This window comes from Mesoplodon bidens (assembly GCF_964165515.1).
Source record: "Mesoplodon bidens genome assembly, chromosome: 1".
Taxonomy (NCBI): Eukaryota; Metazoa; Chordata; class Mammalia; order Artiodactyla; family Ziphiidae; genus Mesoplodon; species Mesoplodon bidens.
Genome location: NC_138176.1, coordinates 57,345,241 through 57,633,598, shown reverse-complemented (window position 1 = coordinate 57,633,598; position 288,358 = coordinate 57,345,241). Strand labels below are relative to the sequence as shown.

The 288,358-nt window shown below is 39.1% G+C and overlaps 1 protein-coding gene and 1 pseudogene across 5 annotated transcripts; one reads left to right on the top strand and one right to left on the bottom strand.

The window, feature by feature from the left end:
• Positions 1-109,762: 109,762 nt before the first annotated feature.
• Positions 109,763-228,156, bottom strand: ADGRA3 (adhesion G protein-coupled receptor A3). 4 transcript variants are annotated; one of them, XM_081225377.1, is made up of 19 exons: positions 227,672-228,156; positions 195,447-195,518; positions 181,630-181,701; positions 177,499-177,570; positions 170,724-170,795; positions 168,600-168,760; positions 166,738-166,951; positions 159,799-159,963; positions 156,952-157,153; positions 155,858-156,013; positions 146,272-146,433; positions 143,480-143,683; positions 134,751-134,964; positions 134,332-134,540; positions 124,329-124,453; positions 122,911-123,034; positions 114,511-114,656; positions 111,290-111,385; positions 109,763-111,148 (listed from the first exon to the last, which is right to left on the bottom strand). In XM_081225377.1, the coding sequence occupies exons 1-19, from the start codon at positions 227,911-227,913 to the stop codon at positions 109,906-109,908; spliced, it is 3,951 nt and encodes a 1,316-aa protein (XP_081081503.1). In that variant the 5' UTR covers positions 227,914-228,156; the 3' UTR covers positions 109,763-109,905. The 4 variants fall into 4 exon arrangements, with proteins under 4 accessions (XP_081081503.1, XP_081081504.1, XP_081081506.1 ...); XM_081225378.1 differs by having other exon boundaries at positions 134,751-134,910; XM_081225380.1 differs by having other exon boundaries at positions 143,480-143,605.
• Positions 174,770-175,600, top strand: LOC308616915 (large ribosomal subunit protein eL33-like; annotated as a pseudogene). Its single transcript has one exon. The product of its transcript is annotated as a large ribosomal subunit protein eL33-like (transcript).
• Positions 228,157-288,358: the final 60,202 nt, after the last annotated feature.

Genomic DNA, 288,358 nt, shown 5'->3' with positions numbered 1-288,358 from the left:
AAAAAAAAAAAGAACCCTCTTAGGAGAGTCATGATGTCCATTTGCATATTTAAAATTTATAATAGACCTGCTCTGCATATTTAAAATTCATAATAGACCTGCTCTAAAGGAATCTTTTAATTTAACATAACTCTCCCCTTTGTGGACCTTGCTTAGATAATATTAGATAACAGTAAAGAGTTACTGTTCAACTTGTTAGGCATAGCAATGTCTTGGTGGGTCCTGGGATGGGCCACCCTAACCCCGCTTCAGAAATTAAAGATTATTCCCTGTGCTGCTGGGAGTACGGCCAGCTAGCAGCACCTGCTATTTGCCCTTTCCAGAAATTGCCTACAAATTGCCCTCAGCTGAAGGGAGATGCTTACTCCAAGGTTATACCTACTTCCAGGGAACTTCCCGGTCAACATGGGAGTATTATGGGAGTATAAAGACCCAGCCATCCCCCCAGACTCTGGCCAACTAAGAAGTGCTCAGTGTTGTAGCATTCCATGGTGTCCAGCTGAGTCCTTCATAGAACCTGCCTAGTCCTGCATCCTTTCCTTCCCTCCTACAAAAGCTACTCCTGTAACCTCCCAAAAAGCTTCCTCTCGGCTTCTCCTCATCTCAGAGTTTGCTTTCTAGGGAACCCAACCTCCATCAATTCATGGGGTAAATTTTCTATCTATTGCAGATATGCCCTGAAGATTTAAGGATGAGAGGGCACAATGTCTCACAATTGCAAAGAAAAAAGGGGGGGAGGGGAAATACATGAAAAAGTTTGGCAAAATGTTAATAATTATTGAGACTAAGCAATGAGCACATGGGGGTTCATTGGAACTTTACTCTTTTGTGTGTATTTGAAATTCTCCAATATAAAGTGTTTTGAAAATATTATTTCCCAAGCTTACAGAGACTCCTCTTTTCAAGTAATACTATCATCATCTTGGGACAAAGTTGATGCTCCTTTTTTCTTAACTAGGGCCTCAATAAACCAGGAAAGTTTCCCCAGTCGCTTCCTGTGGTGCAGAATAATTTCCCTCACTCCAGGCCTGAGTTTTTCAGATGAGCCTCATTGATGCTCATGAAAGTATCACAGATGCTAATGAAGGGCTAGTCCTCTTTCACTCCACAGACAACCAGCTGAGGTAGCCGCAGAGGCTTGGAAATCAATGGTTGCCTGATGGTAAACCCACCCTTCAAGGTAACCTAAATGTGCAGAGCTTGCTGGACTGTGACAATTCCCCATGATGGACGAGGGGGAGTAGAAGGCTGTAGAAAGCCTCAGGCAAAGAGGCCAAGACAGCAGAGCCAATTAACCATCTGAGCTGCCACTCGGACAGTTGGAAACCAAGAGCTGTAATGACTTCTCATCTGGAACATTAGCCTTCCTTGAAGTCCTGGGAGATGATCGAGGGGCGGCTCTGGGGGGCTTTGTAAATAAGAAGAGGGGTAAGGTTCTCTTCCTCTCAGACCTGAAAGGCCCAGGATGGATCTGTGAGCAACTCATGAACAAAAGAATAATACTATCAATAATGGAAGGCAAACAACTCTGCTAGTTGGGGCTTTTTCCCCTTAATTAAGGCTCCCTTTCTTAGAGTAGCCTGAAGTATTCAGCTTATGTTCATCAAGCCATCTGCTTTACCTTGGGTGCCCATCCCTGCCCACCCCCCCACCGTGTCCTCCTGGAGGAATCTTTGAAGCTTCAAGTCTTCGGGATACCTGCTCTGAACTGAACTTACATCTCTAACTGAATCTATTTTAAGGTTTCTTTTGTGAACCTAATGGCTCTCCGTAGGCACTTCCCCACTGTCAGGGACTGACTGGTCTCCTCTGAGGACTGGGGAGGGCCCATCTCTCCCCCAGGGCTTCTGTTTGACATAGGCAGACAGTCTCTACGAAGGAAACCATCTGGCACAGCAGCATTTGATAACACTTTCTCCTTCATCTTCAGGGTTAGGAGGAAACAGGTGTCTCCAGGACATTCTTTTCTCCTCATTTTCAGACACATCTCTCATTCAAGTATACCTCTGGGCCAAGAGCTTGTCCAATTTGCTTTCATGGTTTATCAGTCCCTCTGTGATCTGGCCTCTTCCTACTTCTCAAACCTTCACTCTCCTCCCCTTTCATACTCCAGCCATACTGGTTTTCTTTCGGGTCCTAAACATGCCAGGCCCACTGCCTTCCTTCCGTGCACCAGGCACTGTTCCGTTCTCCCGCAATGCTCTTCTCCCGGCCACAGTGGTGTGGCTGGCTCTCTCTTGTCATCCACCTCTCAGCCTGAATGTCACCTCCTCAGAGAATCCTCCCCTGACTACTCAGACTGAAGTGGTGACCTTGTCACTTTCTGTCACATCACCCCATTTTACTTGTCTGCACAGCACTGGTATTTTTAGCTGTTTATTTCCTGGCTCCCTCAGCCCCAAACAGGAGGGTAGATCCCCAGGATGAGGGACTTTCTCCTGCTTGCTCACTGCTTGCACACAGTGCCTGGAACTGTGCCCAGTGGATGGTGGGTGCTTAATAAATATTTATTGGATTAAGTATTAAGTAATCCTTTTTTTAAATTGAATTCTCTGGATAACCATAAAGTTACACATATTATTATTTCCCTTTCACAAAGGAGTAAAGGGAGGTTTAGAAATTAAATAACATGTCGAAGATCACTTGAATCTAGAAGTAACAGGTTCAGGACCCCAATCGATGGCAAACTCTACCCACTCCAGCAGTGAGGTCTGTGAGACCTCAGGTGAGATGTGAGAATGGGTCCATGTGTGTCTGTACCAGCCATGAATGAGATTTTGCTCTGTACCTGGAATGTGTAACCTAGGTCTTAGAGATCATTTCATTTTGTGCCATCATTGTACTGGAGAACATGCCAGCCCACAGAGAGAGGGACCGGCCAAAGGCAAACCCACAGTGGCCAAAAGTGAACCTTAAACTGTGTTTTCTGGACTCCCCATTCCATGTCACCAGCCAGAGTAGATGGCCACACAGGTCGTGCCCTACCCAGAGGTGTTAAAAGGACAGCTGGCTGAAGGCTGGACTCCAGCCATACTCAGCTCTCCACACTGTGCACCCAGCTGCACCTGCCCGCGTCTGCCCAGAGGGGGCGCTGTTTCCCATTCCCCACCTTATTAAACTGCGTGCCAGTTGTATACTTACTTGCTTCCTTGGAGAACTCTGATGTAGAAATGAACTGTTCCCAGGCTCTTGGACACCAGAAGTATTCAGAAGAGTATCTGAAGGCTCTGAAAAGCTATTCATCTCAGAGGGACAAGTTGTGAGCCCTCAAGGGGTTGATGACTCATCACTTCTCTTCCTAATTATTAGGTGGACCTAACTGGGAAATACTGTAATGAAGCACCAATCTGGGAGTTCACGAGGATGCATCACTGTTATACAGAGGGTGCTTAAGTTTATGCTGCTTTCTCTGTCCAGCGTTTGTCTCCCTTTCTCCCTCTCTCTCTCTCTTACTTAGAGCATTCTTCTCCAAAAATAAAATCCCACTTAGGAATCCTCAATATATGATGAATAAGAAAATAATGAAAAGAAAAGCCTCTTGCACTGTTGGTGAGAATGTAAATTGATACAGCCACTATGGAGAACAGTATGGAGGTTCCTTAAAAAACTAAAAATAGAACTACCATATGACCCAGCAATCCCACTACTGGACATATACCCTGAGAAAACCATAATTCAAAAAGAGTCATGTACCATAATGTTCATTGCAACACTATTTACAATAGCCAGAACATGGAAGCAACCTAAGTGTCCATCAACAGATGAATGGATAAAGAAGATGTGGCACATGTATACAATGGAATATTACTCAGCCATAAAAAGAAATGAAATTGAGTTATTTGTAGTGAGGTGGATGGACCTAGAGTCTGTCATACAGAGTGAAGTAAGTCAGAAAGAGAAAAACAAATGCCGTATGCTAACACATATATATGGAATCTAAAAAAAAAGAAAAGTCATGAAGAACCTAGGGGCAAGACGGAAATAAAGACGCAGACCTACTAGAGAATGGACTTGAGGACACAGGGAGGGAGGAGGGTAAGCTGGGACAAAGTGAGAGAGTGGCATGGACATATATACACTACCAAATGTAAAATAGATAGCTAGTGGGAAGCAGCCACATAGCACAGGGAGATCAGCTCGGGGCTTTGTGACCACCTAGAGGGGTGGGATAGGGTGGGTAGGAGGGAGGGAGATGCAAGAGGGAAGAGATATGGGGATATATGTATATGTATGGCTGATGCACTTTGTTATAAAGCAGAAACTAAAACACCATTGTAAAGGAATTATACTCCAATAAAGATGTTAAAAGATAATAAATAAATAAATAAATAAATACACCATTAAAAAAAAGAAAGAAAGAAAATAATGGGCATAGGCCAGGAATATTCCTAAGTATGGTAAAAACAAGTCTAGAGGGAAATGTACCAACATGCTTACAATGTTTGTCTTTGGAGGGCAGTGCCAGGAATGATTGTTTTTCTCTTGGCATATTTCTATAGTGACCTCTTATAGGAAGCATGTATTACTTTTATTGTGGGCTGATCTGAAAAGAAAGTAAAACAGGAAGGAAAGCTGTAGGTAACAGCTCTGGGCCAGGCTTTGGAACCACATGCAGAGTTGGCTTCTGCAAGCTGAGCAGGAAAAGGTACTACCATTTAAAGCTTTTGCCATTCAAAGCAGGAATGAGACTGTGGGTCCTTTCCTTATGACAGCAGGAAGACAGCAGGACCTGGAGCTGGGAGGAAAAAAAAACCTAGACCCAAAAGCAGGAATTCTTTTTATAAGCACCTTTGACTTGGATTGTGGGCACATTGCTCCGTTTCAAAGGAAGTGTCGCTGGACTCAGCCTCAATGCCTTCGGCAGGTGGCTAGAACAAGCAGGCATCTCACAGGCCACTGGGTTCTGTTTCCTCTGTGCTGACTTTGCCTGTCTCCTATAAAATAGTTAGCGGTGGGGAGACCCCCAGCAATAAACCAAAAAAAAATAGCGTGTCAAAATGAAATAAGAAAACCTAGAAAAACCCAGGCAAGAGAGGAGAGAAAATATTCTCTTGTACTTAAAGAAGTGGAAAAGGCAATCGTTGAAAGAAAGGCAAAGCAACCCTTTTGCTTCCCTATTTGTAGTGTCAACAAAAATAATCAATAAGCAATCTATAATAAGAACAGAAAAGAGTTTTATTGAGCCTGACTGAGGACTATAGCGCAGAAGCCAGCTTCTGAGAAATTGCTCTGGAGAAGCATGGTTTTCAGCACAGTTTTATATCTTGTCAGAACAAAGAACATTAAACGAGGCAGGGATACATTTCTTCAAGGTTTCAGAAACAAAACCAGACCAGCACAGACACAGTGAGTCAGCATGGCCTTGGCACCTGGGAAAGGAGTCTTATCATCAAAGGAGTACCAGCATGGGTGTCCCAGGAAGGGAAGCATTTAATCTTTATTTTCAACATGGACATTCTTTACTTCTGGTCAATGTGCCCGTTTCTTTAATGATTAGAGCAGATGTACAATGTATGCTTGACAGGCCACAAATAGGCTGTTTTAGTTAGCATAAGATTCAAGTTAACTCACATATAAGCCAGAATGACTTCCCCAGACCTCAATAATATGTGAAAATTTCTTTTATCAGTAAACATTCTCTTCCCCTACCCCCTACTCCTACCACCCTCCAAGAAAATCTACAAACAAAGCTGCTTTCACTGAGCTATGTCAGAGACCAGCTCCAACTTCCACTGAGCCCCCAGAGCAATCTCCCTAAAGAAGATAAGTTCTGACAGTATGTGGTGAGAAAGCCCCTAAACCAAGAAGGCAAGAAACCGAGGACCAAAGCACCCAAGATTCAGCGTTAGGTTACTACACCTGTTCTGCAACAATGTTGGTATATTGCTCTGAAGAAACAGAGTACCAAGAAAAATAAGGAAGAGGCTTGGGGGAAAGAGAATGTCAGCCCATGCCCCCTGCAATCCACTCTCAGGCCTCAGGACTTTCCTGGGGCCTCTAGCAACAGATAAAGCATGTAGCTTCCTACACTGTTGGTAGGAATGTAAGATGGTACAGCCACTATGGAGAACACTATGGAGGTTCCTTAAAAAACTAAAAATAGAGCTACCATATGATCCTTCAATCCCTCTCTTGGGCATATATCAGGAGAAAAACATAATTCGAAAATATACATGCACCCCCAATGTTCATTGAAGCACTATTTACAATAGCCAAGACACGGAAGCAACCTAAATGTCCATCAACAGATGGATGGATAAAGAAGATGTGGTACATGTATGCAATGGAATACTACTCAGCCATAAAAATGAATGAAATAATACCATTTGCAGCAACATGGATGGACATAGAGATTATCGTACTAAGTGAAATAAGTCAGACAGAGAAAGACAAATATCATATGATATCACTTATATGTGGAATCTAAAAAAATGTTACAAATGAACTTATTTACAAAACAGAAACAGACTCACAGACATAGAAAACAACCTTATGGTTGCCAAAGGGGAAAAGTTGGGGGGAAGGGATAAATTAGGAGTGTGAGATTAACATACACACACTACTGTATATAAAATAGATAATCAAAAAGGACCTACTGTATAGCACAGGGAACTCTACTCAATATTCTGTAATAAGCTACAGGGGAAAAAATGCAAAAAAGAATTTATATGTAAATTATATGTGAAAAGGGATATATGTAAATTATAACAATCACTTTGCTGTACACTTGAAACTAACACAACATTGTAAATCAACTATACTCCAATATAAAATAAAAATGTTTTAAAAAAAGAAAACTTATACATTTGTTTATGAAGGCATGCTAAGGGTATTCAGGAGAAGCAAGTCCACAGCCAGATTTTGCAATAAAGACACAAACCCAAAGCAGGGAGTGAGAAGTCAAGGGGAAAAAAAAAAAAGGAAAATTCAGGACTTTTCCTTGGAACAGGATGCAGTTACATAAGGCTACCTCTACTCAGGTAGGGAAGCTGTGATGTGTGGTTGGCTTTACTGGGGTTAAGAATCCCACCCAAATTCTTGTCTGCTCTGTGCGTCTCTTTTACAAGCTCATCTGGAGGGATATGGACGATATGCTGTATTTATGCAGTCATATTTGTTAAGTTGTCACGTTTACAAGGGAATTGACAAGAATGGTATACATATGTTAGGGCCCTGAATGGAACATCAAGGTTTCAGGTTAGAAAGAAGTTAGTCAGTACTGTAAAGCAACTTTACTCCAATAAAAATTAATAAAAAAATAAATAAATCTTGGTGCAGGGACTGATTCAGAATTGGTTGCTTTGGTGGGGTGGTCAAGGGAGCTTTACAGACCTCAGCAAGAGGATGCTGCAAGAGGGGAGGACAGCTGGGTCCAAAGAGAAGGTAAGGGGTTCCAAGACTTTCTGACTCATTTCCTCTGACAAATTGTATGTGCGCCCTTGGGACATTGGGCCAGGCACTGGGAATGCAATGGGGATCAAAGTGTATGTGTGCTCACCACCTTGCTCCCCATGGAACTTATTTACTAATCAGGAAGGCAAACATTAATTTATATAAATCATATATAGGTCAAAATTAAAACTACAGTAAGTGATATGAAGCACTGGGGTTTAGAAGGCTAATACATTATAGCCATGTCCTCACTATCGGAATCTGAATTGTTGAAAGATACAGAGGATTCAGGCAGATGGAGACTGATAAAAAGCTGGCCTGGAGTATGGAGTTAGGTGTGTAACAACAATGGGCTGTATTGTTACAGCTGCCCTGAGGTTTGAGCTGCAGAAAACACACCCTTACCCAGCATCACTGCACTGAACAGATGTGGAAAGGAAACAGGGCCCCAGAAGATCTGCACCAGCGATTATCAGACACCAAGCAGACAAGTCACCCCACTCCCTGAGGCCAGGCTCGCTTCTGGGAAATTCCTCCTCTTGGATTACAGGGAGGGGAATAGTATTTCTCTCTTACATTCCCTGGGGTTTTGTTTTCTTTTTTTTTAATACATTTATTTATTTATTTATTTTGGCTGTGTTGGGTGTTCTTTTCTGTGAGAGGGCTTTGTCCAGTTGCGGCGAGCGGGGGCCACTCTTCATCACGGTGCGCGGGCCTCTCACTATCGCGGCCTCTCCTGTTGCAGAGCACAGGCTCCAGACATGCAGGCTCAGTAGTTGTGGCTCACAGGCCTAGTTGCTCCGCGGCATGTGGGATCTTCCCAGACCAGGGCTCGAGCCCATGTCCCCTGCATTGGCAGGCAGATTCCTAACCACTGCGCAACCAGGGAAGCCCTGGGGTTTTGTTTTCTTAACCTATCGGTCAATGGTCAGCCAGGGTCATGGGGCTCAGAAGGACTCAGAACTCTGAGCCGTCCAGCTCTGACCTTCATTAGCCCAGAATTCAGCACCAACCTCTGCTTCTCTGGGTATCTTCCTGGGCGACTTTGCCCCCAGAAGGACCTGCAGTAGATCTTAAGAACGTACTAACAAAACTAACACATAGACCATTCTGTACCCCTTTTGTATTCTATTTTCCATCTCAAATTGTACCAGCAATAACCAGACATATCAGCCCTTGTGGGTGAAGCCATGGTGAGGGTGTTAGAAGCACAAAGCCCCAGCCACAGCTTATGCAGTCAGCACAGACAAAGCCAAATCCAGACCCTGTGTTGTAGACGGACCCCTAAGAGCTTGTGAATAAGCCTGGGATGATCACAAGTCCAAGAATAATGGTTCGCTCCCTCGTCCCTCAGTGAGCTTCTACATAATGGCCTCTCCTAGGCCACATTTGGATGATTTAACCTAGAAGCCTTCGCCCTGGAGCTCCCTACAGCATACCTGGTGCTTGGTTGTATGTTGAACTTCTGACTTACAGACTTGGCAGAAAATCCATGTAAATGCTAAAAATAACTGTTCTGTCCATAAGACTCTTCAAAGTATAAACTGGAAAGGCTCTCTTTTTCTTATAATTGATTTTTTTAAGAGCTCCATCTGCTCTTGAGGCTGCAACATATAATAGTGTTAAACCCAGCACCCCTCAACTGTGTACTGTGTGAATCACCACACAGTGTAGTTGTGTGAACTGCACTTAGTGTAGTGGTGTGAACTGCACATAATGTGAACTATACACAGTATAGCAGTGTAAATTCTAAGACAGTATGCACTAATACACAGAGTAGTAGCGTGCATGGTAAGCCATGTGCACAACAGTGACATCACATGAGCTACACACCATGTAGTAGAAGGAACTATCACACATGTAGGAATATGAAATACCACACACAGTGTAGCAGGGTAAACTATGACACAAGGTCTTACTGTGCAGGTCATATGATCTTTGAAACTTTGATAAATATAAAATTATTCCAAAACAAAAAGCTTATGCTCAGGAAAGCTTTCAAGAAGTTCACTGTCTTCAAACCTCCTCCTATTCTGGCAGCCTGTTACAAGAACACTTATAACCTAATATTGCAAGATAATGATTGTAATTTAACTTGAAATTTGATTCTGAGCTTCCTTATTGAAAAATGTGAGACAAGCAATTACAGAATTCTTGGAATTAGAAAGAAGGAAACTCACTAGTTCCTTAGCACAAGAAAAGTTTTTCCCAGAAAAATTGTCTCAAGTAAGACTCTGTAAACTGTAAATGGGACACCAAGTGCTATGGAGGGAAATGTCCTCAGAAACAAGAGCATAACTCTCAAAAGGTTCTTGAAGGGATCTTTCATAGAAGCTGGAGGTAAAGCTGCACAGTGATTCAGGGAAAGCAATTCCCAAAGGCTAAACAAGCTAATGTTAGGTGTGTAGTGTCCTGGAGGTCCAGCCAGATACAATGACAGAAGACAGAGTGCTTGGGAGGGTAGATGGAATGCATGCTCCATATACCCATCCCCCAGATATGTCTTCCTTCAGGTGGACTTCTTTTTGGAGCTGGGAAGCAGAGAGCTCAGAGTAGACTCTGATCTGGCCTGGAATACAAACGTTCTGAGCAGCTGGTTGGAAACATCTCACTTGAGATAATACATAGTTATCCAATGAAGAGACAGGGTTACAAGATTGTGTACAAGAAGGAGAAACCTTTTGAGTAAGCCAGTTCTGGGAGAGAATGGTTTCACACTAACTAAATGATAAGACAGTGGGCAAGTTACTTAGCCCCTTTCTACGGGGATGGTAATAACTAACTTGCTGAGTTATAGTGAGCACCTAGAAATTTACCTGATCGATGATAACTGATGATAATAGTAATACTAATAATAAAAGTAATAATAACAGTAATAATGAATAGAGTTCTTATGTGATGCTCAGATGCACACACTAAGCCCTTTAGAGAGATCATTGCCTAAAATCATTTTTACAACAACCCAATATTGTCAATATTATCTCATTTCTTTAGATGAAGAAACAGAGACCCAGAAAATTAAAACAACTTACCCAAGGACACAAAAGTTAATACTTGTCAGAGCCAAGTCTGAATTTAAATCCTAGCTTCAACACCTCTAGCTACATGACCTTGGGTAAGTTACTTAAATTCTGAGTGTCTCAGTTTTTCTATCTGTGAAATGGGATAATAACAATACCTCCTTCATAGGGCTGTTGTGGAATTATGCCAAATAATAGATGGAACAGGTTTAGCACAGTGCCTAGCATGCTGTAAGTCCTCAGTGAATGGCAGGCTTTTTATTATGTAAAAGTCAGACGACAAGGAGTTAAGGCTGACACTTTGTGAAAACAGAGGCAAGCATCTAAGCAGAACTTTCACTTGGATCCAAAGCTACCTGAATTTTGACTTGGAGGCAAATTGAAGTAAAACTAGACTTTTCCTTAGGAAGCAGCAATATATCTGATGTAGTATCTGAACAGCTTAATATAGTCTCCAAAGTTTTATGAATCATAACCACCATCACCAATGAACATATTTTAGCCCTAAATGAATGTACAGCATCAATCAAAGAACTTTACGCACTAGAAAAGTTACAATACCCTTTAGGCACTAGAAAGCATCCCTCATTTGCAAGGTTAATATAACCCTTGAAGGTTCCATTTCTCTTTAAATATTACAGGAATGCTCATGACCCTTTTCATTATTTCTGCCATATATGCATGTAACATGTTTTAATATTTTAAACTTTCTCTAAGTTGAATCACATTTTTTTACTAATTCAGGCTCTATTAAGCCACAAAAATGAATACTACCTATAATGAATATCTGCTTATGTGACCATGACCTTAAGAAAATCAAGACAACACTAAAATATATTATGATTTTTAAGAAAAATGTAGTAGCAGGTTTACATTTTTAAGAGGCTGTTAAACTAGGCATTGAAATGGATTTGAAATACAAATACCACTGGAATCTCTTCTATACTTTCCTTCAAGTGATTAGCTTTGGCTTCTACTGGCACAGAGAAAACATGACCTCCCAGAGCAAATCACTTCATCTTTGTACCTCAGATTCACCCATGAGACTGAAATTGCACCATCTCAACGTAATAACATTTGTGCTTCATACATTAACATGATGAAATTCTTTTGCCTCACACTTAAAGGCAAATATTTTGCCTCATACTTGTTATTGCACACACTTTTTAAAAATGGGACTGTTTTATTAGTTTTCAGGAAAATGTAAATCAAAAGCACAATGCAAAATTACTATACACCCAACAGAGTGGCTAAATTTTTTAAAAGCAGACAATATTAAATGTTAGTAAAATATGGGGAAAAATTGAATTGTCACAACTGCCACAGTAAAGTAAATTTGCACAAATACCGTGATAAAATGTTTGGCAGTATCCACCAAGCTAAAGTTTATAGTATGACCCAGAAATTCCATTCCTAGTTAAAAAGCCAACAAAATTTGCTGTATATGTTTACAAAAATGAAAACAACCTAAGTATCCATCAATGGAAGAGAACATAATTAAACTGAGGTGTAGTCATACGACGTAGCATAGCAGTGAGTGTAAAAGAATTACATATAGTAGCGTTGATGCATCTCACAGACATAATAATGAGGGAAAGTGACCAAGCACAGATGAGTTCCTACTCTTTGATTCCAATTATCTAAATTTCACACTTTCCATATGTATGTTCTAATGCAATTACACCTTCTAAAATTACAAAGAATATTCCTGCCTTTGATTCTGAAACTGCACATTCATTGTTCTATTTCAGAGAGTTCTGACCCTAATAATTTTATATAAAGATATTATTTCATTTGCTTCTATATGATACAAATTGAATCACAAATTAAGTGAATTTAAGGCAAGGGGTACTGGATGAAATTTGTAAATAAAACAATTAAAGCCTTTCTCTAAATTATATATATATACTTTTTTGGTATTGGTATCTCCAGTCTTTCTTTGGACAGAATTCCACTCTTCTCGAACTTAAAGTATGTTCAATTATAAAAGAAACATTTATCTAAAATATTTAAGTCTCTATTACTAAAAAATAGTAAGTTAGTGCAGAGATGGCAAATACACCCTCACAGACCACCACCCTACCTGGAATGTTCATGGCAGAGAGAATGAATCAGCCACATAGGCTACTCCATTCTATTGAGCTTGACAGCCACAGCCTTCTACTCAAACAGCACTTAGGGAAGACACAAGGTATAGAGCAAGGCTGACAGGAAATGGGAAGATTTTCCCTTTTTCATCACCTACTTTCACCTCCTGTTTGTTTGACCCACCCTGTCTTTATGTTCCATAGTGGCCTCCTATTCTGCTGCTTCCTCTGGACAAGTCCTATCCATTAGGGCAGTGAAAAGATTCAGAGTGCCGTCCAAGTCTCATCGCCAGAGTGGACCACGCAATAGAACACGGACGTGCTACGACATTGCTTATTCCCTCCACCGGCTCCACTCAAGGTCAACAGGAGAAGTGAAATTTCAGCTATACAAAGGGGTTCTCTCCAGAACTCAGCACCCAAAGTCCTTTACATCAACTCAAATTCTTCCCCTTTCCCTGGTTGTGAGAAGGCCCTTTCAAACCCTTTCCCTCAGGGGAAATCTAACAAGAACACATGGCCCTACTTCTAATTACTCTTTACTTCACTGGCAGACATTTTTTCTCATTATAGTGCAATTATAATCAGCTGATATCTCTTAAAACCAAGGCAACCAAGGGGGGCTTTGGCCAAGCCCTTCCACTCACTTTGGTCATTCTTTCTGTGCTCTCAGCTCCTCTCACCTGTATGATCGAAAGTATGCAAACCATTCTATTGTCAGCTTGTTTTGCTCTTCTCCCACCATGAGGTCTAACCTGAACATTTTCTACAAAACATTCCCAAATGTATCTCCTTGATGCTTTCCCCCTTCCTATTTATTACCATTCCTCTGCACAAGACATCCCACCCACCACAAAGAGCTGCTACTACTAAGAGGCTGCTGTCCCCTGACACTGCTCACTGCCCACATCCAAAAAACCTTTGGCCCCATGATGCTTCAGTTCCTGCTTCCTTTCCATGATTCACCTCTTCACTGCTGCCAGCTTGTCTGTCTACAAACTCACCCATCAGATCATCAAATCAGATTTTGCTCCTGTAGTGCCAGCCATGCTGCTCTTCTGAAACAATGTGCATTTGCCCAAAGGACTATGCAGAGAGCCGGTTTGTAGTGACAATATTTATAGTTAAATAACATAGAGAAAAAGAAATGCTGCAAGAGTGAGCAAAGATACCTAGTTTTTAAGCAAGAGATCACTTGGGAAATATTTGTTAGGTAGGAACAGGAGAAATTGTCTGTAATGCAACTGCTGAGCTAAAGTATAATGGACACCATCTCGTCAAAGAAGTGGCATTAATATATATGATCGGATTTTTACTCTCCAAACATTATAGGATAGTTTATCATGATTATTAGTTAGGATGTTCATTTTTGTGCTGGTAACAGAGCCCCAAGTAAACTGCGGTTTAAGCTAGAAGACCAAACATCATAAACTAGATAGATGTTTATTTCTCTCTCACATAATCCCACCTGGTGTTGCAGTTCAATTCTGCCAGGTCTTCAGAGGCCTGGACACTTTCTATTTTGCTGCCAAATATTTCTCACACCATCATTAAGGTGTGACCTTTGTCTCTGGTCCAAGACAGCTTCCTTTCCTCGTCTACAAAACAGACAAGTATAAGGGGAAAAGGGAAGGAGGTGCCAATTCCTTCCATTCAAGGGCACACCTGGAAATGACACCCATCACCCTTGCTCACATCCCACTGGCTAGAAAGGAATCACATGGTCACACCTAGCTACAAGTTAGAATTGAAAACGCAGTCTCTATTTTGGACTACAAATCTGGGCATCTATTGTTACAGAAGAGGTGAACAGATTTGGGGACGAACTAGCAGTCTATGCCATAGCATTTAGTTTAAAATAATCATTTAGCACTAAGATAGACTTTGTGTAAATAATGATTGAAGCTGGATCACATACCCAGAGATTCATTATACTACTTTATTTATGTTTGAAAACTTCATAGGTAAGAGTCCTAAACAATTAATTGCATCAGCATATATTATGGGATTTTGTTGGTGTTTAAGAAATAGGATTTGGCAAGTTTCAATAAGCAAACAGTAAGCAAACAGAGACTTAAAAGCGCTTGCTCATAGTTTCCCCTCTCTTGCTGCACTTGGAGACTAGGCAATGAAGCTGAGCTAGGCTGCTGGAGGGTGAGAGTCCACACAGAGGAGAACGGGGGTGCCTCAGCTGATAGCTTGGCACCTACCAGACGTGTGAGTGAAGCTGTCCTAGCTGGTCCAGCTGCGATCCACAGTGCTAGCCAGCCACAGCCCCGTGAGAGACAGCAGCCAAAGCTGAGCTGCCCTAGATATCATCACCGGGCAGAAAGGGGTGTGGGCTTTACTGGGCTTTGCAGGGCTCCAGAGGAGCTGGACTACCTGTGTGGTACTGTCTCGCCTTCATCTGAGTCAACTCTCAACACAAAAGCAGAAACAAACAAACAAAAAAAACACTGACCTGATAATTCTTTGAAATTTCTCAGTCTCTGTATCATGCTGGTGGCTCCAGGATGGACACAAATACCCAGAATGAGGATTCTGTTTCTAAGAGACAATTTTTTTTTTCTGGTGAAAAGGGTTTATTCAAGAAGAGGTTACATGAAGAAGGCCAAACAGGACAAGGTAACAAGCAAAGTTTCAGTGAGGACATTACTGGCTCAATCCCACTGGGAAAGTCCGGAGACAGTGCAAGTAACCCTTAGATTTGTCCTCATCAGGACACAGGAGCTGCAGCATTTATCCCCCGTCATTGTTAAAGACTATCCCCACAGCGTGTACGTTCCCAGGCATCTCCTGACTCCTTATTCACAGACTGAGGGTAGTCCACTTGCCCATGAAGATTTAAATATGATTGTCTCAAACTACCACAATCTTATAGTGGGAAATAAAGTACCCTTCAACTGTAAGAGACAATTTTTGATTCAGGCTATTCCAAGCACTGCCCTTCTCATCCCACTTGTGCTGTAGGGGCTGCCAGGGGCTAGCACACACACCCACTGTTCCCACCGGTTCTTCTTCCAAACTCCAGAGAAGGAAGGTGGGTGCTCTCTGATTATTCCTTTTAAAGAATATCATGCACAACTTAATAAATCTAGAATTTGATTTTGTCATTATTCCTTTCTTCTTGAAAAATTTTAACTCATCCCTAACCTGATGCCCCTGGCTAACAAATGGCACCTGCCCTCTTGCAAATGAGACAGTATTGAGGACTCTAATGGGTTTACCAGAACAGTGTTTCTCAGAGAAGACTCATTAGTCCTGAGGGCTGATGAAAACTCTCCCACTCATAAGCTCTGGAGCCTTAGAAACTTGAGGCAACTGAGGTTCATCTCCTTTATTTACGCAGTGAAGATAATAAGTCCTCTAAAACCAGCCTTAGTGAAGTAGGCATCAAAACATAAGTGAAAGTGATCTCTATTCATAAGTAAAGGGTTTTTTTTCCAGTTCTTTCTCCTCTTAAGTTTAATGTTTGTAAGGATTTAGGGAAAGTTTGTTTTCTTAAGTTCTATAAGTTTCCCCTGACCTCATCATGCTGGCGATAAGAGGAGGGTAGCATTCAACGCTTCATACTGCATCTTCTGACTCTGCATCCACCCACAGTTATAAGACCTCCACTTCCCCTTATTGGATACGGTTTCCTTATAAACTCCTGGAAGTTCTCAGAGGTGTTTCCTGAACAATCATCATTTTAGTCCTTTCAGACACTAGGTGATTTTACCATGGTTACTCTTGCTGCTCCCCTCTCTGGTAATCTCCCAGGTCTCCGAGGCTCACAAAGCCATCACACAATTAAGGTCACCTCTCTAGGAGAACTGCAATGACCCAAGACATATATGGAAGATGCTGCTAATTTACAAGTTCTTCTCTTGCCTTTGGTTCCTGCTACCACCTTCCTATAATCAGCTCAGCTATTTTTCTGTGTGAAAATTCGTCCCCATTTTTTTTCTTTTAACCTAGTACATGTTATTATCACAAGACATCAGTCTTAGCTGAGAGTGCTGTCAGCTGTCACCTCCGTTATGAAGGGGAGATGGGCTCTCACCACCTTCGTGTTACATTCAGCTCTGTGGATGTTGGTGCTGGGCTTCTAGTGTCCCCACTTAGTGAGGCTTTGATGAGCTTGCTCTTCTGAATCTTATTTGTAGCCCTTTATTCAGAACACTCAGACTTGAGTCCATGACGCTGGGCTGGGAGAGAACTTGAGAAAAGGATATTACACCCCAAATCTCCTTCCTCTCTGATTCTAATGCATGATTCTTGAATCAAGCTACTACTTCTCATGTCTTCCTTCCTTCATCATAACTCTACATAGGAGGTGCTTCTGCTCTTCATGCAAATAGTCTCACCCCGTCACTCCTCTGTTCCCGGGCACTTAGGAATTCAAGGAATGACACAGCTCTGGCCAAATGTGAAATAGCCACGACACCTCTTTTTGAGCTCCTGTCCCTATAAGTGACAATCTCTTCTCACAACCTTATAAGAAAAATGAAATACCATGGATTAATGAGCTAGTTCAACTATTCAGTTTACTTTAGTTTGCCATTTGCCAATATTTGTGGATTGCTACTATATACAGAGAGAGCATCATTGGGGTTTGGTACAGGTACAATGTGAACTCTGAACTGGAGAAATGTCACCATATAATCATCTTTCACGGAAGAGAAAACAAGACCATTATAATTGTCTGTATGTTCTCCTTTCTCATTGAATTTCTTGTTCCTTTTCTTCTTGGTTCTCGGTCTTATTTCTGGATCTTAATAAATCCAAAAGAGATTGTTTACTGCTTAACATTTCTTTGTTTTATACCTTGAGCTAAATACCAAGGAAAAAAACATTTCCAGTCAATCATACATACCAAGTCTTTGCTATAAAAAGATAGAAGAATATTCAGAGCATTCCAGACATAAAACTATTCCAATTTTTAATCCTGTTTTACAGAAATTAGAGACTTGGATCTAAATTGAGCTGGATATGACCTGCTTCACCTAACTCACTTACCATTAACAATGGGAAAGAGTTTTAAAACTCCCCAATACCTGTCAGCTCCTGTTATTAATAAGAAAAGCATTTCCATAATCCTTCACCGCAAGGGCAGTTTCATTATAGTTTCAAAGTTAGTATAGAGAATTCTGCTTGAGATGTAATAAATTTTTAAGAAAATTTGATTTTAAAAGAAATGGAAACTAAGTATAACATTATGTTTGTGAATTATTCATTTTTTAAAGGAAAATTCAAAGGGATGGAAGTATACTCATCTCATGAATTTGTACTAAAAATTGTAACTGCTTCGTTAAAGAGATATGGAATAGTAGGTGGCCAGGAAGTAGTCTTTATTAAATGGAAAATCTCTTGACCCTGAGTCACCAGCTTTTCAGTTTTCCTCTAGAGAAGGAAAGGTTAATTCATATTCTTTCCATTTTTCCATGAAAGAGAGGCTCTAGGTTCTGAATTGCTGAGCTCAGTGCCAGGGTTGCACAAAATAAAGACGGATCATATTACAAATCCTTTCATCAGCATCTCAAAGGGCTTTATACCCATTCAAATACCACTGTACCCTTCCTGAGTAAATAAGTATGCAGTATGGTGTGAGAATAAGAAATTAAGTCTCCCTGCAAGTACTTTTTTCCATTTGTTTCACTTTGCCTTAATTTCTTTGCAATCCATTCAGCACCACAAATTTAAGATAAAGGAGGCTGGACATTCAGGTATTTAGCAGCTTTGGATATGTCACTCCAAGTAGAGAAGGCTTCCTGATACCTCAGCCAAAGGAAAGCATGGCAGAGCCCCTGGGAGCAGCTTAGAGGACTGTCCCCCCTGAGACTCTTTGACCACAGATTTGGTCCTCAGATGACATGTATTTCACTCTTAGCACTTTGACATAAATAAATCTTCATCCTTTGAAGGGAGGGACTGAGCACAGGAAATGGGGCAAAATCAATCTGAACCAAAGCTGATGATGCAGGGGATTTTCGGTAATGAGATTATATTGGCAAGAGCTAGTTCCCAAGGAGAGATCTGAGTTAGGGAAATATTCCTGAAAATAAGTCCAACTCCTAAAGTGACCATGAAAAAGGATAACAGATATTTGGAGATACAAGTTAACAATACTTTTTTAATATTTGTGTTTTATACTCATAACCCTGTATTCAAAACCAGAAAGAATCACAAGGCCAACTTTTATTCTAAATCTAATAACTGTATGCAGCCATATGCACTGTGAATCTTAGCCCTAAATTTATTTCCCTATCTTTAAGTCCCCTCAAACATTTATTTTAACCTTCACTATTATGTTCTTATTTGCCTTGAATGATTATAGAATGAGGGAAGATGGCATAAACCTAAAGAGAGAACACAAACGAAAAAATAAATTAAAGGAGTCAGGGCCATGAAGAGTAATAAGACACTGTCCCTGTTCTTAAAGAATTTACAGACTAATGAGAGAAAACCAGAAACAGAGAAACATATCATTTCACCATAATATGACAAGTGCTATGCAAATATATACCCTGGATGTAATGTGGGTTCAGAATTGGGGTATCAGTAACAACAGTGAGATTTGCTGTTCTTACCTATTCCCATCTGCTTCTCCTTAACTCTGCAGCAGCCTTAAAAAATAGCAGTCTCACTACCAAGATAGCTGTGAAACACAGCAGCCTAGTGGACACTGGAGGGGGCAGAATGTGTTTGAAACACTGCAAAAGGCCCATCCCCAGAGAATTGTCACTATTTGTCCTCTCTGGCAGCTTTCTACAAAAGTCCCATGCACAGGATTTATCTTCAGGTGACATCACTCAGAGGGAAAATTCCTAATCCCAGGGCATTTGTCAAAAGCAATCAGCAGCAATTGTTTAACATCACAGCTGCCTGAGCTAGGGATATAGTTTAGGAAATAAGAGGCTTCCCAACAAACTCAAGAGGAAATTCTAGGGAATGAAATGCCTATAGAAGGTTTTGAAAAGTTCTAACATATTCCTGGGGATCTAGAAGGCCATGTACACGCCAATAAAGAACCGAGAAGAACATAAACTCTCACTCCTGGCTAACCTTAAGGCTCTTTGCAAGTAGCAAGTGAAAAATAAGGTGGAGTTTTAAATTGCCAAAGTGCTGAAGGCATGCCACAACAACTTAAAGAGTGGGAGATGGACTGCTCAAGGCATTTAAGGAAATCTCTGTCCAATCATGATTTGCCCCCTAGGCTGACTGAGCAAAGACTTTAGTGACAACACACAACAAAGGATACAGACATTACACAACTACTTCAGAAAAGCCATTAAACAAACAACAAGTAACAAAAACAACAAACTCTAGGTAGGGGGAATACCTGATTTCCAAAAGTGCCACTAAGAAGAGAACTCAACAAATTATACAGAAAAACCACAATTAAAGTGAAGTACTAGAAAATATCTATTTGACAGAATAGAAGATAATGGAGCTAAAATGCAAATATACTGTAAAACACTGAAAAGTACTACCATAACTTGAGCAACTGAATTTTCTCTAATTGTGCAATTATCTAAGAATTTATAGTTTTAAAGGAAATTTTACACCTTATAATGCTTTAATAAAGTTCCACCTTGCAGCAATGGAGTTATCAAAAAAAAAAAGAAGATAATGGCAAAATAGAGAAATGAAACACAAATCATATAGAAAAGAAATAACAAAATGGCAGATGTAAACACTACCTTATCAGTAACTACATTAAATTGAAATAGAATAAGTAATCAAAAGGCAGGGTGTGGCAGAATGAATGCAAAACATGATCCAACTACTGACTTTCTATAAGGGATACACTTGAGATTAAAAGACACAAATAGGTTGAAAGTGCAAGAATAGCATGTAAACAGTAGTCAAAAGAGAGTCAGATGACTATGTTAATATCAGACAAAACAGACTTTAAGATAAAAATTATTTCTAGAGACAAAGAAGGGCAGTTCGTAATGATAAAATGATCAATCCAGCAGGAAGCTATAATCATTATAAACATCAAATTTTTGTTCCTTCTTCAAAATCATGTAAGAAGTAAAAGATGTACACATAAACCTCAAGTGTACACTAAGAGTGGAATAATATAAAAATATTCACATAGAGAAAAATATGATTTAATATGTGCTATTGGTGGAGGGTAGGAAGACTGGGTTTTTGTATGAGCTTGAATCCAAGTACTTGGGGATTCGAAGAGCATAGTCATGCCTTTAGCTAGAGATTTGGTGTATTTACCCTTGAAAAGACAAAGAAACACACAAACACAAAAACATGCACACACACAGACATGACTACCTCAGAGTCCACATTCTTCCTTTATGCCTATCAAGAGTCTACAGAGCTATAAAACTTTCCAAACTTCAGGCAAGCTCAGGCCCTTGTTCCCTGCAGATGTTGTTCAGTTGTGCTGTGCTGACCTTCAGAAGAAAAGCCTAGGAGGAGGTCAATGGAAAGCAACATCAGGAAATAATGTCATATCATTTTTTTTAATCCCAATATCACTTAATCTATTTTCACCTGCTACTTCTTGTTTATTTTTTAAATCTTTATTGGAGTATAATTGCTTTAAAATCATGTTAATTTCTGCTTTATAACAAAGTGAATCAGCTATACATATACATATATCCTCATATCCCCTCCCTCTTGTGTCTCCCTCCCATCCTCCCTATCCCACCCCTTTAGGTGGTCACAAAGCACCAAGCTGATCTCCCTGTGCTATGCAGCTACTTCTCACTAGCTATCTATTTTACATTTGGTAGTGTATATATGTCTATGCCACTCTCTCACTTCCTCCCAGCTTACCCTTCCCCCTCCCCGTGTCCTCAAGTCCATTCTCTACATCTGCATCTTTATTCCTGTCCTGCCCCTAAGTTCTTCAGAACCATTTTGGTTTTTTTTTAGATTCCATATATATGTGTTAGCATACTGTATTTGTTTTTCCCTTTCTGGCGTACTTCACTCTGTATGACAGACTCTAGGTCCATCCAACTCACTACAAATAACGCAATTTCATTTCTTTTTATGGCTGAGTAATATTCCATTGTATATATGTACCACATCTTCTTTATCCATTCATCTGTGGATGCACACTTAGGTTGCTTCCATGTCCTGGCTATTGTAAATAGAGCTGCAATGAACATTGTGGTACATTAATCTTTTTGAATTATGATTTTCTCAGGGTATATGTCCAGTAGGTGGATTGCTGGGTCGTATGGTGGTTGCATTTTTAGTTTTGTAAGGAACCTCCATACTGTTCTCCATAGTGGCTGTATCAATTTACATTCCCACAAACAGTGCAAGAGGGTTCCCTTTTCTCCACACCCTCTCCAGCATTTATTGTTTGTAGATATTTCGATGATGGATGGTCATTCTGACTGGTGTGAGGTGATACCTCATTGTAGTTTTGATTTGCATTTCTCTAATGATTAGTGATGTTGAGCATCCTTTCATGTGTTTGTTGGCAATCTGTGTATCTTCTTTGGAGAAATGTCTATTTAGGTCTTCTGCCCATTTTTGGATTAGGTTGTTTGTTTTTTTGCTATTGAGCTGCATGAGCTGCTTATAAATATTGGAGATAATCCTTTGTCAGCTGCTTCATTTGCAAATATTTTCTCCCATTCTAAAGGTTGTCTTTTCATCTTCTTTATGTTATCCTTTGCTGTGCAAAAGCTTTTAGGTTTCATTAGGTCCCATTTGTTTATTTTTGTTTTTACTTCCATTTCTCTAGGAGGTGGGTCAAAAAGGATCTTGCTGTGATTTATGTCATAGAGTGTTCTGCCTGTGTTTTCCTCTAAGAGTTTGATAGTGTCTGGCCTTACATTTAGGTCTTTAATTCATTTTGAGTTTATTTTTGTGTATGGTGTTAGGGAGTGTTCTAATTTCATTCTTTCACATGTAGCTGTCCAGTTTTCCCAGCACCACTTATTGAAGAGGCTGTCTTTTCTCCACTGAATATTCTTGCCTCCTTTATCAAAGATAAGGTGAACATATGTATGTGGGTTTATCTCTGGGCTTTCTATCCTGTTCCATTGATCTATATTTCTTTTTCTTTTTCTTTTTTTTTTGCAGTACGCGGGCCTCTCACTGTTGTGGCCTCTCCCGTTGTGGAGCACAGGCTCCAGATGCACAGGCTCAGCGGCCATGGCTCACAGGCTTAGCCACTCCATGGCATGTGGGATCTTCCCAGACCGGGGCTCGAACCCGTGTCCCCTGCATCGGCAGGCAGACTCTCAACCACTGCGCCACCAGGGAAGCCCTGATCTATATTTCTGTTTTTGTGCCAGTACAATACTGCCTTGATTACTGTAGCTTTGTGCTATAGTCTGAAGTCACGGAGCCTGATTCCTCCAGCTCCGTTTTTCGTTCTCAAGATTGCTTTGGCTATTTGAGGTCTTTTGTGTTTCCATACAAATTGTGAAATTTTTTGCTCTAGTTCTGTGAAAAATGCCATTGGTAGTTTCATAGGGATTGCACTGAACCTGTACATTGCTATGGGTAGTATAGTCTTTTTCACAATGTTGACTCTTCCAATCCAAGAACATAGTATATCTCTCCATCTGTTTGTATCATCTTTAATTTCTTTCATCAGTGCCTTGTAGTTTTCTGCATACAGGTCTTTTGTCTCCTTAGGTAGGTTTATTCCTAGGTATTTTATTCTTTTTGTTGCAATGGTAAATGGGAGTGTTTCCTTAATTTCTCTTTCAGATTTTTCATCATTAGTGTATAGGAATGCAAGAGATTTCTATGCATTAATTTTGTATCCTGCTACTTTACCAAATTCATTGATTAGCTCTAGTAGTTTTTTGGTGTCATCTTTAGGATTCTCTATATATAGTATCATGTCAACTGCAAGCAGTGACAGCTTTACTTCTTCTTATCCAATTTTTATTCCTTTTATTTCTTTTTCTTCTCTGATTGCTGTGGCTAAAACTTCCAAAATGATGTTGAATCATAGTGGTGATAGTGGACAACCTTGTCTTGTTCCTGATCTTAGAGGAAATTGTTTCAGTTTTCCACCATTGAGAACGAAGTTGGCTGTGGGTTTGTCATATATGGCCTTTATTATGTTGAGGTATGTTCCTTCTATGCCTACTTTCTGGAGGGTTTTTATCATAAATGGGTGTTGAATTTTGTTGAAAGCTTTTTCTGCATCTATTGAGATGATCATATGGTTTTTCTCCTTCAATTTGTTAATAGGTTTATCACAGTGACTGATTTGCATATATTGAAGAATCCTTGCATTCCTGGGATAAACCCCTCTTCATCATACTAAAAAAAAACAAAAAACAAAAAACAAAAGAAATGACAGAACTCTAGGACAAATGGTAAATGCAAAGCTATACAGACAAAATTACACAAAGAAGCCTACACATACACACTCACAAAGAGAGAAAAAGGAAAAAAAAGTCTATATATAAAAAAAAGAGCAACCAAATCAATAAACAAATCTACCAATGATAATAAACCCTAAATACTAAACTAAGATAAACATAAAACCAGAAACAAATTAGACGCAAAAAGCAAACCCCAAGTCTATAGTTGCTCCCAAAGTCCACCGCCTCAATTTTGGGATGATTCATTGTCTGTTCAAGTATTCCAGAGATGCATTGTACATCAAGTTGATTGTGGACATTTAATCCACTGTTCCTGAGACTGCATGGAGAGATTTCCCTTTCTCTTCTTTGTTGGCACAGCTCCTGGGGTTCAGCTTTGCATTTGGCCCTGCCTCTGCATGTAGGTCACCTGAGAGCGTCTGTTCTTTGCTCTGACAGGACGGGGTTAAAGGAGCAGCTGATTCGGGGGTTCTGCCTCACTCAGGCTGGGGGGATGGAGGGGTTCGGATGTGGGGCAAGCCTGTGGCGGCAGAGGCCCGCGTGACGTTGCACCAGCCTGAGGTGCACCGTGTGTTCTCCCAGGGAAGTTGTCCCTGGATCACGGGACCCTGGCCGTGGCGGGCTGCACAGGCTCCCAGGAGGGGAGGTGTTGGTAGTGACCTGTGCTTGCACACAGGCTTCTTGGTGGCTGCAGCAGCAGCCTTAGAGTTTCATGCCTGTCTCTGGTGTTGGCGCTGATAGCTGAGGCTCATGCCCATCTCTGGAGTTCATTTAGGCGGTGCTCTGAATCCCCTCTCCTCGTGCGCCCCAAAACAATGGTCTCTTGCCTCCTCAGCAGGTCCAGACTTTCTCCCAGACTCCCTCCCGGCTAGCCGTGGTGCACTAGCCCCCTTCAGGCTGTGTTCACACAGCCAACCCCAGTCCTCTCCCTGCGATCCGACCAAAGCCCAAGCCTCAGCTCCCAGCACCCGCCTGCCTCGGTGGGTGAGCAGACGAGCCTCTCTGGCTGATGAGTGCTAGTCGGCACTGATCCTCTGTGCAGGACTCTCTCCGTTTTACCCTCTGCACCCCTGTTCCTGCACTCTCCTCCGCGGCTCTGAAGCTTACCCCCTCCACCACCTGCAGTCTCTACCAGTGAACGGGCTTCCTAGTGTGTGGAAACCTTTCCTCCTTCACAGCTCCCTCCCAGAGGTGCAGGTCCCGTCCCTATTCTTCTGTCTCTGTTTTTTTTTTTTCTCTTTAGCCCTACCCATGTATGTGGGGAGTTTCTTGCCTGTTGGGAAGTCTGAGGTCTTCTGCCAGCGTTCAGTAGGTGTTCTGTAGCAGTTGTTCCACATGTAAATGTATTTCTGATGTATTTGTGGGGAGGAAGGTGATCTCCACATCTTACTCCTCCATCATCTTGAAGGTTCCCCCACCATGCCATTTCAATAACGCTTTTGTGTATGTCTCAAGAAACCCTTACTCATTCAGAAATTCTAGTTAATTCAATGCATTCATACAATTACACATGATTCTACAATGGACACCATGATGATCTCATTTGTAAGTTTGTTTTTCAATAAAATTTGTGTGAGAAAAGAAAACTGATGGAATGAAAGAGTGTCAAGAACATTATTGACAGGTCTTATTTGTTCTGTTAATTTTAATTATCCTAATTAATCTGGGCTCTCCTAGACCTCTCTTCTGGTCTTCCATTAATCAGTGATTTGACATTATGTGAGTCACTCTTTATCTTTACCTGTCTAATGATGGTGTTGAACTAGAAACCCTCTAAGTTTCCTTTCAGCTCCAATAATATTTGTGTTTCTGAAGTAGGGATTAAAGTTTAGTCATAATCTAATTACATGTTGAATTTCCCTTACCCCACCATATTAACTATATTAACTAAATTGTTAATAGACTCTAAACAGCAGAGAAAATGTTTCGGTTTTGTTCAGGGAAAGAGTTAAATGAAGAATTGCTAACCTATTTGATTAAATGTTAATTTCACAATTGCCTTTTTATCTATTATTGTCAAAACGTCCAAGATATAGTTCCCGGCTACAGCCAAATCGCATTAAAAACCTTTCTTGGAATTTTGGAAGGTTGAAAAATAATAGTTAACTATTTCATTTTTAAACTGCTTGCTTCAGAAATTTTTATAGAATCACTAATAGAAATGTGTTTTCAAAGAAAAGTAGGTTGCTTGTTCCTATAGATCTAAAACTGCTTGGCATATATTTCTGAGCCCTGTATAGCCCATGGAGTTGTATGAAATGTGATACACTCTCCTAGATTATGTAAACCTATTCCCAGAGTTACATCTATCACGCAATAAATACTATGCAATAGATGCATGATAAACGTTAAGTTTTTCAGTTGGTGGTTACACTTTCATTACTGTTCAAACACTTTTAAACATGACCCATTTAATGTATGTCCATAATTACAAGAGTAGATAATACCAATATTACGTTTCCTCTGACTTCAGCCAAGCATAAATGTGACAAATAGGTTTATTGCTTTACTGTGTTCAGCTCAAATCAGAGATTTAAATTTGAATACTCCTAAATAGCTCTCAACACCCAGGTAGCACTCCCTTCACCATCTGCCAATGTACACGTTTCCTAATATAGAACGCTGCTCCCTCTGGCAAATTCATTTTCTCAATTTTCTAGAATCTACAAAAAAGTAGAGGCACAGGCTAAAGCCTTCCCTTAGAAATGGTAAACACCTCAAACAATGGAAGTCATCCATTTTCTTGAAAAGATTAAAATATAATTTGGCATACATAGATTTTCTGGGCAGAGCCTTCCATCAGTAACATGCTCTGTAGTTGACTAGTCATTTATTTGAATCATTTACGAGCTATTCGAAGACAGATGAGTTTAAATCACATCCTTAAGCAAAGCAAAATAGATTTAGACTTCCACAAACATCTGTTCATTTTCCACACACTGACTCCATTAGATAATTCACCTTCTGGTGTAACTCACAACAAGTAGCTCCCTCCACAACACGGAAGAAGGAAAATTCAGTTATGCAAATGATTTCCATTTAAACTCTGCCCAGGGAGCAACAGAGAGTAGGTGATGCAAATTTCATGTTAATCACCTTCACATTTACAGAGCTCCAGGAAATCCAATACTGATATGGTCAGATTTTCTGCAGGATTCTAGAATGACAGTATCCTGAGGATGGGAGCCCTGTTAGATCACCCACATGATGGAGAACCAATCGGCTGCTAGGGGTTCCTCTACTGGAATCTACTTCATGGGTGAATTTTTCCTCTGCTGGGATATTAGGAATGATAAAATAATACCTGATGATCTTTCTCAAATTATTCACCTTGGTCCAAATTAAAAAGTGGCTGTGATTACCTTGCAACTGTGGCTAAAACCACCATTGGTCCTTGTTAATTGAGGCAGAGATACTGGCTTTTGCTACTTGGAAGCAGCCCCAAGAATCTCTGAGTTAGAAAATAAATCACTCCTGACTTCTTGTGAGATTTGAGATTCCATTGATCATGACCAAGAAGATAATTCTACAGCTGAAAACTTTGATCTGGTGATACCAGTATTTGGGACTTCTTCAAGGATCTCATGTGCTTAGAGTAGCAAATTCTGGCACAGAAATGTCTTTTGAATATCTCTGGTTTTAACACATTTACCAATATATATATATATATATATATATATATATATATATATACACCATCCTTTACTTTCCCAAGGGCTTTCTATTTGGAGTATTTTTAAAGTAGTGAGGACCTACCTCTGGGCCAGAAACTGTACTAAACAGTGTATAGTTCCATTTAATCTTCAGAACAATATTATGAAATAGGAAATATTATATTCATTCTACAGTTAAGGTTTGGCTTAAGGAGTTTAAGTTATTTACACCAAAAGCAAGGACAAAGCTAGGATTTGAACCCTGGTCTGAATGACTTTCAAAGCCCATGCTGGTACTGATATGCTACTCTAGGTTCTGCATAGCAAGAAAGAGTTAGGATCACCTTGGTCTCCAAGGCCATAAGGTTTGTTCCTCCACCTCTAGGTTTAGTTTGAAGTGTCTGTCTAGAGTTCAAAACTCACATGCCTGGACCTTTCTTCAAAGGATTCTAAATAATGGGCCTGGGTGCAAGGCAGATCTAGTTTTCAAAAGTTCTTCAGTTGATTCTAATGCACACTTTCCATCAAGAACTACTAATATCACTTATATGTGGAGTCTTAAAAAAATGATACAAATGAAGTTATTTACAAAACAGAAATAGACTCACAGACATAGAAAACAATGACAGGGACAGGCAACGGGAGGAGGAATTCCTAGAGAATCAGAATTTGGAGCCTAGCAGGATTTGATTGAAGGACTCTGACAGGACTGGGGAAACAGAGACTACACTCTGTAGTGTAGTACATGTGTGCATTGGGACCCAGGGAAAGGAGCAGTGACCCCATAGGAGACTGAACCAGACCTACCTGCTAGTGTTGGAAGGTCTCCTGCAGAGGTGGGGGGTGGCTGTGGCTCACCATGAGGACAAGGACACTGGCAGCAGAAGTTTCGGGGAAGTACTCCTCGGCGTGAGCCCTCCCAGAGTGCACCATTAGTCCCACCAAAGAGCCCAGGTAGGCTCCAGTGTTAGGTCACCTCAGGCCAAAAAACCAACGGTGGGAGCCCAGCCCCACCCATCAGCAGTCAAGCAGATTAAAGTTTTACTGAGCTCTACCCACCAGAGCAACACCCAGCTCTACCCACCACCAGTCCCTCCCATCAGGAAACTTGCACAACCCTCTTAGGTAGCCTCATCCACCAGAGAGCAGACAGCAGAAGCAAGAAGAACAACAATCCTGCAGCCTATGGAAGGAAAACCACATTCACAGAAAGATAGACAAAATGAAAAGGCAGAGGACTTTGTACCAGATGAAGGAACAAGATAAAATCCCAGAAAAACAACTAAATGAAGTGCAGATAGGAAATCTTCCAGAAAAAGAAGTCAGAATAATAATAGTAAAGATGATCCAGGACCTCGGAAAAAGAATGGAGGCAAAGCTCGAGAAGATGCAAGAAATGTTTAACAAAGACATTAGAAGAATTAAAGAACAAACAAACAGAGATGAACAATACAATAACTGAAATGAAAAATACACTAGAAGGAATCAACAGCAGAATAACTGAGGCAGAAGAACGGATAAGTGACCTGGAAGACAGAATGGTGGAATTCACTGCCACGGAACAGAATGAAGAAAAAGAATGAAAAGAAATGAAGACAGCCTAAGAGACATCTGGGACAACATTAAACGCAAAAACATTCGCATTATAGGGGTCCCAGAAGGAGAAGAGAGAGAAAAAGGACCCGAGAAAATATTTGAAGAAATTATAGTCGAAAACTTTCCTAACACGGGAAAGGAAATAGCCACCCAAGTCCAGGAAGCTCAGATAGTCCCAGACAGGATAAATGCAAGGAGAAACACGCCGAGACACATAGTAATCAAACTGGCAAAAGTTAAAGACAAAGAAAAATTATTGAAAGCAGCGAGGGAAAAATGACAAATAACACACAGGGGAACTCTGATAAGGTTAACAGCTGATTTCTCATCAGAAACTCTACAAGCCAGAAGGGAGTGGCATGATATACTTAAAGTGATGAAAGGGAAGAATCTACAACCAAGATTACTCTACCCAGCAAGGATCTCATTCAGATTCGACTGAGAAATCAAAAGCTTTACAGACAAGCAAAAGCTAAGAGAATTCAGCACCACCAAACCAGCTCTACAACAAATGCTAAAGGAACTTCTCTAAGTGGGAAACACAAGAGAAGAAAAGGACCTACAAAAACAAACCCAAAACAATTAAGAAAATTGTCATAGGAACATACATATTGAAAATTACCTTAAATGTGAATGGATTAAATGCTCCAACCAAAAGACATAGGATTGCGGAATGGATACAAAACCAAGACCCATATATATGCTGTCTACAAGAGACCCACTTCAGACCTAGGGACACATACAGACTGAAAGTGAGGGGATGAAAAAAGATATTCCATGCAAATGTAAATCAAAAGAGAACTGGAGTAGCAATACTCATAAGAGATAAAGTAGACTTTAAAATAAAGAATGTTACAAGAGACAAGGAAGGACACTACATAATGATCAAGGGATCAATCCAAGAAGAAGATATAGCAATTATAAATATATATGCACCCAACATAGGAGCACCTCAATACATAAGGCAACTGCTAACAGCTCTAAAAGAGGAAATGGACAGTAACACAATAATAGTGGGGGACTTTAACACCTCACTTACACCAATGGACAGATCATCCAGACAGCAAATTAATAAGGAAACAAAGCTTTAAATGACACAATAGACCCGATACAGTTAATTGATATTTATAGGACATTCCATCCAAAAACAGCAGATCACACTTTCTTCTCAAGTGCACACAGATCATTCTCCAGGATAGATCACATCTTGCATCATAAATCAAGCCTTGGTAAATTTAAGAAAATTGAAATCATATCAAGCATCTTTTCTGACCATAACACTATGAGATTAGAAATGAATTACAAGGATAAAAACGTAAAAAACACAAACACATGGAGGCTAAACAATACGATAGTAAATAACCAAGAGATCACTGAAGAAGTCAAAGAGGAAATCAAAAAGTACCTAGAGACAAATGACAATGAAAACATGATGATACACAACCTATGGGATGCAGCAAAAGCAGTTCTGAGAGGGAAGTTTATAGCTATACAAGCCTACCTCAAGAATCAAGAAAAATCTCAAATAAACAATCTAAGCTTACACCTAAAGGAACTAGAGAAAGAAGAACAAACAAAACCCAAAGTTAGCAGAAGGAAAGAAATCATAAAGATCAGAGCAGAAATAAATGAAATAGAAACAAAGAAAACAATAGCAAAGATCAATGAGACTAAAATCTGGCTCTTTGAGAAGATAAACAAAATTGATAAACCATTAGCCAGACTCATCAAGAAAAAGAGGGAGAGGACTTAAATCAGTAAAATTAGAAATGAAAAAACAGAAGTTACAACAGACATCAGAGAAATACAAAGCATCAGAAGAGACTACTAAAAGCAACACTATGCCAATAAAATGGACAACCTGGAAGAAATGGACAAATTCTTAGAAATGCACAACCTGCTGAGCCTGAACCAGGAAGAAATAGAAGATATGAAGAGACGAATCACAAGTAATGAAACTGAAACTGTGATTAAAAATCTTCCAACAACAAAAGTCCAGGACCAGATGGCTACCAGATGGCTTCAGAGGTGAACTGTATCAAACATTTAAAGAAGAGTTAACTCCCACCCTTCTCAAACTCTTCCAAAAAATTGCAGAGGAAGGAACACTCCCAAACTCATTCTATGAGGCCACAATCACCCTGACACCAAAACCAGACAAAGATACCCCAAAAAAGTAAATTATAGACCAATATCACTGATGAATATAGATGCAAAAATCCTCAACAAAATACAAGCAAACAGAATCCAACAACATATTAAAAGGATCATACACCATGATCAAATGGGATTTATCCCAGGGATGCAAGGGTTCTTCAATATACACAAATCAATCAATGTGATACACCATATTAACAAATTGAAGAAGAAAAACCATATGATCATCTCAATAGATGCAGAAAAATATTTTGACAAAATTCAACACCCATTTATGATGAAACTCTCCAGAAAGTGGGCATAGAGGGGACCTACCTCAACATAATAAAGGCCATATACAACAAACCCACAGCAAACATCATTCTCAATGGTGAAAAACTGAAAGCATTTCCTCTAAGATCAGGAACAAGACAAGGATATCCACTCTCACCACTATTATTCAACATAAATTTGGAAGTCCTAGCCACAGCAATCAGAGAAGAAAAAGAAATAAAAGGACTAAAAATTGGATAAGAAGAAGTAAAACTGTCACTGTTTGCAGATGACATGATACATATATAGAGAATCCTAAAGAGGCCACCAGAAAACTACTAGAGGTAATCAATGAATTTGGTAAAGTTGCAGTATACAAAATTAATGCACAAAAATCTCTTGCATTCCTATACACTAATGATGAAAAATCTGAAAGAGAAATTAAGGAAACACTCCCATTTACCACTGCAACAAAAAGAATAATATACCTAGTAATAAACCTACCTAGGGAGACAAAAGACCTGTATGCAGAACACTATAAGACACTGATGAAAGAAATTAAAGATGATGCCAACAGATGGAGAGATACACCATGTTCTTGGATTAGAAGAATCAATATTGTGAAAATGATATACTACCCAAAGCAATCTACAAATTCAATGCAATCCCTATCAAATTACCAATGGCATTTTTTACAGAACTAGAACAAAAACTCTTAAAATTTGTATGGAGACACAAAAGACCCTGAATAGCCAAAGCAGTCTTGAGGGAAAAAAACAGAGCTGGAGGAATCAGACTCCCTGACTTCAGGCTACACTACAAAGCTACAGTAATCAAGACAATATAGTAGTGGCACAAAAACTGAAACATAGATCAATGGAACAAGATAGAAAGACCAGAGATAAACCCACGCACCTATGGTCAACTAATCTATGACAAAGGAGGCAAGGATATATCAGTGGCGAAAAGACAGTCTCTTCAATAAGTGCTGCTGGGAAAACTGGACAGTTATACATAAATGAATGAAATTAGAACACTCCCTAACACCATACACAAAAATAAACTCAAAATGGATTAGATACCTACATGTAAGATCAGGCACTATAAAATTCTTAGAGGAAAACAGGAAGAACACTCTTTGACATAAATCACAGCAAGATCTTTTTTGATCCACCTCCTAGAGTAATGGAAATAAAAACAAAAATAAACAAATGGGACCTAATGAAACTTCAAAGTTTGCATAGCAAAGGAAACCATAAACAAGATGAAAAGACAACCCTCAGAATGGGAGAAAATATTTGTAAATGAATCAATGGACAAAGGATTAATCTCCAAAATATATAAACAGCTCATGCAGCTCAATAGCAAAAAAACAAACAACCTAATCCAAAAAAGGGCAGAAGACCTAAATAGACATTTCTCCAAAGAAGACATATAGATGTCAAAGAAGCACATGAAAAGCTGCTCAACATCACTAGTTATTAGAGAAATGCAAATCAAAACTACAATGAGGTATCACCTCACACTGGTTAGAATGGCCATCATCAAAAAATCTACAAACAATAAATGCTGGAGAGGGTGTGGAGCAAAGGGAACCCTCTTGCACTGTTGGTGGGAATGTAAATTGATACAGCCACTATGGAGAACAGTACGGAGACTCCTTAGAAAACTAAAAATAGAATTACCATATGACCCAGCAATCCCACTACTGGGCATATACCCTGAGAAAACCACAATTCAAAAAGACACATGCACCCCAATGTTCATTGCAGCACTATTTACAATAGCCAGGTCATGGAATCAACCTAAATGCCTATCAACAGACGAATGGATAAAGAAGATATGGTACATATATACAATGGAATATTACTCAGCCATAAAAAGGAATGAAATTGGTCATTTGTTGAGACGTGGATGGACCTAGAGTCTGTCATACAGAGCGAAGTAAGTCAGAAAGAGAAATACAAATATCATATATTAACGCATATATGTGGAACCTAGAAAAATGGTACAGATGAACTGGTTTGCAGGGAAGAAATTGAGACACAGATGTAGAGAACAAGCATATGGACACCAAGGGGGGAAAGCGGTGGGGTGGTGGGGGTGGGGGTGTGATGAATTGGGCGATTGGGATTGACATATATACACTAATGTGCATAAAGTGGATGACTAATAAGAACCTACTGTATAAAAAAATAAAATTCAAAAACTCAAACCCCCCCCCAGATATATGTAATTCCTAATATGTGTCATGAAATGCACACTGGTAGTCAAGACAATAAACATATTTCTTCATTTGCAAAACAGTGTTAAAAATAGTGACAACCTGACACAGGTTTGCTGTGAAATTTAATGAAAAGTGCTTAAAGACGGCTTTAACATAAAGACTTAATGAACGTTACATATATTTGTTGTTATCTTTTATTCTTTCATGTAAACAAAAGTTCTAAACTTCATGTAGTACTAGGTGCTATGAACAAAATAAAACAGGGTAAAGTAATAGACACTGGCAGATGATGGGGATAAGATAAAAGCACTACTTGGTGAGCTGGGAGGTCCTCTCTATTTAAGTGATCTTTAATCAAAGGCCTAAATAAAGTGATGGAGCAAGCCACATAGCTGTGTAGAGAAGAACATTCTAGGTGAAGGAAAAAGCCATTGCAAACATTGTTGGGCAGGAATAATCTAAGTTGTTCATATTCATTTACTCATTTAGTTACAGGTGATCAGGGGACAGAATGTAACTTTTGATGCAGTGTTTCTCAAAGGGCTAAAAATCTTATTATGGATGGATTCTGCATCCCCACCCCCAGTTCATATGATGAAGCCCTGACCCCCAGTACTTCAGAATGTACTTATATTTGGAGATAGGGTCACTACAGAGGTAATTAAGTTAAAATGAGGTCATTAGGGTTGGTCCTAATCCAATATGAATGAAAATTTCGACTCAGACATGTACAGAGGGAAGACAATATAAAGACACATGAAGGAGATAACCAGCTATAAGCCAAAGACAGAGGCCTGGAACAGATCCTTCCTTCATGGCCCTCAGAAGAAAACAACCAAGGCAACACTTTGATCTTGAACTTCTAGCCTACAGAACAGTGAGAAAATATATTTCTATTGTTTAAGCTGGTCTATGGTATTTTGTTACAGCAGCCCAAGCAAACTAAATACAGGCCAGATTCTCAAGAATAAAGAGAATTTTTTCCCTTCTATTTATTATTCAAATTTAAAAGTTTATACTTAAAAGATTTTGATCTACAAAAGGATAGTAAATGCTAATTCAGATTAGATTTCCCAGGACTTTTGTCAAGTGGGTTGGTGAAATGGGAAGAAATCTAGAAACAACCTAGTTCTCTAGGAGTTGGGGCTCCGTTGACATCTTTGAAAGCTTCCCGAACAGCACAGGATTAAGGTTTCTCATGAATCGGTTTAACTGTGTGGAAAGAGTACAGAACAGTCCTCTGTTAAGCCACCAAAGACTTTCATTTCTCTTATCATCACAAGGTCCCCAGCCTTCTGGACAGAGGACAAGTTACTGAAAGTCATACCATTTCTGAGCCTAACCCCCCAGGCTGTGTACTCAGTAGGAACAGGCCAAGATTGGCATCTAAGAATTAGAAGTGCCAGGGTTGTAATGAAGAGGAGCATGGTGAGTAGACTGGTGTTATACCCTTGGAAGTGCCTGGCCAGCAAGAGAGAGCTGTGGCTGAGAAAACTGGGCCACGTGTTCATCAGGACTGGAAGGACAAAAGCAGGAACAGGAACAGGAGGAAGAGCTGCCAATGGGGAGGCCCATAGACGGGAGTGGACACTGAAGCCAGATCTAATGGCTCCATCACAGATGGGTTTCGTGGGTCTAAAGGATGAGAAAGTGCACTCTATCAAATGGAGGGTGGGTGCTTAAGGGGTGGGAATGGTTCTGAAAATAGACACACTGTAGGGCAAAGACTTGATTGCAATTTAATGGAAGTCGTGCTCAAGCAACAAGAATGAAAAAAACATTTTCACCAAGAATAAGATGCTCCAGCAGGCAATGCTACAATGGCATCTCAGAGTGCTGGTTGCACCGGGATCTTGGTGATAAATTAAAATGGAGCCATAATCATTTGGCATTCTAACTCTGGCATGCTATAATTAAGTAATGATTTGAACCAATGGTTTAATTAAGTCTCTCTGCACAAAAGCCGGCACCTGTCTTCAATTCCTGCTACATTCATTATATTTAGCTTCTGCTTGGTATTTCCTGGTCGAAAGGCTAAATATCCACAGTTTCCTTTACTTGTTTATAAATATTAACAGTTTAAACTAAAATATTGGAATTGTATCATTTATTAAAATATAGTCAAACCTCCTTAGAGTGAATCAGTCACACATAAAGAGAAAAATAATTTCATATATAGATTCATATGAAGAAAATAGAACTGGTTAAAAAGACAGAAAATGACTCAGGGATTGTCTATTTGCTTCTCTAGGACAAGGACATTTGATCAGAGATCAGAATAATGAGAAGGATGCACCCATAATAAGGTTCAAAAGAAAATCATTCCAACCAGAAGAAATGGGAAGTGCAAAGGCCCTGAGGTAGGAATGAACTTGACATGATTGGGTGACAATAAGAACAGTCTAAACATTAGTGTGTGAGGGGCAAGAGGGGAAGATGAGATTGGAAAGTCAGGCAAGGGATGGATTATGCAAGACTCTGTGGGGTAAAGTAAAGAATCTGGATTTTGTTCTAGTTGCAATCAGAGACTCCTAAAGACCTTTAGCAGGAAGGTGATATTATTTGATTTATTTTTCCAAAAGACCCCACTGGCTTCTCTGAGGAAACTGCAAAGGAAGCAACAAGACCAGCTATGAGGCATTATCAAGCCAAATGATGAGGTTGGCTTGAATTACAGTTTGGTTAGTGATGATGGTGAGGATAAATTACTAATTGACCAAGGGATGTAAGGAAAAGATGAATTATAGGAAAGTCAAAGAGGAATCCTAGGCTGGACACTGAGGATAGCAATACAATTTATAGAGATGGAAGATCTAAGGGAAGAACAAATATGATGGGAGGGGTTATTAATAGTTCTGTTCTGATCATGTTAACTTTGAGATGTCACTTAGGCCTCCACATAGAGATATTGAGTAGACAGTTGAATATATGAATCTTGTGCTCAGGTTAGAGTTTTGGACTAAATCTATAGGTTTGGGTTCCACTAGCACAAATGTGGTACCCTTTAGAGGCACAGACATGAATGAGATAACCCAGGTTGTGAATTAAATAGCCAAGAGAAGAAGCTCTGGGTCACATCTACATTTTGATATCTGGTGAAGGGATGCAGCCAGCAAGGGAGATGGAGAGGAAATGGCCAATATAGTAGGAAGAAAACCAAAGAAAAGAGCATGGTCAACCATTACAAATGCTTCTAGGAATTCAAATTAAATAAGGACAGGGAAATGACCATTAGGTCTGGGATTAAATGGGAGAAGAAGGAAATAGAGACTCTGAGTGAAAAAGAAGACTCACAAAGTTGTTCTTTGAAGAGAAAACAGACAAATGGGCTGGAGGATGTTCTGAGGCCAAGAGAAAGGATATTTTCTAGGAGATCAATATTAATGAACATATGGTTAATCCAGTAAGAATAATCCAGTGGAGAGATGTTGATTGATTGCATTAATGAGGCTAGGCTAAATTATTCTGTAGTAAGAAATAAAAAGCAAAATCTCATTGAACACAATAAAATTTTATTGCTTACTCTCAACTGTAGTCACTGGAGGAAGGGGTCTGGGAGTGGGAGTGCATTTCTCTGTTCTGGGTTTTGCAGTCATTCAAAGAAGCCCCTTCCATCTCAACACAAAGCGTCTAAATTTCTTTAAGGGAAAGAGAGAACATAGAGGTCATGCACGGGGTTTGACTGTCAGGTCTAGGAGTGGTGCCCATCACTTCTACCCATGTCCCAGTGGCCAGAACTCATTCATTTGGTTCCACTAATACAATAAGAAAGTGAGCAAATGGTCCTCCAATGTATTCAGGGGAAATGAATTGGTTTTGATAAATACCTATCACTGTCACTGTAAATGTCCCTGCTTCTGGTTTCCAAATATGCCTTTCATTTTTTCTCCCACACATAGAACATGCTCACACCCTCCCCAAGGAGGCAACCTGGAGATCCTCTCTGCATTGAAACTAGCTCAAAGTCTAGGATTTCTGAGTGAGCTTTCCATTTACATCTGCATGTGGCTTTTTATTGTACAACAAGATATGAACTAAAAAGACAAGATACCCTCTTCCACTCCCACATACAGTGTGCAGTTGTGGGAAAGGGAAAAAATAACCATGTAGACACTTCCAGTCAGAAATGGAAAAAGTGGAGATGCTTGGCAGGCACTGGTATCTAGCAATTCTGAAATACCACTGGGCTAACTCTGTGAAGGTCTTCAACCATGGAAGGCGTGAAAGCTTCTTGAATTGACCCCAATTCTGCTCTCTTGAAGGAGGAAATCGCCTGCCCTTTGTTCTTCATGATTCTAGACTTCAGAGACATTCTTTCTTCTTTACTTATCCACGTTGGCCACATCTAATGTGGGTGTTGAAAAGGTGCCCTTTTTAGAGCTACACAGCTCACACAGCCCATTTCCTGCATGAAGGATGTTTTAAGACTCAGTTAAGCTTTTTTTAAGGAAGGCTCAAGAATTCTTTGGCAGCAAACTCTCTCAGATAATTAGTATGCTTCTGATTTATTTGCTTCTAGTTAGATCCATGTGCTATTAACTATATTCAAAGTTCTTTTGTAGACTTGGATCACAGATTTTGTATTTTTTCACTTCCTCACCACCATGCCTGACCCTCTCAACCTAATGGCAACTACCTTGAGGCTACAAGGCTTGAGTGGACAGGCCGTTTCCTTGACTCAAAGCTGGTCTCTGACTCAAAGCTGAGTCACTCCATACAACTAAGAAGTCTCACTGGGTCTTGGTCTCTCAAGGTCTTTTCAAACCACATCTCTTCCTTGGAGTCTAGAAGCAGTTGACTTTTCCAACTCTACAGGATCCTGACTTTCTGGAACTTATTCCCTTTCTTTTTTGCATATAAACTGTCCACTTATTACTCTTGTTTATACCATATTTCATTGATTATAAGATGCATATTCATTTTTCATTTTAACATCTTTGTGATTGGGCTGCATTTCATAATTGATGTCATAAAAAGACATTATATCAAAGCTAATTGATGTGTTTCATCCTTTCTGACTGGTACACAAAATAAAGGCATGTCTTGCAATCTGTGATGTGTCATAGTCTATGAACTTTAGAAATAATTTGCAAAATGAAGTTAATAACAATCAATTTAAACCTGCTAACATCATGGTTCAGTCGCTTCCTCTAGAACAGTAGGCTCAGCACAAAGTCCTCTAAGTGATCACAGGTGTCAGTTTTGCCAAAGTTTTATCACCTCATACATGGATCTTCAACCATCTAGATTTCTATTTTTGTTTGCTCACCACTTGCCACTCAATTGCTAAGCAAATATCATGGTACCACTAGTCAGGCACAGTGGTTTTCTCTGTCCCATCTGAGAAGCTATACACATGCTTGCATGATTTGGTTCAGCCTTTTGCCCCTGTCCTTCCATAACCAGAGCATGCCTCAAGTAAATTCTGATCCTTCGGTCTAAGTCCCAAGATTAGACACATGGAGCAATGCTGAGTACATGAGACAAATCATAAAATCCAAAAGATACTCAGCTTAGACGGTTTTAGATGATTTCCATTACCCATTCAAGGAGCAAAAATTCTTTTCTTATGCAAATTGCTTCACAGAATACAAATAAATAAAGGAAAACTACAAACTCAGTCTATGAGGCTAATGTGACATTTATACCAAAACTAGATAAGGATAGCACAAGAAAAAATATTTAAGTCAATCTTACTTAAAAATATAGAGGCAAAAGTTTTAACACACACAAGTAAAATAAATTTAGCAGTCTGTTAACAAAGAATTCACCACAATTAAAATGGATAATCCCAGGAAAGCAAAGATAATTCTACATTTAAAAAAAATCTATTACTATAATCACCAGAAAAACATATTACAGGGGGAGAAGACATAATTCTCTCAACAAATGAAAAAATCATGTCACAAAAATAATTTCATGATGAAAACCTCTAAGCAAACTAAAAAAGAAGGAAAAATATTTTTCTTAATGAAAGTTATATATCAAAGAAAGCCACACTAAATTTATTTCTTAATGACCAAACCATAGAGGAATTTCTTAAAACAAAAGTATAAGAATGCAAATAATATAGTTTACATTCAACAATATACAAGGCCCTAGACAAGATAAAGAAATAAGATGAAAGAATTTAAAAGTAATAAAAAAAAAATGTGTCCTGATTTGCAAACAGTAAAAATGTAGGAATTCCTAGATAATCTGCCAAAAAACTAGTAGAACAACTAAAATCAACAAGGTTTCTAGATGCAGCATCAGAAAGAAAAGTGAGCAGCCTTCCTTACACCTTCCTTACATTAACAGTTCAGTTAGAATATAGAAAAGCATTTCATTTATAATATCAACAAATAATTTTTAAGATGTGTAGAAATAAATTTAACAAAAGACTTTTGAGACCTTGATGAAGAAAGTTATAAACAATTACTAAAAGAGGAAAAATTCAAAGAAGCTGCCCTAGATAAATGAAGAAATAAACCATGTTGATGAATAGAAAGAATCAATACCTTAAATTGTCAGTTTACCCCCAAATTATTTATTGAATGCAATAAAGTTTCAATGACAGTGTTTTTTGGTTGCTTTGTATCATATTGTTTTTGTGGAATATGGCAAGCCAAGTGCAAACTACACATGGAATATAAGAGATTTTGAAGAAAGTAGGAAAGTTGTTCTATCTGATAGCAAGAACCATAACTAAGTTAAAATAATTGAGACAGTTTGATACCAGCACAGGAATAGATGGCTTACTATATACACACTACTATATATAAAACGGATAACCAAGGACCTACTGTATAGCACAGGGAACTATACTCAATATTTTGTAGTAACCTATAAGGGAAAAGAATCTGATAAATATCTGAATCACTGGGCTGTACACCTAAAACTAACACAATATAGTAAATCAACTATATTTCAATAAATAAATAAATGCCTACATCACCTCTACCAAAAATACCCCAAAATTCCAGTAGATTAAAAATATAGGGCTTCCCTGGTGGCGCAGTGGTTGAGAGTCCGCCTGCCGATGCAGGGGACACGGGTTCGTGCCCCGGTCTGGGAAGATCCCACATGCCGCAGAGCGGCTAGGCCCGTGAGCCATGGCCGCTGAGCCTGTGCGTCCGGAGCCTGTGCTCCGCAAGGGGAGAGGCCACAACAGTGAGAGGCCCGCATAACGCAAAAAAAAAAAAAAAAAAAAAAAAAAAAATAGATAAAAAAACAAAACTTCAAAACGTTTAGATGAAAATACAGGAAAATATTTTCATAACCTTGGGATAAGGAGGGATTGTTTTAAGTACATATCCTGAAGAAGATTTTGAAATGTTAGCTACATTAAAATTTTAATCTTTTATTAAAACGTCAAACTCTGGTTTTGCCCTTTGACTTGTACTCAGCTGTGTCTACATTCAGGCCACGCCCCCCTAGTCCACTGACCTCTCTGTCAATGCCACGGGAGAAAGGAGACTGTCAAATGCTGTCCTCCCAGAAGTAGTAACTTCAGGATTGGCTATATGGTAAAGACAGACGGTCCACTGCATAGGAGATGGACAGCATGTGCTTCCCATGCAACACTGTTCAACATCCTCCCTGACAGAAGGCACTCAAAGTCACACTGTATGATCATTTCATTCTCAGGACTGCTAGACAGTGCCTGCTCCATGTAGCATATTGTTCAGGAAAGAACTGCTTTGGCTGGTCTCATAATAATTTTCCTATGATATTTTTCCTTCAGGAAGAAAATGAGTATTAGAAAGCAGGTATATTTGGAATCAAAGGGAAAACCAGTGTGGGAGAAAAGATGCACATTGTCATCTATCTTTTCCATCAGGCTGCTCTGACACTAAATTAGGAGTTTTCAATGACCTCTTTACATTCTACATTTAAGCTCCTGTTCATAAACAGCAATGAATTTAAAGTATAAAAGATAATAACCAAAGATTCCTACATTTAAAATCCTGCAAGAATTCCTGTTTCCAGATTTCAATTTAGTCTATGCCTGTGGAGACTCCTGGGTGCTTATGTTTAACCAAATCGTATTTTATCTTTGGATTCTCTTCTGCTACAGGTAGAAGAGCTTAACTAAAGCAGTTGCAGCCACCTTTTTATCCAAGTGGGTGCTATTCTAAATTCTAAGATTATGTACAGACAAAGCAATGAGGATTGGTCCTCAATGTTCCCTCGACTGGCATTGCTTCCGAGTGCCAAAGGGAGCTGGGGAGCTCAAAGGCTGTCAGGGACACTCTCTTTAAAAACTATAACATATCAAGTGCCTCAAATATCTCCTGCTTTCAGCCAATTCCTTTGGCAGACAGCGCAAGTGCTACTGTCACTTGAATTTCTCTGACGGAAGCAAGGGAAGGGCCAACTAGGTTTTCTTGCATCCGTGACCACATGGAAACATTGTCATTACCTGTGCTTCCTCCACTGGATTTGAGAGCTGTTCAAGCTACAACAGCCAGACCTAATTTTTGCTCAGTTCAAGTTAGGTTGTTTTTGTCATTCTTTTTATTACCACCACATGGGGAGCAAGTGGGATTTAAGAAGAAAAGGACATGCATCTTTATATTCAGCCACTTTCTCTTTTCTCTGAGAGGTTCTCTGTTCTCTTTCTCAGAGTTCTGAGAATCTTTCTGTTCTGGTTCAGGAAACCAGAGCTAAAACCAGTAGGAAATATGTTTCAATCTCTGCAGCAGCACTTCCTGCCATTCTTTTTCCATACTAATCACTATGCACTGAGAATGACAATATCAACTCTCCCCATTATCCCTTCCATATAGTGTATAAATCCCAAATCACCATTTCATTCATGCAATAATATCCTTTAAGCCCTGTCAGGATTAGCACTGTCTTCTAGGGATATAAAAGTAGATGGAATATGGTTCCCTGCCCAGTAGGAGCCTCAGATTCATGAAGAGGACAGTGGAGAACCAACAAAAGGTGCAATGCTAGGTAGGCTATGTATGGGAGCACAGAAGGGTAGCACCTGGTCCAGCTTGGAGAAATGAGAAAGGTCTTCCTAGAGGAAGTGACACACCAGCTGGGTCATAAATGAGTAGGAGATGTCCAGCTAAGAGGAGAAGGGAATAAGAACAGACCAGACAGAGGGAATGAGAAGCACTAATGTAGGATTTCTCAATCTCAGCATCACTAACATTTTGGGACAGATAATTCTTTTCTGGTTGTGGGGAGGGCTTGTCCTGTCCGGTTCAAGATGTTTAGCAGCAGCATCCCTGGATTCTATTCATTAGATGACAGTAGCATCCCCTTCCTCAACTGTGACATTCATAAATGTCTCCAGATAATGTCAAATTTTACCCCTGGAGAACAAAATCGCCCCCAGCTGAGAGTTATCACACTAAGCCTGGAAGGAAGAATTAGAAGCAGGTTGGTATAGCTGGAGCGTAAATCTTGAGACAGAGAGTGACTGCCGTTGGAGATAAGCAAAAGTCAGATCTTCAAAGGTCTTTATGCCTTTCAGCTCCAGGACAGTTACTTAACCAAATAAGAGTGTTTCCTCTTTTGACAAATGGGAATGGCAATACTTTTCCCTGAGGAATGTGGTGAGGGCTAAATCAGATCACATATGTACAGAACTTAGTTCAGTGCTTGTCATACATAAAAAGATTTGTTCCCTCTCTCCTGCTCGGCTCCGCTGTCCGGACTGGGAGTTAGGGTGATGAACTGAAGGGCAGTCAGAGGCCGGAGGGAGCAGTGGGCAGGGCCTCGGAGGCAGGAATAATTAAGCCACAGGCAGAGCTGATGACTGCAGAGCTGGACATGCTCCCACCTGGCCAGTGAAAGGGTGAAGTCCTCCATCCCCACACACTGCCTTTACCCAGGGTTTATCTTTACAGAACACCTGGCTCACGTGTGTTAGTCAGACACATTTCCTTGTCTAATATTTATCTTAACCCAGCAAACAGCTGCAGTGTCCCCTACATAAGCACGCCAGGTCATGGAAAAGAGGGGAGCAGACATGATAACAGACAGAAATTCTAGCCTCCAGGACTTTCATCTCAGGGCTGGGGAAAATAGCATCCCTGCTCCTTTTGTCAGCAAAAGCTCCCTGTCTCTAAGCCAACAAGGTGAGGTCCAGCTCAGGCATCCATTCCTCTCAGAAGCCTGTCCTGGTGGCTACCCTGCCCCCATCAGAGCTGGTGCTTCCTTTCTCTAAGTGAATCACAGCACTCGCAAAACCCCTCTGTTGGAGCCCTCAGCACCTTGCCCTACAACTGAATTGTTGGTTGGTTTGTTCACTAGTCAATGACTTAAGTCACTTGAAGGTAGATCCTGTATTTCTCAAATGGGGATTGAATTAATGCACCAAGACACAGAGCTCTGATAAAGCATCTTTCAAGACTCTGTGAATGCAAGCAAGGAGAGATTTTAAAAATAGGGCATCTTTGCCCTCTCCACAGGCCAATGCTTGCATGTGAATTACATCCTAGCTAGCACACAACTTGTTTTCATTTCTTCGTCTCAGAGTTTTAACCACCTGTATTAGTTTTCTAGGGCTGCTGTTAACATATTGCAAAATTAAAACAATCTTGGTGACTTAAATTAACAGAAATTTACTCTCTCGCAGTTCTGGAGGCCAGAAGTCTGAAATCAGTATAACAGGGTTGAAATCAAGATGTTGGCAGGGTTGTGATGCCCCAGAGGCTCTAGGAACCTTCCGGTCCTTTTGCCTCTTCTAGCTTCTGGTGGTGGCCGTGGGCATATCTGGGCTTGGGGACTGCATGACTCCAATCTCTGTCTCCGTGGTCACACTGCCTCCTTCTTTTCTTTGTGTGTAACTCCTCTGTCTCTTAAGGACACTTGTCATTAGATTTAGGGCTTGGATAATCTAGGATGATCTTTTCATCTCAAGATCCTTATCTTAATGATATCATGAAGACCCTTTTCCAAATAAGGTTGCACTCACATGTTCTGGGGATTAGTCATGGACATACCTTTTTGGAGGCTGCAACTGAAGCCGCTATCCCATCCTGCACCCATGATGCAGCATTTAGAAACCCAACTGGCTGTGGCCACATCCTGCATCCGTTTAGCCTGTTGGGATCCAGAGTCATATAGTTAGAATTAAATAGATAATGTGGGTTGTTTTGAGCGTAGTTATATATAGTTACATTATATAACATGTGCTTTTTATAGGTATTTCTCTTTGCTTGAGCCCATTGAAAGATTACTGTGCTCTGAGTTAAGCACATGAGAATGCAGTCCTGAGTTTGTACATTATAAACAAGTCAGCTGCATTTTCTCAGTTGTAAATTGAGGGACTTGGATGAGTTCATGTTTTTGTTTTTGTTTTTTTTACCTCGTTTTCCATATCTTCTTTCATTTATTCTTCCTAAGAAGCCCACAGGGTGGGAAGTATTGCAATACTGATTCTTAGAAATCAGGAAACTGCAGTTTAATATATTTAAGCAATTTGCCCATGATCACAAAGCATGTCAGTCTAAAGCGTGGTCTGCCCTTTGAACCCAGTTTTTGCTCAACTCCAAAATCTCTCCTTTCCATTAACCATGATATCCATTTTGTCAAGCATATCTGGGACAGGAAGCTCTCTATTTTATCCTGAGTTGCTCTAATATAGGATTTCGTCAGAGAACCAAACCCAAAGTATTTACTACACACACACACTCTCCCTATTTGTAAGAGTCTATGAATAATTAAAAATCAGCTTTGACAATCAGTAAAGTTGCTGCCAAACTGCACACATTAAAAAAAAATCAGTTTTCATCCACTCGATACTAAGTGTTGATGGCCCTGAACAGGGCCTGTGTCAGCATTCTACACAGGCTTTGCCGGTACTTGACAACTGCTTGCAGCTAAACTAATCCCTGTCAAGAAGGCTAGGTTTGGAATAAAAGTTTCTGCAAAGGAAAAATCTCTTCTCCTGGATTGTCAACACAGCCTCTACAAAGAAGTGATCCTGTTATGACTGTCTTCTTGTCAGTGTTGGCTTTTATTCTGATCCCATGGTATGGCAGACAAATAGCCAACTCCATTCGAGGGCAAAAGCTGCAGTGAACAAAGAAAGAGAACACTCATAAAAGTTGTACACTGAAAAGGAAGCTGCCTTCGTCGGATAGATGGGTATTCCTTCCAAGGAACGTGTTTTGAAATATTTGGTCCTCCATATTGTATTTGCAAAGTTATAACTCATCATTTTTATTAATTACAGATCCAAGTAAATACCAGAGATCCTAATTAGCAAGAGTTCATCAGTATTTTCATTCTGAGTTAATGTACTTTTACCCCAAAATTTCCAACTCGTAGCTCCAACGTCTAATACAGTCCTAGGCCTCAACATCTCAGAGGATGAGAAAGTCAGAATATTAAGGGTGGGACGAGGTTGGTGAGACAAGGAAGTGGTGGGAAAAGGAAATCTTGAGCTCCCTTTAGAGGCTGGAGTGCCAACCCCTCACGCGTGGGGCTCACAGATGGAAAACCACCATATTACGGGGAACGGACATCATTCTGGAGAAGGGCCTGCACTGATGGCTCATGCTGACTGCAGGTAGGTGAATTGTCATGGGGAAGCTTGTGACTACCCTAAGGCAAAGCTAGTGTGTCACTGAGAAAGGACAGGTTACACTTTTAATTTTCTTGAGTCTGATAAGGCCAAGATTATGGGGCCAAACTGTACATAGAACCCTTCCCTCTGACTTTGCCCAGGACCACAGGTAACCCTGAGTCTCCTAGGCCAGGCATCTAAGATCACTCAGTCTCCAGGTCACATGACCACCACTACCCATCAACGCACAGGGTTCATTCCCTTGCTTCCAAGTCTTTGTTCAACTATCACCTTCTCAGTGACACTTGTACTGATCACTCTATTTTAAATTACCACCTCCTACACCCACCAAGGCACACCTGATGCTCCTTACTCTTCTTTCTTTTTCTTGTATCTGCAGTAATGATCAGCTTCTAATAAATCCTATAGGTTACTTATATGCTCTATTTATTTTCCATTTTCTATCTCCCCTGGTATAATATGAGATCCACGAGGTCAGGAATCTTTGTCAGTTTTACTCCTGATGGAATCCACGCACCTAAAACTGTCTGGCATATTGCAATCACTCAGTAAAAAGCATATTGAGGGGCTTCCCTGGTGGCGCAGTGGTTGAAAGTCCGCCTGCCGATGCAGGGGACACGGGTTCGTGCCCCTATCCCGGAAGATCCCACATGCCGCGGAGCGGCTGGGCCCGCGAGCCATGGCCGCGGAGCCTGTGTGTCCGGAGCCTGTGCTCCGCAACGGGAGAGGCCACAGCAGTGAGAGGCCCGCGTACAGCAAAAAAAAAAAAAAAAAAAAAAAAAAAGCATATTGAATAACTGAATGCAAGCATCAGCACAAAATGTGAAACATAGATTATCCTGACATAGAGAAATGGTGAATGGTAGAAGAATTATGCTCAGAGGCTGATCTTTTTCTGTTTTTTAGGGTAAAGTAGCTTTTATTTATTTATTTGGCTCCATTGGGTCTTCATTGCTGTGCACAGGCTTTTTCTCTAGTTGTGGTGAAGGGGGGCTACTCTTCGTTGTGGTGCACAGGCTTCTTATTGTGGTGGCTTCTCTTGTTGCAGAGCATGGGCTCTAGGCACGTGGGTTTCAGTAGCTGCAGCACACGTGCTCAGTAGTTGTGGAACACGGGCCCTAGAGCACACGGGCTTCATTAGTTGCAGTGAGTGGGCTCAGTAGTTGTGGTGCACAGCCTTAGTTGTTCTGCAGCATGTGGGATCTTCCCAGACCAGGAGTAGAACCCATGTCCCCTGCATTGGCAGGCAGATGCTTAACCACTGTGCCACCAGGGAAGTCCTATTTATTTATTTCTTGTCACAGAAGTGACTGTCAGTAACTCGGGAACCAGATATATGGGGTGAGAAAAAAATTAGGAGAAGAGTCCATGGTAAGGCCAGGGTACACCCTACTTTTGTAGACTGCTAGTTTAGAGCCCAAACCTTAGAGTCAGTTTCCAAAGATTCAAGTCCTGAGTCTACCACTTTCCTTACCTTGTGCATGATACCTAAACTCTCTACACCTCAGTGCTCCATTTATAAAATGAGGGTAATAATAATACCAGATTTAACTAAGATAATCCATGGAAAAGCCTAGAACTCTGCCTGGTATATAGCAATCACCATTATTATTATTATTTATTTAAACTAAATTCTAAAACATTTTCATTCCATCTTGACCTGGTAAACTTTCAGCCAACAGAACATACCCACATATATATTAACAAGTAAAAACTACAACAAACACCCACCCCTGCACACAGTGATTTCCTGGAATCCTCCTAAATTATAGCCAGCTCATTCCTGAATCTGTTGCACCATGCTCCCAGTTCTTAAGTCCAATTCTTATTGATGATGATGTTCTATTACTTTGCTTTCTAGCTCTCAATGCTGCCTCAGAGAATCTGACTCAAATCAACTTCATCAGCTCTCCCAACTTAGACCAAGTAATTAAGATATGCAGCCAAAATAGCACATCAAGATCTGAGTCTTGGGCTGTTGGGCTTAACTCTGGCCTAACCAACCCACCTCATTCTCCTTGGCCAGAAGACTTGAACATTCTCAAGCTTAAAACCTGAATGCTGAATCCACCACTTACTTTCTTTGATGTTATACAAGCTATTAACTCAATCATTCATTCACTCAGTGTTTATGGTGCATTGTTCTATGTGTCTATGTACTGATATTAACATCAGGATAAAAAATATATAAAACCAAAATACGGTGTAAATTATTCTGAAGACTTGCAGTATATTCACTGACATGCAATACATTTTTCTAGCATAGTCAGTAGAAACTGGGTGACTATACATCTTTCTACCTGTGAATCACAAATAAACTACCAAAGCAAAAGGCAGACATACTAATTCAGATCAATAGAGCTTAATGTTGCTGCAAACTTATTAAATGCCATGCCACCGCTGCCTTTCTCATGAAGGAAGAATTGCCTAAGGAATATTACTAAATTTCCGAAATGAAAAATCTTATAGAAGGCCATACCTGAGACATATATCATTCCTTTTACAGTTCAGATTTTCAAATGTATAAATGGGACAATCACTTTTAGGGAAGCTGTTCAACATGCAATGGCTACAGCTCTTGCTTCCAGCATTCTCTGTTAGCTACAGTATCATTAACGCAAGTCCAAAGAATTGAGCTCTATTTTGACCTTTGGGGAAAATCCAATTTTAGAACAGCAAAAATAAATTACTCTTTCCTTTTACCATTACCATATATATATGTATGCATATATCTATATAGATATACATGTCTTTGATTTGATATGATTAAATGGCAATCCTTGTTTTGTTATTACTCTTGCTCCTCTCAAATTGGATTTTCCTAAGGGACTCATTCTTTTGAAATGCTAGCCATGGCAGTGCCGCTTGGTGCCCAGAGAGCTTTAAGAGTGTTCCTTTCAGCACTCTGATGACATACACTCGTGTGGACAAGATTGCAGAAGCAAATGACTGAATCTGCAGGCCTGGAGATAAAGGCATTTAATTATAGTTTTAGTTCAGACTCTGTATTTCTTGGGGCACATCCAAGGTTTCTGCCTCAGTGTGGGCACCTATAAAACAGGTAAAGCACAACTCTTCACCTATCTTCTCACAAGAAAATCATTTTCTTTAATTATTTTTTAACATCTTTATTGGAGTGTAATTGCTTTATATTATTGTGTTACTTTCTGCTGTATAACAACGTGAATCAGTTATACGTATACATATATCCCCATATCCCCTCCCTCTTGTGTCTCCCTCCCACCCTCCCTATCCCACCCCTCTAGGTGGTCACAAAGCACCGAGCTGATCTCCCTGTGCTATGCAGCTGCTTCCCACTAGTTATTTTATATTTGGTAGTGTATGCATGTCCATACCACTCTCTCACTTCATCCCAACTTACCCTTTCCCCTCCCCATGTCCTTAAGTCCATTCTCTACGTCTGCATCTTTATTCCTGTCTTGCCCCTAGGGTCTTCAGAACCTTTTTTTTTTTAGATTCCATATATATGTGTTAACATACAGTATTTGTTTTTCTCTTTTTGACTTACTTCACTCTGTATGACAGATTCTAGGTCCATCCACCTCACTACAAAATAACTCAATTTCGTTTCTTTTTATGGTCACAAGAAAATTATTACCCACATCAATTCCTATTCAGGAGTCCTGGCTCTGGCAAGGCCAGTTAGGTGGGAATAACAGTTTTTAAAATACAGTTTGATATCTGGTTGTGAAATATGCCAAATTAAACCATCATGATTATTAAATGTAGAGAAAAGGCAATAGAATTAAGACAAGAGTAATAATGGGCACCATGCATTGAACATATTGCAAATTTGAGGCATTCTGCCGGTTGCTTTACGTATATCCTTGGAAATCCTCACTGTCAAATCGTGAAATAAGTATTCTTATTCTCACCTTTTCAGACAGATGAGCCAACTGAGATTTATAGTATTTATAGATATCAAATACTTTGGCCAAGTTCCCACATGGAACAAGTAGCAAAGCCTGTGATTGTACCCAGCTTCACCTCTGACTCTTACAAACAAGCTATAGCTATGTAATCAATTGCCATAAGATTTAGAAGAATTTAGATGAAAGAGGAGGGCTTCCATGCACCTTGCAGGTATCTGAGCATCTAAAGTGATCAGGAATGTGCGTGTGCCTGTCTGTTTGTAAAACACCAACTCGCATGCTCCTTTCTTCCTTTTTAATCGTTTCCTAAACCATGGCAAATCTTCAGCCATCTTTGGGCTCTTCCACAAAAGATGGAACTACTTAGTTCACTGGTCTTATGCATTGCTCCTTTTTTTACATTGAGGTATAATTGACATATAACATTATATTAGTTTAAGATGTACAACATAATGATTCTATATTTGCATATATTGAGAAATGATCTCCACAGTGAGTCAGGTTAACATCTGCTGGTGGGACAGCTCTTCTTATATGTTCAACAGTTATTATCGCTACCCTTCTATGCCACAGTTCCAAAGTCTCTGGTAACCGTAACTCTCCAAAAGCAATGGAAATAATCATTTCTGAGGCCATTGTGTACATATTTGATTTTTTAACTTGTAGTAAAAATCTTCTGTTGGAGAATGAGCAGTTAGGCCACGTGTCATTCTCCCCAACACACAGCACCCTTTGTTAGCTCTAGGCTTTCAACCAGGCTGTTTTCTCTATCTGAAATGTCTTTTTCCCTTTCTCTATCTGGTGAAATTATATAGACTGTGTTCATTCTTCATGGCGAAGGTCAAATACCACAGCTTCTAGAAAGCTTTCTCTAAACTTCTCAGATAAAATTAATCAATTTCTTTTCTGTGTTTCTATTAATATATTGTGTGGCCAAAAGGTTTGTTCATTTTTTTCCGTAAGATGACTCTAAAAGCACTTAGTTGTCTTTTTCATTCGAAGCCATTTTGTTAGATTGTATGTGACAGCTGTCATATCAGCGTGCATTTAAAAAAACTTATAAAAATTGGTGAATTTTTGTGTAGCCATTTTAATATTGAAAATGGAAGAAAAAAAGCAACATTTCAGCATATTATGCTTTATTATTTCAAGAAAGGTAAAAATGCAACTGAAACGCATAAAAAGATTTGTGCAATGTATGGAGAAGGTGCTGTGACTGATCGAACACGTCAAAAGTGGTTTGCAATGTTTCATGCTGGAGATTTCTCACCGGACGATGCTCCATGGTTGGGTAGACCAGTTGAAGTTGATAGAGATCAAATTGAGAAATTAATTGAGAACAATCAACGTTGTACCACGTGGGAGATAGCCAGCATACTAAAATATCCAAATCAAGCGATGAAAGTCATTTGCACCAGCTTGGTTATGTTAATTGCTTTAATGTTTGGGTTCCACATGAGTTAAGCGAAAAAACCTTCTTGACCATAATTCCACATGTGATTCTCGACTTAAACATAAAAAATGTTCCGTTTTTAAAACAAATTGTGATGGGTGATGAAAAGTGGATACTGTACAATAACGTGGAATGGAAGAGATCATGAGGCAAGTGAAATGAACAACCACCAACCACACCAAAGGCTGGTCTTCATCCAAAAAAGGTGATGTTGTGTATATGGTGGGATTGGAAGGGAGTCCTCTATTATCAGCTCCTTCTGGAAAACCAAACGATTAATTCCAACAAGTACTGCTCCCAATTAGACCAACTGAAAGCAGCACTCAATGAAAACCGTCCAGAATTAGTCAACAGAAAATGCATAATTTTCCATGAGGATAATGTAAGACTGCATGTTTCTTGCTGACCAGGCAAAAACTGTTACAGCTTGGCTGGGAAGTTCTGATTCATCCGCCATATTCACCAGACATTGCACCTTCAGATTTCCATTTATTTCAGTCTTTACAAAATTCTCTTAACGGAAAAAATTTCAATTCCCTGGAAGACTGTAAAAGGAATCTGGAACAGTTCTTTGCTCAAAAAGATAGAAAGTTTTGGGAAGATGGAATTATGAAGTTGCCTGAAAAATGGCCAAAGGCAGTGGAACAAAAAGGTGAGTACATTATTCAATAAAGTTCCTGGTGAAAATGGAAAATGTGTCTTTTATTTTTCCTTAAAAAAACAAAGGCACTTTTTGGCCCACCCAGTACTTTAATATGAACGGTTAGCATCTGAGTAGAATCAGTAGAATCATCTCCTCCTTTGTACCTCATCCCTGTATTCTCTGCACTTAATACAGGGCTTCGCACATAATAGCAACTCCATAAGCATTCATTGAGTTGCACTGACAAATGATTTCATATTTGCAAATGTTTAGAGATTGCAAGGATGGTGTGTCAATGATCATACTGGATACACTGAAAAGGATACCTTGGGGAGTAAACACTGAAGTTGCAACTTCCATGTAAGGATTGTCTGGAGATAAAATCCTGAAGAGATAGAAGAAAGAGAAACAGAGACAACTTGCGCTGGGGTAAGCAGAAGCAAAGGTAGGGCAGTGAGGCAAAGATATGGAGATGCCATGCATGCAATGTAAAAGTCAGCTTTGCATCAACATTCTCATCTGTAGTCTTTGACTACATATTTGTAGAATGCTGGGCAGTTCACAAAATGTTTATTAAAAGAATCGTCTGATGCAAAAAGTATGACTCCCCTTGGATAACCAAAAACACTGAGTCTCAGAAAACTGATTAAAGGTCACAGGTCAAAAGTGATATAATTACTCAGAGACTGAGCTCAAACTAGAACTTAGGTGTTTTCCTTTTTTTTTAACGTCCAACTCTGTGCTCTTTGCCTTACAGCATATACTGTCAGGCAGCAAATTTCACTTGGCAGTTGCCCTCAGCTCACTCTTCTCCTTCATTATCCCTTTGTATCTGTTTTTCCAGTTCTCTTCACTTTTCTCCTTGAAATCCCTGCACAGACTCTTTGAGATTGTCACTGTGAAGAAAGAGCGCTGTAAACAATGCCAGGTGTTGTGCCTCACCTTAAATCATTAAACCCAGAGTCTGCAGCACAAAAGTGACTAGTGGCAGCAAATTGGTCTTTTCAGATACACATGTTCACACAAAGAACCGTCACTCATTGGAGAACCATCCTAAAATATTGACTCTTCTACTTTCAGTGTTCTCCAAGGTACTGCCATTTAACGCCCTTGGGAAAAAAAAGTTCAGTTTGCTAATAGTATTTCATGTCTACTGCTCCACAGCTCCACAAATTTCAAGTCAACAAAAGTATATTGAGCATTTAATATGGGTCATGCTCTGTTTGAACACTGAAGAGTCTTCAGGTTAAATGAAACATGGTCCCTGCCATCCCTGTGGCCCTAATGATAATGTCATAATACAATGCAGGGTCAAGTTATGCATCACGAACTCAGCAGAATGGTACCACTGCCAGTTTATGGTTTCCTTCAGCCCTTTCAAAGCCACTAACCTACCCAGCTGCCGTCTGTCTCTTCCTAGGTTACTTTCCTTTCTCTTGTGCCAACAAGTTCAAACCTTCACTCTCCCTGAGTTTCTTATCTAACACCTTGGTCCAAAAATCTTGTCTATTACCTCTTAGAGAAAGTTCAAAAGTCTCTCAGCCTTCTAAGCACTACTATCCCATCCACTATGCCAGCATGGACTTACCTGCATCCTCTTTCCTCTTTATCTTCTGATCTCCCACCTCAGTGGAAGGGGTTTCTCCTTCCACTGGCATCCCGTGTCCTCTTGCTTCTCCAAGACAGACATCAAACAGCCTTCCTCTGTCCCATTTATCCAACTTTTTCACCACCACTGGTTCTTTGCTCTTAGCAGACGAACAGATGCAAGTCTCTTCTATCTTCTGGTACCCAAGTTAGAAACATAATAGTCATCCTTGGCTCCTCTACTTCCACATGTTGAGTTGGCCAAAAATTTCATTCAGGTTTTTCCATAACAGCTTACAGAAAACCTGAATGAAAATTTTGGCCAACCCAATACAATCAGCCACCATATTTATAGACTCAAACGCATAAGGTGGACCTCTTACATCCACCCCCTTGTCCCACCTCATTGCTACTGCCTCAGTTCAAGCCAGCATCCTCTCTTACAAGGATTATTCCAGTAGCCTCATGACTAGTCCTCTCTTGTTCCATTCTTACTTCTTTCCAATACAGTGGCCACCATACTTCCAGTGAGCTTTCTAAAATCTGAAACTAATCATGTTACTCCTTTGCTTCACATCATTTCATGGCTTCCTTTTGCCTGTAGAATAAAATTAGACTTCTTTGCATAATGCAAAAGTGTTTCCAGAGCTGTCTCTGAACTACCTGGCCAGCTATTCCACGTCTCACACTTGGTGTCCCAGCCTCCGGAAACTTCTTTCCTCCCACATCTATCTTTTTGTTCATGTTCTCCCTCTGCCTAAAATGCATCACCCTTCCCATATTCTAGCCTTGACAAGTCCTCTTCCTTCAAAAATCCTTCAGGAAGGTTTTGCTGATTTGTTAGGTCCCTCCCACATGCTCAAACACACTCTGACAGGGTGGTCAGTAATGTCAAATGTTCAGGGAAAAGGAAAAGAATTTCACCTGTTAAAATACTGTTTGTTTTAGGTACGTCATCTAAACAGTTTCAGTCCATGTACTATTTGGGGCCCTGCTTCTTTGAACATCTAGCACTAAATTATTATACCGTCTACTCATTTTCCTTTTTGATGTGGAACTTCTGTTTGTATGAAACCTAATTTTCATGTCAGGAGGGGCTGCTTTTTGGAAGTTTCAGTTGCAAAGCACAGCAGATGCAGATGGCTTTGGGAAAAGCACAGTCAAAGGCAGTTAATCATGAGTTCCTGCTTTTCTGTAAGCAGAGCCAGATGCTATCTTCATAGGTCAGTGACAGGTAAACTGCAAATAAAGTAAATTATCACACAGGCCACATCAGGTATCAAAGCCTTTACTGAGGTTGAAGTTCTTCATTCTTCAGTAGAAAACACATACCTCTTTTCCATAAGAAGTGAATAAAGACATAATAAAGACATATCAGTCCTCTGTCTGGATCAGAAATCACACAATCGACTACAACACTGTGTTAGCTCCTGTTAACAACATAGTGATTCAATATGTCTGTACATTTCAAAATGATCACCACTATAAATCTAGTTGCCATCTGTCACCATACAAAGATATTACATAATCATTGTTATATTCCCCATTGACTATTCCCTGTACATTTCATACCCATGACTCATTTATTTTGCAACTGGAAGTTTGTACCCGTTAATTTCTCCCACCTATTTCTCTCCTCCCCCCACCTCCTTCTCCTCCGGCAACCACCTGTTTGTTCTCTGTATCTATAATTCTGTTTCTTTTTTGTTATGTTTGTTTGTTTTGTTTTTTTAGATTCCACATATAAGTGAATCACACAGTATTTCTTTCTCTGCCTGACTTACTTCACTAAACATAATACCTTCTTGGTGCATTCATATTGTCACAAATGCCAAGATTGCATTATTTTTTAAGGCTGAGTAGTATTCCATTGTGTGTGTATTTTATATTATATATAAATAACACATCTTCTTTATCCATTCATCTGTTGATAGACAACTAGGTCATTTCCATATCTTGGCTATTGTAAATAAGATTGTAAATCATGCTGCTATGAACATAGGGGTCCATATATCTTTTCAATTAGTGTTTTCATTTTCTTCTGATAAATACCCAGGAGTGGAATTGCTGGGTCATATGTACACCTTATACAGTGCTGTATGTCAATTATATCTTGATAAAACTAGAAGAAAAAAATAAAAACAAATAAAATATTAAAAATTTAAAAAATATCTCCCAATCATATATAATCAGTCCACTGGTAGCCCCCATCCTAAGGACAGATTCTGATTGCTACCAACATGAGTTGCAATGGCACACAGCATAGCTCGTGGCCTGAGGAATCCATTTGCCTGGACTTAAACCCTGGCTCAGCCACTTACTGGCCGCATGGCACGAGCATGTTTCTTGACCTCTCAGTGCTCCAGTCTGCTCATCTATAAGAGACGAATAAGAAAGATAAGATTTACTTCACAAAGTTGCTGCAAAGATTTAACATGCAAAATTCCTGACACATGTTAAATGTCCAATAAATATTAACAGTTACCTTACTGTTAAATGACAAAATCTAACAGAATCTCTTAGGAGGGAAGTATTCTTATTTTGAAAGTTTTGCTTACATTTCACCCCTATCCTAAAATTTACCTCTAACCATTGTTCTTTACAGTGGAGCTTCATTAAGGCCCTTGGTTGAAAAGGGCTTTGAACTGATGCAGTCAATTTTACCGCCGAGATTTTTTTTTAATCCCAACATTTATTCAACGATTTTAATTTTAAGAGGGAGATCTCAAGTCCCTGACTATACACTTCAGGAAAAGATCTCAGCCCAAGATTTGGTTTGCTTCCTGTTGGAAGATGGCTGGTCAACAGTGCACCAGTGTTTCACACCATCACTCTGGGCACTTGAGTCATGGAGGAATGTCTTTACAAAGATTAATGTTGCTCAGCCTGTGAATAAAGGAAAATGCCCAGCACTCGTCAGATGTCGACATCAGCAGAACTTACCTTGACACTTACTTTAAAAACTTCATTGTGGCCCTTTGTACCTAAAACAAAATTTTAGGTTCATCAAAACTGTGTAAGAGGGCTTCCCTGGTGGCGCAGTGGTTGAGAGTCCGCCTGCCGATGCAGGGGACACGGGTTCGTGCCCCAGTCTGGGAAGATCCCACATGCCGCAGAGCGGCTAGGCCCGTGAGCCATGGCTGCTGAGCCTGCGCGTCCGGAGCCTGTGCTCTGCAAGGGGAGAGGCCACAACAGTGAGAGGCCCGCCTACCGCAAAAAAAAAAATAAAAAACTGTGTAAGATATTCCAAAGTTACAGGAAGAAATCTGTTTTGATATCTGGTCACTTCAAAAACAAAACAAAACAAGTGAGGATGAAGAGGAAGAGAAGGAGGAGATTTCAACTTTTTGTTTACAAAATGTTGATTTTTACTTATTTACATATCAGTTGCTAAATAGTCTACCACTAATTAAAATACATGAACAAATATGGACAAATGCAGTCTGAGATATTAATGGAAAGAGAGATACAGACATATAGGTACACATAGATATAGTATTTAGGATGGGATGACATCAGAGGAAACATATTCTAGTTCCTTTTTGCAAGGCTTTGAATGATTTTTGAACATGTATAATCGGATCTGTTACACTGTGCTTTGTATTTCCCACTTTTTTTTCCTCAGGTTTGTTTCATCATATTCTCTTAAAGAATAGCCTATGAGTTCGTGAATTCAGAGAAAATTGTCAAGAGGGTGAGTAGCATCTTGTGTAGAAACCAGGGACTGGGTTCAATGCCTCACATACACAACCCCAATTAGCCCTAATGTAAGGGAAAATGGCTATTATCCACATTTTATAGGTACAAATGAAATAAGACAGCCAAGAATAGGCACTTCTCATGTCACAGAGCTGCCTCATTCTATAACATTCTTATCTCTAAATTTCACAACATCAGCTGTGACCTTTTCTTCTCTTAGCACGTATTTTCCATTCCCTTTATGGGTTTCAGTGTTTTTCTCTGAGACTGTCCTATAGTCTTCAGGTCTATCCAGAACTTTAATATCTGTCTGTCTGTCTCTCACATGCATGGGTGTATACACACACACACACACACACACACACACGTGTGCATACGTTTGAGTATAGACCAAGAATTCCTCATTCATTTAACAAATCTATATTGAGTACCTACTATGCTGCAGGCTCTATTCCAAGCATGTGGGACACAAGAAGGCTTCCTGAAGCTTGCATTTTGCAGGAGTAACAGACATTAAAGAAACATGGCAAACAAAAAATTATTTTATTACAGTTGTAATAAATGCTAGAGTAGAACATAGTGTGAAATGACAGCTCCTAACATGGGGACCTAACCCTAAGATTGAGAGGAGAGAACTAAAATATCATCTTTGTTAAGAACATATTGCAGTGATTGCTCTGTGGGCAGATCTGCCTGCTTCCTGACAGTGGGAACTAGTTCCCCTACCCCTTGCTTTCCGCCTGCCTGAAGCAACTGTACAATCTTGCCCTGTGATACTTTGTCCACCATGCCAGACCAAAGGTAACAGAAATCTTGAAGCTTTTGAGCTTTTTGAGGTGACTGGATTCTGACCGTCATGAGTCATCCTCCTACACTAGTTTTTTTAAACATATGTATGCTGTGGTTTCTATTTTAACTCATGGATAGGTAGCATTGGATTTGAGATTCTACCCTAGGTATTTCTTTCTCTTAATTACCCTTACTTGTTAAATGAGCACTATAAAAACTGACATAAGAGGGTTTTCACTGTAACTTGTGAGTCTCTCTCAGCTCTTATTCATCCATTCTCTGAATCACAAGATATATATTGGACACCTGTTATGGGCCAGGCACTGTATTACCTACAGGATACATAGCTGGGAACAGAATAGGCATGACCCCAGCCCTCATGGAGCTTATATACTAGACTGATTCTTTGTTGCTGTGTTTACTAACATTTAATAAAATGTTTAGCACTGTGGCAGATGCAGAGGTTGCAGAACATAACATCTTTGCCTTGCAGAATTCATGTTCTTATGAGGGAGACAAGATCCAGGCACACAAAGCAACACATGAGAATATACTGTCAAAAAAGAAATGAATATAGAGTTTAGTGTCCAGGGAAGACTTCCTTGAAAAGATGAGGTTTGAAAAGTGACTTGAAGGAAAAGTAAACTTGGAAAAGTGATTGGAAGAGAGGAGATCATCCAAGGTGAATAATGACACAGGATCACCTGAAAAGGTCGGGGAGAGGACAGCAAAGAGATGTGATTGTCTAGATAGCAAGCTTACCAAAAATAAGGGAAGGTGGGGCCTTAAGAGCTAAGATGTGTTGTTAAAAATTGTCTTGACAGGTAATGCAAAGCTCTCCTTTTCGTGGTTAAGTGAAGAGTTCTTGGATCCTTTTCTATCATTTTTATACTGCTAATACTATTTCTGAGAATGTATCTGGATTTGAAGGGCAAAGGAATAAGAGGCAGGGAGACAGATGGGGACATTAATGACCTGATATAGGTGTGATGATGTCTGTACAAGTGTGTACCCAATGGGAATAGAAGAAATGAGTCTAAGAGATAATATATAAGACTGTGCTACAGTCTGAACAGAAGGGATGATGAAATGATGGAAGGGGATATAGGAGAGGGAGTGTAGGGAATGAGGGAATGAAAGATAGACACAAGTGTATGGCAGAGTAGCCTTGGTTAAGTTGGGTTTGTTGAATTTTTTTACAGTGGTTGAGCTTTTGCATGAAAATATCCTGGGATCATTTAAAGCCTGGTGCTTGGGTAAGAAGTCTAGCCTGGAAATCAGGATGTCATTGGGACAGAAGTGGTTGTGTAGCTCTGAAACCAGATGAGCTCTGTGGATGGAGGGGATGCAGAGACAAACCCAAACTCCCAGAAACAAAAATGTTAGCAAGAGCTAGTTATCTACTAGAAAAAAAAATAGAATAATTAGACTTCAGATGACGAGAATGTCTATGTCATTAACATCAGACATTTATTATGGTTATATAAATTTCTTGGGAAAATATAAATGCTAATTTGAAGAAAAAAAATCTCTTCATTAAGTCATCCACATTCTAATTTTGTGGTTTCTAGAGAGGTCAACACTTTGGACTTCGAAGAGGCCAGATTCCATAATTACCTGACAAATTCTCATGATTCCTGGGAAATGGGTAAACTCCCCATAAAGACAATGAGAAGACAGAAGCTGATTTATTTCCAATAGCTCCATAAATCATAATAAAAACTTGAAAGATTCAATTAAGAACAGGAATGGCCCCCCTGAAAAATGTAATAAAGGTGGTGGGGTTTTTTGCAGATTCTTGTCACTGTTAGCTCAAGTCTCCCTACGTTAAAAGCTTTCGTGACAGATAATTAAATGAGCTTTTATTTCCGAGATTCCTGCAAATGATTTGTGATTTTGTCACTGAATATGTTCCGTATATGCCAGAGTTTACCAATAAACTCTTATGACCCCTCTTCTCAATCATGCATACACACACAAACCCCATAAAAGTATTTAAATTTTAAATTGCAATTTCACCTTTAAAAATACCAGAGAGTGACAGTATAATTGGAAAGATATAAACCATGTGTTAACTTCTGAGTGTAGACCCCAGTTCTGACACACAAAATTTTTTAAAAATGAAAACATGTTCCAAGGGTACTCTGTCTTAGTCTGTCTGGCTGCACAGAGCGAAGCTTATTTCAATCTATACTATGCCTGCTTATCAGGAGGTTATTCCCAATTGGAATGTGAGCCATGATATTGCCAGTTCCTTATGTTTACATTTCTCTCTCATGAGGCAATTTGGGAACAAACAATAGCTTATAGTTTTAAATCCACACTCCAACCTCTTGATCTAATAAGAGTTTACCTAGTTCTAATGTCATCTTGCCTATGAAATCATTCATTCCACAAATATCTAATGCTAAGTGCTTATCTAATGCTAAGAGTCCCTTGATCTTGTGAAGCTCACATTTGAGTGTGTCTGTAGAGGGCAAAGGTAAGGAGGGATTGGTAAGGAAAGATAAAGAAATGATATACCAAGATAATTTCAGATATAGGAAAGTGTTGTGAAGAATTAAAAAGAGTGAGTTGATAGAGAGTGAAGACATGACTTCTGGGCTAAGATCTGCAAGTAAACAAGGAGCCATCCATGGGTATATCTGGGGGAAAATAGTTTCATTCAGAAAGTCTGAGATGAGAGCAAGCTAGACATATTTAAAAACAGAAAGAGGGTTGATGTACACAGCTGCATTAATATAACTTGTAGCAACCAAGATGGTGTGCTATTCATACATTTCACCACTATTATAAAGTGGAAATGAGCAGAAAAGGGAAGGAGATGAAGAAGGAAAAGAAGGCTTGGGATAAATCATGCTGGACCTTGTAGGTCAAAGTCCAATGTTGGTTTGAATTTTAAATGTAACAGGAAGCCACTGAAGGACTTCAGGCAGTAGAATGACATAATTTGATTTATATGTTTACACATCATATTTACGGCTGTGTGGAGAATGCGTTGTAGGGTGGCAAAAATGGAAGCAGGGAGACAAAGCAAATTGGTTATTGAAGAGGACCAGAGGAGATGTGAGCTGGAATTTGAGGGGTAACAGTGGGGAGACAGAAGTCTTGGCAGCCTTAAATACAGCTTAGGGAAAGGTTTGGCTGGACCAGCTGGTGGATTGAATGTGGGAGATTAAGGAAAGGGCCGATTCATGGCCGATGCCTAGATTTTTGGCTTCACCAACTGGGAACACCCAGGGAGAACAGGTTGTTTGGAAGAAGCAGGAAATCAAGAGATTCCTCCCCAACTTTTTCTTCTACGTCTGTAGTAGCCTCCTCAATACCTTAAACACACCGTTGTTGCTGTGCATACCATGATTTATTGTAATTTGTATGTTTAATGGATTTTGAGTCCCTGGAGAGTAAGGATCTTATTTTATTCATATCTCAGATACTACCAAAGTGTCAGGCATATAGTAGGTGCCCAAAATATACTTACTTAATACACGTACGAATTGAAGTAAAATATTTCAAGTCCAACTGCTTGCGTTTGGGGAAAATTAGCATCTTGCATAATTGAATATATCCTTCTACTCTGATTTATGAAGTATCTTATTCACCCTGGGAAATACATACCATATAAAATAAAAAGAGCTATGATTGCAATTTGGATGTTCCATAATTAAAAGAAACCTCTATTTATATGTAAAACAGATTGCATTTCATGTAGAGAAGAAACAAAATAAGTTGTTTACGAACAGGAAATCTTTGGAGCCCTGTAGGGGTTTAAGTTAGTCCCTCTGAATTTAGTAGTGTTTCAAAATATATTTATTTAGTAAATGGAATTGAATGCAATAGAGTATTTTACCTAAAAGTCTCCATTGGTCTATAAAAATTATATATGAGCAGAGTACTTTGGAATAAACCATGAAAATATTGGGAGGATTTGAATATAATATACTGGGAGAGAGAGAGTCATTGATATTTAAAGGAATCAGTCACTTTTCATGTGGATTGGCCACTGGAGATTGTACAGCATGTTATTTCAGTACAGTATTCATCTGTGTAACTTACTGTTTCTGTTGTTGTTGTTTCACTAAATTTCATACTTACAGGAGAATGAAACGTTTAAACCACAAAATCCCAGGTGGTTCAGCTGACAGGTATAAAAGGCAACGTGCTACTGAAATAAAACATTAAGTCAGTTTTTGATTAATGGGAGAAGTTTTGATGTAGCATGCAGCCTTGATTCTTTTTCTCTTTCCTGAGCCAGAGTGTTCTATAAAACTCCCACCCACACAACTACTACCAAAAAGCACAGAAGGAAAGAATTCTCTAATTGCAGTAGGGAACACATTTGAAAAAATACTGGTCCTTCTCCAGTGTCAGCATCGCAGTAGCTAATGGACAAGAAACTATAGAAACACAAGAGCCAACATGGAGAAATAGGACTGATGACAACTCTGTGGTTAAGAGCTGGAAACTTGAGGAAATGCAGGCTGTGAATTCTACCTTTCCTGTCTATCAGGACCTGACCAATCTACCACAGAGTAGGGTGGGCCACAGAAAAGGATGATGTTAAAAAGGACAACAAAGTAATAAACCATAGTGTTATTCATGCAATCTTTGTATAAATTTGAGCTCTGTGACACACATCACCATAAGCTTCAAATTTCTTATCACCAATTCCCACAATCATCCCATAAGGTAAAGTTATTTTCCCCACTTTTAGCTGTAAAAACTGCAATTCAAAAATGGTGGATAGGGCCTCCCTGGTGGCGCAGTGGTTGAGAGTCCGCCTGCCGATGCAGGGGATACGGGTTCGTGCCCCGGTCTGGGAGGATCCCATATGCCGCGGAGCGGCTGGGCCCGTGAGCCATGGCTGCTGGGCCTGCGCGTCCGGAGCCTGTGCTCCGCAACGGGAGAGGCCACAACAGTGAGAGGCCCGCATACCGCAAAAAGAAAAAAAAAAAAAAAAAAAAAAAAAAAAAAAAATGGTGGATAAACTTACTCAAAACTATATTTCTAATAAGAAGTAGGCCTGAATCCAAACTTAAACACACCTGGATCCAAATGCACCACCCCGAAGTAGTGAATGATGCAGAAACAGGTGACATGTGAGGGGCCAGGCAAGAATCAGAATAGAAACCCCTCCCTTAGCCACCGCTGTTAAGGGTTTTTTTTTTTACCAGTTCCTAGAAGTACACCATCCTGAGAGTAAGCATATGACAGAGTACTTGTTATGTTTCATTTATTTATTTAGTGAATACAGCTTCTTTCTAGGTTTAGGTTCAGTTCTCCTCAACTAATCCTTGCTCTCTTTCTAAGGTACCAAGTAAACCACCATCTGGGGTATTACTGAGAAATGTACCTGAAATGAACTAATCCACCTGATCACAGCAGTTGGGGTTCTCCTTCCCAGAGGGGCAGACCAGGTAAGCAGACCCCCTCAGTGTAACAGAGTCCATTGTTACCTGTGTGCCACATGCTTGAATAGATAACATTATTCTCCCTCCCCCCCACCCCCCAAAATTACTAACTGTCTGTAGCATTTAGCACCTATGTATACATGTTCACGCCAAAATAGTTTCTATGGGAATGTATTCCCTGAGTGTATTTCTGGTTCATTTTCAGGTACTCTCGTTGTATGAGCACCATCAAGTTCAGCATTTATCATAGTTCAACAACCATAATTTTATGGGCCTTTCTAGCCCTGAAAATTTATGATCATAAATTACCAACTCTGTGTTCATTAACTCTCTAGGTACCCTGGAGTTTATGAGAAGTTTTTCTTAGAGAGTTACAATCATGTTAATGAGTAAAGGCTAATTTTAAAAACTATACAGCACAGGGAAACATAGCCATTATTTTATAATAACTTTAAATGCAATATAACCTATAAAAATACTGAATCGCTGTGTTGTGCATCTGAAACTTATATTAGTTTTTTTTTTTACTTTAATGAAAAATGAAAAACTATATTCTTTGACAAGAGAAGGGAATATAGGAGTTTAAAGAAGTGGGGGAAAGGAGCTGGAATTATCGGAGAAGAAAGGATTTGTGAAAGCAGCAAGGATCACCTTGGCTGTGAAAATTATGTAGGGATCATGATGTTACAAAGATGCCAACACTTGGGCTTCCCTGGTGGCACAGTGGTTGAGAATCTGCCTGCCAATGCAGGAGACACAGGTTCGAGCCCTGGTCTGGGAGGATCCACATGCCGCGGAGAAACTAGAGCCTGTGCGCCACAACTACTGAGCCTGCGCATCTGGAGCCTGTGCTCCACAACAAGAGAGGCCACGATAGTGAGAGGCCCGCACACTGTGATGAAGAGTGGCCCCTGCTCGCCACGACTAGAGAAAGCCCTTGCACAGAAATGAAGACCCAACACAGCCAAAAATAAATTAATTCATTAATTTAAAAAAATGTCAACACTTACTAAGCAGTTATTATGTACCTAGCACCTTTCTAATTACTTCATGTAATTTCCCTTTGTCAGATCTCACAAGGTAGTTATTACTATTCCATTTGACAGAAGTTGTGGAGAATTATGACCATGGCCAATTGTCATATAACAATAACAGGCACTCAAATATTCAGGCTCAAATCTGGATACCTGAAAATCCTGTGCCATTTGCAGTATGCCAGGAAAGGGAGCACCATATCACGGCCAAGGTTAGCTAACAATATCCTGGAGCTTCTCTCTGTTCTCAGGTGTGCCCCTCTTTGCAGTGTGTCCTTGGCTAGGAAAGTCTTCTTCCTACTTTTCCCTTGGCTAGTTTCTAACTTGTCTTTCACGTTTCAGCTTAAACATCAATTCTTCAAGAAGTGAAACATGGAAAAACTGTGGAGAGTCAGAATGTTTCCTGGACTCCAGAGTGGATTAACCTGCCCCCACATAGCCACCTGTACCTTCACAATGCATTAGTAGGCTTAGCTAAAAGCTCTGCCCTTTGATTTGCTGGTCTCTGATCAGGCTTGGTGGAGAAGGCAGCTTCCTAAATCTGATGTTTGCTTCAGGCCTCTCTCACCTTGCCTTCCAGAGATTTCAATATGAGATTGTGGGAGAAGGTTAGGGATGCCAGTCCTACTGAGTAAACTTTTTAGAGCCACCTGTCAACTGTTTCCATTGGGGTGCGGAGCTCTGCTGCACCTCTCATGACTTAACTCTGTCATTCAGGATTTAATCTGCAGTAAGAGAGCCTCCATCCGTGCAGAGGTCTGTTCCCTCCCTGCTGTACTCGGAGGCTGGCTAGCTCTGGCCTCAGTGTATTGCTCTCATAGGGCTTTGCTGAAATGACCAATAAGAACACACACCAGCATTCTGAATGTTTTTCTTTTCCCTAAAGCTGCAGACTTAGTCAGCGTGTGGTCAGCTTTCCAGGGTATCACAAGGAAATGTTATACCCACGCTTCACCACAACGCACGAGGGTCACCAGCTTTCCAGCCCACACACCTGTACCCTCCCTTCACAGCCTGACTGCTAAGCCAATGTCGCATTTTTAGGTTAAGTCCAGGGATCCCATTTAAAGTGGGAAACTCTGGATAGGAGTATGTTGGGGAGGAGTATTATGGAAAGCAATTCAACCAAATTTCTTACCTTAAATCTGTTATTAAGTGCTGTGAATACGCTAAATTTAAAGTTCTTATGCAAAACAGTCCTTAACAATAATGAAAACCACCATTCAGCATGCTTACTCATGATCTTCCAACATTTTTTTCTATCATTATCAAAAGTCCTTCCATACATTTTGTATATTTTCCCCAAATCGCCTTAGATCACAAACTGCAAGCGTGTTTCCTGCTAACAAATCGCAACACCCCCAGGAGATGAGCCTGTGAAATGTCTTCATTCCTGGGCGCAGTGTCCCTCCACCACTCTGCTCAACCTGGCTAGTAGCCTTGAGTTTAAAACCCAAATTAGGTAAAACCTAACTTTTCACTTGGGTCTCAGGAGTGACCTCAGGTCTTTATGAATGTGTGTGTGTGTGTGTGTTCCTCTGACATCATACTGAAAAGTGATATATCCGTGTGTGTGTGTGTGTGTGTGTGTGTGTTTATTGACATGTAGCACTTAATATCTGTTGGCAGAATAATGAGTCTCTTAATTCCAGTCTCTTAATTCCAGGAACAGCTTTCAGGATTTGACCCATTTCTTCTTGTTCCAGACAATGTGGGTTTGACTTTGTCTTTTCATAGATAGATAGACAGATAATAGATTGACAAATAACAGATAGAGAGAGAGAGAGAGAAAGAGGTGTGTAAGTGTGTGATCTGCTTGACTCTAAATCTGGATTGGGTCATCCAGAATGAAAACCTATTTTGGTGCTGAAGCTCCGGAGAATGTTCCTTCTCTCACCTCTGGGTCCCTTTGAGCCATCTGACTCTTGTCTGCTTTCTTTTACTTCAAAGCAGCAGGCAGCGGTAGCAGCTCCTCTGGAAACTTTGGCCTGCTGTTTCCTGCACTAATTTATCCTCTCTCTGCTTTCACCCCAGCTGTTTCCCCACCTCGTGCTCCCTGACTCACTGCCATAACAGCAGAGGTCCAGGGCATTCTGTGAAGTCTGCTCTCAGAAGGCACGGCAGGACCCTAAATTCCCCCAGGCCCTGCCTTAAGCTTGGCGAGTGCAGCAGACAGCACTGCAAATGCCAACTGACAGGTGAGTTTTCTTTCTGTCCAAGGCCTGTCATCTTTGCCCCTTCCCACCACGAAATGTGTGCCATCACTTCCGGAAGACATCAAGCAGGGGTCCTGATGCTGATGAGCCTGTGGGTTCTGGAGTAAACAATGGGAAAATACACTGAACCACCAGCTACGACCCCTGATGCAGAACAGACTCGTAGGTGCAGGCAATGTGTCAGGAATTCTCTTCCTCCCAGGGCTGGATGGTACATCAATTAGAGACTTATTCTTTTTTTTTTTTTTTTTTTTTTGCTACGTGGTAGATATTTCCAAATCTGTTTAGGCAAAAAGAGACTTATTCTTATTGACAAGCATGTTAGTGAGAACTCTATATTCAATTGAGTTCTATTCAATAACTAACACAGAGTTATCTTCATCTTCATGGAAGCAAGGAATATTGTTTAAGGGGGAAAGAAGAAAACATTTGGGGGACATGGGGTATTTGAGGAAGAAAGTTTAAGTCCTGGGTAAAGCTACTATAGTACCTTATCAGGGAATGTGGGAAATAGGGATGCAGACCCTCTCAGTCTTGGTGCAAAAGCTCCAGGACTCAGAGAGGGTGGCGAGAGAAAGGGGATCATGTTCTTCCACTGTCACTACACGGTTTTTTAAAAAATCAAATAAACCTCATTTTTCATTTCATTTTCTCATTATTTCTATTCCGATTCTTCCTTACTCACCCCATTCAGGCCACTCCAGCCTCCCTGATGTCCGCCCCTCCTCCATCCCAGACATGCCACCTGCTTTTGCAACAGGTCACCACGTGGCTCACCTCTCACCCTTTCAAGTCTTTACACAAATGTCACCTTCTCGCGAGGCCTTCATTATCACACTCCCCCCACCTCCAAAAATTCCTGAGGCTCTTTCCTAACTTATTTTTCGCTTTATCACTTAGTGCCCTCTAACATACATTTTACATATTTTACTTACTTATAAACAGACTTTCATCTGTTTTGCTCTCCTCTGTAGCCCCAGAGCCTGGAGAAGTTTCCGGCCAGAGCACTTTTTGTTTGTCCTACTGCTTGTTGACAGACTGCATGAATGAACGTACAAATGATGGCCTGGCCGTCAACAGGGAACCCGTATCAGAACTTGACCCATTCCCTCTCCCTTCAGATGATGTGGTTTGATTTTTTCTCTTTTCTGTTGATCAGAAGCAAAAGTCAACATCTTGATCACCTATTTCTAAAACAAAAGAAGGTGTCATTTTCCCGAGAATCTCAGCATTATACTAGACACATCAAGTGAAGATAAGGTTGTAGAGAAGGGTTTGTCAGCCTGGGCACATGACAGATTCCACAGCCAGCAAGGATGAAGTCTTAAAGTCACTACATGCTGGATTTTAGATGCCAGAGGCCTCCTGAGCTCCCTGCTGCTCCTAAAACCCTGGTCGATATCACAGGTGTGGAGGAGAGAGAATGGAGGACTGGAAACAGTGGTTGCTTGCTGGCAACACTGCAGGGCCCAGAATCACCTGTGCAGTTTCTGCACCTGACACCCACCTGCCAGGATTCTGATTTCCTCCTTTGAAAGATGCTGAGCGGCAACTTCGATACCCAAACAGGATTGAGATCCAGGGGTTTAGGGAAATAATACATCCCTATTCTTTACTTTGTCTGCAGTTCCTCCAGATCAGCTCTTCAGCTTAAGAACTGGCATAATTTTGGATTTCTTTCCCATTTAGGTCACCACACAGCATTGAGTAGAGTTCCCTGTGCTATACAGCAGGTTCTTATTAATTATCTATTTTATACATATTAGTGTATATATGTCCATCCCAATCTCCCAATTCATCCCCCCCCCTTTCCCCCCTTGGTGTCCATATGTTTGTTCTCTACATCTGTGTCTCTATTTCTGCCTTGCGAACAGGTTCATCTGTACCATTTTTCTAGATTTCACATATCTGCGTTAATATATATTTGACCGAAATGGGAAGGAAATCCAAAAAAGAGGGGATATATGTATACATATAGCTGATTCACTTCGCTGTACAGCACGAACTAACACAAACATTGGAAAGCAACTATACGCCAAAAAAAAAAAAAAAAATTGGCGTAATTTCCCCATGTGCAGGTGTGTGCATGGATAGATGTGCCAGGCACATGAAGCATAGCCTGTGACTACTGCAGGGTTAACCACTAAGGGTAACTGCCAGACTTAAGAATTTTGCTTAGAGTGGGCCCAGTGCCCAGGAAAGTGGGTTACACCACTGACAACATTCCTTTTATGGGAAAAGACACTCATTTCTAAACAACAAGGTCACAAAATAAATTTTGAAAGAAAATTAATTTTTAATTTCGGAGTTGCCTATAATAGAGATTTACATTTTTATTTTTTATTTATTTATTTTTTTTGCGGTACGCGGGTCTTTCACTGTTGTGGCCTCTCCCGTTGCGGAGCACGGGCTCTGGACGTGCAGGCTCAGCGGCCATGGCTCACGGGCCTAGCCACTCCGCGGCATGTGGGATCTTCCCGGACCGGGGCACGAACCCGTGTCCCCTGCATCGGCAGGTGGACTCTCAACGACTGCGCCACCAGGGAAGCCCGAGATTTACATTTGTAAACACAGGCCCAATCAGAGGTCAAACTGGCAGAGACATGTTCTGACAGGTATACTAATTTATGAACTGTTTACATTGGTTTTAGTGAAATATGGGCAGAAGGGACGGCTTACAGCTTGTGTATCCCAAAGCACAGTAAGAACTTAAGCAATAGGCCAAAAACTGTAGTTAACGTCTGATGTGAAAAATCTAACACACCGTGGTGGTATTTTTAGAAACTGAACTTTATAAAGATCTGCAAATTATTGCCCCTTTTAGTTACTTAAGCGTAAGGAAGTTTTTTTTTTTTTTTCCTATGCTCTCAATTTCTTGGCTGGCCCTAAATGTGATCTCCTGTGAATCTGTACTTCTCATCCTCATTTCTGAAGGAACTCCCTGCTAAGGCGTTCTGAGGATCCAGGTGTGTTACCTGCACTGGAGGCAGATGTCTTCTCAATGGTCTTCAAGCCTTCAGCCATAAATAACCCATCATACACTGGTCTTGCAGCCTACTTCTGGTGTTGGAGGCACTCCCCCACTGGGAAGTGGTCAGGTGCAGAATCACTAAAAAAGAATCAGGAAAATTATTGCTATGAATAATCTCCGTTTTCACTCTTCTTTCCTCCATAGTGGATGTATATTCTTTACCATCATCATAGGTCTCCAAAGGCCTTTCTCAATTTATGAATTTTCCCCTTCACCCCATTACTTCCCCCTTCTCTGGTCCCAGCATCTCTGTTGTGTATATGTCTTTGGATATGTATATATCCTTATTAGATTACAGGGGTTGATTCATATGAACATATGGCCTTACCTTATATAAATTGCATCGACCTATAAATCTGGTTCTCTTTAATTTTCCACTCAACAATACACTTTCAAGATGTATATAGCTACCTACATGTCACACCCTGATTATTGCTTCTAAATGCTACGCAAAAGGGAAGGGTAAGCTGGGACTAAGTGAGAGAGTGGCATGGACATATATACACTACCAAATGTAAAATAGCTAGCTAGTGGGAAGCAGCCACATAGCACAGGGAGATCAGCTCGGGGCTTTGTGACCACCTAGAGGGGTGGGATAGGGAGGGTGGGAGGAAGATGCAAGAGGAAGGGATATGGGGATACATGTATACATATAGTGATTCACTTTGTTATACAGCAGAAACTAATGCACCATTGTAAAGCAATTATATTCCAATAAAGATGTTAAAAAAAAAAAAGTCCTCGTGTGCATTGGCCTCATTTTACCTATTCTTTCCCCAGTGACAGGCTCCTCCAGTTTCTCACCACCACAAACAGGGATGCAGGAAACATCCTTAGACATGTTGAAGAGGAGTCGGTAACCAAGAGCAGGGTTGCAGGAGTGTTAGAGTATACACGTATGTTATTTCATGAGGTATTGCCAGATTTCTTTCCCCAAGGTTTCTACCAAATTTTACTCTCTCCAGCAGAGTATGAGGGTTCCCATTTCATTACCACCACCAGTGTTTGCTAGCATCCTAATTTCTAATTACCAAGCTGAGGAGTTTAAAGGATTGTATCAATATTATATTACCAATCTGAAAAGTATAAAGGATTATATAATTTTTAATTTATATTTATGTGATTATTAGTGAGGGTAAGAATCTCTTATAAGACATTCAGGCTTCCCCGTTTATGAATTGTCAACTCACATCCATTGATTATTTTCAATTTTACCTTAACTGAAGATCAACAGACATTTCTATTATATTCTAGATAATAATCCTTTGGTTTCTGGTGTGGCAAATATGGTTCTCAGTTCCCAGTTTATCAGCTGTTTGTTACCTTCAGTGTCCTTCACTTACAAAAAAACCCTTAATTTAGATGTAGTCAATTCAACCCAACTTTTTTTCTGAGATCCGTAATTTTTTTCACATTTATACATTTACTTCATGGAAATATGTTCACAATATATTGTTAAAGAAAAAGGTAAGTTATAAAACAGCATGTATACTATGTTCCTATTTATATAAAATGATTCACAGTATCAGTCTTCTTCATCAGTTTGGGTATAAAAAGAGTCATATTTCCTTTATTGTTCAAATTATAAAAACCCCAATCTTATTCTGTTCAATTTAGGGAAAAATACAATTTTCCTTCTTGGGTCTTCTGCCCCAAGATTCCTCAGGGACATTCCTCAATGTCAGTTTTGTTGACCTTTTCACAGAACCAACTCTTGGTTTTGTTGATTTTTTTCCTACTGTTTTTCTATTCTCTATTTCATTTATCTCTGCTTTAATCATTATTTTCTTCCTTCTGCTAGCTTTGCCCAATCAACTTTTGACTTTTAGGGTATGTGATTTAGGGTTTTGTCTAAAAAATCATATTTATAAAATTGAGCTATTTGGTGTAGATTTAAAAAATACCGATGTACATTTTTCCTATATAAAAAGCCAATTTCTTCAACAAGTTTAATTAAAAAGTCCTTCTGTTTCCCATGATTTGTGGTGAAATTTATAGCATTTAATAAGGATTAGATTCTGGGATATCCATTGTATTTAACTGGCCCTTTTGAATTCATTTATTCTATTTTCCATTAATGTACTTAAGAAATATTTATTGAGCACCTATTATAACCCAGACATTATTTTATGTCCTGGGGAAACAGACAAAAGTTTCTGACTACCACAGAGCTTATCTTAGGATAGGGAAATAGTGTAGAGCCTTAAAGGTCATTATAAAAATTTGGGCATTTACTAAAATAACAGTAACTGCTGACACATATCTTGCATTACTGTTTGTCAGGCACTGTTCGAAGGGTTTTATCTAATCCTCTCAACAACCCTGTGAGATACTAACTACTATTATTCCCCACTTTACAGATGAAGACACCATGGCACATACAGCTTAAGTAATTTGCCAAATGTCAGGCAATTGATGAGTGACAAAGCTGGGATTCCAACCCAGTCAGCCTAATTCTGGAGCCTCTGCTCTTACACACTGACCTGCACTACCTTTGAGTGGGATGGAAAACCATAGGAGGAGAACCATGACTGACCCACATGTCAGGTTTACTTAGGCTACTGTGTTGCAATTAGGTGGTAGGTGGGGCAAGAGTAGAAAAGAGAGACCAGTTAGGGTCTATTTCAACAGTGTAAATGAGAGATGATGGTGATTTGGGTGATTTAGTAGCAATGGAGGAGGTAAGGAGGAGTCAGATTCTGGATTTGTTGACAACTGGGCAGTGGAGTCTGGGAAAGAAGGAAGGATCATTGATAAGTTCGAAGTTTTTATCCTGAATGACTTAAAGGACAGAGTTGCCACTTACTGAATGCCGAATACTACTTAAAGAACGAATTAAGGAAAAAACTCCCTTAATCTTTTAGATGTCTTCTAAAAAAGGGATCTAAAAGGTCATTTTAGATGTCATTAGACACTCAAGTGAGACTGGAATAGACAGTTGTATATGTGAGTCTGGAGTTCAGAGGCAAAATCTGTCTACAAGATATAAATTTCAGCAACATTACCATATAAGCTTAAAGGACTATAATAAATCACCAAGGAAAAGAGAAAAGGGGGAAAAAAAAGTCCAAGGACTGATCCTGGTGTACTCCAACATCACTCCAGAGATGCAGAGGAAATGAACAAATATTAAGAAGAGTGGCCAGTGAAGGTGGAGTAAACCTGGAAGGTGTGACAAGTTTGTAGAAGCCAAGTGAATAGAGGTTTAGGGGAAGTAATCTACTTTGTCAAATACTAGATACAATAACTGGCAATGTTTAAGATTGTGGCTATTCCACCAGTCTGCCTCTCCCAGTGTTAATGAGCCCAGCCCTTCTGCCAACCCATAAAGAACATTAAGCATGAGCAAGATATAAACTCTTGTGGTTTATATAATCTAGCTCATCCTGATTAATATGTCTCTTATTTGTTTCTCTTAGCTGGTTGCATTGGTCAGTACTTCCAATACCATGATGAAGAGTAATGATGGAAGTGGAGATTTTTGTATTATTAAACACACTAAGTAATGTTTGCAGTAGATTTTTATTGAGTTAAGTAATTTTCCCTTTATTTTTAGTGGTCCAGATTTTTAAAAATCACAAATAGTAATTGGATACTACCAAATACATTTTCTACTTCTATTCAGGTAATGTGATTTTTCTTCTTTAATCCATTAGTGAAGTAAATCTTTGTTATTAAATCATATTTGAATTCCTGGAATAAACCCTACTTTATCATGATATGTTACATTTTTAAACCTAATTAATATCTTATTTGCATTACAGCACTTATATTTCTAAGTGCAAGGGGGTTAAAATGTTCTTTTTCGTATCATTTTCATGTTTGGAAGAATGGTTTTTCTAGCCAATTATACTATGAATTGAACATATGTCTCTGTTTTCTGGAAAAAAAATTAGTGGAGTAGGAATTATCTGTTCCTTGATAATCTGATAAAACTCAACAGAAAAGTTATTTATTTTAATATTTTTAAATGGTTATTTAAACTTTTGGTTTGATTAATGCTCTCTACTATTTTTACCCAATTTCATTAATTTCTGCAGTTGTCTTTATTATTGTGGATCAACTGAGTTAAACATTAATTAAATGCCTGGGTCAATGTTACATATAAAAATTACTGTCATAATTTTAATTTTCTTCTTTATTTCTTACTTGGGCTTAACTCTTTTGTGCATTGTTAATTCTTTTTATAGATGAACAATCAGTTCATTTGACTTTAGTTTTTACTGTAGTAAATGTTTTAAAGCTATAAATTTCCCACTGAATACTGCCTTTAACTATATTCCATAAATTTTGTCATGTAACAATTTTATATATTTGTTCTAGTTATGAAGTTATTGCTAATGATTTATGAATAATACTTCATAGTTATTCTAATTATGAAATATCTACACAAGGGTATTTAATAGTATGATTTTAGCTTCTAAACATGTGTCCATTTTTTAGCTTTCCTTTTGTTATTGACTTCTAATCTGATTGAATTATTTTGTGTAGTGTTGATTTTTTATTTATTGAAACTTGTCACATAGCACTTATACAGTTTTGTGAATGTTTTATGAGCATTCAACAATACTAAAAATGTTCCATGTATATTTTATATTTCTATTTCTGTATAAATCTATTATCCTGGGTATATTAACTATGTTATTCAAATCTTTTTCCTAATGCAATGTATATTCCACAATGATTCACATTCAGTGGGTCACGGTCAAACTCCAATAGGCATAGAAAGGCCTGGAAGGTGACTAAACAAAGTATTGAATAAATTTGTCTAATACCTACGCACCCCATAGCATCTTCAGATTTGAGTTCAGGGTAGGAAGCCAGAAGCACACGGAAGTTCATCCATTTGTCAATAACAACACTCAGCAAGTCCTTGTTACTTGTCACCTGTTTCAGAGTAAGGAGTGTCTTTATTGCAATACCATGATATTTCTACACTCTGGGGCTTTGCTCCATTAATTATCCCCCTTTTTTTCTTTGCGTCATAATTCTCTCTACTGGCTTCATCTCTTTAGCCAAAAAACAAGTTCAATATCCCTCCATCCACCTTTTTTGTTCCTTTCCTTTCCTCTGGCACTTCATTAAATGATTTTTTAATGACTGACTCCACCACGTCACCTCTAGTACCTCGTAGGTGGGCTACAGCCATGAGATGGGGCAATGACAAAACAAGGGTAGAATCAGCCTCTAATGAGATACTGCAATAGTCCAGGTGGAAGTGAAAGGGAATTTGGATTGATATGGTAGCAGTGAGGATGGAGGAAAGGCTTAAAGGGCAGAAGAAAGAATTAGAGTTTAGACAGTGGAAAGAAAAGAGTGAAATACTCATCTCAGAAAGGGAGCATTGCTAAAGACAGCGAAATAGGATTTTGCAGCAGTGTTGTGTACCCACTTGAGTTTGACGAACATGAATTTATCAATATATCAATCTGCCCAGTTGTGTGATTTCCTCTAAAAATCTCAAATGCATGGATACTGTCAGTCATGAAATTAGTAAATGATTTGGGAACCCATGATTTGCTAGCCATCTCTTGTAGATTGATCTTCTTATTTCTTTGCAGAAATATGTGCAACGGTTATCTATCCATTGCCTACAAAATAAAATCTACATATCTCTTAGCCAGGCATTCAAGTTCTCTCCATAATCTGACCAAAATAAAAGATTTCAGCTTTACCTTCTCTAAAATTGTCTGTGCACTTGACTTGTTAGTTAGTCAATATATCACATGGTAATATAGGGAAAAGGGATCTTTTGTTTTGCTTTATTTTCTTCCAGAGTTCATCATCTCCCTTTCCTTTAGCAACTGCACTTAGATTTTCCTTTGGGAAATGACTTCTTCTAGACTTTTAATCCATACAGTTCCGGAAGAGCACCCTTTTGGTGAGAGGGATGCATAAATAACCGAGACCAACACACAGTAATTGGCTCAGGAAACAAATATGTCACTAAAGCCATGAAAATTAGAATCCATGAGCATCAATCCTGAACCGTTTCTGGAAACACGGAGGAGGACAAACAATCTAGCTGGTGGTGGTAAATGGGCAGAATGTAATTCTGAAACTTCTAGGGGCAATCGGGCCCACGTGAAGAGGACCTTGCTGAGAATTAAGCCAACAGAAGAAAGAAATTCCAGAATAAAGAAGGGAATATTCTTGATAACGTCATTTGCATTCTGTGACAGCCATGCCAGAAGGTGAACTCTTGGGTTTTTAAGTTATGTCACTAATGAACCCCCTTTGTTTCTGTAAGTTTGGGTTTGATATTATGAATCCTAAATGTTCTATAACCTGTACAAGTAGCCACCTGCAACACTGTCTCCCAGCTCCAGACCTCTGAGGCATCCACTGTGTAGAGCATTATTTCAATATTTAGGACAAAGTGGGTTATATGGTCATTTACATGGTTATGGACATTTCCTGCCTCTCCATCTAATAGCAGGTTATTTGAGGGCAGTTTATTGCAGACCCTAAATCCAGAGTTCCTATGATCTAAATCATGGCTCTGCCTCTTACTGGCTGAGGGACACTGAGCAAGTGTTTCACCGTTTTGTGTTTCTGATTCATCATCCATAAGATGGGAATTTGAACAGTAACACCTGAAAAACAAAACAAGCAAACAAATAAAAGAATGGAAGCACCACAGAGTTGTTGTAAGGAGTTAATATATGTAAAGCCCTCAGAAAAGTATCTGGCACATAACAAGTAAGCTCTACGGGACTGTGAGCTATTTTTGTTATAATTATTATCACAATGATGATGATGATCACTATTATTATTTGCAACCCTGTTGCCTACTGCAGTGCCCTTCAATTATAAAGAGTGTATCATTCTTAATTATTGTATAAGTGGATTTTAATGTAGTATTTGTTTGCCTGATCCTGCAGTTTTCACATGGATCAAACTACCAACGCATCAGAAGGTAGCCCCTGTCATCTCAGCTCAGAATACTGTAGAAGTCCAAATCTTCCTGCCTCGTTCCTGCTACTTCCATCACCTTCCCCTCCATCCCTGCCTATACTCAGTTCCTGCCCTTTTAGTTTCATCTTTCTTGCCCAGCATCCAATAGGTGCTAGAACTTGATGATAGATAGATTTCTCCTTGGTCATTTTTGGGTATCAATCCTCTGTCTTCCATCTGATTCTCCATCTTACAGTGGTTTCTCTGCATTACCACACCCTGGCCTTCTACCTGGAGGATCAGCTAACACTTAACAAAGAACAGCCACTCCACTTTAAGGCTTTAGAACATACTCTAATCAGGATTCAGTATACAATCCCCAAGACACAGGAAGTAGCTAATACTATGTATTTCAAAGGGTTAAGTATAAAAATATATCTTCTCTTCAACTAAAAATTCCCAAGTCTCTTTCCCTACAAGTTAAAGGAGAATTTCTAGGTTAGGGAGCTCCATTCCATGTCAGCAGTAGTCAGTCTCATAAGTAGGATTAGAATGAAGATGGGGTCACATTGGTCACTTCCAACCTAAGGAAGGTGACTGGAAGGAAGAGGGGCCAGTGAGTTTGCAGATCATGAGGACTACTGAGTCTACTTAAAGAACACAAGACATATTTATGACCTGGCCATTTTGAGATTTCAACTCCATCGCCAGCCTGGATGCAGAAGAAACTGCCATCATTCAGAATGTTACCTGAAGCAAAGTGTGGGATAAATTAGCAAAAGGTACAAAACCCATAAAAAACACCTATGATTTAAACATGAGACGTTTCCAATGCACTAAATTTGGAATGATGTGCTTATCCGTGGTCCTGCTGGAGGAAATAAAATGTTCAGCTTGGGAAATGAAGAAAGGAAACGTATCAATGTTTTGTTCATCATGCTGGAAGAAATGGAATTATCTGAACCATGTAAATTCAAAATGTACCTAATTTAAAAAAGCACATTTGCTATATTTGGAATACAATTTGAGAACTTAGAATTTCAAACTCCTAGAAATTCAATAGTGAAAATTTTAAGGCAATTTCTAGTTTTCATACAACAAATATCTATAAGTTGCACTCTTGTAAGTGAACACACTCAGTAGAAAACTTTTCTTCTACATGGCTCGCTACAAAAATTATCACAGGTCAAATCAAATCTCGTGAAAAGTTATATGATAACAGAGGGTGTCCTAACATGACACTGCATGTAATGTTGATTTTTCTCCCACCTAAAATGAAGTAAGAAGGCACATATACCATGTTAAATATTGAAAAGAAACTAATATTTATTTTAAAGGGAAATATTAGCAAATTCATTAGATTTTAATGTATCATTTTTCCTATGTTATTTTCCCTAGAAGCTGATCCTGAGATGAAAGTTCATATGTAAGTGATTTTTTAAGGAAATCTCATTAGCAAAACCAATAAAAGACTGAAGGAAGCAAGGCAGTGAAGGGAATGAGCCAAATGAGGGTGTGATCCCAAACAAAGTCCCACACAGGATAGCTTCAGCTTGATCCCAAGGAAAACTCTGGAGAGGAAATTACCCCTCAGAGTTACCTGAGTCCAGGGAGCTGGGCTTTCAAACTCCCACATCCACTGGAAAAGAGTCATCAATATAGGGTCAGCCCAGAAGGCCATAAATTCCCATGTGTTCAGTCAAAGAAGGCTCCAGTAGACTGAAGAACCTTCTCTCCAAAATTGCTATAGTTGATGGAATGATGGGAATAAAAGCATATTAAAGTCTGGGGATACACAGGAACAGGAAAAGAGATATTAGGGAATATGGATATAGCTCTGACATTATTTACTACTTGGTTCTTTAATAATGTTCATTTATATAAGTAATACTTTATACCATTATTAACTTTATTATTTTAAAATACAGACACACTTTGCACAACTCAAAGATATCTTCCCAATATGAATGGATACAGTTAACTGCTATATAGGTCAACTCAAACCAACAAGTCTTCATTCTGTGATACACCATTTTTATTTACACAGTCATTCAAAAGTATTCATTTATCGGCCACCGTGGAGAGCCCATTAATGTTGTTGTTAATAACTTTGCAGTCACAGAGAACTTGTTTTGAATCCTGGCTCTACTGGTTACCAACTCCATGATTTGGAGCAAATGACTAAGTTCTCTAAGTCCCTGTTTACACATGTGTAAACTGGGGACGATCATATTTAAGGATTAAGTGAGATAATGCATGTAACTGATTTTGCATCGTGTCTGGTATGTGGTAAGTGCTTAATGTTACTTAATATAATGAAAATTATGATGATAATGTATAGGCAGGGTGATAACATCTGTGTATGGGATAGTATACTTGAAAGAAAAATAAGATATGGTTCCTTCCTTAAAGAGCTTAAGATCTTAGAAGGCAAGTCATGAATAAATATTTAGCATAGAAAAGATAATATGAGAGAACGACATATGATTGATACTGAATGAGATACTTAAAAAAACACGCCCCACCTCTACTCTCCCCTCCTCCCTAATGTGTTCTCCACACTGACACTGGAGTTCTCTAATACACAGCTTTAATCATGACACTCTCTCTCCTTTAATTGTCAGACTCCCTTTTACCTACATAAAACCGGGCAGGTTCCTTAGCATTAACCTATGATCTACGCATTCCCCATCCCCTGCAATCTACTATAGTTCAAATCTTTCACTTCATCCTAGTGTTCATTCTTCATCTGAGAACTATTAAGAATATGTAGTATTTTTCTACATCTGTGTCACCAATCAAGTAGTTTCATCCATGTGGAATATCTTAACGTCTTAGTGTTGAAATTTCTTCATCCTTAGAGGTCCAACCCAAGTGTCACCTCCTGTATAAAGCTTCCCCATCTGTCCCATTTAAATTACTTCTCTCCTGTCCATGTTCTTTTAGTAGATAGTTTTACTACTTAATGGTTTTTACATTTAATCATGTACTAGTAGATTGTATAAAGGAAAATGGCTGGGGAGAAGATGTTATGCACTGACACTGGGTCAGCCACTCAGCAATGTCCACCAGAATGTTGGTCTTTGCACTAGACTGTAAGTTTCTTGAGGCCACGGATGACCTCTAAGATACCACAGAGGAGTTATAAAGAAAGGAAGAAAATCATTGTGGAAATAAAGTAGTGGAAATACACAATGTAGTGCAAATAAAGGGAAGATAATTTCAAGAAAGTATACAAGGGAATTGGTGACAAATATTTCTGAGAAGTCAAGGAAAACAATGAATGAAAGAGACTTGCACAGGTTAGGGCTTATTTTGGAAAATGCAATTCTCCAAACAAACCATACTTATATAATATATAAATATAATATATATATTTAATTTATATAATTTATATATTAAATTTATGTCTATGTATAGATATGAGGGAATAAATAGTGAAAATATGGAACTAGCAGTGTACTTTTATCCACATACAAATAAAAGCTATGAGACATGGTAGCTGTTGGTGGGAGGTTGAGATTTATGTCATGAGAAAGAAATTTGTGAGTTTTTTAAAAACCTGTTTTTGTTAAAGGATAAAGGGAAATGATTCATTTAAGAGGGAAATATTAAAAGTGCTAGAGAGAAGAATAATTTGAGAAGGAACTGTTCTTTTTTTTTTTAACTTCAAATTTTACTCTATAATTAATTGGTGTATCTGCCTAATTCTTATAATTCTACAATATGGAAATTAAAAACACCCAAACTCCAGCTTGACCTTTTTGCACTGTAGCATTTTTCCATTATGTAGGTAGATTCATGTATTTGAATTGTTAACAGCAATTCTTTGTCCACTGTTCCATTCTTAGGGACATTCCCAACTGGTTCAATACAGAACTAACTGGGTCTGCAAGGCTGATGTTCTCCGTTCAAGCACCTAAGCCCACACAAGGTGGCCAGATTCCCCAGCCTGTTAGCAGAAGCTTCTGGGTGTTCAGGGCTGCTGGAGAGCAGCTTGTCTGTCCATGGGAGGTGAGTTGGCAGGTGTCCACACTGGGTGGTGTGCTTACTGGGAGTCATTTCCAGATCAAGGGCCTTTCCTTTCCCTCCCACTTTGGGGACTCCTAGTCTTTTCCTCCTGTTCTTTCCCTCCAGAGTCACCACTCTGCCCTTCTTTTACCTCTCCCCAGCCCCAAGCCCTCAATCGTCTGATCTATAATAAAAAATTGACCCAAGAATCTTCGTTTAGCATTCAAGTCAGTGGTTACTTTTAATCTTTTTTCAGCATTGGTGTGGGCTGAAGGGGGAAAAAAGAACCCTCAAAAGACACAGAGAACAGATTGCTGGTTGCCAGAGGTGGGGATGGGGGATGAGCAAAATGGATGAAGGGGGTCAAAAGGTACAAATTTGCAGTTACAGAATGAATAAGCCATGGGGATGTAATGTACCACATGGTGACTATCCTTAATACTACTCTTTGCATATCTGAAAGTAGCTTGGAGAGCAGCTCTTGTAAGTTCTCATCACAAGGAAAAATTCTGTTAACTATGGATGGTGACAGATGTGAACTGGACTTACTGTGATCATTTTGCAATACATACAATGATCAAATCATTACATTGTACATCTGAAATCAATATGTTATGTCATTTATACCTCAATAATTAAAAAAAAAAGAACCCTCAAGATACTAGAGAGAACAAAGAAGAATAGGAAAATATACTAAAAATAGATTAATGACCTGAAGCATCATTTTGGCATGTCATCACATAGATTAATAATAATAATATAATGTCTAACTTTACTGAGTGCTACTGGTCTTATATATAAGACTTATGTAATCATAAGCCTTGGGCAAATCAATGAGAGAAGTGTAAGTATTTTTGCTATTTTATAGATAAGAAAACCAAAGCACAGAGAAGTTAAATATTCTGCCCAAGGTTACTCAGCGAAGAAGTGTTAGAACTGGAATTTTGAGTCTAGACTGTCTAGTTCCAGAGTCTATACTGTTAATCATCCCACCAACCTTCAGGGATATAATATTAGTTTTGCTGAAATACAGTTTCTCCTAACACAATACTTTTGTATATTTCAATATATATATATATATATATATATATATAATTTGGGCTTCTCTGGTGGCACAGTGGTTAAGAATCCACCTGCCAATGCAGGAGACATGGTTTCGAGCCCTGGTCCGGGAAGATCCCACATGCCGTGGAGCAACTAAGCCCATGCACCACAACTACTCAGCCTGTGCTCTAGAGCCCACATGCCACAACTACTGAGCACGTGTGCCACAATTACTGAAGCCCACATGCTAGAGCCTGTGCTCCACAACAAGAGAAGCCACTGCAATGAGAAGCCTGTGCACCGCAACAGTAGCCCCCGCTCGCCGCAACTAGAGAAAGCCTGTGCACAGCAAAGAAGACCCAATGCAGCAAAAAATAAAAATAAATAAATTAAAAAACTTTTAAAAATACATATAATTTTATATTATTACTTTGTAGACAAAGATTATTTCATACAAGTCAGTGAATTAAAAATTAAGATTTTTGGTTCCTATATTGGTCCAGCTACAAAAGTACACAGTATAATTGTTGCTGTCTAGTGAATGTAATCACATAGAGAATATATTCTGTAAGATTCTGAGTGGAGCAACACTAACTAGTACATTAATTACTCTGATTTACATTAATGATTTATAAAAACACATATAACGTGCCATGGAAGTGTTTAGGGAGTTTAGATATATGGAGAAACGTGGGAACTGACAAAATAGACTTGTCTCAGTTGTATGATTTCAATTTAGCTTTTAAGTAAGTGCTTTCCACATTGCTTGAGTAATTAGAAAACCACAAGCAGACATATAGTGTGGTTCTGTCATATGGGTTCTCAGGTAGGTAATTATAGTTTACCTCCATACACATATTATGAATATTCTCAACATCAAAGTGAAGCCTTCCCGAGAAAATCATTTATGGATACAAACAGAAGAGTTCCTGTGGAAATATTAAAAACTGGTAATTATCTCTTGGTTTCCCAAAGAGTTTCTATATAGAATTCATTCCCCTTAATGTTGGCAGAATATAAAACAGTAGCTCTCAGTCTCTTTTTTTTTTTTTTTTTTTTTGCAGTACGCGGGCCTCTCACTGTTGTGGGCTCTCCCGTTGCGGAGCACAGGCTCCCGACGCGCAGGCTCAGCGGCCACGGCTCACGGGCCCAGCCGCTCCGCGGCATGTGGGATCCTCCCAGACCGGGGCACGAACCCGTGTCCCCTGCATCGGCAGGCGGACTCTCAACCACTGCGCCACCAGGGAAACCCGCTCTCAGTTTCTTGTTTGCTCATTCAAAGCAGCTTATTGTGTCTTCAAAATGTAGATTTCTGGACACTCCCAGAGATTCTGATTCATTAGATCTTGGGGGGCAGAGGCGGGAGGCTTAGAGTCTGTACGTTACACAAGCCCCCTCTGGGAATTCTGATGCACATGATCAGCCCACCATACTCTGAGAAACACAGATCAAAGGATATCAGAGCAATGTATGGCTGTGCCCTGACATGGATGCTTTTCCTCAGGGAGCAGCTGAACAGAAGGCCATGTACCCGGTTCTGCCTACTAGGCAGATCAGCCACTTCCTGACGGGTGAGTTTGTGAGTACAGAGTTGAAGCACCTCCCTCAGCCACTGCTGAAGGATTCAATGACAGGATTTTGGAAACCAACACAAAAATTAGTTAAGAAGGACTGAACCTGGAATATAGAATGAACTACTTGCCATTTATTTAACAGTCAATGTAAGAAAACACGTATATAGCAGATTTTAGGAGCTGTCTTTAATACCTATCCTTTCTCATGCAAGGACTAATGAAAATTGTATCCAGGTGAGGTTGGAGTCATGTTTTTGTCCTATTACTGCATAAATCATCCCCTTTCTTTGTCTTGCTATCATGGAATCTGCCGATTCCCATCTTGTCTCATAGGTATTAATGTTGATTCTGCCATTTGCTAATGTAAAAATACTTTTAGACTATCTTTATTGTTCATTAAGGTCTTCACCAACTATGTATCTGTAACTCTGGTTGTTTATATTTTTCTTAGCTACTGCACAGATTTGTGTAGAATTAAAACGTGTTTACCTTTCAACTTGGTGAACCTGTTAGCCATGTCCAGTTGTGACAGCCTGGGAACAGGTATAGTCTTTGTTATGACAAAGTGAGGATGACAGAGACAGCTTCACCTTTTCACAGGAGAAGAAAGGCTGCTAAACTGAGTGATGTCTGAAACAGTTTCCATCAATGGACAGAAAGTTTCTACTTTAGTATGTGTCACATAATTCAATGCCCAACTGGATGCTGCCATTTAAACATACCATTCCCTCCTCCTATGGGTTTTATGAGCTAACGCTACCATGTTGGTTCTTTTGTGACACAGAGTTGCATCAAAATCTGCTTGTTGGGGTTGCCGTTTGCAATGGAAAAGATGTTTTTAGTGTTTTAGGAAAGTTGGGATTTTACAGATTAGATTTTTTAGGTGGGGATATACCATCATATATGTGAGGTTTTCAACATACCGAGACCTGCAGAGAGACAGTGGATATTTTCAACCATTTTTTCCAGTAATAATTTAATTTCCTAGGAAAATAATCACAGGATAAAAATCTTTCTCTATATCCTTCATTGTATAGTTTTTAATGCTAAAAATTTTAATTCATAAACGGTGCTAAAAGGAAGAGTCAGATAGTTACACTTGTGCATCTGCAACAGGCATCTAGTGTCCAAGGCATGTCAGGTAAATTGTGCCCAGAGAAGGACCCTTAAGTAACCTGTATCGCAGGAACTGCAGTGTGTGTGATGGGGCACGAGGTCAAAAATCTGCACCTGAAAGTCTCTCTGGGAAGTTTCTGCTGCCAACCAAAGAACTGCCGTGTTTCAGCTCCCTTAAAAAGTAGGGGGAGAAATCTGCCATCCTAAGCACAAAGAAAGCAAAATAAAATCTGGCTTCCCCATGAAGGTTAAGTTTTTTAACAAACAAACAAAAAATAGGAGAAGAGCAACTCTCTGCATTCTGCTTTGACATAAATCATTCTAGTTACATTCTGGTGACAGAACTTCAGAAGCAGCTGTCTTGCTTTTTTGTTGTTGCTGTTTTTTCCCCTCTGATATATATCATTATTTCTCATGTTCTTCACAGTCTCCATTTTTGAGGTATCTACCAATTCTCAAGGTTCTAAAGCTTTTGTCCTGCCCACTTGGGTGAAATCTGGGGGGTAAGTTTCTGCTTTTTCCTCAAGATTTCTTTGCCCAGTTAAAACTTTAAGAAGCAACCAGCATTTGCATTTTTAATAGTTACTTTCAATACAAAGAAACACGTCAGCTTGATTAAACTGAAGACAAAATTGAAATTTTTTCCAAAAAAATAAGTTTGAAAGGTCAATGGGATATTGGTTCATTAATTGTAACAAATACCATAGTAATGTTAAGATATTAACACAAGGGAGAACTGGGTGTGGGTATAAAGGTACTCTCTGTACTATCCTTGATATTTGTCTTAAATCTAAAATTATTCTAACAAAATATATGTTTTTAAAAAATCTCAGTGGTTACAAAGAGCAGAGATGAGAGGTAAGAATTGTGAGACTTTACAGATTATCTAGTCCAACCAACTGCTAAGCATTGAACACTTTTTATCAACATCACCTATAAAGGTTCATCCAGCCTAAATACAACTGAATTGCATTTTAATCAGAAATACCTCTAAGCCAAGGCAACTCAAAAAGGATATTTTTGGAGACCCCTTAGAGAAAGTTCTTCCCTTTACTGAGTCTAAGGTTGTCTCTCTGCACCTTCCATTTTGGAGCTTTCTTTGGAGTCCTCATAGGCCACTAGGTCAAGGACAGGGGCTCTTCCATCTCATACTCTAAGCTCAATGCTTGTTGAATATGAAATGAATCTAACCCCTTGTATTAGTTTTCTAGCTACCATAACAAAATACCACAGACTAGGTGGCTATAACAACAGCAATATATTTTTCTCACAGTTCGGGAGGCTGGGGTTCAAGATCAAGGTGTTGGCAGGTCTGGTTTCTCCTGAGACCTCTCTCCTGGGTTTGCAGAGGCCACCTTCTTGCTGTGTCCTTTTCTCTGTGTACACACCCCCAGAGTCTCCTCTTATAAAGACACCAGTTCTACTGGCTTAGAGCCCCATCCTATGACCTCACTTCACATTCATTACCTCTTTAAAGGCCTATTTCCAAACACAGTCACTTTGGAGGTTAGGGCTTCACCATATGAATTTGGGGGAACACCATTCAGTCCCTAATACTCCATTTAAGTGTTAAAGCCCTTCAAGTATTGGAAAACTTCAATGAGGTACCACAGCATACTAGTTAGGAGTGTGGACCAGTTAGTCCACCTGGGTTCAAATCCCAGTCCAGGCACTACTTAGTAACATGGCTAACCTTGGGCAGCCATTTAATCTCAGGGAGTCTTCACTGTCTTACATGGAAAATGAGGATAATAATGGCAATTACTCAATTAGTATTGTGAAGGTTGCATTCACAGTTCATGTATAGCACTTAACAATATCTAGCACATGGTAGGGCTTTACTTAATACTAACAACGATAATAATCTCTCTTGATCTTCCTGTGAACTAAGAAACACTTTCTATTTGATGTGGTTTCAGTCCCCTTAACCCTGTGTGTCCTCAAAGGGATCGCCTAGTTGTCCCTGTACATGGGTTAGACTAAGCCTATCATTTCCAGGGGGTTGCGAACAATATCCTAATACTAGAAGCTAAGAGCCCATTTACTCTTTTGGCACTTAGATCACAATACATTCATATAAAGGTGTCCAGTAAAACCCCAGAGTTTTGTTGATGCCTGAGACTTTTTTTTGGAGATTTCTGCCAAACCAGGTCTCACTCTCACCTATTTGGAAAGGTCAGTTCCCCGTGACAAAAGTCATAATTATATATTCATTCATATTAAATTTTACCTTGTTAGCATCTACATCTTCAGCTCATTACCTTTGTGCTTACAAATCATCTCACTTTTTTTTTTTTTTTTTTTGCGTTACGCAGGCCTCTCACTGTTGTGGCCTCTCCTGTTGTGGAGTACAGGCTCCGGACACGCAGGTTCAGTGGCCATAGCTCACGGGCCCAGCCACTCCACGGCATGTGCGATCCTCCCGGACCGGGGCACGAACCCGTGTCCCCTGCATAGGCAGGTGGACTCTCAACCACTGCACCACCAGGGAAGCCCTCATCTCACTTCTTATAAATAATATGTTTAAGATTTTTCTCTAGATCCATCCAAGTTTATCGATTTGTGTAGAGGAACAGCTCTGCCCTGGTGACCTTGCAAGTTCCTGTATAAGCAAAGCTTGAACTGCAGCTTACCTGAGTCCTGGCTGAACACCATCCTGGAATGGAGAGAGGTTTGCAGGTCTCTAAGGAGCTGCTATGATGCCATCTCCCACTTCCCTCCCTACCTCCCTGAAAAGATGCTATCAGACAGATTCTCATCATCTCCTAGGTTCTGACGAAGCACAGGCAACTCAGCAATGCGACATCCCACAACTAATGTTGGAATCATTGCCCCCTCCTATTTTTGGTGCATGGGACAAGGACTTGGGAGCCAGCACCCTGACTTACTCTTCTCCCCACTGTCTGTAATAGATTAGCTAAACCTCATTGTATCTCAACCGTTTTATTAGTCAGATCTTGGCTTTGCCTTGTCTTCTAAGTGTGGGTGAGCTTGTCAGTGTGTGGAAGCTTCTCATTTTTTAAGTATCAGAAATAAACTTACCCAACTCAGATTCTTCCTGAATCTTCTATTCCTCATAATTCCTTAAACAGCAGTTTGATGGTTTCACTTGCAATTTTTCAGTAGCCTGCATTGCAAGTCACTGCGGCCAGGATGCTATAATTTATATCAGCTGGTGGTTGCTAGCTGCTTTCTTATCTTTTAATCCATTTGAACTTCATTTCACTCTTATCCAAGTTCATTTCACACCATATAGCCTTTGTTGCCTATGCAAACTTCACTTGCCATTATTCCACCAAATATTTTAACTCTATAGAGTTTCCCAACCTATGACTCCTGGATAAGCTTTTTTACACTGAGGTACACGTTCATTCTTTTATCCAGACACTCACCAAGTGGTGACTAATAAGGGACACTAGGGTACCAAGTAAGGGGTTAACACTTACCTAAGGTCCTTAATAGGTATCAGTTATGTATATGAACCTTCTTGATCTTCACTACAGGCTTATTTAGTAGGTTCCATTATTGTTGTGTCCATTTTTATAGATCATTAAAATGACACTGCAAAAGGTTAAATATCTTCTAGTTATTACAAGATGCACAAAGCATGATTCCAGAGCTTCAGGGGCTCACAGTCCAGTTACTGTTGAGCCTGTGACATTTAGGTCACTGGTCCAGATGACCTTAACTGACATACTAGTGAAGAGCTTCCTGAACTGGAGGCTAACAGGAGCAGAGGAAATGGTGCCAACTGTGGGGAAACAGGAAAAAAAGAGAAGATGATGAAAAATAGAGGAAGGGGACAAGAAATGTACCAATGAACAAAGGGCAACATCCGTGGTTATGGATTGAATTATGTCCCCCAATGAGACGTGTTCAAGTCCCAACTCCCCATACCTGTGAATATAACCTTATATGGAAATGCAAAAGGAGCTTTGCAGGTGTAATCAAGTTAAGATGAGGTCATACTTAATTAAAGTGAGCCCCAACCCAGTATGACTGGTGTCCTTATAAGACAAGAAAACACAGAGGAAGGAGAACGCCATGTGAAGACAGACACATTGGGAGAAGAAGGCGATGTGAAGACAGAGGCAGAAATTGGAGTTGTACTGCCACAAGCCAAGGAGTGCAGGCTACCGGGAGTTGGAAGAGCCAGGAAAGATCTCCTCTCAAAGGCTTCAGAGGGACTCTTGTCCTGACGACACCTTGATTTTCAGGCTTCTAGTCTCCAAGCTGTGAGAGAACAGACATCTGTGCAAACCAAACAAACACCTTAGAGACTTCCCTGGTGGTCCAATGGTAACGAATCCACCTTATAATGCAGCGGACACGGGTTTGATCCCTGGTCAGGGAACTAAGATCCCACATACTGCAAGGCAACTAAGCCCATGTGCCACAACTACTGAGCTCGCACACCTCAACTAGAAAACCCACACTGCAGAACTAGAGAGAAGCCCGTGTACCACAATGAAAGATCCCGCGTGCCACAAACTAAGACCCGATGCAGCCAAAAATAAATAAAATAAATTAAGAAAAACCAAAAGCACTTTAGATTCAGAGAACAGAGTAGTGGTTACCAGAGAGGAAGAGGTGGGCATGGAGAGGGTGAAATGAGTAAAGGGGATCAACTAAATCGTGACAGATGGAAACTAAATTTTTGGCAATGAGCACACTGTAGGGTTTCAGAAGTAGAAACGTTGGACACGTGAAAATTATGTAATGTTATGAACCAATGTTATCTCAGTAAAAAGTAAATTTAAAAAATAAACATCTGTTGCTTTAAGTCATCCATTCTGTCATACTTTGTTATTGCAGCCCTAGCAAATGAATACATCCTTCAAGGCGGATTTAAATGCCACATTGCTGTTGAATATATTATTGGACACTTCTCACCTCAGAATTAATCACGCATCTGTAGCACACCCCTAAAACTCGATTCAAACCTAATTTGAATTGTCTGTCTTACAGTACGCACATTTGTCCACTCGCTTGAGGCTTTAACACTTGGGTCTTCACTGCACATTGTCTTATATATATATAGCAGTTGCTCAGTGAGTATTTCTTGATTGGAATTATTGACCTGAGTGATTGCAGGGAAGAAAGTAGAGTTTATGGGTTAAATAGCTGCACTCAAAATAATGTGTTTCCACAAACTTCTTGTATTTGAGGCAATGTGAGAATTCCATCAATCCAGATGTGATTCTAATAAAAATTGTTTTTCTCACGAAATGGGAAAGAAAACATTATAACTCTAAGCTAATTATTCTGTATATCATTTCTGGTTGAGTTAAGGCTTAGCCCTAGTACTTGAATAGCAAAACTTTAGTAAAGAAAGCTATAATGGATGCAAATAAGTTAACTCTCAGTTGACAACTACAGCACTTAATGGCAATTTTTCACACCTCAAAGAGCAGCTCTCTGCCTCTGAGGTCATGTTTACATCCCCCTCTCTGTGCCACCTAAATTCACCCAGGGTAAAAAATTCCCACGTGGGGCTTCCCTGGTGGTGCAGTGGTTGAGAGTCCGCCTGCCGATGCAGGGGACAGGGGTTCGTGCCCCAGTCCAGGAAGATCCCACATGCTGCGGAGCGGCTGAGTCCGTGAGCCATGGCCGCTGAGCCTGCGTGTCTGGAGCCTGTGCTCCGCAGCGGGGGAGGCCACAACAGTGAGAGGCCTGCATACCGCAAAAAAAAAAAAAAAAAATTCCCACATGATCCTGTGAAAAACAATTTCATGCATTTCAAGAACCATATAGCCATAACTTCTGCATTACTTTTTTGTTCACTTCATGATCATTGTCCATTTCCATCTAAAACTGAATAATCATTATTAATACTACTTTTATTGAAATAGCCATTTCGGGAAATTATAGTATAATTATGAATATCCTTTCTCCCTCATTAAAATAATAACTCCCTATGAGGATGACAGCATTATTTATAATGCTTTGTGTCCCAGATAGGACCAACAGCATGCCTGGCGTATTTTAGGTACCAAATTAACCCTGGTTGAATTGAATTTAGTATACTTACACTGTGGCCCTATGCCACGAATGCATATACACTGAAAGATTGCGATATATTTCAAATGAAGAGAAACTGTGAATGAAAACTTACAATGAATTACAATTACAAACTGAGTGAACACATCATGGATTTCTTTACAAGTTTACTAGAGCTGTCCAGATGGGTTACAGAGTTGTGCAAAGAGGCCACAGACACGTACCTAGTCTAATTTCCCAATTTTTGTAGTCAAAGACACAGGACTTAAAGGAAGAAAGGTTCTAACCTGAAGAGGGACAAATGTACCCAGGTTGACTCTTGGCACAGTGTTGGAGCATAAGCTAAGCAGCTCTAACAAAGAAGCAAACATGGTGGCTTCAACAAGACAGAAGTTTCCTACTCTGTCATATAACAGTTCACGTGGCAAGTGGTCCAGGGTACACAGGAGTCTCTACTCCACAAGATCATATGGCAATCCCAGGTCCTTCTGTCTTGGTGTTGTGCCATTCCCTAGTATGGTGTCCTAATCTTAATACTCAAAACTGGTTCAGCACTTATTATTACTCTAGGTTTTCCAGGGAAACAGAACCAATAGGGTACAGATATATAGATATTATAGATACAGATATATCCTATGTCTATGTCTCTCTCTCCCTCTCTGGAGAGAGAGATTTATTATAAGGAATTGGTGCATGTGGCTGTGGAGGCCAAGAAGTCCCCAAACCTGCTGTGCAGCACAGGGAGCTCTGCCCAATGCTCTGCAATGGCCTAGATGGGAAAAGAATCTAAGGAAGAGTGGAGATATGTGTGTGCATAACTGACTCACTTTGCTGTACACCTGAAACTAACACATCATTGTAAGTCAACTATACTCCAACAAAAATTAATTTAAAAAAATCTGCAGATGTTTATAGTATGTGCATGTCCTATGAACATTATTTGCATTCACTTTGTACCCCAAAGGCCCCATCCACAATTTTTCCAGACAAGCTTCTCTGTATTGGGCCACAGGTTAAGTAACTGAGCAATTGGACAGTGCTATATCTGACTCTTGGCTGAATCTGTTTCTGGTTCTGGTTTTGATTGTTCTTGGGTGATTGTGTCCACACTAGTGGCAGCAGTGTGGAAGGTGGGCTTTAATATTATGGTCAGTTCATTAAGAGATTTCTATTGGGTATAAGATGTCAGGAATGGGTATGACAGGAAATGCAGAATCTGGTATACTTATTAGCCTTTTTAATATTTATATTTGTTTTGTACCTGCAGTAACATGGGCTCCTTTAACTCTACTTGCTTCATCCAAAAACTCTAGTCTTTTATATTTTCACTTATTAGAAGCCCAATATTAACAAAATCTGTGAAAATGCAATTTCTAAACTAAAGATGAAAAGAAACCAAACCTCTCGCAGGTTTTCTTTGATTTTTCTAAATGAACAAATAATTCCAAATTAATGTCCCCTCAGGGTCTTTAAATAGGCTAAAGAAAGGAAAGAGAATAAATTTCTGTCAATTCAAATTATACAAATTTATCCAGAAAAGTAAGTTTCAAAAGCCATGTAAACCAAGAATTAATGAGTGCCCAAAATATAACCAAGTTCAGCCTTTAAAAAATGACGAAAATCAATGACATTATTATAAGGTAGGTGGACAACAGAAAAAAAATGTTTTGCCAAGTTCAGAAGAGCGAAACCACATACATTCTCAACAATTATGCTTCCTCAACCAATCTAATGGTACTTTATTATACGGTTTTGTCTCATTAACTGTAAAACATTCTTAATAGCAACTGAGACTTCCATTTATGAATAGGAAATGCCTGTTGAGTAGTTTCATATACCTTAGTTACTTCTGGAGGAAATTTTTAAAACACATAATAAGTTCTCTTAAAATCTAATGGAGTGGGGTCTTCACTTCTAGCTATGCTGGTGTAACTGGGATCATACTTGTCCACCATTATAAAGACCTTCAAAAATGGACAAAATATGTGAAACAACTGTTTTTGGACATTAGAAAACATGCAGCAAAAACTATGATTTCCAAAGAGAGGAAAAAACAATCAAAGTGAGCACTACAGTCACCTCAGCTTTCTGCCTGGAGGCACATTACAGACCATGCTGGAAGAGAAAACCCAAGTATAGCTCAGGAGTGTCACTGAGTTCATGAGGGAAGACTGGAATTCAGGGAAGCCCATGTGGCTGGAATTTGTGGTAAAGAATCAGAGAGGAGGGAGCTATACAAACAAAAAGCACCAGGAATCTGCATGGGAATCTGCTCCAGACTACAACTGAATACTCAGTTGTGCACTCATGGGGTGAAATTTCACAAAATCAGGAATGAACAACTGAGAAACAATCAGAGCTTAAGTAGGGCTGAGAGATGTTTGAGTGTAGCCAGCCAGGGTGGACAGGCCTCTTTGCCCACTGAGAGTAGAGACCTGAGAGTGTCACTGTTAAGTGGTTGGGGTAAAACAGCCTTACAGTGAAGGCTACACTAGACAAGCCCTTACAAACAAGCCTCTAAAGAATCAGACAAACCCACAAGTAATTTAACTGCCTTAAGACAGAAGCAGCAAACACTCAATGGCAAAGAATCACAGTTCACAGCCTTCAGTTAAAATTAATAGACTTAGAAGCTGAAAAATGTGGTCCAACAACTTTGAAAAAAAGCAGTCAATAGATGATAAGTAGAAATGAGTTATATGATGGAATTACAAACAGGGACTTAGAAGAGGTATTATAAATACATTCAATATTTTAAAGAAAAACATACATATAATGAAAAATACAAAGAAGAACCAAATTAAATCCTGGAGATAAAATATACAATATCTGAAGTAATCCAATGGATGAGTTTAAGAGAGATTAGACACTTTGGAAGAAAAGACCAGTAAAAAAACCGGAAACTATCTAAACTGAAGAACAGAGAGAAAACAGATAGAAAATGAACAGAACTTTGATGATTTGGGGACAACTGTGGGCTAACTTATGTGTAAGGCAAAGAAAAATATTCAAAGGAATAAGGTTGTGGGTTTTATGAATTTTATGAAAACAATAAACACAGAGATCCAAGAAATATACACACAACAAAAACCACACCAAACACATAATGAAATTTCTGAAAACCAGTGATAGAGGAAAGTCTTAAAAGTAATCAGAAAAAGACAAATATTTTATAATAAATTAATTCATCAAAGGACATAACAATCTTAAGTTTGTATGTACCTAATTACAGAGTTTCAAATCCACTAGGAATAAAATGACAAAAAAGAAGCAGACAAATCCAAAATTATGGCTAGAGACTTCAATAACGCTCTCTCAGCAAGTGATAGAACAATTAGACAGAAATCAATAATATAGACATCTCAAACACCACCATCAATCTAACTAACCTAATTTACATTTATAGAATGTTCTATCCAACAACAGTAGAATGCACATTCTTTACACATGCTCATAAAACATTCAAAAAGATAGATCATATACTGAGTATAAAATAAGTCAAATTTGAAAAGACTGAAGACATACAAAGCGTGTTCTCTGATGACAAAGGAATTCAATTAGGAATCAGTAACAATAAAGATACCTGGAAAATCTCCCAACACACTTCTAACGAACACATGATCAAAGAAGAAATGATGAGGAAAGTTTAAAAATATTTTTAAATGACTGAAAATGAAAGAAAACATAAAAATTGTGGGAAACAAGCTAAAGCAGGATTTAGAAGAAATTTTATAGCTCTAAATGCTTATGCTAGGAAAGAAGAAAAATCTAATATCAATGAACAAAATTTCCACCTTAAGAATAGAAGGGAATAGCCTCAACTTGATAAAGGGCATCTATAAAAACTCTATTCCTAATTCATATTTAATAGTGAAAGACTAAATGCTTTTCCTTTAATATCAGAAATGAGGAAAGAGAAAGAAAACACATACAAATTAGAATTAAAACTGTCTTTATTTGTAGGCAACATGATCACCTAAAGAATCTCAAGAAAGTTACTTTAATTTTTAAGTAAATTTAGCAAGTTGCAGATCTATATATGTGTGTGTGTGTATATATATATGTATATATGCACACATAGTTTTTCTATGTTATCAATGAAGTATTCCTTCTTTCCTTGCCTGTTAACCCTGTTTTGCTTTGTTCCACTGCCAGTTCTCAGCTGTTAATTTGTTATCCAGCCTTCACACGTTCTATATACAAAACAAAACCCTCAGTTAATCATCACTCAGGAAAAGCCTCACACTGCTGTAGATTACAAAAATGGCCACAAACTCTTCCCATCTCGTATGCACACTCCTTTGAAATATGACGTTATCCCTCTTGCTCTTCCCATCAAGAAGGGTAGTCTATTCTTTACCCCTTGAATTTGGACTTGGCCATGTGACTTACTCTAGTGGATGGGACATTAGTAAATGTGTCAGAAGGAAAGGCTTAAAAAGTGCTTCTACAGTGGAGGTTACTTTCTCTTAATGCTCTTTGAACTCTGCAATCACTCTACGAAGAATCCAAAGTTAGTCTACTAATAGCAAAGAACATGTGGTCAAACAAATCATCCCAACTGAGGTCTTCCTACACCATCCAGCCAAACACAGAGCTGCCAGCTGACCACAGAGATAAGCCAAGCTGCCTCAAGCCAAAAGAAATTCCCAGCCAACCCACAAAATTGTGAAAAATAATGCTTGTTAAGCGACTACGTTCTGGGATGGTTTATTACACAGTAATAGCTACCTGATACATGCTACTTCTGTTTTCATTTCAGTAGCAAAAACAAATCACATGTCCACAACTCACTTCAATGACCAGCATATCCAGCGGGTTTGGGAAGCAAGATCCTAACAGATAGTAATGATTACGCCTCAATGGTTGGGTTGTTAAGTCACTTTTATTCTTCAGAGATGTAGATGTTTAGAAGTAAAAATCATATGATGTCGAAGTTTGGTATAAAATAGTCTTCACAGAATGAGCAGATGGGAGGATGGGGACAAAAAGGAGAGAAATAGATGAAGGAAGCATGACATGTCGATGATAATTGATTACAGGATATGGATGAAGGGTGTATTCATCTGCTTGGGCTGCCATAACAAAACACTACAGATGTAGTGGGGGCTTAAACAACAGAGATTTTCTCACAAGTCTGGAGGCTGGAAGTCTGAGATCACTGTGCCAGCATGGTAGACCTCTGGTGAGAGCTCTCTTCCTGGCTTGCAGGTGGCCATCTTCTGTGTCCTCACGTGACCTTCCTCGGTGTGTACATGTGGGGGGAGAGAGAGAGAGAGGGAGAGAGGGATGGCTCTCTCTCTTCCTGTAAGTCTAACATTCCTAAGAGATTAGGACTTCATACTTATGACCTCATTTAACCTTAATTACCTCCTAAAAACCCTATTTTCACATAGAGTCACACTGGGGTTAGGGCTTCAACATATGAATTTGGGGCAGGGGGCACACAAGTCAGTTCATTACAGACAGGAATTCATACTACTATTTCCGATTTTTTACTTGTTTGGAAGCTTTCCTAAAATTTAGAAGTGTTCCTGTATTTTGTCCCCTATTGTCTGTTTATACTTTATTCAGTGAGAGACAAAAATATTCCCTGAGAGAAAATTCTGGGAGATTCTACAGTCCCTTTATACCATTAACAATTCTTGATTAAGTAGTTAGAAAGTCCAGTTCAAGATAATAAAGCTGTGAATCTGCTTTGGTATCCAATCTTCTACTCTCTTCTAGGTTGTTGTAACTACAATAGTTCCAAGGCAGCAACAGGAAAGGCATGGAGACCACCTTCTCCATTTCCATTTATCTCCCCCATCTACCTGAAGGCCGCTTTAGCTTCTATCAGAAATGACACGTTGGGGAAAGGAGCAAGAAAAATTTTAACTGGAACTGTCATACATTGGCCTTGACCTCTCTGGGCCCTACTCTGCTACAGTTTTGTTGACGTAGATAGATGCGCATGGTCATTTGAAGTTCCTTCTTTAACAGGAAGTCAATGGCTCCAGACTCTTCCTGCGACCTCCCTGCTCCTACAGAGGGCACTGCTAGATAAACCTGATGAAAACCTCACCTCCTGTGAGGCCCACATCTAGCCCATGGGAAATATTCACCCATCCTTCTCCCCATATTCTGTGCCTGCTAACCTACCTCACGGCAGCAGGGCTCTCTGAACTCTGTCACCAAAGCAGCACTCTGTGCGTTAGTTTCCTATTGTCACAAATTCATGATTTTACAGTTCTGGAGGTCAGATGTTCAAAATCAGTTTCACTAGGTAAAATCAAGGTGCTGGTAGGACTGTGTTACTTCTGAAGGCTCAGAAACCATTTCTTGCCTCTTCCAGCTTCTGGAGGTTACCTGCATTCCTTGGCTCGTGCCACACTACTTCCATCATCACACCTCCTCTGACCCTCCTGCCTCCCTTTCAGAAGAATCCTTTTAATTACACTGGGCTCACATGGATTATCCAGGATAACTTCCCTATCTCAAGATCCTTAATCACATTTGCAAAGTGCTGTTTGCCATGTAAGGTAACATGTTCACTGGTTCCGGGGATTAGGATGTAGACATCTTTGGGGGGGACCATTATTTTGCCTATACATCCTGTCTACTACATTTCTTGCAGGTAGGGGTGTGTGTGTTGGACCCTAATTCAATATGCCTCAATTTCAAAGAATGCATAAGCGGCCTTTCTGGCTTTCCTCATGGAAGTCCCTCCCACTAGGCTTGAGGTAAAGAAGGTAGCACACTCCACTCCTCGCCCAAGGATGGCAACTGGTCCTCCAAAGATCTCTTCTCCAGTCTCTTCACAAAAGCCTATCTGACCTCTTCTTTGATCCTTACATCTGTCAGATGGATATAGTTGTGGAATGTGTTCCTTTACAGTTCTTTAATAAAACTTACACTTGATGCTTTCAGTCCATTTGGTATCCTGATATTGCCAATACTTCAAATTGGCACCTTAGTTGAAACTGAGGGAGCATTCCATTCTAACATCATGTACATAACTATTTCCCTAAAGTAGAAATATGAAGTAGATCTTCAGGAATTGTTAAATTCTTCAAGCATGTCTTATTTTGTGACAGAATAATGTATTTGATGAGTCAAAAGGAACTTCATTATTCAAAGGTGATTACTAAATGAACAACATTCTGTCGAATGCAAAAATATTTTTAGGAGAGTATTTTTGCTTCTGAATAGCTTTTCAGTCAGTTACGCTGTTCCTTCTTGAATTAAGAACTATCACTCAACCAATCTTCTGTTCATGTGAAAAAGAATAATTTTAGCTGGAGAGCAAATCTCACCTGAAAAATATTAAATGTGCTACGTGATGTTGGCATACTCTATTTTGTTTAAAGAAATGTATTTTTTCATTCTTAAACCTCTTTCTATTAGTGAAAGGGCTAAACTCATTTATAAAAATCCACAAAATAATAGTGCCAAAAATTACATTCACATTATTTTTAGGCATTTTTACTCAAATGATGAAAATGAATTAGTGTGTTTATCCAAAAATGTAATTGCAGCTTTCACTTGTCAGATCTGGAATATTTCTTCCATCAAACATTTCATTAAAATAAAGATGTCTAACCTTTGATAACACACCAAAAAATGAGACGGAATCTCTACTGGTATATTTGCTTGAACTCATTGAGGATATAGGTAACAGAAATCAAATATAGCTTCAATTAAAAAAAAAAAAGGTGGTGGGAGGGGACCCAGCGGTAGAAAAATTCAGTGATAGAAGGTATGTCACAGAACTCACAGGTAGGGAATGCAGCTGACTTTAGGATAACTCTAAACCCAGGCACTCAAAAGCCTTTGGGACTCTCTTTTGTTGCCACTCCCTCTGGTTTTCTGCATCATTCTCTCTGGCTGCAGGGTTACATGTCAGAATATATGACAACCAAAGGATCCTGAGTCATCAAATTATCAATCAAATGACTAGGAGAGACTTCTCAGTTCAAATTCCCAGGGAAGAGACTGCCTGCCCTGGCTTGGCCCATGTACCTGTTCCTGTAATAATTAACTACAGCCCGATGTGACACTGCATAAAGATGGTATTGATGAAATGGAGGGGTGCAAGAAAGACAACTATAGCAGGTCATTCCAAAAGTGTTTGGACAGAGTGATGCTGAATACCCAAGAGACAGCTCAGACCTGTGCACATAAATCCCATAGGTTGTTGAGAGTGTATACTTTCCATGTTGTATTATGTTTGCTTCTTTCATCTGTGGAAGTGGCATCTAGCAAGGCCACATTTTATGCTACCATCTTTGGTTGGGGATAAGCACAGAAGGATGAAAGAAATAAAAATGTGAACACCAAACCCATGTGGCTATAAATTTGCAGAGGCAACAAACCAGAGCCCAGGTCATTACTGATAAAACTCCCCTGTTCTCTGTCCCTAAATGTAGGTAGGATTTCTTCCTGTGAATGTAGCACATTGAAGGGCTCAGTTTCATGTGGTCATCTTGGCTACAAACCCGTCTCTCCAAGCACCAGGCTTTCAGTCCTGTCCCTATATGAATGTCGAGAGCCAAGCCCTTTACTCAACAAAACCTGCCAAACCTTCCAGGCCTGTCTTGGTACCAGGTTGCCAGTTTAACCCTGAAGGCAGTAAAATGTATGGAAATCTCATATGAAAACCACTTATCAAACACAGTTTGCATTCAATGTTAGGAATGCTTAAGTTGTAATGAAAAATCCATTTATCTGACTCAAACCAGTCTTTTAGTTTCCTTTTGTTTGATTATAATAATTCTAAAGTTACAGGGTTTTCTTCAGCTTTTTGTAAAGCTAAACTATTTTGGGGAATAGTTTATATGAGAAGATGATCTAAATGTCTTAGAAGCACTGTTAGAATTGCTCTACGGCAAGATATTATTCTCTTAGTGTCCTGCCTACACTGAGGAGACGCCCATGCGTCTTCTCAAATGGGAGCATGTTCAGGCAACTGTACCCCACAGAATTCACACCCAGAAATTTCTAATGGCATGGAAGAAAAACTACCAAAACAAGTAGTTATGAAATTTAAGCAGGTAAGGGGATCCTAGGTGGGAAGGTTAAAAACAGAAATAATGAACAAACTTTAAACAGTACAGTAGTTTCTCACTATACTCTAGGGTAAACAGAAATAGCATATTATTTTCTTCAAAATAAACAAAAAAGAAAACAACATGAAGATTTTTATATATAGTTTATAAGGTTTAGATGGATAATCTTATTATGGTCCTCATTGTTTCTAAACAACATTCAGAGGGAAACATACAGCTCTAAATGTTTATTACAGAAAAAAAAAGGATTAACCCCATTTAAAAAGCTAGAGAAAGAACAGCAATGCAAACCCCAAAAAACATGGGAAAAAGGAAATAATGAAGAGCAAAAGGCAATGAAAGTAGAAAGCAAACACAAAATGGAGAAAATGGACAATACCAGAGTTGATTTTCTGAAAAGGTTAATACAAGTAACCTCTAGGAATACTGAGTTTTTTAAATGGAGAAAACACAAAATAGAATTATCAGGAATGAAAAAGGTGAAATTAGTACATACTTTAAAGGTTGAGAGGATATTAGGAAGTACTTTATGACAGTAAGTGAGTCAACTTACATGAAATGAACAGATACCTTAAGAAAATTATACGACTTACCACAACGGAACAAGAAGATATAGAAAACCTTTAATGACTCAGTATCTTTCAGAAAATTTAATCTGTAATTTAAAACTACCCATGAAAGGAAAACTGATGCCCAGATAACTTCCTTGAAAATTCTTCCAAATTAAGATGTAAAACTAATACCAATCTTATAAAAACTCCTTCAGAGAATAGAGAATAACTAAAGTAGCACCATTCATCTTAAGAGGCTGGTATAGTATTAATCTAAAACCTAGTAAGGATTATTAAAAGAAAATTATGGATCATAAATGCAAAAATCTAAAAATGCATATGCAAATAAAACCCAGTAATGTATTGAAAGGATAATATTTTATGATCAAATAGTATTTATTCCAGAAATGCAGGGTTGCTTTAACATTCAAAATTCAGTCAGTGTACTTGACTATAATATCAGAATAAAGGAGAAAACCATTCAAACATTTCAACAAATATTGAAAAGGCACTTGATAAAATCCAAATCTCATTCATGGCAAAACTCAGCTAATTCAGCTGAGGCAAAACTCAGCTAACTCATGGTAAAAAAAAAAAAAAAACTTTCTTAATATCATAAAAGTTATTTACAAAACACCTAAATCTAATGTCATATCAAAAGATGAAATACTAGAGGACTATGAGTGTAAAAATCCTCAATAAAATAATAGCAAAAAAAAAAAAATTCAACAACACATTAAAAGGATTATATACCATGATCAAGTAGGATTTATTCCTGGAGTGAAAGGATGATTCAATACATGAAAGTCAATCAATGTACTATACCATATTTGCAAAATAAAGGGGGAAAAAACCCATGAGCACCTCAACTGATGCAGGAAAAGCACTGATAAAATTTAGTACCCTTTCATAACAAAAACATTCAACAAAACTAGGAATAAAAGAAAACTACTTCAACATAACAAAAACCATATATGAAAAGCCTACAGTTAACATCACACTCAATGGTGAAAAACTGAAAGCTTTTCCTCTGAGATCAGGAACAAGATGAAAACACTAATTTGAAAAGATATATGCACCCCAATACTCATAGCAGCATTATTTACAATAGCCAAGATATGGAAGCAACCTAAGTGCTCATCAACAGATGAATGGATAAAGAAAATGTGTGAGAGAGAGAAAGATAATGGAATATTACTCATCCATAAAAACGAATGGAATTTCACCATTTGCAACAACATGGTCAAATCTGGAGGGTATTATGCTTAGTGAAGTAAGTCAGACAGAGAGAGATTAATACTGCATGTTTTCACTTATATGTGGAATCTAAAAAATAAACAAATGAATATAGCAAAACAGAAACAGACTCACAGATACAGAGAACAAACTAGTGGTTACCAGTGGGGAGAGGGGTGGGGGGGAGGGCAAGATAGGGGAAGGGGATTAAGAGGTACCAACTACTAGGTATAAGATAAGATACAAAGATGTAATATACAGCACAGGATGTAATGTATGAGAATACAGTCAATATTTTATAATAATTTAAAAAGTAGTATAAACTATAAAAACACTGAATCACTATACTGTACACCTAAAACTAATATAATATTATAAATCAACCATACTACAATTTGAAAAAAATTTTTAAAGATAAAGATACTTTCATCGCTTCTATTCAACATAGTACTGGAAGTCCTAGCCAAAGCAGTTAGACAAGAAAAAGAAACAAAATTTACCCAAATTGGAAAGGAAGAAATTAAATTATCTCTGTTCAAAAATGACATGATCTTACATAAGGAAAATTTAAACACTGAAAACAAACTGTTAGAATAGACAAATTCAGCAGAGTTACAAGGTACAATATCAAGTCACAAAAATCAGTTGTGTTTCCACTAACAATGAACAATCCAAGCAATGAAATTAAGAAGACAATTCCTTTTATAATACCATCAAAAATAAATAAAATACAGTTGACCCTTGAACAACACAACACAGGCTTAAACTGTGCAGGGTCTGCTTATACATGGATTTTTTTCAATATATGTGTACTACTGTAACTACTACTATAACTACTACATGTCCTATAATAAACATGTTATAATGTCAATATGACCCAAAGAGACCTACAGATTTAGCTCAATCCCTTATCAAAATCCAAAACATGTTTCTTGTAGAAATAGAAAAACCCATCCTAAAATTCATTTGGAATCTCAAATAATCCCAAATAACCAAAGTAATCAGTATGTGCGTTATTATGTCCCCCAGAACTCCTATGTTGAAGCTCTGACCCCCAGTAGCTCAGAATGTGACCGTATTTGGAGACAGGACCTTTAAAGAGGTGACTGGGGTGGGCCTTAATCCAATCTGACTGGTGTCCTTAAAAGAGGAAATTTTGATACATTAGAGAGACATCAGGGATGTACATAAAGAAAGGCCATGTGAGAAGGGAGAGAGAAGGTGGCCACCTGAAAGTAATGAGAGAGGCCTCATAAGGAACCAAACCTGTCAATACCTTGATCTTGGACTTCTAGCATCCAGAACTGTGAGAAAATTAAAGTCTGCTGTTTAAGCCACCCAATCAGTGATATTTTATTATGGTAGCCCTAGCAAACTAATACTACACTCTTGAAAAAGGAAAACAAAGTTGGAGTTCTCATATTTCCTGATCTCAAAACTTATTACAAAGCTACAGTAGTTAAAAGTGTGGTACTGACATAAAGAGAGACATATAGGTCAATAGAATAGAACAGAGAGCCCAGTAACAAGCCCTCAGAAACAGGGTCAAATGATTTTCAACAAGGGTGGCAAGACCATTCAATGGAGAAAGGACTGTCTCTTCAACAAATGATGCTGGGAAAACTGAATATCCACAGGCAAAAGAATGAAGCTGGATCCTTACTTTAACATAAAATGTATCAAAGACCTAAATGTAAGACTTAAAACTACAAAACTCTTAGAAGAAAACACAGAGGAAAAGCTTTATGACACTGGATTGGCAAAGATTTCTTGAATATGATACCAAAGCATAGGGAACAAAAGTAAATATAAACTGGACACCAAATTACAAACTTCTGTGTGTCAAAGGACACAATGAATAGAATTAAAAAGAAATCAATGAAATGGAAGAAAATATTTGCAAATCACATATCTGATAAGGAGTTAATATTCAGAATAGATAAAGCACCTACAATTCAACAACAAATAACTCAATTAAAAAATGGACAAAGGATTTGAACAGACATTTCTCCAAAGAAGATACACAAATGGCCAACAAACATGTGAAAAGATGCTCGATATCACTTACCATTAGTGAAATGAAAATCAAAACCAAAATGAGATATCACCTTACACCCAATCAGGTAAGCTACTACCAAAATAAAAAAAGAAACAAACAAAACCCCAGAAAATAAGTCTTGGCAAGGATGTGGAGAAATTGGATCCTCTGTGCACTGTTGGTGAGAAAGTAGGACAGTGCTGCCCCTACGAAAAGCAGTACAGTGGTTCCTCAAAAATTTTAAAGTAGAATTACCATATGATCCAGTAATTCCCTTCTGGACCTAAACCCAAAAGAACTGAAAATAGGGACTAGAAGAGATCTTTGTACACTCATTTTCATAGCAGCACTATTCACAAAAGACAAAAGGTAGAAACAACCCAAATGTCCACTGGCAAATGAATGGATAAAGAAAATGTGGAATATACATGCCACCTTAAAAAGGAAATAAATTCTGACATATGCTTACAACATGAATGAACCCTCAGGATATAATGCTAAATGAAATAAACCAGTCAGAAACAGACAAATACTGTATGATTCCATTTACATGAGGTGTCGTAGAGTACTCAAATTTACGGAAACAAACTAGAATGATGATAGCCAGAGGCTGGGGGTGGGGAGTGGAGAGCTGTTGTTTAATGGGTATAGAGTTTCCATTTTGCAAGACCAAAAAGTTCTAGAGATTGATTGAAAAACAACTGTGTATATATTTAACCTTTAGGAAATGAACCTTCCAATATAATCATTTTTAAATGAGAATATGAAGGACATAGTTCAACAGAATGGATACTGAATTTCTATTGAATTCTTTTCAAAATTGACCATCACATAATTTGCAAACTGACCTAAAACCTAGCATTTTTGTTTGGAACTCATAAAAGATCAGTGCTTAAAAGTAAGATTTTAAAAAAGGTAATGAAGGGCTCCCCTGGTGGCACACTGGTTGAGAGTCCGCCTGCCAATGCGGGGACACAGGTTCGTGCCCCGGTCTGGGAGGATCCCACATGCCGCGGAGTGGCTGGGCCCGTGAGCCGTGGCTGCTGATCCTGCACGTCCGGAGCCTGTGCTCCACAACGGGAGAGGCCACAACGGTGAGAGGCCCGCGTACCGCAAAAAAAAAAAAAAAAAAAAAAAAAAGGTAATGAAGACTAGGTGGGAATAAAGCTCGCTGTTAAACATACCAGGAATTTATCCCTGTGACGATCTGATTAATTGCTCACTACGCCATCTCCCTTTCCTTCCTGGACACATACCTAGACTACATTTCATGGATTCTGTGTAGTTAGGTGTGGCCACAACTGTGTTTTGGCCAATGGATTGTGGGTAGAAAAAATATATGCCATCTCCAGGCCTGATCCATAAAATCCCCCCATGTGCCATCCTCCATCTTCTGAGGAAGTACCAAGAGAAGGGCAGAAACCTGGGTGAGAACTGGGGAGAGGTGCCATGCTAGGAACATACATGCCAGACTATTACTTCAGCAAGAAACTTTTATTGTGTTAAGCCTCTAAAATATTGACTTTTTAAAAAAGTTTACCCAGACTCAACATGAAACTTAAAAAAATGCTAAGCGGTAAAAATTTGTTAACCACAGCTGGCCACCAAATTGACGTTTTTACACAGTTTCATAAAGGAATGGACACTGATAACAAAAAATACCTGTTTAGAACTGGAGTTCATTACTTTCACATGGAGTATCTTCCTAGACACAATCTTCAACCTGAGTTGGTACACATGACTAGACCTGACTTTGCAAGCAATCATAACTTGCATATATTTGCTCATCTGAACACTCAATTTTTCTGTACAAGTAAAACTTCGTCAATATTATATGCCAAGACAGAATGAACACAATGATCGCAAAATTGAAAATATGATTAGCTGAATTCTTTACATTGTTCGAACAACCCCAATCAGGAATGCATCTGAGAGCCCTCTGAAAATATTTTGGACTTTCTGAATATACTTAGAATACTCTGGTAAATAAAAGCCTTCATCAGATAGGCTCAAACTAGATGGCAGCAGCATACAACGGAATTTAACTTTTTCCTTCTACCATTTTATAAACATGACACAGAAGGACAGTACATGTTTAAAACAGAATGAAGCAAAACTTTGTTAAACAAGTTCTAAGCTAATTCTAAGCATCCAACTCTATAAGCAAAGGTAGCGGTCCATTGCTGACTATATAAATGGGGGTTCCTTAATATTAATATTATGGTCCTGTAAGTTCACACTCAGTATCCACCTCTGAATCAATGACATCCGTGGTGAAAAGATGCTGAAAAAAAGCTATGACCAGAGGCTGCCTGAGACTTCATTCCACACAGAGTTGGGTACACCAGGGAAGGTAGAAAGACAGGACTCATTAACCTACAATGATTAATACTCAACTTGTGTTTCTCAATTGATGCCTCCAGTATTCCAGTATTACCACTGGCTATAAGCCTCTAATGGCCAATATAAGACATGGTTCTAGACTGGAGACCCGTAGGTAGGTTGGGAAGAAAATTCAATTAATAGCAAAACTTAAAAAAAATCTTACTGATTGCTATTTCATCTTTGTCTAAAACCAAGCAACATACAGTCAAAGATTTTTATTACTGACAAATTTATAAAGTTACAAATTTCTCCTTGAAGAGTTTGCTTTATTTATACAAATAAATCTATTGGTTTTATTATTACTTATATTTCAGTGGGAAAAAAAGTGAGTTGATCCATATGACAGTATTAATATAAATTTAGGGAAAGTACAGCAAAACTGGCGTAAGTGATAAAATGACTTAAGTTCGGGAAATACCATAAGTAGTTATAAATTATCAAATCATTTCTTAGTTAAGAGCACTGAAGTGAATATTAAAGTAATTGAATGATTCTGGGAATGTGAAAGGAAAAGCAAAATTAACATTTGTTTTAAATTTCGGATTGCTGTTGTATGCAACACTTAACTTGATGATTTAGTTTAATTCCTGCATTAAATGCATTCAGTTAATTTTTTTACTTCCTCATTTTTTATGGTCTCAACCAACTTCAGTTTGGGTATTTGAACTGAATGCCTGAAATACACAGGCCTAAATGTTTTAACATTGTTACTTCTCAATAATAAACACAATCTAAACCTTAGCATCTACACATAAATTGCCATCTGTTTATATTATACCTATTTATATAAATAGTGAACATGGATGTAGAGTTACATTAAGTTACACGTGCAAAACAGCCTGAGATTTAGAAATTAGTTGCCACCTATTTACAACCTGAAATATTAACATACTTTTACACATGTATATAAATCACAAAAAATACTCATACACAAACCTAATTTCTAATTGTTACCTACAAATAGATTAGTATATAACATCATTATATATGTATAAAGTGTGCATATTACACACATTACGTCGTATGTAACAGCTTGATTTAAAGAAAAACTTTCATGGAATAAATCATGTGTGTTTCCTTAAGTAGAATATAACCAATTACACCTCATTATGAAATTAAAACTCAAAATAGGGACTTCCCTGGTGGCACAGTGGTTAGGAGTCCGACTGCCAATGCAGGGAACAGGGGTTGGATACCTGGTCTGGGAAGATCCCACATGCCGCGGAGCAACTGGGCCCATGCACCACAACTACTGAGCCCGTGCACCACAACTACTGAGCCTGCTCTCTGGAGGCCACGTACCACAACTACTGAGCCTGCGTGCCACAACTGCTGAAGCCTGTGCGCCTAGAGCCCGTGCTCCACAACGAGAGAAGCCACCGCAATGGGAGGCTGGCACACTCAACAAAGAGTGGCCCCTGATCTCCGCAACTGGAGAAAGCCCGCGTGCAGCAACAAAGACCCAACGCGGCCAAAAATAAATAAATAAATGAAATTGAAAACAAAACAAAACTCAAAATAACCAGGATGAGAATAAAGTTTAGTAAAATTATAGATAATAGACACTGTAAAGAGCACGGGTGCTTGCCTTCAGAGAAGCAATCAAAGCACAGTGGACGTGGCATCAGAGAACGTGGACCTGGTCCTGGATGTGGCATAACCTGCTGGTACTTCAGCAGGTAAGAAACTCTTTGAGACTCAGTTGCTGAAAATTTAAAATGAGGAAAATGAATGAGCCGATTTTTAAGAAAACTGAAACATGTCTTAAGTTTATGATTCTATGAAAAACAGAGAAATCTCAACTAGCAACAAGCCATAGATTATAAAAGACAAATATGGGAAGGATGCAATGTTTTATTCACTTCTTATTCACAAACATCAAATTTCAATTCAAATACTAAGAATATAACGCATCAAGTCATCACCCATCAACTATGCTTTGTGTATCAAAACACTCCGAATATTTTTAGTGGAATCTTCATTTTATTCCAAATATTTGATTTCTTTCCAGTCCCCAACTCTACCAGTCCCAGGCTTCTCTTCCTTCTGTTACCTACAAGAAGCTCTGTTTAAATTAATAAATGCTTACTGAAGGGTGAATATTTCCAAGAAGGGAAAGCCCTCACTTCCTGTGGAAGTAGGAAAAAGCAGAACAAAGTTCTTTTTCTGTTTGACCTACGGGTCAAAGAAACAGATTAAACGTTTGAGTGATGTACTGAAAAATAACAGAGCAAAATTTAAATAACAATAACAATTTTAAAAAAGAATTATTTACTCCATTCCTCATTAGTTTGTCTCGGTCATTTCTAAACATCATCCTGCACATATATATCAACTTACCTGGAGACCCTAGGCTAGGCGGTAGTTAAGTGTACGGGTGCCAGATCTATCTACTTAATTGCCTTGTTTCCTCCACCAAAAAGAATGCCGTTAAAACAACACCTAACAAAAGGCTTAAATAGAAGCACCAGTTTTATTATTGCGAAGCAAAATAATTTCTAATGCAGTAACCCAATGAAAAGTGAACACTTACACTATAATGCGTGATCGCCTGGTAACATCTCTGAGAATTACTCTAAGTAAGCAGTAAATTGCTCAGATTTTGAGGTTTATCAAGCTTGACTTCAGCATTTCTTGGATATATATTTTGAATCTGATCTGATTCAAACCTTGAGACTACTGCCAAAAACAGATCTAAGCAGTGCCAATCTTTTCAGGCGTTGACTTGCATATCGGAGAGAGGTGAATGCACAAAGGAGCCAGGGCAGACCCGATCTAACTTTCCCGGAAAGGACCCCAGTGAGCCTGGAGACAGGAGATAGATAAAGACTGCAGTGCATCATTGACCAACGATAACTTTTGCATCAGACCTGTTTTTGCCCTTAGCGTGGAATTTAAAAATTAGAACTTTAGCATGAACCTGAGGAACTTTATCTGTTTAAGAACAAAGTAACAGCCAACAGATAGGAGCCAATACTGAAGAATCCAGAATAAGTGAACGTGAACCTTGTATGACACCTCTTCATTTACGTTCATGTATGGGAAGGGGATGAAGAGGCAAACTTCCAGTTATAAAATAATTAAGTCATGGGGATGCAACGTACAGCATAGGGAATAGAGTCAACAATATTTTAAGAACTTTGTATAATGACGGACGGTAACTAGACTTACCGTGGTGATTACTATCTTCATAATGTATAAAAATATCAAATCACTATGTGGTACACTTGAAACTAATATAATAAGTCAATTATATTTCAGTTAAAAGAGAAATAACATGTGCTGGGGGGAAAAAAAAGAATGAATAAGTAAACCCAAATATAAACCACTGAAAAGCCACAAAAATATCAAAAATAGTATTAATAAGATGGGCAAAAGTAATTCAATTTAGGAAAAGCTTTTTAGGCATCTCCATTTTCAAAAAAAATTCTGTGAGATTAAAAAAAAAACTTGTAGCATTTAAAAAACTGTATTTATAAAATACAACAATCCAAAAGCTCTTTGATTTATATGCCATCAGTGGAGCTAATCGTGTAAAAATCTGATAACTAATACATGTATAATTCTCATTAAACTATCCCAATGCACAAACTTCATTAAAATAGCACTAAATGCTCCTAAAATGTAAAAATATAAGATTGACACAATGACAAACACCTATTTATTGTATTACATACAAGCCTGAAATGTTAAGTAGATATTACAGATCCCAAGAAAATTACATTTCAGATTCCCAAAATGTCCTGCTGGTGCTTTGACAACTAAAGCAAGCACCAGAGGGTTTTTAGAGGTTTTTTTTTTTTTTTTTAAGAGGGTTTTTTTTTTTTTCAAAATTCATAAAAAAGCAACACGTGGGGGATATAAAATACATAAAATACAAAACTTAGAAGTTTATTCAAAATTCTTTTGAATCCCTAAGGTGGCTGTAAACAGTCGGTTTTTACATGTTCATAGCTTAAAGGAATTTGAGTATCACAGTTTATATGGATTTCTGCCCAGGAAGCCCACCAATGCTACACAGTAGTTTCGTGTTTCCATAATCCAGTCCTCACATTGCCAGTGCTATCCATACCCAGCAAGGGTCCATCCTGCCCAGTGCTTTTGATTGGTCCGTTCTGAATGGCCAAGTTGAGGCCATAAGACTTCTGCTGACTTTCAAGTTCAACTACAGTTGGCTTCTTTAATGCATCTTTTTTACTACTAGTTGAAACAGGCTTTTCAAAATTCCTGCTACTTTTGGGAAGTGTGCTACAAGCATCACTGCTATCTTGTTGAGGCGGGTTGTACTGTCTCTCTCTGTAGGCTAAGTAAGCCCTTCGACTCCGAGAGTGTCCTTCATTACTGCCTGGCCGGCTTTTCGACAGGCCATTCTGTACGCTGCCTTCCACGCTCGTGGGGACGTCATAGGCATATTCTCTTAGGACTGTGAGTCTGCTGGCTCGGTGCCCTTTACTTCTGTTTTTATGATGGCGGCTTGGGTGTACGTTTGTTCGAAATGGAACTTCTAAAGGCGCCACATGCATTTTAATATCATTGTCCATCGAATGTTCTGTCAGACTATTGTCAAGCTGAGGTGTGGCATTCAAAGGTAGAGAGTTGGTATGGCACTGAGCTGCAGCAGCCTGCAAGTTTGTTAATTTGCAGCCCTGGGAGGAGTTTTTGAAGCTCGATGCACTCTTGTTTGTGCATGAAGATTCTGTGCTGCTGTTGGTGCACTTGGGGGCCTCCCCACTCGGCCCACTGCAGCTGGGGGGCTGCACGTTGACCTGGACCGAGTACGCGCTCCGGCCCGGGCAGCAAGTCATGATCCACGCGAGCCGGACGTCCTCCCTGTTGACACAATGGTGAACCACGATGAATGCACTGAGGCTCAAACACGTGGCTCCAAAAAAGAAGCTAAAAACCAAGTCTAAAGGGTAATACAAAGAAACAGCCAAGGCCCCAAACATCCACAAAGCGACATATAAGAGCAAGGTAAGGCTGGCTCCCAAAAGTTGAGCATGGAAAGTATGCTCATTTTCCAGGGCTGATGTCGAAATGAGGGAGAGAGACAGGGAATCCTGATGATTTACTTCGCCATTTTCATTGGCTGCCAGCCTCTGCTGCTCCTCACTGGGTTCCTTCAGCTCGTATTTGCGCTCAGGGTGTCTTTTCAACTGAATAAATATGCTTAGAAAGTACATACAGTTTACAAAAGTGATGAAGCTGGCAGGCCCGTAGAAGGCTCCCAAGGAGGGTTCCCATGCCATCCAGCAGCTAGGAAAGAAAATGGTGAACCAGCTCAGATGCTACATATGTCAACAAACCATTTAAGAAACTGCAGTAAACTTTAGTGCTTAGGAAACAGTTAGAAGAGAAGCAGTCGACTCAGGTAGGCAGAGAACACTAAATACTCACTAGGGCGCATTTGGCCGACTACCGTAATTCTTGATGTTTGCTGCCGCTGTTATGCCACAAACGATAACAGGTATACCGCCACCGATCAGGTAAAACCTAGAAAGGGCAGTGATGGAAATAACAGCACATCAATCCAATTTATTAAGGTGGATACATCACAGTATCTCAGTACTGCAGAAGTTATTCCTTAAAGATTCATTACTATTCCAATAATGCATTGAAGGTTAACATTTAAAGCCTGCCTTGTTAACTTTTTTAAAGTTTTTATTTATTTTGGATTTATTTTTTTAAAAAAAGCGTAAGGTTTCTGAGTTAAGGAAAGCTGATCAGCTTCTGCCACCCTGTGGACAGGCAAAGTAACAGTAAGCTACTACAGGTAGGGATTCAGTTTATACTTCTTTCTTTTGGGGGAATGGGGCTTCTTTTAGATTCAGCTGATGAAGCAGAAAGTTAGTCCACTACATAATGGACTTTAAGATCTTACTGCACCACAGGTCAGACTAAATATGTAATGACGTTATTTATTTATTAATGTCCAGCTAAACCTGCATATTCCAGGATGTTCTACTGTTGTGTATGCTTATCTTCAGTCAGCTGAGATTGGGACAAGGAAGATACCTGGATCCCAGCAACGTCCTGCAGCACTCAGGCCCTTCCTGACCCCTTTCCCACAGACTAGCTGGTGCAGGAAGAAATGAGGGAGACAGAGTGGCTGGTCCTATGAAGAACAACTTTTTGCGGGGAGGTACAGCTTCTTTGAGTTCTCTGAAAAGAGAACAGGGAAAGTCCTGCCCCGGCTAGCTACCCCTGGGTATAGCCAATCTTAATTCTGCATTTGCCAGGTCCAAAGACACAGTCCAAATGCTAATTGGCTGGATAAAGGCAATATTCGTAACACATTTCCCATACATTTTTTCTTAGTCATGCTCACAGGTACTAAAACCCTTCAATATGATATCATTGCTGAAAAAGACAGCTAATTACCCTATAAAACTATAACCCTGTCTTCTATTTCACAGATTAGAGGCAGGCCAACGTCCGTGACCCTGCCCTTCTTCCTGCTATACTAATTCATAGCTGCTTCTTACCTGAAAAGAAGGCATCAGTTCACCCAAATTTATCTCGGGCTCCACATTCCTCTCTGCCACTCCTTCCCCACCCCCGACTCTGGGACTGCCGGTTATCAAATAACCCTTATTTTGCAGCTTTAAATCTTCGTCTCCACCACATATTCCTTCCAGCCTATAAGTCTATTCACGTTTTCCCTATCTTCTAAAACTTTCCTTCAACCACCACCTTCTTTCTTGCTCCCTTTGGTGACAAACCCCTGGAAACAATAGCACCATCAAGTGCCTCACCTTTGTCACCTTATTGTGAGATGAGGCCGCTTCCACCTACCATGCTACTGAAACCGCCCTCTCTGGGGCCAGCAGACTCAAGGCAAGCCCCACATCCACCCTCCAGGTAGCCGCGATGCTGGGGTTTCTTTTAAACTCAGGGACATGGGGGAAGGAGAGCATCCTAAAGGGTGAGCCTGCAGCGTCTAAAGCAAAGGGGGTACCTGCAGGTCACTAGGGACTGCACAGGCTTTGCAGCCCAAGCTGCCTTTTTGTTTTTCATCACCTAACAGAAAGGAAACCTAACAGAAAGTTGCATGAGCATAGGTAGGATTCCTATCTCTTAGCTAAACGCCATCCCTCAGTTCCTTTAATACCAATGACAGGGGTGTCAAATCACATCCTGCGATCTGACCGTGGCCCAGCACTCCTGCTGCCCTTTCCCACCCATGGAACCACTCTCCCCCGAATCTTCAATGTTCTCCTTCAATTCTTCCCTTTATCTGCTATGGCCCATTGATACAGCCCAGGGATCATTCTTAACTAACTTTTCTCTAGGAGAGGTTGCTCGTTATCATTGCTTCAATGAATACACGTGAAAACATCTCCTGTCCTGTCCAGAGTACACGTAGCTCGATTTCTCTGCTGAGCACCAGACTCCCAAACTGTAAACTTTCCACGACAGAGTGCTGGTGAGCCCACCTCCCCTGTGCTTACCCTCCCGGAGTCCCCACATCTGCTTTTCCCCTGTGATTTTCTCAGTTGATGGATGCACCATCTGCAGAGGGACCTTAGCGAACTGGAGTAAACACTCTGCAGCCACCTTCGAATCCTGGCACACACCCTCAAATCCAGCTGGCCATCAATCCTGGAGAAACTGCCTCAAATGTCTGAACACGTATCCTCTCTAATCTCCATGCCACTGTTCTAGCTGCAGTCCTCACGGGGACCCCCGAATAACCTCAGTGGAATTATTTATATATGTCCCCTACCCTCCAGCATTCCAATGTATAGCCCACATTTTAACCTGCGCCCCCCGCCCAAGGCCTGAAACTCAGTTTTCACTCTGAATCCTACTACTGTACACTATACACCCTAGGTTCCTGCCACAGCCAAACTGCACTTCTCACATTTGCTCAGCTCGCCACGGGATCCTGTGTCTGGAGTGCAACCTCCATCCTCTGTGCTGGTGGTCAAGCAACTCCTAATAGCCTACCATCCCCCGCAGAATTAATGGCTCCTTTGTTGATACTTTCAAATAACACATCTCCACTCCAGCTCTTACACAGCTGCAGTGGGTTCTTCTTTCAGACTGTCTCCTCAGGCTGTAAACCCCTCAAGGGCAGGAGGATTTCCTTCAGTCCCTGGCCCAGAGCAAGGTACACATCCAGCATTAAACACACTCAGAGACACTGATCGACTGACTTCTACTCATCCAGCACAAGAATCCATTGACAACTGATTCAGATTATAATGGTAGGAACAGCATGACCCCAAAACTGTTTTGTCTTTTGTAGAGAATAACCACATGGATATGTACTTGACTAGGTTAAAATCTATCACATGACCTCAAGGAAATAAAAACAGCTAATATTTTCACAGAGCTTACTCTGTGGCCAGTACCGTCTTAAGTGCTTTACAAAGTAAGTCACTTATTCCTCACAACAACTCCGTGAAGGAGAATCATTCCCACTTTGTATGAGATAGAAAGGCATACAGAGGATACATAACTTCACAAAGCACTCCCAGTTGCAAGGCTGCTTACAAGTCCATTTTTTTTACTTTCCAAAATTCACTGAGCAATTTTTTGTTATGACCATGCTTCATTAAATTTAAGATGTAATGGACCTTTAACATAAAACAGTACACAAAGATATTAGATACCTGAGCATTGGTCTTGGTGGAGGTGGCAGCTCATCAGGATCCTGGCATCTTTTAGCTTTTCTAGTGACTTGTTTGTAGATATTTCGAGCTGTCACTCCCACCCAGAGGACTGTAGCAAGGGTGGAATAATGAAGAATTATTCCAACCTAGAAAGAAGATTGAAGAATACATGAACTAAAACAAACAAAATTCCCTTTTATAATTATAAAGTATAGTAGCTGCCAGTAAGCTTTATCAAAAAGATTGGTAAGTTACTTCTGAAAATCTGACTGAAAAACAGTATGAAGGTGTATTCTAATGATCAATTCCTTCGCCTGCTGATGAAACAAAGAAAGCACTCTAACAGACGTATAATAGAGGATCAAATCAACAGCTGGACCTAGGAGGCCCACAGTCTACAACTTATACCCAAGATGATTCTAAATATATCACGGAATTCGCTCCTGGACAACAATAAGCCAAAGGCATGTTACTCGTAGATGCTATGTTATAAATTAGAGTTGAGTTCCTAAAGCCCATTTTAAGGAGGAATATAGAAGTCAAGGGTAACTAGAGGGTGAAAGTCACAGCACACAGAGTCAGAGACCTGAGTAGTTCTAATTCAGAGCTTTTATATATCAAAATGGTAAGCGAGCAATATAACAGATTGATTATTTTAAGTGAGTGAGCTCTGAAATCAACAAGTTTGCCTGGTTTTAAAACAAGAATCCACCCCTTGTGACACCTTAGCAAGCTTGCATAACATCTCAAGCATTGTTTTCCTCATTTGTAAACTGAGAATAATATAAAACTACCATGAGGCTTTGAAAAAGACAGTCTATATAAAGCATTTAGCACATCGCCTGGTCCCTGATAAGCAATTAAAAATACGGCAATATTTTTATTATTACTTATTAGGAGTATGGTTTTAAGAAAATAATGTCAACCTTTCCGAAATTAATGTTCCTCATTTTTTTTTTTTTTTTTTTTTTGCGGTACGCGGGCCTCTCACTGTTGTGGCCTCTCCCGTTGCGGAGCACAGGCTACAGATGTGCAGGCTCAGTGGCCATGGCTCATGGGCCCAGCCGCTCCACGGCATGTGGGATCCACCCGGACCAGGGCACAAACCCGTGTCCCCTGCATCAGCAGGCGGACTCTCAACCACTACACCACCAGGGAAGCCCAATGTTCCTCATTTGAACAGTGGAAGGATTATCAATAACCATCTCTAGGGGTTTTTGTAGGGACTGAATGGGCACAAGACCTGAGACATAACAAGTGCTTGATAAATGATGGATAACTGAAATATACGTAAATGATGACACCAAGTTTCTTCCCAGAGGGGTGATGGGGGGCATGTTTATCATGTAACCTGTGTTTGAAGCAACACCAGTTAAAGATAAAATTCTAGATAAAGATATGTATGGGGCTAAGAGAGGTTTAAAATCTGTTTTAAGAAAAGTAAATACATGAGTCATTGGAGCAGAAAGGACATAGTTCAGCTTTCTTATCTAACTACTTACTATCTTTTTGATTCTTTCTTCTTATACAATGATTACAGGTAAAATCCTATTAATGAAAAGCTCCAAGGGGAAAAAGAAAATTGTTTTTAAAGGATGGCTCTCCAATTTCAAGAAAATCAAGTTGATTTACATTATCAAACCTAGGTCAGTAACAGAAGCATTTAGACTGCTGCCTAAGGCTCATTTTAATGAGAACCAATCTGCAGTTAAACGTGGTGACATAAAAGCTCAGGTATTATTTTGCAGGGCAAAATACTAGGGTGGTCACTGTCCAGGGCAGCCACTGTCCTCTTAATGACTGGAAGGGCTAGGAGGGTGGATCCAGCCTGGCCAAACCAGAGCGGTCAGAGTACCTTCTTATTAAGAAGAAAAGTGGCTCCTTGGTTCTCGTTAGTTTTACTGACTGCACTATAAAAGCAAAATTTACAGATATCAGTGGAACAAATAGCATAAAATAACCCTTTGAGCTATCTGGAGTCACACGAAATATTGTAAATAACTTGGATTTGGTGCATAGAAACCAAACATTCAAAACAAATCACTGATATTGACTAAAAATGGTATACTCTACTGTTGCTAGCTTTCTCTGACACAGAGGTCAAAAGAATGAGACAGGGCTGTAAATAAGTTTAAAAACAGAAGTTAAAAATACTTTCAACATAGGAGGTGCAAGATGGAGAATTTTCTTGTTTTAGATCTAAGAGGTAAAACTCAACCTTTAGATTTTGAAGTGTTTCTTATGGCATTTCAAAATACGCAGAGAAGTTTTCACACCTGAAAGATACTGAAGTCTTCTAGTTAAACAATTATTACCAATAGTGGAATTTCAGGAGTCTGATGTCACCTGCTAACAGTCACATAAGCAAATCACCAAATATTCCACAAGAACCAGAATAAAGTGGTAGGCACTGAGAACTAGCAGCGAGGGTATTCCTATCTTTCGAAAGGAGGGAGGTGCTTCCTATTTTATTCTCCATCAGACACTTGGGCTATACTTGAAATATAACCTCACTGTCACAATTTCTTCCAAATAAACAAGAAATACATGTGGGAAATTTGTAAACAGTTTGGAAATAAATAATCTAATTCATTAGGGCATGTAAACAATTCATTAAATGCAACAGATCAGAACTTAAGAAAGTCACCTTACCTCAGGGACATCAATATCCAAAGTTGCAAAATGGATACAAAATACTTATCCTAAAGAGTCGCACTTTATATACACGTTACCTAACTATAAACTGCTCACATACCAGAGACCAGACATTGTAACAATTGGATTTTTAACCACCAATAAAACTACAATAGTACAGCATGCACAGCAAGTGTACAAAAAATGATCTTTAATGCTCAGATATGAATATATATAAAAATTAAGAGCTTCCACTTCTGAATGCCTGCTATGTATCCCAAAATGTATACGACAATTTTGTACATGCTTCTATTTTATCCTCTTAGCGTCTCCATTCAGTGTTACAGACGAGACTGAGGCTGAAAGAAGTTAAATCATCCACCAGAGGTCACATGGTCAGTGGCAGGGCTGCAACTCATAGTAGACCCCTCTGCTCTGCGGGTCCTCTCTAAATAGGCAAGCACAGTTATTGGGGTGGGGTGGGGTCGGGTACAGGACACACAGAGTCAAAGAGGCTGTCATTTGAATCAGGCCTCTACCACCCAAAGGCCCTAGTGACTTGGGGCAAGTTCTTTCAATTCTCTAAGACTCAATTTCTGTACTAATAAAATCTGTAAGAAATACTTCCTAGGGCTAATATGAAATTTAAGATGACAAACTTGCAGTAGTTGGCAAGTAGAAAGCTCTAAATATCCACGGGTTGAATCTTTCCCAGTGCATCTCACATGCCACTGCAGTGGTCCTCTGGATAAAAGACATCAGAGAACACCTGAGAAGGTCAGCTGGCACGATATTTAATAGATTAAATCATGAAGTTGTAGAGCAGCAAGGTAACTTAAATAAGATCCAGCCAAATCCTTTCACTGCACAGCTAAGGAAACCAAGGACCGGAAAATTAACGCTCAAGCAGTTATTCGGCAGCACAGCACGACCCAGAACCCAGATCCTTTCCCATCTTGAGTCAACAGCCCCTTCTACTCTATCACTCAGCTTCTCCGTTCTCCTTTGGCTCCTCTTGCAAAAAGAGAGTTCAAGGCTATAGAATGTGCCCACGGCACCACCCAGAACGGATGACAAAAGAACCAGAGTGGGAAGTACCTGGCTGGAGGGGCATTTAATAACCTCAACCAATCACTTCGGGGAGGAACCTGTATTAGAACCTGTCCACACTGTTCATAAAATATGTGAGCTCTAAAAGGGAGAAAAGCCAAATCTACACTGATCATGTGCACGTACAAAAACTGCCTGTGAAAGGTGGACACTTTAGGGTTCAGTTTTAGAGATGGAAGAAGAGCCCAAGAAACATGAAGCCCCTACTAAGGTTAAGTAACTAGTCATACGGGCTGTTCTGGCAGACACAGCTGGCTACAAACTGAATTAAGTATTAGAATAACAAAGTGAAGCAAGTCATGTCTGGGTCAGAAATAACAAGAATGATGTTATGTCTTTCATAGAGGAAGGAAAGAAGATCGTTAAAAAGAAAAAAAGAACAGAAGAAAACAACATATAAAACCTGTCCATTCCCCACCCTAGCTTTTCTGGGTAAATCCTTAACTAACAGACATTTGTTATTGAGACTCTAATAACTTAGTGTAATTCCTGTCCTTTTCATTCTAGAAATGGTATAAAATACCATTCAGGATGATGAAAGGCAGTCATCTTTACTATGGCCTCTTTCTGTTCTTTTCCTTAGTGAAATAAATTTGTCTATTCAAAGAAATCAATGAATATTTTTTAGATAGAATTGAGACTATTACTACCATTGTGTGCTGAATACACTCCTAATTGTTCATGCTCAAAACAGCTCCAGGTGGAATGATTTCTACTATTAGCAAACAGAGGCCTTTTTTGTTCATTTATCCAATATCTGCTGAGCACCTACTATGCGTCAGGTCTTACACTGATTCTTGGATAAACACTGGTGAATCAAATCAATATAATTCCTGCTCCTGTAGAGCTCTGAGTCCAGAGACAACACATAGGTAAACGACAGTCAATCACAAGGTTTTGTAGGCACCATGGAATTTTAATAAGCACCAGAGGATAATGAGGGGAGGGGGGTGGAGGGACTGCATCTCTGAAACAGTGACAGTAAACTGAGACCTACAAAGTAGGTGGGAGTGGGCCAGGTAAAGGAGGGGAGAAAGACCGAGAAAAGAGAAGCACTGTTTTTTGTACATGTATTAAGTTGATCCGAGATCCGTTACCTAACTTCTCATAGGCTCCCTAACAAATTTGTTTTCAGATGTATAGTAATGGCCTGAAACAGGGAAATATTCTGCACTGCTAAGAGGAAATTATATCAATAACAATAGTAGTAATAGCTAGCGTCTAACTGAGCATTTACTGTATGCCAGGCACTCCTGAGTCATTGAATCCTCTCAATTCTTATGTGTGCGCGCACACACACACTTTCAACTGGATCTCATGAATACAATACTGGATTAATCATCAGCCTTAGGTTAATGACCATCCTAATGATTGGGCCAAGCACAAAAGCCCAGCCTGCCTTTATTTAGTTATTTAATTAGCTATTGCTAATAACAGGTGTCCAAGAATCTTTCAATAATACAAAAAGTAAGATCTTGACAAAAACCTGTATCAAACCATATGGTCCCCTTCACCCAAGGTAATCATCACCCTGTATCCTGTGTTTATCATCCCTTTGCTTTCCTTTTTTATACAGTTTTGTTGCACTTATATATTTTCATTAAACGTGTGCTGTTTCATTTTAGTTACCTTTGTTAAAAAAAAAGATATCAGGGTGAATGTCACTTACGGGACTTAATTTTTCACTTATATTCCTGAGATTGACTCACATTGCTATGCCTTGTTGTAATTCATTAATTTTGACTCTTGTGTAATATCACCGTTTATTCATTCACCCTCTCAGTGATCGGCACTAGGGTTGCTTCCAGGTTTCTGCTACTGTGTAGAGTGCTGCTATGAATATTCACAGGCACACGCCTGTTCCACGTGTGTCAGCTCACTCTGAGCCCAGGAGTGGGACTGTGGGTCCACGGTGTGTGAATGCTTACCTTTAGAAGGCAAAGCCTCCCGGAGTCGTCCGCTTACATTCCCACCATGTATAAATAAAACATGTGGATCCACATGTTCTTCAATACTTGACACTGTCAGGCTTAATTTTTCTGACAGAAAATACATAGTATGGTAGCTATCTGAATTTGCATCTCCATGACCACCAATGCCATGGAACATCTCTTCAGGCGTACCCTGGCCCTGTGTTTACTCTGCTGTCTGTCACTCTCGCCATTTTTCCTACGGGGCTGTGTGTGGCATTCTCACTGATTACAGTTTTTAACATATATATATTTTCTATTCTAATACTCTGTCAGTGGTTATGTATTGGGAATAGCTTCTTCTAATTTGAAACTTGTCTTTTCACTTTCCTTAGGAATCTTAATTTTTCAAAAAGATCTTATTTTAAATTTAGTTCAATGTATGTCCTTTCTAGTCATATTTAAGAAATCCCTCCTTATCCCAAGGATTATGCTATTTTCTAATATAAATGTTCACTCTTTGGTTTGGACTTACGTAAGTCTTTAATCTACCCAAAGTTGACTTTTTAAAAATGGCTTGAAGTATAGATCCATTTTAATCTTTTTCCAAATGGATTTCCCCAGCTCCCTTAACAGTACAGTGGTCTGTCTTTACCCAACTGATGAGGCAAGTAACCTCTGTCTTATACCAAAGCTCTGCGTGGGTCCGCTTCCAAGCTTGCTCTCCTGTGTTGGCCAATTTATCCATCCCTACACCAAACGCTACAGTTTTAACTACAACAGCCTCAAAAGTTTGGATCATTAGAAGTCTTCCTACTCTTTCAGAAGTGTCCTAGCTATCTTTGGTTCTTCTTTACTTTCATATAAATTCAAAGACCATTTTATTGAGTTTCATGAAAAATTCTCTTATCTATAGGTTAAGTTAGGAGGAACTGCCACCTTTCTGATTTTAACTCTTCCTATTCTTGGGCCTAGTGTATCTTTCCATTTATTTAGGTCTTCTTTAATATATAATAAATTTTTACCTGCAAATCTTGAACATTTTTAATTATTTCTAAGTACTTGATATTTTTTGATACTATATAAATGATACCTTCTCATTGTTTTCCCATAGTTGCATTTCTGCATACTAGCAGCAAACTTTTGTATATTAAACTACACTTTAAAAAAACTACATTCACTTTTGCTAAACTTTCCTATTTTTTTCAAATAATTTACCTGGAAATTACTTTAACTTTTTAAATATAAATAATCACATCATCTGACAACAACTCGATTATTATTACCAATTTACAGGTGAGAAAACTGAGACACAAAAATGTTACATATTGAAATCGGGATCTAGAAAAGATAATTGTATTCCTATGTTCACTGCAGTGTTACTCACAACATCCAAGAGTTGGAAACAATCTAAATGTCTATCGATAGATAAAGAAAATGTGATGTATACATACAACGGAATATTTACTCAGCCATAAAGAAGAAGGAAATCCTGTCACATACTACAACATGGATGAACCTTGAGGACATTATGCTAAATGAAATAAGGCAGTCACAGAAGGAAAAATACTGCATCATTCCACTTATATGAGGTATTTACATAGTCAAGCTCACAGAGACAGGAAGTAGAACGGTGGCTGCCAGGAGCTGAAGGGAGAGGGAAATTGAAGGTTGCTGATCCGTGGGTATAAATTCAGTCATGCAAGATGAAAAAGTTCTAAAGATCTGCTGTACAGCATTGTCCTTAGAGTTAGTAACTGTACTACACACTTAAAAATTTGTCAAGAGGGTAGATCTCATTATGTGCTTTTCTGCAATTAAAAAAAGTTAAATAGGGCTTCCCTGGTGGCGCAGTGGTTGAGAGTCCACCTGCCGATGCAGGGGACACAGGTTCGTGCCCCTATCCCGGAAGATCCCACATGCCGCGCAGCGGCTGGGCCCGCGAGCCATGGCCGCGGAGCCTGTGTGTCCGGAGCCTGTGCTCCGCAACGGGAGAGGCCACAGCAGTGAGAGGCCCGCGTACAGCAAAAAAAAAAAAAAAAAAAAAAAAGTTAAATAAATTGCCCATAGAAACACTGGAAACAGTAGAGCTGAGATCCAAATCTACGTAGTCTGAACTCCATACTCTGTGACACTGCTTGCTATCATGTACACAGAAAACAGTATGCAAATAAATAAAATTTTACATATTTCCTATTCACATATTAAATAGTTTTGATTTTTTATACTCACACTGCAAAAATACTGTTTACTAAGGCTACATATGTAATAATTTATTTGAAATAAGAGTTGACTATATTTTTAAATTCTTTATATGTACCACATGTAAAAAGTTTCTCATTTTTACATCTTACAGTTAAAAATTTTTCTAATTCCTACTATTTTCATAAACAGATAAAATAATCTTTAAAATCCTACTGTCGGAAAATGTCACTTCTCTTTCAATCATAGTCAGGATTTTATAAATTTTTTAAATTAAATGTTTGGCATTATGACAGGCATGACAAGTAGCACAAAATTCCCCCAGATAAAAAGACAAGCCCCATAAGTCATATATTCAGTTGTGAAACGATAATTCAGAATTTGAAGTATACTGGTAAACTGTTTAAGTGGCATACAGCTTGACTTTAATTAGCTAAAGAATTAATTAATTAGCTTTAAAGAAACAATTTTCCTTTTATAGTTAATGAAACATGAAATTTCTAATAGCAATTTTTTTTCATTTCAGTTTTTTACTGTGACTTACTGCTTGGCAGACGCTGGCATTTCTAGTTTGAGTTACTCCTCCCACAAAGATCACACATGTCAGAAAAATATGAAAGCATAAGTTCACAAGCATGTGCCAGCCTTTGAGACTGATTCTAATCAAACTGTTAAAAGAAAAGGGAAAAAATAAGACCCAGGTTAGTATACTTGAAGCTGGACATCCTCAAGTTAACATTTCCAACTCATAAAAGGCCAGATGTAAATGTTTAAACATTTTATTAAAACATACTATCAGACGCGCGCACACACACACACACACACACACAGACACACACAGGGTTTGAGAAATCACTCAATACAGTTTATTAACATTTAACTTTACAATACAGTAAAAAAGACAAGTCAAATGGAACTACTACATCCACTAAAGGCTTAAACAAAATCTCCATAATAAGAAATATGTGGGCTTTTCTTAGTTACAATGTCTTATGACAGACGGATTACTTGTTTGCTTCCCAGAGATTTCTGCAAGGTGCCAACCTCTATTTTTCCTGACTTACTAGGATAACATGGTCTAAATGCCCAGTGCATTTCTTCCTGGTCTTTCATAATGAAATGCTGAAGTCTTTCTTTTTTACATCAAAATCCCCTTGTTTCTTAACTAAATGTCAAGAAATGTCACATATGTCCAGCTTAAAGAGGAAAATAAAAGCAAAACCTCTTGTAAAGTGAATTTCTGCTTAGAAAATCCTTTCAGCTCATTATTTCTCACCATCAAATAAAAATTTCTGTAGCTTTGCCTCCAATTAACAAAAACCATATCCCACACTTAAATTCCACAAACATTCTTTTTTTTTTTTTTTTTGCGGTATGTGGGCCTCTCATTGTTGTGGTCTCTCCCGTTGCGAAGCACAGGCTCCGGACGCGCAGGCTCAGCAGCCATGGCTCACGGGCCCAGCCGCTCCGCGGCACGTGGGATCCTCCCGGACTGGGGCACGAACCCGTGTCCCCTGCATCGGCAGGCGGACTCTCAACCACTGCGCCACCAGGGAAGCCCCACAAACATTCTTAAATGCTGTCTATAAAAAAGAATATCACAACAGGCAAGAATTTACAAAACAGAAATAATACCACAGTCTGGTTCTGGGAGACACATCTGCAGGTAACCAGGCTCCACCTTATCTCCCCGCCATGTCCCACCCCCCAGCCACCAACACAGACTTCCCATATTCTTTCCCAGGTACAAACCCAGCAAAATGAGTGCTGTAGAAAATGAATTTACCATCACAGGCACTAATTATTTATGTCTTGAATTGCATGAAGTGAAGAAGGCCTGTAGGTATGCTGAAGTAATCGTCCTTACTTTTGGAAGGATAGCATGGTCTTAAACTCAGTTTTATCCTAATTAAATGTGAAATAAACTCCACAGACCTCTATTCACAAAGTGTTATTTCTTACCTGTGATGGTATATGTAACTGACAATGACCGCTAAGAGGCAGAAGAGAAGAATGACAGCCGTGGTGTAGACCACAGGGTGCAAGAGATTGGCTGCCTGGGTATAGAGTTCAGATCCCGTCAAATCCTGAGGGCGGAAAATGAAAGCATTATTCTAGAAGCACTTCTCTGGACATCTAGTTACTAAGATTTTCTCAGTGACTAAAACCGACTGATAAACAGAACTCTGGCCCTTACATCTCTTCCTTTTATTCAAGGACTATGGTTCACGCTATTTTCCTCACACATTACTTTGCCCTCCTAACTTCCATGTGTTAACTACTCATGCAGTGTGTATACACATACACTCACACATACACACACACTCTTATCTTACCATGGACCATCTGCTTTACAAATCTGAATACTGACTCTCCTATGAGGGTAATGGAGAGAGAACAGCAGTGATTTAGAAGGGCAACCACAGACTTCATCCTTTTTGATGCCCTTTCACCCCACTTATCACTCTGCATTCACCAGGTGATAAGGCACAAAGCAGCAGTATCTCCAAGTCAATAAAGCCTAAATAGATCTCTCTAACCTCCCACAGTCAAGTTCAACAAATATGAATGGACCAGACACAGTGCAAAGCACAGGGACAGAGTGGCAAACCGTGGTTCTTGCCCCTGAAGAGCTGAAAGTCACAGGGCACTAAGATGCACAATCAGATCACAATAATGTTTTATGAACATAAGAGCAGCCCGGTGATGGGAGCGAAGAGGTCAAAGATCAGTTAACAGTAAATAATAATAGCAAATCACTTACATAGCATTTACTATAATCCAGGCACTGTGCCAACACCTCACACAGAGTAACCCTATGAGCTGGGTATATTGTTAGCCCCATTTCATAGCCTGAAAAGCTGAGGCACAAAGAGGTTAAGTGCTGGGAAGGAGGATTAGATCCAAAAGAGCTTGGTTACCAAGGCTGTGATCCCAAAACCAAGGCAGACAGTGCCTTCCTAAAATGAAAACAGTGGATAGCTTAAGGCTTCCTTCCTTATAAAGGACCAAAGCAGGCTGGGAGGATGCCTGCACCCAGGGTTTCAGGGTCAAAGCTGTAGATTTACCAGATCCTAGCACTAAACTCTCTTTCTAAACTGATTCTGAAAGCTGCAAAAAGGTCAGCTGGATGTGAGAAGGTATTCACAATGGGTGCATCTCCAATCCAGAAGTTCTTGAGACAATTCCTGAAACTAGAAAAACTAGATGAAAGACAGGAGGGAATGGGTGACAGACAAGAACACTGAAGACGGGCTCAACGGAGTAGGGAAGGAAGCAGCACATTTTCCCATAGAAGAATCAGAAGCTGACAGTGTATAATTACAGATCCAAAAAGATCCTATTAAAACACCTTAACAAGCCCCTCACCGTAACAAATTATGAACAGAGGCCACGGAGCCTGACAAAAATCAGAGTTAATGGGAAACTGGGAGATACAACACAGAAAACTGCATTCCAGCTCAGGCACTCGACCCCACTGTGGTGAGTCTTGAACATATAGTTCATCGCTTTATTTGATAAACGTTAACTGGGTACCCACCATGGCAAGGCACTATGCCAAGCACTGGGCAACAGCTAAAGGCAGGACCCTCCAGGGCTGACAGTCTATAAACTAAGACTCGAAAAGGAAAATACAAGACAAAAGCCTACCGTCACCATTCTGAACCTGCCCTTGTGAGATGCCCGTGGGATCGGTCTATGGTACACAGCTTCAAGGTACTTGCATTCTGCTAAAAGTCCAGAATATTAGAGGAGAAATTCAAAAACTACTAGGGCAACTTGAACCAGTTAGACGCTAGCTGGAGCGCACACATTTCCCCTCGCTTCTATGAAAAGCTCCTCTTCCCATGTAGACCAAATAACTGAGGATAAACTTTCAGTGTCCAGAATGTGGTCTCTAGACTCTTTCCGTGCACTGTCTGCTTTCCATTCCTCCAGGAAATGTTCAAGAATACATCACCACTTACTAGCTGTATGATTTGGGGCAGTTACTGAGATGAAGATACCACAATTAGCTCATCCGGCAGGGTCTGGGGACGGGGCAGAAGGTGTGTACGGGTGTCTTCCACAAGCCTTTGCAGAAAATAACAAGACACAGGAGGCTGGATATTATCTAATGAAACATCAAAGTGCCAGTTCAGTTCTCAAAGTATGTCATATAGAATATTTACATTTAAAAGAAATCAGTTGTTTTTCAAAAGCCAAATGTGATATAGTATGAGAAAGAAGCTGGATGTTGCCACAGAGGACCCAGACTCTTAAAATTCCAAGGTAGGACTGGAGGAAGGAGCACATACTATTGACTGGTCACACAGAGCACCGCTTCTGCAGGGGCATGTTTGTTGTCACAACAAACTGAGCTTCCCAAGTGAAAGAGAACCTCTGCTGAGAAAATGACCTTTGGAAAGGTGTGAAGAGCCAGAGAGTAAACAGTTTAGGCTTTGCGGGCCAAGAGCAAAATTGAGGCTATTATGCAGGTACTTGTTAATCACTTAAAGGGTGTGGAGAAAAGGGAACACTCTTGCACTGCTGGTGGGAATGTGAATTGGTACAGCCACTATGGAGAACAGTGTGGAGGTTCCTTAAAAAACTACAAATAGAACTACCATACGACCCAGCAATCCCACTACTGGACATATACCCTGAGAAAACCATAATTCATAAAGAGTCATGTACCAAAATGTTCATTGCAGCTCTATTTACAATAGCCAGGAGATGGAAACAACCTAAGTGTCCATCATTGGATGAATGGATAAAGAAGATGTGGCACATATATACAATGGAATATTACTCAGCCATAAAAAGAAACGAAATTGAGCTATTTGTAATGAGGTGGATGGACCTAGAGTCTGTCATACAGAGTGAAGTAAGTCAGAAAGAGAAAGACAAATGCCATATGCTAACACACATATATGGAATTTAAGAAAAAAAAAAATGTCATGAAGAACCTAGGGGTAAGACAGGAATAAAGACCCAGACCTACTAGAGAATGGACTTGAGGATATGGGGAGGGGGAGGGGTACACTGTGACAAAGTGAGAGAGTGGCATGGACATATATACACTACCAAACGTAAAATAGATAGCTAGTGGAAAGCAGCCGCATAGCACAGGGAGGTTAGCTCGGTGGTTTGTGACCACCTAGAGGGGTGGGATAGGGAGGGTGGGAGGGAGGGAGATGCAAGAGGGAAAAGATATGGGAACATATGTATATGTATAACTGATTCACTTTGTTATAAAAGTAGAAACTAGCACACCATTGTAAAGCAATTATACTCCAATAAAGATGTAAAAACAAAAAAATTAAAAACCACTCCTAGCTTTCCAGCATTTAGAACATCAAGCAAACGAACAAATGGCAGCTGACTGGAACAGGCCTGTGGGTCAAATGTCTGCCAGGGTTTGCATACCCCCTGCCTAGTATAAAGGAAACAAATCAAGTTAAGAAAACCTCCTATCTTGATGACAAAAATACAAGAGAATACTATTTAAAATAACTGCGAAGATTGGGATAGGAAAGAAGTTAAGAGAAGTTAAAGATTAAAACAAAAGAGGTAAAGTAGAAATCCGAATCAAAATGATTTTCAATTATATCGGTCAACAATATAGGCTTTGTGATACTATAACGAAAACATTGGTGAATGGGGTCAAAAGGTATAGATTTCCAGTTATAAAATAAAGTCCTGGCAATACAGTGTGCAGTATGGGAACTATAGTTAATAATACTATATTGCATATTTGAAAGTTGCTAAAAGAGTAGATCTTAAAAGTTTTCATCACAAGAGTAAAAATTGTAACTGTATGGTGATGGGTACTAACTAGGCTTACTGTGGTGATCATTTTGCAATATACACAAATATCAAATCGTTACACTGTATACCCGAAACTAATACAATGCTGTATGTCAATTATACCTTTACTTTAAAAAATACAGTATCTACCTGTACAGGGAGAGGAGGTGACATCTCAAATCCTATAATTTCAAATCCTATAATTTCACTGCTACCTATGATTCTGGCTTTCACTCTTTCTCTTTTTATAAATGAAATCACTTGTATTAAAAAAAATTACTAAATACATGGTCCATAAATGGCCACTAGGAGACACGCATGAGAAGAAAAGTAGAAGTGTCATTCAGTTTGCAATATAGTGATATATAAGACAGGAAAAGTCTGTGTCTCTGGTGCTTACTCAACAGTCCATCACTAAATGGTGATCCTAGTTACTCTCTTTTATATGGTGCATAGTTTAAGAAAATAGGCAAGAAAACGGAAAGTAAGCTTTTCCACCAAAATAAACGGCATCAATTCAGAGAATATTAGAATACCAGAAAGTATGTTAAAAACTGCAAAGACAGTTATTATTAAGGAACCAAATAAATGGAAGAAGAGTTTTTGAAATTCTTTGTTTACTTGACAGAGATTCACACATTTACAAGGGTTTACTTTTAGCCTGAGAATTATTAAATATAAAATTACTGACAGTTTTAAATAATTCATTATCATCATATCAATAATAATTATAAATCAGTAATTGTTTAAACTCACCAGGATCTGAATAATGGAAGGAAGTCCAAAGAAAAACATCTCGGGGTACCCTCTGTTTGTCAGAGTATAAGTATTTTTAAGAGTTTGACAATAAAATAAAATTTTAAAATAGATTTGAAATCAAAAATGTAAAAAAACCCACAAAAGGGCTTCCCTGGTGGCGCAGTGGTTGTGAATCTGCCTGCTAATGCAGGGGACACGGGTTCGAGCTCTGGTCTGGGAGGATCCCACATGCCGCGGAGCAACTAGGCCCGTGAGCCACAACTACTGAGCCTGCGCGTCTGGAGCTTGTGCTCCGCAACAAGAGAGGCTGTGACAGTGAGAGGCCTGCGCACAGCGATGAAGAGTGGCCCCCACTTGCCACAACTAGAGAAAGCCCTCGCACAGAAATGAAGACCCAACACAGCCAAAAATAAATAAATAAATAATTTTTAAAAACCCACAAAAAACAAAAAAACCCCAAGACTATGACGTCTATGTTGCTTTTAATTTTTCCCCTAAGAAATAAAGCATAATTTAAAGATTTTAATCCTCCTACCACACACCATACACAAAAGTCAATTCCAATCAAATCACAGACCTACATGTGAAAGGTAAAAGACATTTAAAGCTTCTTAAGGCAAACAAAGGAAAATATCTTCATGATTTGGGGATAAGCAAAGATTTCTTAAATAGGACATAAAAAAGTACAACTAAAAAAATTTAGAAAAATTAGAAACTCTGCTCATAAAGACAACATTAAAAGAAAAAGGAAAAAGGCATGTGTATAGACTGAATGTGTCCCCCTCACAAAATTCGTATGTTGAAATCTAACCTCCAATGTGATGTTATTTGGAGATGCTGCCTTTGAGAGGCGATTAGGTCATGAGGATGGAGCCCTTATGAACAGGATAAGTGTCCTTTTATAAAAGAGATACCAGAGAGTTCCCCTGCTCCTTCCACCATGAGAGGACACAGAGAGAAGACAGCATCTATGATCAGGAAGCCAGCCCTCATTAGACACCGAATCTGCTAGCTTCTCGATCTTGGACTTAAATAAGCCTCCAAAACTGTGAAAAAAAAAAATTCTGCTGTTTGTAAACCATCTACTCTGTGGTATTCTGTTCTGGCAGTTGAATTGATTAAAACAGGCATGAACTGGGAGAAGACATTTGCAACACATAAATCCAACAAAGAGCTCCTATTCAGAACTCATGAAGAATTCCTATAAACCAGTGAGAAAATGACAACTAAATTAAAACTGGCAAGACTTGAGCAATAACTTCACAAAAGGGCACACCCAAACTGCCAATATGAAAATGAAGAGGTACTCAACATCATTAGTCACTAAAGAAAGGCAAATTAAAACCACAATGATCAATCACAACACAACGAAAGACGAAAACTAAAGATTGACGATATCAAGCATTGACAAGGATGTGGAGCAATTAAAACGCATTACTGGTGAGACTGTAAACCAATAAAACCACTTTGGTCAATTGCATGGCATTACCTACCAAAGCATATGGGTGCCTACAACCTAGCAATTCCACTCCTGAAAGCACATGTCCATCAAAAAGCATGTGCATGAATATTTACAGCAGCTTTTTCTTGATACCAGATCCTTGCAACAACCAAAATACCCATCAACAGTAGAACGCACAAATTTTGATATCTTTGCACAATGGACTATTATGCAGCAAAAAAAAGAATAACCTGCTGCCACATGAAAAAATGAAGATGAATCTCACAGATGTAATGATGGGAAAGAAACCAGACACAAAGACTGCATGCTGTATATTTCCACTTACATGGAACTGGAAAAACTTATCTACAGTGATAGACATCAGAAGGGTCATCTCTTGAGATGACAGTGGAAATTAACTAGAAAGAAACATACCAGAGCTTCTGAGTGCTCAAGTAAAAGTCTTTATCTTGATGGCAGCTAAATATGTGTTCACAGATTAAAATATCAAGCTATATAGTTAAGATCTGTGCACATTGCTCAATTAGCTCAATTTAATGAAAAAAGGAAAATGTTGGTCCCCCTTTGATTACCAATTCTACTTCAGATAATTTATCCTGCAGATTTTCTAATGTGTAAAATAATTTTGTACACGGAAATTATTGGAAACAAACAAAACTGAGGAATATGCAAATAAATTATGGTGAGATCATAAAATAATATTCAGAGGTGAAAAAGAATGAGAAAGTTCTTTAACACTGATATGGAAACTTTCAGAAAGGAAATTTAGTAGTGGGATTAAGAAGACATTTCTGGAACCTAAATTCCAACACTAACTACCTTGAAAACTTGGTCATGGTCCTTAGCCTCTCTATGCCTTGGTCTCTCCACCTGTAAGCTGGGGGTAATAATAGTAGCAGTATACTTCATGATGTGGTCATGACGACCAAATAGGTTAATGCACATAAAGACTTAAGAGCACCTGGTATACAAATGCTTAATGAAAATTAGCCACTGCCATCACCACCCTCATATCATCCTAAAAATACCACCTTCAATAAGATAGCAGCAGCAGCATAAGATATATTGTTCCATGGACATCATTATCATTGTCATAAGATATACTGCTTCCCAGAAAAAAGCATGGTTTAAAACGTTTGTAGCATGCAACCTTCGTATAAAAATGGAAGAAAACAGGACCATGTATTCATTTTGTTGTAATACACATGAAAATCTCTTCAATAATCTGTAAAAAACTAATCAGGGGTTACCTATTTTATGGAGAAGAGGTGATAAGACAGAGGGTCGGGAGTTCAACTTTTCACTGTACCTCAGTGTTAGAAATAACTGAAACATTTGATCCATGTGAATGTAGTACCTACTTAAGAATTATATAAACAAAAACATTGCTAGCATTCACGTTCAATTATAGAGTAAATGAAACCAAAGTTCACTTTCATTCAGCAAGTTTTATATAAACAAAGTTTAAAAACTAGACGTGTAAAAACAAATGAGTGCGCTCTGGTTTCATGTATTTCTAGGTGAATACAATAACAAAAGGGGAATCAAGGTATAGTGATTATTTTATCTTCACTACTATTACCAATTAAGTAGTAAGTACTATCATAAATAGTTCGGCCCTACTCATTCAGTTTTTTTGTTCCCTACTGACCCCAGCTCCTAGAAAGTTTCCTGCTCAATTGGCTATTTCCGATCATAACATTCAAACAAACCCAGTTTCTGCTTAACTTTTTTCCTTGAGAACCTGGGATATAAATGGCTATCGCAGGATGTCTACTGAACCAAACTATGGTATCTATTTGAGATTTACAAACAAATACATTCTTTTGTATCATTTTTTAAATACAAAATTATTTGAAAACAGAGCAGGAAAAGTTTTATGGGCTAGCTGCCAAAACAGGAATTTAGACTTGCTATATAAAACCCAATATTAAGGCAGTTTTCAAGAAAAATAGCATTTTACCTATTGTTCAAAATAGTGTCAGGCAAGGAAAAAAAAGATGTTGACTTCTAATTTTTTAAAGCTATTTCTTCTATCTTAGGCATGACTTATTTAAGAGTAGGTATGATTTCATTAACTTTGCCTTCATGTTTCATTAGCAACTCCAAAAATTCCATATACTAACTTTATTACAATTCTGTCAACAATTTCCGATACATCTCATCTTGCTGCCTCTAGGTGGCATAGCTATATTTAAGAAAAGCAAAAGGATATTCTTTGAAAATAGAAAAAAATCTTGGTGCTATTTCTTAGCTTTAAAGAATTGTGTATCACATTTTTTAAAAGATTAAAAGTATGAAAGATAAAAGAATAGCTTATTCCTTCAAGAAAAGGATTATGCTAATTTAAATTGTTGAATAGCTAGGAAGTTCAAAAATAGATGTTTTAAACTGGTATTAAATTAAATAAAACTAAAAGTTTCACATGGTACAGTGTCATGTCTTTAACAATGAAGCTTATAAAATGCCTTTTGTGTGTGTCTGCGTTTCATTTCTCTTGCCCAACTTTTTCTAGTTAACTACTAAAAAAACTTCAGATGCTGCTGCATCTCTCTTACTTCTCCTTCAGTACTTCTCAGTTTCATGTTATTTTATAATCAAAACCTGAATGAGAAAACACTTTCAAACTGAAAGAGAAAAGGCTTCATATTTTAATTACTGCTTCAAGCTTTCTTTGAAAGGTGACTACAAAACAACAGAATGTGAACTTACAGAAACCAGACTCAGACTTACAGAAATCAAACATCTATTTGTGAAGAGAGTCCTAAACTATCAACACTAACTTTAAGCCCAAAAGGACAGATGACTGATATAAACACAGCTGAGTCTTTGCTAATGTAGACTCTACCCACTGTCATCTGGGCTGAGTAACACACACATTAATCCTTCTCCCTGCCAGATAATCTACTTACTCCTCTGCCTGTTTGGGACACTAGGTAATGTATCCTAAGTTGAGGAGCAAAGAGAAAACTAAAACACAGAATTGAGGAAAATCTACTCTACTTCAAGCTTGCTTCAAGACCATTTCCAGTGGTAGATGCTCTTTTGTCTTTTTAAGAAAATAATACTTCACTTAAAGTAAAATATATCACGTTTCAAGATTATTTGGTGCTTTGATAAAATACTTTCTAGATGAGCTGGAGGCAGAAATCAGAATGCAGGCTTCCTCACTCCCAGGCTAGCCTCAAGCCATTGCTGGGAAATGTCCTTCACAGTCATCAGTAATTCCTTCCACTATGCTCTGAATGCATGTATACATACTCCAGGATGTTAGTATCTTATAATAACCACAATATGAAATAAAAACTAGCATGGCTAATTTCCTAATTATCAACTCAGGAATCAGATTCACTTAAATGACTCATTAATAAAAAGATCTGTTCCTATACATTAATAACTGGTTATTCTACCAAAGATTAATAGACATGTAAAATGGTAAATAACACAAGACATTAACTTGATTAGCATTAAAATTGAAGATATTTGGGTCAATACTGTCACTTGCAGCAACTAAACTGAAATTATCACCATTGCTCTAAATTCAAAAGGAGTCTAAAAATTATGATGTGTAGTCGGATAAGGCACTAGATGGCAAAGAAGGAAAACCTCTCACTGTTCATTGTGCATCTTTCGGCAAATGAGTCACGCTTTCTGGGTTGAGAGTTGGACTGCATACACCCAAGATGTTTCCAAATTTTAAGGTCAAGGTCTAGTTGAATGGATTTGCTTACAAAGTTTACTGAAAATTCCTGTGCCAAATTCAATCCCATACATTTCACTTCGTAGTAACTCAATTTCCCTTTAAACTCAGAATTACACCAAAAGTTGCCTCTTACTTAAAGAGAGCAATTTATGTCAAAAGTTTTAAAAAAACAATCTTCATTTGAGCTTAACTACGCATAGGGAAAAATGAGAATACTTAGTGTTTATGCATAACGTTAACGACTGCCGTACCATTAAAACAGCATAGTTACTAAGGGAGTAGCACTGAATGGTGGTGATATTTTCATCTGAGCAGAGTATACGGCACCCATCTGACGTCCAGCCTCCTTGTCCGTTCAGCAAATCGAAATCCCACTGAGCGGCCACAGGATCTGCTCCGTGTGCAATTCGACGCAGTGTCACATTAACAGGGATGTGGTGGGTATCGATATTCACACCATCTGGAGGATATGGGAAATAAAAATATTTCTGAAACAAACTTCATAAACAATTAAATGTCAACTTATCCACGAATGGGAACTCTGCAAATACCTTTTCTTCACTAGTGACTCATTAAAATGAGAAGGAACAAAAATAAGCATCTTTAGGAACAGGGCATGATAAAGTCGTATTGTCCAGTGACTACAGGATGACATATGCCACAGACAAACCTATTTTGGTGAGAATCACTGGGGTAACCACTGTACGCCGTTTTCCATCATCGGCCAAATTTGTCGAATTCCCGGTGGCTGGAAAAAGCTTTCCATTGCGGAATGCGATGAGTTGAAGCTTATAGAGAGAGTCATCACTTGGTCTGACTTCTCTTTTTTGCTTTGGTGAGAAAAGGGAAGGAGGAAGCTGAATAGAAGCCTCTACAATAGTATTCTGAAAATATATTAAAAAAACAAAAACAAAAATAAAGAAGAGTTGTCATATTAGTAGGTAAAAACCAGGAGTATTTTAGATAGTTATGAATGTTGTCTAGTTATATGCTGAATATAGTTTTTAAATGTAGGTATGTGAAATTTAATAGTTAGAACAATTTATCCGTTAAGTGAAATGTCTAAACATCATATAATAGCATAGAACAAAAGAAGTAGAAAACGAAGAAAAAGCAAACTTTATTTCAGAGTGCTAAAGTAGTGAACAAGGGATTATTTCAAGCTATAAAGTGAATTTTCCTGATAATGTACATTGCTGAAGTAGATAGCATTAAACAGAACAGGGATCCCAGTGACCACTCTTCACATGAATTTTACAATGACAAAATATGGTAAATGAGCACAAAGGGAGCATATCACAAATGGGAATATAATTAATTTGGGTTTATGAAACTTTAAGGTGATTTATGATGGATTCCAACTGTCAAACGACAGAAGAAAGAAATTATGCACAAACATAATAGAAGTTTAGATTCAGCAAACTTATTTTAGCAGAAGACTGAGACTAAGAAACACACCACGTTTAGGAAAACACAGTAACAAAGAGGAACAAGTGAAAATTCTGGCTGGGCACTGGCTGTTCTTCAGATTTCTTTATTAGGGATTTTAAAATTATAAATTATTCAGCATTTCATAAAAAATGAATCTGTACACCAGGGAGGCAAATAATTATCTAAAAACGTCCTTATTTTAAAGACATCACAAAGCCGCTCTCTTGGCACTCACTTCTCTCTCCAATCCAACATACACAATGCCAACAGAATTTCCTCTTCAACAAATCTGTTGTTATTTCAGTTCAAATAACACCTTGGTTCCCAAATGTTTAGAAACTATGGCCAAAAAATCCTAAGTATGCCATATAATTTGGCTAATTTCCTTGTCCCAAATTCGTCCCCTAACACTCACTACACCACAAGACTGGGCCACAATGAGTTTATCACTTTCTGAAATCTTCTTTTTAAATGCCACTGTGCACATGTCAGCATCTCTGGCTGAAATGCTCCATGATTCTTTTATTTGGTAAGCTCAAACTGGTCAGATTTGATTTTCAGTAAGTTAATTCTGCTGGCAATGCAAAGGATAGAGGATCGGGATGAGAAAGGTTGGCAGCCAAGAGAAGGACGCTGCAAAGTTCTATAAATAGGGCTTTTGGTTGGGGGGGATGATTAATTACATGACTCATCCAGATACTGCTTTTACAGGTAGGTGCTCCCTCTTCTAGACTCATGCAGCATTCTGTACACAGCTCCATGATAACTAATACTTAAAAGTAGCACTGTGTATCTCACTGTCTGCTCCTCTTAACTAGAGTAAGAGAATTTTTGAATGCAGATAATCTCATTTATTTTTGGATAGCCTATGTTAATAATAGTTCCTGGCACTAGTATTCATTAAAATAGCCCATTGTTTATGAAATTAATGAAAGTCTGTGTGGCATTTTTTTAAAAGGTTCTACTGAAGCAAATGATTGACTTCAGATTTAGTTTTTAACTGCCGTGCTTAGAACAATGTTGTAACACAGCAAATAACCATAAATATCTGTTGGAAAAAGTATTTCAGAAGTTTGAATATTGACAGTTGAATATTACTTTTAAATTGAGGATGCCAAGAAAATATTCAGTAGAAATATTTCACCTAAGAAAACATATAAAAAGGTTTCTACTATTCTCACAAATATAACTTGATAGGAAAACAAAGTTTATTATAAATTCATTCACTAATATAGTATATTTCTATCAAGTATATAAATTTCTCCTAAGTATATAAGGATGCATGTGAAAAAGGAAAAACATCAGTAGATTGATTTAATTAGAAGGTCAAAATCCTGAGGAACTGTTACATACCAGACATTTATTAAGCTTAAGTACTTTAAAATTCATAAAATAATTCTGTTGTGAACACAAAATAACTTGAAAACAAAGCGTAGCTCTCTGGGCAAGTTTTATAATAAATCAAATTAATTTAAAAAAAGAAGTCATACTTTACTTTCTAAAAGAGCTGAAAAAGGAAATGACAACTATACTTTCTAGAAGTATAAGCTTTTTTCTACACAAATTTAAACTTGTAAAACCATCCCAACAACAACAAATGAAAAACCTCAGGTGTACGGACAGATCCCTGAGAGATGAGAGCTACAAATTCAAGGCTGTTAGACACTTACGATTTCTAAAACATCTTTCAAAGTCCAACAAAGAATATTACTAAATAATAATTATAGGTCCCCTGGGGTGGCCTGGGGTGCTGGAAAAGCAAACTTCACCTATATCAATAATATTTAGTTTTTATAGTAAAAAAGCAACACTTGCATATTTAATCTCCTTAAAAGTACTGATCATTTATTCCAAAAAGGTTGTAAATCTAATGAAAAAAATCACTAAGGAACACATTTGTTACATTTACTGTGATTATACTTTTTGCCAGTTAGCCTGAAGACAAGAACACAAAGGTAATAATTTCATTTAACCATATATTCATTTTTAAACATATGGATTACAGCAATGGAAATAGATATAAAACATACGAATTATAGCTAATAAATCAGAAAAATCTCTCCTAAAAACCTCTGGGGAACTCTCCTACACTGTTGGTGGGAATGTAAGTTGGTGCAGCCACTATGGAAAACAGTATGGAGGTTCCTTAAAAAACTAAACATAGAGCTGCCATATGATCCAGCAATCCCACTCCTGGGTATATATCTGACAAAACTGTAATTCAAAAAGACAACCTGCGCCCCTATGTTCGTATTCATAGCAGTACTATTCACAATAGCCAAGATATGGAAACAACCTAAATGTCCTTCGACAGATGAATGAATAAAGAAGTGGTACATATATACAATGGAATACTACTCAGTCATAAAAAAGAATGAAATAATGCCATTTGCAGCAGTATGGATGGAACTAGAGATTATCACACTAAGTGAAGGAAGTCAGAAAGAGAAAGACAAATACCATATGATATCACTTATATGTGGAATCTAAAATATGACACAAATGAACTTATCTATGAAACAGAAACAGACACACAGACATAGAGAACAGACTTGTGGTTGCCAAGGAGGAGGGGGAGTGGGGAGGGATGGACTGGGAGTTTGGGGTTAGCAGATGCAAACCATCATATATAGAATAGATAAACAACAAGGTCCTACTGTAAAGCACAAGAAACTACATTCAATAACTTGTAATAAACCATAATGGAAAATAATATAAAAAAGAATGTATATACAGGTATAACTGAATCATTTTGCTGTACAGCAAAAATCAACACAACATTGTAAATCAACTATATTTCAATTAAAAAAAAACTTTTGGAAAGACATGTTTTTGGTATCTAACATCTATTATTGAAGACCATATGCCACCCATGGGGAGAGGGACATGGGATCTGAAAGAAGAAACCAGAATTTGGATCCCAGCTTCACCATGTAGTAGCTGCTTAACACTGCACAGTTTTGTCTACCCTGTGAGTTGCATCTGTCACGTGCAGCTAATGATCTTCCTAACAAATGATTATGAGGACCAAAGGAGATCATGACCATGACAAGCACAAAAGGCTATGGAACTGTGGGTGGTATTTTTATTATTATTTCAGGCATACCTCGTTTTATTGCACTTCACAGATAATTGCATTTTGGGGGGCAGGAGGTGGTTTTTTTTTTTAACAAACTGAAGGTTTGTGGCAACCCTGTGTTGTCAGACAGTTAGCATTTTTTAGCAATAAAGTATATTTTAATTTAAGGTTTGTACACTGTATTTTAGGCATAATGCAACTGTACACTTAATAGACTATAGTATAGTATAAACATAACTTTTACATGCACTGGGAAACCACAAACTTGTATGACTTTATTACAATATTTGCTTTACTACAGTTATCTGGAACCGAACCCACAATATCTCCGAGGTCTGCCTGTACTGCCATAGTATGGCAGGTCGTTATCTGGAGGCGGGGGAGAGAAAAAAATGCCTTAAAGTAATTGACTTACCAACAATCATCTAAAACCTCATCTTGTTTTGACTTCTACAACTCAGCTTTAGTTTTAACTTCAATACTAAAAAATTGACAAACTATATACACATGAAATAATGTTATCATAGAGCTCTAATCATGAATTTATTTGCTGAATTCATGCATATTTCCTTATTTAGAATGACACTAAAAGAAGAAAATGATAAGTATCATAACAGATATATTTTCACTAGATTTTAACATCATTCCTTATGAAACAATCTGGACTTCTGACACTACGTAATTAATAAATCAAAATTTTCTGAAATCCTAATTTTGTTTAAGTCTCTAGAATTCTAAAAATTAAATTAGAATGGGTCAAAGAGCCAGCTGATTAAAAACAGTAATTTGTTCATGTCTCCTTGACTATCTACTCACTAGATTTTAAACAGATAGATGTTATGATACAACCTAATTATTTTCTTGTGTATAATTAGTTATTAACTTCATTCCACCTTTTGATTATCTCACCACTGAAGATTAACAGGGGTTATGTTTGCCTTTAGAATTTTTTTTAACTGACTTTCTTTGCGAATTAAGTTTGGCTGTTAATTTTTGTTCAACGGCATTTATTGGATGTTTCCTTCCTCTGTGCATGGCACTGTGCAGAATCTAGAGATATACAATGAAATAAGCCATTGTCCTTGCCCTCAAATATTAAAAATCTAGCAAGGAAAAGACAACAACAATAATAAAACAGTAAGAGCTAACATTTATTAAGTGCTAACCCTGTGCCAGGCACTGCTGTAAATGTCTACGTATCTGCCTTATTAAACCCTCTCAATAACCCTTTGAGTTTAGTATCACTTCATGATCCCTATGTAACAGAAAGGAACTGACATTCAGAGAGGTCAAGATACTTGCCCAAGGTTTCATAGCTTTTAAGTGGGGGAGCCGAATATGAACACATTTAGGTAACCATATCCTCTGGCCTCTCACTATAACTCAACTCACCAGCATACCAGCTTCTAATTATTCTAGACAGTGAACAAAGCACTATAGAGCTAACAGGCAATGATGAATTCTGTCTGAGGAAGAGAAGGAAGCTGCCAACCGAATGGAGTCTTAGGAGACAGTAGCAGGGATCTCCCCAAGCAGGGGGGACACTGAGGGCATGAAAAAGGGTACATATGAAGGCAGGAAGTGTGACGATGTATACGACTGGCTTGGAAATTAAAAGGACTTCAGCTGGGCTAAAGCCCTAGATGGGATGAGAGAAATATGGGATGCATAAAGAAAACCTGATTTCTAAATTCCAGTCAAGAAAACTTTAAAGAACCAATTCTTTCTGGCTACATTAACAGCTGAATTCAAAGCACCAACAGCTACTAAAAGCTCTTAGCAGTTAATCGAAAATAGGTAATATTTTGGATGCTAACAAATCTGAATTATGGTAGCAACAGTGGAAGGAAGCATTTGGTTAAGAAAAAAATTAGATTAGGTGCTCTAAGGGTCAGATGACAGGTAATTCAATCTCCAACTGGCTGAAGGACTGAGACCAGGCACTGGATTTCATCAATGAATCAAGCACTAGCTCTGACCTCGAGTAACCCTCAGGCCAACCCAGGAGTTGTTAAGAAACCCATTTGGCTCCTGCGTGTAACATGCAATGCCTGAGATGAACAGAGTGTTATGGGCAAAGCGAGGAAGAGAAATTCAGATGAGGATGGAAGAGGCGAGGACAGACCAAATGCTATTAGGTAAGATTCTTGAAGTTGACATTTCTGCTGTGTGTTATCATCAAACCAAGGAGCTGCGGAGGGGAGAGGAGGAGCAGGGGGTCTAGTAGAAGAATGAGCAGGAGCCTTGCCTAAGAATGGCCAGTAGTTGGAAGAGACAACAAGGGAAGTTTTCTGTTACTAGACAAGGGCAGATAAATGATGAAGTTAACTGACAGCCAGCCTCCAAGGGACACCATTTATCGTGGGATCTGCAAGGTCCATTTCCGTGTTGGGTAGATGCAGGGATAACATTCACAATATTAACAATCTGAGCAGCTTCCTCAGAGGGGAAGTCTCGCACAGGACCTCTGCTCTGTAGGTACCAGCCCTTCAGTTGCTAAAGGGTGGACAGACTGGGTCGTGTTCCTGGAAGAAGGACCAGGATGCCAGCTGAGGAGACTCAGGGGACTGGGGCAACAGCTACTCGCTAAAGGGTAAGGAAGTACTTCAATATTTTACTAACTGGTATGGTTGGATTGGTACGTGTTGGCTGAAGACTGCCCTAGGCAGACCAATCTGTATGAGAAGGATGGATTTTTAAGAAGAGCCTGGAGACACAGAGGCTAAATAGGAGCTCACGATAGCGTGGGCAATGCAGAACGGAAGTCCAATCTGGGCTGTGAAGGTAATAAAGACAGGACAATAAAGATTCAAGAAATATGTAGAAAGCAACTCAAGCCAGGCTCCTACTGCTAAGGACTGTCTTTTTATGGGTTTAACTTCTTATGCTAGCATGTTCTCCCATCCAAGGGTAATGCAATCAATTATGAGACATTCAAGATGTCTAGTTAGTATATTCAAGGCATTAAAAAAAAAAGGCAAAAAGAGTAAAAATTGCCACAGTATAAAGTCTACAATGTAAAAGTTTCCTGTTAAAATGCTAAGGCATTTGGTACTCTCAACATGAAAATTTTTAACTAATTTTGTGTCATGAAGGATATGTTCCATTTTCACTAGGTTTAAGCATGTCCATTGATAAAGCATGAATAACAGTGTGATGTGTCCCTGGTTTCTGGCCACCAAGATGATCTTAAAATGATAGAACAGTATGAAATTAACAAATTTGAGAGTATTCATTTAAAGCTTTCTACTTCAGCAGGTAGAAACTCTCCTTACCCAAAGGGATAGGTTGTAAGGTTGATGAAATGTTGGGTTTCATCATTTTTAATTTCTCTTAGATGATCATCTAAGATAGAAGGGTTCATCAATTTTAAGTATTCCTAAAAGACATACACCTCTCATGGGCTTGTGTGTGATGCTGTTTTGATGCCTTTTGTGGTATGTTTTTACCAATAAAAAACACTCTAAGGAAAGGAGCAGGCATTAAGGAGTAGCATCGCTAGGTGCGTCAAATATTCTCTTACAGCCAAGAGTAACAAATCTTGCTAATTTTCCTCTGAATATATGGTGTCAAGTAAATATATTATCATTAGACATTCTGACATAGTTGAGATTGTCTTGGGCAGTGGGGGAAGTTGGACTATTATTAAATTAGGCAAACTGGCTCTCCTTATGGAGGTCACCAGGGTAAAGTATGACAAAATATATTAATTCTTCATTCATTCATTCATTCATTCAATATTTGAGCCTCCACAGTGTACCAGGACACCTAATACCTATTTCATTGATTATTATGCAGGCATAAAATGACTGGAATACTGTTTGTGACATAATTCAGGAACAAACCAGAAACAAAGAAAGCACTGTGTAATTATAAACTACCAAAAACATAGTTACACATGGCCACACAAAGCTCAAGAAAAAATCGTGATTCCATTAGGGTGCTGAAATTGTACTTTCACTGTTTGCTTCAATGCAGTTTAATGAAACACGCCTGAACCGCAAATTTTAAAAATCAATAAAAATGCTTTTAATTTTGCGTACTGCAATAAAACACACAATTTGTGAACACACATCACATGCTTGCGCTTCTGTGCTAAAAATTTTGATCTACAGCTTGCCTGATTAAATGCCTGGATTTTCCCCTTAGGCCCAGAGCCAAGGGCACACAATACTTTAAGGAGGTCTATGAAAATGTTTTTCTTTAAAATCAGAAGCATAAAAATGAACTTTAAAGTCAAAGAAAATGTCTTAATATGTAATATTAATATATTCATCTTTTTACCCCTGCAGTTGTGAAATATAATTTTGACATATTTGTGTGGAGAAAGGGGTCCAGAGGGCAAAAATGTCCAGGCCCATGAAAATCATGATGTGTCCCTTCTTGGTCTAAATTTCTTTCAAAACAACAGCAAAGGCAATACCAATATCCCCTCCCTCCAAATAACTTTTAGTATGGTTATCTTTGCAAAGCAAAACGTTCTGAGTACAGTCATCCTCCATATCCACAGAGGACTGACTCCAGGATCCCCTCGGATACCAAAACCTATGGATGCTCAAGTCTCTCATGTTAACATGGCATAACAGCTGCATATAACTAGGCGTACCTTCCAGTATACTTACTTTAAATCATCTCTAGATTACTTATAATACCTAGTGCAGATGCTATGTAAATAACTGAAAATACAATGTAAATCCTACGTAAATAGTTGCCAGCATGCAGCAAATTTAAGTTTTGCTGTTTGGAAGTTTCTGGGATTTTTTTTTTTGGACTGAATATTTTCAATCTGCAGTTGGTTGAGTCCGCAGATGCAGAGCCTACATATACGGAGGGTCGACTGTATTCTAATCTAACTGTAAAGCCTTAAATGATTACAGAATATAACATACCTTCAGAGCCAGACTTGAAAACGTATTTGAAACGTTGCACTTAAAGCTCAGCTGTTTATCCAGGTTTCCATCTGGATCCCGCCTCCCATAGTCAGAAAAGCCTGTCCGGTCAGTAGCTGCCACTTTCTGGAACACGGTACATGTCATCCCAGTGAAGCCAGCAGCCTTGATGACATAAGCTTCCAGAGCAATATTGGGTGAATACTTCAAAAGTCAATCAAACAGGAGTTATAAAAGATTTATAATATGGGAAAAAAGCACTTTCAAAGAGTTTCAAACACAAAACACTATACATAAGCTAGAAGAGAAAGCTCACATTCTTACTAAACAAAGACACTGTAGGTAACTGGCAGAATGAAAAAAGATGCTGGAAACAAAAGGATGTCCTAAAATAGAAAGATACCCATGAAGAGGAAAAGAGCAAGTCCCAAAGTATGGAAGATCAGATATAAATGAGAAGTCAATTTACAATAATTTGAAGAGTACGCTGCAGGAAACTATGAGCTGAAAATGGAAGTGTCTTACTAAAAAAAAAACAAAACACCAAGCTAGAAAAATCAGTGGACCCCCTTAATGATCATAATACACTTAAAAGTTGCTTCATTCAAAACTTCATGCCATCTTCACTTTTTTCTTTCATGGAGACAACAACTCTTAGCATTAAGTTTCACCAATCAAATCTTTATACAGACTCGCTCCAAAGCTGTTTCTTCAGAAAAAGAAGGGAGGTGCTAGGCCAGACAGAAGTGTACAGATTTTAAAAGCAAATTAGGCCTGAAAATCACCTGAAAAAGATGGCACGTGACCCAACAATTTTAAGGAATGCAAGAGTGAGACTGAACTCGAGGGTCCACCAAAATGTACGGCCTGCCGATACAAACAGCCACCAAGCCCATGACCGGAGGACTGCTGCCACCACTCCCACTGTGAGAACCACGACAGAGGGCATGAGAAGTGACAGGCTGACGGGTCTCTTTCACATCCATCTAGATGACAGCATGTGCTGTAAACTTCAGGGACAAGATGACATCTCCTTCCTTCAAGGATGATTCATTCTATGCCTACTATAGAGGCAAGGCATCATTCTAAGTATCATATGTGGACGAAGTCCCCTTTAAAAAAATTTTTTTAAACACAGGACTTCCGTGCGAGGCATCTAAATCTATTGGGAAGATTAAAAATTTTAAATATAAGAAGGCAGAATTTTCCAAGTACCATATGCACAGTAGAAAATAACTGGTGGCTTCCTAAATTTTTAAGACTAAGGAATCTTTGCATTAGCTTTTGTCCCACAGATGACACATTGTGAAAAATCTTACTAAATTCAATTATATTTAACAAATTGTATTCGAAATTTTTTGGTCAATCAAAGACATATATAATCATGGTAAACATGTGAAACCTCAGTTGAAAGAAAGAAAACTGCCATTTTGAGATGCCCTTGAAGCCATATCATAAGTAGATATATAGTTTCTCAGAAACTTTTTTATACTTTGAAATGGTGTGCAAATACCCACTACACTGCCCCCTATTATATCCTTGGGTTCTCAGAAGAACGAAGGAAGTTCTCTGTGCTGAGTAATAAGCAAGGCTGAAGCACAGGATTGAAAATGGATCTAAATGACCTGGAGGACCAAGTGTGGCCCCAAAACTGGGAAGCTCATTTCAAGTAAGATCATATGCCTGAGAGGGCAACTACCCTGAACTAACAGTCAAGATAGGAGTCATGCTAAGCCTCCATTTTGTTTATTATTCAGGAAAGTAGTCCTGAACTTAACTGAGCAAAAGGACCAATAAAACACAGTCTCATCAAAAAGGTTCCACTGGGCTTCCCTGGTGGCGTAGTGGTTGAGAGTCCGCCTGCCGATGCAGGGGACATGGGTTCGTGACCCAGTCCGGGAAGATCCCACATGCCGCGGAGCGGCTGGGACCGTGAGCCATGGCCGCTGAGCCTGCACGTCTGGAGCCTGTGCTCCACAACGGGAGAGGCCACAACAGTGAGAGGCCTGCGTACTGTGCCAAAAAAAAAAAAAAAAAAAAAAAAAAAAAAAAAAAAAGGTTCCACTGATCAATGGAAAGACAGCAATCTTGAATGGTGTAAAATCATAGGAGGAGGTATAGAACATTTGATGAACCCATTAAAATATTTAGAAAATGAAAATCATGGGCCAGATCAGAATATGACTGCTAAAAGAATAAAGCATTATTTATTAAATTTACCACGTTTGTCATATTTACCACATTTTAGAACAAAAAAAGGAAGCAGTACACCAAGAAATTTAGGACAAATAAAACAATACTATTTAATGGAGTGACTACTACATATAAATAACTCATTATCCCAAGAGTGAAATTGACTGAAAAATGCCCATAGGTTCAGAAGGGTTGGGGGGAATCCTTGTTCCCTTTTGAAATTGAAACCTGGGCAAGAAATCAAGCACTGTTTCAAAACATCCTTCAGGGATGGGAACAGAATACCATCTAGGATGGACTGTGGGTATGTGACAGGAGGGCAATTCTATAGTGCTGTTATTTGTGTTGTAGCAAGTTTCAGAGGATGAGATAGTGCTAACCATTCAAGTTACAAATTAAGACAGCACTTTCCAGTTACCAAGAACACAGACTATTCAGAGGCAAAATTCTCTCTTAAAATGTCTAAGAACAGGAAATTCTGTAATAATCAGCAATTTCAAAATACTCACCCCATAATGGGGAACAGACTTATCTCTTTTGAGCTAGAGCTGCTTTAAATGAACCTTTGCCTTAGAATTCTAGGCTAACGTTGCACTTACTGTTGAATAAACATGAGCTCCGTTTGCTAGCCGGTACGTGGCGATGCGCTGTAGACACTGAACGATCCTACTGCAGGCTTTAGCTTCCCTCTGCGCCAGCCCCAGGACACGATCGTCAGCCAACATGATGTTACTTGCAATGTCAACCATCACATCACCGAGCTAGCGGGCGTGCAGGAGAGAAAAGGAAGCTCTTTAAAGCCAACGCAGGCGGCTTTACATCATCAAAATCCTAATGAGACACCAAGATGGGCCTTCAGTCTCAATTTTCACGTGAAAACCCAACGGGCATTTGACTTGCTTCTCATTAAAACATCTCCAGATAGGAAGAGCACAGTCAGTTATAACCATTTGGTAATATTTAGCTCAAAACAGTACACGTAAGTAACCATCGAACCATTGGTGAAAAGACCGACATGCAGTACTCAAACTGATGAAGGATGGAGGTGAGGAGGAGAAAGGCAATTAAATTAATCAAGGGGAGGGAAAGATGTCACGTGATTCTCAGAATAAAAAGATCTCGACTCTGTCTGGAAAATTACTTATCTTCTTTTTGCATGTTACTTAACATTATTATTAAGAAATATTTGCCACACATTGTCAATCAACTATACTTCAACTTGAAAAAAAAATTTTAATTAAAAAAAAGAAACTTACACTGGCTCCCTCATTAGTATCCTGTCATGTTCAAAACTCTAGGTACGTCCAACTATTGCAAGTTCCCCATATGCGCTGGGCCATCACACATGTCTATGCACATGTGGTTCCCTCTACCTCGCATGAGCTGCTTCTTGCTTTCCTCCCAACTCAAGGGATGGTTTAATACCCAGTGCCACGAAATAAATGGATCCTAAGAAGTGTCCACTTTTCCACCGCTTGTTTCGTTTCATTTACTCAGTTCTTTTCATTAGGTCAGTTCATAACTTACAGATGTAAACATCTGTTGGGCAATGCCAGTGGAATGTCAATTGGCCGTTGTTGATGGTGACTTGTGTGTCCCATATCAGAGAAGTGCACTGAACCGTCCAGGCTAAGGAGGCAGCCTGTTGTCAAGGGGGTTTGCTACTGAGCAAAATGTTCACAAGAGTGAGAGCCATGGCAGAAAGAACACAAGCATTCCAGAGGTAGCACTGGAGGATTTACGAACTGGTAGGTCCTCTAACCAAGAAAGAAGCATCAAAAGCCCTAAAGCCAAGCCAGAAAGCCAAGGCCATTTCAGCAGACCTTTAGATCATCCCAGAAGATCCCAGCTGAGCTTTTCAACCCTGTTCTGCCTCCAATACTCTTCCCAGAGTGTGTAACTATGACAGCTGAGAGGGGTTTGGAAAAAGGTCAGTCCTTTCCACCCATGGTTCACTTCAGGAACAAGACAAGCCTGCAGAAATCCACCAGATCCCACCCCCGGAGCCTTGGAGTAAAGCAACTGCAGTAAGAACAGGGGAAAGAACAGAACCGCAGATCCTGATGGCGAGCAGGGCAGGCACCTCCCATACCTTCCTTTATTTGTGAAATAAGGATAATAACCATCCTGTCTTTTCTGCATGTTGTAAAGATTAAGTTCCACTAATAACTGTAAGACTCCTGAAACCATGCCTGGCACATGGCAGGTACTCAAAACATAGCTCTTCTTGTTACTTTTATTGTTTTTTATTTTCATTTCAATCCCAAAGTAAGTCTATTTGAGGATGACAGGCTCTAGAAGAAGTGTTAAGAGGGGTACATTTTTAAAGTCTATATGTTCATACATATAAAGAGAAACAATGCATCCAACAAAACTGCCACTTCCTCCTCTGGAAAGCCCCACTGCCTCATCCAATTAAAATATAGTTAACTGACTTCATACTGCCCTTATCATCGTGTGTCACAATTCTGTCCTTATTTTAATTCCAGTGTAAACATCTTGGGGGCAGGGACAGCAGGACATCCTATTTATATCCATACCCTTATTCATTAGTGTAACTCTTCGGATAAAAGCCAATAGCTGTACAATATCCATTCACTCCCTGACTAAATATTCATTGAGGACCAAGGTGAACTAGACACTGTCCCAAGCAATGGAGATTCAGCAGTTAAAGAAACATAAAAGGGCTTCCCTGGTGGCACAGTGGTTGAGAATCTGCCTGCCAATGCAGGGGACATGAGTTCGGGCCCTGGTCTGGGAAGATCCCACATGCCGCAGAGCGACTGGGCCCGTGAGCCACAACTACTGAACCTGCGCGTCTGGAGCCTGTGCTCTGCAATGGGAGAGGCCGCGACAGTGAGGGGCCTGCGCACTGCAATGAGGAGCGGCCCCCACTCACCGCGGCTGGAGAGGGCCCTCGCGCAGAAACGAAGACCCAACACAGCCAAAAATAAATAAATAAATAAATAAATAAATACATAATTTTAGAAAAAAGAAACATGAAAGATCTGTTTTGGAGTTTATACCTAGTAAAGAAAGTATATAACAAGCAAGTAAATACATTTTTAAAAAGTGACTAGGTTGTGATACCTGCAATAAAGGAAATAAGCAGAGTAGTATATGATAGATAGTAATGGAATATAATTCAAAAACCCTATTCCAATAGACTCACATATTCTCAAGAGGCATTTCACCCAAACCCAAGACATTAACAAGATCAAACTCTGTAGAATCCTGAGTCTGTTCATTTGACACAATTTTTGAAAACATCAATGCCTTGGAACATATTCCCAAAAACAACAGGTATGAGGGTAAATTTCATTTTAACAGAAGCCCTTATTTCTGGAGTTATGAAGATGGGTAGTGACTCCTGAATATGTCAATCAGCCATTTATACAGCAACTGAAATAGTAACTGCCACCTCTTAATGGGAATTCAGAGTAGTTGGACTAATTTGGTTATGTTTTTATCTCTTATTCTTAACTTTTATTTCAAGTTTGTATGTGAAAATAAATAAAAAGATGATGCGGTAAGATATACCTACTGCAGTGGTCCCCAACCTTTTTAGCGCCAGGGACTGGTTTCGTGGAAGACAATTTTTCCACGGACAGGGGGTGGGGGAGAGGATGGTTCAGGCGGTCACGCAAGCCATGGGGAGCGATGTGGAGTGATGGGGAGGGATGGGGAGGGATGGGGAGCGACGGGGAGCGGCAGATGAAGCTTTGCTCACCTCCTGCTGTGCAGCCCGGTTCCTAACAGGTCTCAGACGGATACCTGTAGGCTGCCCAGGGGTTGGGGACCCCTGCTCTATAGCTATAAAAAAAGAAATGACCATTGGCTGCAAAAACTTAAAAGATAAAATACAGGAAAATACTAATTCTCCTCTGAGGCACTACTCAAATATTTCTGTAGTGTTTAAAAAATGAGCACAAGTACAACTAGTTTCATAATTTCTTTAAAAGTTTTACATGTATGGACTTTATGAAAATCCAACATGAGACCTGACTGATACATCATCTCTTCTGAAAAACTATGTTTTGATCAAAGAACTACAGCTATGGGTCACTAGATAATGCCGGTAAAGGAATTTAACATGTGTTAATAATTGTAAAGAAGAGAAATATCTCTAAGAATGTACAGAGCTAATAAGAGTGGTTGCCTTAGCTGAGAACAAGCTATTTTTCTCATTATTTCATTATAAATGGCTAAGAACTTAGGAAAGGGATTTGTTGCCAATATATTCCCTAGGGCAGGTAATCACGAAATGCTACATGCTTCTGTAGCTTGGTTACGGAAGTAGTTCTGAATCTTTCACAGTGGCAAAAAAGGGACACAGAAAGGATAACAGTGCATGAAGAATTACACTGGATTTAAAAAGTATTCCTGAAATGTGACACACAGATATAGTTTAATAACTGCAACCAGCGTTAGGAAGCACTGTCTTCTCTCTTTGACCGCATTCCCTGAAGGCCACGCCAGCCACAAAAGGGTCAGAAGGAATCATGCACCTGCTCTTCCACCTGTCACACTAAACAGTGAGGATCAAATGAAAACACTCTGAACACACTTTATCCAAGATAAAAGGATAAAAAAATGAAAATGCCACATTAATAACAATGAAATCGTTAAATGTCATCTGCTGTAAGAGACAGAGTGTTTCATGTTGTTTTCTATATTCATGTTCAGAACCCTGGGCAAAATTAGTTCAAAAATCATCCATAAATTCCATGAATTTCTGATGTTAGTTCATGAAACACACAAGATAATACATGGACTAAACTTGATATTTAATTTTAATGTAATAGAAGCATAAAATAACACTGCAGCTAGAATATTTATGTGTCTTGGAGTTAAGTACTCCTGGGTTAAGATTTCAACTATCCCGTACATGTTAAATACCCATAGCAAATTATTTAGCCTCTCCGAGACTCAGTTTGCCCATCTGTAAAATGAGACCAAGAACCCTATGAGAAGTGCCCAGAATGTCTCATTTCATAGTAAATTAAGGACAAAAAAAAAAAAAAGGCAATATCTTCATTAAGTAATTCATGCAGTTTGAGAAAAGTCAAGAGATCTAGGCCCCTCCCCACATTTATGTTTTCAAGCACAAATCAGCAGGGGGTACCCTCAGCAATTCTAAGAACCAGAGAAGCAAAAGTTACAGACACATGTATCAGCAGGGCAGTATGCTGGGCAGTTGTTTGGGGACAGCCAAGACGGAGATGGGAAGTGCAGAACTGACATGCAGTCCAAACCTGACTAAATAATAACAAGAGCAGTTGATATCATTATTTAAGTTCAAGTAGTCTTCATGCTTTTCTCCTAATTACAATCTATTATATTGAGATCATACCTATCTCAAGGTATGTTATGTTGCCGTGATTACTTTTAATAAAGGAATTGCTCTGTTGTGAAAGTCAAGTTTTAGGAGTGTATTTATGTCACTGTTAACTGGCTTCAGCATCCTGGGGGCCTGGGGACCCCACTGAACGCTTCTCAGCTTGTTTAGTTAAGTAGTCAATATTCAATGAGAGGTCTAATTGTGATGATCATCAGGACTATGGCAAAGGTGAAAGCTCTGACATCGTTGTGGTACAGAAGTAAAGAGGATGATGATGGGGAAATGGGTGGGAAGGGAAGAGGGGAAAAAGATTGGAACTAATGTCACATGGAATAAATGTTGCATTTATTCTCCATTTCTTTACAGAAAGGATTTGAGGCAGCCTAACACAATTAAAAAGATTATTTATCTTTTAATTTAAAAAGAATTAAGAGTGAGAAATACAGACTTAAGAGAGACACAGATAAGTCAAAAATACACGTCAATGCAAATACCGTACCATATCATTTATATGTGGAAACTAAAGTATGACACAAATGAACTGTGTATGAAGCAGAAACAGACTCATAGACATAGAGAACAGATTTATGGTTGCCAAGGGAGAGGGGAGGAGGGGGAGGGATGGACTGGGACTTTGGGGTTAGCAGATGCAAACTACTACATATAGAAAGGATGGACAACAGGTCCTACTGTATAGCACAGGGAACTATATTCAATATTCTGTGATAAACCATAATGGAAAAGAATATAAAAAAGAATGTCTATATGTATGTGTGTGTGTGTGTGTGTGTGTGTGTGTATAACTGAAACACAAGTTAATGCAACATTGTAAATCAACTATACTTCAATAAAAAAATTAAAAAATTACATGTCAAAGGCAGAGCTGCTGGGACTGGGGAAAAATTGATGCTTACTATGTTTCTAGTTAAGGCAATAAAGACAATTTTACAATTAACAGAAAGAAAAACATTTCCTCCAGGTAGACAAACTTGCTTTTATAAAAAAAATTCTTAGAACACGTGAAGAACACTATTCAAGAGAGGCAGAGTGTAATGGGCAACACCCTCAGCCATAAGTTCACAACAAATGGAAAAGCTGAACTTCCAAGATTCCTCCAGTTCTCCCAATGGAAGCAGATTCTGTTTTTTTCTGATTACAGAAACATTATGTGCATCTCGTTTTCTGGAAGCATGAAGGTCTATGTAATCTGGACAATTCTTATAAAAGTGAAAAATGCTAAAGGAAAAAAGTTACCTTTTAAACGCACCACTGGTCAGTCAGAAAATAAAGGCTCCACCAGAGACTAACAGCAAAACAACAGGAATCCAAGGAGCTCTGAGGGTGAACTCAGCTGATGACTGACTATGTTTTAACTTCCATGCAGGGCCTAGGCCCCGCCAACACAGGCCTAACAGGAGAAGACCACTGCGTAAGGCTGATAACCCAAAGGAGACACCTCCAGGGTCAGTGCAAACCATCATTAAATTAGCCTCAAGAAAGGAAGGGAACGGCAAGGAAACTTGAAACTTCCCTGTCTTGACCCTGGCATGAGGTGGGAGGTGAAGAAATCTCTTCCCTGACAATTTGTCAACACAAATCAACCTTCACACAGGACTGAAAGCAGAGTTCACCTTTTTTTGCGGAGCGCAGGCTCCAGATGCGCAGGCTCAGCGGCCATGGCTCACAGGCCCAGATGCTCCGCGGCGTGTGGGATCTTCCCAGACCGGGGCACGAACCTGTGTCCCCTGCATCGGCAGGTAGACTCTCAACCACTGCACCACCAGGGAAGCCCCAAAGAGAACTTTTTTTAAAAAGCAAGATAAGGATAGAAAATGAAGATCCTACCCTGGTTCTCAAAGCCTGTGCCAAAGACTTGTTGCCCAGTATCACCTGGAATTTGTAGAAATGCCAATTCTCAGACTCCCTCACAGACCTACTGAATCAGAACCTCAGGGCATGGGGCCTACCAGTCTGTGTTTAACAAACCTTCCAGGTGATCATGACACACACACACACACACACACACATTTGAGAAACCATGTGGTGGAAGGATCAAAAGGCCAGAAGCTGGGTCTTTGAAAATCTTTACAGAAAAGTCTGACAAGTAAGATGAAGGAATAAAACATTAAAAATACCGAAATGAAAAAGAAACATAACTATCAACACTGAAGTGATTATGTCTTAAAATGAATAAATGAAAGAACTTTACATTTAAAAAAATCTGTACATAAAAATGTAGTAAATTAGCATTAAGGTGCATGCCTTACTCACATATTTAAAATGAGAGCACAGGAAGGAGACGATACCATGTAACTAACTCTAATCTTCATACACTTTCTTATCTTCTGAAATGGATATACATTTATTTTCATAAGAGAAATCACTATCGTAAATATGGAACAGACACTGCCTGACAGACAACCTTCAGCTCTTTTTAAAAGACCCCAGTAAACAAATCATTTAGATCTGGCAGTTTGATTGCTTCCAGCACCCACCTAAGACAATAGAGTACCACCCTGTGTTGGCTAGATTCAATCACAGGTTATTTTAGTTATAACAAAATCCACAGCAGAATAACTTTATGGTCGTAATAGAAAAATCAATTTAATTGTTTGTCCAATTATGCTATATGCATTAAGGATACCTCGGCATAATTTTATGCAGTGGTAATTAACTTAAAATGTAGCCCTTAAGCCTCATGATTGCCTCTCAATATAGTATTAAACAGTGAAAGCAATGGCCTGCAGTCTAAGTTTCCAAGGAATCAGATATCTGTCACTGCATCATAGGTAATATTACATTTATACCTCAATTGTTCAATCCTGAATAATTTTCCTATTTCTTCTATTTATACTTAATAAGTTGCCATCATGTGTTCCCAAAGATGATTAAAATTTTACCTCCTATGTTAGCCAGTGAAAGTGACAGCAATCTCCTTCAAACTAAGTTTGTAGGTAAGTAACTAAAGCAGTCTCGTGATTTTTTTTTTTAAGGACCTCTTTCGTAATCTCTGAGATCATAATAATGTTAAATTTCCCAACCTTATAAAAAGTATAACCTAGCTTTGCAATGATTCTGCAAAATAGTTTCACCTATATTTCTCACTTGCGCACACAAACTTCGCACGTTACACAGGGCAAGTATCATCCCCCACTTTAAAAACAAAGGGTCCATGGTTAATAACTCACGAACCAGGTCCACTTCCAGTCCTCAACAAGATGCTTCCCCCTAAGAACATACTAAAGCAGCAGACCATTTTTTCCACACAGCAGCAAACATGGTGGAATGTACCGCATTGCTCTTCCTGAGTTGGGAGGTGTGCAGAAGTCCCTCACACCAAAACAGGGCAGCATGGGAATAAACATCTATTACATGATGGCAAAATCTTTCTCCAGGTCCACATTCCAAATGTCATTCCAATTACTCTAGTGACCACCTTCCATGAATGACTTCTAATCATGTGGGCAGCTAACCTGTGATTATAATCAACAAGGGAGAGCAGTATTACCACAGAAGCAGAATTCACACGGCTCCTCCCAGGGCTAGAAAAATTTACCATGCGAAGCAGGCTGTGGCCCAAAGACACAATCAAGCAAGAGAACAGTTCATCAGGAAACTGTGGTCTGAAGTTCAGATAACAACACAGAAATGCTAACTCATCGTCAAGTGGTCCGTTGACCTGAATCCCATTTACATACATGTCACTCTTTTCTTTCCTTTAACAGCTACGTCACATCAAGTAAAGTACCTAATGTACTAGGGCTGCAGTTTCAAAACTTACCACCAAAATGCAAGATATTAATAGATACTATACAAAAAAAATTCTTTGGTTAAATGATTTAAGGAAAAAGGCATATTACTTACCTTTTTGCACATTAACGAATCTGAGATTCCCACATAAAGAAATACATTAGACTTTGTTTAGTCCAGTCTTTTCCCCACAGTACTTTTGGAATACAATGACAGGGCAACACTGTACTAAGAAAGTAAATGTTATAGAGCAGAAACTTCTGGATTAGACAGCCAAGGTTCTTGGGTTCTGTTTTCAGCCCTGCACTAACCCAGCAGAAAAACCTTAGGTAAATCATTTTATTTTCTCTGGGCTTCAGTGTATGACCTAATCCAAGTTTCTTCTACCTCTAAAATTCATTTTTATGTAAGTGATTTTATCACAAGAGAAACAGTTTATATAAAGCTCTCACCTAGTTGGAAACTTAAAGTTTAAGAATATGTTAATCTGGATCTAAAAACTTATTCAAAACATTATTTGCTGCTCATTCATTCTGAAAACCGTGGTTGTCAAAGTTTTCCCTTAAAGGATATCATGTGGACAAGCATATCACAGTTTTAACGTGGCCCCTTTTCAAAGCTATTAAATTTTCATAACTTGTGTATTTTAATCATATGGAATTTTTTTTTAAGTTCCTAAAGTAGTCTTTCACTTCTCTAGGACATTCCAAAAGCAGTTAAGCAATTTAACACAAGATCTGGGAGCCTAAAGCTCTCATTAAGAAGGATGAACACCTGACAGTGTGGAGAAGAGAAATCCCAGGCAGCCGGAGAGAAGCAGCCAGGCTGACCTACAACGTGGATGCAGGACGCTGCTTTCTCACAGACTGGCTCTGACCCATCACGGTAATTTCCAAGAACTGACAGTTCACCTCTCCTCTTCCCAACAAGTCACTATAATGGAGCATAGGTTTTTCAATGACAATTTTAGAAGTTAAAAGGCATATTTAGTTCAAATACAGCAAACATAAACAGCCTTTCAAAATACAGATTCAACCCTATCACGTGACCATTTGCTGATAAGCTATATGCTACAAATCTGAACCAGAAAATACCTCTTTTGATTTTTCCTCTTTAGTAAATCTTCCGAACTTCTCTATCATTTCAGCCACAAATATAACATCCATCTTGTCAGAAAAGTTGGCTGCTTCCACAGTGTAAGCCAATAATTGTCGGGCTGTGGCCACAGCGTTGGTAAGATTGAGGGGCATCTATATTAAAAAGGCAAAGAGAAGCACTTAGCAAAATGATGGACACAATTTTGACATCTTACCTTTGCATTTCAAAACATGGCAATGAATTCAAATTTTTTATCATTTACTCACTATGACCTTCTTCAAGTGCTTTCCCAAAACTGAGAAGACTGAAATATTATTGGAAACTTACCTGAAGGAATTATTTTTAACTTGGAATGGAATATAACAGTACATAAATGGGCTGCACAATCTCTTCATGTCTACCTAGCCAAATTCTATATATACTCAATTCCAATTGCCTAGTAACACCTTTCCCGAGTATTCCAGCCAGGAAGCATCAATATCTGGTCTGGAACTCCTGCCACATGGGAGCATGAATCACTTATTTGCCTCTTATCTGTATTGCCATGCACTGCCAGTAACGTTGCCCATTTGTTTATTTATTGACTTAAACACGACTCAGCACCAGCCATTACAAAAAGGGTATATCAGGTGCAGAGGAACGTAAGAAAATGTGTAACACACAGAAAGCACCTGCCAGCCGCTTATAATCTGCTATGGTTTAAAAAAAGACACACAGAAGCAGAGATAAGAAAAAGCGTACGAATAGTACAAGTGCAACAAGGGATCACTTGTGACAAAGGATTTATAAAAGGAACTAAAGGGTAGCTTCCCAGGTGCACTTGAAGGATGGTTGGGATTTTGCCTGGAGATACAGATGATGAAGGTATTCAGGCAAAGGTACAGAGTCAGGTCGTAACTGGAAAGGAAGAGTGATGCCAGAGATGCCCTTCTCTGGTTGAGAAGGACAGGTCTGATCCCAAAGACACAGTCCACTGAAGTATAAACACCAAATCCTATGCTTTACTAGTATTAAAAAAAAATCTTATGTATTTGGTGTGAGTACCACGTTTTATTAGCACCCTCGGCCGATCTGAAGACTTTCCAGTTACCTGATTGAACATATAAAGAACTCTAGTGACATCATTTGCATACTGGCAGCGAGAATAATCATCATCCGCCCAAAAGCCACCTCGATCACATCTGCGCCAGGCCTTTCTCTCATCCTGGGCGTTTCCGGGATAGATACCACCGCTGTGGGTATTCCGAGTACACTGAAGATGTGCGGTAATGCCTGCCAGCGTTCTGGGCCACCTAGAGAGACGAAGACAAAATGGCCTAAGGGAACCTACACTGACACTAGTAACAGCAAAGGAAAATCAAGGTCTAGAACATGTCCCACAGAATCAGAGAAAAATCAAGAAGAAACAAAATTCCTTTAATAATAAGGACCAAAAAAATTTTTTTTAAGTTAAAATGGACTAAACCGTTTTAAGCTATCAGCCAAGTGTATTTTATTACCCTAACAGAATATTTTCCTAAAATATTCTACGTATAAACAGACAGGGAAATTGTATCTTACCCAGTAGAAAAGAAAAATGGTACACCAAATGGTCCTGGGTTTCTTTTTAATTACTGTTACTATATTGTTGGCTTATATAACCATTAGTTACATAAGGTCAGAATCTTATCCAATATAAATAGAATTTGCCCTTTCACAGAAGGAGAGTTAGTATATGTGTAGAAAAGAGCTACCATAGCAGGCCCAAGACTGCTCTCCTTAGAAAGGCCTGCTTGCAATGCTGGCCCTTCGGTGGCACCTAGGAACTTGGGGCTTGGAGTGTTCCCATAAACAGTTAACTGGTAAGGGTGATTCACTGTACCTAGACTGTCTGGACAAGCAATATGGTGTATGCTGAGCACCTGCTTTCTTCCTGGGGGTCTGAAATTTTGGTATCAGGTAGGCAGAGGATGCCTATATGACCAGCTCCCAACAAGAACTTTGGGTGCTGTGTCTCCAGTGGGCTTCCCTGGGCAGAAACACTATACCGAGGCTGCCGTCTTTTCAAGGCTTGAGGAGTAGTGAGCTCTGTGTGACCTTCCTGGGAGGCAGAGATAATCAAGAACCTTACACGTGGATCTCTCCAGAACCCACCTGTGTCTTTTTCCCTTATTATCCAGCTATGTATATTACTGTATCACTATATCTTAGGTGTCACTACAGCTATACGCTGAATCCCATAAGTCCTTTTAGCAAACTTCTGCACTTGGCTGGGATGGCGGGGGGTGGGTCTTGAAGACGTCCAATACATACAACCGAATTTATCTGGGTGAAGCCCAGATAAATTGTACAGTCACTGTGCAAGTGAAGTGACTACACTGACCTGCTGGTATGGATCAGCACTAACTGGATTGAGAGAAATCTTTGTTATTTGAGCTCTATTTCTCCAAAACTGGGAATGAAAATAACATATTTAATAAAAGTTATAGCTGACTCATAACATATGAACTGCTAAATTATAATATCAGCCACACCAAAATAGAATGCATTATGAAAAACTATATAAAAGATCAAGCAAGACTAAACTAAATCTTATTAATGCAGTGGAAGTTGTAACCGTATAATATCTTACAGAATGTCAAAAGATAAATAATTCATTAATCAGTTAAATGATTAGACTCTACTTCTATTTTTAAAAATGGAAAAGACTCCAAAACTATGAGTAAAAACAGAAAATCCACCATAAGCAGAAAACATACTATGACTATTTAATGAAGATGTTGAATTTAACAAAATTAACAAATGTTATATATTGCACTTTAAAGTATACTTTAAATATTTAAATATTATAGATTAACAGTTAATCCACATAAAAAACTTATCCATTGGCAATAATAAATTATGATTTCCACACATTCATGTCAAGGAGAATTTTAAAAGGGGGAGGGGGAGGAGGAAGAAAGACAATTTTAAAAAAATCAATGAAGAAGTAGCTGAGGTAAAGATGTTATTGCTTCTTAACCTTTGACTTGAAAGATTAACACCAAAGGGTTTTTTTCTTATCCTTAAAAACCAGACTTACAGCCACAAGGCAGCAATATCACCAATCATAAGACAGCTATAAACTGGGTATTCAACAATCTTTATGCTGCTTTACAGAGCTACATATTTCCCTTCATTTATATTAACTATATAACTCACTACTAAAATTCTAAACATAAAGAACTTTAGGTAAATGACATATTTAAAGATAATGTTTTAAAGCAACTTTGAAAGTAAGGAGAGTCTAAGGTAAAAGTTGTTAGCTCTCACAAATTCTAAACTTTCTACTAAAAAACCAGCAAACAAATCACAGTATTTAACCCATTCTGATCATCTTAACAGAGTCCAACACTAGTGGCTCCCCAGCTTTCAGACCACCCAACAGCCTTCCTTTCTCAAAGTCCCTCTTGCTTAATTGCCAGAAGAACCAAAGGGGAGGAATAATGGTTATGTGTTTCTGCTAATTACGATGCCTACTTAACTGCCTATGGTTAAAAGTCAATTAGCACCACAAAACCTTCCAAAGGTCATCCAAAAAAGCCCTTAAAAAAACCAGGAAATGCTATTAGCACACTATTTTAGTAGAATTTCCAAACTGTTTCCTAAAGTAGTGGTTCTTAACTTTTACAACAAAACCACCTGATAAAATGAACACTTCTGGCTCAACCTTCAGAGACTCATAAATCAATAGATCTGAGATAAAGTTCAGGCACCTGTTTTTACTTTTAATCTCCATAAATGATTCTGAAATCACTTATGGGTAGTCCTTAGATATATAAGGATATATATGTGAATACACATACATTTCTCAAATTTTCTTTCTGAGGATAGGAGACTGATCACATATGCCTATGCCTTTGAGAATAAAAAGATGAGGGGCCAGTCAGCCCTCTCCAGCACTCTCCATGTCACTGACCTGAAATCGCCTTTATTGTTTACCACCCTCTCGGGAGGACAGTACTGTGCAGAGCTTTCTAAGACCACAATATCGACGGTTCTTGTATTGTTCCCACGTTTGGACTGGACATGGCAGCCCCAATTTCCAGTCGATCCAGCCTGGATATTAGAAATGGTTAGGGCACTGCATGAAGAAAGAGTTTAAAGAGAGAGAAAATATGGTTAGGTAAGAAGGAAGACAACATGTGCTTCAATCATTCTTTGAGCAAACATGAATGTATGCTGTAGGCCAAGCGCTTGCTTGCTAGATTAAAAATAATAATAATAATAATAAATAACCCCTCCATTTACATACTTCAGCAGCAGGTCAAGACAGGCAGGTAAAGGGAGACCTAAAATACTACGGTAAAAGCTATAGCAGAAGAATGAATGGAGTGGCACTGAGACTTCTCCCTCCAAGAAAAGGGAGGGCAGGCCACCACAGGGAGCAGAAACCAAGGGCCAAGGCAGAAACATCATGGCACTTCCTTCAGCAAAACTAAAGGAGACTCAATTTCTATTTTGTATGAAAGTTCATTTGTAACCTTTTTTTTTTTTTAGATTACACATACAAACAATAAAAACAGAAATAGACCCACAGACATAGAAAACAAACTTATGGTTGCCAAAGGGGAAAGGGGGGAGGAGTGTTTGGGATCAGTATACACACACTCCTGTATATAAAATGGTAACCAGCAGGGAACATCACTCAATATTTTGGAATAACCTATAAGGGAGAAGAATCTGAAATAGATACATGCATACATGCATAACTGAATCACTTTGCTGTACAACTGAAACTAACACATTATAAATCAACTATACTTCAATAAAAAAAGAAAAAATCAAAAACAAAATGATAATTTAAAAAAAAACCAATAGAGAGTTTCCAAGTTACATCTACCTTTTCAGATCCATACTCAAGCATGAAGAAGACTAATATTATGAAGTGTGTAATTAATATTTAAGATGAAATATTTTGTGGAAAAGGGGTTAAAACTTGTTAAGTCTCTCAAAAGATTTAATAAATTACCAATTAATGCTTTAACAAAAGTAGCTTTCCATTTAAAAGTACACTTCAACTTTTAACAGCTATATTTCTAAGTAGCTGTCAGAAAATTCAACTTTCAAGATGAAATCATAATTCTCTAATATAAAACCTATTAATTAAAGAGCAAATGTCAGAACCTTCAATTAAACGTTATTCCCCCCACATGATCTACTATACTTTGCTTTTATGTAGATACAAATAAATCATTAGACATAAAGCATGTATAATTTTAATTAACTTAACAAAATAATGCCTTGAAATTAAAACACATTTTTCTAGCTTCCTAAAATCATTAATGGCTACACAACAACAAATGTTCTTATAAAGACTTTGAGGCACTGTGATTCTGAATCAAAGAAAATATTTATCATCTTTAGTAAGTTAGTAAACAAACTAAAACATTGAAATATATTCAAGGTAAAATGACACAGAAGAGTTTGACATTAAATTTAAATAACCAGAAAGTCTGTCAAACATTATACTTTGCATAACTCTATTGAACTAGGAAGAAGTGTATAAAAAATTTTGGCAATAAAAAGCATTCTCTAATCCAGAGATCCCCAGATTTTCTTGGTTCATGGTTCCTTCACTGACTAGATAATTTCTACAATGCCCCTAGCCTAAAAGAAACACCTAGGGTGAAAACAATCTACAGATTCAATGCAATCCCTATCAAACTACCAATGGTATTTTTCACAGAACTAGAACAAAAATTTTTACAGTTTGTATGGAAACACAAAACACCCCAAATAGCCAAAGTAATCTTGAGAAAGAAAAATGAAGCTGGAGGAATGAGGCTCCCTGACTTCAGACTATACTACAAAGCTACAGTAATCAAGACAGTATGGTACTGGCACAAAAACAGAAATGTACATCAATGGAACAGGATAGGAAGCCCAGAGATAAACCCATGCACATATGGTCACCTTATCTTTGATAAAGAAATGAAGAATATACAATGGAGAAAAGACAGCCTCTTCAGTAAGTGGTGCTCGGAAAACTGGACAGCTACAGGTAAAAGAATGAAATTAGAACACTCCCTAACACCATACACAAAAATAAACTCAAAATGGATTAAAGACCTAAATGTAAGGCCAGACACTATCAAACTCTTAAGAGGAAAACATAGGCAGAACACCCTATGACATAAATCACAGCAAGATCCTTTCTGACCCACCTCCTAGAGAAATGGAAATAAAAACAAAAATAAACAAATGGGACCTAATGAAACTTCAAAGCTTTTGCACAGCAAAGGAAACCATAAACAAGACCAAAAGACAACCCTCAGAACAGGAGAAAATATTTGCAAAGGAAGCAACTGACAAAGGATTAATCTCCAAAATTTACAAGCAGCTCATGCAGCTCAATATCAAAAAAACAAACAACCCAATCCAAGAATGAGCAGAGGACCTAAACAGACATTTCTCCAAAGAAGATATACAGATTGCCAACAAACACATGAAAGGATGCTCAATATCACTAATCATTAGAGAAATGTAAATCAGAACTACAATGAGGTATCACCTCACACCGGCCAGAATGGCCATCATCAAAAAATCTACAAACAATAAATGCTGGAGAGGGTGTGGAGAAAAGGGAACCCTCTTTCACTGTTGGTGGGAATGTAAATTGATACAGCCACTATGGAGAACAGTATGGAGGATCCTTAAAAAACTAAAAGTAGAACTACCATATGACCCAGCAATTCCACTACTGTGCATATACCCTGAGAAAACCCTAATTCAAAAAGAGTCATGTACCACAATGTTCACTGCAGCACTATTTACAATAGCCAGGACATGGAAGCAACCTAAGTGTCCATCAACAGATGAATGGATAAAGAAGATGTGGCACATATATACAACAGAATATTTCTCAGCCATAAAAAGAAATGAAATTGAGTTATTTGTAGTGAGGTGGATGGACCTAGAGAGTCTGTCATACAGAGTGCAGTAAGCCAGAAAGAGAAAAATAAATACCGTATGCTAACACATATATATGGAATCTAAAAAAAAAAAAAAAATGGTTCTGATGAACCTAGGGGCAGGAGAGGAATAAAGACGCAGATGTAGAAAATGGACTGGAGGACACGGTGCAGGGGAGGGTAAGCTGGGACGAAGTGAGAGAGTGGCATGGACATATATACACTACCAAACGTAAAATAGATAGCTAGTGGGAAGCAGCTGCATAGCATAGGGAGATCAGCTCGGTGCTTTGTGACCACCTAGAGGGGTGGGATAGCGAGGGTAGGTGGGAGGTGCAAGAGGAAGGGGGTATGGGGTTATATGTATACGTATAGCTGATTCACCTTGTTACACAGCAGGAACTAACACAACATTGTAAAGCAATTATACTCCAATAAAGATGTTAAAAAATGCAATTGACTATAACAGAATAAAATAGAAAGAAAAACAAAAAAAAACACCTAGGGTGGTTCCAATGACTAAATGCAATCCTAAAACTGTGTATATATGTCCTAATAACTTAGTAGCCATTTGAAAAAAAAAACACACATCAATTAAAATAAGTATTTCATTCATAACCACAACTACTTCCTAAGGGGTTGTGCATGCCTATTGGGCACTCCAAAATTAATCAAACATTAGATACAGATCAAACAGTGACAACTATATTCCTTGTTCCAAAATGATTTTCACACACTACTTGCTTTGCACCATAGTAACTCAAAATCCCATTATCTAAAGTATGGCACCAGCAAAAGGGATGCAGCATCATGTAAATTCAACACCCTAACTGCCTGGAGCTGGTAGCTGTGTCATGTCTCACAAATGTCCAGTATCACTATGCTCAAACACTTAAAATACCACACAGCACCTCCGTTAACACACTGTGGCACCCCAGGACACATTAGCATACCCTCTGGGGAAAATGGTCCTAACCTAACTTTCAGCAATACCTTCAATGTCTAAAATCAATTATCGGAATAAATTTTTCAGGAATCCTCAACACGACATATTAGGAGATTTAAGGAGAAGGAGGTAGCTTCAATTTCAGTGTCTAGGAAAAATACAAACTCTGATTCTTACTAATGAAGGATCAACGACATGAGGAGACCAATGAAGAATCAAGAGGTGTATGAGGTTAACCAGTCCAATAAGCACATATTTCCTTTTCCTACAACTTCTTTATTATTCTGGGGTTAACTCTGTGTAAAGGACTTTTCAGTCTTCATATGAAAGATTTTCACTTTGGTAAGTGTCCCTACCAACAAAAAAAATGTTAGGAGAAGTTCCTATCCTTAGAATTAATTTTTTTGTAATGCTAAAGGAATTTAGATTAATTTAAACATGACTTACAGAAATAAATTTATAAAGTAAATCTAGTTACTTTATAGCTACAAAATTTAAGAGTTAAATTAAAGCTCTTGGAACTGTATTCAATATCCTGTGATAAACAATAATGGAAAAGAATATGACAAAGAATAATATACATATAATTCAGTCACTTTGCTGTAGAGCAGAAATTAACACAACACTGTAAATCAACTATACTTTTCAATAAAATTTTTAAAAAGGCTCTTTTATTCAGAAAAGTGTTCTATTACATTTTTAAAGCTTTATTGTTGTATTATATGTCAATTATTGTCTACTCATAAAATAAACTGCTTAAAATATACAATTTGGGGACTTCCCTGGTGGTGCAGTGGTTAAGAATCTGCCTGCCAATGCAGGGGACACGGGTTCTATCCCTGGTCTGGGAAGATCCCACATCCCACGGAGCAACTAAGCCCGTGCGCCAAAACTACTGAGCCCGCCGGTCCGCGTGCTGCAACTACTGAAGCCAAGTGCCTAGAGCCTGTGCTCAGCAACAAGGGAAGCCACTGCAACGAGGAGCCCACGCACCACAACAAAGAGTAGCCCCTGCTCGCCGCAGCTAGAGAAAGCCCGCACTCAGCAACCAAGACCCAACAACAGCCAAAAAAATACATATATATATATACAATTTGGTAAGTTTTGACATATGTATACACTTGTGAAATTATCACACAGTAAGAATAATGTAACAATTGGAATCTTCTCACTAGAACTTAATATTAAGTGCAAAGAACATATAAAAAACTTTCCTAACAATCTTATCCTCTAATAAAAGAACTCTGCTTCTGGTAATAGCAGAGTGGCTCCTATCAAACCACCCTCCCTGCAATTAACAGTTAGTTATAAGCTGTGAACAAAACTACAATATGATAACTATCTGAACACATGGAGAGTGATCCAAAGCAAGCAGAAACCAAAGAGGACCTGACAGTAGGAAGAAGGGATTGGTAGTGGGGAGTAACCAGGAAATTTTTTAATGGCTTTTGCCCAAGGGCAGGCATTATTCAAATAGAAACTCAAAATCTTACTGGTTGAAAAATCAGAGGACAGAGGTAGAAAGGAGCCTGGCTGGAAGCCCAAACTTCTGCATATAAAATCCACCCAGCTCTTTAACTGACCCTGACCTACGTGCAGACAGGGCAAACACCAAGCAGATTTCAGTGGCTGCCTAATACAGAAAAGCCAGATCTAGGAGTTTGAATTTAACCAAGGTAACTGTTCAATGAAACAAAACTAGCTGTCTTGAGAAGAATACAAAGGAATCCAGAGTCAGGGGTCAGCAAACTTTTTCTTTGAAGGCCAGATAGTAAATACTTTAGGCTTTGCTGACCAAGACGCAACACTGAGATTATGTAGGTACTTTTAAACCATTTGAAATGTAACCATTTAAAACTATAAAAAAACATTCATAGGCCAGATTTGTCCCATAAGCTGTACTCTGTCAACTTTTCTATAGCAAATCATTCACAATGTCCAGGATACAATCCAACGTTACCAGACATATAAACAATATTTTTTAAATAGGGAAATATAAACCATATTCATAAGAAAAATAGTCAAGGTGATGATCCCAAGATGACCCAGATACTGGAATATGAAAGCAAGGATTTAAGGGTATCTACTATAAAAGTTAAAAGACACAAGTGAAAATATGCTTCTAACAGACAGATAGAAAATCTCAGAAGAGAAAGAGATATTATAAAATAGAATATTCGAACCTCAAAATTCCCAAACCTGAGTCTCAACTCAGACAGCTTTTAGTTTCTTGGTAATTTTTTCATGATGCTTTTGTAATACTACCCTAAAGTGCCCCAGGAGACAGTTGAGAAACTACAGATCTACTCTTCAATATTCAAGCCAAGGTTTATCTTTATGAAATTGGTAGGAAGGAAAGACAGAGAGAGACAGAAAAAGGCTTGGAGAGATACACAGAGACAGAAAGAGAGGCAGAGAGAAGGAAAGAGAAAATTCAATACCTACAGATTAAGATTTTACCAAAATAAAATATGATAAGTGATAACATCATATTTATTTTTATCCTGTTTTTTGTACTTTTAAGTTCATTCAAATTAACTATTGCTGTGCTTGCACCAATCATGGGGTTGACAGGTGTTATATTCTTTTATACTAGCGGGGTGAAAAAAGGAAGTATCTTAAAATGTTACATTAATCTTAAGACAGTGAAAATTAGGTGGTTCCCAAAAGTGAAATTCTAAGCTTATTAGTAGCAGAAAATTGTTAGAAATTAAGTTTGGCACTAAAAGTTTACATTTTTTCCTCTTGAGACTTTAAACAAAAAGTCTCCCACTTTTAAACAGTGTTTCCCTTTTATCCTATGCTTTTTTCCTCCAAAACTGGATGGAAAAGATAGCTATTTAATTTTAGAAGATAAGTAACAATCAGGAAAAGAAATGTCAGAAGTTCGCTTTTTTAAATGCAAGAAGGTAAAATATTCAAATTCTAACTAAACAGTACAATTCTGAAATGATAAATAAAATCCACAGAGACAATTCCTCATCTAAAAAAAGTTTACCTTGCAATCAATGAGCAGTTGTGAATCATGTTCTTTTCAACAAAGATACCTTGGGATTCATCAGTTTCGACTATTCGCCCATCCTGATACCATAACACTTGCATGTCTTGATCAATATATGAAGCCATGCATTGGAAAGGAAGGCTGTCTCCTTCAAACACAACTTGACGATGAGATGGAGTCATATAGAAAGATGGTAATTCAAGGGGAGGATCTAGAGACAGTAAAATACTCAGTTAACAAATATAATACTATATTCAAACTCCAAAATTTAAAATTATAGAAATTCTAATTGAAATTTTAAAAATGGAAAAACAAATTCCTCAGTAATCAGCATTCTAATGTTAGTATCAACAAAGCTATTACTGAATTAAGAGGGTCCAAGATGAAAGCACCGTTAAGTAAAATTAAAATGAAACCATTTCATATCAACTTTTACAAAGCTGATATATTTCCTTCCAGTAAGAAAAATAAAAGAGAGAAAGTTTAACTACATATGCAAAAATGTACACAAATCTCTTGGCTCATTAAAAGCCTTTAAAATGTTTAGTCCCTTTGTCTAACACATTAATTCTACTTTTAGTAGTATTCTAATCTAAATAGCTAATGTGTAAAGATGTACACAAGGAAATTAATCCTTTTAATGTTTACAGAGTGAGAAATTATTAACCTAAATCTGCAGTAATAAGGAAATTGCTATGGCTACATCTCTGTAATGAAAAAATAAGTTATGGCCACATCTATATATTGGATTGGTATGCATCTTTTATATGATGAGGAAACAAGTTTACACCATTTCCAGTTACAAAAGGTTACAAAATAACATTAGTGTATGATATTTTGGACAAAACATAATAAAAAGGTGTAGAAGATGATACACACCAAGGTATCCTTGACATTAGCTACCTATGAGTGATAAGAATTTAAGTATGGGTTTTGTTTTTATTCTTCTTTTAGTTTTTTCATTTTCGCCCCATCTTTAATGGAGGTATAACTGACAAAATTATAAGTTATTTAATGTGTACACCAAGGTAATTTGATATATGTATACATTATTTCTTTTCATAAATCTTTAATCCAATGAGCATATTTTACATGTGAAACAACAATAATGATAATAAAAATAAATGGAAAAAATTGATACAGTTGTCTATTTTCAAACACAAAGACTAAACTAGTACCTACCTCTATCATTTTAAGGACTGTTTTTGGTTTATGTTTTTGTTTTCTGTTTTTCATTTAGCACATGGTAAATGTGTTATTTCCCTCAAGCCTTCAGATATTCTTAAAATTCATGATTTTCAATAGCTGCATACTATTTCACTGAATTGATGTGCCATAATTAAACCAATGCCCTATTTTTGAGAATTTAGGATATGTTCACAAAGTCTGAAGATTTACATACATAGCTGATGATTTCTTAAGAATTAACCCCTACATGCAGAATTACTATATGAAGTTGTATCAACTCTTTAAGAACACCAATACATATTGCCAAACTATCCTTCAAAAAGGCTGTATCCATTCACACCCCACCAACAAAAAGTGTGATTGTATCCTGAGATTTTATTACTATCAACAAATTCCTGATTTGCTGTTAGAAAATCTGAAGATCTATACTATTTATTGAAACTGAATTTCATAAAGAAAGCTGTTCAGAACCTAAGAACTTTAAACACCAATCAAAAAAATGTTTTTTAATTCAGCTGACTTAATTGTCAGCAAAGATTAAATATTATCAAATCCATGAAGACTGACAGCTGTAATCAGTCCCAATGCGTAAACAGAACTCTGCTGTTTGTCAGGAAAAACAAGATAGCAAGTAAAATACAGTTAACCCTTTCTCAGTTTGTCTTCCTTACCGCACGTCAACAACTCCTGCTTCACACCTGTGACTGGCTGGGCCTGAAGAGACTTAGGATAAACACACCGTGTGTCCCGTACCGTGATGTTTCTCTCCTTTACCCAGCGATGCATCCACAGTATGTTACAATCACACAGCAGATACTCAGTCTGAAATTCTCTGTAGCATACAAAATGCAATTTAGAGGTTATGGTGAATGAATTAAATAGCATTTTTGCTTTATGTTGGCTTTACCCTTTGGGTGGCAAGCACATTCCTGCTCACCCTTACCACACTATAGCACATACTGTACCATCAACTGGTTATGGTCTCCTTTCCCTTGAGATGACGCCAAATGCCTGACCCCAGCTCCCTTCCCTACTGATTTGGGGAGTGACGCCACTTTCAATCAAAGTTGGTATGTGAACAAAATCTATTCCTCATCTATGTAACAAACTCCTGAAGCCCAGGGTACTGGAATACCACATCCCCATCCTTTGTGTCTATCAAACTGTTACCCTTTCATCAAGTCTGTGGCACAAATACTGGATCTTGAAGCCTTCTCCAATTTTTCCAGCATCACTGCCATGTTCTTGGCTTAAATACCTGCAAAGTCTGTTAATTCTGGCAACATAAAGCAATATATGACTGTTTCACATGGTTATATTCTGTTTATCTGACTAGGATGACTGGCTGACTTCTAATTCCTAAGCACCACCTTCTGGTCAGTTTCCAGCACTATCAGTTATAAACACTGGCAATTTTGCCCAATTTTTGGATGAAAATACTTCCTACACTGCTGCTATCCAGGGTCTCAAAAGTCAGATTATTTTTACAGCTTTCATTTCCTAAACTTCACAGAAATGGCTGACATGAGCCCACTAAAAGGAGATGTTTTCACTAAAAAGCAGTTTTCTGGATAAGAACCGTAGCAGTACCAAAAAGACCAGATAGAGTTTGATGCAGTGTGATTCTAGAAGTACATACATATGTCTGCCATGGTGAGCAGCACCATGAGCGCCTAACCTATCAGCTACATCCCAATGAAAACTGCTAAATGAGAATGAAATGATAAATTTAGGAAATGAAAGATGAGGAGGAGAGAAGGGAAAAAAGAAGGGGAGGAGAAGAGAAAAAAGGGAAGAAGTCAGCATATATCAAACAGAGACATCTGGCAGAGAAAACATTTTTCACTGGAAAAAGAGACTCAAGCCCATATGTTATATACCATAAAAATTTGAAAAACATTATATTTAACTGTAATTCCAACAGAAATCATTATAACTTATACTTTGAAATACATTAAGGTTTATCTGAAGATACAGTTAGCTTCAAAAGTAACTCCTATATAATCTTGCACTTAATAAAACTGTGTTTTGGGGGTAAAAAATCAGCCAGTTCTAAAGCTACAGAGAATTATGTAAATATGACCTTACACTGACTTCATAAAGCGGGCATTCTATGTAAGCATGCCTAGAAATGTCAGTAATAAGTTGTGAATTCAGTTTGGGGATGGAGTTACAGGATAAAATTAAATCGCTAAAGCATAACATAGTCTTAACTATAAATTCTTTTTTTTTTTTTTTTTTTTTGCAGTATGCGGGCCTCTCACTGCTATGGCCTCTCCCGTTGCGGAGCACAGGCTCCGGACGCGCGCAGGCTCAGCGGCCATGGCTCACGGGCCCAGCCACTCCGCAGCATGTGGGATCCTCCCAGACCAGGGCACGAACCGTGTCCCCTGCATCGGCAGGCGGACTCTCAACCACTGCACCACCAGGGAAGCCCTATAAATTCTTCACAGGGAGAGAGGCATATTTTATGCTTTGGGAATTTAATCAGCTGAACAAAATATTTTCTGATTTGGAAACACAAAGAGAAAAAATTACCAATTTATTTACTTTAAATATAAATTAGAGAGATAGAGTAGTATTCTAAGGAGAAAATGGTTGTCCCAGCCTGAAACACATTATTAAGGTTTATGGTATGTTTTTCAATGTGAATGCAAGTTCTCAAGTGAGATTCTAATTATTGTAAGATCACAAGCTTTTCCTATGAAGTCTCTTAAGCCATATAATAACTTTTTAATTTTAAAACACTAAAATGTATTTACTAAAACTAAAACAGGAGGAAAATTCTTACTTACAAAGATCGTAATGAGCCAAGATAATCAAAAGTTCCTTGAGATAATGATGAAAACAAATTCCCTGAAAGGTTCCTGGAAAAAAGGAAATAATTACACTTTAAGAAATGCTAACAATTATATATCATTTCATCTATTTTATATTTCCTAAAATGTCCTATCATTAACTACTGTTATAAAGAATTTATGAAAGTTGTTTTAAATCTTATGAAGAGAAACATCTAGTAAATATTTTCTCCAAAGTTGAAGAAGAAAATTGTTCTTAACCTTATATAAAGCAGTAAACAAAATTATTTAAAATCACTGCTGGATAAGGACTTTTCTATCAAATATCATGTGAACCTCAAAGTTGACTTCCTGAACTAGATCTTCAGTCATACTCTCATTGCAACTAGAATTATTCTTCATGTGTTCACTCAGTATCACATAAGAAAGCAAAAATTTAAAAAAAACATGGAAAAGGAGGGTCTGAAGGGCCAGCAACAGCTGACAGTAACCCAGTAAAATACGTTGGCAGAGTGAAATGAGTCCAGGGTTTAAGACTAAAGACTTGGGATAGAATTCCATGTTGGCTTTGGGCAAATTACTCAACCTCTCTCGTTTCCCCCTGTATCATGGCTTTAATACCTAAACACTTGCAGAGTTTTGTACGAATTGTAGAACACCTTATGCTACAATATGAGTAGTTTGTTACACCCATCATGGTTTGACCAAATCTTTTTTTGTGATTTCTTCCATGCTTGACTATAAGCTCCAGGAGAGGAAGGACTTGTGTGTCTTATTTACTGGGGTACCTCTGTCAGCTAGTAACAAACTGGGGTATATAGTAGGTGCTCAATTGTGGTGGCTGACTGTTCAGACCCCACCTTTAGGAGGTGCTAGCAAGGACTCTGGGAAAATGGCAGCATGATCCAACCATCACAAGATCTTTTCTGTGCCTATTGTAGTAACAAGAATGATAAAATTTTGGGACTTCCCTTGTGGCACAGTGGTTAAGAATCCGCCTGCCAGTGCAGGGGACACGGGTTCGAGCCCCAGTCCAGGAAGATCCCACATGCCACAGAGCAACTAAGCCTGGGCACCACAACTACTGAGCCTGTACTCTAGAGCCCGTGAGCCACAACTACTGAGCCCTCGTGCCACAGCACGCCTAGAGCCTGGGCTCCGTAAAAGAGAAGCCACTGCAATGAGAAGCCTGTGCACCGCAATGAAGGGTAGTCCCTGCTCGCTGAGTAGCCCCTGCTCGCTGCAACTAGAGAAAGCCCGCATGCAACGACAAAGACCCAATGCAGCCAAAAATAAATTTAAAAAAATAATTAAAAAAAAAAGAATGATAATATTTGGACCTAGAATTCTCAAGGAAGAAGTCCTGAGACCTGCAAGGAGGGCTGCCTCTCCTCCAGAGTCTGAGTTTCATCCTTCAAGTGTGGAAGAAAGTGACAATTGGGTAGACAGATTCTCCACTGAGGAGAGGAAAGAGAATTGATGGGGGAGAGGTCAGCTGCTACCATGACACCTGCAGCAACGTATTCCTGGATGGGAAGGCTTAATATTACACAAACACCAATCCCTCACAAATTAATATACTGATATAATGGATTTCAGTAAGAAAATCACTGGATTCATTTTTACTGTCTTAGGATATTTTTGATAGAAAAAAGGCTGGATAAAATAATTTTGATCTTCATAAAAGAACTGCCTAGGAACTTAAAAAACAAAAAGAATACTTGCAAATCAAAAGAACCATGAAAGCAATGCCCTTTTCTTTTTTGGCCTATCAGAGTGAATACTGAATGTGGATTTCGAAAAGGGTACAGCTGATGGAGTGTAAATCACTGTAGCATTTTAAGAAAGTAACCTAGATGCAATTAAAATGAACAACTATACTTTTATGAAGGTACCCTATGTGAAATTATATGACTTCTGGGATTTACTTTAAAATGTACACAGGAAGACAAGAGATGTGAGGTGTAACTAAAACAAGACTGGCTATGAGGTACTAAGTGTTAAAACTGATTGATGGGTCCATGGAGATTCCTTATACAATTACCTGTAATATTTTTGTAGATGTTTTGAAAGAGTCCATAGTAGTAAGTTGGAAATAAAAATATATTCTACAAATATAGGACTTAAGTATAAACAAAATAATTGCAGCTTACAGGGACCATTAGATTCTAATTACCAGGTAACTTTATTCTAATTATTAGGTATTATAATTTTTTTTTCCTTGGAAATCACAGAGGAAGCAATCACATTGGAGACAGACATGCCATCCTCTCAGTAAGTACCAACACAAACCAATTTTTCCTCCAGTGTTGGAACAGACTGCTATTTGTTTGGCTGGACACCTATGAAGTAATTGGCTTCGGCTGGTGGCCATAAAAACCTATACATACTTTAAAACATTAAAATCCCATTCCAACTCTGAGGTGCTTACACCAAAAAAAGCATAAGGAAACTGAGAATGACAACATTCACAGTGAAGACACCGCTCTTGTGTCCTAATGTAGTTTACTGAATGGGGTGGTAGGTGAATTATCCACCTACTCCCACTAATGTTGTTTCTTACTCTGTCAATTTTTCTTTACTTACTTTTTGCTACACAGATATGTTTGTATTCCTGTAAGTTAAGTGTGTATGATTTGTTAAAGGAGGGGGAAAGGAATCAGATAGTATCTACATTAACAGAGGAATAATTGACTAAATTATGATCTGTTCTATATTTGGAATGTTCTATAGCTATTCACATGAACTAAATCAATATGTATTCTCCTGAAAAGATATTAAGGATACGTTAGTAAAAAATTTTTTTAAGTAAAATGTCGAGTAGAGCACATTTTTAAAGCCCTACGTGAAAGCCTATACATTTCGGGGGGTGGGGGGACGATAGAAAAATCTGAGAATATATACACCAGTTAGTACATGCTATCTCAGAACGGTGTGTCTGAAGTGATGAAGGGGAGATTTAACTTTTGCTTCGTATCTCTCTATATGGTTTATTACTTAACAGCATCAATAATTTTTAATTGTAAAAAGGAAGTTCTTATAAATATCACTCACCTATTATTTCTGATAGAAAAATATTAAAGGTATAATTTTCTTAGGGGAAAACAGGTTTTAAACTGATCAAAATTTATAAAGAAAAAAAAGGAAATCTTTGCTTTTTTTGATCTCCTGACAATTTCTCTGTCAATTAATTTCCTAAGTGAAGGACAGAGCCTTCACTGAAGTCCATTATCGGGTCCCATCTTTATCTGTCAGTTACTCCTAGAGTTACAATGGGAATCTCTGGGAGGATGGTTTCACTTCCCTGAATTTCTCCATCAATAAAGGCAGAGATCAATACATAGAATTAATCAATTTTACCCACCACACCCAAGTCCACTGAATCCTCTGACGTATTTTTAAAAAGCCATTTTTGAATTTTTACACTGAATCGCCAAAGCCAAGATGTTTCGATATGATAAGAAGTATGGGTGAGAATGCAACAGGGTGTCTGCCAAGGTTTCCAGCCCCCTTGGCTAAGAGGCCAAGCCAGTCCAAGATCCCAAATTCCAGGGTCACCCAGAAAGTTCAGCTGAAGAGGTAGCTGAGGAAATAGCTAGAACAGTGATCCACTCTAGATTGATTTCTTTTGTACACTTACTCTTTGGGGTGGGAAACAGTAATTAGGGAGCTTCTCTGATTCCTAACCTAAAAAATGTACTACATGAGGTGGATGGACCTACAGTCTGTCATACAGAGTGAAGTAAGTGAGAAAGAGAAAAACAAATACGGTATGCTAACACATATATATAGAATCTAAAAAAAAAAAAAAAAAAGGTCATGAAGAACCTAGGGGCAAGACTGGAATAAAGACGCAGACATAGAGAATGGACTTGAGGACATGGGGAGGGGGAAGGGTAAGCTGGGACAAAGTGAGAGAGTGGCATGGACATATATACACTACCAAATGTAAAATGTTAAGAAGCTACCTCAACTGCCAATTTTTCTTAGAACAGTACTTAAAGGATATGCCAGGTATAGTTCTATATATGTCATATTGTTGCATTTAAAAGAGCCACCATCACCCTTTCTATTTCAGCCTTCTTGGACCCTGTGGAGGCCTGCTGGGAACAGGACTTCTAACAGGAAAAATATGTCTGGAAGGCTGTGGTCCAAGGCCATTTTTGCTGGCTATAAGCGGGATCTACGGAACCAGAGGGAGCAAACGGCTCTCCTGCAAACTGAAGGTGTATATGCTCGAGATGAAACAATTTTATCTAGGCAGGAGATGTGCTTACGTGCGCAAAACAAAGAACAACTCAGTAACTCCTGGTGGAAAACCTAACAAAACCAGAGTAATCTGGGAAAAGATAACTTATGCTTATGGAAACAGTGGCATCATGGTTCATGCTAAATTCCAAAGCAACCTCCTTGCTAAGGCCATTGGACAGAGAATCCATGTGACACTATACCCTTCACGGATTTAAACGTAATGAAAAGTAAATATATAAAACTGCCGACTTGTTTTCTTAAAAAAAAGAAAAGGGCTTCCCTGGTGGAGCAGTGGTTGAGACTCCACCTGCCGATGCAGGAGACACGGGTTCGTGCCCTGGTCCGGGAAGATCCCACATGCTGCGGAGCGGCTGGGCCCGTGAGCCACGGCCACTGAGCCTCCACGTCCGGAGCCTGTGCTCTGCAATGGGAGAGGCCACAACAGTGAGAGGCCCACGTACCGCAAAAAAAAATGAAAAAAAAATGAAAAAAAGAGCCACCATCTATTATTACATGGGCTACAAAAATCATCTCAATCAATCTCAAAGTAGGAAACGTGGTAGTGCTATTTCTATGTTTTAATGATTCACCTGGATATATGTCCACTGTGTTCCATGACTTGTAAATTCTCACAAGTATCAGAGAATTGGTAAAAATGTAAGAGACAACCCAAGCTCTAAAACTTCCAAAAATGTTTGTTTTTAAGGCAGGAGGCAAATAATAATAATAATAGTAAGCATATAGTAACTTGCCTTAATATAAGCACTATCCCACACAGCTCTTTTGCCTAAAGAACATTTTCTGATGGGTCAAAAATCCCTAGACCAAAGCTACATATCCATCTGAAACAAAAGTCAAGAAAATGGTCAAAAAACTTCAGACTCCCTTTCTCATTATTTGATTCATAGCTACCCAAAAATATAAGAAATTTTCTCCATAAATGCCTCATTTTGCCAATTCTTATGCATTCCTTAAAACCAAAAATACAAAACTCTCGAGATAATGAAAGCACTAAAATGAAATTGTTTGTAATCCAGTTACAAAAAAGGAAACCGTAATTGATTTAATTAATTTCTTGCTATGAGTAAAGCTGTACACCAAATCAATCTTTTGTTTAAAAACATAAACTTGGCCATCTATCTTTCCTCCAGAATTAAAGGGCACACTGAAAAACACAAATTTGCTGAGTAACTTTATTCTGTTCTGTCAAGTGATTTGGAGACCCCTCCCTTACTGTATAGATGAAATGATCTCATTACTTAAGCTGCTATAGCTTTTTCAAAGTTAACTTGAACGAAACAGAAGAAACATTCTAAAAAGCTACAAAGAGAAGAACAAAGCATAGGTGATCTCAATATTAGAACTTCTACTCCTAAATCCTGCATTTCACCCTGCACCCTATTTCTAGATTGCTCTTCTCTAAATCATGATTTTATGCCATTTTCCCACATCAATGTCTTTCAGTGGCTTCCTAGGGTTGAATGAGTTCTAAGCTTCAGTCTGCTTTTCATATGGTCTTGTATAAAGCTCTATTACAGATAACTGAACTTACTTCTAGTTACTCTGAGTCTATTTTAAAAATAAATTAAAATACATTTGATGGCATATACAAAGTTCTGCACTTATATTAGATACAAATTATAAGATATAGGTATAGATAATTCAAATGCTAATTAATCCTTATAATAACTTTGAGGTATTATTAATCTTACTTTATTTATTAATTACTTACTTTACTTACTTACTTTATTAATCTACTTTTTTTTTTTGCGGTACACGGGCCTCTCACTGTTGTGGCCTCTCCCGTTGCGGAGCACAGGCTCCGGACGCGCAGGCTCAGCAGCCATGGCTCACGGGCCCAGCCGCTTCGCGGCATGTGGGATCTTCCCGGACCGGGGCATGAACCCGTGTCCCCTGCATCAGCAGGCGGAGTCTCAACAACTGCACCACCAGGGAAGCCCTATTAATCTACTTTTTCATTTGAAAAAGAGAAAAGCTAAACAACTCACCTATAATCACAAGGTCAGAGGTGTGATTCAGATGGTCATTTTACTCGTAAGTCCAATGGCCTTCACCTTGACAAACTGGCCTCGCTCTTATTTCTACCTCCTTTTATCATTTGCTTGACTTCTTTTCCTTTCTAACCATCTGGACCATCAGCTCAAGTTTCATCTCTTCCAAGAAATTTTCCCAAATTGGCAAAGGTTTGATCACGTCTCTCAATGTGGACATGTTCCCTGGGGTATGTACTACATCGTGTGTGTGTGTGTGTGTGTGCGCGTGTGTGTGTGCGTGTGTGCGCGCGCGCGCGCGCGTGTGAGTGACAGACAGATGATATAATGCATTGTTATGTTCTGATAACATTATATCTCCATGATTAAATTTCCAGCTCCTTATATCCTACCACTTCTGTAACCTCTATAGTTGTTATTTTAATATTAAATATATAGGTGGTCATAAAAATTTGGGTGCTGGTTCAAATGCTTCCTTGTATTATAATACGAAAGAAAGAGGTACTTACAGCCTAACCAGATTGGTGAGTCCTCGGAATATGTCTGCATTCAGACACCCTATTCGATTGTTTGTCAGATCCCTAGAGAGAAAGGGAAAAAGTGTCTTCAATTAGTTCTCTTGGTTAATGAAGGTTTCATACATTCAATATTCAAGAATGGCACCCAGGTATCACACAAGTCCTATCTTTTAAGCATCTCTGAAATATTCACCTATCTCAAGTGTAGCACTGAGAGAAGAAATAATCCTTGCTTTCACTTACTTCTGGCACATACAGGCTAAACGCTGTTTATTACAGTGCCCTTGATATTTCAAGCATTTACTCCTGTAAAATGACTGAAGATAAAACCGAAGTAGTAAAAATGAGACTATCTTACTGTCTCTGATGATCTACACAGCTAATCATGCTAGGTTAAGTTAGGGAACAGAGCCTGATCTCAGGCAACATCTAACGGACAATGGGTAAAAGGGCAAATTACCAAAATGCCGAAACTTTTATTTCCTCAAGAACCTCTGAAACTTAATACTTTCTAATTTCATTCCTTAAATACTCAGAAGTTTTGACTGTAATGAAAAAAAACTGAGTTAGCTTTTACTTTACAGATCTGTCATTTATGCTCCAAGTCAAATTACTTTATAACTATATCTAGATAACGGCCCATTTTTTCCAGTCACTCCTAACTTCTTATAGTTCCTATCAAATGTTACTTTCTATCCATTTTTTTCTTCTCCTCAAGCCATGAAACTTTTTTCCTTTTATCTGTGTGATAATTTTAGTATTTTGTTCTATCTTTCTACACTATTTTTCTTCACACCAAGAACAGTGAATACAATTTTACATTTCAATCAGATTACATTTTAATTGGGAGATAACTGACAATTTCTTCAAATAAGACAGCATGGCTTGCAACATTTTCCATCAGTGGATTTAGTAATGAAAGCCCTAAAACAATTCATCTTAAGTTTTCTCAGTTGTTAGATTTGGAACTATTGATCATTTTGAATTTCAATTAAAGAACTAAAACAAACTTTCTAAACCAAATTTTAAAAATATTTTTATCATATTTTCTTCAATGCCCATATTATTCTCTGTAACAGAAAAGCATATATTCTTTGAATTTCACTCTGAGTTGCTCTTCAGAGACTTGTACCACCCATTTCTAAATTAAAACTGATTCTAAATGGTATACCTGGTAATGGGAAAAAAATGTATTAGTCTGATAGAAATTACAAAGACTTTGTATTTGAATCCGGTACTTACTCATTAACTTTTTCCTCTAGATATTTCAAAAGCTAGTTTAAGTAATCCTGGTTTCCAAAAATTTCATAGCACTGCCTTCCCTTTCTTATGGAAACTTTTGATTAAAAAAAAAAATCTTAAGCAATGCAAGTCTTTATCTGCATTCGCTGTGCTCCAGCTCCTCAGAATATTAACGCTAAGTATTTTTAATCGTGTGGGACGTTTTTAAAATTCCAGCTGATTTTCATCTATTTCTGGGTTTTACTGTTTAAGAAAATTAGGCATCATCTTGTGAACTGTTGCTTAAACAAGCATTTTTGTGCTCTATTCATTATCTTGTCTCAATTCTGAGCTTTAAATGGTGTAACTACCACTGATTCTTTGGGAAACAATTTCATTACAGCTATACCTATTTAAAATGGAATTTAGGTATTAGTAGTGGGTTTTCATTCAAATTGAGAATCAGCTTGAATTTGTTGATAAAGCAAAGGAGAAACTGAATGGGTCTAGGTTTTACCTACTTCTGGTAGTTTATTCTTCAGAAAGCCACTTAATCTTCCTGATCCAAATTATCTATAAAATAAAGGCAAAGGCATGGGACACTTACAAAAATACTTTACATGTGGCTGCCGAGTGAGATGCACCATTGAAATGAATGAATGATTTAAGGCCTCATAAGAAAAACTGCCTGTAATCTAGAAGCAACTAGCAGAATATCTTTATATCTCATTGAGTTTATGTATAGGACTCTCTCAGCTTACAAGCTGTATACCATAAGTTCAATTACAAGTTAGCTGTTTGGAATTAAGAATGTATTTTCTAGTGGGAAGAACATTATAAATGACAATTACCTTCCTAGGCAAGAACACAAGAGACTACTTAATGTGTAAGGCAATGAAAAAATGCTAAGGCAACATCTGGGACAATAATAGTAATTAAGTTAAGTGCTACTGAACAAGAATTATATTTATTTTGGATAGCAGTACTTGAACAATTATGTACTGTAGGATAAAGAACTGGATGGAGAATGAAGATATTCTATAGTATCCTTGAAAGATGCTGATGAACCTGCTTTTTAGTAACAGTCAAGTTACATTCGATCTCTACCCTGACATGGAGATATTATCAGTATTAATCTCCCTATTACCAGAAAACAGAACACAGTGGTGTGGATCACAGAAGGAGAGAATGAGTGGACTTGTCTGGCCATCTGATGGCACACCCCTCCCTTCTTTTGGAAAAACAAGTTGGAAGGAAAAATATTCTAGAAGTTCTCTAACTTCAGCTTCAAAATCACTAGAAGGGGCTGTGGAAACAAAGGTGGTTTAGCCTCAGCCCCCGAGTTTGATAGGGTAGGTCTAGCACCTACACTCCTGTTCCCCACATGAGGACTCACATTCCATCCAAACATGATGTCAGTTTGCCCCAGTAAGAAACAAGAAAATGACTCACTGTTATACATCAAGCTCAGTTAGCTGCTGCCCCTCCACTCCCTAATGACTGTTTCTGGAGATGCACGTAGCCTATTGATGGCCGTGTTCCGTGCCACTGCCTGTGTCAGTATGGCTGAGTCCTAACAGCTTCAAAGACTCTTAGCAGATGAACTCCAGCTACTGCTCCATTTCTCCAGAAGTATATTCCAATTCCATTTTCAGGTTCTTGGTTGGTATATAACGATGCCACTGAACTGCAAACCTTCCAAGCAGTTCCTGAGTTACCTTTGTATCTCTAGAGCCTGGCTCACTACTGGGCACACAGGATAGAATCAATGAACTTTTTGGAACTGAATTGATGTTGATCTCTGTCTTCCCACTTTGATTACATTGCTATACCTGGTTGATAAAATTCATTACTTTTACTGAACTCTAAACCCAGCTTGATCCACTTCAACTCTGATGCCACAAATCTCATCACATCAACTCCAAAATGAAAACATTCTGCCAGTCCCTACAGTCTAACAAATAGATTCGAAATTCTTCAACATGGCAGGAGAGCATCAAAAGCCTAGTTCCCCCCTGACCAGCTTACCTCCCAACGTCTTTTCCCCCTTTCTATTTGAAGCTCTGGCCAAAGGACATGTTCTTTCACACCCATGTCCACTCTGCTTAGGATGCTTGTTCTGTTATTCTTCAATATGTATTCACCCCTCAGGGGCAAGGTCAAATCTAACAGCTGGCCGCTCTCATGGCAGGTCATTCCCCTCTAAGGTGGTCCCCCTCCTCTCCCAGGCAGGTTACTATCATTATTACTTAGGATGTATTTGCATTATCTATTTGCCCCCAAGAGTCTGTGAGCTCTTCCAGAGAAGTCAGAGCATAAGTAAGCAGCCCACACTTAATAAATGCATTTAGAAGGAATAAAGGGTGGTGGGACAGTCCACATGGCTTGAGCACAGGGTGACCTCTCAAATATGAGCATGTTCACACAGCAACCGTGACATGAGCACAGTAAGGGGAGCAGGGGTGTTTAGCTTCAGAAATAATAACTGGTCTTTAGGTTTTGAAATGATAATACATAGAGAAAATATATGGAAAAAATGGCAAGATTTTAAATCATTAATAGAAAGGGGCCTCAATTTTTAGGGCATTTACAATAGATCGTTTAAATGTATTCATAACTTGAAAATCATCTACAGATTATGGCAGCTGGCAAAGCCAACCATCATGATTTTATTACCGTAAGAGGGATGCAACCATCTATCACCAAACAAATCAAATTACTGTATAAATAAACTGCCTTCTAAGCTACTTACATTAAACACTCTGTTTCTCTATCTAGGACATGGCTAGATGAACTTCTAAAAATTATTAAAAAGACACTTTTTATCATGTTAAAGTTTAAAGTAGGTTAACAGCTACTTATAATGGTTCAAACTCGTAAGTCAGCAATTCAAACACTTACAATCGTTTCAGCGATGACAGTCCCCAAAAGGCACCTGGATCTATACTACTAATAAGATTGTTTCGGAGGTCCCTGTTAAAAATAAAATAAAAGTTATTTACATCTTGACACTGTAAGAAATATTTAGGCACACTGCACCTATCTGCTATACAGAAAACAACAATAATAATAATGGGAGGAAACTGAAGCCAAAAAGGTTAAGCCAAAATCATCCCAGCAGTAGAGCCAGAATTCAAAATCAAGAAATCTGGTTCTGAAGCCATTTGCTTTGGTCAATATAAGAATAAAGGTATACGTCAAAAAGATATGTGTCCTAATATTATTCCAATTCAAAGTTATGACTAAACTACAATCTTACACATTATTTCTACAATCTCTTCCTTAGTGTGCTACACTTTAGTTACCAAAATAAATCAGACTATATTTGTCACAAGCATAATTAAAATTTTTAAACCATTTTCAAAAATACACACTCTAAAATTCATGTCATTTGGTTGTTCATATTTTTTCCTCCCGAGGCTTCTATGGCTAGGTTTTCTACAAAACAACATGTTAATTCACAAAATACAGCTCAAAGCAATGATCCACTAGCTCCCTATACAATGGCATCTGATAGCAGTCACAACTGACAGCAGTTCCCTGCTTATCCATGGTGATACATTCCAAGACCCCCAGTGGATGCCTCAAACTGAAAATAATACCAAACCCTACATATACTATGTTTTTTTCCCTATACATACCTATGGTAAAGTTTAATTTATAAATTAGGCACAGTAAGAGATCAACAATTAAATAGAACCATTATAACAATATATTGTAATAAAAGTTATATAAAATTGGTCTCTCTCTCAAAGTATCTTATTATATAAATGTATTGCCTTTTCCATCTTAACTAAGGGCTTAACACACACTGTGGCCATAACTTTTGCCAAGTGAGGTATGACAACAGACCTAGTACAAATTTTCTTCCTTTTTCACAATTTCATGGAAAGAAGATTCATTCTTACAATGAACCTAATCAACCTCAGCATACAATTTTTTTCCTCTCCTTATTAAAGTCAAGAACTTTTACCTTTTCACTTAAAAGAAGCACCTTACAGCTTCTCTTTAGCACATCCAAACTGCCAGCATCAGTATTCTCATGCTTTAGGGACGCTATTAAGTAAACCAAGGGGGACTTGAACACAAGCACTGTGAAACCTCAACAGTGGATCTGATACCCGGGACAGCTACTAAGTGACTCATGGGCAGGATATGCTGGCCAAAGGGCTGATTCACATCCTGGGTGAGATGGCGCAAGATTTCATCAGGCTAGTCGGAAGAGTGTGTAATTTAAAACGTAGGCATTGTTTATTTCTGGAATTTTCTGTTTAATATTCTCTGACTGTGGTTAACCATAGGTAAATGAAACCATGGACAGCAGAGCCTTGGATGGGGTGGGGTGTCTTCTGTATCCCCATTCTTCTCCAGTGCTCAGCTCTTCCATGCCAGCACACTACCACTGGGGGCACCAGTGAGCGTCACAGCCAGATCCCTCCTCCAGGGTGGATGTGGACCACCTGCTAAGGCGCTACTGTCCTCTGGGTGCCTGGGCTCTGCTGAGACTCCCCAGTTGCCCCATACAAGTGTCCAGCTAACCTCTGTAGAGAGATGACCATCACCCACAGGAGTGCTGAGAAGCAGAATAGTAACCCACTTCCCACATGCCTGCCAGTGGCTGGCCCACAGTTCAACTCTGCTAGACACCCAAGGTAGGCCCATTCATCAGGACTCACTCATAACCTTGCCCAATGGAGGCTTGAGTGGCCTCTGGTCATCTCTCAGAATGCCTCAGGTCAGACTGTGAACAGAAACTCTTTCCAATTTCTCTTCTTCTGCGAGTCTTTCCGGAACAATGGCAACACTGCCTCCTCCGTGTGTGAGCTTCTGACGCCAATCCTCATAATTATCCATCATTGTCTTCATAATTATTCAGCTTAGGGATACACATGGAGTTGGTGAAACAATACAGAAATGCAGAGCAGTGTTGTGTGAAAGGAGAGAAGGTTAGCACTCCCCTTGACAAGGATGGAAGAGGCCTCCGGGCCTGACAACATGCATACGGTTAAGGCATTGCCACCTACTTCGTGGCATCTAACCACTGTTTTTGTCACAAAGTGAAGTAAGTCAGAAAGAGAAAAACAAATACCATATGCTAACACATATATATGGAATCTAAAAAAAAAAAAAATGGTTCTGAAGAACCTATGGGCAGGACAGGAATAAAGACGCAGACGTAGAGAATGGACTTGAGGACACAGGGAGGGGGAAGGGTAAGCTGGGACGAAGTGAGAGAGTGGCATGGACATATATACACTACCAAAAGTAAAACAGATAGCTAGTGGGAAGCAGCTACATAGCACAGGGAGATCAGCTCGGTGCTTTGTCACCACCTAGAGGGGTGCGATATGGAGGGTGGGAGGGAGACGCAAGAGGGAAGAGATATGGGGACATATGTATATGTATAGCTGATTCACTTTGTTATAAAGCAGAAACTAACACATCATTGTAAAGCAATTATACTCCAATAAAGATGTTAAAAAAAAAAAAAGAAATGCAGAGCAAAGCACAATGCAAACCCAGGGTGGCAGGTACCTCCCCGGGTTCTTTAGTCCCTCACTTAAATTGAGAATTAAAAGGCCTTTCTGAAAGTAGATCCTGGACCACTGGTGCCGCCTGTTATCACAACACTGCGGTGATGTGTCTCAGGATCTTTTATAATTATTGCCCCATTATGGCCATTCTAGCCTGTGAGAAGCAGCCTAAATTCTCAATAGAAAATCCTTGGTTTGCTTTCTCAAGCATCCAACTTGTCTACTTGTGCTTAAGAAAAGGACACTGAGGAAGGCTCACTGCAGTGAGCACAGATCCACATGTTTCCTCCCAATAATGAGGGAGGCACATTCAATTTTACTGACACCAGCTAATGAAAACTAACCATTGTATGGCCTGCTTCATAACTTGCTACTTTTTCTAATGGCTCATTCTAACTACATCTAACTAATACAGACAAGCTACAGAGTTAGGGTTGGCTTCTGGATAGGTTTCCTGGCAATTTCACAAAAGCATCCTGATGAAACTGGCCCTCTGCCCCTCACAGTGCTGGGAAGTCACTGCTGTAAACCCAGCACTCTCGATGTGCCATCAACCGTGGCTTCCAGCACTATCCATGCTGTTTCATACAGGGTGATAGAGGCTGACCAGAAATTCTCGAGAATTCTCCTCTGGAAGCACAACCACAACCAGTGAATCCTGTGCACGTAAACGTCATGCTCACCAGCAAACCCTGTCCTGCCTTTTCTGTGTCTCACTCCCATTCTAACACATCATTCTTCCCTAGCTGGACGTAGAATTGCAATCCCACTCCCGATCCTCCAGATCAGAGCCAGGTTCTTCTAAATAAAACTGAACCCTCGGGTACCTTGAAATTCTTTAAATAAAGGAAATGACTATTAAACATAGTATAAAATCTGTGCTCTGATTACCATTACTAAATTGGTATTTCATTGACCCAAACTCAGAGTTTATGTTCCACAAAGATGAGGCCTTTGGGAGGTGAACAGGTCATGAGAGCAGAAACTTCATGAAAGAGGTTAACGCCTTTGTAAAAGAGACCCAGAGAACTCCCACACCCCCTTCCGCCAGGTGAGTGAGGCTGCAGCAAAAAGACAGCCAACCAGGAAGTGGCCCCTCACCAGACACCGAATCTGCTGGTGCCTTGATCTTGGACTTCCCAGCCTCCAGACTGTGAGAAATAAATTTTTGTTGTTGATAAGCCACCCAGCTTATGGTATCTTATTACAGCAGCCAGAATGAGCTTAGACAGATGATAAGTGGATGAAAAAAGTAAACCATGGCTGAGAAACAGAATTACATTACCTGACCTTAATGATAAAAATCTTTTTAGTAAATTAGAGTTAGCCACAGAATTATTAGGATATTCATAGTCAGACAATGTAGAGACTGCTGCATCTCATTCATAACCACTTACATTTCTCAATAAAGGTAGAGGGTCATGATGCAATTGACCTTCAAATAATTCAGAAAACGTGTATATGTAGGCATATTCCAATATAAAGGGAAAAAATAATAGCATGTTGTTACTAATTACTGGGTAAGTAAATTGGTGATATGGGAGATTACTATGGGAGATTATTCTTTCAATTTTTCTGTATGTTGAAAATTTTAATTAAAAAGTTGGGAACAAAAATAATTTTTAAGTCCCAGAAATTACAACTAATCATCAGGCCCAACTTATTAGTTCCCATTTCCCCTCCCCAACCAACCCCAATCCTATACCTCAAAGAGATAAGATGATTTTAGGAGAAAATTCAATCAATATGTTTTTGACCTATATTACAAGCAAAAAAGTGCTGCAAAAAGAAATACATAATGTCAGTTCCATTTTTTAAAAACATATGTTTCCCTTTTCAGATTTTAAACAGTATCTACAACAGGAAGTGATTTAGATAAAGCAGTACATAAATTTGTGGTCAGTGATGTACTGCATGTGTTTCTACAAAATACCTCTCATGAATAACCGAGGACTATAATATGATTTAAAGGTAAACTTTTTCTTCAATAATAAAGAATCCTTGACATATAATATTTAATAACAGCCATATTAATCAGGTATTGCCAAAAGATATTTATAGTCAGATTCTTTAACATCTCCCACTTCCCTTCACCAACCCACAGCTTCCCTAGTGAACATGAGTCTAACATTAGGATCTATGGCTAAATCTGAATATGTTGCATCATTAAAATATAAATGAAAAGGCGTACAAGAATTGCTTAAACAAAATTAAAGGAATATCTTAACTGTTGTTAAAAGAGCTAAGTCCTTTAGGAAAGAATGCAAGGTGTATCAGATAAGATGCTTTTTAGCTGCAAGTATCAGAAACCTTTACTTCAAAAGGCTTTAACAATAAAAAAAATAATTCTCAGGCATTACAAGAAATCAACAAGTAGAGCAGCTTAAATGGGTGGTTCCATCCATCTCTCAGATCCACCCTTCTCAGAATGTCAAGTTTGCCTCCAGGCTGACCCTTAATCAGGGTGTGACATCCTGGTCCAGAAATCACCTCCAAGCACAGAGTCATGAAAAAGAATGGACACTCTCCTTGTATCTTCTTAGGAGCCAAGAAATCTTCCTCAAAGCCTCACAGCTAACTACTCTTCATCTCTTATTGGCAATGCCTCTACCAATCCCTAGAGAAAGAGACGCTGTGGTGACCTAGAGCCATCATTTGGTGTGGAATGAAGGTTGGAAAGTCAAACACATTGGCCACTAAGCAATTCTAGAGTCAGGAATTAAGAGTATATAGGGGAGGTGTGTCACTAAATACTGGCAAATATATAATACAACCCAAGAATGACAATAAAAAATGAAGAGGGAGGTGGAAGAGAGGAAGGATAAATGGGTGGATGGATGAATTGATGGACAAGGTTAGAGACTGTAAACCACATTTGGTTCCCTTGAGCGATACCTAAGACACAGTAAGTCTCAAAGGCTCTTTGTTTTAAATAAAGGATCCTCACCTTATTTATCTGATCAGCAACAACTGAGGCTTGACCCACACCCACCTCTCACTCCTCACACACTATACTTTCTCTGAGGCAATCTCATCACTACCTTGTCTCTGGACTCAAATTTGTATCTCTAGCCCAAACTTACCACTCCTGTGAGTTCCCTATCGCATACACAGCTATCTAACTCAACATCCACATCCAGACACCTCACAGCCACCTCAAAAATCAGCATAGCCCAAGTTCAATACCGTATCAGAAACCCTAATCTGTGCTTTATCGAGCCCCCCAAGTGATTCTGATACACATCAAGTTGGATAACCACCAGTCCAGGCTAGGGCACTGGTCTCTAAACAGAGATTATGGGCTTTAAATTATCTTAGATTTAACACAGCTCCCTACTTCCCCCTTATCCTCACCCCTCATTCTAGCAGTCAGAGCATCTTCTGCTCACCGTGGCTCAGGGTAAAAGCCAAGGTCCTTAACAATGACCTACAGGGACCTCTACAATCTACCCCTCACCCCTCATACCTCTCTGGCCTCACTCGGCTCTCCTTGCTGTTCTTCAAACAAAAGCAGCATGCTTCACAGCACAGCCTTTGCACCTACTATCCCTCTGCCTGTAACGTTCTATCCCCAGGTAACTCAAGGCTCAATCATTTGCGCTAAGCCTCTGCACTATCACCATGCAAAACTTGCATACGCACACAGTGCTGACACACCCAAACTCCACTCCATGTTTTCCTTACCCATAGTACGGTCATCCCTCAGTTCCAGAACCCCCACAAATACCAAAATACAGATGCTCAAGCCCTTTGTATAAAACGGCATAGTACAGTCGGTCCTCCATACCCATGGAAGGTAGAACCCTGGGCGGGAGGGGGGGGGGTGCCGGGCAACTGTACTTATGCTATAAAGCTGCTTGCTATGTTTACTATTCTGTTTCTCCCCACTGCAGCAGAAACTCCATGAAGACAGGACCTTTGCTGTGTTCACGAATGAATCCCAAGCCTAGGACAGTGTGGGCGATTAATAAATATCTGTTGAACAATTTTAAATTAGCTACTCAGGAAAGACAATAATGGCTGAGGCAATATTTGTACCAAGTATTGATATTAGGCCAGTTACCTTTTAAATGGTTTTAATTAACATGATATAATAAATCTACATGTTATCCACTGAACGCACTTTTAAAAAAATGCAAATTAATCCTTAAAAAAGGCAGACCATATCCTAGTTTCTACGGTGTCATAAAGATTTAGGTATTATGTCCTAAAAATAAAAACCTCAAACCCTAAATTAAAGAAAAACTCAATCCAAATATTCCCACTTAAAAAGAAAAAAAAGAAGCACAAACACTCTGCTACTTTCTTAAAAGGGACAAAAACAAATATTGGGTTGGCCAAAAGGTTCGTTCAGTTTTTTCCGTAAGATGGCTCTAGTAGTGCTTAGTTGTCTTTAACTTCATTCGAAACAATTTGTTAGATTGTATTGTGACAGCTGTCATATCAGCATGAGTTTAAAAAAAAACTCATCGGGCTTCCCTGGTGGCGCAGTGGTTGAGAGTCCGCCTGCCGATGCAGGGGACACGGGTTCGCGCCCCAGTCCGGGAAGATCCCACATGCTGCGGAGCGGCTGGGCCCGTGAGCCATGGCTGCTGAGCCTGCGCGTCCGGAGCCTGTGCTCTGCAACGGGAGAGGCCACAACAGTAAGAGGCCCGCGTACCGCAAAAAAAAAAAACAAAAAAAACTTATCAAAATTGGTGAATTTTTGTGTAGCCATTTTAATATTGAAGAGGGAAGAAAAAAGCAACATTTTCGGCATACTGTTTTAGTATTTCAAGAAAGGTAAAAACGCAACTGAAACACAAAAAAGATTTGTGCAGTGTATGGAGATGGTGCTGTGACTGATCAAACATGTCAAAAGTGGTTTGCAAAGTTTCCTGCTGGAGATTTCTCTCTGGACGATGCTCCATGGTCAGGTAGACCAGTTGAAGTTGACAGCGATCAAATTGAGACATTAACTGAGAACAATCAATGTTATACCATGCAGGAGATAGCTGACATACTCAAAATATCCAAATCAAGTGTTGAAAATCATTTGCACCAGCCTGGTTATGTTAATCGATTTGATGTTTGGGTTCCACGTAAGTTAAGCGAAAAAGACCTTCTCGAGCGTATTTCCGCATGCGATTCTCTACTTAAATGTAATGAAAACGTTCCATTTTTAAAATAAATGGTGACGGGCAATGAAAAGTGGATACTGTACAATAATGTGGAACGGAAGAGATCGTGGGGCAAGCGAAATGAACCACCACCAACCACACCAAAGGCCAGTCTTCATCCAAAGAAGGTGACGTTGTGTATATGGTGGGATTAGAAGGGAGTCCTCTTCTGATGAGCTCCTTCCAGAAAACCAAACAACAAGTACTGCTCCCAATTAGGCCAACTGAAAGTAGCACTCGACGAAAAGCGTCCGGAATTAGTCAACAGAAAACGCATAATCTTCCATGAGGATAATGCAAGACCGCATGTTTCTTTGATGACCAGGCAAAAACTGTTACAGCTTGGCTGGGAAGTTCTGATTCATCCGCCATATTCACCAGACATTGCATCTTTGGATTTCCATTTATTTTGGTCTTTACAAAATTCTCTTAATGGAAAAAATTCCAATTCCCTGGAAGACGTTGAAAGGGACCTTGAACAGTTCTTTGCTCAAAAAGATAAAAAGTTTTGGGAAGATGAATTATGAAGTTGCCTGAAAAATGGCAGAAAGTAGTGGAACAAAACAGTGAATACACTGTTCAATAAAGTTCTTGGTGAAAACGAAAAATGTGTCTTTTAGTTTTACTTTAAAACCGAAGGAACTTTTTGGCCAACCCAATACGAATGATGGAAAACAAGCAAGCTCCCAAATGAAAACCAAACACTTAGAAGAACAAAGTGGTAAGCCTAAAGAAAAAGGATCCATTCTAGATGGAGTCTGTAGGGGTGTGTCCACCTGCACCTGTTTTACTTTGTGGAACACTTAATACATCCAAAAAAAAGAAAAAAGAGAGAAAATTAATCCTCTTAAGAAGTCCATTCTTCATCCCAAAAGAACTGCCAGGACAGCTTGCCTTGCAGGTTTACTCGATCTCTGGGGCTTATCTGCTAGCTAGCTCAACCCGGCCAGCCCTGTTATTCTACCCTAAGTGCCCTATCCCACACTACTAAGCCTATCCCTTATTCTGCATGGCCTGGCTACAGTAATTTTAAGGCCAGAGCTTTAAAGTTTTGGCCCTAGTCTGAATAATTTCTTTACCTATCACTTGCTTTTTACACTACATCCCTTTCTGCTATATTTTTAAGTTGTCTGATCTGTTTGTTCTCATTTTCAGGGGTCTCTAACTAGCCAAAGCAGGCTGCAAACATTTGGCTGGCTATGTCTCTCAGGCAGAGTTCTCCCAGGCAGGGTGTCAGTGCAAGTGGCTTTATTCAGGAGGGGACCTCAGAACACACTAACAGGGAAGTGGGGAAGTGAGCCCAGAAAGAGAAGAGAACCAATAAAGGGGGCATTGTTCAGGCGATCTCTGCTGTGCTCAACTGATACTCAGCCCCCTGGGCACCTGTGGAAGGCAGTCTAGAACACACTCAGGGTCGTTCCTCTTGGGGTGGTTACCCACCATCTGCTTTCAGTCACTGTTTGAGGGTTGCTGAGGCAGGGGTGGGCGAGTGGGGCAGCTTTCATTCCAGCAATGGAGCAAAGAAAGCTCTCAGGTTTTGCATTTGGAAGACTTAGGGAGAGACACTGAAGGGCGAGTGTTGAAAGAATAAAGTCTGCTACAGTGTTTTCAGGTGATTTCGAATATTTTGAAAATGATGTCATTATACAAACATGAAGTCATTTATCTGGCTAGCTATGTCTTAAGTTGGGTTCCCCAAAAGCAGCTCAGGACACTTCTAAAGCACTTCCTGGCAAACCAGCAGGTTGCTGTAGAAAGAACTCTCTCTCACTCACTCTCTCTCTCTCTCTCTCTCTCTCTCTCTGTCTCTCTCTCTCTCTGCTAACAAACCCCAGTGGGTATTCTGCTGCTCCCCTGGGAAACTCTAACAGAGGCTCCTAGCCCATATGCCTCAATGGCCACATAACCAGTTCTCCTGCTCTACATCATGCTGGATCCTGCGAAATTGGAATTTTGCTTCCCCAGGAAAGAAGCCTCAGATGCCCCTTGCCCTTGGATCCAGAACCTTATATTGGTTTCATGTGATCTTTTTCCCTCTCTCCCCTCATCCCAGGTAGGGATAGAGAGGCGAGCAAAGACAGAGCCCTTTCCTGGGGACCCACCAACATGTAAGCTCTTTCTATACTCCCTTTAACTCTCCAATTAGCCCAGGAAAGGTGTATTGAGGTGAAGAGGAATTTTCTTTTTCTTTTTTTTTTTCTTTTAAACCTGTTTCAAACCTCTTTTTTTACATTTAGGGTAGGACTTCAGGAACTCACTGGTCAAAAACTGAGTCCTTTTTTCTGTTCTGTCATCCCTTCTCCTGAGGTAGAGTAATTAGGAAACAGGCAGGGAAAATACACATCGGTTAATCTATCAAAATGCTACAGCATTGTCAGAGGCTGAACTGTGTCCCCCCAACTGTCTTATATTGAAGTCATAACCTCCAGTATCTCAAAATGTGACTGTATTTGGAGACAGGGTCTTTAAAGAGGTAACTGAGTGAAAATGAGGTCACACAGGCGGGCCTTAATCCAATATGACTGGTGTCCTTACAAGAAGGGGAGATTAGGACACAGACACACACATAGGGAAGACTTCGTGAAGACACCAGAGGAAAACAGATGGCAAACTATAAGCCAAGGAGAGAAGCCTGGAACAGATCCTTCTCTCATGGCCCTTAGAAAATACCAACTCTGCCAGGGCCTTGATCTTGAACTTCCAGCCTCCAGAACTGTGAGGAAACAAATGTTTGTTATTTAAGCCACCCAGTCTGGGGTACTCGTTACGGCAGCCCTAGCAAACCAGCACAACGATTACACTCACAGAGATAGTTTTGGGCTCTATTTCAGACAAAAGTCCTAAAGTCTCTGCAGTCCTGGAAGAGAAGCCACCTAGATACACTACTGATTGTGTAAGAGCCAGAAGCAAACTGGAGTCCATGAGAAGCATTTTACAGGGATGAAAATCACAGAAGGGTACAAGAGATATTCTTTGGGTTTAGTCGCAGGATGAGGACAGCAGTGCAAAGACACAGAGCAGGTTAGAAAGCTAGGTAACCAGGCAGAGAGGGAAAATGAGAAGCATTATGGAAACAGCAGAAAGTATGAAGATATTGTTCAAGTAGTTGGTATGGAAAATACTAAACTTATAGTCTTTAAAATTAGCAAACCAAATCAGAAAGCAGCAACATGGTAGAAACTATGGTTTTCATGGTAGAAAGACGGTGCTGTGCCCTAGGGGAAGGAAAGCCCCCAGTCCTCTCCCACACCTTCCTCTCCGAGGCCCCTGCACCAACACCCGACTTCCAAGCCCAGGTGGAATAATGGGGCAGTGCTAGGGAAGGTCTAGAAGTCGGCAACCAGCCTTGGGTAATGAACTCCCACAAAAGGGTCAAGCAACTGGCTAAGGGCTCTCCTTGGTCTACCTTGTGCTCTGGAAATCAAGTGAAACAAAGGCCAGGGGCATTTCCACGAGAGGCCACGGGGCCCTTTGCAGCCTCTGGTCCCAGGAGGAACGTGGAGGAGGAAGGAGCACCACCCGGCTCGTGCCCACAGAGGAAGGCCCTGTGGGTGGGGTGCTTCCTCTGGGACGCTTGCCCCTCTCCTTCCTTCTCGGGGCCAAGTCTTCCAAGACTGCAGTCAGAGCCTAGCTCTACCATCTCTGTCTCCTTCTGGCTCAAGTGGGCGGCTCTCCTGCAAAGACAGTGTGAGAAGCACCCATCCCCTCAGGCATGTGCGACCCGCCTCCACGGCAGTAATAAGGCCAAGGTTCAGGCCTAGGCTTGGAAGTGTACATAGAAAGTGCCAAGCATAGGGCATGCTTAGGTAAAGATGATCCCCAACAGAGGAAGCCCAGTCCCAGAGTCATCACTGGGATTTCAGGCTGAAGCCCCCATCAATATAACAGTCTTTCAAAGTCCCCCAGTGTGTGTGTGTGTGTATGTATATACACATGTATATACATATGCAGATTATATACATATATGTACATATATACATGCATACCTGTACACATGTGTGTGTGTTTCTCTCTGGCCCTATATAAGAGAGATGGTGTTCTGGGATTCTGGTATAAACAGCCCCCTGGCTGAAAACAACAGCAACATTTTAATATCATCTAATATGTTGCTGGCAACTTAATGTTTCTAACATGTACAGGGATTTATTTTCAACAAATGGCTAAAAATAAGGCCAAAGACAAAGGAAATTTAAAAATAAATGTAAAAAGGATGGTAATTCACACCACAGCACAGAACTTTAGCTATGCTATCCACACTTCTGATGTACATGAACCACCACAGCAATCCTGGTGCCAAAAGTAACCTGTGTTTCTAAACACAACAGACACCACTTAACATCTAGGAGTGCCTGTCATCCTTCCTTGGAAAGGGCAAACCGCACTGACCCTGCCATCATTCTGAGCCCCTACTCAAAGCCTGACAATGTGCTACATGCTAAGGGTATCTGTCAGGCACAATGACTCTTCTTGCAAGGAACAGAAAACCAAACAGGAACAGGCTGCCTCATTCAACTCTAACAGTCCAGAGGGAGTCATACTTCGGCGAGGTCCCGCCAGCTCCCCTACGCTCACCCTGATGGGCCTACCCCGCACTCCTCAGTGTGTCGGCTCCGGCCCAAGCCCGCAGCATGGTGGGTTCCGTACCGGAAGTACAAGCATCTTTTCTGATGAAAGTGAGGAAATTCCTCTCCCCAAAGCCCCAAGCAAATCTCAACTCAGTTAAATTGGGTCAAATGCCCATTCCTGAACCAGTGACCATGGAATGTGTGTGGACTATCCTATTAAGATAAGGCCTAGAAATGAGGTGCAGCCAGCATCCTCTGAAGCACATGGACTATGTGGAACAGAACATGAAGGCCTGAATGAAAACAGAAGAAAAAAAAATCTGAGAATTAAGCACTGCTGTGCCGAGATCATTTTACAGGTGTGTGTGTACACACACGTGTATATGTATACATATGCATACATGAATGCATTGCTATATATGTATATGTAAATGCATACACACACACACACACACACACACACACATATATATATATACACACACACATATATATATATATAAAAAGCCTAATTTAAAGGTGTTTGATCTTAATGAAAAGAACAGACCTGCATAAAAGGATGAAGAACTCTGGATGTTACATGCTTAAATAACACATCTGTGATCAAAGCAATAAAGTCCTGTGGGAATCAATTGTGGCAGAAGACACTAAGTAAAATAGTCAAGGAAAGGCACACAGAAGGAGAAAAAGTGAAGCAAAGAGAACTAAGAAAATGAGGAAAGTCTGTTATCCAACAGAAATGGAGGTGCTCACTGTGACTGGCTCCCTGATGTAACCGAAACATTATCCTAAGTGTATGAGTAATATGCGAATTTGAAACTTGATCCTAGAATAGCATTCAGCACACAAGCAATTAAACATCCATTTTTAATCCATTAAAAACTCACCAAGGCAAAAACTAAGTGCTACTTGTCACACATCTTATCAGAAGCAAAACTAGACCTCATCATGAAGCAAAAGAGAATTAGCACATTCAAAGACGACTGAATAAAATAGTCAAAGTTGATCCAAAAGTACTTCTCCTGGATATGTGGGGTTTTTTTTTTTTTTTTGATTCTACTAGACTATCTTATAAGGCACACACATTATGACAGAATTTCAAAATAGCATTGAGGCTTTAAAAGCCACTGGTCATCAAACTATGATGCATGGCCTGTTTTGTAAATAAAGTCACATGCACATCGATTCGCGTATGCATTCTCAAGATACTGGCATAACTGGGTCACCGTGACAGAGACCATATGGCCCACAAAGCCTAAATTATTTAATATCTGGCCCTTTACAGAAAGTTTGCACTTCTGTGTTTTAATGAATTGTTTTTTAAAATGCAATTCTGAAATGTTTTATAATAAAATATTGGGAAAACTCAATTTTGAAAAGTTGAGAGTTTAGTAACAGACTTACAATGAAAATGCAGTGAATAAAATACCAATAAGAGATGATAATAAAAGAATACTCACAATCTTTCAAGGAGATTTAACCCAGAAAATGAGCCATTCTTCAGCTCGGATATTTTATTGTTACTCAGAATCCTAAAAATGACACAAAAAAAAAAAAAGGTAAGTTGCCTTCATTAATTTATTCATTCTATAATTTTATTGAGACCCTCCTGTGCCCAGTGCTGGAGAGACACTGGGTGATAAGACAACATACACTAGCACTTTGAGGGAAATAGTTAGATTCTTTCCTCATATTCTATACAAGATAAATCCCATAAGAACTAAAGATTAAGAGTGCAAAATAAAACTGTAACTTTACTGACAATTAGGTGAATATACATAAATTAATGAATGCCGAGTCTGAACCTTCCAAAAACTCTTGCCAGGTTTCCCTTGGGATCAACAGTAAGTGATTGTAAGACTGACTCAAATTAAAGTGAAAAGCCTGGCCTAAAGCTAAAAGGCTTTTGTGAGGCTGATATCTGCTGCTTTGGAAAAAAAAAAAAAAAAAAAGGTAAGTTGCCTAATATATGTACACCATCAATATCAAAGTAATTTAGCTTGTTATGTTTAAATCTAAATATGAGGAATTCTAAGAAGTCATTTATTACCCAAAGAATTTTTGAGATGCCTGACAAAAAAAAAAGGAGCTTCTTTCTCTGAGAAACGACCCAAAATAGCTAACTTGAACATTTTGTCACATCTTAAATTGTTCCTGTCACACTGAACCAAAAACTTTGAAATAAAAAGGGAGAGAAGTCAACACAAAATAGCTCTTAAGTTCAGTGTAAAACTAAAGAATGCCACGTACATTTACATAATTAATCAACTTACATAAGTTGAATACTTAAAAACTGGAAACAACAGAAAAATGCAGAACAAGTGCTCTACAAAATACTGACTTTAAAAGAAATACAGTATCTTCTAGATACCATTTCAATAATGCTGAATATTACTTGTAACTTAACCATATACAAATCTGTACTGTGTGAAAACATGCTTTTTGCACACACTCACAGACACAGGTAGCTGTATTACAATACTACATCTCATGTAATAGGATGATGTTCTTAAAAAAAATGAACTGGAAACAAAGATTTAAAAGAAGTCCTAGTTGGCAGGACTTGCCTAAGAGCAGACAATGTGTACATGACCTTGCTTCCTCTCAAGGCTTTGTAACTATGCTCCTTTTGCAGCTTGGATGCCAACACAGTAAGTCTCCTACGTACGAACCTTCAAGTTGTGAACCTTCAAAGATGCGCACATGTGTTGCACAAGTGGTTGCACTTTTAATGAAGACCTGATGGAATTGGAGGCCCAGAGAAAGGACTGAGAGACAAGAGGAAGAAGTAACTGAAGAAATTTACGACACAGGAAATGGCATGGAGATTTCCTTTACTTCAGGAGACACTGCTAGTTTTTGAGGCACAGGACCCGAACATAGAACGGTACATGAAGATTGCAGCAGCCGTTCAGAATGCAATCCAGTGCTACCATGTCATCTATGAAGAGAAAAAAAAAGCTACTACCCAGACATCACTGGATCGTTTTTTCAAGAGGGTAGACAGAATTGAATCCAGCAAGAAGCCAGAACCTGTGCCATCAACATCAGGCATGAGTGAAATTGCACCTTGCCCTCAGTCTCCTATTGCTGACGATCCTTTAGCTCTACCATCTACCATCTCCCACCTCCTCTCCCTCCTCCAGTCAGTAACTCTTCTTGCCTGTTCACTCGATGCCAGCCCTGTATGCCAGCTGTTGGACTGTACTACTGTACTTTTCAAGGTACTGTGCTGTAAGATTAAAAATGTTTTCTTTACTTTTTGTGTTTGTTTGTTTTTATGTATTATTTGTGTGAAAAGTATTATAAACCTATTACAGTATAGTACTGTATAGCCAATTGTGTTAGTTGGGTACCTAGGCTAACTCTGTTGGACTTAAGGACAAACTGGACTTACCAATGCACTCTAGGAACAGAACTCGTTCGTATGTACGGAATTTCCATACAGGAGAAAATGCAAAAGCTACCTTATTTGGGGGAATGACACCCAGATAAGATAAATGAAAAAACCAAGGCATAGAAAAGTTAAATTAATGGCCCAAGATCACACTAGCGGAGGCAGAGGCACATGTGAACCCCGGCACGCTCCACTCCAAACCCCACACTCTTCAATATACACCAACGTTGGTCAAGAGCCACTCTTACTGGCATTTTAGCAGAAAATTCTCCATCCCACACAGTGTTGCAACTTCACGGGCACCCTCACACTGCGTACAGGCTGAGTGCTGCCCCCCACCTGGGACGGTGCAACACTGTATAAACAAATGTTAACAGAGAACACCCCTGGGTCATAAGATTTCAGGTATTCATTTTCATTTTGTCTACTCTCATCTTTCTTTTAAAAAAAAATCCACTATGTGTATGAAAACAAGCAAAATCAGCCATTTGACTGATTTTCTTTGGCTTTAAGTGGAATTTTTTTTTTAATCCCACTAATGCAGGTTAACATTTCACAGCATTTTCGTGAGATGATTAGGGGCTTCTAAAGTCAAGCATACTTGTGCTTGAAGGCCGGCTCTATCACTTTCAAATTACACTAGTCTTGGGCAAGTCACTACATTTCTCTGTAACAGAATTCCTCATTCATAAATGGGAAGAACAGTATCTACCTCATATAACTCTAGAAGGAAAGCAGAAAATGCCTAACATACTCAGTGAGTATTAAGTTTAAGGTTCTATTTCCTTGGTTCTAAGACACACATCTTCCCTCATTTTAATGTTTCTGAAATCAAGATGTATCTGTCAATCAAAGTACATTACTATGTAGTATTTTCTCTCTCCAAGCTGTTACTAAAGCAAGGATGGTGACCAAAAACATGCCGGGCTGGGGGGAAGGGGGGAGGGATAAATTGGGAGATTGGGATTGACATATACACACTATTATATATAAAATAGATAACTAATAAGGACCTACTGTATAGCACAGGGAACTCTACCCAATACTCTATAATGGCATATATGGGCAAAGAATCTAAAAAAGAGTGGATATATGTATATGTATAACTGATTCACTTTGTTGTACACCTGAAGCTAACACAACATTATAAATCAACTATGCTCCAATAAGATTTTTTTTAAATGCAAATGAAAAATGATTCGTATCCTCAAGGAATTTACACTTAGCAAAAAAGAAATAAACATCATAATCACATTCAGAAATGCAAGTTGGAATGTGAACTCTACATACTCAATCAGCAAAGACAGAATTTAGGTGCCAATATAAAGCTTAATATTCCATTCTTACACCTTTGAGCAATTTTCACATTAAAAAGACCAATAGCATGAACTACAAGATTTTGTTCATTTTAACTAAGCATATGTAATCTTAAAACAAAATAAAAATTCAAATTCAAAAAAAGCCAATTAAAACAGCATCTTCTCTAATCAAAATTACAAAAGGTTTTTTCAAGTAAGGTGGTAGGCACGGGCAAAAGCAAACTTGGACTTGGACATGGCCACAAGGTCCCTGGAACAATATTTCTCCAGCTGCCTAGCAGTCCACACCCAAGAGCCACCAGCCTTGCTTTCCTAAATAGGCACTGATCCTAAGCTAACAAGTTACCAAATCTGACAAAAAATATATTCAATGACCTTATTCAGACATGATTTATAACAGACAAAAACTGGAAACGACCAAAGAGTTCAGTTTGTGTAAGAGGAGTAGTTAAATGATGGTACACCAAACAACAAAATGTTATACATCCATTAAAAAATGATGCTTTTAAAGGAAACTTAATAAAAAGGAAATTGTTTACAATCAGTTAAAAAGCAGAAAACAAAACTGATATCATTGATTGAAAAGAATGCAGAGACAAAAAAAAAGACTTGGAAGAAATACATCATAACGATCACTATCTTAGTGATAAGGTTTCTACTTCTCTTTCATTCTTCATAATCTTGCAGTATCTTTTGAAATATCTAGAATAACTCTTATTTTTAAAATATACTTTCTGGGGGCTTCTCTGGTGGCGCAGTGGTTGAGAGTCCGCCTGCCGATGCAGGGGACGTGGGTTCGTGCCCGGGTCTGGGAAGATCCCACATGCCGCGGAGTGGCTGGGCCCGTGAGCCATGGCCACTGGGCCTGCGTGTCCGGAGCCTGTGCACCACAACAGGAGAGGCCACAACAGTGAGAGGCCCGTGTACCGCAAAAAAAAAAAAAAAGATTTATGTAGTGACTATTTGCAACTTAAAAGGCAGTAGTGCAAAGAACAATAGTGTTGATATCTAGAGCCCAAGGTTTTAATTGAGACCTCACAAGTAATAAATGATTCCATCTGTGACAAGTCACTTCACTTTTCTAGGTAGACTTCCATTTCATCAATTTTAAGACAGAAAAGATTAGGCCAGAATGATCACCAAGCTCCTTCCAGCTTCTTTTAATTTTCCATAATTATTCATGTTGTAATGAGCAAAGCTGTCGAACTTGATGGTGACTGAGAATTTACAACCAATAAACCAAAAGTAAGGAAACAAAGGAAAACAACACAATCTACCAAGCTCAGTGCCGTTACTATCCTGTTTCTGAATGAAGAATGAAACCCACATATAGAAGTAGCTTGGGAAAAACTGCCAGGGTGGTAACTGAATTATACTCACTTAGATTCGGTATTGCTTCAGCAAAAGGACTGTCATTTGCTCAGTCATAAAGGCTTTAGCAGAATAAATGATAGATTTTATTGAGAGTAAAAGGGAAGACATTTCATCACACTTAAAAAGTTATAACTGTAACCTTAAAAATAGTTTCAATATATTTAGTCTACATATTACTTGATGTGTTAAAGGATTTTGTGCAAGAAAACAGGATCAGTGTGAATAAATCTACTCTTCAGACAGCTTTTACACTCAATTTTGAGACAGAGGGACTGTGGAACTAGCAAATGCATAATAGCACGTAACACATAAACCTAAAACCTATTCATACTCATTATTTTTGCTGACATCTTTGAAATTTCAAACTTTCTAGGAGGTAACTAAATGAAAAATATAAAACTTGACCAGAGTTATAAAGCTTATTATACATACCCATTTCTGTTCTATACTAATGATGTTACCACCACATTATCTATAGACAACACCTCTTGAAGTTAAACACAAGAAAAGTTTGTTGTCCATTGCTACCATTTAACACAGAAACAAGTTAGTTCAGTATATCATGTATGCTGAAACATGAAAAAAGGAGTAAGACAATGCAGACATGTTTTTTAAAAAAATCAAAAGTTTATGGAGCAGAAAGAAATAAAAATTAAGCATTACAATTTCTCAGTTGCATGCTATTCCAATTCTCAGAATGGAATGCTGTTCACAGCATCCACACCCTGTATGGCAGAAGACACAGAATAATTTTCCTTTTGAGAGGAAATGAAAATATATTTCAAGAGCATTAAATATTCAGAGTAAACGTTAGGAATATAATTCTTAAAGGCAATATAATTTCCTGAAGGAAAAAAAAAACAGATAAATAATCAAATAAGGTCATTAGAGTGGGTTGAATGGTGTTCCTCAAAAAGATACATCCCTCCAGAACCTGTAAATGTGACCTTAATTAGAAAAAGTCTGTTTGCAATGGAAGTTAAGAGTTTGAGATTGTCAAGTGATGAGACTGCCCTGGATTAGGGTGGGCCCAAAAGCCAATGACAAGTGTCCCAGAAGAGAAGGGAAGAGGACACAGAGGGTCATGTGAAAACAAGGGCAGTCTCAGAAAGAGAGGAAAAAAAAAAGAAAGTGGAAGGCAGGCAGATTTACAAGCATAATAACCAAAGATTTCCCAGAACTAAGGAAAGGCGCAAATGGAAGTATGTTTTTAAATGTAGTATATTTTTAAAACTTCTTTTTTGGGACTTCCCTGGTGGTCCAATGGTAAAGAATCCGCCTTCCAATGCAGGGGACGCAGGTTCGACCCCTGGTTGGGGAACTAAGCTCCCATATGCCGCAGAGCAACTAAGCCCACGTGCCGCAACTAGAGAGAGAAAACCCACACACCACAACTAAAGAGAAGCCCGTGCACCGCAACGAAAGATCCCACATGCCACAACTAAGACACGACACAGCCAAAAAATAATAAAGTATTTTAAAAATGACCATTAAAAAAAAACTTCTTTTTGACATTTTTAATGTTAAAATATAAACAATATTTACAACTACTATCAAAGACAAAGGACTAATTTCCCAAATATACAAAGAGCTCTTTAAAAAAAAAAATCCCCAATAGAAAATCTAGCAAAGGCCATGAAGAGATAGTTCAATAGAAGTAAACACTAATGGGGCTTCCTTGGTGGCGCAGTGGTTGAGAGTCCGCCTGCCAATGCAGGGGACACGGGTTCGTGCCCTGGTCCGGGAAGATCCCACATGCTGCGGAGCGGCTGGGCCCGTGAGTCATGGCCGCTGAGCCTGCGTGTCCGGAGCCTGTGCTCCGCCACGGGAGAGGCCACAACAGTGAGAGGCCCACGTACCACAAAAAAAAAAAAAAAAAAAAAAAAGTAAACACTAATGGATCATAATCATATGAAGGGACATTTTCAACCTCAATCACAAGAGAAATGTAAATTACTAAAATAAGACGGCATAAATCACTTATCCAAATAGGGAAAGATGTGATAACACATTTTATATTTGGAGGGAAACAGCCACTCATATTTTGCTATAAATCAGTAAAATCACTATGGAGGGCAAAACCACAAATGCATATATAATATTTGATTCATTTATTCCTTCTGGAAATTTACCCTAAAGACATACTTGCACATGTGCAAAATACAGTACATGTTATATATTAGTTATATATTTAGATAACAAAATTATTAATTGCACTATTGTTTATAAAAGCTAGTTATTGGATATTTAAGTTGGTCCCAGGAATATGGGATTGGGTTAAGTTATCCATTAAATGGATACCATGCAGAATGGGAGGCTGGGAAGCTCTTTAGGTATTCATATAGAAAGACCAGAGACATACTGAAGACTGAGGGCATACATTTACATATTAAAAGTTACCGTCCCTTGACATTTCTGATTTGCTCAAATAATAATACAAATTGATTCTGTACCAGATTTATCATGTAAAATAACACCTGTTACCACTACATCTTTATCAAGAACAAGAAAAAGAGGCAATATGGCTAGGCTACACTTCTGAGTCACTAACCTCAACAGGCACACAGCCTAAACCTTTAGGGCCAATGTGATAAATTAAAATCATAAATGTTACCTTCTCAAAAGTAAATGTTTAATGCTTTGCTTCATTTATCCCACTAATGAAAACTGGTTACTCCCCACGTTCTCTTGGGGGCGGCCAAATCCAACCCGCCATCTGTCTGCTTGACAGCCCATGGGCTCTAAAAATGGTTTTTATGTTTTTAATGGTTGAAAGAAAACCAAAAGAATAATATTTTATGATACATGAAAAAATTTATGAAACTCAAATTTCAATGTTCTTAAAGTTTTATTGGAACACGACCATGCCCATTTGTTCACATATTGTCGACAGCGGCTTTGATGTTATGACATCAGACTTGAGCAGTGCCAACAGAGACTGTCTGGCCAGAGAAGTCTAAAATATTTACTATCTGGCCCTTTACAGAAAAAGTTTACCAACTCCTGTTTTAGTGTACTCTGTCTCGGCTTATTCTGTTTTCAGGCAAATGAAAATCATGCTGATTTCTAAATTAATTCCTCCTAGCAAGTAAGAATAAGAGTATCTACTAGATTTCAAAACTCTCCATCGATTTGAATAATCTTTATTTTAAAATCACATTTAATTCCACGTGCCATCAGCAATTACACACATTTTGTCCCCAGTATTATCAGTTTGTTCACCATTGTGTCCTTCTGTTAATTGGATGCATTCATTCATCCATTCATTCATTCCTGCAGAAAAAATTCTGGGTGTTATGCTTCAGTCCCTGCGCGTCAAAAAATGTTTTACCCTCACTCTGTCATATCATTTTTTTAAATAAATTTATTTGTTTATGGCTGCATTCGGTCTTTGTTACTGCGCGCGGGCTTCTCATTGTGGTGGCTTCTCTTGTTGTGGATTCCGGGCTCTAGGAACACGGGCTTCAGTAGTTGTGGCTCACAGGCTCTAGAGCACAGGTTCAGTAGTTGTGGCACATGGGCTTAGTTGCTCCACAGCATGGGGAATCTTCCCGGACCAGAGATGGAACCCGTGTCCCCTACAGTGGCAGGCGGATTCTTAATCACTGCGCCACCAGGGAAGCCCATATCACATTGTTTTAACAGCACTTCTCATTATCGGAAATTACTCTGTTCAGATATTTGTCTGTTTACCACGTCTCCCATGACAAGGTAAAAACTCATAAAGGGTAGGGATCTTTTCCAACTTGACTGTCACCACATCCCCACACACACACACACAAAAATCATAATGGTGGACATTTGACAGATTCTATCATGCAGCCATTCTTTTTTTTTTTTAACATCTTTATTGGAGTATAATTGCTTTACAATGTTGTGTTAGTTACTGCTGTATAACAAAGTGAATCAGCTACATGTATACATATATCCCCATATCCCCGCCCTTTTGAGTCTCCCTCCCACCCTCCCTATCCCACCCTTCTAGGTGGTCACAAAGCACCGAGCTGATCTCCCTGTGCTATGCAGCTGCTTCCTACTAGCTATCTATTTTACATATGGTAGTGTATATATGTCAGTGCTATTCTCTCATTTCGTTCCAGCTTGCCCTTCCCCCTCACCGTGCCCTCAAGTCCATTCTCCACATCTGTGTCTTTACTCCTGTCCTGCCCCTAGGTTCATCAGAACTTTTTTTTTTTTAGATTCTATATATATATGTGTGTTAGCATACAGTATTTGTTTTTCCTTTCTGACTTACTTCACTCTGTATGAGAGACTCTAGGTCCATCCACCTCACTACAAATAATTCAATTTCGTTTCTTTTTATGGCTGAGTAATAGTCCACTGTATGTATGGGCCACATCTTCTTTATCTATTCATCTGTTGATAGACACTTAGGTTGCTTCCATGTCCTGGCTATTGTAAGTAGAGCTGCAATGAACATTGTGGTACCTTGATCCTTTGAATTATGGTTTTCTCAGGGTATAGCCCAGTAGTGGGATTGCTGGGTCATATGATAGTTCTATTTTTAGTTTTTTTAAGGAACCTCCATACTGTTCTCCACAGTGCCTGTATCAATTTACATTCCCACCAACAGTGCAAGAGGGTTCCCATTTCTCCACACCCTCTCCAGCGTTTATTGTTTGTAGATTTTTTGATGATGGCCATTCTGACTGGTGTGAGGTGATACCTCATTGTAGTTTTGATTTGCATTTATCTAATGATTAGTGATGTTGAGCATCCTTTCTTCTTTGTGTGAATACACACTCATTCACTCCTCACAAGAACACTATGAAACCGATACTAGTCTTTTTTTCTAAAACAGTAACAACAAAAATTTGCAAGTTAGGTAACTTGCCCAGGTTCATATTCAGACCAAGTAGCAGACTGAAGATTCAAACAGTGCCTGATAGGTTAAGTGACTTGTGGGGCTAGGGAGGTGCACTACTCAGATCTCCCTTCCAGAGAGACCCTGCAAAGGAGAGCAGGCAGCTGACCACTTCCGGCTGCAACCGTCCAGAGAATCTGCCTCAGTTTCCAAGCAGAGGCCACCCACTTTGCAGGCAATGCCAGCCCAGGACTGAGCATCACAGTGATAAGTAGGTTCTCTGTTCCTGGCCAGTACAGACTCCCCAGCAGTCCTGCTCTGCACCAGAGTTCCCTGCTGGTCTGGCCAAGACTTTCCCATAGCTGCACGGTAGTCTGCTCCACCCAGCTGTCCTTCCTTCCCCCTCTCCTTTCACAGGGGCTAGACCTGCATCTCAATCCAGAGGTGGTCCATACCCACTTCTGCTTCATCTCCCTTTTTTTCCCATAGTTATTTCCCCATGTAAACATCTTATTCTTCTAACCCCACTCTGGCATGCACTTCCCAGAGGATCCAACTGATAAGATGCCCACAATATCTGTTCAACAAATGAAAGAAATAAAAATACAGCTGGGTTTAATGTTCTGTGTTCAAATATCCCTCTGTAAGGAATTAATGACACAGTATCTACTATGTCCGGGCATCCAGCTGTAAAGATGAGACATATAAATCTCAGTCCCAAGCTCATTCCTTCTCTGAGACTTACAGAAAAAAAATGGGAGTGGGGGGAGATCAAAAAATCTACCAGAATATGTCTAGTTTTCTTCTTTTAATATTGCAATAAAAGTTGTCCCAAGATACTTTTTTCCACATTTGAACCCTTCTAAAATTAGAACCACCTTAAAATGGATATCAAAAGAAATGTCCAGGGCTTCCCTGGTGGCGCAGTGGTTGAGAGTCCGCCTGCCGATGCAGGGGACACGGGTTCGTGCCCCTATCCCGGAAGATCCCACATGCCGCGCAGCGGCTGGGCCCGCGAGCCATGGCCGCGGAGCCTGTGTGTCCGGAGCCTGTGCTCCGCAACGGGAGAGGCCACAGCAGTGAGAGGCCCGCGTACAGAAAAAAAAAAAAAAAAAAAAAAAAAAAGAAATGTCCAGCTACTAGGAAAAGTTGTCACTACTGGCAAATATACAAACCGTGGCTGAAATGTGAAGTCTGGATCCTTAATTATAGCTTAATGTTTATACACTAAGATTTGACTATGATACAACACTGAAATAAAAGGTTGTGTTAATAGAAGACTGAATATTATATGACAGTCAGCATAATTAAAGACAGCAGAGTAAATCTCCCAGAATTTAACATTTAGGAAAGACTGGTGGGATTCATTCATGAGTCATGGAGAACTATCACTCAAGCAGCTGATGTCTCTCATAAGCTGCCAGCTAATTTATAAGGGAAGCAGTTTAACTCCCAGTGAAACATGATTAAAAGGGGGAGGGAGGAGCTTGTTAAATTAACCAAGTAAAAAGGACAAACAAAACCCTAATATTCTTTATAGACAGGCAAACCATATTGTCAGGACTAAAGATGCAAAAGAAAAAGTCAAGATCACTTTCATAAAGAGCTCAGTGGGTTAAGATATGCATCAGGCTGTCAAATGTCTTAAAATACATTTATCATACCTACATAGAAAGAAAAAGGAACTGATACAGGGGTAAAGTGTTATTAATAGAAAAATCTGGCAAATCTGGATATAAAATACATGAGGGTTCTACAGATTATTATTCTTTTAACTTTCATGTAGAGTTTGAAATTATTTTTAAATGAACAGTGTAAAAAGCTTTGTGTTAAAATGACACTATGCCTAACAAGAACGGTCAAGTGATTCCGAGGACCTCTAAATGAGAAGGCGGGGTGTCCACTTAGATATTGAAGCAGTGGCATTTCATGGTGTGAGAAAAAGAAATAGACACTTACAGAGGAACCAGCTCCCTCACTGAAAAGCTGTTTGCCATCTGACTGCTGATGGCATCTACCGGCTGCTTTTTCCTTCTACGTCTGTTCCTTAAGTTGGTTGGATACTACGTCTCGTAGACCCATCCTTCACATCTCTCAATTCTTTTTTTTTTTTTTTTGCGGTATGCGGGCCTGTCACTGTTGTGGCCTCTCCCGTTGCGGAGCACAGGCTCCGGACACGCAGGCTCAGCGGCCATGGCTCACGGGCCCAGCCACTCCGCGGCATGTGGGATCTTCCCGGACCGGGGCACGAACCCGTGTCCCCTGCATCAGCAGGCGGATTCTCAACCACTGCGCCACCAGGGAAGCCCCAAAATGATATTTTATTTTTATTATTATTATTATTTGCGGTACGTGGGCCTCTCACTGCTGTGGCCTCTCCCGTTGCAGAGCACAGGCTCTGGACGCGCAGGCTCATCAGCCATGGCTCACGGGCCCAGCCACTCCGCGGCATGTGGGATCTTCCCGGACCGGGGCACGAACCCGTGTCCCCTGCATCAGCAGGCGGATTCTCAACCACTGCGCCACCAGGGAAGCCCCAAAATGATATTTTATTTTTATTATTATTATTATTTGCGGTACGTGGGCCTCTCACTGCTGTGGCCTCTCCCGTTGCAGAGCACAGGCTCTGGACGCGCAGGCTCATCAGCCATGGCTCACGGGCCCAGCCACTCCGCGGCATGTGGGATCTTCCCGGACCGGGGCACGAACCCGTGTCCCCTGCATCGGCAGGCGGACTCCCAACCACTGCACCACTAGGGAAGCCCCATAATTCTTAAACCTTCTGCTTTCAATTTTGAAAGAAATCCTCGGCTCAGTTTTCCCGACCACTAATTTTCCCAGGCTGAAGTGGTTCCCATTTTGCTCTTGGGCCCATGTACTGCCCCCAGCCAGCATGTTCTAACATTACAATCTCACAGTTAACTTCTCAGATAGCCTCCTTTTCTCAACAGCTCCTTTCCCACACCAACTCCTGCTTTATAGATTGCCCTTCTCCTGGATCTGAGACTAGGAATTACAAGTTTCCTTTATTACCTTTTCCTTAATCATACTGTTGATCACATGCCTGATGACCCACGGTTGCTTGCTCATCTTTACAAATGGGGGTCTGGGCTGATGTGTATTCCTCTCTGCACAGGGTTTCTTGAGGGCACTTGAAAAGAATGGGGAATGGGTAGGAAAGGGAGGTGAGCAAAATGCCTTTATTTCAAGGCACATAAGCCTCATATCCTTGGAAGGTGGGGACACAAAAGAAACCTGAGGTCCCTGACGTAAACTTCAACTTCCAGCTACAGTCACCCACTGGTATTCTGCCTTGTCAAATCTCCCAGCTTATTTAAAACTCAGCTGAAGGGCTTTATTGCAGAGGCAAACCCTACCACCAAGCCCTCTGATTCAAACTCAATGAGAGCGGAGCTGGAGCAGCTGTTTCAGGGCTATGAATTCCTGGCAGAGAGCTCTCCTCACCCACTTCTGCTGCCACTCCCTAGAGTTTCAATTCTTGGGAATCTTCCAAGATCCTGTTAAGAAAATTCATTTGCCTAGTTATTCCTGCTTTTGTCTCTATCGGGTTGTAAGTACCTTCACTGTGCAGTTTTGCCATCAATCTGATCCCATCTGTTTTATTTATTCCATAGCGTCCTCAGAGCTTCTGGAGCACTGCAGCACCTTCCTCAGTTTTCAGCCCCATTAGTTATGGGTTTGCTCATATTTTTATACTACTTCTGTCATTTTCAACAGAATTTTGGGAGGAAATGAGAAAAAGTAAACAAGCGTGGTTCAATGTATATCCACTGACGGGGTTGTAAAAGAGTCACTTCCTAAGAGTGGAGGGCTCCTTCCTCTCCTGCATCCTCTCTGGATGCTGAATGCCTGGGGTCAGGCTTAATGTCTAGCCAATCCCGTGCCGTCACACAGGGAGGCTAGCCTTTCCCTTTACGAAGTTGCCAAAACCCAGAGAAAAATCTCAACCACCTTTCACTTAAGAGAATGATGACTTTTTTTTTTTTTTTTTTTTTTTTGCGGTACGCGGGCCTCTCACCGTTGTGGCCTCTCCCGTGGCGGAGCACAGGCTCCGGACGCGCAGGCTCAGCGGCCATGGCTCATGGGCCCAGCCGCTCCGCAGCATGTGGGATCTTCCCGGACCGGGGCACGAACCCGTGTCCCCCGCATCGGCAGGTGGACTCTCAACCATTGCGCCACCAGGGAAGCCCCAGAATGATGATTTTTAATCACAGGGTACCTGTTAAAGCAATGCCTCATATGTCAACCAAAAGTAAAGCTCCAGGTTCCTTGTTAAACTATCAGGTGTTGCTGAGCACACCCATTTGCCAGTGCCACAGTCATCCTGGTCCAGCATCCAATCGCCAAAGGCAAAACAAGGGAGTTGGATGGGGGCCTGCTGGCAGGAAGTTGTGGTTCTCTTCCCTGGCCTGGTGACTATTAAACAACAAAATTCAACTGAGCAACTTTTAAAGCTCTTACTTGCTTTACCCAGTGATGCATGGATTTGTTGAAGTGGGGGAGAGTTCAGTAGACTAAGCCTGCCTTCGTGAAGCTGTAAGCAATAGTACTGCCACCTTCAATCTCTGCAAGGTGAACAATTTTTTAAAAGTAGACAGCAAGTCAAAGGTATCACCAGCTAACATACTATTATAGGGTCACAATGTAATTTATCACCAGACACCTGATGTTTACATTCGCATTAATAACTACACCAAGACAACAGGTGTCAACCTGGGCATAGGGTCACCCTTAACGACTCAAATGGTTCATTAAATAACCTTTCAAGTTATTGAAAGGCATTTCTATCAAAGACCTAACATTTTTTAAGGCTTGTTTTTTCCTATAATTATTTCAGAGTCTTTATTCAGTAGTTTTATAACTAAAAAGGACATAATCTATTTTTCTGCTTTCTCATTAAGCCATAAGTTCGCATGTAATCAAGTAGCATTTGGTTAATTAATAAAAACTAAAAGGTTTTTTATGCCATACTAGCTATTCTTTCCAAAACGCCTAAAAATGAAAAACTGTTTATTAAATAACACTTCATCTTATCTTAGGAACACATCAGCTCAATAAGAAAAGGGAGCCCCTTTTTCAAGGTGTCTGTAACATCATAAAGAACACTGGGAACTTAATATTTATGAATGTAATAAAAGCAAGTTTATTTGGCATTTTAATCAAATAAAGAGCTTTCTCCTGGGACCAGAATGAGTTTCTTCTAGGATTTCGAGTCTGATTTTTAAGCTGAAATTCACGATGAACCTACTGTGCATTGACAGTACATCTGAACATCTACTGTGTGCTGGGAGCATCATTAATTAAAGGACACAAAAATAGACCTCAGACTAATATGACACATGAATCTCAGTGTGAAGTGCTACAAGAAGGATATATGATGATTCAAAGAGAATACAGAGTTTAAATGTTGCTGAAGTGCAGAATGATTAAGGGAAACATTTCTGATCTTTGTTGTTAAAAAAAATGAATTCAAAGGGCAGACAGGAAGGGGAAAATCCTTTTAAACAGAGATAACTTCTCTGTATGAGTTTTCTTTTGCTGCATAACACATTACCACAGACTGCTTTAAAGCAACACCTACTTAGTGGCACACAGTTCTGCAGTCAGAAGCCCAGGCACGGAGTCAGCAGGTCTTCTGCTCAGGGTGGACGCTAGCTGCAGAGAACCTGGGTACCGACAGTGGGGATGCTCCTAAACTCATGAATGAGGCGGAGGGAAGGAGGGATGTGACTACACACATTACATGGGAAGTATTCTTGCCAGGGTAACGCTCGAATCTGAGTGGTGAAAAGTGGTTCCTCGTATTTTAATTTCCACTTCCCATTGTAAATGTGTGTTCCCTTCCTGTGAAAGTCTGGAACTGTCCTTTGACCATTACAACACACTAATTGTAAGTACGAGCTCTCAAGTCAGACTGCCTCAGCTCAAAGCCTGGTTCCACCACACACTGCCTGGGTGACCCTGGGGAAATTAATGAGCTTCTATGCCCCACTTGCTCAGGCACAAAAGAGGGATCATAATAATAATGACCTCATTAAGGAAGTATGAGAATTAACTAATACAACACAACCCTTCAAACACTTAACGACAAGATCTGGCACACTCAGCAAACATTACCTATTATTATTGGCCCATGTTTCTAATGGATAATTTGTCTTTTCTTCCTAATTTGGAAGAGGTTCTTAATACATGGGAACCAGCATTTTCCAATCTTCCAAAAATTCTTAGGCAGCTGGTCCAAATGCCGGGTGCCAGTCCCTATTAGAAAATACTCAGAGAGCACATTTTGGAAACTATTACCAAGGCGTGAAATCATCATTTCTGACAAGGACAGTGCTTACTACTAAGCGTAGAGTCTAAATAATTCTATTGGTAAGAAATCTCCTGAGACCTTTGTAAATTTAGAGCCACGCTTTTAAGGTAGCTTTTGAAACTATATCAAACAGGGAAGAACCCTGATATGTACAAAAAGCCATATGACCCTAAGATCATAAAACCAAACAATTAATCCAGTCATTAACAGAGTTTTAGGCTTCCAGGGCCATTGGCAAATAAGGGCACGTGTGCCACCACATCCCTGTCCCATGCCAGATCAGGAGTCAGTCCTGGCACTTTCCTGATAAGCTCAGGCAACACTCCTAATGGCTGCTCCCAATTCACAGGTGCTGTCATTCAAGAAATCTACTTGCCATACTGGTTCTATTGCAGAAACTCTATCATAGACAATTATGACCTCAGTGAACTTTTTATAACTGGTGGGGGGGGATTGTGACCAGGAACTGACCTGCCCACTGAGAGTGAGTTCTGTGTAGAGAGTCAACAAGGAAGTGCTGTGAAAAAGAATCAGCCAGAACACTGGCGTCAAAAGATGCGTAATAAACATGTGGTAATACGGCCAAAGCAGTAAGGGGTGGGGTGGGGGGGGGGACATGCAGTCAAAAGAAATAATCATGTGATATAGAATCTGTAGGACATCCATACAGTCCGAAAATAAAGGAAAAATACATGCGTGTCTGTGTGTATGAAGTCAAAAAAGGCATCTTCACTCTGCTTAAAAAAAAAAAAGTGTACGTTTCTGAACTTTATGGACAACTTGTACATTCCTTTGATACTCAGAAACTCAGATAAGCAGGCTGGTGGACTCACTGAGCTGAGGTTTAATAATCTATATTCCTGTAACAGGAAAGAATGGGGATCTGCAAAGAGACAACCAGAGTTCAGTGCTAGCGCTCATCAAGAGTTCAGATCTAACTCAGTAACTCAGGGACCAAAAAAAAAAAAAAACCAAAAACAGTTAATAGGATAAAAGCACAAGGTCCCAATACTGGGATCAGCCCCAGGGAACGAGGGCAGGTCTCAGCCAGTGAGTGAGGGGCAATCAGCCTAGAGCGGTGAGAAAAGGCATGCGGCCAAGAAAACATCCCTGCACTTGGTTACTATTACAATGAAATGAATTCCTTCTAAGACATAATTTGAGCTTCATTCAATGTGCACATGAACTCTGTGGATTTTTTAAAAATATCACAGTAATCTTGAATTTCAGCAGTTAAAGAGCCTTAAAGATAATCTAGTTCAAAACCTCATTTTCCTCTTCAGGAAAGTGAGAGCTAAAAAATTATGATGTGCTAAGGGTTACCATTCTACTTGGTAGCAAAGCTAACGTAAGACCCCTTATCCATTCAGTCTCATTGCTATTTCCTCTGTATCCTGCTTTCTGGTCATCTTTATCAAATATGGGATAGGCGTGCCAGTTCCCTGCTTACCCGGGCATAACTTTGACAGGTAGTTGTGAGCGCTCCCTAAAAAAAAGAGTGTTATGCATTCTTTTCACTTCCCACAGAGACCCACCAAAAATGCAACTACCCACTATGATGTCAGTATTCCTTTCATCTTAATAGGGCAGCTATATTTGAGATAGGTCATTTATTACACCAGGATAAAATTTTCTATCTCAAGAATGCAGGTAAGAGGACTATTTAATACTCAATAATACTACACTGCAGTCCTAAGTAGGACGCTCTGATCATTCCCGCAACCTCCTGATGAGAGCAAACGAGATGTTAAATTTCCTTCCTTCAGTTACTAGGACACAGTAAGTACTAGTTACTTTGTTTTCCCATCAGTCAGCCAGCTCTAAAGCAATGGTTCAAAGTAAACAAGTTCCCCCATATCTTTTGTTCTACAAACGCTTCTTCTCAACCCCTACTGCCAACATGAGCATTTAGGTTGTCTGTGACTTTTATGAACAGAACAATAGTGAGAATTACAGGCCTAAAGGCCACAGTCCTAGGCCAGAAGCCGAAAAGGTGTGTAACTTGAGAGGATCAATTTACCTGTCCACGCTCGGTTGGCACACCTGAAAAAACAGGAACAATGCCAACCTTATGAGATTGTTTTACCAACTGGGACGTGTATGTGGAACACGTGGCACAGTACACGGCACACAATAAGCATCACACTGTTGGTAGTCATTAGAACTTGTAAATCAGCTCAGGGCACTGACACATAGTGGACCCTTGAAAAAACATGGGGGTGAGGGCAGCAACCCTCCACTCAGTGGAAAATCTGAATAATAACCTAGAGTCAGCTCTCAGTATACACGGTTCCTCCATAACTATGGATTCAACCCACCTCAGATAGTGCAGTGCTATAGTACTGAACGACTGAAAAACTTCCACTCATACGTGTAACCACAGTTCAAATCCATGTTGTTCAAGGGTCAACTACATAAAGTTCTGGAGGCCAAGGCGCTTTAGACACCTTAGTTTGCACTACTCACAGTAGTTTAAGATAATTACCAAACCGGATATAGGAGAAAGTTGAACTAGCATTAGAAGTTTTTAACCACCTACATTAACCACCTAACATAACCACCTAACTCAATCATGGATGCTTTAAGGTTTCAACAGAAGTAGAAACAGCAGGTCTACCAAATTTAATTTCAACAGAAAGCTAAGAAGTTTCCTGAAATCCCACATTTTTTTTTTTTTTTTGCGGTACGCAGGCCTCTCACTGTTGTGGCCTCTCCCGTCGTGGAGCACAGCCTCTGGACGCGCAGGCTCAGTGGCCATGGCTCAGGGGCCCAGCCGCTCCGCGGCATGTGGGATCCTCCTAGACCGGGGCATGAACCCATGTCCCCTGCATCAGCAGGCAGACTCTCAACCACTGTGCCACCAGGGAAGCCCAATCCCACACTCTTGAGAGAACAATGAGAAGGATCTTCACATTGGTTTTACTATCAACCTCCCAAAAGAAAAATAAACACTTTCCATTTACAAGCTGTCACCATCTACTCTCACTCTGGACGTACTCAGACTTAGTATAGGAGGTCTCCATAATCCCCCCTCATCTCTGCTCCATGCGGTAACAGGACATCTCCAATTTTTAAAGTTCTATAAACACTAAAATGAAAAATGATGGAAACACTAACAAAGCTTAAAAAGGGAAAGTCTGACAAAGTTCTTACATCATGGCCTCAGTCTGTGGTTGCTAAGCTGTTCCAGCTAAACTGATGGACAAGTTTTTCAACTTTATCCTTGAGGGAAGAACTCGAAGGCATTTTTTTTTCTTCCAGCAAGGAGCCCTGAAAAATCAAGTCATAGCAGACAGTTAACTAGGGTTCTCTAAGTAGGCCATAATCTCAAGTAGACAATCTCTACTTATCATGGTTCAGAGTAGATGACACCCTAGGGCTTTGCCTTCAGAAGCACACCATCCCCTAAGGAGGTACTGCTCTTTGTGGCCCATCTTGGCAGGAAACCATGCAACCAAGCTAGCCATTTCCCCATAGGCGCTTCTGAGCCCAAACCATGTCAAATTGCTGAAATTCAATAATTAAGTGATCATGGTAACAGATGTGGTGACCAGAAGAAGACTACACATGCTGTGGAGGAATGAAAGATGTTTGAATCTAAGCAGATTCCAGGCAAGGCACAGTGCAGAAACTAGACAACAATGGACTGAAACAAATAAAAGGTAAGGTACTGCAGGGATGGATTCATGCCTCCCTTTCAAGAAGGTTAATTGTGAAGGAAGAAGAGTAACTACTCCAACACGGTGCTGCTACAAGGGTGGTTTGGGGGAGGGGAGTTTTTTTGTTTGTTCTTGGGGTTTTTTTTAAACAGAGGCTATGTATGCCAAGGAGAAACATCACAAACTAGGGGAGAAGCTGAAAAGATAAGTGATAGTTTCTCAAGAAGTAGGAGGGAAATAGATCAAGAAAAGGGGAGGGAAAAAAATGAAGTAATCTGGGCAAAAGAGAATCACTTATCACTATCGAAGGCAGAGCGGGAGTTTAAGCCTTGACCTTGTAGGTAGGGTATTCCGCTTTGAAGACTCTGGAGCTTATCTATGACAGATTCATCATCTTGTGTTAAAAATAATGTATGATTCTTCCCCTAATCCTACTTGAGAAAAAAAAAATAGTGGGGAAAATGATACTTCTTTATACAAAGACTTGCTGTGTGTTTATGTGATAGACACTGAGAATACAGAGATAAACATCACCATCAAGAGTTCACAATCTGGTGCAGCTACTATGGAAAACAACATGGAGGTTCCTCAAAAAATGAAAAACAGAACTACCATATGATCCAGAAATTCCACTGCTGAGTATACATCTGAAGAAAATGAAAATGCTAATTTGAACCCTAATGTTCATAGAAGCATTATTTACAATTGCCAAGACATGGAAGCAACCTAAGTGTCCATTGACAGTTGAATGGATAAAGAAAACGTGGTATATGTATACAATGGAACATTACTAAGCCATAAAAAAGAAGGGAATTCTGCCCTTTGCAACAATGTGGATGGACCTACAGAGTATTACGCTAAGAGAAATAAGTCAGGGAAAGACAAATACTCTATGTTACCACTTATATGTGGAATCTAAAAAATAAAACAAAGGGATGGATATAACAAAACAAAAACAGACTTTCAGATACAGAGAACAAACTAGTGGTTACCAATGGGGAGAAGGAATGGGGAGAGGGGCAATACAGGGGAATGGGATTAAGAGATACAAACTACAATGTATTAAATAAGCGACAAAGATAGATTGTACAGCACAGAGAAATATAGCCACTATTTCGTTAGAGATTATACTCCATTTAAAGTTATAAAACTATTGAATCACTATGTTGTATACCTGAAACTAAATCAATTACACTTCAATTTTTTAAAAAAAGAGTTCACAATCTGGTAAGAGAGCGGGAACTGTAAATAGATCATTCCAAACAGTATGACACCTGCAGCAATGCAAGCAAACGTGAGGTAGGACGCAGTCACAAGGAACAGAGGAGTCGGCCTAGCACTGACTGCCAGGGTGGACTGCAAGTCACGTGGTATCCGAAAGACTTAGGATTTTCATCAAATCTTCGCTAGAAAGGGAGAGATCACACTTGGTCTTGTTTAAAACAAACAAATCAAAGGTTAAAACAAATAATCTAATAGAAAGCCCATCTGTCTTAAAATACAGTACTAGAGATGAATACACCCCTAGTCAATTCCTCTTTGCCTTTTCATGAGAAAAGAGTTGGGAAGAATTGCACAGTAAAACAAAGAATTGCTTTTAAGTCTTATCTTGATGGGGAATGACTCGATTTAATTAGACTTAGATTCAAGCAGTCTTAATGAAAGAAAAGTTTAACAACTGCATTACAGAATCTGTATTACAGGTACATCTCCAAAGCCTGCTTTAAGTTTCTTTCATTTAAATCTCAGAAGGGTTTAGACAGAAGTGTCATCCTCAACACAATTTACAACCTGCTTTCTACCTGGCTCAGGACATGAGGCCATCACAGAAATGCCAATTAAAAGCCTACCACTGGGGGCTTCCCTGGTGGCACAGTGGTTGGGAGCCTGCCTGCCAATGCAGGGGACGTGGGTTCGAGCCCTTGTCCGGGAGGATCCCACATGCCACGGAGCAACTAGGCCCGTGAGCCACAACTACTGAGCCTGCGCGTCTGGAGCTTGTGCTCTGCAACAAGAGAGGCCGCGATAGTGAGAGGCCTGTGCAGCGCGATGAAGAGTGACCCCCGCTTGCCACACCTGGAGAAAGCCCTCGCACAGAAACGAAGACACAACACAGGCAAAAATAAATAAATTAAAAAAAAAAAAAAAAAAAAGCCTACCACTGTTCTAGGTGCTACAGTTGCAGGAAGGAGCAAAACAGTCTCTCTGACCTCGATGGAACTGACATTCTAGGGGAGGCTAGGTCACATACATGGAACTATTTATTTTAATTCAGAAATGTCTTCATGTAGGGAATGAATTTAACTCACAATCACATACTATGCATTATGTCCTGTGCTGGGGGATGCAGGGGAGAGGGCTGGGGGCAAGGCTTGAGGAGCTCAGATTACCCCAGGGATCCTTTATTTCCCCCCAGCCTGGGTTGGGGACATGCTTATTCTTCTTCTGGGGAAACATTCTGGTCTGCAAGTACAGTAGTCCCTCCCTATCTGCAGGGGATATCTTCCAAGACCCCCAGTAGATACCTGAAACTTCGGATAGTACTGAACCCTTTATATACTGTACTATGATCTTTTCCTATTCATACATACCTCTGATAAAGTTTAATTTATAAATTAGGCACAGCAAGAGATTATCAACAATAAACTAGAACAATTATAACAATATACTGTAATAAAATTCTATGGAGGTAGTCTCTCTCAGAATCTCTCATTGTACAAATGTAATGTCTTTTCCATCTTAACCAAGCACTTATCAAGCACTGTGGCCATATAAGTTTTGCAGTCTGAAGTGCAACAGCAAAATTAACACAAATTCTTTTTCCTTCACTATTTCATGGTTAAAGGATTTGTTCTTGCTGTAGATCTTAGCAACCTCAGTATATGATTTTTTTTCTTCCCTTGTTAAGTCTAAAACTTTCACCTTTTCACTTAGAGAAAGCATTTTACAGTTTCTCTTTGGCACAGCCGAATTGCCGGCATCACTACTCCTACACTTAGGGGATCATTATCAAGTAAAATAAGGGTGACTTGAACACAAGCACTGAGATACCAGGACCGTCGATCTGATAGATGACCCAGACGGCTGCTAAGTGACTAACAGGCGGGTACGCGGGACAAAGGGATGATTCACATCCCAGGCAGGACAGAGCGAGATGTCATCATGCTAGTCAGAACGGTGCACAACTTAAAACTTAGGCATTTTTTCTGGAATAATTCTGGAATTTTCCATTTAATATTTTCGGACCATGGTTAACCATGAGTAACTGAAACTGGGGATAACAGGGGACTTGTGTACAATTCTTGACTAGGTGAAAGCACCACTTTTACATGTAGAGCTAGCCATCCTGCCAAAAGATTTTCTTCATGTTCACGTCACTGTCATCCAGAAGAATTTAATAAAAATATTCTAAGAAGTAGGTAGTGACGGTGATGGACAATTTAGCCTTCTTTGTATAGGATTATATTCCACAGATTTGCCCTTCCCCCTCCCCTATCCTGATTACTCAGGAACAAAAGATTTCAAATATGCACAGTTCAAACATGTAATTTAAACTTAACAAGGCAAAATATGGGAAGAAAAAAAGGACAAAAGGTATTTTTTATTTTACTTAAACTGAGAACCAAGAATGTCAGTCATGCGAATTGATAAAGAGCTAAAAGCAACTAGCAAATGCCTGCCTGTTATATGAGTGGATTTAGCCTAGCAACAAAGTTATGTGCCCTGCTAGAGGAAACCTCTTGTCCTCGTCTGCCCAACATGCCTGTCTGTTCTCAAGTCAAGAACACGACAGAGATGCCCACAGTCCTGCCTCCTTAGTCCCAGCCAAAGCAGTAAGAAAATAATGAAAGAAATGTATTATCAGATGAGGAGTAGCTGCTTAAACAAAAAGTGTCAACTGGGGAGGGAAAAAGCTACTAGAAACTAAAACTGTACAGAGAAGGTGGCCAAATACAAATGACCCTTTTGTAGACATGTCAAACTATATTAAACTTCACTTATAATCAGAATGTAAATTAAAAGAAGCATTTTTTTTTAACTTATCAGACTAGTAAAGACTAAAAAACAAAATTCCCAGGCAGATATTTGGGGAATTGGGCCTCTCATAGTTTCTCTATACTATTTTATTATTTTATATTAGTAATGCATTATTACTGGAAACAAATCTCTATTTTAAATTTAATATAAAATAAAGGATTTAAGGTAGACGGAGGCAGGGGCCATATGTGTTTCGTTGCCTATTCCATCTGGGTATCAGGCCCTCAGATACTGGTTTGGACAAATGCTTGCTGCCCTTTGACTTTCTCAGTTCACTCCTTTAGTACCACAACACAACTCCAAAACTTTATTGTCCTTAACCCCATGACTTGGTATTAAATCCAACTTCAGCACATCGCTCGCCACTTTACAAAGTCATTTTTCTTCTCTCTTATGAATAAGGCCCCACCCTAAAGCTCTCAGCTCTCTCTGTCCTAAAAATGTCTCTTGATTTTCATCCATCCTTGCTCCACCTGGGGACAGTCCCCTCCCTCCCTGCCCCCCTTTTGAGACCGTGTTCCTCAATCTGTTTCTCTGCTCCTTCTTCTACCTTCTTTTGTTGCAGCAGATGGCAGCTGGTGGAGACGGTTACCCCTTCAGGTCGCTGTGCTGCTAGAAAACAGGTTCTCAGCCCAGGTGACAACAGAATCACCTGCAGAGCCGTGAAACATACCAACTTCCAGGTCGCGTCCTGGACCAGTCAAATCAGATCACGAGATCTGTGGCCCAGGCATCTGAACTTTTAATGTTCCCAGGTGATTCAACACAAGGTGGAAAATCTCAACAGCAAGCTCAGCAGCCAGGTTTGGGGGAGGTGGAGATAAATGCCTCTGCCCCACCCCACTGGACCACCCCGGGGCTGGGATGCAGGGCCTGGGGCAGTGGGACTCTGGCCTGGAGCACCCTCCAAACAAACATAATCACTGTGTGTGTGTCAGGCATGAAAATGCTTGGAAAGAACTGCTGTAAATAATGGAAGTGATTATGCGCTACAGGAGAGCTGAGACGGACTAGGTTGGGGAAAGGCTTTGTGCCCGGCAGGCAGATGTGATGGGAAAGTAAAGGTGGTCACTGACCAGAAAGGTCTATCAGTCCCTTTAGCGAGGCTGTTCCTAAAACCAGTCTTGCAGATTTCCCTTTACAAACCCTACTGCCTACACTAATTCCCGAAAGTCCACCAGTTACCCCCCGCTATCTCCAGCTCTCTTAGCAGAGTGTGGCAATGGAAGAAGATGCAGGTTAAATCACATCAAAAAGAGCCAGATCCAGGAGAAGTGTGACAGATATTGTACATCCGGAAGGCCAGAGGTGGAGTTCCAGGATGGGATACAAGCACACAAGACTAGGTCTAATGGCCAAAAAAAAAGTCACACAAGCGCGCCTAAATCAAGCTGACCACGAGCAGAGTAGGCAGTGGGTATCTGTTGAATGAACGCAAAAGCAAGTACCTTTAAAAACTAGTGTAGGCATTATGAAGACAGCCACTAGAGAAGAGTGATTATCAAAAGTCAGCTCTGGTCTTTGGAAGGCCCCTGTTGTATGTAGGAAAACAGATTTAAGTCCAGGCCTGCAGACAAAGAGGAAAAAGAAGACCAGGGTGTTGGGGGAAGTGGGGTGGGGTTATGGAGTGGGGAGGTGGTAGTCCTGGATAATTCTTATACCAATCCCTTCCATGTGCTCCCTTCAGGTCCTGAACTGGAGGGATCTGAGGACAAGAAATGTTTCCCTGAGTGAAAAGCCCAATATCTGCAATGTGCTCAGCATGGCACTACAAGTGGCCAGGAGAAACGTGTCCCTCCTGTGAGGCACCAGCTCCAGCTCTGTCCCACCCCATCCAACACGCAGGAGATTCTCTCACTACACAGGCAAAGTTTCTTAAAAGATTAGTGGTGGGGGAAAGAAAAACAGCTTGGGAGAGACTGCTTACTTTAAAACTCCCTCTTCAGACTAGAACTGTCTGCACTTGAACATAAATGCAAGCTAAACCGTGCATAAAGCATTAAAATTATATTAGAATAAATTTAGTCAGGCAGCAATTAAAAACTCATTGAGCAAGTCTGCATCTACAGCTTCCTAATTTTTGCAAAAACTGACTTAATAAGTTACTAAAATTTAAAGAATTCTGTATCCTAATTTTTGTCTGTTTATGAGAAAACTGTTGACACAACAATAAACTAGTTATGGTCTCTGGACTTAAAGATTCCTCCACAGGAATACAGACAATACAGAAAACAACTGCTTTCAGAGAAGCAGCTAAATGGGAAAAAAAAGTCCCTGAGTACTACTATAAGAAACTTCACTTGTCATTTTCTGACTTACAAGAGTTTTTACTCTGGGTTTTTTTTTGTGGGGTTTTTTTGCCTATTTTTAAAAGCCATCTTTACAGGCTCCTGGGAATAGAAGTTATAACTGGATTCGGGCAAGGACTTCCGAAAGTTCCTGTTCTCTTTTTTTTTTTTTAGATGTTGGGGGTAGGAGTTTATTAGTTTATTTATTTATTTATTTACTTGCTGTGTTGGGTCTTCGTTTCTGTGCGAGGGCTTTCTCTAGTTGTGGCAAGCGGGGGCCACTCTTCATCGCGGTGCGCGGGCCTCTCACCGTCGCGGCCTCTCTTGTTGCGGACAAGCTCCAGACGCACAGGCTCAGTAGTTGTGGCTCATGGGCCTAGTTGTTCTGCGGCATGTGGGATCCTCCCAGACCAGGGCTCAAACCCTCGTCCCCTGCATTAGCAGGCAGATTCTCAACCACTGCGCCACCAGGGAAGCCCTCCTGTTTTCTTTTGTTTCTGGTATTTTATTTCTGATTTACTGTCAAACCCACCAACTTCTCTCATCTACTCCTGATGCCGGAGGACTCCAAGCGGGCAAGAAGCAACAGGATTCAGGGGCTGGGTCATGCAAAACCTTCTCATCACACTGGAAAAACTCAAGACTTGCTTTCATGGACCAAATGCCTAAATCTGCCCAAAATTCTGCAATATTTCTGAGCAACTTGCCAGCACACTGCCTAACGTGTGTGCTTATCATACACATAAGAACATGTAGCTCAAATGTAACTGTCCATAGATTTACTAGACCCGTTCTTGAATAGGGGATCCAACAGCTGTGAAATGCTGACCTAAACTAAATAAATGGTCTCATTTGCCGTAATAGGGTAAAAATTTGAATTCACATCCCTCCACTTGTCCTGACCTCCCAAGATACAGTCCTATCTTTATTGGCGTTACTCTTATCAATAAAGACAATTACGTTCCCACCCACTGAGGTCTCAGAGCCCTTTGAGGGCTTGTGCATTACGAGAGCATCAGGTATCCTATAAAGTGACAGAAGAGCACAGATATGAAGCGTTAGGGAAGGATCAGAGCACTGGAAGAGGGAAAGAAGAGTTCATAGCAGATGAGCTGGATTGAGAAGGACCCACAATCTACCAGAAAAGGGATACCAGGAGAGAGCGGCAGACTTAGCCAAGGCACACAGGAAGCAAAATACAAATCTGCTCAGGGGACAATGAGATGCACACTTTAGTTAAGCAGAGAATTTGTGTATAAGACTGATCCTTGAATGAAAGAATCATATCTTATTTTATCCCTGAATACCTAGCACTCAGCACTGTGCCTACAAAATTAACAGTGTCTCAACAGATGTGCATGCGGAAAAAAGTTGTGCTGAGTATCGGGAAATACAGCTACAGAGGTATAGGAGACCTCGCATTCAAAGATTAAAAACCTTACCCGTGACCCACAAGAATTCAGGCCACGACAGCTTTGGGGGCTGTTCATTAAAATCACCCTGCTCCTTGGGAATTCCCTGGCGGTCCAGTTGTTAGGACTCTGTGCTTTCACTGCCGAGGGCCCGGGTTCGGTCCCTGGTCGGGGGACTAGGATCCTGCAAGCCGCGGCAGCGTGGCCGAAAACAGCAACAACAAAAATCACCCTACTTCTTCTCTCCCTCTGTTGCCCTCACCTGGCAAAGCAGCAGCCTGGCTAATCCCAACACTCCTCATCTCTAAACTGAATGCAGCTGGAGAGAAATAACAGCACTGACCATCTCCCTTTGAACTGGATCACAAGGCAAAATGGACACAACTCCACTCCGGTGACATTTCTGCCATCCCCAGGACGGTCACTCTCTCACTTTCCAAAAGAACCACTTCGCTCCTCTTTCACCTTCCTCTTCACACCATCTACTCACCCCTCCTCCCTCACCCTGCCTCTAGGTCTTTAAGAAAATAAAAGCAAGGGGGCAGCAAAGCCCTCTTCATCCCACCTGCCCTGCCCACAGCCTCCTGCCTGCCTTTCTGCCTGCACTCCCTCCTTTCACCATGTGGGGATGGGACATCCTGCTGCATCAAAAACCAAACCTCCCACCTGCACTCCAGCTCCCATCCCATCTCACCTTCCATCGTGCATTTCGCCCTCTCCCCAACTATTCCCAACCATACTCAGGCGCTAACGTTCTCTTTCCTTCACACCAAACTTCTTCCTCATCGAGGTGCTATCACCACCATCCTCACCCTGTTCTCCCTTCAATCCACCCCAACCTGCCTTCCGCAGCCTCTAATCCACGGAGGGCACCAAAGCGCCAGGCTGTCAAATCCAGCTTGGTTTTACTGTTCCTCATCTCTCAGCGTCTCTCAACTGGGGCGCCCCCAATTCCTGTCTTCAAACCTGAACTTCTCTTGGCTTCTATGACCAGATACTCCCCAGGTGCTCCTGCTACCTCACCAGAGGCTCCTTCCTTCTCAGGCTCTTCCACTGCTCCAGGAGGCTTCAGCCTGGGCCCCCTCCTCCTCCCATCTGTACACTCTCCCCTAACTGACCTCGACCAGACCCGTGCTTGAAATACCATGGATAGACCAATGGTTCCAAAAACCCTCTCTGCATTTCAGTGGGGCCAGTCCGTCACCACCCCTCTCTGTTACTGCAGAATGCCCTCCCCCCACCCCCAAAACCCCATCTTTCACTCCCCTTGGGCCATGCTCAAGTCCTAACTCCTCCAAGAAATTGAAAAAATCTTCCAATGCCTCCACAGCCCCACTGCTCTCTCCTCTTTTCAGGCTTCCTAAAGCATTTAAACAATCAGCAGTACAGGATTTATTACTTAATTACAGACATTCTGTGATTGTTCCTGAGATTTCTGCTTTGCTTTAGTGCAAATCTTCTCTCTCCAACCAGGTTTAAGTTTCCAAACAATACAAGCACTTCTTTTTGTGTACCTGGCACTGAGCTGCATACGCTGGTGATGTCCAATTATCAGTTTTCTGATAGCAAACAAACATAACATTTGATGAAGTAGAATCGCCATGTAGCATCATGAGGAAAACACCGCTGGAAAAGCAGGGCTAAATCTGTACAACCTTCTACCACTGATGTCCTCAGAATTTTTAAAACTTAATATTGAGCATCTCATATAAAACATAGGAATAAAGTAAACAGATTTCCAACAAAAACATTAAATGCAGTTAAATTTTTATTCCACGTGTGTATAAGAATAATAAATGGAATTTAATCCTTTAATACAAAAGGCTACATGAGATACAAAAAACAGGTCAAGCTGATTTCTGCCAGACCTCTCTAGAAACATGGCTATGAAAATGTGTTGTTCACTAAGACAGTTGAAAGATCTGAGCTTTAGGCTATCAATATACTGAAGTCCAGTTCATCCACTAAGTAGAAAAGGCCTTATTTTTCATTATTAAAGAAAGAAAAAAGAAAACTTCTATCCAATCTTTGCCCTCCTTTCAACCCCTATCAACTGTCCATGCAACACCTGCATCACAGCTCAGATGAAAATGCTTGGCCACACCTAAGGAATGAAAACTCCAACCAGAGAGCCTGTCCGACCTTGACCTGCCTCCCACCGCACCCCAACGCCACCACCACCACTCCAGGCACGAGATACTTGCCCTTGACTTTCAAGCAATATTAAATGCATGGCTTCACAAGCATCTCCACACCCATGGGCATGCTGGGGGCTCCCACCTTCCATCCCCTCATTGCCTCACCATTTCCTTCACTATCATCTTTCTCATCCTTCTCAAATTGGCTCTGGATCCTCAGATCCTCCATCCCACCCACTATGCCCTAAAGGGGCCTCGGTTGCCCTCTTCTGGGTTCCTTTTTCTACTTGTGCACCCTGATATTAGACCGTTTACCATACTGTCCTGAGACTAATTCATGAATCTCTCTCCCCAAATACCGTAAGTTCCTGGAGAAGAAAGATGTTTTTAATCTATATTTTGTAGTGAACTGAAAGGTGAGTGTCTCCCAAAGCCATAGGTCCAAGTTCTCAGCCCTATACCTCTGAAAGTAACCTTGTTTGGAAACAGGGTCTTTGCAGATGTAACTAAGCCACAGATCTCTAGATGAGATCATCCTGGACTTCGGGTGGACCCTAAATTTAATGACTGGTGTCTTAGAAGAGAAAGAAGAGTATTTGAGAGACACACAAAGGGAAGGCCATGCGAAGACAGAGGCAGAGATCGGAGTTGGGTTGCCACAAGCCAAGTAATGTCAGAAGCTGAAAGAATCAAGGATTCTCCCCCAGAGCCTTTGGAGGGAGCATGGCCCTGCTGAAACCCTTGATTTCACACTTCTGACCTCTAGCACTGCAAGAGAAGAAATTTGTTGTTTAAGCCGTCAAATTTGTGGTAATTTACCATAGTCCTAGGAAACTAACACCTAGTCCAAACCTCAACATACTGCCCACGACCTCAGTTCAATAAAAAAAACCGTGTTGAACTAAGAAGGAAGATGAAGACAAGGGGTGATGATGAGAAAGCATCTGAACTGCAGGGCAGGGATCTGGGACACGGACCCCTTGCCAGGCGCTCACCATGGGAACTTGGACAAGTCACTTATCCATGGCGACCCTCTGATTTATTCCCTAATAAAATGAGGAAACTGGCCCAGAAGACCCTCTACCAGGTCTGATACATCTTGAACCAACTTCATCTAGAACATCAACTTTATTATGATCCTTAAATAAATTATAATTTCTTCCCATTCACTGAATAAATTTTATTAATTTTACTTTTATCTAAAGAGCTTTCAGGTTTAAAAAAAGGATTAAAATGGCATTTCAAAGGCACTTATATTTTAATCAGCTCAAAAAAATTCAGTGAAATAGTTTGATAATATGCTGAAAAGTGATTTTCTATAATATCAACTTTTTCCCCCGCAAAATCAACAATTTAAAGTAGCTGCTTTCATCCACTGTTGACAATTCAGAAAAACTCGACCTAAACTTGAATCAGCTTAAGTGCCACTGATCCAGAACCCAAATGTATGATGACTAATTTCTTCAGAGTAACAAGGGAGTTGGGCAACACAAAGGTTTTCTCCACTTGACTCCAGACTGTAATTATGGTCCCATACCCAAAATATCCACTTCAAAGAATCTGGCTAAGAAATAAATACAGCTGCTGCCGCTACCAAATGGTCGAGTGCTGGTAAAGGAAATCAAACAAAACAAAAACTCTTTTACCATTTTCGGGCCTGCATCAACAGAAACACACAATTTTCCTGTGTTACATCTTTCCTAATTCAAACAAATGGCAATGAAGAACAAAGGTGTTGGTAATGAAATCTGTACCCATCAATCCTGCTTGGGTTAATTTGTGTTAAATTAAAAAACATATTTTGGGGTTAAATTAAAAACCGCAGTTTAAGTTCTTTCACAGGTCATGCTGCTTCCCTTGCCTTCATGTTTTTATAGTGGCAGCCTTGATTCTTTTTTAGGGAACCAACCAAAACAACAACATAGAGGAAGACGGCGCCGAGGGACTCATATTTCAGTTCGACAAAATACCCATTAGAAACACTTTCAAGCCTTCCCAAACCAATTCGTTGTTCAGAAAATAAAATCAAGAGTCACTGGGGTCACGGGTTCAGCTAGAATTGGCAGAACCACGCTTGCAAAACTGGACAGTGAATCGTAACACAAACTGAGTAACGAGACCAAAAATTTTTCCTTCCAGGTGGAAACTCAATCTGAAAATCAAGTCCTTGAGTTGCAAGGCTCAGCAAACCCACAGTTTGCAAATCCGAAGTTCTCGGCTTTTAAAAAGATGAGCGCTCACACTCAAGAAAACGGAGCTGGAAGGTGCACGATTTCATCATATATTCCAGAAACATATTTCTGGCCCTTAAAAACAACTCTATTTTAAAAGGTGCTCTTTAACTGTAATAAAACTAAGATAGCAAAAGCGAAGGAAACAGTCTAGGGGTTTGGGGATCACACACCGGGGCATTCAAAGTCCTCGTGTTGCTTTAGTATCCTGCAAACTTGCGTCCAAGTAACTTAAGTTGCAAGAAGCTGAAGGACTGGCGAATCTAACCTAGCACTGTGTTTTCCGGCAGCCCATGCACAGGATGAATGAGCTTTAACTCTGCGGACTGCCTGTTTACTTGCATCCTCACGTGGCACCGCGCAGCTCAAAAGCGCCGCGCCCGGACCGCGCGGGGAACCCGAAAACTTTTACTTTGCAAACTAGCGGAGCTCAGAGGCAGCTCGGGGACACATCTGCTCGCCTGCCGCAGAAACGCACCCCGGCCGAGCCCCCCGGGGCTTGCCCAGCATCAGCCCTGCCCGCAGCTTCATTCACACAAAGGCACAGGGGTGCCGGCGGGACCCTTTTGCAAGTCGCGCGGAGAGAGAAGCGGCACGACAGAGAGCGCCGGCAGGGAAGGAGGGAGGGGACCGGGCGCTTGGGCAGAGCGGCGCCCCGCGGGCTACTCACAGGGTGACCGTGCGGTTGGGCAGCGTGTCCGGGGGCAGGACCTGCGCGAGCTCCAGGCTGCTGCACACCACCTTGCCCTCGGCGGCGCCCGCCGCCCTGCCGGCCCCTCGGGGCCGCCCGTCGTGCTTGCAGCCCGGAGGCAGCGCCGCGGCCCCGCCGCCGCCTCCCAGCAGCGCGAGCACAGCCAGCGGCAGCAACAGAGGCGGCGGCGCGCGGCCCCGCAGGCGCTCGGGCGGCTCCATGCTGCGGGCTGGGTGGCGGGTCGAGGCCTGCCGGCCGAGCGGCGGAGCACTGGCCTAGCGGGCCGCCCCGGCGCCCGGGCGGACGGGAGCGCAGCGCGGGCCCGGAGGCGCCCGGAGCCTTGTGGCGGCCGGAGGACGCTCCCTCCTCCGCGCCGACATGCTCCTTTGTCCGCTGCAGCCGCGCTCGGCCTCTGGGTGGCCGCCGGGTCACGGCCGCGCGGGTCCCTGCGCCGCTCTACGGCCGAGCTGGAGCACCGCCCCCTCCTCCACCTCCGCCTCCGCCTCCCCCGGCCACTGCCCGTGGCGGCTCCTCCCCGCCTGCCGCCGCCCCCGCCCTTTCTCCTCCCCCACCTCCCCCCTTCCTCCCCTCCTCCCCCCTCCTCCCCCCTCCTCCTTCCCTTCTTTCTCCTCCTCCTTTTTCTCCTCCTCCTCCTCCACCTCGTGGTCTCCTGTCCTCTCAGCGCCCGCCGCCCGGGGCTCCGGGAAGGAGGTTGGCGCTCCCAGGCCAGCGCCGCCCGTCGCGTGTCCACGACCCCACGCGTGCCCGGCTTCCGGGCAGGAGTTGTGGGCCCGCGGGAGTACGGTAACTCGTGGAGAGGGCGGAAGAAAGTTCTAGCCCAAACTCCAGCCACAGTGGCCACTGTCTGGCACGCTTCCCTCCTCCTCCTTCGCCGCCCTACAGACAAAGGCGCCCTGTGCGCCCCTGGGGGCCGCCCGTACCACCCGGCGAGCCCCAGCCCCAGGCTTGGGATGAGGGAGGAGAGCAGGGCTGAATTTCTTTGGAGAGAGGCAAGGCGAGAGGTAGTGCCCCAAACCAGCTATCTTCAAAGGACTCGCCTTCCCACCTCTCTCCCCACGCAGGATCGCGAGCCTTCTTTTCGCACACCTTGGTCTCATTTGTCCCGAATACAGTAGAGCTAGGAACAGGTTCCTCTCCCGGAAAGAGGACCCTCCAAAGCCGTTTCTGGCCTTCAGCAGTTCCACTTATAACCCACCCTTTCAAAGGATGCATCGGGGCCTCTCTGGACCCGCAGCCTTTAGAAAAAGCAATTTCCCTCTGGCATCCAAAGATACCTCAGATGTAACCAGTTAGAGCAATTGTGAGCAAACCAGCCAAGAAACCCCAGCTGAATCGATTATTCTAGGGAAGGTGGCCAGCCCCGCCCTAACATGTGCAAGACCGGGGTTCACGTACCCTATTTTTAAATATTTACAAGGAATATATCAAACTTACAAATAAAATATATGCTATGCTCCTAACTTGAAAAATATACCTTAATAACGACCTGGAAGGCCAGGCGTGTGCACAGAGCTCTTAGTTACGTTGGAGCACCACCCCATACATGGCAAGGAGGGAAGAGCCAGACCCCAGCCCTCAGTCTCATCACTTTTGCTTCCTGTGCCAGCTCCACTGATGAATAAGAGGGGCTTTCCGCACACGTGTGGACGCCCCAGCCCACTCAGCCAAGCTCCCTGCACACCCTCAAACAGCCACCCCTTGGCAACCCCTCAGGCCTAGGAGTGCATACACCGGTTGTGAGGTCCTCCCTTGGGAGGACAGTTCTGGGAAGAGGGCTGCTCAGGCCCTGGAAGTAGCCTTGGGAATTTTCGATCAGTGAATCCCAGGGTCCTGGGCTCCTTGGACAAGGTCTAGAAATAGAAGGGGAACACAGGCTCTTGGAGAACACATCCCTTGGCCCTGGAGATTTTTCGCCCCTTGGGGAGGAGAGCTAGGATGATGCTCTCTAAAATGCAGAGCCAGGGCAGGGTTTTTCTTGCCTGAGTCTAAGGTCATTACTGCCTAAGGCCCCGACAGAGTCTATCTTAGGGACCGATTCCTAGGAATCTCTGTATGTCTAGAGCTTCCTCAACAGTAAATAAATGGCCTTTGTTTAACACACACTATTGCATTAAGTTGAATAATGCTTCATTTTATCGACTGTTTTTGAAAATCAACGATGTGAGCCCATGTGTCCATTGCTAATAGTGCATTCTGTGTTAGAAATGTTCTAGATCTGCGCTGTCCAATATGGTGGCAGCAGGTGGCTATTTAACACTTGAAATGTAGCTAAAGTAGGGTCAGAAGATAATTTTTCACCTTATTTAATTTTAATTAATTTAAATTCAAATTTAAATAGTCCAAGGTGTTTAGAGGCTACCCTGTTGAACAGTGCAGTTCTTGACACTGATGGATAGAAAAGGTGGGAGATCATCATCACCACTAAGTAGCTTTAAATCTATAAATAAACTTAAGTGGTGAGATTAAATAAATTCTCTTGAATTTATTTAAAGAATTCTTATTCCCTAACAAAATCATCACCATCATCATCTGTTTTCTTTATAGAGATAAAAACTTCTTACTATAGCAATATGGAAGTTTATTAGCCACATTACTATTGCCATAGCTACAAATTGTCATGTGAACTCAGAATCTGTGAATATCTTCACATACTCTATTTCAGCCTATAGTTGACATAAATGTGCATGTCTGTTTTTATATTTGTTTACCATGAGTACTAACATCAGTTTGATACATGTCCTCTTTTTACTTCACTGTAGTTGAGAAAGTTGTATAAAGTACAGAATTATAAGACAAAGAGATATCTCAAGAAGTATCATGAATCCAAGGAGAATTATGGAGGAAATGCTTTAGTATATGGATAATTTCAACCATTCCTGCACAGAAATCACTAATTCTATCTTTGAAAATAAGAATCACTACAGATCGCAAAATAGTAGTACAGTATATTAAAGGGCTTTAGAAAGTATATCTTTCAACCCGGTAGTCCTTGGAATGCACACAACCCTGAGTTATCATCATTCTGTACCAGCATGGGTTTGTAAGGACATAGCAAATGGTCCTTTCCCCACTTACAAAGATCTTTGAGGATGATACTGCTGAAACTTACCATCATTTACCTTCAGTCACACCAGAATCTTCGCTTTAATTAAGCTGCCCCAGCCCTGACAGCCTCTTGTCAGACAGGTCTATTACTGCTGATGCCCCCTCAGGCATCAAGAACATCATACCATTTGAAGTTACAGGACTTAATGGGTCCTTTCAAAGTTCTCACAGTGGTTTTGATTATCCCACTTGAGAACATCCTATAGGAACCCTTTGAGAAATCACTCATTAACCATATTCTTGTACATGTAGTCCTGTAAAGCTGTATTGCGTCAACTGTTGCTTTAAGGATTGTAGATGGACCACATTCCAAGGCTTCTAGGCTGCGAATCCTGTCTTGCTATGTTATGTAAGGCTTGTAGTAGATACCAGAGAAACACTCAAAGATGCTTTGTCTACCTTCCAACTATAGACTCCGTATTAACTATGTATACGTGTAAAAATATACAATTTATATATGCAATAAATATGTGGATGTATATACATATATACCACCCTATTTATTAACAATTTATTTTATGTTCCTGTCTTCTTCCTTTTCTACCAGACTATGAGCTCCTAGAGAATTTTTCCCACCCCTTCTTAAATTACTCCCTCCCACCTTCAATCACTCCCTATTACATTAATCTAGAATCTAGACCAATCATCTAGACTGAACTAGATAACAGGGCTTGTTCAAACCTAAAGATGGCTACCTGTTAAAATTTGTTTATAGTTTTATGTTGTTAGCCTCCCCCATTACAATACCAGCTCTATGATGCTTTGTCTTATTTGCTTTTTATGGCAGACTCCATTAGTTGCTGCCAAAGAGCCACCCCCAAACTTTTCCTCCCTTGGAGGCTGAAAAAGCTACATAATCATTTCCCCAGCCTCCCTGGCAACTACTGATGGCCATAATCTAGTTCTAGCCAAAAAGAATCGAAGGTTGTGCAATATGGTAGATACTAGACACGTGTTTAAATTTAAATTCAAATTAATTAAAATTAAATAAACTAAAAATTCTATTCCTTAGTCACACTAGCCATAATTCAAGTGCTCACTAGCTATATGTGGCTGGTGGATACCATTTTGGGCAGCACAAGCTATGGAATAGTTCCAACATCACAGAAAGTTCTACTCTTCAATACCAATCTGAGGGGAAGCCTGCTGAGAATCTTCAGGATAGAAATTCTGTGTGTGATAAAAAGAGACTTGCAAGAGAATATCCCTCTCGCCACCCTCATCCTTCTTGCTTTGGAAATGGTACTGTGAGGACATGATACATGGAACCGAAGCAGATCTTTTGAGACCACAAGGCAAAAAGCATAAAGGAAAACTCCAAAATCATAGGAAGAAATGGAAAGACCACGCCCCCCAAAAAAATTGGGTCCCTGAGGTCATAGTTGAGCTGCCAGTCAAGCCTCTGGACTTATTTTTATTGATTATGAATATTCTCTGGTTTAAGCCACTTTTGTTATGGTTTCCTAGTGCCTACAACAGTGCCTGACACACAGAGGAAGTCCAAAGTATTTGTTGATTCTTGAAGTTTAAATCTTACTCATTTTTATGTTCCAAACATCTAACACTGTTCTTCATATATATTAGCTGGTGAGTGTTGAGAAGATTGACTAATGTTCAGTCTTCTAAACAAATGGAAATGTGTAATATCATGATTAAACTGACAGCAGGAAAGAACAGCAACTTTTAGCACTTGAAATGTCTCAGTGACATTTATAAACCCTGTTAATAAACAGACATTCTCTGTTTATTTTTGCATCATTTAATGTTAATCTATTAATTGTGACAGCTGTAGTTTATATTTTTAGTCATTACACGGCATGTGCCAGAATGCATGCTTGGTCATTACCCAAGACCCAGACAGAAACGGCAATAGTAGCTCAAATAACACCCTAGCCTCTTTAGACAGCATTGGCTCCTGTTCTGGCTTACTAGTTACTAGAAATAGTGACCTTCGGCAAGTCACTAAATCTCATCCTTCAAAGTGAGAGTTTGAACTGGAACCAGCTTTAAAGTGCTCTGATTTTATCCTGCTGAACCGTGAATTCTATTTTGTTTGTCTGCTGCAGCCAGACTATTATTGGAATGTATCCCTGTGACGGTTAAATGCTCTTTTTAGATGAGCAAATATCTTTCTGAAATGGTATATTCTCTACCCACTGCAGTGTAATTACCATCAGTTGTAAATATAAAGAAGAAATATGAGGCAAAAATTGACCAGCAGTGCCACGTGGGGAATTACCTTGATGTAATAGGAGTCTCCAAGTACAGGACCAGGCAGGTTAGCACAGAGGTGGTGGAACAGGAAGGCTCACAGTGCAAATTAAGATGCTCAATTCACAGTTTATTATATCCATTTAAAACACACAGGAAGAGTGAGAAGCAGGGAAAGAGTTGGGGTAGGTTAACCCACAAGGGTTAGAATGCAAACAGATGAAAGATCTATCACCTGAACATACACAATGTGCCTATGAAATCTGAGTTAGTCCATCTGTCTGTCTCTTTCTTCCAACTCAGACACATCAACCTTCCCCACTGCTGGTGTGGTTACAAGGACCAGAGCAGAAGTTTAAGCAAAGTGACCCAACAGATTTAAGATATCTGGGGCCAACATCTTACTTGCTCTGTCAGAGATGCAGGGACAATTGTGCCTGGTCACAATTACAACCTGCCCGATAAGCAGCTGCAGACATTATTTGTGCTTCCTGGACAGAGGGTACTTGGGGCCAGACTTGATGTTACCAATGAAGAGAAGTTTTCAACCCAGTAAATACTGAGCGCCTCATATGCCTTATGCATATTTAGTGAATTATAAATACTTATCCTTTCATCCTTTTCTAAATAAGTGATTTTCTCTCCTGTCCATCATTTTATCTGCTCACCTCACATGACTCTACTTCCTTTCTCTACGTCTACCACGTCTCACAGGTTATTTGCTTCTCTACTTAGTATCATCAATTCTTCTTCCTTTTTTCCTATTATTTTTATATCAGAATTAAGTATTTTAAAATAATATAGAAAATATAGTACATAACAGAGGAAACGACAGACTTTGTGGAAATTTAGAAATAGAGTCCACAACAGAGATGTAGATAGCTTCTCCAAATAGCAGTACTTCCTGAGTATTTATCTCCCAAATATAATGTATATAACCTGTCTTGTTATATCAGGTATCTGTGTTATTATAAATTTTATTCCTATGTGCCAATATAATGATTAAAATCTATCAACCAACCAGTAATTATTAATGATAGGCATAGTAGCAAACATGCCAATCATGAAATTTCCATCTAGAATTTTTTTTTAAATAGTAGCTTTCTTCCTTCTTTGTGTCAGTTAACATTAAAATCCATTTGTTGAACTGAACAGAATGAGAACGTATATTTGAAATTATGCATTTCTCAACAAAGAAATGACTACTTTGAACCAACTTCTGAATCTGCATGTTGATAATGCATTGAATATCTTGTTATATGGATTTCTGTAATATATTTTTAAACACATTCCTATGTCACTTAGAAGCCTCAAACATTATTAAGTTATAAACAGTTTGGTTATATAAACTCAGTCAAACTTTAAAATTTTAATTTATATATATTAATTATTTTACTCATTACATTACATGTATTTTGGGTAAGAGAACTATTTTAGTTTATACGTCAATAAATCAAAACTCATGTACATGTTTTATAACTTTATAGAATGCTAACATACAGAGGACAGTGCTAAAGTATAGAGGAAAAAGCACTGATGTTTTTAAGTCAGGAGATTCGGATTTATATGTTAATCCAAATTATTTTTTATTAATTTGGATTAATAAAGTTTACTTATTTTAATTAATTTTAATTATATTTAAATAAATTGATTTAATTATTTTAATTTTAATTTAAATTAATTTTTATTAATCCAAATTAATTAATTCTTTATCTTAGGCAAGTTACTTAACTTCTTGGTGCCTAGTTTTCTTCATTTATTATAAGGTTTAATTTAAATTTAATTAAAAATTTAATTTAAATTATTATGATTACATTGAAAGCTCCTAGCACATGACTTGCACTTAATAGGTGCCTATTGAAGGTTAGTTGAAACTGAATCTAGCCCATTGCCTCATATTCCACATGAAGAAGCTGGAACCTAAGGAGGTTAAATGAATCTGTCTAAGGTAATACCCTTGGTTCATGTGAAAGCCTGAACCAGAGAGCTAGGAAAACTTTGCAGGTGTAATTGGTTTCCCTTATAAACCTACAACCAGACTTTCTTATAAACCTGGTCATGAGTTATGATTTAAGCAAATCACTTGCTAAATATCTCTGTTTCCCTACCTGCAAAATGAGAAACTAATAACTGCCCCCTACATTCTAGTATTATTGGAAAGGTAAAGAAATGATGTGTGGAAGAAACCACTGGGAAAAACTTTCTATGTAATTATAACATATCATTATAAACATTATAAGCTACAAAAGCATTTCATCTTTAATAACACTACATTACAATTATATATATATATATCTCAGCTCCTTTCCTCTCTAGATCTCTAAATGCCTCCAAAATAAGTGCCATGAACATTCTTAGACAATGCTTCTACTAGGAAGACAAAATGGAGAATTGAGGTAATCATAACAGAAAGTTTAGGAGAAAGCAAGCCCATGTTCTCCATCCAAAGACTCCAAAGTCTTTCACCATCAGGAAACTTACTCATCTATATGAAGCCTGTTTGGCTATAAAAGCTCTGTATATTAAATTCTAAATTCACTTAACTTCTCTAATCTTCATTATATAAAACTCAGTCCCTTCCGATGGGAATATGTAATAAAAACAGCCTCTCTGGCAACTAATAACGCAAGATATAAAGAGTCTTAAAGGGAGAGGGAGATTCTATTCAGTGCTGTGTCTCACCTTACTTGAGCCTCTCAGGGTTACTCATTACACAGTTGGCTAAGAATATTTTCTGCTTTTATTTCTTTTTTGTGTGTGTGTATTCATCCCCCTCCTCTGCTCCTTGTTGCAGAACTCTGAAAGGAGGAAGTCGAGAGTCAGGCATTCATGGATCCTTCACCAAAACACCATGCAGTTCTATCAAAATTATTCCTATATTAGTCAAAACTATTTCAGGTGAAAGTGACAGAAACACAATTCCAACTAGTTTATACACAAAAAGAAATATATTCTTTTATGTAGATAGAAAGTTGATTCAGGCATAGCTGGATCCAGAAGCTGAAACAATGTCCCCAGGTTTCTCTCTCCATCTCGTAGCACTTTGTTGGCTTTGTTCTCCACCAAGAATTACTCTGTAAGTGGAGAGCCACTGGCAGCTTCACCTTTACGTCATCCTCACATTGTAAAATCCCAGCAAAAAAATAAAAACAACAACAAAACAAAAACAATAATTGCCCCTTGCAGCATTCCCAGTGAGGGATGTGATGGGCCTATCCTGCATCACGCATCCCTGAAGAAGGGGTGGAGGCAAAGAAGTCCTCTGACCGGCCTGGCCTGGATTGAAAATACATCCCCTGGAACAGGTGTTAAGATCAGCTGAGCTCTCCAAGTACATTCTTGATGGTAGGAAAAACCCTGTCCACTATGCTATCTTTACCCCTAATAGTACAATCCTCCCTCAGTATCTGAGGGCAATTGGTTCCATTGGTTTTAGGACCCTCACCCCAAATCTGCAGGTGCTCAAGTTCCTTATGTGAAACAGTGTAGTGTTTGTATATAACCTGCATATATCCTTCTGTATACTTTAAATCATCTCTAGATTACTTGTAACACCTAGTACAGTATGAATGCTATGTAAATACTTGTAAATACAACGTAAATCATATAAAAAAAGTTGCCAGTACTTGGCAAATTCAAGCTTTACCTTTTGGAACTTTCTGGAATTTTTTTTTCCAATAATTTTGATCCACTCTTGGTTGAATCTGTGGATGTGGAAACCGTGGTTATGGAGTGCTGACTGTATACTACATAGACAAAATGATAGGAAGGAAAAGTCACAAAATGTTAATCATAGTTATCTCTAGGCTGATAGGCTTACACGTGCATTTTAAGGTCTTCTTTATATTTTTCTTTATATTTTTTTACATTATTATAATGTACATGCATTATAATTTTTAAATTAAGTATTTTTAAAATTTATTTCTTTTATCAAATAAATGAATGAATATTATCACTGAGCCTACTGTGTGCAAAACAGTCTTCTGAATGCTAAGGACAAATTAAATAAATAAAATAGGCTTAGTCACTACCTTTGAAACTGAAAGTAATCATCAGAGCCATTAAATTATAACTTGCTTAATAAGCAATAAATTGCCTTCACTGATCAAGCTCGCTTTAACTGTTTTTACAAAAACTTGCATATCTTCCAAGCATCAAGTAGCCTAAACAATGAGATGATTGCCTAAGTTGTTTTTTTCAGAAACTTGGAGTCAGCTGTGTCCAGTACAAGCTCCCAAACTTGTTGAGACTGCTTAGGACCCTCCAACTGGGCATGCATGAATATCTGCTTTGTGACCTTTTGACTTCAGTGGATCCAAAACTCCACCCTCAGAACGTACTAAGGCCGCCATTTTCCAAACATGCAGCCCCTGAGGAAGCAGGTGGCTTAGTTGTGCCTGTGCAGAATGATGATAAGCTCTGTCTTTTCTTAACTCTAATCACCTTTCCCCTCTTCCCCACACCTCAGCTTCATCCCATAAATACCCCAAGACCCTTGTGTTTGGGGAGGTAGATTAGGGATGCATTCGCTGTCTCCTCCTTTGGTTGCCTCGTGAATAAAACCTTGCTTTGCTGCAAACCTTGGCCTCTCAGTGTTTGGCTTGGTGCATTGGGCAAAAGAACCTTTGGAAAAACCTTCGGAAAAACCTTCAAGGTATTTGTTGCCAGATGGGGAGGACAAATACACACTCATTTAATTACTATTGTAAAGGTCCTTAAATTCCTTCAGCAAGGGGTAATTACTATTTAAAAGTTACCAGGTATTATTACTGCTTATCAACAAATTGCTCTCTTCTGTAACAGAAATCAAAGGTTTAAATATAAAAATATAATCTAAAATGTTTTAAAAATTATATTTATATGCATATATATAAATCATATAGGTGTATATGTGTGTGTACACATATATATCACATCAAGACACAAAACTTTAATTGATCAATTTTATCTCATAAATTATAAATTCTTCCTGAATAAATACCATTAAAAAAATCAAAAGTCAAGTTGCTAAAAACTTTGCAACATAAATGGTAGAGGAATAATTTCTTTATTATATTAAAAACTTTACAAATCAGTAAGAAAACCTTCAACTACTTAAGAAAAACAGGTGAAATATATGCATAGCTAGCTCACAGAAAGAAAAATAAAAGGTGTACAACAAGGAAGGATGTTCAGCCTCACAAAAAATTAAAGAAATGCAAGCAAACAAACCGACCCACCAACAAAAATTGAAATACTAATTTTCACCCATCAAAATGAAAAAAATAAGATAGATAACATATGGTGACTTCCAGGTGTAGAGATGTCAACATTTTCCTACATGGTTGAAGGCAATACAAATTGATACAACTTTCTTTTTTTTTGCCTCTTTCCTCCCAGCTTATTGAGATATAACTGACACATAACATTGTATAAGTTTAAGGGGTCAACATGTTGATTTGATAAACTTATAAATTGCAAAATGATTATTACCATAGTAATTAGTGACTACCTCTGCCTTAATCATCATGTAGTTACCATTTCTTCTTTGTGGCAAGAACGTTAAAGATTTATTCTCTTAGCCATATTCAAGTATATGATACATTATTATTAGCTATAATCATCATGCTCTAAATTAGTGATACAACATATTTGGTGCATTTTTTTTTGTAATGGCAAAAAACTGGAAATAACACATCTATTAGCAAGTTGAATAAAACAGTGGGTTCAATACATTAAACTACAAATGGGGGACCCTTCACCTCAAGTGAAGACTTGAGAGAAAATAAGAGGATCTCTGTGTGCTGATCTGTGATTATCTCCCAGTTAAGTGAAAAGAGAGATATCATTGATCCCCATTTCTATACATAGTGTGTATATGCGTGTATGTGTATTTGTACTATATATACATGGAATATTTCTAGAAGGATATAAAGAAACAGTTAATAATGTATACCTTACCTCTGAGAGGGATTGGTGGTGAGGAGACTTACATTTCATTGTGTACTTTTTTTCATTATTTGATTTTTTAAAAATCTCTACATGATTTACTCTTTAATAAAAAGGCAAAATGATTTTAAAGATTGAGAGCAAAAATTGTAAATATACTTTTCAATATTTTTGACATGAGTAGACAGCAAATCATCAGAGTATGTGCTATTTGCTCCAGGAAGAGTCTCTTGAAGGAATCCTCTTAATTTTGTAAGTGTAAAAAATATGAATATGTAAGTGTAAAAACTATAAAGCAAGCAGGTACCCATTGCCCTAAGGGAGGCCTTTTTTTTTTGTAATGTGTTGGTCAAAAGGGCTCTTTTTAATATCCCTTCAAATGTAGATCAGGTCACTGGGGAAGGGTGAGTAAATCTGCATAGGAAAAAAGGAGATTCCTGGGTACAAAGGGATGAAGGCTTGAAGACCAGCACCCTTCTGAGGCTCAAAGGCTTTCTATCTCTGAAGGACAGTTAAGTAGTATTTTAGCTCAACTCAGAGGACAGAGACCTGCCTGTTGAAGGCTCCTGCAGCTGGAAAGAAAATGGAACATTTGGAAAAATATAGAAGACCAATCTGGCAGGGACTCAAATTGAAGGGAAGAGAGCCATCCAATGAGACTGGTTAGATAGGTAAGGAAAGATCTGGCAGGGACTGTGGCTTTCTTCATTGAGAATGTTGTTTTTCACCTTAATAACAGTTGGAAACCATTGAAGGGTTTAAAACAGAGGGAAGACACCGTATATGTTGGAGTTTTATATGCTTCTTTTGGCTCCTACACCTTGGAGAATGGGGGATGCCAAAGAATAGATTCTGGGAAATAATTAGGTGTCTATAGCCAGAGATGAGAGATTATTCCGGTAGCTTAAGCCAGGATGGTGGGAATGGGGATGAAGAAAAGTGGGTATATATGATTGATATCGTATTTAAGAAACCACAAGACTCATTTTTGTGGTTGTTTGGTTGGGGACATGAGGGAGAGGGGGGATGTCAAAGATGCCTCCCAGGTGTTGGTTTGCCTGAGTGCATGAGGATGCCATTCACCAAGACAAGAAACCCTGGAGGAAGAGCGGTTTTCCCGGGAGCATCATGAGTGCTCTGGGGACATGCTGAGACTGAGGTTTGTTTTAATCATTCAAGTGGTGCTGTTGAATGTGCACTATTATAATCTGGAGTTTTCAGCAAGGGCTGGAGACTAATTTTTTTTTTTATTTTTGGCCACACCGAGCAGCTTGTGGGATCTTGGTTCCCTGAGCAGGGACTGAATCTGTGCCCTCAGCAGTGAAAGTGTGGAGTCCTAACCACTGGACCACCAGGGAATTCCCACTAATTTTTTTTTTCAGTCAGAGCCTATAAATTTTATTTGAGGAATGGATGAGGATGAGATTTCCTAAATAGAAAAGTCAGAGTGAGAAAAGAATAGGGATTAGCAGACATCTGTCCTAAAGAAAGTCAACTTTTAAATGTTGGGAGAGGAAGAGGCAGCAGTGGAGAAGGAATAAGAAAAGGTGTTGACAGCAGAGCAACAAGAGAAAGTAGTGGCTACTGAAAAAACAATGCACAACCTAAAAGTTGAGAACTATGTTTTATTTAGGTCATTACTGAGAACTATAGCCTGGGAAGGCAGCCTCTCAGATAGCTCTGAGGGACTGTTCCAAAGAGGTAAGTGGGGAGCCAGGATATATAGGAGTTTTTGCTGGGAAAACAAACAAATATGCAGTCAAACATTAAAAGAGTACTGCTAATCATAAAAGACACCTCAAGTTAACTATTTTAGTGCTTTTCTATGTATGGGAAGATGCAAGAGTCTGGGCTCATTGAAATTGTTCCTTTGATATATATCTTAACTATTGCGGGCCAGTATCCTGTTTTTCCACTGTCCTGAATTCCCCTCAGGGTGCACCATATGGGGGCTGCAGTGGCTGAAGTCTTGATGGCTGCAACATCCTTCGTTTACTGAAACATCAGGCATTTCAAAAACTAATAATGTAATAATAAGTGGTGATAATTCCAAATGATCATTGAATTTTTATTCTACTAAGTTAATGAGATCACTTAGTGACAAATAAGGTTTGAAGATCCTTATTTGAAGACACTTATTTGAAGGTTATCAAGAACAAGATCTACTATTTTATTTATTTATTTATTTATTTACTTACTTACTTACTTTATTTATTTATTTTGCGGTACGCGGGCCTCTCACTGTTGTGGCCTCTCCCGTTGCGGAGCACAGGCTCCGGAGGTGCAGGCTCAGTGGCCACGGCTCACGGGCCCAGCTGCTCCGCAGCATGTGGGATCTTCCCGGACCGGGGCACGAACCCGTGTACCCCGCATCAGCAGGCGGACTCTCAACCACTGCGCCACCAGGGAAGCCCAAGATCTACTATTTTAAATTAACCCTTCTTAAATTGCCTTCTGGAACACCAAAGGGGCTGAACACCCATTTAAGCACCAAAGGAAAAAAAACAACACTAAAAGCACAAAATCACCTGTCCTACCTACCACACCCAGCAACACTCTATCCTCCATCCCTGGCTCCACCACTGAGCTAACAGAATCCTTTACCATTGGTGGCACAACTTTTTATGAGATTGCTCTGAGTTTTACTAATAAGTATGGAAATTCCAGCTGACTCCTCTTCAGCTATTGCAGGAATCAAGAGAATGATTATTTTCTATTCTTTGTGTCTCTACTCAGTTTTTAGGAGACAGAGCTAAAAATTCCATGCCAGATGGTGCTTCTAAGGATTCTGTTGTCATCAAGTCATAATGGAAGACTATTTTATCAGTCAATCATTGAGTCAGGGCCATCTTTTTGCCAGTTTATGTCTTTTAAAGATAAATATGTAGTCTAGTCCTTTACAAAGTCTCCAGCGAAGTTTTGCCCCTTGGGCAAAAATAGGTAAAAACGTTAGGGCTGACTTCCAAAGCGAGTTTTTCTTTCTCTTCAGCACTCTAGAGTAGAGGTCAGCAAACTTTTTCTGTAAGGGCCAGATGGTAAATATTTCAGCCTGTGCCAGCTCTATAGTCTCTGTTACAACTACTATAGTGATGATAAATAATAGTAGTAACGATAAATAATAGTAAGGATAAATACTATTAATAGTAATGATAAAAAGTAATGTTAAATAAAACATAGATTAAAGAGCACTGTGTTCCAGTTAAACTCTATTTATGGACACTGAAATTGGAATTTCATGTAATTTTCATGTGTCATGAAATGTTATTCTTTTTTTTCCCATCCATTTAAAAATGCAAAAACCATCTTAGCTTGTGGGCACCATAAAACTAGATGGTGAGCTGACCTCTGCTTTAGATGAGGACCGTCACAGCAGGTCTTGACTTGAATCGTCACCACCTCCTTCCCTCTCCACAATAATTAATTTAGAAAATTCAATTCCATTTGTTGAAAATGAAAATCTTAAACCCTGGAGACAAAAAAAATCTGGCAAATATTGTACTCCAGTTCTTCCAACATTCTTATTTAAGGCAATTTTCATAGTCTGTAACATCCGGGGATGGCCATTTGCTTGGGGTTGATAAGACATAATGGTGACAGCTCAGATAAGACTCCCAACTACAAATTCTCACCACTCAAACTGAGGTTGAATCAGAACTATTGTCAGTAAGGATGGTGTCTGTCAATCCATGTGTTGCAAAAACTAGCTGATTGTTGCAGCAGATGTTTGAAATGTAATTATAAGCACTTAGAGCCATTTTGGAAGGAAGTCTAACCCAAGAAGTTCTTTTGGTATCAGCCTGCAAAATCAACATGAATTCTTGAAATGCATTTTAAATGCTTCTGGAGCCCTTAGCCTGAAGGGACCTTGGGCCACTATAATGTCAAATAGGCTAGAATGTGGTTCACCTCTTTTTACAGTCTTTTTATGATCTGTACTTGTTCCAGGCTACCTGACATAAATTTAAGCAATGAGATCATGCAAATTTCTTCTGAACATTTGTACCCAGGATGATCTGATGACCCCCATTCAGGAAATCAATATTATTTCTCCATAAAATTCATCCTTTATGTAAAATAACTTATACTGATGAGTTGGAATCAAGTCTTTATTTCCTATTCTCACTCTTTACCTACTTTGAGATATAGACCAAAATGGGATCTTCTACAAAAGTAATTCTGTAATAGGATCAGTCAAAAGATATAAACATTCAGAGGCCCTCAGACTTTGATGACAAGGGCACAATAAATATGTGTAATTTCCAGGCTTTCTCAGAAAAATTATCAAAATTGAACCACAAACTAATAGGCAGACTCCTGAAGCTAAGGAAAACTCCTTGGCTGACAATATGCTAAGGAACTGCTTCCCAAGAAAACTTTTCCTCAACATAATTCCTCTGGCTCAACCTCCTTTGGAGACAGAAACTCTGTTTAGGGAATTTAAGGCATAACAACGGCTAGCACCTGAAGCTGAAAAGGCTACTTGGAAACTGGGTGAATTTTTATCCATTCAAATGAGCTTTGGAGACACCAACTTGGTTTCTTTCCATCCCTCACCTGAACTTCAGTCCACAGCCTCTGTAAGATTACACAGCATGGCAAAGGAAATCTTAAAGGTCTCCTGCAGAAATCGTGATGAGATTGCATCAGCCCTCATATTGAGCAGGTAATCTCAACTTGCGCCATCCACCAGAAACAATCTTGGTAAACATGTAAAGGAGGGGCAAGAATGGAAGCCAGCTCCCTCTAGCAAGTTTCTCTGTTGGTAAATGGATTGTATTTAATTCTCAAAGTTTCATGGCTAGGAATATGTTCTAAACCATAGTCTGCATATTTTCAGGGTGGCTAGAAGTTTTCCCCTGCAAACAGGCTACTGCCACCACTGTAGCCAAGATCACCACTTGGACAGTCTCCTTGCTCCTCTCTAGCAGTAGAGGCACTCAATTCACTGGCAGGGTTATTCAGGATATTAAACAAGTAATTCCACTCTCACAAAAATTGCACTCTCCTTATCATTCTCAATTCTCTGGAAAAATAGGATGAGCCAACTAGTCAAACTAACCAAATTCCCTGAGGAACTCATATTGCCTTGGCTCTAAGTGTTGCCTTTAGCTCTGATAATCATTTGTTCTCTTCCATCGGGCACTTGTGAAATAATTACAGCAGGCCAAGGAAGATCACTTACCCATCCTGGACCTTGGGAAACTCTAATCTGATTCAATCCAATATACAGTTGACCCTTGAACAACACAGGTTTGAACTGCGAGGGTCCACTCATACATGAAACAGATTTTTCAATAAATACCTACTACAGTACTACACAGTCTAAGGCTGGTTGAATCCGTATATGTGAACTGGTGATATGAAGCGCCAACTGTAAAGTTATATGGGGATTTTTGACTTTGCAAAGGTTTGGTGCCTCTAACCCCTGCATTGTTCAAGGGTCAACTGTATTTAAAACTGCCAAGGTCTTATTAAATACATTCATAGTTATCCGATACATTCAGGCCAGTTCTGTCTTTCCCCCAGACATGCCACTGCAGACCTTACATGACTTTCAGGTTGGAGACCTAGTCGTCTGGAAAAGATAGCCCTGAAAGATTGATTCTGAATCCAGGTGGAAGGGGCCCACCTTTGTTCTCCTAATTACCAATACTGCTGCAAAACTACAAGGAATACAACCTTGGGTTCATGTTTCATAATTTAAAAAAATACAAGCCTTACTCTGGATAGAAATCCCTCTAACAGAAGACCTTAAACGGAGGCTCTTTCAGGAACCCTTAGACAGACAACAGCATGGGGTAGAATGCTTTCCCAAGACCCACAGAACAGACATGACAAAGGGGTCAGTTTCTACCCAAGACCCAAGAACAAGATCCTCTAGGATTTCTCTGCTTCATCTCTGTCCTTTTCCTTCTTTGTTTTCTCTTTGTCCTACTATTTCTTCTTTTCCATCAGACTCTGACCCAAGTACCCCCTTATCTAACACCTTACAATGACTTTGCCCACCTTTGTTCTGTCCTTTCCCTCTTTTGCCTTCTCATCACAGAAGGGCAAACTCCCTTGTTAAGTTTACTCAGTTTTTTCAAACTATCCCTACACACTCTCACTCATCCCCCACCTGACCACCAGGTTGGACACCCAGTTGTCATTCCCTTCTGCACATCCCCGGAAGGCTTTCCCCTTAATGATCCATATTGGTATTTCAACAACCCCCATGTGATCAACCTCAACCTCGCAGCAAGTACTAACTGGAACTTAATTCCCAACGTAATTAATGCTTCTCTTGAAATCTCCAAGCTCCAAACCTTTACTTCCTCAGGATCAGCTGTAGGAAAAAACACAGCAGCCTTTTAATCCCTGAGAACCATTTTTCCTCCACCACTTTTCAACCAGCCTTACAAATTTTAATTCTAAGCAAGACTCTGTCTTCCTGAGAGATATACCCCATGGTTAACTGCAGTTATTATTAATAATTCCTACCCCCCAAAACTGCCTGTTCCCCCTACCCCAGGATATTACTATTTATTGTGGTCAGCAAGCCTACCCCTGCCTTTTGCACACACACCATGTTTCCCTGTGTCTTTGGAAACCTTATATGGGACTTCCACTTATTCAATATCACCAGCCCACATGTTGACCATGTGTCCCTCTGGATATTTAAATAATTATTTCCAAATGAGGCAACTACAAGAGTATTCAGGAAAACTCCTAGGGGAAGTCATCAATTCTCTCTTTATGTGTGCTATGAGGGCCATTATACCCGGTATGGGAATTATACAATTTGAAAAGATGGTTAGAAATTTCTCTTTAACCCTTACAGAAGTAAATAAATGATATTATTTCTGCCCTAGAAGCACAGCAATAAACCTAAACTCATTGGTCAGTGTTGTTATGGACAATCACATAGCTCTTGACTTCCTCCTCGCTAGTTTGGGAGGTGTCTGCTTCATAGCCAACACTTCCTGCTGCACTTGGATTAATGTCACAGACCAAGTAGAGTAGTCAATCACTAAACTCAATGACAAGGCTACCTGGCTCTCTAAGGTTGATCCAAATGGCCTAGAAGACCTGTTCTCCTGGGAAGAAAACGGAAAGATAGGATCCTGGCTTTGAGGTATATCTCAAGGGTGACCAGTCCTTCTGCTTGTAATCTTATGCCTTGCGGTTGGGCGATGCATCCTATCCAGAGTCCTAAATACTATCACGCAGCCATCATCTCGAAACAAGATTCAACAATGTGTTACGATCTATCAGAGTTAAGAACAACTCCACTTCCAACTGATTTCTCATGCAGAGGCTGAATTTGAGCTGATAGCTTTTACACATCAAGATCAAATCTAGACTGACAATGGTGTTGATCTGGACATTGCCCATCTCCTTGTTTCCAGATGTAACTATTTAAGGACAACATGTGGTTGTCTTCAACAAGAGAGGAAGGAAGTGTGATATGGCCAAACACATAGCTTTCCCCTATTATCTGAACCTGCTAACAAGGCCAGACACCCTTCCCCTTTTGCCCTTTGCTAACTTCCCATTCTTTGTCTGATGAATGATTAGCTAAGATTAAAAATATGTGTCATCTGAAATTAACTAGACACAGAGATAAATATTTCCCTGTTCAGCTGACTTCCCTTGACTACAAAACAATTTCGACTGTAAACCACCCCATCTGTTACTTGTCTGCTACTCCCTTTAATAGTCTAGGGCAAAATCAACCTGATGAGAAACTCTTATCCTCAGATCTGGCTGTTCTCTCTATTGCAATAGTATGAATAAAATCAATCTCCTTACTTGTCCAGTTTTTGTCTTTGACAGGTCTTAGGCAGGTGGGAAGGAATATTTCAAGTTTCTTTGGCTTTGGTCCCCAAAGAATCTAGTCATGCTTTACAGTGTATTTCCAGGTAGTAAGGAGAAAATTACCTTTGTTCCATTGGGGCAGATCTTGGGCTAGGCAAGGACTAGGAATGAGTCAAGGACAAATTTCTGCAAGGAAGCCCCAATAGAAGACAGATAGATTATATAGTGGAATATTGATCAATTTGTACCAAGTTACTTTTGGTATTTCTATCCCTGTTAGTATCTTCTAGCCCTTAGTACTCAGTAAATTATTTTTAATCTTTCAATCTGGTTCTAGCTGCACTAGCTGTGGAGAATTAAGGGATGAGTCCTGTGTTCCAACCTGGAAGAAAATGTCAAAGAGGGAGCAGCACTCTCTTTAAGTGGCAGAGCAAATTTTTGAGAAATCTCCAAGAACAAGACCAAAGTCTCTGAGATATGACTGTGTCGGTCCATCAGGTATTCTTCCTGAGTTGACAATTTGGGGTAAGCTGAGTTTGGATTTTACTACAAGTAAAAATGGTTTCCTTACACAAGAAAAGAACAGAGTTGGTGACCCCTTACATGGAGCTTTTTTTTTCTTCTTCTTTTAAGTGAAGTCAAGACCAGGCATCCAATCAGTAAGGAAAAGTCAGTGGTTTAGAATCATGCTCTGAATATTAGGGAGACTGAGAGGTTGTACAAGATAAATACAGGACAGATGGTCAGGTAATTGGGAAGCTACGGTCTATTAACAAGGGGAAGATTGTCAACCTAAAAGCTGAATGAGTCAGGTAAGGACTGAAAGGGGCTGCTGTGGTTGACGTTCACAGTAACCAGTATCTTCCTTCACTGGAGGCTGTAGAGTGAGTTGGTTCAGGAATTGGTAAGAGCCCCACTTCAGGAGTTAGTTCTCTCATGATTTAAGAGGCTGAGTCCTCCAGGTGAATTAGGTTCTAAACTGAAATGCAAACAACCTAAGGAAAGCTTGGAATTTTCTCCCTTCAAGGGTAGGTGGAATATACATTGCATGAGTCTTGAGTAAAGGTGAACACTAGCCATATTGATATGATCACTAAAGGAAGTGACCCCAGAAATTCTTTTTCAGCTATTCCCACTCATTACTGATACAGCAAAATGATTTAGCACCTCTCAGATGTCTCTGTAAATCATCATCTGCTGATACCAGAAATTCAGTGTAGAAATATGGGCTTAAAGTTAACAAGCAGGAGAACTGAACTCTAAGCCTTAAACTGTGACTCTGAGGGAGAATGTTTGATAGTGTTAATATCCATGACATCTTAGAAATGCTGCATAACACAGAGGAAGAAAAAAAAACCATTTCTGGGTTCTGAATACCAGGAGCAAGCTTTATATGGAAAGAATTAGATGAAAGATCCAACCTTTTATTACAGTTGATGATGCATCTCCATTAACTGTCTGAATTTTGAGCAAGTATGGATGCAGAGACTGGAAGTTCTCTGTCAATACTGGATGTTCTGCACAATTGGCAAGAAACCTCTGATGAAGGATATTGAAAATTAAATAGGGCCACACTTTTGGAGACACAAGAAAGAAGCTTGGCAGAACTCCGAAATGAAGAAGAAAGACACCTAATGAATCATATTCAGAGTCTCTTTACTGGCATCTTAACCACAAACCTGGTAGACTAAATGCTATATGGACTACATTATATTAAAACAGATACATATAGAGGGAGATTATCTATCTCTCATTATATAGCTTATCTACTATCTGTAGCTTATTTAAAGACAAATTTTCTAATTTGAAGATGAAATTTGAGAACAGAAACAACCAATTCTTACCCACAGCGAGGATACTGAGGAATTAAAATGCTTACTCTCTTCACTCCCCGCAGCTGTTTACTTTAGTATGGCTTTACTATTCCATTGCCTTCGTTGGCATGACTTTCAAAAGACCCATCCATTCTTCAGTGGAACCTCTCAACAGACAGTTTGCACTCTAAGATTCTTTCAATGTCTTGCCTCAAAACTCCTTGCCTTGCTGGTTTCAACAATCCTGGACTGTTGTATCTTACTCCTTACACAATTCTCATCAAACCCTCATGCACGGAAAGACCTAAACTAAAGAACTAAACTTCCAATTCCCAATTCTCGATTAATTCTGACTTTGCTCCCCTACTGAGACATTACCAAAACTTTGCAGAGGCTTGTTCTCCATTAATATGGTAAGCAATATACTTAGCTTTGTCTTACCCACAAGTCATATTTGAGGATATTTGAGGAACCAGCATTCAACAAGTTCTTCTTTTAGTTATTTTGCATAGAGTAAAATCACACTTGTAGCTTTCAAGAACATTTGTAAATAACCAATTTGTGCTGGCCTCTTTAAACTTTATAACTTCTCCCTACACACTTAAAAGGCAGCTTCCAACAGCAACAGCTATATTGTTGTAATCTTGAGAAATATATAATGAATGGTTTCAGTAACCTTGATATAGGATCTTTCAGGAATATATGGCAAACATTATATTTATTATTTTTGTTGGCACATCATGACCAGGGTTGACTTCTTTCTTGCCCTGATGTTCATTTATTCCGTGGACTCTCTCTTATTCCTGACCCTCTGAAGATTCACTGTTGAGTGAATGACTGAGATCACCTGAGGCCATATGATGTAAACTGCTATGACAGTTCCTGAACTCTTTTCCTAATGGAGTTTGAATAGCATGTTCTCTTAAAGTGGCCCTTGTTTTGACAGAAAATATAGTAAACATTATTGTGCCTACAAGCAAAGAATTAGTATAAATATCTGAATTTGAGCAGAATTACAGGTCTGCAGATATCAAGGAGTATATTGTTACTATGTGCTGGTATCCTATTGGTATATTTTCCCTGCCTCTGTGTTAACAACCACTTTCAGTATCTATGGCTGAAATGATACGATGTCTGCAATTTGTTTCAAATGGTCTAGTGGGGATTGGGGGTTCAGGGTTTATAAATGAAATAAAATTAGCCTTGACAATGGTAATTTTGAAGCTGGGTGATGAATATAGGGAATTTCAGTGTACCATTCACTCTACTTTTGTATATATTTGAAAATTTTTATAATATAAAGTAGACAAAACTCTACCTGCCGTTTGAAAGCTGTTCCTTACAGTTGTACTATTTAGGAATTGTCTTAGCTTGTTCAAAAGGTCAAATCTGTTACAATCAAGAGATACTACCTAAGGGATTTATTGGGATTTGAGAACAATGCTGAGGCTCTAGGGAGAAAAAGAAAAAGTAAAAGCATTATAGGGCTCTTGAATTTTTTTGTTAAATTAAAATTCTGAATAGAGGAGTACACCTCAAAGAGTCCCAGCTTTTTATCTTGTCACCCAGTGTTAAGTGAAGGACCAGATTTGAGTCATTTTTTGGCACGAGATGGGAACCCTCAGAGGTTCAACTGAAAGAATGTTGCACAATGGTTTACCCTAGAACAGAGGTCCCAGGCTTTTTCTATAAAGGTGCAGACAGTAAATACTTTCTGCTTTGCAGGGCCATGTGGTTTCTGTCACAACTGCTCAACTCTGCCTTCGTAGTGCAAAAATAGTCATAAACAATGTGTAAACAAATGGACATGGCTGAATTTAGCCTGTGGGATGTAGTTTGCCAACCCTTGGATCAGTATATTAACTCAGGAATTAGACAAATCTGAGTTTGTATCCTTATTTTTCTACTTGTTAACTGTGTGACCTTAGGCAAATCACTTAACCATTGAACTCTACTCTTCTCACCTATAAAATGGGATATTATAGTATTTGCTTCATATGACTGCTGAGAAGAATTAGATGGTACACGTGAAGTACTTAACTGAGTGTCTAGGGTTCTTTAAGTGCTAAGGAACTATTACATATTATTAATCAATCCTCTTGGTATTGTAGAATTTATTACTTATCTAGTTAACAGACATTTAACCATTTTCTTCATCAGAATGCAGTAGAAGTTTTTGTCATTTAGGGAATGGGGAATCCAAGTGTAAAATATCTAAGAATTATCCTGATTGACTAGTTTTATCACCATTGTTGTCATCTTATTGTTGAGGTTCTAGTTGGATGATAAGTAACACTTTTTCTCCATCCCGAACCCTAATTTTTTCCCCCAATAATACAGATATAAGAGTCAGATGGAGATCAGAATATCAGCTTTATTGTTGATAAAACTAAAGAAAGTGTTTTAATCTGTGGCCACTAGGGCTTCTAATCTCCTCCTACATTAGGTCATTGTATCCACCCAGTCATAGGCAGTGTTGGACAACCATGTGCCTTCCCTTTGCATGAACCAAGCCTGCCCAAATAAGCTTTCTGCTTGGCAGCAAAGGTGACCAGAATGCTTGTGTCCCTCAAATAGACTGGTTCCAAAAGAGAAGGAAGAAAAGGGTCATAGCTGGACAGGCCCACTTCTTTCTCCCATGTACACAAATAAGGGAACTAAGAATAGGGAGAGAGGCAAGGAACACTGCTATAGCTGAAGTCTCTCTCCAAGGGAATATAGAACCACAGAAATGAAGGATTTCCAATAACACATCACACTAAGTCAACTATACAGAGTGCTTCAATTAGTCTGCAAGATCTTTATAATAGCTCTTTGAGGCATTATTATAAATAAACAGAACTTGAAGAGAGTGAAGAGCGTTCCTGAAGATCTCCCAGGAAGAGAATGGCAGAGCCAGCATTCAAATCCATGGTCAACTCTCTGCCTCCAAAGCTTAGGGAGCTCTTTCTAGCAAGCCTGGATCTTCTCAAAAGAAAACAAGCAACAAACCAAAAGCAAAACAATAATGCAAATTAGTTCAGTTTGGACCTTGTGTGTTTGTGAACTCCAATAGCTGTGTAACTATCACTACATTATGTTCTAGATGTTTAAAATGGACATGCTTAATAAATCCACTCTTGAATTTTGCCTGCAATCTGTATCTGCCACTTAAAAAATATATGTATATATATATACATATTTCAAATTTTCTGTAAAACAGAGCAACATAGAGCTGCCTTCAGTTTTCTGGCTTCTACCTCTTTCTTCGTACCAAATAGCAGTGCTGAGATTCCATCTACAAATTCCTTCAGCTTCTGAGGATGTAATTTGCTTGGTCTTAGAGACTTAAATTCACTTAAAGTGGCTATGTGCCCTTTTTACTATCTTCTCAACTATCTTGAGCTATAATTCCTTTTTTTAAATTGGACCTTTCCAACTTGAAGGAGAGCGAATAGAAATATTTTAGTGTTCTATCACCTGTTAGCATTATACTCTTTAAACAGTAGGCCATCCCATCATTTTTCTCATGCTCCTAGCAGTTGAAAACTCCCTTTCTGTCTTTTTTTTTTTTTTTTTTTTTTGCGGTATGCGGGCCTCTCACTGTTGTGGCCTTTCCCGTTGCGGAGCACAGGCTCTGGACGTGCAGACTCAGAGGCCATGGCTCACGGGTCTAGCCACTGTGCGGCATGTGGGATCTTCCCGAACCGGGGCACGAATCCGTGTCCCCTGCATCGGCAGGCGGACTCTCAACCACTGCACCACCAGGGAAGCCCCCTTTCTGTCATTTTTAATGCCCATAAATACCCTGATTCACTTCGTTTTTCACCTTGCTGAGTATTCTTAGAGGTTCTTCTTATTCTTTTATATTCACCTTCCAGTCGTAAAACATTGCATACTAAGGTAGATGCAATGGTAATTCTACACAGGGCTATATATTATACCTTTGACCCATTTTCAATATATGGTATTTGTACTGAAGGGCAATTTGAATCAAATTGTTAGGTTCCATAAAGAAATGAGTAAGATTTTCTGACATTTGATAAAATGTTGTTCCCTTAAATAGCCATACATTTTGACGTTCTATCAAAACAACCAGCAAGATTGCCTTGAGTGATTTGTTTTTATACTTTTAATTTGGTTGCTTTCCCAACTGCTACAAATTCTTTCCATGTTAAAGTTTTGTTAGATAATGTTAGTTTTTGCTGAGAGTCGTTACCAAAATTTTGCTGTATTTTAGAGAATTTGGTTTGGATTGCCCTTCAAGAACAAAATTGATGCTACTGACCCGCCGTTAGTAGGACACGAAATGTGAGTTATGTCCCTGGTGTTGGTGATGGATGGTGCTGCCTGAGCCACCAGCACTCCCCTTCGCATTGCCCATTTTGACTAATCGCAGGCATTTGCAAGATGATTAGCCAAGGTTAGGGGTACAGTCTGTGATTATGGAACCGATTTTTTTTCTTTATGTGAAAAATTACTAGCTTATGATAGCATTAAATTATAATTTTGCCCCATATCCTAACCAATGGTAGGTTGTTCATAGCAATTCATATACCTCTGGCTATCTGTGTTTGTTGCTACACAATTCCTGAGTAGAGCCCTGTCCCACCCTCATTCTTTCCCATTAAGTGTTTACAGCTTTCAAATGTACCATTTCTACTGCGAAAGGACCAGAAGCTCATTCATTTATTTGACAAACTGAGTGCTTACTTGGTTTTAAGCTCTGTTCTAGTGCTGGGGATATAGCAATGAATAAATCAGTTCTTTCCTTCCTGGAGCTTTTATTTTAGCAAGGGGAAAAGGATGATACACTAATGTACAAGTAAAGGTATAGGTTACATGTTACAAATAAGGAGACAAATAAAATATGGAAGAAAAGTAGACAGTGCCAGGGAAGGAAACTGTTGATACTTTGTAAGGTCATCAGGGAAGGCTTTATTGGTAAGGAGACTTCTGAGCAGAGACTAAAAAGAGTGAAGGAGAAAACCATGCGAATATTTGCAGGAAAGCCTTCCAGGCAGATAAAACAACAAGTGCAAATACTCTGAAAAGGGGAGGGTGCCTGCGTGTTCAAAAACAGCCTGGAGGCCAGTGTGAAGTGAAGACATGAGAGAAAGACTCATAGGAGATACAGTCAGAGAACTAAGAAGGGGCCTGATCAGGTAGGACCATCTTGGCTACTGCAGGATTTTAGCTTTTACTCCAAGTGAGATTAGAAGCCATTGAATGATTTTAAGTGGAGGAGCGCCTTGATCTGATTTTTACAAGAGTCAGTTTGGCTGCCATTTCAGAATAGACTTTGGCAACATGTGTTAGTTATCTATTGCTGTGTAACAAATTGTTGCAAAATTTAGCGACCTAAAACAACACACATTTGTTATCACATAGATTCGATGGGTCAGGAATTCAGGCACAGCTTAGCTGGGGCCTCTGCTTTAGGGTCTCCCAATGTTTATAGTCAAGGTGTTGCCAGGGCTTCAGTAATCTCAAGGTCAACTGGGTCAGAATCTGCTTCCAAACTCATTGAGTGGTTGTGAGGAGGGTTCAGTTCCTTATGGGCTGTTGAAATGAGTGCCTTGGTTACTTGCTGGCTGATGGCCAGAGGCTGTCCTCAGTTCCTTGCCAGCTAGTCCTCTCCATCAGAGCAAGCAAGCATGAAGAGTCAGAGACAGAAATCTCAGAGAGATGAAAGTCAGAGTCTTTGTAACCTAATCATGGAAGTAACATTCCCAATTCTACTGTGCTTGGTTCATTAACAGCAGTCATTAGGTCCAGCTCACGTTCAAGGGGAGGGTATTACATGTGGGCACGGCTACCAGGAAGTGGGACACTGGGAGCCATGCCAGCAGCAGTTGTCATAGGAAGCAAGGACAGACACAAGGAGACCAGTTAGGATGTTACTGGTGTACTGTTAATGGCTACTGATATTTCTATGGCAATTTATGGGGTGCTAAATAGTTCCAAAAGCGTTGATTCTTATGCAGATTCTGGATATATTTTGAAGTTTAAACTAATAATATTTACTGAGGTATTGGATATGGAGTGCAAGAGAAAGACAAGTCAAGGTTGACTCTAAGGTTTTTGGTATGAACCACCGGAAAGATGGACTTGCCATTTTCTGAAATAGAAGAAACTCTGCGAGGAGAAGATTTTGAAGGGGGAGGAAGGAATCAAGAGTTAAGTTTTGGACATGTTGACTTTGAGGTGCTTTTCTGATATCCAAGTGAAGAGTTGATTTGGCAGTGAGATATAGGAGTCTGGAGCTCAGGGTAGAGGCTTGAGCCGTACATAAAAATTTGAAAGTCATCACTGTTTACATTGTTTTTAAAGCCATGATGCTAGGTACGATCACTAATGAGAGTGTATGCCAGAAGCTCTAGAGACTGTGCTAAACCGGGAAAGAATACCTCTGTGTAAGGTTCATGGATGAAGAAGACTATGTAACACTTGTAAACACTATGTTTATCTCTGAGGTCACCTCTTTGTCCCTAACTAGGGCAACTTTTTACATTATACAATTCAGTCTAGCTTCTTAAGGGCCTGAACTTCTAGAACAGGTCTCCACCTTTGAATTTTTTCTAGCTAATAGTTACCCAGAATGAGTCTGGATTCCCCAAAGGCAAAAGCAAGCCTATGCTAATACAAAATGGAAGTTTTGAAATGATAGACCTTTCTTAAAAAAACTTCAGATATAATTTGGTGGGGCAAGACTCAAGGTCATTTAACATGAGTGTAGTTCTTGCAATACTTTTTTCTAGCTCTTCTCTCTTTGACCAATTTCATCCACTACTTTTACTTCAAATGTCATTTACATGCTGACAAGCTCCAAAATCTATATTTTAAATCTCAGGCTTTCTTTCCCAAGTTTCTTGTCCATATTATAAACTGTGCCCTTGGCACCTCAACCTGGAGTCCTACAGAGACTGGAAATGAATTCATGCTTATTATCAAGAACCTATTCTGTCACTTTGTAAGTTCATGGCCTTATCATCCATCCAGTCTCCTCTGTCAAAAACCTAGGAGGCATCCCAGGATTTCCTTCTCTCTTATACTGTGATTATTAATCATAATAAAACTAATGATATGGAGATTTATAAATATTATATCTAATCATCACAATAACCCATTGAGCAATAACACATCTGCCTTATAAATAATAATGGTAAAATAATTCATGAGATCAAAAAGCAAATTAATGGCAGAACCTGGAATCAACCCAGCTCTCCTAGGCTTCAAATCTAGTGTTCTTTCTACTATTCAATGTTCCTTCTTCATTCATTCACCAAGTCTATTAGTTGTAAATTCAAAAGCATCTCTGCATTCTAATCTCTCCTTGCTGAACTCTGCCATGGACTTAATGCAGAACTTGATTGCTCACCTGGACTTTAAAGTCATTCTTACCAGAGTTTTTTTTTTGGTGGTACGTGGGCCTCTCACTGTTGTGGCCTCTCCCGTTGCGGAGCACAGGCTCCGGATGCGCAGGCCCAGCGGCCATGGCTCACGGGCCCAGCCGCTCCGCGGCATGTGGGATCCTCCCAGACCGGGGCACGAACCCGTGTCCCCTGCATGGGCAGGTGGACTCTCAACCACTGCGCCACGAGGGAAGCCCTGACCAGAGTTTATAGTCACACTCTACTGGGGTCATCCTTAAAAACAAAACCAATTGCACCATTTCCTTCTTAAATACTTTATTGACTTTAACAGCATGTAAAATCAAGTCTCAAGCCTTAACATTTTGACACTCAGTCTTTTTCAGACCCAAACTAACTCCAGGTTCAGAAATCTCCAAGGACCCTTTGCTCCAGAAATTCCAGATTTTCCTTTTTCTTTGCCTGTGTTTGACTTTCTTCTTAGAATGCTCTGCCTGCCTTCTTCCTTCTTAGTGTAAAAGTCTTACCCATACTTTAAGACCTAGTTCAAATGTTACCTCTTCTGTGTGGCTTTTATAAATTTAGGTAAAGCTAGTCTCTCCATCTCCTGTGCTCTCGTGGCTAATTTCTGCTTACATCTCTGCCTCTAACAGTAGGTTGTGAGATGCTTAAATACAGAGACTGTCTTGTTTATCTTTGTATTCCCAGTGCTACTGCACTGAGACATTCTATAAATATCTGCTTTTTCAAATGACAAAATCATTAATATATCTGATTCAGATTTTTAAAAAATGTACAGATGAACCATTGCTGTATGAAAGGGGGCTACCTCTTGGCTGCATTTTTTCGATTCCATTAAGGATGGCATTAGTCATCCTTGTTTATCGAAAACTTAGGTATATTTTGAAACATTTTGTAAGGTGAAAATCCTTTTTGCTCTTTTTAGTATGAATGAATTAGATATACTCAATAAGAATAATAATTAAGTTGCATATTTTATACCAAAGACAACTTAAAATTGGTTAAATATTATGCCATCAGCATTAACTGGAAGAAGTAGCTAGTAAATTAATTTGTTGGAACCTAGATCTATAGAAAGTACTCAGTGTTTAGAGCAGGCTAATATAGACATTATGGAGGTCTTGAGGCTGTTCTTTTCATTTTTCTTGCCTTTGGCATACTGCAAGTGTATCACTTTCTACTTATTTTGTTCAAATCTGTATAGAGATTAACCCACATATAACTGACACTATCATCTATTGAGTGTTTCAAGTCATCTCTCATCACCAACTTATTTTTAGGAATGGAAACAACTGAGATACTTTTGAAGTTGCTGTAATCTTATTTACATTAACTTATCTAGTAGTACTTTAACAATTTAAAGGTTTTTCCCCCCAGAAAGTAATTACAGTGATGATGTGTTTTACAATTGTTGATGGCAATGACATTTTCCTTAAAAAGAGTTTTGATGTACATTACTTTAAATGTGGTTCTAAAATAGTGATTCTAAAATAGTGGTTCTGCAAAATGCATTGTACTAATTAAGTAAGCTAGAAGTAGTAAGAAAATTTGTGATTATTATGTTAATTTCTGGACAAAACAAAAAGTGCAGTCAATTCTTCATTGCACAATTTATGTGATACTTGCAGCTGCCTCTCCAGTACCCATTCACTTCTCATAATCCCTGATTTCTGTTTGGGATTCCATGTGGTTTGAGGGAAGACAATAACTCCATCCATCAGCTCTAAGAATACAGCACATGGCCTAGACCAAGCCAGTTGGAACAACGCACTCCCCTAGCCACCATGATAGGCTCAGGAGTTGTCAAGTGACCAAAGCTAGTATAATTAGAGAGAGAGAATGCTGGGAAAACCAAGACCTTCTTTTCCTTTGGATGGAGTGACCCACAGATATGAAGTGTAGAACTCTGGAAGCCATAGTGTTTCATTGGTAAAGACTGTGTGCCAATAAGAAGGATATACAGAGAAAGAAAGGGGTGAAAGAATCACAATAAGACTGAGATATAGACCGATTACATTTTAATCAAACCATGACTATTGTAAATGACAGACCAGGAGACCAGCTCCTGGTTAAAAATCGAGGTGTGATTTTTTTCATGCCTGACCATAGCCAATTACAAAGGTCCTACCTAGCAGGTCCCATGGGGGAAAGCTGCCCTCCCCACACCAAACCTGGTGCACAACCAGTGCACTGCAATCTCTGAAGGGAGTTGCAGTCAAGAACTCAGGACCCCTCTGGCTGGTCATACTTTTATGTTTAGCTTATCTTCATTTCTAGCCCAAGCTCCTATATTCCAGACTGCAAATCTGATGGTCTGTCATTAAGAGCAGTCAAAAAATTTCCTTATTACTTTGGTCACTTTGTGTTGTTTTCTTTTACCTGAAACCAAAACCATTCTGAGATATCCATATTAACGTGTGGCAGAGTGGATAAGATTCTTTGACTACAAGAAATACGTCTTGGTGGGCTTCCTCAGTGGTGCAGTAGTTGAGAATCTGCCTGCTAATGCAGGGGACACAGGTTCAAGCCCTGGTCTGGGAGGATCCCACATGCTGCGGAGCAACTAGGCCCATGAGCCACAACTACTGAGCCTGCGCTCCGCAACAAGAGAGGCCACGACAGTGACAGGCCCGTGCACCATGATGAAGAGTGGCCTCCGCTCACCGCAACTAGAGAAAGCCCTCGCACAGGAACAAAGACCCAACACAGCAAAAATAAATAAATTAATTAATAAACTCCTACCCCCAACATCTTCTTTAAAAAAAAAAAAAGAAAAAAGAAATATGTCTTGGTATTTATATTTGAACACAAATGTTTTTAATCCATAGTTTTGCAAGATAAGTAATAAAACCACATTAGGAAGTCTCAACTCCATAGACTATGTGGTCAGGTTTGCTCATCATTCTCTCTTGCTCAGTGTCCATTCTGGTTTCTTTGTTAGGAAGAATCACCCTTGGCAAACTCAAGAGTAAAGCATGTCAGAGTTGATTTAATAATGTTGCTTATGATATATGATAACCTGAATGCACCAGTGGGGTATCAGGAGCTCAACTGAGCTGGGAAGAAGAGAGCTGAGCTGGTAGATATCAGAGTAACCGATTAAAGCAACAAGCGAAAGATAAAAGAGTTAAGTCTTTAACCACTTGCTGAGATGATATAAGCAAAGAGGCTAAAATCAGAGAAATTGCCAATTCCTCCTGTTCCATTTTCCCCCATGGATCAGTGCACTGGTCCAGGGTTGAGTGCAAGTGTTGTCTTACTTTTGAAGGAGCCCTGAACAAAAGGCTCTGTCGTTTTTATGGACCCCAGGTGGGGGGAAGCACTACAGGTGGAAAAGTACTGAATACTGAGAGTAGGGAAAAGTGTCTTCAAGGTTTGCTTTCTCACTCACTAAGAAGACCTTGGCACCTGAAGAGGACCTCAGCCCAAGGCTTCAGATAAAGAAACCTAGGAATATTGGAGCCTGGGGTAGGAATGCAGATAAGTGTAAGAGCATGACCAGCCAGAACAGGCCTGAGTTCTTGATTGCAGCTCCCTTCAGAGATTGCAATGCACTGGCTGTGCACCAAGTCTGATGTGGGGAGGGCAGCTTTCCCCTGTGAGACCTGCCAGGTACGACCTTTTTAATTGGCTATGGTCAGACCTGAAAAATCACACATCTATATTTAACCAGGAGCTGGACTCCTCAAGAGGAAAGCCAGATTATTTTTTATTCTAAGACCCTGAGTGTTTTCATGAACCCTATTTAATGTAGTATTTGAGTACCTGATACATCACATGAATCAGATTTAAGTTATATATTGTTTGAATACTCCTGCATTTGTGGATTTTATTATTCCATGTTAGAAGCCTTTTGGTTCAAAAACTTTTAAGTTGGTTACAATTTACATGGCAAAAGTAAAACTCAGTAGACAGTACTCTAGAGGAAATCAGCTACTGTATAATTAAAAAAACTTTGTGTCACATATTCTAAAATTTAAAAATCTCAAAGAATAAAGAGATCCCTAATTACTTGCTCCCTGGACAGTTATGCAAATCCTAAATCTTCAATATTTTATTTCAGTGGACAAATACTATAATCCCTTTACAGATCCTAAATGTTTTACCTAATAATTATTATAAAAGTTTCCAAATATATGTCAACATTCCTTTCAAATGGCCTTTTAAAGTTTACCAACTCATGACAATAAGTTCTACTTTCCCCATCCCTTGCTGAACGCCACGAAATCTCAACTTTCTGAGGGGTCCTAAGGTCTCCTCCTCTGCTGAGCACAAGGCAAATCTTAAAGGGAGTGGGACTTCCTGGGTATTAGAAAAATTCCCAAGACTAAACAAACAAAAATATTTTAGCTTTGATATGTTAAACTAGGATGTGAACTGAGCTATAAGACACAGAATAATTGCACACGTGGTAAGATGCTGCCTCTGTATAAAAAATATAGGAAATAATGTATAAAAATAGGAAATAAACAGTTTTTAAAACAATAATCTACTTTTCTCGAAGAATTTTAATCTCAAACATGGTAAATTTAACTTTTGGCAGCTAAGAACAAACCATAGGGTAATTAATGGATAAAAGTTTTGGCCTAGGAGGGGGGTGGTGGTAGGATGAATTGGGAGATTGGGATTGACATATATACACTAATATGTTGAAAATAGATAACTAGTAAGAAACTGCTGTATAAAAAATAAGTAAATAAAATACAATTTAAAAAAAAAAGGTTTGACCTAAAGTCAGGGTCATAAAATGAGTGAAAAAAATGATGATCAAAAATCTTTTCTAGGTTGAGATGATAAATTTTATGCTATATGTATTCTACTACAATAAAAAAAAATAAAAAAGGAAAAACATCTTGCCTAATAGCAAAAAGCCCAGATTGTAGGATGGAAGGTGGAGGAAAGGAGAGAGCTGAGTCAAACCAACTTCTTTTTGGTTGACTCATTTTTGAATCTCATTCATTTCCCACAACAAGTACTTCAACTTTGGATATTTGAAAAATATGTTTTATATTTCAAAATCTGATTTAAAAAATTGGGAAATTTATTGGTTCTATAGTGGTAAGTACAGTTACTACAAAATGGGATGTTGTGAATTTGGGGCACTGTGTATTTGGTTTCATGCAACGTTTAAAAATTTTGCCCTAAAGTTAATACTTTATATAAAAGTTTTGAGCAGGACCCAGGTAACCTGGAAAAAATGCATAGAGAAGTTTCCCTTGAACTTTCTTGGATAGGTATATTAGTTTGCTCTGAATGCCATAACAAAATACCACAGGTTGGGTGGCTTCAACAACAGATACTTATTTTCTCACAGTTCTAGAGGCTGGAAGTCCAAGATAAAGGTGTTAGCTGGGTGGTTTTTTCCTGAGGCTCCTCTCCATGGCTTGCAGGCAAATGCCTTCTCACTGTGTCCTCACATGGCCTTTCTTCTGTGCACACATATCCCTGGTGTCTCTTGTGTGTGTCTAAATTTCTTCTTCTGATAGGAACACCATTTAGATTGGATTAATGCCTACCTATATGACCTCCTTTAACCTTCATTACCTCTTTAAAGGCACTGTCTCTAAATACAGTCACATTCTGAGGAACTGGGGGTTAAGGCTTCAACTTATGAATTTTGATGGGACATAGTGCAGGCCAACAGTGTGGTATAATAGTGTAATATCTCACATAATTTCCAGATTTTACAAGTTTAATTGTAGTTTATTTTGATGTATTCTTTTGTAATACTCTTAATTGGCAAATTTGAATGTATATAACATTAAAATAATAGATATTTATATATATCTATTATTATATATATCTATTTTTATTATGTATATCTATTTGTGGCTTCTGAGTTCTACATTTGGTTTATTTGTAATTAAGAATACATATATATGTATATAATATAAGTAATATATCTGTATATAATATATAAATATATAATATTAAATTACACATGTATATAAATTAATTCTTACATCTTGAACTTGAGGCAAACAATATCTTGGGCAAAGTCTCAACACTCCATATTTACATGAATTAGCCTCTGTTAATCATATGCAATTCTAAGACGCAAGGTATATCCTTGAGTCTCCACCAGGAAAATTTGAAGATTTTTTTCAGGTTATATTAGTTATTTATTGTTGCATAAAAAATTACCCCAAATCTTAAGGCTAAAGATAATAAACGTTTGTTATCTCCCACCTTAGCCAGATTGTTCTGGCTCAGAGTCTTATGAGATTGCGGGAGAGATGTCAGCCAGATCTGCAGTCATCTGCATATCTGACAGGCTGGAGGATCTACTTCCATAACAACTTTCTCAAGGATCTCTTGGCTGGATGCCTCATCCTTCGCTGGCTGATGGCGGGAGGCCTAAGTTCCTGCCATGTGAACCCCTCTGTAGCTTGAGTGTCACCTTAGCATGTCGGTTAACATCCCCTAGAGAGAATGATCTAAAACAGAGCAGGTAGAAAGCCACATGCCTTTTACAACCTGGTGTTGGGAGGCATACCATATCACTTCCATCATGTTCTATTTGTTAGAAGTGAGTCACTAAGTCCAGCATTACTCAAGGGGAGGGGAATTAAGCTTCAAATTTTAAAGGAAGTAAAATCAAAGGATTTATGGACATATTTTAAAACTACTGCAGAGTTACTGGGTCAAGATAATACTAATTTGAAGGATCATTGGATTTATATACTGCAAACCTTGGTATGATAATCCAGAGCATGAGGTATTAACATGGTTAAGAAATGTTATACATTATACAATGAAAAAAATATATAGCCCCCAGAAAAGAGCACTAAGTCACGTTAGAAACAACATCAATTAACTAAGAAGGTTGCTCTCAACCTTAAAATTTGAAATTTTAAGGCTGGAAAGATTTTAAAATAAGTATAAAATATATAAAAGAATCACAGCAATGTGTTAATATTTTTCATTAAGAAAATAGCTGTGTATATTTGAAATTTCATACACTGTAATGTGTAGTAGTGGCCTATTATAGTCATAACACTTTAACTATAATATGAAATGTATATTTAAGAACTAGATTTTGACATAATTTTTAGGTGAAATCTTACAGATAATTCTCAGCAATGAAACAGCTAAGAGAACTTAGGTTTATTGTATTTAAAAATTTAGTTCATTGGGTTTATAAGAGCTATTTAGAATTGAATTCTTTTCCCTTAAATCAGGAAATTGAAGTTTTTAAAGAGCAGATGCTCAGGTGCCTTGATCTTGGACTTCACTGCCTAGAAAATTGTGAGAAATTAATGTTGTTTAAAGCCCCCAGCCTATAATATTTTTGTTAGAGCAGCCCAAACAGACTGACACTGAACAACCTGTAAAATAGATGCTGATATGTAAAATGCTTCCTGGATGTCTGAGGACAGCTTCCTCTACCTTTCAGACCTCTGGCTATTCCCACATAGTTTTTCCATGGCCTCCCAAACCTTCATTCATGTCCTAGTCCAGGCATTCAAGTCAGTGGCACCCACAGGCAGAAGTAAGACAATAGAAGAAAGAGAAAATGATTGGTCCAGACCTGGCTTTTCTGATACAGCAGCTTCTCACTGTGCATGCTACCCCACTTTTGCTGCATGTAATTCAGAGAAGTATCATGCATGCAGAAGCCATTGGGAAGGTAGGATTCCTTATCCACCTGCAGATTGACTTGACTGACATATCCAGGTAGATTGGATACTCCCGTGTCCTAGTTATCACGTGCCTGTTCTCTGCATGGCCCCAAGCTTTTTCCTGTCAAAAGGCAAATGCCTTACTCTAGGGGAAAAGCTCCAAGAATACTTGCTGGAGAGTTTCTCCTAACATAGTCTAAAACCAAGATTCTCATTTTAAGGGCAAGTTTCCTATAACTATGTACATAGGCCTAAAAGATCATTTAAATGCTGTACCTCATACCATCCCAAGAACTCTGAAAAAGTAGAATTGAAAAACTATGATATTAAGAAAGAAACTGTTATTGGTTAAAAAATCATTCCCCCAAAGATAGCAGGTCCTGATTCCTGGAACATATAAATGTTACTTTATATGGCAAAGTCTTTGCAGATGTGACTATATGAAGAATGTTGAGGTGGGGAAAGAATCCTGGATTTTATAGGTGGACCCTAAATGCAATTACATGTATCCTTGGAAGAGGGAGGCAGAGGCAGATTTTACTACACACAGAGGAGAGAGCTGTGTGAGGACAGAGCAGAGAGGGAATTGAAGATGCTGGCCTTGAAAATTGGAGTCATGTGATTCAAGACAAGGCATACTGGCAGGTACCAGAAATTGAAAAGAGGCAAGAACAGATTCTCCCCTCTAGCTTTTGGAGGGAGGAGGGCCCTGCAGACACTTTGGTTTTGGTCCAGTGAAACTGATTTCTGACTGCTGGCCTCCAGAACTGTGAGAGAATAAATTCCTGCTGTAAGCCATAGTTTGTTGCAAATTTATGCTAGCAACCGTAAGAAACGAATAAAGTAACTTTGCAACAAAACAGGCTGTAGGAGGCCTGAAGTACTTCCAACTAACATGGTGAACATGGGAGATGTAATTTAAAGGACTATGTGGCTCAGAACATATAAAATTATCACCAGATGGGCCTCAGTACATATTCCCACTGTTTCCTTCCAATGCCTGACGGACAGGTTGTGGCCACTGTCAAATATGCATTACCATTTCAAGTTCATTTTCAGCATGAGAATAGGTGGGGCAATACTGGACTCCATACTCACACATCTCTGCAGCCAAGGTCTATGTAAAGAAATTCCAGAGATACACCTGCCTTGCCCTGGGCCGGCCAGGCCCTATGAACCCTCAGAACTGGGTGGTGTAGCAGACCACGTTTGTGCACACATCAATCTTATTGAAAGTCTGCTCTGTGTAATAAGCAAGAAAGCCATAGAAAATGAGGCAAATTATATTACAACCACCACCAAAACAGGGTGCAAATAAAAAATAACTTCTACGATCTCCAAAGTTTAGGACAGAATAGTGTTGCCCCTAATATTTTGGGACCCTGGACCTTTTCAGTCTAGATTATTTAAAAGCAAAATACAAATACAAATAATAATAAGCATCAACATTTTAACTCAAAATTATTAAAGTTGAAATATATTCATTTTTGAAAATATAATTGTCATATTAAATACATTTACAAAAATAAAACTTCACATTCCTTGTGTTCACTGTCCATCAAATTGCTATTGTAAAGGTTGTCAAGCTTCACACATTTGTGTCTCAAATTACATAATGCAATTTTGAGAGCAATTACTCAAAATTTTAATTACTATTATAAAATGTCTATCAGCTGTCATGTCCAATGTTGCAAATACTATGCTAATTAATTCCTAAGTAATTCCTGAAGCACATATTGGAACACTGATTGGAAATGATATTTTGTTATATGAGTTATTTATGGCATTCACGCTGAGAGCAAGGATCTGATAGATTATTTTGACTCCCTGAGTGGAAATCCTTCCTGCACACTGAAGCACTGTCTGGCTTCAACATCATCAGTTTTACAACACAAATTTTCATCCCTATCCCTACCAGCAAGGACACAAAGGAAGAGGAATGAAAAAGTGTTTCCCTGGGCCCTGAACAGTGTTATTCACAAGAGGGGCTGTTTAGCATCTAGCAGCAGTAAGACTCTGGTCCTAAGTGATGCAGGAGCCCAAGTTCTCCTTCATTGTTTTAAGGGGTTAGAGTGTTTTGTGATTTAGAGCCATCTAAGCCATGAGACGTAGGGCAAGAGTCCTTACTGCCCAGGCCTCAGGGCAATATGGGAAGGGAATTCCCAAAGTTTTCACTTCTTTGTTGCACACAGCTCTAACCTAGGAGAGAAAGAGGATGCCATGTGGTTACCCCAAATTTCAAAGACCTGCCTTTTGATGCAGCACAATTAACCTCAGAACTACTTTATGAACTAGAAAACCACTGGAGACTTCATAACTTGTCTTTACCTTGCTTGCATTTCTAGTTTGCTGTTCCATACAGAAACCTTCCCTCCTATTGCATCTGACAACACCCAGTTTCCTCAAGTTACATGTAAAATGATAGTGAGAAATGACAGTCCTTGGAAAGACATATTTACAGTTAAATAACTTATAGGAAAAAAAGAATATGCGGTAAAATATGCGGATTTATACACTTCCAGAGTGGAGACTGACAGGGTTATCAGAACTCTCATAAACAACAGAATTACAAGTTGAATACTTGAAAATTTCAAATAACAAAGAGATTCTTAATATTTTACTCCCCTGGACAAATCCTGTGACTTCTTTCAAATCTATTAAAATAGTCCTTTACAAGTCTGTTAATTTTTGAGGATATGATTAACTTTCCCCTCTCCCGATAAGCATCAGCGTGTCTTAGGGACCCTCTCTCTTGCAGATCAGAAGACAAATCCTGAAGAGGGTCTTGGACATACTCAGGTATAAAAAAAGTTTATAATTTTAGTGGTTAAAAGCTGGGAGATGGTCCTGGATGAGCGCTTTCCTTCTTTTCTGCAATGCAGTTCTTGGAAATGGAACAAGTCAGTTACAAAAGTCTTAAAAGTTTACTTTATTTTACTTTAATTTTTAACAGCTTTATTGAGATATAATTCACAAATCATACAATTCATTCATTTAATGTGCAAAATTAAATGGTTTTTAGTATGTTCACAGAGTTGTGAAGCCATCACCAGAATCAATTTTGGAACATTTTCATCTTCCCCAAAAGAAATCCCTTGCCCAATAGCAATCACTCCCCATTCCCTCCCAACCCACCTCCATCTCTACTTTCTGTCTATAGATTTTTCTATTCTAACATCTCATATAAATGGTATCATGCAACATGTGTCTTTGAGACTGATTCCTTTCACTTAACATGTTTTCAAGATTCCTCTGTGTTGTAGCATGAGCCAGTGTTCTATTTCTTTTTATTGCTGAATAGTATTCTGTTGTATAGATACATTTATTTTATTTATCCATTCATCAGTTGATGTAAATTTGCATTGTTTTCTTTTTTTTGCTCTTATGAATAATGCTGCCGTAAACATTTGTGTACAGTTTTTGTATGGATATATTTAGGAATAGAATTTCTGGGTCAGATGGTATAACACTTTGTTTAAGTTTTGAGGAAGGCCAAACTAACACATTTTGCATTCCCATCAGCAATGTATGCAGGTTCCAAATTCTTCACCTCCTCTCCAACTCTTGTTATTGTCTTTCTTTTTTTATTATAGTCATCCTAATGGATATAAAATATCTCATTGTGGTTTTGATTTGCATTTTCCCTAATGGCTAATGATGTTGATTATCTTTTCATGTGCTAACTGGCCACTTGTATATCTTATTTGGAAAAATATCTGTTCAGATCATTTTCCCATTTTTAATTTAGGTTTTTATTACTGCATTATTAGAGTTCTTTACTGCATGTAAGTCCTTTATCAAATATATGATTGTAAATATTTCCTCTCATTTTGTGGGGTTATCTTTCACTTTCTTAATTTAACACAGCCCAAAATTTTAAAATTTTAATAAAGTTTGTGTGATGGTTAATACTGTATCAACTTAACTGGGCCATGGTGGAGGGGTTGCCCAGATATTTGGTCAAACATTATTTTGGTGTATCTGTGAGAGTATTTTTGGATGACATTAACATTAGCATTAGTAGACTGAGCAAAGCAGATTACCCTCTCTACTGTGAGTGGGCCACATCTATTCAGCTGAAGGCCTAAATAGAACAAAAAGCCTGATCCTCCTTTGAGTAAGAAGAACTCTTCTTGCCTGACCATTTGTTCTGGCACACTGGTCTTTCCCTCTTTGGACTCAAACTGAAACATCATTGTTCTGGGGTCTCAGGCCTACAAGCTGCTGGACTTGAACTTAAATCACCTCTTCTCCAGGCTCTCCAGTTTGCTGACTGCAGATCTTGGGATTTTTCAGTCTTCATAATTGCATGAGCCAATTCCTTTCTCTTTCTATATATGTACAGAAATCTCTTTCTATATGTATATACATCCTGTTGGTTCCGTTTCTCCAGAGAACACAGTCTAATTTATTTCTTTTTTCATTGCTTATGATTTTGATGTCATATCTAAGAAGGCTTTTCTGAACCCAAGCTCATGAAGATTTACTCCTACATTACATTCTAAGACTTTTATAGTTTTAGCCCTTACATTTAGGACTGTGCTCCATTTTGAATTAATTTTTGTGTATGGTGTGAGGAAGGGTTCCAACTTTATTCACTTATATGTGGATATCCAATTCATTGCCCATTGAATTGTCTTGGCACCCTTGTTAAAAATCAATTGACCATAAATATAGGTGTTTATTTATTTTGACTTTCTATTCAATTCCAAGAACATGTACATCTACTGTGACAGTATCACATTTTCTTGATCACTATAGTTTTATAATAAGTTTTGAAATTGGGAATTGTGAGTGTGATCATTTAATCTTCCACCATTAAGTATGATGTTAGTTGTGATTTTGTAGTAGGTGCCCATTATTTAGTTAAGGAAGTTACCTCCTATTCCTAGTTTGTTGATTGTTCTTATTATGAGAAATTGTTTGTTTTTGTCAAATGACTTTTCTAGGTCTATGGAGATGATCATGTGGCTTTTGCCCTTTATTCCACTGATATGCTGTATTACATTAACTAATTTTTTGGATGTTACATCAAACTTTCATCCTGGGGCAAGTCTTGTTTCAAAATTCTGAGCCTGTGTTTTTTGACACTAAAATGCTGAAACATATCAGGAATACCAATTACTGTAATAATGTGGTAGAACTTGTTCTATAATGCATGGATTGTTGAGGTTTTCCAGTCTGATGATAGGATATACTTTGATAATCCAACTGTGAATAAAGATTCACTTTCTTACTTCTGCTCTCATTCTGATTTTTTCATCCCTGGCATCAATGAGTCTTCAACCCAAATAAAAACACGATCAAAATTAGAAGCCCCAAAGTTAACATGTGGAAATAACATAAAAGTTAGATATTGTATTATAGTTTTCTAGGGCTATCATAACAAAATACCACAAACCAAGGCTTAAATAACAGAAATTTATTGTTTCACAATTCTGGAGGCTAGAATATTGACATCAAGGTGTTAGCAGGGTTTGTTCCTTCTGCAGGCTTTGAGGAAGAATCTGTTCCATATCTGTCCTCTAGCTTCTGGTGGTTTGCTTGTCAATCCCTAAGGTTCTTTAGCTTATAAGTACATCACTCTGATCTTTGTGTTGATGTTCATAGGGGTTCCTTGTGTGTGTGGTGTCTGTCTCCAAATTACCCCTTTTTATAAGGACACCAGTTTTATTAGAATAGAGCTCATCCTAATGCCTTCATTTACTTGATCACCTCTGTAAAGACCCCATCTTCAAATAAGGTCATGTTCTGAGGATCTGTGCATTAGAACTTCAACATATAAATTTGGGGGAGGACACAATTGAATCCATAACAGCTACTTTCTGAGAAGTGAATAAAATTGTTTTCTAAAGTTTCATGTAGAGCCTTAAAATAGGTCTTAAAATAATAAATTTGAAAATGGCATCTCCATATTTTCAGTATTTAATTCTTACTCATGGAATAAAGTTGAAATATGATTAATCCTTGTTATTTGAATTTTCTTGTTTGATGCTAGATTCTAGATTAGAACTATCATATATTCTAAAACCCATTATTTTTATGAAGGTAAAGACTTTAATTATGGAATTCTAGGAGGTCAGGCATAGTAGCTGTGGCTTAATTAAATAAGCTTTTTTGGCATTAGGAAAGAAAAGGATGAAAAGAAAGTGGAAAAGTAGGAGAGAAGGAGGAAGAATAATAGCAGCAGAGGAGAGGAGAGAAAGAAGAGGAAGAGACAGCAACTCTGATATATTAATTCTTCCCTGGTTTTATGACTGTCAGAGACAAATGATATAGAATTACCATAGATTTTAAAGTCGGATTCAAACAAAACTCTATTATTAAAGTCTGTGTTCTGCATGGATAAGGCTTTTAAAATTATATATATATATATATATATATTAGATTTTAGGGTGCTGTCAGAAAGGAGTCAAATCTTTTGCATCTATTTCCAAGATTTACATATTCAGCTACACTGACATTTACCTAAATGTTTTATGTTCTTCACCCCGTTAAACAAATTATATTTGAGCTTGCAAAGTAGAAATCCAAGTTTAGCAATAAAAGCATAAGCTAAGTAAATACCAAGTAATGATGAGACAATTTGTTTGGGAATTTAAAAACTAGGGCAATAGCTTAATATTCTAATTATGAACAATTATACAACTCAGAACACTTTATTTTTTCAATCACGTGTATGTAACCTAATTATATGAGCTAATATGCTAAATAAGATTAATTGTGATTTATGGAACATTAATTTAAATGATTGTCCAAAGCATGACATTTTCCAAAGAGTCAATTTCTTTGTACAACTCTTTTAAGAAGGGAAAATGTGTTAGACTATGTAAATTTACTTAATTTTAGAATTGTAGTTACTTGAAATGACTTTGAAATAATATATTTCCAAGCTTTGCTTTAAATAGATGCACTGAGGTTTTTTTTTTTTTTTTTTTTCCTTGTCATTTTTGGGCACTGGCATTACTTGTTCATAATAGAAAATCACACATTTATTTAAAAGAAAATCTCTATTGACAATGACATATTCAGAGGTTCACAATGATCAGAGTGTTAAGGTCAGCCCTTAGGGCATGCACATTTTGGAATGTATAAATGACTAATTTACAAATCAATGGGTAAAGTTAGGATATGTACAATACACATATTTAAAAATTATAAACAAAGTAAGATTGTTCCTGAAGATATTCCCCATACTTCTCAGATTTTTAGAAAATAAAATCTGAGGCTTCAGGACAATAACTCAGGATAATAATAGGGTTATGAACCTTATTATAATTTTTTAAGCTTACAATTTGACTCAAATTTTCAGTGCAATAAATCTTGTAGACCATGAAATTAATTTTTCTTTCTTTCTTTTTTTTTCCTTCTTGTAGGCATGGAAGAGTATCCACTTAGAAATTAATGTTTCTTGCTCGAGAATGGAGGATGCAGGAAGACATATAATATTAGATGTGTATTAGCAAATTATTTTTTATTTTCACAAAAACATGTTGATGTAAATAGAGCAAGGATGCTTTTCTAGGTTATAGGTTCTGAGGGATCCCCAATCCACTTTTAAGTTATTAGTGTATATATATTGCATGCTTATTGTCTTACATTTTATATGACTAAAATCAACTACTCTAACATTGACATCTGAATTAGGGTATTGTGTGTGTTTTCTATTAACTTCTGCATTTTTTTTTGAGAGCTATGTTTTATTTGGCAGACATACTGAGGACTTCAAGCCCAGGAAGCAGCATCTCAAGTAACCCTGAGGAAACTGCTCCGAGGAGGCAAGTGGGGCCATCTAGGATATACAGGAGTTTTGCAACAAAGGGCAGGTAGTAGGACCAAAAGATTACTGTTAATAAAAGAAAACTAGATATCACAAGTTTAGGAATTTAGCGCTTTTCTTTGTAGGGGAAGTTGCAAGAGTCTGGGCTCACTGAAATAATTCCTTTGATACATACCTCAGCTATCTGGGGCCAGTATCCTGTGTTTTCACATCCTGAGTTTCCTCAGGGCCCACCATTGGGAGTGGCTGCAGTCTGATGGTTGCCAGATGGCAGGTATTCTTTGTTTCTTTACTGAGTTCCCTCAGGGCTCACCAGCTCACCATTGGAGGGCTGCAATCACTGATGACTGTGACATCCTTTGTTTACTGATATGGCAGGCAATATTTTATTTCTCAGTTCCTCCTCTTGGTCCAAAATTTGACCAATGTTTGGGAGATATTTCATGACCAAGTTTTGTCCCAGGGTGCTGGGAGTCTCTTCCCAGATCAGGTGAAAATTCTTGTTGATATCCCCACTCCAGGTGCTAGTTTCTGGATTAAGCCCTGTTGATAATTAAAGATTCTCTGTATCCTCTGTCTTACTAGTCAGTTATGATCCAGGAGATATTTTCTCTTGTTGCTTCTTCTCATACCTAGAATCACACTTTTACAATTATTCTATAAAAGTCATAAATGTGGGGGCTTCCCTGGTGGCGCAGTGGTTGAGAGTACGCCTGCCGATGCAGGGGACACGGGTTTGTTCCCCGGTCCGGGAAGACCCCACATGCCGCGGAGCGGCTGGGCCCATGAGCCATGGCCGCTGAGCCTGTGCTCCGCAACGGGAGAGGCCACAACAGTGAGAGGCCCGCATACCACACACACACACACAAAAAGTCATAAATGTGATCTATTTCCTCAAGATGTTTAGCCATCGTCAATTTTGTTGGAGGTCTGGTTACACACTGGGTGCTGTAAGAGACAATAATCTTATAAAGTAGGACATAAGTAGTACAGCTAGTAACATTGACCTAGTCATAGAGCAGTAGGTGGACACAAAGCATAAACAATTTGGAAACAAAGAACAAATTAAAACAATGATTAGTATAACTAGTTGTAATCTGGTTGCAATAAACCATCAAGTCCACAGGAGAGCCAGGTGCATTTGTTTTACCAAAGTGATTTACTCTGCCATCATGAACATGGCTTTCCAAGGTTCGATTTCCATCTGAAGATTTAGGGACTGTTATGGACTGTATTGTGTCCATAAATCTGTAACCTTCAATGTGACTGTATTTGGAGATAGAGACTTTAAAGAGATAATAAAGGTCAAATGAGTTCAAAAGAATGGGTCCCTAATTCAATATGACTTCTCTCTTTATAAGAAGAGAAAGAGACACCAGGTATACATGGGCACAGAATAAAAGCTATGTGAGCACATAGTAAGGAGATGGCCATCTGCAAGGCAAGGAGAGGTCTCAGAAGAAACCAAATCTGCTGACACTTTGTTCTTGAACTTCTAGCCTCCCTCAGAATGGTGAGGAATAAACTTCTGTTGTTTAAGACACCTGGTCTGTAATGCTTTGGTATGGCAGCCTTAGCAAATGAATACCAGGATATTTGCAGAATGTGACCATAATGTGATTAGAAACATAGACTCCAGATGACTTATTGCCTGGGTTAAAATTACCACTTCAGTTCTTACTAACCATGTGAACTTAGGCAAGTTACTTAACCTGTCTATGCTGCTCCTTCATGTTCTGAAAAGTAAATACAATGCTAATATCTATCTCATGTGGAGGTGTTTAAGAATATGAACGTTATTATATAGAGAGAGCTCAGAGTAGTGCCTGGCACATAGTAAGCCCCATGCAAGTGGTCACTATTTTATCTCTCCTTCTTTTACATCTCCTCCTCCTCTTCTTGTTCCCTTTCCTTCTTTTTTGTAAGGAACACAAATGTACACAAATAAACTCAAGTAAAGGTGGGAGCTATTGTAAAAGCACAAATTCTATGGACACACACAGAAAAGTCTGATCAGTGTAGTAGGGAGAGACTCTAAGGAAAATTGTCATTCACCAAAGGCTTTCCCCAGTCTATAAATTAACCTAGAATTCTCCTATCAGAGCTTAAAAACAAGAATTGAAAGGCCAAAATGAAGCCCAACTCTTGTTAAAGAAGAAAACAGAGTTCGCTCACTCAAAAATGTAACATTCAAAAGGTCCAGTATACAATAAAAAATCCCTAGGCATTCCAAGAAGCAAGAAAATGTAATTCATAAAGAGTCTAAAAGTCAGTCAACAGCAATAAAAGCAGATATGACAGGATGGAATTAGCAGACAACATTAAAACACTAATGTGATTAAGTTCAAGTATTTAAAGGAAAATATCAACATGAGAAGAGAAATAAAAGATTTAAAAATGAAAAATTTACACAGATGTAGGGAACAAACGTATGGACAACAAAGGGGGAAAGAGAGGGGTGGGTCATGGTGGTGGTGGCGTGAGGAATTGAGAGACTGGGATTGAAATATATACACTAATATGTATAAAATAGATAACTAATAAGAACATGCTGTATAAAAAAATAAACAAAAACAAACAATAAAATAAAAATGGAAAATTTAGAGATGAAAAGTAAAAATCTCTGAAATGAAAATCTCATTTGTCAATTTCTGTGGTATGAATACTCCCAGCCTAGCTAATTTCAAACTATCAACTTGGTGTTGCTGAACGCAGAGTCGGGAAGAAATGCACACACTTGGCTCTTGCAAGCTGGCATAAGTCAGCTCCAAGCCCACTACTCTCCTTATCTGTAGAAATTTAAAGTTGATCATGACAGGAATCTATTCTTTAGAGGAGATTGGCTTGTATTTTTGTTAGGTACCTGGGAATGTTCCCAGTTTCAAACCACTTTAATTTCTTAGCTTTTTCGGAGCATGCAGGTAGTTTTGAATTGTAATCCCAAATCCATTTGAGGTCTGCTTCTGTTAACAGATTCTCAGAAGAAATATCTCCTTAGTTTTTTCCTTCCTTCTCTCAGGGAATCGATGTACTTGCTCACCAATCTCCATTGTCATACCATGGCATTGTTGCTTCTTTTACCTGGATAATATATTCAGTTTGTGAAATGGTTCACCTAATTTACGTGGAAATGATAGGCTGTAAAGGTTTTCTAAAGAATTGACATTATACTACCCACATAAAGCCAATTAAAAGATATATTGTTTTAACCAACATGAATTTTTTTTTTTTTTTTTTTTGCGGTACGCGGGCCTCTCACTGTTGTGGCCTCTCCCGTTGCGGAGCACAGGCTCCGGACGCGCAGGCTCAGTGGCCATGGCTCACGGGCCCAGCCCCTCTGCAACATGTGGGATCTTCCCGGACCGGGGCACGAACCCGTGTCCCCTGTATCAGCAGGCGGACTCTCAACTACTGCGTCACCAGGGAAACCCCCAACATGAATTTTTATTATTTTTTAGTTTTGCTGGTTTCAGTAGGCATAAAAACAGTCCATTCTGTAACAAATCTCCACAGTTGATATTTAATTTCCACCACATTGAAAAAGTTTGAACATTATCTATGGGATGTTCCAATAAACATTTCAGAAAGATAGATTGTGCTTTAGTAAAAGAAATATAAATTAAGTCATTTCAGGAATATTATCTTTATTTTCATACTATTAGAACATTTGGATACAGTGTTTCCCCACTTAAAGAATCATTTATTTTATTTTATTTTAAAATTTTTAATTAATTAATTAATTGTTTTAAACATCTTTATTGGAGTATAATTACTTTAAAATGGTGTGTTAGTATCTGCTTTATAACAAAGTGAATCAGCTATACCTATACATATATCCCCATATCTCCTCCCGCTGGCATCTCCCTCCCACCCTCACTATCCCACCCCTCTAGGTGGTCACAAAGCACCGAGATGATCTCCTTGTGCTATGCGGCTGCTTCCCACTAGCTATCTATTTTACATTTGGTAGTGTATATAGGTGCATGCCACTCTCTCACTTCGTCCCAGCTTACCTTTCCCACTCCCTGTGTCCTCAAGGCCATTCTCTATGTCTGCGTATTTATTCTGGTCCTGCCGAACCTTTTCTTTTTTTTTTAGATCCCATATACATGTGTTAGCATACAGTATTTGTTTTTCTCTTTCTGACTTTCTTCACTCTGTATGACAAACTCTAGGTTTATCCACCTCATTACAAATAACTCAGTTGTGTTTCTTTTTATGACTGAGTAATATTCCATTGTATATATGTGCCACATCTTCTTTATCCATTCACCTGTTGATGGACACTTAGGTTGCTTCCAAGTCGTGGCTATTGTAAATAGAGCTGCAATGAACATTGTGGTACATGACTCTTTTTGAATTACGGTTTTCTCAGGGTGTATACCCAGTAGTGGGATTGCTGGGTCATATGGTAGCTCTTTTTTAATTTTTTAAGGAACCTCCATACTGTTCTCCATAGTGGCTGTATCAATTTACATTCCCACCAACAGTGCAGGAGGGTTCCCTTTTCTCCACACCCTCTCCAGCACTTATTGTTTGTAAATTTTTTGATGATTGCCATTCTGACTAGTGTGAGGTGATACCTCATTGTAGTTTTGATTTGCATTTCTCTAATGATTAGTGAGGCTGAGCAACCTTTCATGTGTTTGTTGGCAATCTGTGTATCTTCTTTGGAGAAATGTCTATTTCAGTCCTCTGCTGATTCTTGGATTGGGTTGTTTTTTTTTTTTTTTTTTTGATATTGAGCAGCGTGACCTGCTTGTAAATTTTGGAGATTAAGCCTTTGTCAGTTGCTTCATTTGCAAATATTTTTTCCCATTCTGAGGGTAGTTTTTTCATCTTGTTTATGGTTTCCTTTGCTGTGCAAAAGCTTTTAAGTTTCATTAGGTCCCATTTGTTTATTTTTGTTTTTACTTCCATTTCTCTAGGATGTGGGTCAAAAAGGATCTTGCTGTGATTTATGTCATAGAGTGTTCTGCCTGTGTTTTCCTCTAAGAGTTTTATAGTGTCTGGCCTTACATTTAGGTCTTTAATCCATTTTGAGTTTATTTTTGTGTATGGTGTTAAGGACTGTTCTAACTTTATTCTTTTACATGTAGCTGTCAAGTTTTCCCAGCACCTCTTATTGAAGAGGTTGTCTTTTCCCCATTGTATATTCTTGTCTCCTTTATCAAAAATAAGGTGACCATAGGTGCGTGGGTTTATCTCTGGGCTCTCTTTCTTGTTCCATTGATCTATGTTTCTGTTTTTGTGCCAATACCATATTGTCTTGATTACTTCAACTTTGTAGTATAGTGTGAAGTTGGGAGCCTGATTTCTCCAGCTGTGTTTTTCTTTCTCAAGATTGCTTAACTATTCGGGGTCTTTTGTGTTTCCATACAAATTGGGAAATTTTTTGTTCTAGTTCTGTGAAAAATGCCATTGGTATTTTGATAAGGATTGCACTGAATCTGTAGATTGCTTTCGGTAGTGTAGTCATTTTCACAATGTTGATTCTTCCAATCGAAGAACATGGTATATCTCTCCATCTGTTTGTATCATCTTTAATTTCTTTCATCAGTGTCTTATAGTTTTCTACATACAGGTCTCTTGTCTCCTTAGGTAGGTTTATTCCTAGGTATTTTATTCTTTTTGTTGCAATGGTAAATGGGCATGTTTCCTTAATTTCTCTTTCAGATTGTTCATCATTAGTGTATAGGAATGCGATAGATTTCTGTGCATTAATTTTGTATCCTGCTACTTTACCAAATTCATTGATTAGCTCTAGTAGTTTTCTGGTAGCATCTTTAGGATTCTCTATGTATAATATCATGTCATCTGCAAACAATGACAGCTTTACTTCTTCTTTTCCAATTTGGATCCCATTTATTTCCTTTTCTTCTCTGATTTCTGTGGCTAAAACTTTCAAAACTTTGTTGAATAATAAGAGTGAGAGTGGACATCCTTGTCTTCTTCCTGATCTTAGAGGAAATGGTTTCAGTTTTTCACCATTGAGAATGATGTTGACTCTGGGTTTGTCATATATGGCCTTGATTATGTTGAGGTAATTTCCCTCCATGCCTACTTTCTGGAGGGTTTTTATCATAAATGGGTGTTGAATTTTGTCGAAAGCTTTTTCTGCATCTATTGAGATGATCAAATGGTTTTTCTCCTTCAACTTGTTAATATGGTGTATCACATTGATTGGTTTGCATATATTGAAGAATCCTTGCATTCCTGGAATAAGCCCCACTTGATCATGATGTATGATCCTTTTAATGTGCTGTTGTATTGTCTGCTAGTGTTTGGTTCAGAATTTTTGCATCTATGTTCATCAGTGATATTGGCCTGTACTTTTCTTTCTTTGTGACATCTTTCTCTGGTTTTGGTATCAGAGCAATGGTGGCCTCGTAGAATGAGTTTGGGAGTGTTCCTCACTGTGCTATATTTTGGAAGATTTTGAGAAGGATAGGTGTTAGATCTTCTCTAAATGTTTGATAGAATTTGCCTGTGAAGCCATCTGGTCCTGGGATTTTGTTTGTTGGAAGATTTTTAATCACAGTCTCAATTTCAGTGCTTATGATTGGTCTGGTTATATTTTCTATTTCTTCCTGGTTCAGTCTCAGAAGGTTGTGCTTTTCTAAGAATTTGTCCATTTCTTCCAGGTTGTCCATTTTATTGGCATGCTGTTGCTTGTAGTAATCTCTCATGATCCTTTGTAATCTCTCATGATACTTTGTATTTCTGTGGTGTCAGTTGTTACTTCTCCTTTTTCACTTCTAATTCTATTGATTTGAGTCTTCTCCCTTTTTTTCTTGATGAGTCTGACTAATGGTTTATCAATTTTGTTTACCTTCTCAAAGAACAACCTTTTAGTTTTACTGGTCTTTGCTGTTGTTTCCTTCTTTCTTTTTCATTTATTTCTGGTCTGATCTTTATGAATTCTTTCCTTCGGCCAACTTTGGGATTTTTTTGTTCTTCTTTCTCTAATTGCTTTAGGTGTAAGGTTAGGTTGTTTATTTGAGATGTTTCTTGTCTCTTGAGGTAGGATTGTATTGCTATAAACTTCCCTCTTAGAACTGCTTTTTCTGCATCCTATAGTTTTGGGGTCATCGTGTTTTCATTGTCATTTGTTTCTAGGTATTTCTTGATTTCCTCTTTGATTTCTTCAGTGATCTCTTTGTTATTTAGTAATGTATTATTTAGCCTCCATGTATTTGTACTTTTTACAGATTTTTTCCTGTAATTGATATCTAGTCTCATAGGGTTGTGGTCAAAAAAGATACTTGGTACAATTTCAATTTTCTTAAATTTACCAAGGCTTGATTTGTGACCCAAGATATGATCTATCCTGGAGAATGTTCCATGAGCACTTGAGAAGAAAGTATATTCTGTTGTTTTTGGGTGGAATGTCCTATAAATATCAATTAAGTCCATCTTCTTTTATGTATCATTTAAGCTTGTGTTTCTTTATTTATTTTCATTTGGGATGATCTGTCCATTGGTGAAAGTGGGGTGTGAAAGTCCCCTACTATGATTGTGTTACTGTTGATTTCCCCTTTTATGGCTGTTAGCATTTGCCTTATGTATTGAGGTGCTCCTTTGCTGGGTGCATAAATATTTACAATTGTTGTATCTTCTTCTTGGATTGATTCCTTGATCATTATGCAGTGTCCTTCTTTGTCTCTTGTAATAGTCTTTCTTTTAAAGTCTATTTTGTCTGATATGAGAATTGCTACTCCAGCTTTCTTTTGATTTCCATTTGCGTGGAATATCTTTTTCCATCCCCTCACTTTCAGACTGTATGTGTCCCTAGGTCTGAAGTGGGTCTCTTGTGGATGGCATATGTACAGGTCTTGTTTTTGTATCCATTCAGCCAGTCTATGTCTTTTGGTTGGAACATTTAATCCATTTACGTTTAAGGTAGTTATTGATATATATGTCCCTATTACCATTTTCTTAGTTGTTTTGGGTTTGTTATTGTAGGTCTTTTCCTTCTCTTGTGTTTCCTGCCTAGAGAAATGTCTTTAGCATTTCTTGTAAAGCTGGCTTGGTGGTGCTGAATTATCTTAGCTTTTGCTTATCTGTAAAGATTTTAATTTCTGTGTGGAATCTGAATGAGATTCTTGCTGGGTAGAGTGATCTTGGTTGTAGGTTTTTCCCTTTCATCACTTTAAATATGTCCTGCCACTTCCTTCTGCCTTGCAGAGTTTCTGCTGAAAGATCAGCTGTTAACCTTATGGGGATTCCCTTGTATGTTACTTGTTGTTTTTCCCTTGCTGCTTTTAGTATTTTTCTTTGTATTTAATTTTTGATAATTTTATTAATATGTGTCTTGGCGTGTTTCTCCTTGGATGTATCCTCAATGGAACTCTCTGCACTTCTTGGACTTGATTGACTATTTCCTTTCCCATATTATGTAAGTTTTTGACTATAATCTCTTCAAATATTTTTCAATGCCTTTCTTTTTCTCTTCTTCTTCTGAGACCCCTATAATTTGAATGTTGGTGTGTTTAGTGTTGTCCCAGATGTCCGTGAGACTGTCCTCAATTCTTTTCATTCATTTTTCTTTATCCTGCTCTGTGCTAGTTATTTCCCATTTATTATCTTCCAGGTCACTTATCTGTTCTTCTGCCTCAGTTATTCTGCTATTGATCCCTTCTAAAGAATTTTTAATTTCATTTATTGTGTTTTCATCACTGTTTGTTTGCTCTTTCATTCTTTTAGGTCCTTGTTAAACGTTTCGTGTTTTTTCTCTATTCTATTTCCAAGATCTTGGATCATGTTTACTATAATTACTCTGAATTCTTTTTCAGGTAGACTGTCTATTTCCTCTTCATTTGTTTGGTCTGATGGGTTTTTACCTTGCTCCTTCATCTGCTGTGTGTTTCTATGTCTTCTCATTTTGCTTAACTTACTCTGTTTGGGGTCTGTTTTTCACAGGCTGCAGGTTCGTAGTTCCCATTGTTTTTGGTGTCTGCTTACAGTGGGCAAGCTTGGTTCAGTGGGTTTTTTAAGCGTCCTAGTGGATGGGACTGGTGCCTGTGTTCTGGTGGATGAGGCTTGGTCTTGTCTTTCTGGGGTGCAGGACCATGTCCAGTGGTGTGTTTTGTGGCATCTGTGACCTTATTATGATTTTAGGCAGCCTCTCTGCTAATAAGTGGGGTTGTGTTCCTGTCTTGCTAGTTGTTTGGCATAGGGTGTCCAGCACTGTAGCTTGCTGGTCGTTGAGTGGAGTTGGGTCTTAACGTTGAGATGGAGGTCTCTGCGAGCGCTTTTGCCAGTTGATATTACATGGAGCTGGGAGGTCTCTGGTGGACCAATGTCCTGAACTCAGCTCTCCCACTTCAGAGGCAGAGGCCCGAAACCCGGTCGAAGCACCAAGATCCTGTCAGCCACACTTCTGGGAAGTCTGAGGTCTTCTGCCATTGTTCAGTAGATGTTCTGTAGTTGTTCCACATGTAGATGTATTTCTGATGTATTTGTGGGGAGGAAGGTGATCTCCATGTCTTAATCCTCTGCCATCTTGAAGGTCTCTCCCAATCATTTATTTTAAAACTTAAGCAAGGTTACATAGTAGCTCTGAGTTCACTCATTGTTGTTCAGATGTTTGGACTGTGGCAGAGATTGTTAGCTGCCCACAAAAATCTGTCCTTCTCTTCGTCCATAGTGGAAAGGCATGAATTTGTATTAATCTTTCTAATGGCATTCCATTACTATTTAAACTATTCATTTCCTTTATGCATTCACCCATCAGTGGACATTTAGGTTGTTTCTATATCTTGGCTATTGTGAGTCATGAGTCAGTGAACATAGGAGTGCAGATATCTATATATCAGTGTATGTCTATCTATATACAATGGAATATTATTCAGCCTTAAAATAGAAGGAAATCCTGGCATTTGCATCAACATGGATGAACCTGGAGAACATTACACTAATTGAAATGAGCCCAACACAGAAAGACAGGTACTTGCATAATTAGAGTTATATATGACACCTAACATAGTCAGTTTCATGGAAGCAGAAAGTAGAATGGTGGTGGCTGGGAGTTAGGTGAAAGGGGAAATGGGGAGAAGTTGGTCAAAGTTTATAAATTTTCAGTATTTTGGGATGAATAAGTTCTGGAGGTCTAATGTGTACAGCTTGGTGAGAACAGTTATAGATACAGTTAACAGTACTGCATTATGAACTTGAAATTTCCTAACATGTAGATGTTTCACATACTCACCACACCAAAAAAAAAAAAAAAAAAAAGAGAGAGAGAGAGAGAGAGAAAGTGAGAGAGAAAAAGAAAGATAAAGTAATGGTGAGGTGATGAATATTTTAATTGGCTTGGTTGTGGTGATTGTTTCACAATGTATACAGATCTCAAAACATTAAGTTATACACCTAATTATATACAATCTCTATTTGTCAGTTTTACCTCCATAAAGCTGAAAAAAAGAACTCATGCCTTTCTGTGGGGGAAATATGTCATTTTTAGCCCTGTGTACTGACATGGCCCAGGAGCAAGGTCATTTTGTGATGTGCTCTAGTGCTAAGGAGCATGGGGCCTCTTGGAAAAAAAAAGGTTGATTCCAAGTCTGGACTGGAAGGTTTTGTGAGAGACTGGAGCATTTAGTTGTGCCAGAAAGCTAGGAAGCCTTCAAAGATTAATGGTATTATGTCAAAAGACCACAGAAACCAATTTAAAGTGTACTTGAGACAATTTGAGCATCAAAAGGAGGATAATGGCTCTGGTCAATTGACACACATTAAGTCTGAAAAAATGTTAATATATAATTTTGTACAAAGGAGAAAAGCTAACAAAATGTCGAGGCATATTATGCAATCATGTTGCTGTTATTGACTAATTTATTATATTGTTAAAGAGGATAGGGACAAAAAATGTAATCACTTCTGGTAAATGTATTTTCTGACTCAAAGGGAAGATGAGTAGAATGATACCATAAGTTGTGACCTTAAAGCAGACATGAAATATTCAAATTAAATTGTGTATGTATACATTTATATTAGTAATACATAATACATAATTATGTAATATATGTTATATATATTAGTATTTTAAAGAGTTTTATGGTTCTAAGAATGAAAAAAAATGCAAGAGCCGTCAGATCTAAAGGATTTAAAGTTCTGCTTCTCAGGATCGCATCAAGCGCAAAGTCTCTAAGGTTAGAATGAGAAAGACATTTACTTACTTTGAAGTTTACCAACTCGTGTGAAGGAACTGTTGGTAGACTGAAGAATTAGGTCTTGTACATAACTTGAATCCCAGAGAGTGAGCTAACTGATCATCTTAGAGTTATGAAATCACTGATGTAGCAAACAAAAATTGTATTCAGCAAATCACGTCAGAGTAACAACATCCTTCTAGCGTAAATCTCTCTTAGTAATGTCAGTGGTGGGGTATGATCACTGTTTTCCTTAGTGAAATAATGTTTTTTGAACTTGAGAAAATTTAGAATTAAGTGCAGAAATGTTTAAGAAAATCAGACTCTTAGGATTAGTATTTTCATGTTGAGACAGAAGCTGTGCCTATCTGATATTGCACATGCTAATAAAAAGTGGGAGAATTTGGCCTAATGGAGTGACAACCTTTTAACTAATTTGAAATGGCTATTTAAATACTACAGTTTTATGATTTTAAGAAATAATCATGTGCAGTTATATCTCATCTAAGATATTAGGTTCATTTTATAAGCTTTTAAAATTTAATTAATAAGAATTATTTAATACTCAGGAAGTTTCTACTTCTTGAATGAGCCAGTGTAGTATTTAAAAGGGGGAAGCTTGAGGTGATCCAGGTAAAAATGTTCTTCTATCACAGAATATCATCCCTCTACATTGTCACCCATAGTGTCTTCCTTGACACCTAACTGCCTAACCTACAAATTGGAACCCTGAGTCTTAAAAGGCTACCTACACACAACAGGTTACTTAGTCCTCCCTGTTCACAAGCTCTGGCTATACCCAGGTAAGATTCCCAAGGTCTTATTCCCCAATCCTTGTCCTCATCCAGTTATTCCACTAAGTGACACACTTGAGCATAATAGAATAACAACAACAACAGACTGCTCTATTTTCCCAAAGAGTCCTACCTCATTGTGTGCTCTGCCCCATTTTTGCCTCTTATAATACTGATAAAACAAGGAAGCCAGTACAGGTGCATCCCATTGGGTGGGTGGGTGGGAGGTCCCTTACTTACTTAGAAAATGACTATGAATTTTCTATCCTGGGAGTTACAACCATGTTCTGCTTGTTCTATACATGCTCTTTGGAGGGACCAAAGCTTTCCAAATAATATTAATATCAAAAATAACTTGGGAGATTGGGATTGACATATATACACTAATAGGTATAAAATGGGTAACTAATAAGAACCTGCTGTATAAAAAAATAAATACAATTCTAAAATTCAAAAAATAAAATAAAATAAAATAAAATAACTTGCTCTACAACATGGATGGACCTAGAGATTGTCATACTGAGTGAAGTAAGTCAGACAGAAAAAGACAAATATATAATATCACTTATACATGGAATCTAAAAAATGGTAGAAATGAACTTATTTACAAAACAGAAATAGAGTCACAAATGTAGAAAAAAAACTATGGTTACCAGGGGTGAAAGGGGGGAGGGATAAACTGGGAGATTGGGATTGACATATACACACTACTATATATAAAGTAGATAACTAATAAGGACCTGCTGTATACCACAGAAAACTCTACTCAATACTCTGTAATGGCCTACGTGGGAAAAGAATCTAAAAAAGAGTGGATATATGTATATGTATAACTGATTCACTTTACTGTATACCTGAAACTAACACAACATTGTAAATCAACTATGCTTCAATAATAATGAAAAGAAATAACTTGCTTTAGAAGTAGGTTTCTTGCTGGGGATTGTAGACTTAGATCGAGGTTCTTCTCATGTTATAGGATACGATTTCCATATGTATGTGAAATCCTAAATATATCAATTACCAACATAATTTTTCCCCTATCCTCAGCGCTCTGACAAAATAGAGAAAAGAAACTGTCATGTTAAGGAAAGACCAAGTAACTTCTCAGTGAATGTGGGTGAAAGTGGCCTGCGAACTTCTAGTGATCAGGATGGAGGTGTGAGCTGCAATTCTGCCCTCTGGTGAACTCAGGTCAATGAAATCATTGGGAATGATGCATAAAGGTTCCAGCTCACATTCTGACCATTTTCCTCTGAAGTGGAGATCGTGGAAGTGTCATTTACAAAGGCTTGTTCTAACTGTAATCCTCTTCTGCTTGTATGTGTGCTACCAGGTCATTCGTGTTCCACAGCAGCGCGGTCTTTCCAGTTGGAGACTGGACCTGTGCAAAGGAATCCTGGACTAAAAGTACCTTGCGCCTGGGTGGACTGTGCCCTGTGAAATTCTCCTGACCACCCCTATGGCTGAACCGTTCTTGGAATAACCCTTATGTATCCACACATCTCGCAAATCTCTCCAACACTGTAAACCAGAGAACTATGAACTTGAAATCTTTGCTATGTCAAAATGACCACAAAAAACGAGGTCGGTTTCTTTAAATCACAGATACCGCTTAAATTTGGAAAGTCCAGAAAAGGACTCCGAGTTTTTACCACTGTGTGTCGGCCTCAGACTTAAAATGGGAAAAGGCAAACATCTTGGGGCATTTGTCTCTGGCTGAGGGGAGTCCACAACAAATTCTCAACAATTTGGGAGATGATGGGCAAATAACCTCAGGACCACTGCTGTGAACTAGAAATCCACTTGGTTATTTTGTGGCTGCCAGTAGGAAGGCCCTCCTTCCCTGGCTCTACTGTGTTCACCACCCTCAAGGGGAATTTAGAGATAATGAGCAATTACAAGCTTTGGAAAGGCAGATTTATAGCCTGATAAATGTCCAAGTAAAAACTGGCAGGTTTGTTTATCCCGAGAGGGGCATTTGATGTGGAACTCACCCCCTCCACAATCAACAGAAGTTCTTGCCACATGTTCTAAAAGTTAAAAACAATATCTCAGTTATCAAAGAAATCCTTGATTTTATACATCTCTGCACAAATACTATAATCCCTAGAAAGCCTAAATATTTACCAGATAAATACTCTAAAGACCTCTCAAAGTCCATCTTTTTATCCCCTGCTGAACATCAAAGTGCTTCATCTTCCCTGTCTGACTGGCAAGAGACCTTCCCTTTTCCTGCTGACCACAAGGCAATGTTCGAGGGGGTCTTCAGACATAAGTGGAAAGCTTTTTTATGCATTGAGCTGTAGGCACGTGGTAGTCTTCAGCCACAGGGTGATGAGACCTCTTCTGTCTTCCAGTAATGTAATTCTTATAAGTAGCCACATCTTGTATTCAAATTCTGAGTCTGTGGTTTTATTTTTTATAGCGCTTGTCTACAACAATAGTTAATATCCCCTGTTTTCCATCTTCCATCTATTGCCATCACACTTCCCTCTTGCTTGTAGATTTCACTGCTCAAACTCTCCCTTTACAACTCCTTCTCTTGTTATCTCTGGCTCACATAACTTTTTTTCTTCTCCTTCCAGATTTCCCTCCTAGCCTTTGGTTATGGAAATCACCATGAAGTCCTTTCTATCTAACACCATGACATCCCTTTCTGCCCTTTCCCAGGTTGGTTTTAAACAAAATTCTCTGCTAAAGGGGCACACTTCTGACAGGTAGGTTTCCTTGTAGATCCCTGAGGATATGGAATGAAAATTTTACTTCTAGTTTATCCTTATTTTGAGGATTTGGGGTTCCAGCTTTGGGAGAGAGTATTTCCTATTATTTTCCTTACTTTGGGTGGTCCTGGGCCTAGTTTCCTATACCTGTGAGGCTGTGACAAATGAAGAAATCATTTTCTAGGATTCAGTGAATGCTCTCCCATGTAAGGCTGGCTCAAGTTCCATTGCTCTCTGGGTGTCCACCCCTTTTTAGTTTTTGGTCGAAGTGCTACTTACTTTCCATCTAGCCCTTTGATGCTTGGAAGATGATTTTAAAAGCCTGTTATCTTGAATTTTCAGTTGGTTTCAGAGGAAGCATCAGTTGGTGACCCTTATTATTTACCTGACTGCCCGGCCTGCCATATTACCAGAAATAGTTCATGACAAGATTTTCTGAAGTTCAGCCAGACCCCTGTCCTCTAAGAAACCCACCTTGGTCATGATGTCTTTTTTTATTCATTGCTGCATTTGGTTTGCCATCGTTTGGTTTGGGGTTTTTGCATATGTGTTCATATGTCAGATTTGTCTATAATTTACTTTGCTTGAATCATCCTTGCCTAGTATTTGTGTCAAGTATTTAGTCTCACAAAATGATTTGGGAATTGTTCCTACTTCTTCTATTCTTTCATATAATTTGCGTAAGATTGAAATAAAAATTAAATAGATGATTACTGTAAAACTGACATAGAGCTTCTTTGTGGACAGATCTTAAATGAGTGATTTTATTTATTGGTTTTAGGATCATTTAGGTTTTCTATTTCTTTTTCAGTCAGCTCTGGTAATTCAATATTTTCTAAAAGTTTGTCTTCTCGCTTAAGTTTTAAAATTTGTTGGTTAAGAGTTTTTAAAACCTCATGGTGTTTTCATCCATAATGCATCTGTGGTTGTTTTAAATTTCTAAAGTTATTTATTTGTCCTTTCTCTTTTTCCTGAGTAATCTTTCCAGTGTTTTGTGATTCTTATTAATCTCTTCATATAATTTAATTTTGGCTGAGTTGAATGTCACTACTACATATTTGTTTTCTAGTATATTAATTTCTTTTCCTATCTTTGATATTTTCTTTTTTTAAAAAAACCTTTTGGGTTTATTATAGTTCTTTCTTTACTTTCTTATTTTGAATGCTTAAAACCTAATTTTCAAGTTCCTTGTTTTTCTAATATACATACATTTGGGGCTATAAATTTCCATCTAAAAACCACTTTAGCTATATACCTCAACTTCTGATAGTTGGTAGTAGTATCTTAAAATGTTTATTCATTTCCATTTTGATTTCTTTTTGTTCTTGTACATTTTATCTTAATTACATTCTGGTCAACTAATGTGGTTTGACTGGTACTGATTATTAAAAAATATTTGATATTCGCTTTATGATTTGGTACATGTAGATTTGTATAAGCATTTCATGTCTTCTCCCATTGTTAAGTGCAATGTTTTACATGTACCCATTAGATCAAGCTTGCTAATTGTGTTGTTTAAATGTCCTCTATTCATGCAGTTTTTTGTTTTGTTCTGTTTTGTTTTGCCTACTTTAGGCATTGTTGGGGAGGAAACAGTCTTTTCCTTCTACCCATCTTAGTTTCATTGACCAGGGCTCTGTAAATTAGACTAATAAAATACAGATCAACAAGAGAAAAGAGACAGAAGTTTATTAGCATGTGCACTGTACATACACTTGGGAGCTTTCAGAGATGAATAACTTCAAAGGGTGACTAGAATTTGGGGTCTATGTACTTAACTTAGTAGGGGAAAAGGAGGGGGAGAAAACTTATGGAAAGGCAAATGACTTTTTGGCAAGATAAATAGGCTCTTAGGAGAATGGATAGAAAAATATGATCGTTTTATAACATGTCTGTCTGGGTGTGCTTGCCACTCTCTCTCCAAGAAGAGAAGGCTAAGAGTTACTCTGCGAAGGGGATTTATGACAATTGAGCTCTTTTGGGAAGCTCTTCTTTTAGGCATAAAAGAGACTGAAGAAACTCAAATGCCTTCAGAACAAAATAATTCTTATGTCAAAGTGTCATATTTTGGGGTGGCAAATCCTGATCCTCTTTATAATCAATCATTGAGAGAGATGTCTTAAAATCTCTCACTATGTTGGTGTACTTGTCAATTTTGTAAGGCAGTTGTAAGTCTACTTTTACATAAAGATTTTATAAATCCTTATTTTTTTTCCAATTACAATAGCATACATAATTGTTATAGAAACTTCAAACAATACAGAAATATATAAAAGTTGAGAGTGACTATCTCCAGTATTTTCACATAATCATTGTTACCATTTGGTGTATAATTTTTCCGTAAT

What these genes read in the sequence shown, in the direction of transcription:
- ADGRA3 (XM_081225377.1), bottom strand. Translation starts at nt 227,913, where the DNA reads ATGGAGCCGCCCGAGCGCCTGCGGGGCCGCGCGCCGCCGCCTCTGTTG. An exon ending in CTCACCAATCTGGTTAGGCT is followed by an intron (nt 170,796 to 177,498) that starts GTAAGTACCTCT and finishes CCTTTTTTCCAG; the next exon opens with GAACCTTTCAGGGAATTTGT. An exon ending in AGTTACATATACCATCACAG is followed by an intron (nt 123,035 to 124,328) that starts GTAAGAAATAAC and finishes TTCTTTTAACAG; the next exon opens with TTTGATTAGAATCAGTCTCA.